At 34.6% G+C, this 256117-nt stretch overlaps 23 protein-coding genes, 1 long non-coding RNA gene and 4 pseudogenes across 28 annotated transcripts; 18 read left to right on the top strand and 10 right to left on the bottom strand.

The window, feature by feature from the left end:
* The first annotated feature begins 23469 nt into the window (after nt 1-23469).
* On the top strand, nt 23470-25031 carry LOC145601002 (transcription factor MYB44 pseudogene; annotated as a pseudogene).
* Nucleotides 25032-27602: 2571 nt separating this feature from the next.
* On the bottom strand, nt 27603-37842 carry LOC145602175 (putative cadmium/zinc-transporting ATPase HMA1, chloroplastic). The gene is made up of 13 exons (XM_081658342.1): nt 37145-37842; nt 36532-36682; nt 36207-36391; nt 35110-35256; nt 34577-34772; nt 34073-34185; nt 31716-31957; nt 31182-31287; nt 30884-31048; nt 29408-29624; nt 28409-28596; nt 28244-28330; nt 27603-28153 (listed from the first exon to the last, which is right to left on the bottom strand). Exons 1-13 carry the CDS (start codon nt 37643-37645, stop codon nt 27971-27973), a joined length of 2481 nt encoding a protein of 826 aa, XP_081514468.1. The 5' UTR covers nt 37646-37842; the 3' UTR covers nt 27603-27970.
* Nucleotides 37843-38797: 955 nt separating this feature from the next.
* LOC145602118 (protein MRG1-like) lies at nt 38798-50545 on the bottom strand. 2 transcript variants are annotated; one of them, XM_081658278.1, is made up of 11 exons: nt 49981-50545; nt 45470-45529; nt 45249-45262; nt 44653-44798; nt 43832-43867; nt 43326-43357; nt 42214-42315; nt 40990-41069; nt 40218-40387; nt 39343-39427; nt 38798-39257 (listed from the first exon to the last, which is right to left on the bottom strand). In XM_081658278.1, exons 1-11 carry the CDS (start codon nt 50134-50136, stop codon nt 39167-39169), a joined length of 972 nt encoding a protein of 323 aa, XP_081514404.1. In that variant the 5' UTR covers nt 50137-50545; the 3' UTR covers nt 38798-39166. The 2 variants fall into 2 exon arrangements, with proteins under 2 accessions (XP_081514404.1, XP_081514405.1); XM_081658279.1 differs by having other exon boundaries at nt 45249-45309; nt 49981-50117.
* A 1203-nt stretch (nt 50546-51748) lies between these two features.
* LOC145602625 (UDP-glycosyltransferase 84B2-like) lies at nt 51749-53650 on the top strand. Its single transcript, XM_081658800.1, has 2 exons — nt 51749-52544; nt 53055-53650. The coding sequence occupies exons 1-2, from the start codon at nt 51749-51751 to the stop codon at nt 53648-53650; spliced, it is 1392 nt and encodes a 463-aa protein (XP_081514926.1).
* A 3607-nt stretch (nt 53651-57257) lies between these two features.
* LOC145601761 (cytochrome P450 81Q32-like) lies at nt 57258-59347 on the top strand. The gene is made up of 2 exons (XM_081657829.1): nt 57258-58172; nt 58621-59347. Exons 1-2 carry the CDS (start codon nt 57273-57275, stop codon nt 59224-59226), a joined length of 1506 nt encoding a protein of 501 aa, XP_081513955.1. The 5' UTR covers nt 57258-57272; the 3' UTR covers nt 59227-59347.
* LOC145601762 (uncharacterized) lies at nt 59279-69508 on the bottom strand. 2 transcript variants are annotated; one of them, XR_014104435.1, is made up of 4 exons: nt 68667-69508; nt 68474-68571; nt 59792-59942; nt 59279-59676 (listed from the first exon to the last, which is right to left on the bottom strand). It is a non-coding gene; the product is annotated as an uncharacterized LOC145601762 (long non-coding RNA). The 2 variants fall into 2 exon arrangements; XR_014104434.1 differs by lacking the exon at nt 59279-59676 and having other exon boundaries at nt 59733-59942.
* A 10261-nt stretch (nt 69509-79769) lies between these two features.
* Nucleotides 79770-88277, top strand: LOC145602622 (uncharacterized). The gene is made up of 3 exons (XM_081658796.1): nt 79770-79879; nt 86575-86743; nt 87562-88277. Exons 1-3 carry the CDS (start codon nt 79770-79772, stop codon nt 88057-88059), a joined length of 777 nt encoding a protein of 258 aa, XP_081514922.1. The 3' UTR covers nt 88060-88277.
* Nucleotides 88278-94856: 6579 nt separating this feature from the next.
* Nucleotides 94857-105478, top strand: LOC145600959 (WD40 repeat-containing protein HOS15-like). The gene is made up of 14 exons (XM_081656839.1): nt 94857-95012; nt 97268-97413; nt 97508-98294; nt 99686-99780; nt 99880-99926; nt 100376-100520; nt 100839-100902; nt 101387-101545; nt 101649-101770; nt 102363-102437; nt 103272-103325; nt 103425-103498; nt 104208-104282; nt 105005-105478. The coding sequence occupies exons 1-14, from the start codon at nt 94952-94954 to the stop codon at nt 105222-105224; spliced, it is 2124 nt and encodes a 707-aa protein (XP_081512965.1). The 5' UTR covers nt 94857-94951; the 3' UTR covers nt 105225-105478.
* A 248-nt stretch (nt 105479-105726) lies between these two features.
* Nucleotides 105727-107848, bottom strand: LOC145602266 (pentatricopeptide repeat-containing protein ELI1, chloroplastic pseudogene; annotated as a pseudogene).
* Nucleotides 107849-113288: 5440 nt separating this feature from the next.
* On the top strand, nt 113289-113862 carry LOC145600192 (zinc finger protein 7-like). Its single transcript, XM_081656093.1, has one exon. It carries the CDS (start codon nt 113294-113296, stop codon nt 113834-113836), a length of 543 nt encoding a protein of 180 aa, XP_081512219.1. The 5' UTR covers nt 113289-113293; the 3' UTR covers nt 113837-113862.
* A 7130-nt stretch (nt 113863-120992) lies between these two features.
* LOC145600191 (putative indole-3-acetic acid-amido synthetase GH3.1) lies at nt 120993-124161 on the top strand. The gene is made up of 4 exons (XM_081656092.1): nt 120993-121418; nt 121884-121985; nt 122508-123296; nt 123420-124161. The coding sequence occupies exons 1-4, from the start codon at nt 121135-121137 to the stop codon at nt 123985-123987; spliced, it is 1743 nt and encodes a 580-aa protein (XP_081512218.1). The 5' UTR covers nt 120993-121134; the 3' UTR covers nt 123988-124161.
* Nucleotides 124162-127104: 2943 nt separating this feature from the next.
* Nucleotides 127105-129590, top strand: LOC145602621 (putative indole-3-acetic acid-amido synthetase GH3.1; annotated as a pseudogene).
* A 1279-nt stretch (nt 129591-130869) lies between these two features.
* Nucleotides 130870-135309, top strand: LOC145601368 (putative indole-3-acetic acid-amido synthetase GH3.1). Its single transcript, XM_081657378.1, has 4 exons — nt 130870-131156; nt 133577-133678; nt 133880-134668; nt 134757-135309. The coding sequence occupies exons 1-4, from the start codon at nt 130870-130872 to the stop codon at nt 135307-135309; spliced, it is 1731 nt and encodes a 576-aa protein (XP_081513504.1).
* A 1163-nt stretch (nt 135310-136472) lies between these two features.
* LOC145601521 (putative indole-3-acetic acid-amido synthetase GH3.1) lies at nt 136473-138969 on the top strand. Its single transcript, XM_081657553.1, has 4 exons — nt 136473-136756; nt 137223-137324; nt 137523-138299; nt 138408-138969. The coding sequence occupies exons 1-4, from the start codon at nt 136473-136475 to the stop codon at nt 138967-138969; spliced, it is 1725 nt and encodes a 574-aa protein (XP_081513679.1).
* Nucleotides 138970-140855: 1886 nt separating this feature from the next.
* On the top strand, nt 140856-143566 carry LOC145602617 (putative indole-3-acetic acid-amido synthetase GH3.1; annotated as a pseudogene). The gene is made up of 4 exons (XR_014104574.1): nt 140856-141142; nt 141721-141822; nt 142102-142887; nt 142999-143566. The product of XR_014104574.1 is annotated as a putative indole-3-acetic acid-amido synthetase GH3.1 (transcript).
* Nucleotides 143567-147554: 3988 nt separating this feature from the next.
* Nucleotides 147555-148287, top strand: LOC145602616 (E3 ubiquitin-protein ligase APD1-like). The gene is made up of 3 exons (XM_081658795.1): nt 147555-147621; nt 147747-148053; nt 148200-148287. The coding sequence occupies exons 1-3, from the start codon at nt 147555-147557 to the stop codon at nt 148285-148287; spliced, it is 462 nt and encodes a 153-aa protein (XP_081514921.1).
* Nucleotides 148288-150762: 2475 nt separating this feature from the next.
* On the top strand, nt 150763-154345 carry LOC145601544 (metal transporter Nramp3-like). Its single transcript, XM_081657582.1, has 4 exons — nt 150763-151363; nt 152187-152323; nt 152435-153087; nt 153528-154345. Exons 1-4 carry the CDS (start codon nt 150843-150845, stop codon nt 153747-153749), a joined length of 1533 nt encoding a protein of 510 aa, XP_081513708.1. The 5' UTR covers nt 150763-150842; the 3' UTR covers nt 153750-154345.
* Nucleotides 154346-155188: 843 nt separating this feature from the next.
* On the top strand, nt 155189-158983 carry LOC145601051 (FRIGIDA-like protein 3). 2 transcript variants are annotated; one of them, XM_081656970.1, is made up of 5 exons: nt 155189-155388; nt 156781-157815; nt 158028-158188; nt 158300-158592; nt 158698-158983. In XM_081656970.1, exons 2-5 carry the CDS (start codon nt 156807-156809, stop codon nt 158771-158773), a joined length of 1539 nt encoding a protein of 512 aa, XP_081513096.1. In that variant the 5' UTR covers nt 155189-155388; nt 156781-156806; the 3' UTR covers nt 158774-158983. The 2 variants fall into 2 exon arrangements, with proteins under 2 accessions (XP_081513096.1, XP_081513095.1); XM_081656969.1 differs by having other exon boundaries at nt 155192-155388; nt 158300-158983.
* Nucleotides 158984-160092: 1109 nt separating this feature from the next.
* LOC145601050 (aspartic proteinase 36-like) lies at nt 160093-166027 on the top strand. The gene is made up of 12 exons (XM_081656968.1): nt 160093-160417; nt 160497-160617; nt 162081-162508; nt 162600-162756; nt 163298-163380; nt 163470-163566; nt 163737-163809; nt 163930-164163; nt 164334-164458; nt 164767-164868; nt 164960-165057; nt 165630-166027. Exons 1-12 carry the CDS (start codon nt 160158-160160, stop codon nt 165805-165807), a joined length of 1956 nt encoding a protein of 651 aa, XP_081513094.1. The 5' UTR covers nt 160093-160157; the 3' UTR covers nt 165808-166027.
* Nucleotides 166028-170337: 4310 nt separating this feature from the next.
* Nucleotides 170338-172837, top strand: LOC145602150 (uncharacterized). Its single transcript, XM_081658318.1, has 3 exons — nt 170338-170476; nt 171082-172208; nt 172418-172837. The coding sequence occupies exons 2-3, from the start codon at nt 171144-171146 to the stop codon at nt 172490-172492; spliced, it is 1140 nt and encodes a 379-aa protein (XP_081514444.1). The 5' UTR covers nt 170338-170476; nt 171082-171143; the 3' UTR covers nt 172493-172837.
* A 1803-nt stretch (nt 172838-174640) lies between these two features.
* On the bottom strand, nt 174641-175690 carry LOC145602296 (peamaclein-like). The gene is made up of 2 exons (XM_081658483.1): nt 175533-175690; nt 174641-174883 (listed from the first exon to the last, which is right to left on the bottom strand). The coding sequence occupies exons 1-2, from the start codon at nt 175633-175635 to the stop codon at nt 174699-174701; spliced, it is 288 nt and encodes a 95-aa protein (XP_081514609.1). The 5' UTR covers nt 175636-175690; the 3' UTR covers nt 174641-174698.
* Nucleotides 175691-177073: 1383 nt separating this feature from the next.
* LOC145601718 (protein DWD HYPERSENSITIVE TO UV-B 1-like) lies at nt 177074-182653 on the bottom strand. The gene is made up of 10 exons (XM_081657783.1): nt 182523-182653; nt 181365-181431; nt 180622-180875; nt 179789-180227; nt 179046-179690; nt 178461-178901; nt 178109-178303; nt 177709-177765; nt 177513-177575; nt 177074-177410 (listed from the first exon to the last, which is right to left on the bottom strand). Exons 1-10 carry the CDS (start codon nt 182540-182542, stop codon nt 177327-177329), a joined length of 2265 nt encoding a protein of 754 aa, XP_081513909.1. The 5' UTR covers nt 182543-182653; the 3' UTR covers nt 177074-177326.
* A 4884-nt stretch (nt 182654-187537) lies between these two features.
* Nucleotides 187538-190021, bottom strand: LOC145601915 (uncharacterized). Its single transcript, XM_081658002.1, has 2 exons — nt 189360-190021; nt 187538-187819 (listed from the first exon to the last, which is right to left on the bottom strand). Exons 1-2 carry the CDS (start codon nt 189951-189953, stop codon nt 187742-187744), a joined length of 672 nt encoding a protein of 223 aa, XP_081514128.1. The 5' UTR covers nt 189954-190021; the 3' UTR covers nt 187538-187741.
* A 6681-nt stretch (nt 190022-196702) lies between these two features.
* LOC145602278 (zinc finger CCCH domain-containing protein 44-like) lies at nt 196703-198784 on the top strand. Its single transcript, XM_081658462.1, has 2 exons — nt 196703-197083; nt 198433-198784. Exons 1-2 carry the CDS (start codon nt 196781-196783, stop codon nt 198547-198549), a joined length of 420 nt encoding a protein of 139 aa, XP_081514588.1. The 5' UTR covers nt 196703-196780; the 3' UTR covers nt 198550-198784.
* Nucleotides 198785-200712: 1928 nt separating this feature from the next.
* LOC145602898 (uncharacterized) lies at nt 200713-202980 on the top strand. The gene has a single exon (XM_081659047.1). It carries the CDS (start codon nt 200789-200791, stop codon nt 202514-202516), a length of 1728 nt encoding a protein of 575 aa, XP_081515173.1. The 5' UTR covers nt 200713-200788; the 3' UTR covers nt 202517-202980.
* Nucleotides 202981-203327: 347 nt separating this feature from the next.
* Nucleotides 203328-222104, bottom strand: LOC145600922 (suppressor of RPS4-RLD 1-like). The gene is made up of 24 exons (XM_081656793.1): nt 221891-222104; nt 221604-221713; nt 218938-219539; nt 217375-217419; nt 217157-217258; nt 217002-217082; nt 215332-215398; nt 212990-213090; nt 212779-212886; nt 211871-211941; nt 211674-211730; nt 211048-211156; nt 210875-210955; nt 210104-210190; nt 208973-209179; nt 208207-208541; nt 207215-207301; nt 207034-207133; nt 205778-205869; nt 205500-205538; nt 205289-205379; nt 204533-204630; nt 203910-204219; nt 203328-203634 (listed from the first exon to the last, which is right to left on the bottom strand). Exons 1-23 carry the CDS (start codon nt 222010-222012, stop codon nt 203931-203933), a joined length of 3081 nt encoding a protein of 1026 aa, XP_081512919.1. The 5' UTR covers nt 222013-222104; the 3' UTR covers nt 203328-203634; nt 203910-203930.
* An 8589-nt stretch (nt 222105-230693) lies between these two features.
* Nucleotides 230694-233395, bottom strand: LOC145601497 (karrikin insensitive 2 receptor CA-like). The gene is made up of 2 exons (XM_081657523.1): nt 232916-233395; nt 230694-231357 (listed from the first exon to the last, which is right to left on the bottom strand). Exons 1-2 carry the CDS (start codon nt 233281-233283, stop codon nt 230913-230915), a joined length of 813 nt encoding a protein of 270 aa, XP_081513649.1. The 5' UTR covers nt 233284-233395; the 3' UTR covers nt 230694-230912.
* Nucleotides 233396-245372: 11977 nt separating this feature from the next.
* Nucleotides 245373-250451, bottom strand: LOC145600168 (subtilisin-like protease SBT1.7). The gene is made up of 3 exons (XM_081656067.1): nt 249568-250451; nt 248826-249195; nt 245373-247017 (listed from the first exon to the last, which is right to left on the bottom strand). Exons 1-3 carry the CDS (start codon nt 250321-250323, stop codon nt 245843-245845), a joined length of 2301 nt encoding a protein of 766 aa, XP_081512193.1. The 5' UTR covers nt 250324-250451; the 3' UTR covers nt 245373-245842.
* Nucleotides 250452-256117: the final 5666 nt, after the last annotated feature.

The following is a 256117-nucleotide window of genomic DNA, read 5'->3' as shown; positions in this document are numbered from 1 at the left end:
ATTTTTATTTGGTAAGGTAAGATAAATTGTCGGTACCAAGATAGCTCTCCGAACAGAACAACTTAGTCTGATCAGCAGGTTAGACTCTAACCGTTAGACACTTCAGCATTGAAGAGAAAGGGTAGAACCGTAGAAGAGAACAGAAATTTTAGATAGGTATTGAATATAAAAAAAGGTAATCGTTTGTCATCTCTGAACAGCTTTTTAAAATAAATTTAAACATTTTATTATCCAAGTTTCAATTAATGAGTATGAGAGTCATGCATATTCAATCTTTCTCACCATATATTAAATAACAATTCATTTTACTCCTACAAAAGTATGTAGTACAAGTCCCATTTTTGTCAAGTCTACCATGTAAACTGTAAAGGTATAAACATTTAAATAATATCAAACTTTGTGAAACAAAGGGAGTTTATTTAGGCATATCAATTCTTTATAAATTATTAAAGATGAACAATCTACATTTTGAAACAGTAGTTTGAGTGTTGGAATAACATAGTGATGTAGATCATTGACCCCCGGCCCCCAGATAAAAGGGGTTGGGACTAGCGCACTAAAGCGACAACCTCCTCAAAGGATTAGAGGGATTAGGTGAAATGATTAAGATTCTCAGTTGTCATTAGCTAAGCTAGCTCTCAATTAAGATCTAAAAAGAGATAATCATGACAAGAAAACACTAAATAACCAAATACTAATTGGTAATTAGTTCAAGTCGTTAGTGCTAGCCAATTCAACAACAATGAGGCAATCACATCAATCATGCATGGGCAGAAACTAATAAAACATGCTTTATTTAACCATCATCATATTATATAATTATATATTTATTCAATTAATGGACCCTAAACTTGTTGTTGGATATAAAGTTCTTTTTCTTTTTATTATTCTTTCTCAGAAAAGACAAATGTAGTGTCTTCATTTTCAATCAAGTTGTAGCTCCTTTTTGAGTTCAGCACCAAAGCTTTTTCATCATTATTTTATACACTATGCTAACTTGGCATCTTCTTTTGCTTAACGTGCCCGAAATGGAACTACTTCCTTCTTTCCTAAAGATCACATAAAGATCTTATGCATTACAATTAGTTTTAAGTCTTGTCTTGCTAACTAACGCCTACAATACGAGTATTAAGTTTAACTAACATTGACACTTGACATATTAAGTGATTCTTATTACAAGATGATAAATAGATACATAAATGCTACGGAGTAACAAATATGAGGATCATGTTTGTGTAGTGAAGAGACAAACCGCGTAGGCACGTACTACATAAAGATAGATGATCATATTAAGAATGAGTGGTTACTATGTTTTAGGGGAGAAAATCCGTACCTTTACAATATCACATATATAACACATTCATTATGCTTGTAAATCAATTTAATTGCATTATTGATGTTATTGTGCTTGACTTATCTAAGACTACAATTATTGTACCATATAAGCTAAGCTTACAATCATTCGGGATTCAAAAGAATAATAAGTAATTTTAGTAGATTGATCTACATTGATAATATTCATGTTTATAGAAAGTAAAATTGTTTCACTATTATAGACTTATAGTACCTTCTCCGTGGAATTTATTTGGTGATAAATGAATTTATTTATGTATCAACATGAAATGTTAGGTTAGGATATTAACAAGCTTTTTATTTATTTTTATTTTTTTTATGTCTTCAGTGACGACAATTGATTTTGTATTTGTTCCATAAGTCGGGGGGGGAAAAACATAATGTTGTTTGTTTTTCTTGACTCTTGAGTAATTAATCGATATGACATTTTCTATTTTTCTTTGACCAATAATATACATTTAAATGCTAAATAACACAATATGTGGGCCAGCCCAATTACATGTCTATCTACAGTTTTAGACTTGGTCTTCATTGGGGCCCAACTTAATCATTCCAAAAAATTTATAAAATATAACAAATGAGGGACCCAAAGCCGCAAAGGTTAATCCCAGTAAGACCATTAACTAATTGGCAACAGGTTAATAAGAAACCAACCAACTGATAGAGATGGACCAGTTTGAATTTTTAAGGATGAAACTAGTGTATGGAACGTACAATATATTGAGTTGTTAATGATGTTACATTAATCATTATTTGTATTGTATATACATATTAGTATATTACTACGTGCTTGATAGGCGATATCAATTTCTTTTTGTAGCAGTATATATTTTGAAAAAAAAAAATTATCTTATCTCGTGTTTTCTATTCCTTTTGGGTAAACTAAAAAAATGAATAAATTTTGGCACAAAATAAACATTTTCCTCATCTAATATAAATAATTTGAGTTCTTTTTCTCTATTGTAATTAATAGAATAATAATATTTTTGGATGCGTGTTTCTTTCTAGTATATGAGGGGGTTCATGTGGCTTGAATTGTATATTTATGTAGTTATTATGAACTTGTAATGGTTGTTACTTGTCCTTGTAAATGAGAAAATGTAATGATTCCACGGTGTGGGCTCTAATTTTGCCATGTATCCAACAAATTATTGGCTTACCCAACAAAATTTTATGGTTAGATTCAGGAAAATGATAGTGTCAACCTTTTTCTAAATCAACTAACGGGTCAAATTTTGCAATTCTATCCAAGTGTAGATATTTTTTTATTTTTTTATTTTTTTTTTTTTGGTTTCTAAAAAAAAGTAAGTATTTTTTTTTTAACAAAAAAAAAAAAAAAAAATTCTAGAAAACTAAGTCTGTTTAATAAAATTTGATTGAGTTCAACTAAAATAAGTAAAATTAAAACAAGTTCAAAATATACAAGTTAAGCGCTTTTTCTTTTAAAAAAAAGTACAAGTTAAAGCAAAAGTTCAGAAATCTTAGATGATGATAAGGTGCTGAAATAATGCACCTCAAATAATTTGAATAAACACTACTTCCTTGATTATCAACATAAAGTATGGATAGATTAGTTTCCAATAATTGGTAAGACTAGTCTAGATCAATAACACAAAACAACTATATATCTTGATGATTAAGTGTTTATTATGTAATCAAGATTGAACTAGAACAATTAAAACAAAATTATAATGATGTTGAAGTACCGCAATAATAACTAATAATCTTGAAAACAAAGGGTATTAATTAAGATGACGAAGATCGATATAGACCTAGTACATACATGCTTATATAATTTGATGCCAACACATAACAATAAAAACCGCATCCGAAATTAGATAATTTAATAGAAAGATTTAATATAAGTTAGAAAAAAATAGCTTTCAATGATCAAATAATAACAAGCCAGCAGTTGAAATTGTATTTATGTGTGAAGAAACAAGCTTATGAAGAAGGGAGAATGATTGGTAACCTAACCACAGACCACAAAGATTATGAATATAAAAAATTAAAATTAAAAAGGTCCACTACTTTTTTTTTAGTTTGACAAAAAAAATGCCAACCCAAAAATAAAAATGTTGGGAAGGCTTAGTAATTTATACGGCCCACCAATTTTAGAGGCTACAGTTTCAGTTTGATAGTCTTTTGTTGAATCAAATCTTTTCACAGCAAATCGAATTTTAACATGTGTTTGTATAAATGCCCTATGTTATGTTTTGCACTTTTGCTCATTACTTAGTTAGATTCAAATATTTTTGGTCCTACTCGTCCAGCCATGTTAATGTATGGGACCAAAAATGAATCTTACGGATGATTTTTTTTGTACATGTGATTGTGTGTAGTAGCTAGACTAGCTAGTAGGATTTGGATTGGGATCAAGGTATATGGAATATTATTGAGATATATCATATATTATATTTTAGGAAGATATTTATTCCCTAATATTATCTTGTGTATTCCTTATTATTCTAGGAGATCTTATATTTCTAGGTTAAGGAAAGTTTGTAATGCTTATATATTTGGGGCTATGATTAATGAGAAGGCAAGCAATTCTACTCTAATTATTTTCTACTTCTCTCTAATTTGTCAAATATTAAGCTTGGAAAATGCTTTGCCCTACCTCACCCCGGGAGGCCAGGAACGAGTCTAAGGTGTGTACACCATATCATAGGGTGATATATTAGTGAAGGGATGACATACAACAATACACAATATATCCACATTTAGTTTAAATATTTAGCCGATTTAGGCTATGTTCAAATGATCATGTCAAAAGAGAGTTTGACTAATTTATATATCTCCATCATAAAACTAATAGGCGACAATATATAAGATGTTTAAACTTTTATCATTTATATGCAATGGAAGATTTGGGGTCATGGAAATTTTATTTTACGAGCTATTTGGTTTAGAGTTCTAACACAATACAAGACATAAATATTTACAATCACATACTCCGTATAGTACCAGTCATTCAGATGTACATAGAGTACTCGAGGAAGCATGTACGAAATGTCCACCAGGAAATGGAATAAAAGTCGACCCTACAAAAAATATTATGGAGGAGTTGAAAGGCCAAAAAGGGTGAAGTAAAGAAAAAGTGAAAATAAAAAGAAGGGGAAAACTGCAAAAGCTAACAAGCTGGTGATTATGTTACTGAGATTCCATCAGATCGATCAACTACTGTGTCCTTTCTCCTTATTTGCTAGGCACATATTTCATGGTTACAACTTACAACTTGTAAAAGTATTGGGAGATAAGAGTAATAAAGTTTAAAGTTTTCAGCAGTTATAATTAGCTAGGTAGAAATTATTCCTGATTTTTCTTTAATTATTCGATCACATTATTAATAATTAAGTGCTTCATCATGTCATGATTTACAATTCTTCTCAATTCATATTGCCTGCTAACAATGGATAATGGACAAGTTCTATTTTCTCATGTCGGGTACATAGTCATATAAAAATAATATCATTGCTCTACCGGGGACACGGAAAACCTTGTCCATTACTCAATATACGAAGTAATACTAATTCCTCTCAAACGTCTATCCCCAACAGAGAGACACTATTGGCATAAATTGAGATTTTGATAAAACATTAATAAAGTAAAAACCTGTTACGAGTAGTACACTCTTCAATTGTTCGTGATTTGATGTATGTTCATACCAAATAGACTAAAACGGTACAAGTATTGACAAATTAGGGAAGAAGAGTGAATAGAATGGCTTGATTATTATTCATCAATAGGTTGAGTATTTATATAAAACCTAATCTCATAAGATAGGAAACAATATTCCTAAAAGTTATACTTAATAATATCTTAACATATAATAAACCTAAATATATTATTCTCCTAATAAGATTAATACAGAAAATATATCACACATATATTTTCCGATATTATCTCTAACACCCTCCCGCAATCGTAACGGCAGTAACACGAACGTTGCAATTGGAAATTCTTCAAATTGTTGAAGCCGAGATGCACATCCTTGTGATGTTGCCTTCAATTTTTTTTTTTTCTTCAATGATGAGAACGTTCATCTTTTCGAACTCATCTGTCATCAATCAAACAGGAACGTCACTCTTTTCGAACCTGCAAATATAACAATTTTTGGTTTTCCAGAGCAAAACCGAGCTCCAATCAAATATTGGTTTTTCAGAGTAAACCACACTCAAATTTCTTATTGGTTTTTTTAGAGTAAACCACACTCAAATCTCTTATTAGTCTTTCAGAGTAAACCACACTCAAATATCTTATTAGTCTTTCAGAGTAAACCACACTCAAATTTCTTATTGGTTTTTTTAGAGTAAAACCAAACTCATATCCAAAGGAGCAAAATCATGCTCGAATAAACTCACAAAAAAAAAAAAAATTGCACAGCGAAATTTTTGGGTAAAATTTATGAATCCCGCCGGTGAGTTTAATTTTCTAACCCACCGGCAGGGGGGGAATTTTTGTGAAGTATCCCAAGATCTAACCTGCTCTTGATACCATGATAAATCAGAGGAAATTATGAAAATATTACTCGTCATGGTACCTAATATACAAGGAATATTACTTGTCATGGTACCTAATATACAAGGATCATAATCATTATGTCAAAGATTACATAATTAAGAAACCTTATCTTCCATAATAAATTCCTCACACCCTGCAACCATGCATGCTGATTGCTGAATATATATGAATATAAACCGTGGTACCGCACCATATATCATAACAATAATATCTGATTATTCGGCGTCGACGGGGTTGATTTAAAAATGTACAAGTACGTATAGTACAATAATGTACTAGCAAATAGGTAGGTACAGTAGCTTTTAGTGCATATAAATATCTGAAATCGATCAAGTGGTATGAAAATATTCCCATGTGGTACAATTATCATAACTACTTAATATCTCTTTCATCATATATAATTCAAGCATTCAAATTTGTAAAATCATGGGAGATAGCTAAGCTAGCTAGAGTCGTAGGACAATGTAACAACTTTATAATGCTTTTACAAGGACCACACTCACATAGTCGTAAGTCGTAACCTTCAGACTGTGTGCCAAATTGCCAATGCAAGGACCCCTTCCCATTCCAGTCTACTTGACTACGTGTATATTTCTATTTATATACATCTTCGGCCCTTTTTTAAACTGCATCGTTTACCTTATAAAAATATCTCGACTCTAACAGATTGTTATGTACGTAATGAAAATAATTTTGCTTTAACCTTCATCTTAAATTTATTGTGTTAAGGGAGAGGGTTCACTTTACAAGTTCAAGGAGGTTCCAATGAAGTGTTGACACTTTTGATAGGATTTGGCTTCTTAGCTCATATCCTAAAGGCCCTACGGCTTGAGTCTTACTAAGTAAGGGTGCTTTGGAAAAGGAATTCTTTAGTCTCCCCTCTATTCTCAAGTGGCTGGTCTACAAATTTGAAAAAAATAAATAATAAAATAATAATAAAAAAAAATGGTGAGAGTTGAAGCCTAGTCATGATCTTTTTTATCATAATTTTTTTTAAAAAAAAAAAATAAAAAAAAAATACTGTATAAAACAGAAAAGTCGTTGGATGTCATAGTGGTGATATGAACTAAAGTATTAAAAGACTTTGATTATATATGCGTGAAAGCTGTACGCCTTCAATTTTCTTAATGCATGCAAGGCGATATACAAAAAGTTCAATTCGGTGGGTGAGAAAATAAGTTATGCTTCTTCAAATGAGGCATATAGCTGGATTTGTTTCTTGTTTCCTCTCTACTTCAATTCCCTAGGTTCCATTGCATAAATTCAGTAAATTTGTTGTGATCAATTGATATAATTGTAAATGTGTGAAATGCGATAATAGAGTAATACACTCAAAGTTTTTTATTATTTATTTTTTTACTGAGTAGTTATTTGTGATAAAAATTAGCCTTTTAAAAATTAAATATAAAAAAAATAATAATTAAATTAAAAAAAAAAAAACTCCCAATTTAAAGTGTTAGATCAAGTGAGCTTCATAAATATATACAAACTACGGAGTATTGATTTGGATTAGTACGTAGTCATGTGTTCGCTCGACGCTCAGCTCTAGCTAATGTTGTAAATTATCAAGCAAGTTAATTAGAGTCGTTATCAATAATCTGGAGGGAAAAAAAATATTAGTGTGTCCGTGTTACTCTATCAATAAGTTGTAAACCATCAACATTCACTATTTGCCTGCCCGTATTACAGCGATGACATAACTCGCACAATTACCACGCATCTCTAAATCATTTTGTCGATTTATAAATTAGCGCATCTAGCTAGTAATTTCATTCATTAATAATAATCTATATCTATTGTTCTAGCAGGATACGCATGCTCACAAACTAGCTCAAAGGCCTCATGTTAGGTCTTGTTAAGATCATATATTTATACTCTTGGTCTATTTTAATGACTCACATAGTCACATGTGGTAATTACAAGTGGATGTTCAACAATAATTTAGGGTTCTGCTTATGTGCTTCTACAACTTTGTAAATTGTAATCTCAAATACAAGCTAAATATTCAATAAGATGCTTTTGTTAGCAAGATAAATAATACTCCCTCCGTCCCTAAATTACATTCCTCTTTCTCTCTATTATGTGAGAGATAAATATTAGAAAGAGGAATGTAATTTAGGGATGGAGGGAGTATAATGATATACATGCACCCTAAATATTCAAATAATTAACCGCGCCCTAACTATAAACATATCATGCATGCAAATTCATAATTAATAGGGGCCACAAAAATCCAACACAACTTAATTAACATACTCTCCTCGAACTCCTCCTCATTAGTCATCCCCTATCAACTTATTAAATTATCGTTAATATATATTCTTCTTTTACGATAAATTTGTAAGCTAATTACGATGTTTGACATTATTTGACAATAACATGCTTCCATATTAATTATGAACTGATAAAAAACAAAAACAAAAAAAAAAAAAAAAAATTAAACTACAAAGTAGCTTATTGAGTTATACTTCGTATATTAAGATGATTTTAAAAATAAAATATAAATCAAAGCAATTGATCATGAATTTCTTTCCAAACTAAACACAAAATTAAGAAATACCAAAAGGAAAAAAAATTAAAAAAAAATAAAAATAAAAATAAAAATAAATTAACATGGAGTAGCTATATATCAAAAATAAATGATAAAATTAATTAGTGTTTCGATTTCCAATTATTTTTATCTCATCAAATAAAAACAAAATAAACGAAATTCAAAGGTATACATTCTATACTCGTATTATTAGGTTAGTGCCGTAAGTCCAATGTCATATTACGGATTTGTACTAAGTCCAATATCATATACTAGTATTTTCTTGTATCTAAACCAGAAGCTTATTAAAAATATCCCATGTCAATTACTGAAAGCTACAATTCGTCAATATTTTTATGTGAAAGGTTTTGCCAATTGGCATTGACCTTGGCAACTCATCTTTACTGCTTTACATACTTTATTTTATCTGTTTATTTATCCATCAGTTTGTTCCAACAGAATATCTTCCTTTCTAGAGTGCTTTTTCTTTTCCTTTTTCTTTATTTTACAGCTGATGGTAATGATTTTGATTATGTACATATTACATATATACCTACATATGTAAGGCATGCATATTTTGAGGATTACTCGTAAATGACACCAATAGTTTGGTGATGACTATTGCGAAACCTGTCTTCTACAATTTCTTAAGCAGATGACATTTTATCAGTCTATGAAATGTTGTTCCGTACTCCAAAAACGTTAAATCATGTTAAAAGTTATCCAAAATTTCAATGATAAGTCTGTAATTAGTGAATAATTGGTAATTTCCTTCAATAACCTACGTGCCAAATTGCAAATTAAGATGGTTTCACACAAGGCTTGTTGTGCGTATACTCGTATAGGTTGATATGTTTATAATCTTACTTTAATTTATTTTGCGCTTTACCTTCTAAAAGAGACTTCACAAAAACTAAACCATCTAATTATCTAAAATTTTGATCCAAGCTAAGGATTGAAATCTAAAGTACAATGCAATTATTATTAATATACTTTGTATCCATTTAAAGAAACTATGTGCCCCATTTTAATTTCATCTTTTGCACTTTTTCTTAAACTAATTTTAACACCCTTCAAATAAAATTAAAAAATGCCATTTAAGAGACATAACCCTTTCATTTATTATTTGGAAAGGTATTCTCACCAGAGAAGTAGAGAATATAATTTTGGTAGTGCTAAAATCATTAACCCATTTTCTCTTTGTTACCTTTTTTCTTTTCTTTTTTTTTTTCTTGGTTCACTAAAAAAAAAGGCAAGATTTAAAAATAGAGAAGGTTGATGTCAAAGCATCAAGTTGCTAACGAAAGGCAATGTCTTGAAGTTCGGTAGCAGTCAGTTGGTAAATGAAATTTATATTTATAAAAAAAATTGAAAACTAAGCTTTAATAGATCGAACACTTTTTTAATTAGTAGCACCAAGTACTTGGTACGTGGTACCGAACTTATGGATAATCACAACGCCCCTTTATTTCTGGCTAATACAGTTAAGCATATCTTATAAATAATTTCATCAAAATCTAAATCTGGGTCATACTTCACCTAACTTTGTCAAACTTTTATTTTTATAACATCTCCCCATCATTGTTTGTTTATGGATTAGAGCTTGTTAAATTTCGAAACAATGTGAATTGGGCCTGGGCAACCCGAATAAGGAGGAGGAGAGTTAGGTTCACAAACAAGGTTTTGGAGCTTCCACACTAAAACCAATTGGCAATAGTAGGAGGTACTCCTCTACCTTATAAAGTGAAACACTCTCTCCTCTTTCTCCAATGTGAAACACTTATAAGTGGGCTACAATGGGATTCAACACTCCCCCTCACTTATGAGTGTCCTTAGAACTTCAGAGCTAACTGGATAAGGCCAGATCAATAATCCTCTTAGGGGCTGGACATCCTGTCGAGGTAAATACCCAGTTTAGAAGAGACCCGCAACCAGGGCTCTGATACCATGTTAAATTTCGAAACAATGTGAATTGGGTCTGGACAACCCGAACAGGGAGGAGGAGAGTTAGGTTCACAAACAAGGCTTTGGAGCTTCCATACTAAAACCAATTGGCAATAGTAGGAGGTACTCCTCTACCTTATAAAGTGAAACACTCTCTCCTCTTTCTCCAATGTGGGACACTCATAAGTGGGCTACAATGGGATTCAACAGAGCTCTGTTCAATGGATATAATCATACTATTCTTATGATAATTAGCTTCTAAGATTCTTAAGTTCTATTTCATTTTTAAGGTAAAGAAAAGTTGAATGATAGGAAAGAATAAAGGAATCTACACACGTAATTAGAGTCGGCCTAATCAAGTAGATTTGATCACACAACCATAATTAGGTTTTAGTTATAAATTAAGGCTAAACTTGTTACATGGGGAAAATTGTACAAAATATATAGTAAGATTGAGGTATCACTCCTCCTCTCCATACCCTTGTGTCATTTACAAGAATTACAACCATTGAGATGGATGCATGTAACTTTCCTTGGGCTAGCTAGCAAGTGATATAGCTATCCTGATATCCTCCTCTTCTTAAGCACATGCTAGGCCTATTTACGGTATCTGTTCAAATCTATAACCACAAAGATCTTACAATATAATAATAACTTGTTTAGGTTAGATTTTGATCCTTATCTAAACTTATATTTCCCGAAATTTTGTAATCTTGAATAATTGATAATAATTGTTGGGATACAAGTTAATTGTAATAATGTACATGTTCTTTTTTATTTGTTAACATTCAAGTAAGTTTGATTTTATTCTATTTTAATTTGTTGGATAATGACTCTGATGGGCAAATTCTAGGAGTTGGTAAAATTACATACTTGATAAACCTAGGATCAATGTAACATGATGCATTCACAAGACAGTAGCCAAGTTGGCCATGGGTGATAAAAGCAGAATATAATGATGACAGAGTATAACACTATAGTTTAAATATTTGCATAACTCAAGGCATAGAAATTATCGTATCAGTCTATCAGATGAGTAACTCACAATAGATTAGTACTAAGAACTTAGCTAACTAGATTTATAGTTTGTAATCATACGGTGAATCCGAGGTCTCCATCATGATGTACTATATATACAGTAATACTAGTTTAAATTACACTATTACATATATATGTTTAAATTACACTATTACCTATATATGATTACACTCTTCAAATGAAGGAAAGAATTCGAAGTATGTTTAATTTGCGATTAGACTAATAAAATGGGTGGTTAAGGAAATGAATGAAAAAAAAAAAGAAAAAAAAAAAAAAAGAGGAATCTATAATTGCTTTGTAGGGGTGAGAGGGGGCGAGTAAGTTGGAGGTTGAAGGCATGGGGACAGGAATAATCGATAAGGGAACAATTTGTATGAATTGTAACAAGTAAAGATAGACATTGTGAGTTTTTTGTCAACTTAATATAAACTACGTGGTTATTCTAAATTGGACACGTAATTGGTTGTCTCAAACAAATTATCTTTTAAGCTATATAAAAATTGTTTGTTTAAACTGAATGCTTGGAAATAAACAATGTTAAATAAGATTTTCTAGATATTTCATGCATAAAATTTCGTTAGTGCTCCTATAATTGACTGGAATCTATGGTTTTATATCGAACGGATAAAGGTGCTTTGTCCTTTTTTTTTTTTTTTTCATAAAACCTTTAGTAACACGTAAAATTATAAATTTAATACCACATACCTTTAATACTATAAGATGCATCATAATATAATTCTCCGTAAGAAGGATCTCTCTTACCTCCCTTCATAATAAAATCTCTTTTCTTTATTTTTTGGTAAAGTTTTGGGTGAGACGGACTCACGTGAGTCCACTATCATGTTTTTGGTGTTGCGGGCCTCGCGATTGGGTTTAGTTAGCCCGTGCCTTTTTATTGGACTTTTGTTATTGAGCCCGGTCTCACGTGAGTCCGGTCTCACACAAAACCTTTTGTTATTTTTTTACAAAAAAAATATTTATTTATTATCATTGCGTTTTGATTGTTACACAAAGAAATTTTCATTTTTTTCACGATTTGAGTTCATATTCATGTTTAAATAGGGAGTACTTTCTTCATAATGATGGATTTATGTTTTCACACCATATCAATTTAAAAATAATAAACGAATTTTAACTTACTTTCACCTATATATATATATACCATCACGAACATTTTTAAAATCATGTACTCCGTATCATATTAATTGGAAAGTTTTTTGTGTGATTGAGAGAGTAGTTTTGTTATAAAGGTAATCTTTTCATATCTTATGAAAGCTCATACTAGTATGTGACAAACGATACCGAATGAAGGACGACAATGTAGTGGAGTGTAGGGTAGTTTTCTAAAGCCATGTGTTGAGTGTTTGACCACATTACTACACTAGTAGCTAGCTTGTTACATATTGATTAGTTAATTGTATTTGAAAAGTAGTTTTTTTTTTTTTTTTTTTTTTTTTTTTTTTTGTAAATCTGGTAAAATAAAGAAAAAATTAATTACAAAGTATATTATTATAAAAAATTAAATAGAAAAATTTCAAATCATTATATAATAAATTTGTATGATTATATTATTAAATTACATACTTCGTATTTGAGACCACAGTTACCATATATCAATTAAGATTATAGTGCAATAAAATACATTCAGATGAGACTGTATAAAGTTTTTTTAGTCAAAACTAAAAAAAAAAATGATTTTAAAAAAAGAAAATAAGCTATATATCACAAGAGCCTGTTCTTTTTAGATTATTTTCAGTTTAATTTTTAATTTCCTTCTCTCATAAAATATTTGAGCTCATTTCAGACCCTAAGACAAGTGAAATAATGCCTAGATATCTTGTGAATTGTGATGTATTACTCCATAGTACTTTACGAGTAGCATATCATAAAATAAAAAATAAAAAAAAACTTGCACATCATTCCAAGAAACAACTTAAAGTTTCGATTAACCATATACGGATGGGGTACGTACAAAGTACGAGTACCCGTAAGTATTTTAAAAAGAAGAGAGAGATTGTGTGATTGTGTGAATGTGCGGCTTTATCTTTTTCTTTTAATCAACCGTCACTAGATAGAGGAGAGTGAGAGGAAGGAGGTGAGCTAAACGACAAATTTTGCCAGCTAAAACGCACACACACAGAAAGACAGAGTACAATAATAGTTATTCCTCACTTTCATAAATTCATTCATTTGAAAAGATTGCTTATTAAAGAAATCGCTTTTAATATTATTATTAACTGTTATAACAAACAACCCCTCTGACTCTATCTCTCTCTCTCCCTTTATCTTCTTTCTGAGAGTCTCGAAAGAGAAAATAAATAAAGGAATTGGCAGGATTCCCGCAATCGCAATACTATTATACTACGCTTTCATTCTCGTCGTACTTTCCGCCTTATACCGACTTTCTCCGCTCCTATACTAATCCCCTCGTGCATTTGTGTCACCGTCCTTACCCTTACCTATTTTTTTTTTTTTTAAGTGTTAGGCCTGTAAAATAATTAAGTAGGAACTAGTTGGTTATTGGTGTAGTGGTGATTGGAAATACACTTGACAAGAAAGACCCGTATTCGATCCCCGCAATAACAATTGAAAGGTATTAGAACCTAATCACCCAAAACTGATCCGAATCCGGATTAACCCAAAAGGTAAACCGGGTGGAACATTAAAAATAATTTGAGTACTCTATCATTCTCTCTATATAAATTAGAATATATTGATATAGTAAAATTTCAACTGTTCTATATAACAAATAAAATAAGATTTCATTTGAGTACACTTAAGTATTTTGTTTCGAGATTGGGTTGGTGTAGACGGTATTGTCCTACTATGACACTACGAGCTCATTTTATTCTTGTAATTCATACTAAGATTTGCTTGCCGCTTGGTTAGGGTTTTTGTTGTTGTAAAATAATGGTTAAGGGTTATTATATTCATTTAAATCAGTAATGGAATATTAAAAGGGGAATTATACAATTTTAAGCTGAAGAATCATTGACTATGATTTGATGTTGTTTTCTATCAATCAATTTAGGCGATACTCTCCCCAACTAATTTAAATTAGCAAAAATAATGTTTTTTTTACTATAAGTAAAATAGTTTAGATATTAAAAATAATTTTAGCAAGCATAAGCTAAGGTGTATATAAACGAAAATAAATTTCTTCAGATAACATGAATTGAATTGAGCAAAAGTTTTTTTTTATTATTATTTTATTTTTTTTTAAAAAAAAAAAAAAAAAAAAAACCATTCAACAAATATTACAAATTTTTATGTGTGGTCTATCCACTCCGTTGAAAGGCATCTATGATTAAGGAGGTACTTTGTTATTTTTGTAGGGGTTATTCGATCAATGTTATATAGGTTATTTCGTCAATGTTACGGGAATTCTTCGTTTGTACTACATGTTACACTTGTTAATTTGTTATAGGGATTACTTTGTTATAGCATGTTCTCATACGATTATTTTCAGTTTAGTTAGGTTCAGTTCAGTTCTTATAAGTTCAGTTCATTTCAGTTCAGCTTCGCTCCTGATTTTCTTCTATTATAAAATATTCATTTCACTCCAACTTTAATAAGTTCACTTCAGTTTAGCTCTAATAAGTTCAGTTCAGTCCAGTTCAGCTCTTTTCAATCAATGAGATTATAAGGTTATACAAAGAAAATATATATTTTTTTTATACCATACTTGCATATATCAAGCCAATTAAAGTTATTTTTATTCTAAAAATAAAGAGGATATCATGGGAGAAAAAGGGGCCCCACAAAAGAAACAAACGACCCAGCTGGACGCCTCTGTCTGAGGTTGAAGTTTTTGAAAAAAAGAAAGAAGTGGGACCAACAAGACATAAAACACACGCGTGGCAGTTGGATGAGGATCAACGAGAACCATGTGTTTGATTCCTGTGTCCTAACTTCCTTCCTTTCCCTTTCCTAACCTCAACAGACTACATAACGTTAGTTACTCTTTCTTTTCTTTTACCTTTTTTTTTAAAATTAAAAAAAATGTTTATTTATCCCCTAAAAATAAAAATATAAAAAAAGGGGAAAGAATTAAGATCGTCACACCGTCCAACGTTCCGTCCACAAAGGACTGACGCGGGTGTACGTACATTTCCGGACTTAAGAATTGAGATCCACGTGACATTAACAAGGGTAGCGCATGAACTACAGATTTTTTAATTGGATGATTCGTATCTAACTAACTAACTTACAAATTCTATTATTGGAACCTAGTTTACTTGCTTGCTTGCTTCATCCTTGAATATTGAGTTTCTATACCACTAACAAATTTTTTGGTGATGTTAACTTGGATGGGCGTGGAACGGATAAGGGTTACATACTTATGCGTTGACTGTGTGGGCTTATGCAAAAGTCTTAGGTGAAGACTAAAAATTGCATACCTTGTTATAAGCAAATAGATAATAAGATTAATAACTTAAAAAAGGGTTAAGTTGGATTACATACAGTAAATATGTTAAATTTAGGATACCTATATGTTTTAAGTCTTCAAATTAGGCAAAAGCTCTAAGCAAAAGTTAGCATTTTTTTTTTTTGGTCACAATTATAGTATTACTCTCTCTATGTTCATGAGTTATTCTCAATTACCGTAGCTCTACAAGTTTGAAAAAAGTGAAAATGGAAATACGTAGTATGAATATTTGTTAGTAAAATATATGAAAATATATTAGTGTGATATATTTTCCACATATCTTAGTGATATTCTAAGATAGATTTATGAAAGTTTATATGATAAAGTTTATATTGTGTAGGTTATCTTTTGTAGGGTATAAATATTAGCCAAGATCATCAATACAATTCAAGGTATTCCCTCCTAAATAATTTGTCAATATTTTTTGTTTTAATAAAGAGGAAAAGATAAGAGAGTAAGGAATACAATTAGGATGATTTAAAATGATTAAAAATACGAGTTCTTATAAGATCAATGAAATAAAAGTGAATAAAACTTAAAAATAAAAACAGATTAATCAAAACAGATTATTTTGAGAACTTGATAAAACTGAAGAAATACAATATAAAAATTTGTCACTTCGGTCACCCCCTCCCCCACCCCATTCAAGTCTCAATCCTTCCAATCACCATCAACCGAACACAATGGCCCACAATTCCATCTCCTTTATCTCCCCTATTCATCATCTCGATCACCCTTGCCCACTCCCCTCTTAATAAATTGATCTACAATGTAAATGAGCTTCTAAGTTAATTATACTTCATCCATTATTTATTAACTATAGAAGTATAGATTAAATTTTTAAGCTATACATTCTCTTCTAGCTCTAATAATATGTTGCAGCTCGTTTATACATAAATTCATCAAACAGGTCAATATAAGCGTTTTAAATCACTTCATTTAAAGGTACATTCCCTATATTATTATGTCAATTACTACTCGTAGTATGTATTGACAAATGTAAAACGATAAAGTTTGAACATCTGTACCAATCAACCTAAGATAGATTATTAAAGATAAATTGTACCCCATTGCATACGAGTATACAAAGCACATTAGATAGAATTGAAAATTTGATAGGTGTACGTCAATATCACAGCATGTACTTTGGTTCCATAATTGGCAAAACCAAACAAGTTACAATTATAAGGGCAGCAGAAAAATCTCATTTTACGCATTTTCTTCAGAAAAAGGATCATGACAGCTAATCAATCAATCAAAATAATTATGATACTTTTACTACTCTTATCTGATACTTTGAACCTGACTTAATGAACCTAAAAATTAGGAATACTACTAATTCGTAGGACACTGCCCTAATATGGTTAAAAGATATAGGGGTAGGTAGTCATATCTAATTGACTAATTAACCTTCTTGTTTAAGATTTTAGTGCCCTTAACAGGAGACAGTTAAATCTTTAACCAAATTGATCGAATCACATTATTCTTTAATGTACGATAGTTCCCCATTTCAGTACGTTTCAAGCTTACTAATGAGATAATTCTTTTCCTTAAGAGGGAGATTTTATGCGTGCATGTGCTTAATGATCACCATGTGGAGATTAGAGTAACACGTCACCTAGATTAACATCCATTATGGAGTGGTAGTTAATTATTGGTCCACATATCACTTTAAAACGGTTCATGTTAGTAGGATGTAAGCTGACAACCAATTACTTCCTCCGTTTCAATCTAATTTATCAATTCTTTTTCTTTAATATTCCATTCTTGTTAATTTAATTTGTCCATTTACACATCTAACAATAGTCTATAATATATGGAGTAACGTATTATCATTATTGTTGTTTTGAGTATTTTTTTTTTCTCTTCCCACCACTAAAATAAACCAAACAAAATAACTTTATTATCAACCATCAAATCAACTCCATTATCTTTTTATTAAAAAAAACTTCTATTATAACTACACTTAAATCAAGTTGAGATGAGAACGAAATTAACTAAAATTGTTTAAACTTCTATTTTATCACATGTAAGAAAACTTAAGATTTTTTTTTTTCTTTCATAGTACTTCAATTCATAACGAATACTCGCTCGTATACAATATTACCTATCATTCGTGAAGACACGTTGTGAATTATTAACATATCGACTTTGATAGGACCACAAAAGAGTGAAGAGTTAAGTGACAAATAATCTCATCAAAACAACTTTTACTCCTAAACAACAAATAAAATAACCAAAGAAAGGTGATTAACTAATCTAATTAATCCTAGTTAGGGAAGGCATGCATGCACCGACGGAGGGGGAAGTCAAAAAAGATAGGAAAGGCAGGCAAATGACGCGAGACTACTATAATGATTTATGAAAAAGGGGACGAGTAAAATTTATAAAATTAAATAAAGTAATACTTTCTGACAAATGACAAAGCCTACTACCGAACAATTAAAATGGTAATTTTAGTATTTAATAATAATAGTATATAACGTATTTGTGTGGGAATTAGGTAGTAGGTACACCGTACGTACAGTGAAAGACACTAACAGAAATCCCAGATCCCGTATCTCTCATTTAATGACTGTCTTACTTCCCATCCAAACACATCTTTGGCTTTGTTCTTCTTTTATCTTACTTTATTCTTTTCCCCCATCATCTTTATTTTATTTTACTCACCGCAACAATTTACCCAATATTGTTACTGGTATAAGTTATAACAAACTGTAGATATAGGGCGTGTTCTGCACTAGCGTTTAGGTAGCTTTTGTGTAGCTTTTAGCTTTTTGGCTTGGTCAAAACGCTACTTGAAAAAAATTAGGCATGTTCGGCAAAGTAATGGTGAAAGTAGCTTTTAGTGTTTCAAGTAGCTTTTGCCAAAAGTTAAAAGTTTTAACGTTTGAATAGCTTTTTTTTTTTTTTTTTTTTTTTTGAAAATTAGGTGTAGGATTTTATCCAAAATTTAAGGAAATAAAATCCAAATCTGTTTTTTTAACCTTCAAATTTGATATACTGTTTTAATACTTATCAAAGTTTTAATGTTGAAATTTGTTTTGATAATTATCTCATGTCTAATATTCTAATATTATTTATTGTAATAAAACCGATGCGTATTTTTTCATTAGAGTAACTTTTAGCTTATTAAGAAAATAAATATTCTTACTTAAAGGTTTGTATACACTAATTTACTTTTATTTATTTATTATTTTGATAGATTGTACACTCTCCTTTCAAATGTATTTGATAGTAATCAAGAAATTATGTACTTTATTTTATAAACCACACCTTAAATTTTGTTATCAAAATTTGACTAATAATATAATTATAATTTATGCAATAATGAAATAATAATTTTTTACTATTTAAAAATATTTAGGAACTTAACAGCTAGTTTACCGAACACTACTATTAAAAATTAAAACGTTCACAGCTAACAGCTAGTTGACAGCTAACAGCTAGGTGTACAGCTGACAGCTACTACTACAACTAACAGCTACCCACACAGCTACTTTTGCCAAACACGCCCAGTCAAAATTCACCACACCAACGTTTTTAACATGTCACATACACGGTCTACATCTTTATATTTAATTAAATCGCAATCTTTTAAAGATATTGAGTAATTAAGTAATTCTAACTACATATATCAGACTCTTTAAAATGGACAAAGGACTAGGAAATCCCTCAAAAGAACCTAAACAGGTAGAGATCAAGCTTTGATGTTACAGTCTAGCTATATTTCTTCGAATTAAAGATTTTAAATGGAACAAATAAAATGAAATGGAGAGGCTAAACAATGACTAAACACTTAAAATTATGTGCCATAGATATGAATATATCTAGATGTATTATAATTGAGTCAAAACCATATCGAGCCAAGTTGGTTCAACTTGTGTTCGAAACCCGTAGACATGAGCTGACTCATCATCAAGACTGATTATCAAACGCTCAATCGAGCCTTAGGTTTTTTCTGTTTTCTCATAATTTTAATTGGCGAACTAATTTTGATAAACCAGGCTTAAATGTGACAATAATCCCAAAACCTACCTAGACGTCAATAGATAATTAACTAATTATTATAAGTTACAAATAATTTTATAACAATTTATTAAAACTCAATTCAAGCTTTCAAATCAAATTGATTCGAGTTTTAGTTGAGCCGAGCATCAAATAGACCACGAGCAAGCTAAGCTCGGCTCATTAACACCCCTACATATATAAGTAATTTTAAATTTTAAAAGTAAATGGATTCGAAAGTTGTAAAAAAACTTAAGAAGTGAACTCAATAGAGCAAATCAATCCTTTTTTTAAAATGTGGGAAAATTAAGATGACATGAGTTGTTAATTTGATTGGACCTAGTTAGTTAGCTTTTCAAAAACATAATTAGGGGGTAGAAGAGAAGACTAAAAAAAAAAAGTGGAGGGCAGAAGAAGGAAGGTCACAAGAAGGTGCAATTCCGTACAAAAGGAGCCGGTAATTAAGAGACCGTTTTGGGGAGTTGTGTAGGCTTTTATGGTGACTGGCAGGTGGAGGTGGCCCGCTTGGCCGTTGCTTTTGACAGCCTGGCGCTGTCAGGAACCCTCACTGCTCATTCGTCTTTTTTTCCGGCAGATCGCTCTTTGTCCTTTTTCTCCACTTCACCTTTTTCTTTTTTATTACCCACTATTACGGCTTTTTTTTTTTTTTCTTCTTTACTTTGGTATTTACTCCCATTGTTTTCAAAAGTCTCACTGTACTTGTTAGTTTAGTGGGTATTGTTAGTTTAGTGGGTAGCGTCTGAGATAGCGATTAGCGTTTACTATAGATTATTTAACAAGGTATCAGTTAGCGATATAGGTAGCTTTTCTCAAACTTTAAAAGTAGTTGCGTTTAGAAGTAGCGGGTAGCGATTGACAAATTTTAATTACTTTTTAAATAATATATATATATGAATATTGATTTATTTTAGTATTGCATCCTGATAGAGTATAAAAACATATTCCTGGGCCTCAACCATCAGTTTAAGCTTTTGGTTGAGATGGTCCCCTGACATGGTATCAGAGCCAGCGTAACACAAAGGTCACGGGTTCGAATCTCATCCAACCCTCACTTTCAAGTGGAATATTAAGCGCAGGGTATGAGGAGGGCCCGTGTTACATCCACACTTAACCTTTACCCACTATTATTGAGTATTGACAACTACTCGTTACCTTAACAGTTAACCGCTATTCGACCGCTAAAAACTTCCCGCTACCGCTGTACATAGATTATCTTCATTCAATTATTCTCATTTTTCAAAATATTTGTATACTTTCAATGTAATTATTTTCTATTTATAAAATATTAATCTACTTTTAATGTAAATATTCTTATTTTCAAAGTTAATTTAATGTTTTAATATGTGATACTTAATTATTGTGTTTTACTACGAAGTATCTTTTTTCTTTATTAACTACTCCATCCGTCTTCAAATGATAGTCCTTTATGGGCAAATTTTAGTCCCAAATTGTTCATCCCATTTGCATTTTTCAACAACCACTTATACTAATTTTTTTTACCAAAATTCCCGTTAATTTGCAACAATATTTGTGCAAATTTAACTTTTCCATATAATTTTTTTTTTTCTCATGTACTTTTATAACCTTTCTCTTTCTATTCTTTTGCATACCCAAGGTCAATTTACCTTTTCAATGTACTTTTACTATTCTTATTTGTGTTTATTAATTCCCGTGAAAAATGCCCATAAGGGACTATCAGAAGAGGACGAAGGGAGTATGTAAAACCATCAAATATGATCTACATTGGAAATGAAGGAAGTAGTTATTTCCTTGTATCTTACTCCCTCCATCCCCAAAACTTCGACCATTTTTTGTTGATTTCGCGGTTATTAAGAAATTTAAATAAAAAGAAATAAAAATATATTAAAAAGATAAATTAACATGGGATTTGTAAAAAAGTAGAAAGATAAAGTATTAAAAATACATGAAAAAACAAAATTTTATATGGGAAGCTAATTTTACACAAATATTATTGTAAATTGGTGGATATTTTAATGCAAATTGATCGATTATTTTGGGATTAAAATTAGGCCAAAAGGGCAAAGTTTTGGAGACGGAGTAATTGTTAACTTACTGCTGTATTGAGGATCCAATAAATGGAAAAAAGAATAATTAATAAGGATAAGAAAGCAGAGAAAATGAAATAATCATAAAGAGTTGGGATCCAGGTTGTCCCTAAATAAGTCAAAGTTGACTGCAGTTGAGGCCTTACGTCCAACGGTGTCCTACCCAACTAAAAGGCCCAAGGGCTTGACAGACAGACCTCTTTTTTTTCTTTTAAATTTTTTTTTATTAAAGGAAAGGATTGACGAGCTTTGTTACAGTGAAACTTATCTTTGGACTTATGAGGTTATCAGTTTATCACTAATAACTCAAGCTTGAGCAAAGATTATTTTATCCGACCATGCTTTTGTTCATCATCTCCCGAATAATTTTTTTTTAATTATTTATTCTTTTACGGAGTAATATATATATTTTTTAACAAAGTCAAGAATTGTTTTAACAGAAGGAGGAGGATTTATAGTTTCAAATATTTTCCGTGCCAATTTAATGACATCTCTCACTGTTATTGATTTAAAGTTGTCAGCATTTAGATGATTGTTGTAAGTTATAACAATATCAAGTTGGTATCCGCCAAATCATATTTTAAATACTTTTATAAATCACAAAGAAATTATACGAGTATTTGAAAGAGAAATAACTTACGGAGTATCTATTAACGAGTGTTTAAGGCTTTCAACACGTAAATAATAGAAGTATCTTAAATAAAATAGAACAAAAGCATCCGACCATTAGTGACTAGTGTAGACTTTTGGTGTTCCATTGATGACAAATTTTAAATAGTTTTGAGTGTTTTGAGTAGGTGAAAATTTGTTTAACTGATTTTTTAAGTGAAGCTCTACTTTTATACACAGTATTAACTAAATTTAGTACTACTCCCTAATGAACTTCTCACGTTTGTTTTATTTACACTCAGCCCCTCTCATATATAAAAAAAAAAAACACTACTCCATACAAGTAGATTTTTATTTTATTTTTTAAATTTCGTTATTTATGTTGATATAAGAAGTTTGTGGAAGTACATAAGCAACTCAAACGATAAACTCATAAACATTCAACAACTCCATTAATTTTTATATTTTTTATCTTTATAAAAGGAAAATTAGTTGAATAATGAAGAAAAAAGGCATAGGGATTAGGGAGGTATGGTAATAACGAGGAGCGTAGTTCAATTGGTTTAAAATGTAGGCTTAACAATAAAAATTAAAAAAAATTGAAAGGCTCCAAGTTACGTGGCGTATAGGAACAATGATGATGCTGCAGAGTGAAGTGGCTCTCTTTTGAAACACAACAACACTCAAAAAAAAAAATAAAAAAAAAAAAAAAGCGTGGGTGTTATACAAATCAGTGCAAAATAAATTGACGCGTGTCTAAATTTACAGCTGTTTTCCAAAGTCCCTACCCTCCAACCAACTAACCGCTTACTTGCTACAAAGCGGTGATTAGCCTTCCCCCACTCCCCACTTTCTCTCTCCTCTTTACCGGCTTAACCTGTCACCCTTCTCCCCTTTCACTTATCACTATAAATCCACTCTCCTTCCCCTCTTCTCTCCGTTCCATTCTCTCTCCTCTCCTCTTTCTCTCTCTTCCTAACCTTCTCCTGTATATATTTGTAACCAACTGTATAACCTTTTTTACCCCTCTCAAATTCAATTTAATCAAATCATATCATCAACAAAGAACAACAAATTCATTCAAACAAACAAACAACAAAGTAATTCAGAGATAGATGAATACCTGTAGTAGTAGCGAGATTAATAATAAAATGAACCGGAAAGAAGTGGACCGGATAAAAGGGCCTTGGAGCCCGGAAGAAGATGACGCCTTAACAAGGCTGGTCCAAAAGCACGGCCCAAGGAACTGGACTTTGATTAGTAAATCAATTCCGGGTCGATCCGGAAAGTCGTGCCGATTACGGTGGTGTAATCAGCTCTCTCCGCAAGTGGAGCACCGGGCTTTTACACCGGAGGAAGATGATACTATTATCCGAGCCCACGCTAGGTTCGGTAACAAGTGGGCCACCATTGCTAGGCTTCTCAGTGGTCGGACTGATAACGCTATCAAAAACCACTGGAATTCTACTTTGAAGAGGAAGTGTTCTGCTATGGTTTCTCCGGCGCCGGATGATTTTTCCGGCGATTTTCCGCCGCCGTTGAAGCGTGCTATGAGTGAAGGTGCTGATGTTATTCTCCGAAACGTTTCTGGTTTAAGCTTGAATAATAATAATAATAATCCAGGAAGTCCAGGATCATCCGATGCGAGTGATTCTGGTTCGCATGTTTTCCGACCGGTGCCGATTCCCGGTCCGGTGAACATTCCGCCACCTCCGGTGGTTTCTCCGGCGACCGATCTGAGTCTGTCGCTTCCTGGATCGGATTCCTGTGAGGTTTCGAACTCAGATCATGAACCGATGAATGGAGGTTCTCCGATCCAGGTTTTTCCGGCGAGTTCACCGGTGATGTTTCCGCCGCCACCACCGCCGCCTCCTCCGGCTTTCAGTCAAGAGTTTTTGGCTGTGATGCAGGAGATGATTAAGAAGGAAGTGAGGACATATATGGAAGGTGTAGAGATGAGCAACAATGGATTCGGAGGATTCAATCATGGCGGATTTTGTTCGCAAGCGGCTGATGGAGTGATGAGAGCTGCGATGAGTAGAATTGGAATCGGAAAAATTGAGTAGGCGAAATATTCAATTCTTTGATGAAGAATTTGAAGAAGAAGATGAAGAATTTTAGAGAGAGAAAATCTGCTGATGAATTCTCTCTGTTTCTCTCTCCTCCGAAAAAAAAATGTTGTAGAGAAATAATTTTGAGATTAGTGTACAGAAGAAAATGTGGTTGAAGATTAGCGAAGAGGAGATGAAGAAGATGAAGATGATAAAGTTTTGGTTCAAAGTTTAAAACCAAAGCAGGCCCAAAAAAAAAAAAGTGTTACATTTTCTTGTTGATTTGTTCTAAATTTCATTGTCTAGGTTTAATTTAATTAAATTGTTAAAAATAATTAAATGTGAAAAAATGAATCGATAAAATGTTTTTTTACGTAGAAGTTTAGTAGTGGTAATCAGAAAGAGATTAGAAACTAATTACAAACGGTAATCAATGAGTTGGATTAATTTTTTTTTTTTTTTTTACTTTGTTTATAAAGTTCGGTTCAACAGTCCAAAATTTCACATTTTTTTTATTAACAAAAATATCTGAAATAGAATTTTCAAACTTCTTAAATGTTTATGATAAATAAATAATAGTACGGAGTAATAACTGAAATTTTTATGTGCATGCAAAATTCGTTGCATTGGTTTTCAACTGCCCTACTACAACTTGTTAGAATGATTGTTCTTTACCTTCGCAAAGGACAAATGTTATGTGACCAGTTTCAACGTTGGAAATGTTTAATTTTGTTAGGGAAAGTACTTTTAAGATAAGCACCATTTTGCCCATTTGAAAATTTTGAGATCTTTTTAAAGTAACAATATATTTACACTATTTTGAATTACTTGGTAAACTAATTGTGTTCGAAATTAATAGTTATACATTATTATCTTATAGATATAATATGAGAAATTTTAAACATAAATTATTATTCGCTCTAGATATGACGATATTTTATGATAGTATCTCTATCCTGTCATGTTAATTAGTGTTGTAAATGACAATTTATTAGGAAGAGAGGAAATATTAAATATAAAGTGTCGTGTTAATCAATGTTACAGACTTACAGTTGGATTACACTTATAATATGGGAGATGATCTAATCTGAAAGCAATATCTCCGAAAGAAGAAATTAGAGCATAACCACTTTGCATTATACTACAAGCGGAAGCACTTTGTGGCTATTGAAAAATTGAAAGAAAAGAAAATTAAAAAAATATCAAAGTGTATGACAACCAAAAAACAGCAATATTTGATAGTGATGTGGCTTTGAAAATTTGAATACTTTAAAAAGATGACTTAAGATCAAGACAAAATACATTGCGTTGCAGGAGAGATGAGGAGAGTTTTATACAAGACCTCATGAGATTATGATCCCATATTCCTATGTTTAGATGCATTCAACAAAGAAAGAGAGATAAGATCGTTTTTAAAGATCATTATTTAAATGCGAGTAAGGTTACTTAGTTAAACGTTAACTCTAAAGCATATCGGTATGTATTATATATTATATCCGGGAGTATTATCTTTATATACAATATAATACTCTAAATGAATATGATATTATCTCTGTCTTTTAAGAGCGTTTACATGTATAAAATTTTAAATTGTTATTTATTGAAACTATATAGTACTAATAGGATTAGAAGAAAAAAATGTGAAAAATATTTTGCAACAGAGAAGAATAATGAAAAAATAAATGTAACGTAGTACTCATGTATTTTAAAACGTAGAGAGTATTGTTTTCAAAATTAATGCTATACTGTACATTTTTTTGAAATGAAATATGTTGATTAATTCAACGCCTCAACAATAAATTAAAATTTACTTTTGTATGAATGCGCATCACAATTTATAACGATTACAAAGTTTAATTTATGTAACGACAGGGATAAATCTGTAACTTTAATTATTGGGGGTTGTGGGGAGAGATCAAGAATGGTAGTATTATCTTGGACCAATAATCCACCACCCCCACCTGTCACAAACATTGGTAATGACTTCACTACATAAAATTAGTAAATGATAATCAAATAAACCAACTAATTGGGAGATTATCAACATATCGATAACCACCAAATTAGCTTAGTAGTAATAACCAATGAAAAAGAGTGCGCTTATAGTAGCATCACTCCTTCCGTCTCTAAAACAAAATTGATACTGAAACAAACCTAATAAAATAAGCAATACATTTATAGGAGTAGTACTCTATAGAGATTTGTATGAAAGGGTGAAAATAAATAATACTCGTATTAGACAGAGTCAAAGAGTTGTACTTGTAAGATGTACAGAAGTTAAAACACAAGATAATATCGTTACAGGATAACCACACAAAAGATATGCAAGTGAGCTCATTCATTCATTCATAGAATTAAGGGCGCACCCCATGCAAGGTCTACCAAACAAACAACACAAAATTGAAGAAAAGTTAGACTTTGGAAAGAAAGGCCGCATTAAATGCACAACTAACATCCTCCCCATAGTATGACATATCAACATTTTCCAATTTAAACAACATACACATTTTGATGTTGACATGAAGACGAACACGACTAGGTAAACGGCCAAAACCCCATTAAGATTAACCACAACAACACAAAACCTATCACCGTCTTTTGATGTTAACCTGTCAACTCCCAATAAAAAACAACATGACGTACGTATTTAGCAGTTGAATAATGAATATCAATGGAATATGCGCGTTCTATTTTCAGACCCACTGTCATCAACTGCTTGATACCAGATTCATTCATCATAAATACGGAGTACTCGTATATCTTTGTTTATCTACCATGGTAACACTCCAACTATAAACATTCATCTGTCGGAAAACTGAAAACGCTACCCCGTAGTTTATTTAACAACAAAGCCTTAGACCCAAAATGATTTGGGGTCAGCTAAGTTTGCAGCCACAATTTATAGAAACAAATGTACAACATTTTAGCTATGTAACTACATGTCTACAACCTTGCCAGGAGGGCGTTGCTGCAACTTACATTACAGAATAAAAAACTTTCAAAAACTAGAAGCATGCAGAAATGAGGAGTAAAAGAGTGAAAATAAGAGTTGTATAAATGTTCTTGTGTAGTTACATTCCAAAGCCAACTATTTTGAGGCTGGAATTACATACAATACAGTAGATAATAGTCATTGACAAGAAACAAGTTGACCATTTAATGGCTTCCTGGGTTAGAATAAAACAATAGCAGGTTGCTGGAAAAGGACAATCTCTCTTGGAGAAGAGTATATTAGACTTTACAGAAGGCAACAGCAGGACCAGAGGAGACAAGGGTGGTCTAATTCTAGTTTATATTTTCAATCAATATTTGATGTACAAAATTACTATGGTTGATCAGCATTCACACTATATGACGAGCTTCAAAATGGCTAAAAAAATAAAAACAAAAAAGCACCTCATTGCGGATGTGCTGTTTGAATGATGCCAGGTGTGGGGACTTCTTGCTGTATTTTCTCTGAAGCAGCCTTGCAATTATCAAGCAAAAGATGTAGGTCTTGCTTCCAAGACCGGGTAGGATCATTCAAAGCGCGTATTGAGTTGGCACAAACAATTAGGGTGCCACCCTCGTGCAGAAGAACCTGCAGTTAGTTACCAAGGGGCAGCAATCAAACTGTAGCTAATGAAAAACAAATAGGAAACAAAAAGCAGTAATATCAATTTTTTCTTACAGTTAGCCAAAGTGGAAGAACTCCTAAGACAGATGGAAGAGAGGCCAAAATAATAGCTGATAGTGCTAGGCCAACATTTTGCTTGACCTACAAGAAACAAACGGAACTAGTGATTAATGGATTGAACTACAAGTAGGTAAACCACAGCAGAAATGATGTCCATACCAGTGAAGTTGTTTGACGAGCTTTAGCTACACAGAAAGGAACTCCTGATATGTTGTCTTGGAGCAGGAGGACATCTGAGACAGCTATGGCAGTGGCACTAGCACGTTGAGCAAGTACTATACTGACAGCAGCACCAGCTAATGCAGGGGCATCATTAATACCATCCCCAACCATTATAAGGCCTTCGCCTGTAATAATAATAATAAAAAAAAAAGAAGTCAAGAAGGTACCCAGGAAATTAAACTAAGGAATGAAAGATTATTCTTTTAAGATTACAGAACAGATTGTACTCATTGTATTTCTACATCATCACATATCTAGGTGAATGGAAAATTGGAAACTAATAAGAAAAAAATTAACATGAATTTCAGCAAGAATGATCCATCAAGCAAATGTGTTAAAAGTGAAAATCAATTTTGGATGCAAAGAAAGGATAAAAGTGAATCTAGCAATAAAGATCAGAAAGACAGAAGAGCATTGACTATAAGCAGTTTCTCAGCAAGGCACACTTTCAAGCAGATACTCATGTGTTGGGATAAAATTGGCAACTGAAGCTAATAAGTTCCACATATTATATATCAATCATGATGGTGCTAAGATCACAATGTAGCACATGTAGGCCCAAAATATATTCAATCTGAACATTTAGGGTGCTAAGGCTCACAACACAACCATAAAACCAACGTGGAAGCGTGAGACTACTATTTCCTTGTATTACAGCAAACAGTTTACAAGATGACTTCTACATTAGCATCTCAGCATCTGCTCTCTCTTCATGGTTGTTTCCCCTCACTCTTTCTCTATCAACAAACTATATGCCAGCTTTCCATTTAATGTTAGGAAAGTCCAGAACATGAGCAAGAGCTACTCGTGTTAAGCAACAGGGGAACAAAGAGCTACAAAAACTGCATACATGAGTACATGACCAGCTTAAATATTCTTTTCCACTGGAGCTCATTTCTGAGCCCCTTGCTACAGAGAAACCAACATTATGCTCACCTGTCTCTCTTGATATACGCACTACATGGTTGAGTTTTTCTTCAGGCTTCAAGCCACAGTGAACTTCGGTGATTCCCACAGCATCTGCGACTCTCATAGCACTAGATTTGTGATCACCAGTTAGCATCATCACCCGGAACTTTGCTTGATCCCGCAACCATCCAATGACATCAACAACTCCTGGCCGTGGTTTATCCTCAAAATGGAACAAAGTTACCTGAGAGGAGTCCAAGCTATTTTCATTATATATGAGAAAACAAAAAAACTTAATACCTGTTAATCTAGTATCCTCTAACCTATCAGTTCATGGAATGCCTTACACTATATCCCCAACCCCCCACTAAAACAATTCACCTTGGCAGCAAATTCTGAGATAAAACCATTCGGGGTGAAAAACATCTAAGGTTTGCAAAATGCAATGCTCCTCGTTAATATTGCTGACAAGATGACTTTCAGGCTAAACCCACCGCACACATCAAGTTAACCAGAAAACCAAGAGGGAGGGCGAAAATAAGAGATTCTTTTAAACAATGCACCCAATAAAAAGTAAATAATTAAAAAAAAAGGGAAAAATAAAAACACCTAGACAATTAGTACAGAGCAAGAATCATATATAGTCACAAACAGTTAAGTTTACAAAATGCAATGCTCCTCTCCTAACATTGGTGCCAAGAGGCCAAGTTAGTCACGCTATGAGCAGAAAGGAAAATAGAGTGAAAAAAAAGAGCACAAGTGTTTCAGACAACCAAAATCAACTGTGATCTTTGAATAATTGTGCATATATAGAAAAGGGTGTTTTCCTACAAGCACTTCACTGTTCCTTGGTACTCTGTTGATCACCACGTTTCAATATATTTTAATTGTTGTTATGCAATGAACCCACTCCCACCACCACCCGTGACACTCACCTACAGCAAGCAGCAGGGGCAGACCAACAACAACAACAGAGACAAACAACAACAGCAAGCAGAGGGAGACAGAGGGCAGAGGAGCAGGGCAGACAGGCCTCCTTAGGCCATTTGTTTGTAGTGTGTTAAAGTAGGAAGAAGACGAGAGTAGTACTTGTAGTAATTAAGGCCTTGTTGCCACTTATGCAATGTAGTAGTAATATAAATAGTAGTAGTTTAGGGTAGAGAAGGAGGAGAATTTTGGAGTAGTTTCTTAGGAGAGTTGTGACCTAAAGTCACTATTGGAGCTTTGTAGGCTAAACCTACTACTATCGTTGTAACACCATTAATTTGTTTAATCAAATTTCTGAGTTTTCCCCTTTGTTGTACTGTTATTACACCGAGTAATTTCAGTTCATTACATGTTATTGTTATAAAGATTAGCATATTTGCTCAGATGGAGCATATAGTACCAAAGTCAAGAGTGACCCAAATATTGAACAAATCACCTTTTTGGTACTGTCAAGCTGTAACACTTTGACACCTTTATTCAAAGTTATCACAATGAACACAAATCATTCAAAATTACCTTTTCATTCACTGAAAGTGCAGCATGAACAAAGTCATTTCCATACGCTGATGTGTTAACAGCTTCCTTGATCTTTTGTGATTCCTCTTCATCTTTGCAAAGTGAAGCAATATAATCAACAGAACCTAACGTTGCTTTTACTGGTTCACCTCTTCCTATTCCTGACTAAAAATAGTAGAAAACAGTCAGCAGAATAGACAAGAAAATAGTAGAACACTTTAAGTTATCATGTGACTAATCCGTGGTAAGGAGGGGAGGGGGTTCAATGTGGCAGATGTGCTGACACAGAGTTCACTACCTCATTGCCAGATACTGTGGCAAAAAGACCTCTGCCAGGTACAGATTCAAAATTTTCAACAGAGACTGAAGGTAGGTCTAGTCCCACACTATGATCAACAATAGCTCTGCACAAGCAAAATTATGAATTAAAATGGTGAATATTTGCATAATCAACAACAGAAAAATAAAGGGATATAGGGTAAAAGATATGTAAAGTAGTGCAAACCACAAGACCAAGCAAATGAATCCTTTTTCCCATATGATAAAACTAAAGACATTATTCACTCTGAACTGTTTAATGTCTTTCACAATTCTAAAAACTGAAAAGAATTGATAGAACATAGCTCAATTTAAAAAATGACACAGTAAATTAAGTAAAAGATTCTTGCACTGTAAAGAAAACTAGGAGGAAGTCGCATCCCAAAACTAAGAGCTGCTTAGGTGGTACAGCTATACAGTGAATAGTTATTATCATTGATGAACATAAAAGGAGAGGATATTAGAAGGCAGAGTTCTATACAGGTTTAGGTGCTTATAGTTTTAACGACCATACCTTCCAATTGGATGAGTTGTTCCCTTTTCCATGGCAGCGGCAACAGCCAGAGCTTCTTTATCACACGTGGGAATACAGCAAGCACCAGTTACAGATCTTTCCTCGCCAATATTATGTCCACGAATTTGTTCAATTGCCTTACATTTAAGCTCCCCAGTCGTCAGTGTTCCAGTTTTATCGAATGCAATAGTGTGGCAAGAAGCTAGAGCATCCAACACATGGCCACCTTTCAGCAGTATACCCTGAAAAGACAGAAAGTTGCCAAAGCAAATGAGCTTAATGTATCGGTCAATTTAAGAGATTGATACTAGATTACTAGCATCATAATTCAACTGCAAGCTCATTGAAGTAACCCATACCCTCCTGAGAGTAATTAAGTTATAAGTCATATAATATGTTTTATAGAAAAGTAAGACAGAAGTAATTTTGGATTGAAAGAATTCCAAACTTCCATTAGTGTTGTACTATAAAAGGGAAAGAAGCAAGTGAAATGCTAAAGTTTTGCAGAAGATTCCTTTCTCACTCCTACGGGTGTGATTTGCGAATCTTGTGGTCTTGTGGAGAGTTGGTTGATAACATATTCTGCAGGATTATGGGGAAGCATAAGAAAACAATAAAGTTGCAAGGGTTTTATGCGACAGAAGTTATATGCTCATCTTTGAAGGAAGGCTAGAAGCCTAGAAGTGCTTGATCAATCACCCAAGGTTTTGTTTCTTAGAAAGGAAAGTAGCGTCATTCCATAATCTGGTTTGATTAGCAGGAATTGAAACAGTTCTTTTGTTTAATTGGCTAACCATTGAAGAATTGGAAGGAAGTGGAGAAAATTATAATACTTCATATTAACTTTCTGAATTCCAATGATGAGGCAGGAAGGGAAAGTAAGACTTTAATGTAATATCCTTTCTTTTCCTAGTATTTCCTATCAATTAATGTAGCCAAACACTGGAAATTTCGAGTATTTGACTGTTGGTGATTGGACTTCATATAACTACCTTTTATGACTCTATTCTTTTAATCAATTGCTTTTAAGCTAAGAAAATGACTTGATGTACCATTAATTGATAACCATACTCTATTAAACAGTGAGGAATATAAAGATAGTGACCATCTCACACTTTTGATAGACAACATGGTGATAAATGAAAAATTACTTAGATGCAATAATGAAACAGGAAAAATTGCCATATAAGGTAGCTACATATTAAGAACAATACTCTTCTGTCCCTAAAGTCCACACCTACCAGTCAGGCAATCATTCCCCAAGACAATATTTTAACCACCACTGCTCCAAGCGGAGTTTGTGCTCACCGAACTGAGCCTGAGAAATTTGACACCCCTAAAAGAGCAGCAACACCATTTAATAGCTGTTTGTAAAGGTTTGGATGCATAAAAATCTACTACACACGGGTGCCTCCACCAAAGCATCATTTCATCATATCAACTGCTTTTTACTTATTCTCCTCAGACCCCCTTACCTAAACGATTAACTAGAAAGATTATCCCATGCCACTGAGTGTATTTTGGGATGGTTCTGTTTACAGAAGTTCTTAATGAATCACAGAGCCTCTATCTGTAGCAGCACAGCATCATACGAGATTCACATAATAAATCCAAAAGTTTTGGAGTGCTTCAGATAGACTACGATCAGTGCTCATTCATTTCCCTACTGCTCCAATATAAAAGATAAATTGTTTCTACTCAACCTTTGTAACCTTCCTTATAAAGAATGGACAAGCAGTTAGCATAAGCCATCTTTTGAAATCCAACACTTCAGCACTCATAAGCAAACAACCACTAAACCAGAGTTTCTCTGGTTTACTGAATGAAGGCCTGAGCAGGCGAGCAACAGTTTTATTCCTTAACAAGAAACAATCACCAAAGCCAATCTTCAATCAATAACCACTTAGAGAAGGAAGCTTATTTGTCCATGCACCTCTGTCCTACACACTTTTACACCTATAATTTGCCTCTCCATTGACTTTTTTTAGTCACTCTTACTCAGATATCACATATCTGTACCACGTGCTATTACACTCAAATGTAATGATTCAGATGTGTCTTATCGTCTAGATGTGTTTGCCAACTATTGCCTTCACAATTTATGTAATCCAATTTGGGACCATTAAGAAACAACGGGCTTAAAACATGAGTAAAGATTTCCTTATTATGATGCATAAATAAATTAATTAAATATAAAATAAACAGAGCATTTTGTCACGAAGTAATGCGGTCAGGGATTTGACATAGAACTCCAGTTACCTGAATTGACAGAAAATCACTCTAATAGACCAATGCTGACATGCAAATGATGCAATAACAAAAAGGTTGCTTGACCAACAGTAAATATTAAATTCTACCTTCCTAGCACAAGCACTGATTGCAGTAGCATAAGCCAATGGAGCCACAGCCAAGGCACATGGAGATGCTGCAACCATAAGTCCCAGAGCTCTGTAAATAGATCCCCTGCAACCTATAAAATGTAAACATCATCATCAGAAAATTACGTAAAATCTTGAAAGAGAGAAATCTTGACAGCTATCAAGAATCAAAAGGCTGCATTCAAACATCTTCGGCCATATCAAGCATATATATTACTTTACAGGTCAATTTGAAGTGTGGTATATCATCTCATTGACTTCCATAGTATGGAGATTAAAATCTTCGTACATATTATTCATTTATCATGTTCCACATGGAAGTGCACGCATGACATAGACAATCCACAAAAAAACTCCTATAGAAAAGGCCCACAGAGAGACATTTTTCAATTCGAACACTACAATTATTAACACCATATCAATACAAATTTAAATGAAAAACCAAAAAAATCAATCTATGTGCATACTTTTCCTACATATTACCTGCTGTGCTAAAAAATGGCCATTTGAAAATAATAGGTCCCAAAAGAGCAATGGCAACTGATAAAACCATAACCACTTTACTATATTGTTCACCAAACTCATCCAGCCATCTCTGAAGCTTTGGTTTATTCTGATGAGCTTCTTCAGTCAACTGCACTATCTTGCTTAACATAGATTCCTTCCATGTCTTTAATGCCTGATTCAAATCTTGATGTTAGATGGACAACTGAGCACATTGTGAAGCAAATAAAGTAAACCAAGACTGACATATGTAGGGGACGTGAGCAGAATGTTAGAATTGCACTTTCAGAGACTCCTAATTTCATGAAGAGGATGTTCCATCAGGTTCTTGGTTACAAAAAGCAGCTGAGATTTCTATGTCCAAAATATGTAGGGGAAGGGAGGCACAATGTTAGACTTGCAATATCAGAGACTCCTATTTACGTGAAGAGAATGTTCCATCAGATCCAAAAGCAACTGAGTGGGTGTCAAAAGTTGTTATAAGGCAATGCAAAAGAAACTTGAAGTGGTACCTTTACTACCAGCATGCCATCCAAGTTCCTGGCACCCCCAGGAATACGGTCTTCAACACCTCTTTCTATTGGTTTCACTTCCCCTGTCAAATGCTCAATGGTGATAGTTGATCTTCCTTGTGATACTACAGAGTCCACAGGTACAAACTAACCAAAAAGCAACATGTCTTGTTAGCATTTCTTAAATTCATATCTTACTTAAGAAGGAATTCTAATTTTAGTCATGGGAAAAAGGGTAGTCAGATCATTTAAACTATCAACAAAGGGTATTCCCATTGGCACATAATGTATTCAAACTATATTAAGCATACAACTTCCAAACAAATAGGATAAATTTCTCTCTATATATATGACCTAGTAGGCTGCTAATTTGTACACAACTTTTGAAGAGAGCCCTTATGGACATGTGTCCCCTCTCGGCCTCTCCTACCCTCTCTTTTTCATTTTCAAAACAATCTCCCCTTATTTTTGCACTTCATAAAAAATGTTCTTTTAGAAGAAATGTCAGCAACACACACACACATGGCTGCTCAAACTACAATCTTTCAATTCCCACATTACTACCAACAAACGTAAAAGATATTCTTATAGTATGTCATTCCTATATACATTATGTGTGTTGAATGGACCTAAAATTTAATTTCCCTTAATATTAACATCCCATTGACTAAAAAAAAAAAAAAAAACAGAGCAAGCTACACAACTGCCAAAATTGGGTATTGATGGCAGCAGTTTGTCTAGAATTTTAGATGCAGAAATCCAATCAACCAGTAGAACACAAAACTAAGACAGGAAATCAATTGACGAAAGTTAATGCAAATTTTATTAACAATCTGCTGAATAGTCCTACTGCAACCATCACATAAATAATAGAGCTCTAGCTACAGGCCATACAGCACTTCACCAAAGCATCAACCAAAGCCATAAGTGGTTGCTCTCCACCTCCAACCTCCCCCCCCCCCCCCCCCCCCAACACAAAAAAATGGTTTCTAACAGATACTTCAAACAGGAAAAAAACATGCAGATTCGGATATATACAGCCCAATTTCATGAAGTGCTTTGGGTTGGTGGGAATTGCGCATACATCATTGGCATACCTCACCAGCTTGAACCAATACAAAAGAGCCAATAGCTATTTCAGTCACAGGGACCTTCTTGTAGGATAAAGAAGAGAGATTAGGTGTCTCATTCTTGTCCACATCCAGAACTAGTGCAGAATCTGGATAAGTCTCCTTCAGCTCTTTGACATCAACCATTGAGCGACTTGTAAAATATTCTTCAGCTGTATGTATAATAAAACATATGAAAAGTCACCAAAAATGATAATAAAGGGGTGAGCACAAACTATATCCCCAGAGTCAACTTCCAGGAAACTGAATTTAGGCATATGGAATGTATAATCTACATTAATAATCATACTACCTATATGAGCCAAATTAAACATAGCAATGAGCAGACCGCCTTCCAAGGAGTTTCCCATAAACACCGATGCAAAGCCGGCAAGAGCCATGAGGACATGAATGTTAACTTTTCCACCGGAGATATCAACAAGAGCATCTAGTGATGCTGAAACCTGACATACAAAACCCAAGTAATAATCATATTCAACGAGGCAAGACAAGAAAAAAAATAATTCTAGGACCAACTTTTCCTTCAAACAAAAGAATTGCAAAGCAGAAGATTAGAAAACAGCAAATTTGAGACTAGATAAGGTATAAGGTTCCTGTATCTGTATCTTTTCTATAATTTTCACAAATTGCTTTGTTTGCATTGCTCAAATTTGACACTCTCACGTTGCTGAAGTGCATTAACATCAGTGACAAATACACTCAAAATTAAATACTTCCTCCGATCAATGAAAGACCGAATATCAGTACATCACAGCTAAGAGATTGAAACAAGGCAAGCATACTCCAACATTAACAACACCGATCAACGTATAATTTTATCATGCATTCCTAAATTAATACGAAGAAATAATTTAAAAACGTAATCAGATAGATATCAATGAAAATGAAGAAGAAGAAGTGATTACCCCAACAAGAGGAAAACCGAGGAAAATGAAGGCATTTTGCAAGGGTTTAACAACAGGTTTCGGAACCAAGTATGGAGAAACAGCAGCAGCAAGAAACAACCCCATTGCACAGCAACACAATTGCATGTTCTCCCTCAAGAAATTGGCCAAGTCCACCCATCCTATCGCCTTCGCAAATCGTAACACCCTTTCCTGAGACTTGCTCAACTTCACTTCACCACATCCGTGATGATGATGATGATGATGGTGGTGGTTATGGTGATTATGATCATCATGGTGATGATTATGATCATGATGATTATGATGAGTTGCGCTGGATTTGACTGAACATTTGCGGAAATTGGAGGTGAATGAGGGTCGATTAAGGGGAGAAAAGTAGGGTTTGTGACGAATTTTAGGGGAGATGAAGAAATGGCGGGAATTATTGCGGAAAATTGCGAAATTAGGGTTGTAATTTAAGGATTGGAGGCCATTAGAGAGGGGAAGAGTTAGAGCTTCCATTGATTTGAGGATTGAGAAGGTTTCAGAAAAATCGAAGAATAAGAAGAAGCATTGTTTGCAGAATTGCAGGTTGAAGGAATATTCTCTCTCTCCTCTGGTTGAAGTTGAGGAAGAATTGCAGAAAGGTGAGAAGAAAGTCAGTGAAGAAGAAGAAGGAGAAGATGTTGCAATGGAGACCACACTATGTGCTGCTGATGTGCACATCTATTTTACTTGCTAACTTGCGCAGATTTGTGTAATTTGTTTCAATGATTTGATTGAGTTAAAACCAAAAATGTTTTGTTTTTGGACACGCAACTTTTACTGCTGTATCATTGTCTAATTACTGAACACTTTTATAGCCATGTATGTATGTCATTAGGAACTATAAAGTATAAACACCACACGGTCCTTGTATTGTTTTAAAGACGGATCAAACTAAGGGCCTGTTTTGATTTATTGAACTGAATATTTTATGAGAAGAGAAAATAAGGATCTGAACTGAAAATAAGCTGAAAAGAATAGGCCCTAAAGTAGCGTAAGCTAAATCGATTTCTATGGTATAGTAACAGTTTCGGGCTATTGCATTGGAAGACCTAAATGCAGCTGTGAATACTTAACTGAGTAAATTCTAAGAAAAAATAGACATTTTAAGAGTTTATTAGAGCGAATTTTGTTTAGTCCTCACAAAGTATAAATTATGCCATTACTTAAAGAGCATGCTAGTCATAAATCACACAAAGCATGCAAATTATATACTTGTCGCTATATTTTGTTTGTATAGGTGGCACACAAAGCTAAGGGCCTGTTCTCATTGACTGAACTCAGCTGAACTGAAATGAAATGAATATTTTATAAGAGAAGGCAATTAGGAGCTGAACTAAACTAAACTGAGCTGAACTAAACTGAAAATAAATGTATGAGAACAAGCCCTAACTTATTACTATCTCCATTTCTTAAACTATTTGACATAAACTCTACTCATGTACAGAGGATTGACTACATTTCTTTAACGATTCGGAGTATATAATTATCTAACGCTATTGAGTAACAAGTTGGTTTAATCTCAAAACACATTTTCAAGTATTAATTTTTTTTTTCATAGTTTTTTTCAATACATAATTACATTGGCATGTGTGTCAAACTGTTGTTAGAATTCAGAAACAGAGGGCGTATAAATTTCAGATTGGTACCAAACAATACATATTACATCACAAATTCACAATTGAACATTAACTGATGTTTGTTATCCTGATTTGACTGTGCAAAGGAGCTATTTATAATTACAGGTCACGAGCTCCCTTCGATTCTACAAAGTACATTCATCAACAACAAAAATGCCAGGACCGGCAAAAACTAGCTGAGAAATTGAAAAGTGAAAAACTTACTATTACATGTATACAAGAGAGTTTGTGAAATTGCTACAATGAGGTGGTGATATGCCTAGTTTGCAAAATAGAAGAATTTGTTTGTGCTTTCTGATCTACCACTCGGGGCACTCAAAAAATTAAGAGCGCCAAACCATATGAATACAGGGCAGACTCAATTTTCTTTTCCCTTTGTCGTTCCTTCTGCAACTCTAGAGCCATCGTAAACAGAGAGAAAGAAGCTGCTTTGATTCTTCTGCAAATATCTGAACACAAAACCAAGTGAATATAGAACATGGTAATACGGTATGACAAGGTTGTGACTTTAGCCACAAGGACACCATAACATACCTGAGAAAATCAACCAATTTTTGCTGCAAACGAGTCATTGTCTCCTCTTCCATGTTTACGTAGGCTAACAGCTCCGGCAATTTGACTGCAATCATACAACATTGATTAGAATTACGTAAGATTTAACAAACCAACATTGCATTAAACTGCTTCAAAAAAATTAGACGTGGAAGGAAAACAGCATAAAGGCACCCGTTCTTTCAGGAGTTACACAATCCATAAGAGTATACAAGGGCATCAAACGTCACCAGATTCACAATTCTAGCAATTTATTACTACATACATCAAATTCACAAGCATTGAAGGGAAGAGAAGAGGAGGCGAGGGCCAAGGAGACGAGAAGCCTATAAAACCAATTCATAGCCAATATAGTTTCTCATCAGCAAATGCCTATAGGCAGTTGCCCACATATATCAACAGAATTCACTGTTTTTAAGGAAACACTATCTCATACAACCATCATATTTCCTCAATTTTCTAGTTCATAACGCAACAACCCGCAAGCCAAACCTTATTATTACAAGTTAATTCTGCAATGGATACTTCCACAATACAGAAAAACATATTATCTCATATCCTAAGCTAAATTCCTAGCAAGGCCAGTCCAAAAGTTACTTCATTTTATATATATATATATATATATATATAGTTTCTAACACTACCAATTTTGGACAACTTAGCGCAAATGAAATGGTTTCAGGCAGTGGTTAATGCCAGATTATTGCATGTCTGAGACTGATAAGAGACTAGAATTGAAAAGTTTAAGGATTTGACACTAAGCTATACAAGCAGAGTAAACTTACTAGGCAACAATTAAAGAAAGTGATTTAAAAAAAAAATGAAACGAAGGAAATATCATTCAAAGTTGTGCATACCAAATAGGCGCAGTAGGTGCTCTGCACCGTATATTGTCGATGGGGATGCATTATTAGTTACAGCCTCATGATACTGCTGCCTTTCCTTTTTGTACAAAAGCATCAATGGCAACGCTTTATCAAAATAACTACGTAATCCATTCAAAATTTCTGCAATTGAATCAGTAATCCTACAACAGACAGAAAATTAAAATTAAAAAAAAAAAACTTAGGTCAACTTCACTAATGAAGCATAATTAATATAGCTAGGCAATTTGTACTAGGTCACAAGACCCAGCAACCAGCATTATGCAACAACAATCTAAGTCTCTGATCAATCCCTATATGATAGAGTGATAGACTATACTGTATCAAGAACACCTTGATGTTGTCATTCAATCCAATGCTACACTATCGTGGGAACTAAAGACTGTCGGTCCAAGGGTGCCTTGCAAAGTCCGTAGAGAATCACTCTCATAATTTTATTCAAAATCAAGATAATGTCATTGGAGAAAGTTGTTTGCATAATCAAGTTATGTTTAGCTGCTGCGGACGAAAAGTCGAGCATAGCATCTCAAGGGCCACTTTACCATGCCACATTATCACTGTGGACATGGGCATCTTGGGCTTTCATGAGTTGCAAAATTCCAGAAACAAAATATGATAAATTTACATATACACAGCACATAAAATAAAAACTGAATGCAAGGAGTAGGGGTTGTATCCAGCGACAGTGACATTGTACAAGTAAAAAAAAATGACACAGAAAGTTAAGACACCTGTAACAACTTACGTGCCATCCTTTCTTGTTCTGTATTCAAGATACTTCTTTAACACATCATCCACAGTTGGAGAGCGAGGCAATTTAACTAGCTGCAGGGAATGATTTTGAGAAAATCATGTAATTAATAATTAATTAAGGAAAACATCAACCAAAGGTTGGGAGGAAATAATTTAGTAATACAGCAAACAATTGATTCAAACAATGAAATTACAACAGATAATATAAATCATATAGCATTTCCACAACATATACAGAGAGATAACTCGACAAAAAGAGAGATGAAAGGGCAGATAAAGTGGGTCATCCAAAGCTTCCGAACAGGTTTGAGACTTTAAGTTGAAAACAAACTACGTATAAAATTCCCTGCATCTTGAACTAATCCAGGCATACAGCCAAGATATATAAGAGCCCTTGCACAAAAAAAACCTAAGAAAAGACAACTCATTGACACATTCTGCCACTGCGCACTTGTAGACATGTAATATTTTGGGCAAGGATTGTTCAAAGAACAGATGCAACTAATTCATACAGAAAATAATTTCAGCTATCTGCAAATCAAAGGACTGGAGAACCACTTGAGAGACACATCAATTTAAATTGGGTCAACGATAAAACACTATGCGTTAAAGAAAAGGCCACACCATAAGTATTGGCCTTTACCTTGCACAATTCCACAGGCGAAGCAAGGAGAATCAACAATGATAGGGCCAAAACTTTAAACATGAGATCAGACTTAACAAATATTTACAAGGTCGAGCCATTGAGCCTTTAGTACTCAATTCTATGTTCCTCAACTTGGCTTATATGTTCCTAAACTTACCTTCCTAAAAGAAAAAAAAGCAAAGAAAATGGAGAATTGCACCACAAAAAAATGAAGTGATCATCAAACCTTTCACCCCCACCCAAAAAAGGCTCTTAATAATTATGTTGTTCCTGAAGCAGTGACTATTGATAGGATGTCAAAAAAATTGAATTTTGCCTCTTCTCTTCATAGCTCAAATTGGAGGTATATAAGTATAATGACCACAATTATAACCTAATACTCAGATAAACTGTTTTTATTTATACTATGCCCCTTCTCATCATGGGTTAAGTAGAGAGAATTTAAATACAAATTGTACAAATCATATCCTAATATCATTTCAGGAAACATAACTATTTTTCAGGCGTCTTAAAATTGTACGAATGACTATTTACATCAGGGTGTAGGTTACTACTTTAATGTCCTCATACCTTGTCCTTTTGTGTAACGAATTCCCAATCATCAACCAATTGCTTCTTCAATGGTGATGGAATCTGGATCTTTACAAGTTTCTCTGCAGAAACACTATCCTTCTAGAAATATGAAACAGTATAAATCAGCTTCAAAAAATCAGAGACAATTTTCTGTAACATTTGAAAGAACACTGAAACATCTTCCATTTAAAACAGATAAATCCCACTTATATACAAAAAGAGATACATATGAGCGAATAAATTAACCCGCTATTTAAAATTGACTTATAATTATAAGAACAATAATAAACATCATAGTATCATACTGATGACTAAGGTGAAATAAAAGACACCATTCTCTACTATAAAGAAAAAAAATTCTAGTGATGAGGTTTGATGTCAGGCTGGCAAGAAGGTGAATTCAAGAGCAAGAGAGATAAATATGCCATAGGCGTAAGCCAACAGTGTGACATTGGAAACAAAAGGAAGTTATCAGCCAAGCTACAGCCATGCAAATCTTCAAACTTGGTGGATTAGAGCTACATACCAAAAATTACTGCTTGAATGATCAAAATATATTTTTGCCAAAGAAATCCATCTTATAAAGGGGAATTTTCAAGCAACAAGTATAGCAGCACCAAACGGAGCTGTCCTGTCACAATTCACACACAAGAGCTAAGGCACTAAGGGCAGGAGGATCAGAGCAAATGTTGCAATAATGTACAGGGTGGATGTCATTTTCACACAGTTAGGCTTGCAGGGATTTGTCATGACATCATGACTCTTTTTGACAAGTTGACTCTCACCTTCCTTATGTTGAAAACTTAAGAGATGCTATGTCAAGAAACCAAAACCTTAAATAGAAATTTGAATAATAAAGAGAGATTTAAGGACAAAGGTACTGCTAAGAATTAAAGTAGAATATTATGGATGATCACAAAAGGGGGAGTGGGAACTTCAAACTTGAGGTACACCCCTAGGAAAGGAGACAGCACCACGGTGCAACTCACTCATAAGTAGAGAAAGTATCAAGGAAAATGCTGCATATAATTTGAACATTTGGAACAGCGCAAATAGGTGTTGATATCATTCTCAATAATTGAAGTAGGCTAGTTTTGATGGAAGCAGACCTCATCACCCTTCCGCTTTTTCCCTTTTGCCACTGCAGAAAATTGCAAATACAAAAACACTATTATGATCAAGAAACCTTGCTTCTTAAGAGGTGTGAAAAAGTGCCTCTAACACAATAAAATTATACTCCGCAGTAATCATCACTGTACCATCTATATTTCCAGCCATTTGCATTGCCCTTTTACGAATGGCACTTTTATAACTTAGTGGAGGCTAGTCTAATTAATAAATTAGTATATTAATGATAGAAAAATACATTGTAACTATAATGCTCTTGCTAAAGCAGTCAAGGTCATATGATTACTTACTGTAAAACTAGGTGATTCTTTCTCTTTATAATTCTCAACAACATTTAGAGCAACACACCCCCCCCCCCCAACACCCCACTCCATCTATTCATTGATAAATTCTAAAACCATTATGGATGGACAAAATAATAACCTTTAGTATATACAAACAAACTAGAGTATTAAAAATATAATTTAAGGCAAGCTACCAACATTACCATTGCTCTTGACATCTTCTTTATCTACTTTTGCATCTACACCAAGAAACCAATAACATCAGTGAGAAAATAAGCTTTTTCAGATTGAGAACACAAAATTGCATGTGTCAAGCATAGTACTATACAAATTATACCATGTCATGTTAAATCACAGCAAAATACACAGACATATGACCACCATAGGTCCCCAAAATTGCCCTTAACGACTTACAAGAAATTAATCAACAGTAATAATACTAGCAAGCAGTCAATAGATCCAGTTGTACAAAAAATATCCAACCCTTTGCAGAAAATCAGTATGCACAACCACCACCCTTTGCAGAAAATCAGTATGCAGAATCTTTCAGTTGAATCTAATCAAATTATCAAAATACTTTGTGCTATAATCACTAATCAGCACCACAAAGTACACCATCCTGTGCACTACATCCAGTGGCAAGATTAAATACAGATATCCTAAGCCTCATAGAAACAACAGAAATTGTCAGTAAAATGGTGGTTGAATACTTGAATCACGAATTCACGATCATCTCAAAGCTCGTAAGTCATTGCGGATAAATAACAATAGCAGATAACTGAATTGCAAAGAATTAGTTGATACACTAAACCAACAAAACTGCATGGGGAATCTAGAGCAATCTGTTCCTTGTCATAACAAATGCTTGGAAGTGACTGATTTAACGAAATTTCTTACTAAAATATATCAACAAAGATCAACTTCAATAGAAAATTCAACAAATTGCAAAGGCATGTAAAAAAGATATGGTCATTTTGCACAAGAACAATCAATATTTACTTGTAGGAACTAGGAAGTGACTAACCAGTAGAGCCTTTTGGCTTTGTCTGTGCAGAACGTCCAGACCTATGATGCTTGTCCGCACCTTGCTTCTTTTCCAAAGCCTGCTGCTTTTGGATATTTTCTTCCGTAATTTTCATCAGGCGATCCATGCCAACCCATTCATCCCAACTGTTGGAAATAAGTGTATGGTATTTAACAAATAATATCTAGCTCCCTCGTATGAACCAGAGTTACCAGACAAATATCAGACCAGAACAATAAATTCAGTTCAATAATCATGAGTCATGACCACTGTTCAATTTTAAGGGATAAGACTTTTTTGATGAATAAGGGATAAGACTTGGATCAGAGACGAAGTCTATAGATTGATATTACATCACAGTTACAGTAAATTGCCTCCAACAGTCCAATGTTAAGCAGGAATAGTTAATAGATCCAGAACTAGAACCACTTAAGAGTCTTATTAAGTATGTTAGAAATTATCATCTTTGTGAGTCAAGAACAGCAGGAAGTCATTTATATTGACTCCAAAATGCAATGTCATGCAGAGACAAGGGGAAAATAGGCTTAAAAACAGCATAACCTTAAGATCAATAGGCTTCAAAGAGAGTTACTTACTTTTTGTTCCAACCCTGCAAATGAGAAAAGATACTAGTATCATTCAGTAATTCCGTCATATCTGAATATTCAGAATACACCAAAATTAACAGCTTGGAAAAAAGATCAATCAGCAAAAAATTCAAGGCAATGCCAGGCCCAAAAATGCTGAAGAAAAAAGGTGTTTCTTCTAACACAAGACCACATAATCGATCAAGCAAAAGTAAAAAATGAGAACTTACGAGGTAATGAACAAAATAGCGCCATTCTTTTTCTTTTTTACGGATCTCAGCTTTTTGAATCTGAAAACATCACATAGTGGTACAGATTAGCGCATGCATATCAAAGATATATAATATAAAACTTGAGACATATACCATACAACAGAGCTACAAGTGCAATTGCTAAACAATTGTCACAGCAGATAACACTATGGAATTTCTAAGCACAGAATATTAAAACAATGATAGCATTCAACTTCAGAGATTAACTTTCAATCAACCCTGGGGAACCTCTTGCCTTTTTAGAACATCTTCAATAGTTCATTCAATATCCAACAGGAAACAAGCCATTAGCTTTAGCAATTCGCTCATAAACTTTGGGTCAAAATTATGACAAAGGCCCACGACAAAGGCCCTACTTTATCTGATTATTATTGAACAAACTTAATTTACAAATTCAAACAAATTTTTATTGGTTATAGATAATTTAAACATATTAAATTGATTTTGACTGGTATAAACAATTTTAATGATTAAAACTTACTTTCTCCGTTTCTTTATAGTTGCAACATACACTTTATCACGGTATTTAAGAAAAGTAGACCTCACATCAATGACATAATACTAAAACAGACACCAAGTATGACATGTGTCATTTCATGGTGCTGTATTTTCTTTCCAAAATGTTTTTTCTTTTTATTTTCTTTTTATTTTTTATCAGATCTTCTTAAACAATCTTCTACTATACCATCGAAGATCTTTTTTTCCATATTTTGTTCACATATATATTCCGTATTTTTCATTTCATATCTTTTATACCTTTTGGTAATGACTATTCGTCTGAAAGAGAAGGCGAAGAAAAAAGTTAGACAAGAAGAACCAAGGATAAGATGGTGGACCCTAAGGGATGCAAAAGCTAAGGTTTTTACAGAAAAGGTAATTGAAGAAGCGGATTGGGATGGAGAGGTGGATCCGGACATGACCTGGTTACGAATGAAGAACTGTTTCCTAAGAGTGGCCAAAGAGGTCTTAGGGGAAGTAAGGGGAAGAACTTCGGTACAGAGAGATACTTCGTGGTGGAATGAAGAGGTGAAAGCAGTAATTAAGCAAAAAAGGGAATGCTATCAAGCCTTAGGAAAATGTAGGAGTGATGAAACCTTTGCAGCGTATAAGGAGGCTAAGAGTAAGGCAAAGGCAGCTGTTCGCCAAGCAAAAGAAAAGGCATATCAGGAGGTTTATGAAAAGCTTGATTCCAAGGAGGGAGAAAGGATCATTTATAAGATGGCAAAGAGAAGACAAGAGGCAAGGAAGGATATTGGCATGGTGAAGTGTGTCAAAGATAAGAACCAAATGGTCCTAGTGCAAGAGGAGGGCATCAAGGACAGGTGGAAGGGGTACTTCGATGAATTATTTAATGGAAGTAATGGAGTTGTGATAGGAGATACCTCTATGAGTGATGAAGAAATCAACATGGAGTATGTGCGAAGGATTAGGAGAGTAGAGGTGGAGATTGCACTGAGGAAGATGAAACCTAAGAAGGCGGTTGGCCCTGATGGGGTACCGATAGAGGTGTGGAGGTGTTTGGGTAAGATTGGTATTGATTGGTTAACAAACCTTTTCAACAAGATATGGACGGCTACAAGGATCCCACAAGATTGGAGGAAGAGCACCTTGGTCCCGGTTTATAAAAACAAAGGAGACGCTCAAGATTGTTCTAACTATCGAGGAATTAAGCTTATGAGCCATACTATGAAGTTGTGGGAAAGGGTGATTGAACAAAGGTTGAGGGCATGCACAAGCATTTCAGATAACCAATTTGGTTTTATGCCTGGGAGATCTACTATGGAGGCAATCCATTTGATAAGACAAATGATGGAGTTTTATAGGGTAAAGAAGAAAGATCTTCATATGGTCTTTATTGATTTAGAGAAGGCATATGACAAGGTGCCAAGAGAGATACTTTGGTGGGCAATGTTGAAGAAAGGTATCCCACGAAGGTATGTAGACCTAGTTAAGGATATGTATCGGGATGTGTCAACAAATGTGAGGACATGCGGAGGGTTGACAAAAGATTTCCCTATTACAATCGGATTGCATCAAGGGTCTGCATTAAGCCCTTTTCTTTTTGCAACGGTTCTAGACGAATTAACTAGACCAATTCAAGATGAGGTTCCATGGTGTATGCTGTTCGCAGATGATATCGTTTTGGTGGATGAGACTAAGGATGGGGTTAATGTCAAGTTGGAGCAATGGAGGCAAAGGTTGGAATCTAGAGGGTTTAAGCTAAGTCGGAGTAAGACTGAATATTTGGTATGTCGTTTTGGCACTCAGAGGGGGACAAGCAATGAAGTGGTGAGTTTGGATGGAAAGGATTTGACCATGAGTGAATGTTCTAAGTACCTAGGGTCGATCATCCAGAAGAATGGTGACATTGATCAAGACGTGACCCACAGGATTAAGTCAGGGTGGCTTAAATGGAGAGCGGCCACGGGAGTGCTATGCGACCGCAGCATTCCCTTAAAGTTGAAGGGAAAATTCTACAGGACTGCCATAAGACCAGTGTTGCTCTATGGTACAGAATGTTGGGCTTCTAAGAAAGAGCATATTAAAAAGATGGAGGTTACGGAAATGCGCATGTTAAGGTGGATGTGTGGAAACACTTTAAGAGATAGAATCAGAAATGAGGTTATTCGCAAGAAAGTAGGTGTGGCGGGCATTGTAGATAAATTAAGGGAAAATCGTCTGCGTTGGTTTGGACATGTAAGACGGAGACCCGAGGGTGCACCGGTGCGAAGAGTGGAAGAGTGGGACCATGGAGGGATTAAACGAGGAAGAGGGAGACCAAAGATGACTTGGTTGGAAGGAGTGAGGAAGGATATGAAGTGCATGGATTTACGTGAGGATGAAGTTTTGGATCGTAAGGGATGGAGGAGAAAGATTTATGTTGATGACTACACGGAATAATCAAATTTGGTTCATGTTAGCCGACCCCACTTTTGGGATTAAGGCTTTGATTGATTGATTGATTGATTGATTGATCTTTTATACCTTTTATATAAGGTAATTCATTATTAATGCCCAAACCATGTGTCGATCAAAGTTTGTTACCTAATTAAATTATTATATAACTCTCGCTTTTGTGTAAATTATTGTATAACTTTTCAAAGATTTTAATAATTCTTCATAATAAAATTTTGTTAATTCTGAGCATTGTACGGGATCTAATCTAGTAATATAATGCACATAAAATGAGGTTAAAAAGTTGTTAGGAGCATAATCAAGTGGGCCATGTGCTTTAAATAAAGGTAATATTACAATTTTCACCATAAAAACTTTCCTTTCATAGTGTGTTACAACTATTGTGACATTTCCATTTTAGGAAAATGTTGCAACTATAAAAAAAAAAAAACGGAAGAAGTATATTTTACTGCCTTTTATTGTATATTGAATACTATAGTTTACAGTTAACGAGAGCAAGCCAGTGTTTAACTGCCACCATCACACAAATATTTGCAAATTGTTGTCTAAAAAATATATTCTCTTCCACCGTTAAGTTTCAAATTTTGTACTTCCTCCATTTCTTAAATTGCAATGTTTGCTCTTTTGAAACTTTTTCCACACCTCTTTATCCACATATTGATTTATACACGTGGAGAATATAATCACGTAGAGTTTTGTTGGATTCATCTCAACATATACTTTTACCATATTAACTTTTTAATTTTTTTATAGTTTTCACCATTATAACATCAGGATATTTAGGGATTAAATTGTGTTTTGGGAAGCATAACCCCCCCTTGTTTTAATTAAAGGAAGAGAGAAAGTAGCATTCCAAATTTCCAACCACGTACTACTTGCAAGCTCTGCCAAACAGAGCTTTAATACGAGCACAAGACCAAATTCCAACCATACTTCCTTACCACAACAGCCAAAAATCGTTTCAAACTTCCAATCTTCAGGCAAAATGGCCATTTGGTAGTTCATACTTACACTTGGATCACGCAAAAAAGCACCAGCTTTAGGTCCAACCATATCACTTAATACTATCCATTACATGGACTACAAATATAAATTATGTGAACAGGTTATTGTTATAAATTACGTGAACAATTTTTCGATAATCCACATTTCCATTGACATCAGTGTGATGGTGTTTACAACTTACAAATAAGTGAATCCACCAGAATTTTCCAACAACAATTGTCCTCAATTATCTCAATCGTCAGAATCCGATATATTCTAATTCCCTAAATCCAAAAGTTCAACAAAGTAAAAAAATTCGAAAAAATTCTCCTAAATTTCCATAACATCTTAAAACCTAAAATGCTCATTATCAAACCTAAATCGTAAAAGTAATACATTCAAATAAATCCAAATTTCTCTTTCTCCTAAATCAAACAACCAAACACATCAAAAACTTCAATTTAGCATATATAAACACTAATTTCAAAAATTAACACTAAATTCATAACTAATAAGAATCTAATTTCAGTAGAAAATAGGCGTAGATTGGAAAATGAGAGAGAGAAAACCTTGGCTTCGTAGATGCGAGGACCGTGATAAGCGAGGACTTTCTCGCCTTCGGCGTAAAGGCTAGGCTTAGGATCCGCAAGACCGCCGTTAGAGGCGTCGCTTGCGGCGGCGTTGACGCCGGGATCGTCCTTGCCGCCGGTGTTGGAACTTCCCATCTTACTCCTCCCTCGCTATCCCCGCTCTCGAACAGTCGCCTTAGTAACTGCAGTTGTTTCGCTTAGTTTAATTTTTAAGTGTTACTCGTACTACGCAGTCATAGTGGACCATCTCCGGTTCATTTTTGTTGACAACTTGCGGCCCAAATCCGCATTTGAAAATTTTGGCCATAGGGACAAATGGCGAGAATCAATCTTAAAATCTCTAGAAATCGGGAGAAAAGTTTAAACTAGTTAAGCTATCCATGACTAATAATTAGGGACTATACTGGTAATTTAGTCACGGCATTTGCTTCAAACTTTGGCTATTGCTCTGCCTTTCGAGCTGAGGTATTTGCTCTGAATAGGGGGGTTGAGATAACTAGAAACCTGCAAATTGAGAGGCTGGAAATCTAAATGGATAATGCGACAGTGGTGCAAGCCCTTTAAAAGAAAGAAGTTACTAGAGGAGAATACGTCCATGATATTCAATTCAGTCAAAGGCTAATTGAAGATGATCGTTGGGAAGTGAAAGTCATACACGTGTGTAGAGAGGGCAATCGAGCGGCGGATAGGTTGGCTAACCGCGAAGTCCTTAGTATTCTTTAATAATGCTCCGATGGAGCTTGGTCGTATTTTAAAAGAGGATACTAGGGGCATGGCTATGCCTCGTTTAGTTCCTCCCTAGTTTAGTTTGGTTTGTGTCTGTTTTTTGTTTTTTGCTGTTTTCCTTTTCTTTTTGAGCTCTTTTTCCTTTCTCTTGGTGATCTGTAACCTCATTTGGATCAAAAATAATAATAATAATTAGGGAAATGTATCATTTTTATTTCCAATTTATATTAGAGGATAATATCCAAAATTAATTCAATTTATTTCCTTTAGTTCAATGATCATGTTGCACTATCCACATCTGTATAGACTATGGTGAGGCAAAATTATCTAACTTAACAACTTGTTACAAAAGCATGAGATTTTTTTTCAGAGCAAATGAAATAATCTATGCATATATTATAGTATTTTTTTTTGTGATTAAAGAGAGCTACGATGATCTATATGGCTAAATAGAATTTGATCCAGTCTTAAATAACTTTAAAGTTTACATCCACAATATGGCATATGTGATTTATGTTGCTTAAAGGTTTAGATATAACTGACGAATACAAATGGAGTAATTTTTTTCCCTACATAAAATCCTATCAATATGTATTAGTTGATACCATATATAGTCTTGATACATAATATGTTGATTAATCGGTTGTCAAAAAAAAAAAAAAAAAAATGTTGATTAATCAATTTGGATATGTAATTTATTAGTTGATACCTTAATAGTCTTGATACATAATTTTGGTATAATTCTTTAACATCAAATCTCTTAGAATCAAATGTGATATGTTACCCTTGTTATTCATTTATATATAAGGTAACATATCACCTGATTAAATGAAATTAATGAATTATTACCTCAGTTCACATGCAAAACAAGGTGTATTAATCTTAATACGTTTTCCTAAGCAAAGGATCACTAATTTCATTATATATAATTTCAAGTAGTCCCCAACTTGCTTCGTTCTATAATCTATATACACCACCTTGCTTTAATCCTTTCATTGTTGTTTTATGTTATTGAGAAAAAATGGTTCATATCAATGATACTCATGTTTTAATGGTTTCCTTGTTCTACCATGGTCACATAAACCCCATGGTTCGCTTCGCCAAACTCCTCACAACAAGAGGTATCCATGTAACCATAGCCACAACTAACCATGCTCGAGACCAAATCTTAAATGGGCTAGCCAAAGAAAACAATTTCATCGATTTTGAGTTCTTTGACGATGGCCTTGATGCTGAACTTGACCGTGACAAGAATTTGGGTATCCTCCTAGAAGAGTACCTTCCAAGGGATGGAGTGAAAAATCTTTCAAATCTCGTTTATACCCTTGAAGGCAAAGGTAAAAAATTTAAATGCATCATTGTCAATAGTTTCGTGCCATGGGTTACAAATGTTGCAATCATGCACAACATTCCTTGTGCCATGCTATGGGTTCAATCTTGTGCAACATATGGCATATACTATCACTATTTTCACCAAAAATTATCTCAAGTATCTGCATTAAATGATCCAAATCATGTTTTCACAATACCCGGATTACCATCACTTAAGGCAGAGGACCTTCCAACCTTTGTCCTTCCCTCGAGCCCTCCCCATTTTCTAAACGTTGTCATGACAACCATAAGTATCCTTGATCGATTTCAATGGATTTTTGGAAGTTCTTTTTTTGATATAGAAGAAACTTTGGTGCATTCCATGACGCAATTCAAACCCATTCTGCCCATTGGTCCTTTGGTCTCACCTTACATGCTAAATGTCGGAGAAGCGCTAGAGGATGAGGAAGAAAACGACTTGTGCCTAGATTGGCTGGATAAGCAAGGTAGTGATAACTAGCAAGGTAGTATTATTATTGCCCCTTTTTTAATATTGCCCCCTTTTTTTAAAACTCTTTTAGTCCTAATTTATTTGTTGACACTTATTTTTGGTTTATAAGATGGCCCAATTTAGTTGCAACAAACCTCTTTTAATAAGAGATTTTTTTTGTACATTTACTCAGCCCAAAAAATTTTCTACCTTTTTACTTTTATCAAACCTTTGTGTCAATCCTTAAAAAATAAAAAAATAAAAAAATAAAAACTACTACTACTATTAGTCAAAAAGAATTTACATATATTGGGATAAATTACCTAGTGTCCCACATCTTACATGCTTCATCACACTAATTTTATATTGTCACCCCAAATCCATATACTAAGTATATACTTTGCAAAAATAAACATTTTGATTTTATGTGATTAGGGCCGTGATATGTACAAAATTTGATGTGACTAACGTTGTGTTAATTTGTGTTATGGGGCCTTATTTATATAATTTTGGAATATTATATTAGGTGCATCATCGGTGATATACATTGCTCTGGGAAGTATATCCATCATGTCACAAAGCGAGACAGAAGCACTAGCAATGGCTTTGGAGAGTGATAGCAACAGGAGATTTTTATGGGTGAGGAAGGACGGCGAAAACGGTTGGGGAGAAAAAACAGGAGAGCTTCCAAAAGGATTTATAGAGAATACAAAAGAAAGAGGACTAATAGTTCCGTGGTGTCGTCAAGATAAAGTTTTAATGCACCCGGCTATTAAGTGTTTTTTGACTCATTGTGGATGGAACTCGACATTAGAAACTATATCAGCAGGTGTTCCGGTTATAGCTTACCCCGATTGGACCGACCAACCAACAAATGCTAAACTTCTTGTAGATGTGTTTAAGGTGGGCGTAAGGATGAAGAAGACAAAGGACGGCGAGCTTGGGAAAGACGAGATTGAAAGGTGTATTGTGGAGGTGACCACAGGACCAAGGGCGTTAGCTATGAAGGAACAAGCCAATAAGTGGAAGGTGGCGGCTAAGAAAGCAACATCAAGTGGTGGTTCCTCCAACATGAATATTGAGAATTTCATCAATGCAATAATTAGAGGCAAATTTGTCTAGTATAAGTGTAGGATCGGTTTGTGCTATTTTTATTTCTGCAATTTCCTTTTTAAATTTTATGTGTTCAATAGTAAGTACTCTAGAATGCATGAAGCACATAAAAATGTAAGACATTAGACGTTATCTGAATGTAAGACATTGAATTAATTGACTTTATCTATTATGTTATGCTGTATGTTTTACTTTACATTTTATTTGCATCTATAGGCATCAATAATTTTGATATAAATATCAAGTGTTGAAGCAATTTTATTATTACATTAGTTTATTATATATTATAAACATAAATAGATTATAAATACAATTTTTTTTTTTTTTTTTTTTTTTTTTGAAGCAGTTATAAATACAAACTACTACTATGATTACTATCATAGACTATGCTAGAGTAAATTAAATCCTTGAAATATTTGCAAGGTACAACAATCCTCAAGGTTTACAATTTCAGTTAGAAAACAAATATATGGAGTACTTAATGAAGCTCACACATTAGAAAGAAAGTTGAGAAAAAATTTGGATAACTGTTTGACGTGTAATGTGACACTATCCAACCTCATACCCTTATTTGTGAGATATTAAAGATTATTTGTTCTAAATAAAATAAAGTTACTTCTCAATAAAGTAAAGTCACTTTGCTCTCACGAAAAAACTGCACGATAATTGTATATGTGCTTGCCTCGTACAACTTACAAAATGAGACTTATTGTCGAAAATTGGAGAGAAAACTAGGACTAGGTGTCGCAATTAGTGTGGTAGTCTTAACAGCAAAGATTACAATGGGAGACAAATCATTGTGCAACATCAGACCTATGTCCAACCATTTCAGCAAGGTTCAAAAGCATGAAATTACATAAAGAACACCGTATGTTCCAATCCAAGGAAACAGTGGATATCCATGTGTAAAAAAAATAAAGTATGATTGGTAAAAAAAAGCCAAAAAACCACATTCAAATACCCTTATATAAGCCTCTTTAAGATTAACTCTTATAATATGTCTTAAACCTCGTTTATAGCTTTTTTAACAGCAAGAAAGTTCAGCTAATAAGCTAGGGAAATGAAGTATAACAACATTATTTCTTCTGCCTATGTTATAGCAGTGTTGTTGTTATATGCAACAGCAAGCTCAGTCGATGTGGTTGTAGCGTACAAGGAAACTGGGAATCGGAGCAATGTCGTCGAATTGTCTAAACCTATGGTTAAGGTTGTGGTGGTTAATCCTTCAACCTCGGCTCAACAGAAGGCTCGATCGTGGTCTACTTCGAGAGGCCGAATGTTTACATTTTCTTCTGGGCCTAGTAGAGAAGGTTCAGGTCACTAGTAACTAACTAGCTTTCATGTTATACTTGTATTTTCTCTAGTTTTTTTTTCTTATTATTATCTTTTGAGTACCTAAATGTAAAATGATGTATTTTGCTATAAATGTAGTTCCACTAAAACTTCCTCGTACTAATTATTAATTATCATGCATTTTGCTAATTACCAATTGTTTAGTATTCATGGTTTGTTGTTATGTTTAGCTTTTTTGCTTTTTTTCCGTATAAAACATGCAATTTTTCTTCTTCACGTTTAAAACTTTTTTGCTAGCCCCTTTTCTAAGTTTCGTGGTTTAAAGTAAAGCATTCGGCAATTATGCATGCATTAAGATTTGATTGTTCACATAGTTGGATTGATTATATGCATCTTTCTACTTTCGTGGGGTTTTCTCCCACTTTAATGTGGTTGTTAGACCATTTAGGATTATATCAATATCACAATCACTTTAATAAATAATAATACTTTCGCATGTACTTTAATAGAGGTTTTGAAAAGTTTGACAAAAATTCGGAATCTATATCGATTATAGAATTCTGAGGCTTTTTTTTAAAATTAATAGTTATTAAATTGGTGTACAAGCATCTTGCACTACATACTTGTATTACATTATTTTGTTTTCCAAAGGATAGTTCTAGAGTAGTTCTTATTATATGTCATACTTCGTACATAACAAGGCCATGATTGAATGGATAAAAGAGGGATTTTAAATTGAATAAATTGGGTTTTTTTTGCGACTTTCTTCAATTTTTGATTCTTCAATCCAAAAAATCATATTTTATATATAATTCATTATTTGGTCCCAAAATAATATTCTATGCATGAAATATATACTCCGGATGTAACTAGAAAACAAAATAACGAGATTGAAGGAGTGCAATTGTACAAGTCTACAATGGTTCCTCAACGCATCACTCAAGAAGATGTTTCTTCCAATTCCGTCTAACCATAATACTTGCCTTTTACATTTGTTTTTAATTCACACTCTTTCATAGTCTCTCTTGTCAACCCTATCTGCACTTCTATTAATATTTAATAAATTAACTAAATTATCAAAAATTTGTACTTCGTATACAAATAGTATAAACGTTCAAACATTTTGGATTAAAAAGTTTACAAAAATGCATTAATCCATATTTAGCTGTTTTTTGGCCAAGGCCAATGTGGACAAATAAAACCAAAAAACAAAGGGATGAAAAACAAAATCTAAAGCAATAAAGTGGCAATCAGTCCAGCCCAAAGAAAAGAAAGTAGCCCAGCACTAGATGAAACCCGGTCATAATTGGTAAGTTCATCATTCATCAGTACCACCTAATAATCTACCAGTTGTCGTCTCTATAACCAACCCAAAATCTATATATGATTGGTCAAACATAATTGAATTGACCCTGAAATTATAGATATGCTCCTGCAAATTCCAAAACTTTCCTATATTTTGTGTCTCCATTATATAGTGCGTCCATTATATAGTGTCTCCATTTTCAGCTACACTACTTTGGATTTCAATTCTCCTGCTTCCTCTCCTAGATATATTAGCCTGCAAAATCTAACTAACCTTTTTTAATGTATCCATTAATTCCCAATTTTTTGGCGTATTGTGATTTTATATGGCAAGATGATCAAGTTTTTACTGGTACTAGATGAGATTATTAAGGGTCGACTTATTTTTGCTCAACTTGTTTAACTTCTTTCTTATTCTACTCATTTCAAGAGGAAATATAAATTAAAAACCACCTCATAACTCATAAGCACATACAATTGTAATTGGCAAATCCATCCACAAATAAAAAAACCTTAGTTGGATAGGACTTAGCTTATTTGATCCATAATTATGTCACAAAAGAAATAAAACCAGACATTATACTAATGTACGATATTAAAATTTTCTTCCTCTGTTTCACTAAAATTGCTCCATTTGATCCATATGGCTTTTACAAAAAATAATCAAATGGGACAATTCTAGTACGACGGAGAAACTATATGATCATGTCTTCATGTGTCACATGTAGATCAAGCAAGTTAACGATAATAGTTATGCACTTATGCGGATCATATAGCGCTGCATCAGCCATCAACATTAAGGTAGTGTGTCCCACTACCCAACACCCAACCACTTTTATATTATTGCTTAGCCTTTGTTAGTTTGTCAATTGTTGCTCCATATCTTCTGCAAATGGATAATATTATATCAATTCAATCCAATAAGAAGAGAAAGCAGGTAAAGACACTGAAACTTTCAAAGGTCAAAAATTCATCACTTTTTTGTATTGTTGTATATCGTTGACATTATTACATACCTTCAAAATTAACATCAATGGAGTACAAATGGTTATACAGTATTCTGTGTATATTACCATTATTTATCATATTATTCTTCAAATATCCCATTCATAAAAATAGAAGATCAATCAATCTGCCTCCAAGTCCACCAAGTCTTCCATTTATAGGACATCTACACCTTATAAAAGAACCAATTTACAAATCTTTGCAAAATATTTCACAAAAATATGGGCCTATAATTTCTCTTAAATTTGGAGTTCGCCTTGTTGTTATAATCACTTCACCATCTGCTGTAGAAGAATGTTTTTCCAAGAACGACATAATCTTAGCCGATCGACCTTTACTTCTTGCAGGAAAGTATCTTGCCTATAACGGTAACACATTGGTTACTGCCCCTTATGGTGATCATTGGCGTAACCTTCGGAAGATTTGTTTACTCGGAGTACTTTCGACGAATTGCCTTAGAGAGTCCGTTGGGATCAGGAGGGATGAAGTCAAGCGAATGCTCAGTAAACTTTATAAAAGTTCGAGTGTAGGATATAGGAAGGTGGAGATGAAATCGATTTTTCGAGCTTTGGTGTTTAATGTCTTGTTGAGAATGCTGGCTGGGAAAAGATACTTTGGTGAAGGTGTGGTGAATATTGAAGAGGCGAATCGGTTTACTGATATAATCAGAGAGGTTCTTGAAGTTGCTACAGCTTCGAATCCTGCTGATTTTCTGCCGGTATTGAGATGGATTGATTACGGTGGATATATAAAGAAGATCAAAGGATTGGCGAAGAAGAGTGATGATTTCTTACAAGGTTTAATTGATGAGCAGAGAAAGGGGATAGCTAATACAGAAGATGAAGAAACTATGATAAGCCGTCTGCTTTCTTTGCAGAAATCAGATCCTGAGTACTACACTGATGAAACTATTAAAGGACTTATATTGGTAAGTTCTTTTCTGTCACTCTTTTTAAGTCATTTTGATTTTACTCGCTCTGTCCGAAATCAGTAAACAGCTTACTAATTTTCTGTTCAGATTCTACTAATACTGGTAGTTCATTATTCGACTGATTTATTAACATTGTTAGTGTGGCTTGTAACTTCCTATGAGCGTAGTAGTGTCAGTAGATTATATCATGTGTTGCAGAGTGAAAATGAGACCAATAATGAATCTTCACAAGTTGGTCGATTAGTTAATCTTTGTTCTTCATTAATTAGCTCCATATGATCACAAATTTAAACGAAACCACATTAAACTCTATCAGAACATAGTCTTTAGCACTTGGCCTAATCTGGTTCATCTAGAAAATCTAGCAGAAGCAAGATTTATTTTTAGGATTCTGAAACTCAATCTAGCTTTTATCTATATCCGTCCCCTTCTTTCTTGTGTGCAGGTTTTGCTTGTTGCGGGGACAGACACTACATCAGCAACAATGGAGTGGGCAATGTCCCTACTGCTTAACAATCCTAATGTAATGGACAAGGTTAAATCTGAAATAGATAGTCAAGTCGGACAAGATCATTTGATAAACGAGTTGGATATTCCTAAATTATCATATCTTCAAAATGTCATCTTAGAGACTCTACGGATGTTCCCTGCAGTTCCACTTCTACTCCCACATATGTCATCCCAGGAATGTCAGATAGGCGGGTTTGATGTACCGTGTGGAACCATGTTATTGGTTAATGCATGGGCAATTCATCGTGACCCTAATGTGTGGGATGAGCCTACAAAATTCAAGCCAGAGCGTTTTCAGAATATGGATGTTGATCAGTATAAGTTGCTGCCTTTTGGCACCGGAAGGAGAGGTTGTCCGGGGGCAACATTGGGTAATCGAATCATCGGTTTGGCTTTAGGATCGTTTATTCAGTGTTACTATTGGAAGAGGATTAGTGATGAGGAAGTAGATATGACAGAAGGAACAGGGCTTAATATGCCAAAAGCACAGCCTCTTGAAGCAGGATGTAAAGCACGGACAATTCTAAGCAAAATCCTTTGATATCCCTACTTAATTCAATTGGCTATACATGCAAAGCTCATACAATCAATACTGTCAAGCTATGATTACTTTAGCCAACTACTAAAATAAAATACTTGTATCTGATCAGATTAAATAAAATCAAAAATAATTCCAAACAAAAACAAATAAAATCATTTTACTACAGAGTCGAACAATTACAACCAAAATATCAGTAATAAATATCCATCAAATTAAATAAAATTACAAGTATACACTAATCTCTTTGTTGAGAAACTAGAATTCTCAACGGTTAAATTAATAACTCCATCTTCCGGTACTCGAAACACCGCCGACAAAATCACCATTCTTTATCAACTTTCTCCTTGCTAAAATGACCGACAAAGAATCGGCATTCCGGGGTACAAAATCGGCGGTGAAAGTCACCTACCACCCCATTATAACGTACACTCGCACGGCTACCGTCGAATCCTACCATCACCACAATATTGTTATTTTAAATTTTATTAGATTATATTAAATTAATGTATAATATATTTAAATTACAAATTTAACAATAATTGATAAATGAGTGGTGTATAATTACCCTTGTACATTGAATTTGGACGGTTTTTATCTTCGCATGAGGCACATCCACATTTCCCGAATGTGGAATAAAATGATGATCTTCAACCATATAGCTTAGATGGATACGACTCACTTGTTCATTGTAAACAAGTTGTGGTTAATGTAGCAACCTAATTACACCAAAGTATAACATTACTATCAAACTAGCGCAACATTGCATTTCACTTAGATGTGCTATCAACTAATTGTTCCTGTTTCGGGTAAAAACAATGGGACCTTGCCGAAGGTCCAATAAGGTGGTGAAGACTGGGCTCGGTCCAAGTGGTGATGGACCGAGGATTTCCTGCACAGCAAACACACGTAAACTAACCTCGGGGGTGTTGCCGAGGAAGGCCCCTCCGATGCTAAAGTTAGTACAATGTGTAGAGAGAAAAAGCTATGCAAGAGAATTAATTGCTTGAGGCTTTTTGTGAATTAATGTACAAATGTAATGTTGATGGCTTTTATACCTTTGCACATATGGGAGAAATGGGCTTTGGCCCAATTGACTTGCCTTGTGGACTGATCTTGACTTTAGCATTATTTGGAGAGTTGAACCTTGACCTTGGGCTTTTAATTGGATCATTTAATGACTAGGCCCAATTGGACTAAATTGGACCCAAACAACTTGCCCCCAGACCCGATTTGGAAGAATGACGGGTCGGGTTTAATTAATCAGAAAAAGGAAGGAAGTAAATGATTTAATTAATCCAAAAAATTTAAATTTAAACCGCCATTAATGAGATAACGGCTGATGGATGGATAATTTGTGGAAGTTGGACGGATAATGGGTAGTTAATCATTGGGACGTGTGTTTAACGGTTACTTAGTGAGGTATTTAAGAAGAAATTAAAAGAGCGGCCCCTCAAATTCCATTTCTGGAAATAAAACTAAAGAAGCGCACTATCTCTCCTCACTTCTTCACAGACACGAACCCAAAATTCTCGAGAGAACTCAAAAATCCGCATCAAAACTTCGCCAATTCCCCGAGCATTGAACCTGGAAACTGAAATCCGTCACTACCATCTTGTAGATCGGCAAATTCCGCTTCGGAACAAGGTAATTTATCTCGAACTTAGTTTGATTTTCTTCGATTTGAACTCTTTCCCCCTCTTTTTCGACTTTTTTCTTCAAAAAATCAACAATGGTGAGAGGAGAGAGAGGTAGAACCCGTGCTCCGAGGAGGGCAAGGCAGCTTCCCGACCCTAGGAACGGGACGGGAACATGGAATGGAGAGAGAATGGGACCTGACCCTGCTGAGGGGATTAGGGCGGTCCCAATATCATCGGCACCTCCCGAAGGATCGGAGGGGCCCAGCATTTCTGGTCGGGACGTAGGAGTTCCCGCCAGTCTTTGGCCTGTTCTCCCTGGGTATCAGGAGTGGGAGGACCCCGAGGTTGCCTCGGCCATGATAAAGAATACCCCTTACTCTTGGTGGGTAAAGCGCGCCGAAACGCATCGGTTTGCTGAGCAAATTGAGTTGCATTACGGCATTATGGAAGCTGATGGGTATTGGTGCCGAATGCCCGTCGCATCGGACAGGATTCATCTCCCACCCCCGGGGTATGTGGGGGTGTACACTAGACAGCTTCAGTATGGGCTGAGGTTCCCATTGGACTTATTCGTCCGAGACTTGCTGATACATTACAAGGTCTCCTTGTGTCAGCTAACTCCTGTCAGCATCCGAAGGGTGATGACATACCTTTGGGTCTGCAAGTTCATGAGATATATCCCCAACTTGCACTGTTTTAAGAAGATCCACAAGCTGGTGCCAAACATCCAGAGTGGACATGGGGACCACGGTCCTGGGTGGTTTAGGATCGAGTCTCGGCCAGGACATCTGACAATGTGGCCGAATGACTCTTCGGACAAAGAGTGGAGAGGCCAATGGATTTGGGTTAGAGCACCCACAGATGACCATCCTCACGTCTTCAGCGCGCCGAGATACCTCTCCAACCCTGACCCAGAAATGCTCAGCCTGGGTCCCTTAGAGAACGATGGCCGAGGTGATCGTAACCTTGATCAAGCCAACATTTTTGGGAAGGCTGAGAACCCAGCTGGGAGAGGTCGTCTGAAGACCATTCCAGCAACTTGGCTCCCTGATAACCACTACATCTTTCAGGAGCACATGCTTGCTGCTGTCGGCCTCAGCCGAAAGTTCAGAGATGGTAAGCTATTTCGGCTGAGGCCGAAGCCCTTTATTTTTATTTTTTCGCTTTCGCACTTAAACTTTATTCGCCACTTTGATGTTGCTGAACTAACTCGTGCTCATTTTCTTTGTTCAGTGCTGAACGAGGTCACTGCCAAGGTTGACTACAATCGCCTCGGCGTTGACCAAGCAAGGACCATCTTGGACCGAGCCCCCTCTATTACTCCGTCCAAAGATCGCGCTGTCCATCTGAGCTATACTCACTCCCAAATTGAGTCTTCAGACCACTATCTGCGGCAGAAGCCTTGGTGGAAGAAGAGAGATCCTTGGAGTCAGCTCCTGGACGAAGAACTTGAAGCTGCTCGTACTGCCGAAGAGGTTGCACGAGCTGTTGAAGCTTTGGAAGGAGGAGAAGGGTCCTCCAGAGCTGCTGAGGAAGAAGACGAGGCTTTGCTGAAGACCTCGGTGAGTTACACTTAACTTTTTAGCTTTGAAATTTCTTTTCTTCTTTTTTAACTCACGCTCTTCTTGCCCCCCTGTTTTTTGCAGTCTGAAGAGAGCAAAAAACAGAGAGAAGGAAAAGCTCTTGCTCGTCCCGAAGATCAAATCCGGGAAGACTCCGAAGAATCGGATATGGACGAACAGCCCCTTCGGAAAAGGAGGAGACGGATGGCCATCATCGGACTTCCAAACGGGGCCGAGGTCAGTCGCATCAGCATCAGGGAGCCCGAGGAAGGCGGCGAATTGTCGAGGGTTCCCCCACCACCACCACAATCTCCGCCGAAGACCCCTTCCCCACCTTCTGAGATGGAGGTGGACCAAAAGACTCCCGATCCCAAGGAAGGGGTCCCAGCTGAGGGGATTGTAGATAGTGCCGAAGGGCACAATGCTGAAAGTGCTGAGAAGCCCGCTGCTGAGGGTTTCTCAGCTGATATTGCTAGGGAGGTTGAGGCTTTCGTCCTCAACCCCGAAGAAGAAGCAGAGGTCATCATCATCGACTCTGCTGAGAAGGAGGAGAAGACTGCTGAAGAAGAAGAAGCTGAACCTCAAAGGGTTCAGGAAGTTCCTGAGTCTTCCTTCCCCTCATTCCAGACGCTGCACTCTGGAGAGATGGGGTTCTCGGCCTCCCGAATTCCAATTCCAGATCATATCTGGGACATCATATGGGGCCAGAACCGAGAAGGTGCAGAAGCCTACTTCGGCAATTTTGCTGGAATGTCCGAAGTAGACTGGGCAAGGGTCTGGTCGCTGAAGGCCACTGCTGGGATGGGCGAATCCAGCAAATCTGTCCCAGACCCTGTAAGGACGAATCAACTGCTGATGATGCAGGTAAATCCTTACACTTGCTTCTATTTTTCTATTCAGCTCTTCAGCTCAAAGTTATTGTGTTTTTTTTTTTTTTTTAACTGAGTTGTGCCTCTGCTTTCAGTTTGTGCACAATCAGACTCTCACTGTAGAGCTGATAGACACCCTACAAGATAGGGTGGACGATGCTGAGCACGCCAAGAAGGTGGCTCTTGAAGAGCTGAAGCTTGCTCAGCTGAAGCAGGCAGCAGCTGAAGAAAAACAAAAGGAGGGAGAGGAATACGAAAAGAAAGCTGCTGAAGCCCTCCAGACCTTCTGCGCTGCTATGGAGAAGGAGGTTTTCCCCCCGCTAATAGAAGGGGAGAACTTTCTCCGAGACCACATGGGAGTGGACGTTACCAAATTCAAGGCTGCCATTGAAAGCCGAATCAGGGATGGAGCTGCTGCACAGGCTGAGGTGCAACAGAAATTGAAAGCTTTAGAAGCCAGTAGGATGGCTGCTGAAGAACAGCTCCAAGCCCAAAACGTCCAACTCTCAGAGGCTGCTGCTGCTGCCGAAGCTGAGAGAGCCAAGCTTCGAGAGGCTGAGGATCAATTAAGGGTCAAAAGTGACGAGCTGACTCAACTGAAGACTGAAGCTTCAGAGGTTCAGCAAGAGCTGAACAAGCAGAAGGGTGCCTCTTCCAAGCTCACTGAAGAGCTAAATCAATCCAAGAAAAGCTTGGAGGAGGTACAGAAGAAGCTAGCAGATGCTGAAGCCCTGCTCAAGACCCGCATTTATACTCAAGAAAAGTATGAAATGGGATTCAAGAACGGGTTCAGAGTATGCCGAAGACTTTGTCTCCATGCTGAGCCGAATCTGGACTAGTCCCAATGTGCTGAGTGGGTCCAGGATCCAGAAGATCCCCATATAAAGTTCCCTACTCAAGCCGAAGCTGAGATTCTTGCAGCTGAAGAAGCTGAGGAAGAGGAAGAGAGGAGGGAACTCGAAGCTGAACAGCTAGAGAGGGAAGCTCAGCAGGGTGCACGGCCTGCTTCATCTGCTGCTGGAGCTGAAGCCAGCATTGCTGATCAGTCTAATCCTCGGGCTGAAGCATAGGAACTCGGGCAATCGTCTTCAGAATCTTGCGGTTCATCATGCGCTCAACTTTAGACTTGCCGCTTCTGAAATTTTTTGCCTTGTTTTTTGCTTCAGCTTGCCTTGATGTACAAACTGCTTTATTTGTTTTTGTATTGTACTTCGGCAGCTGTATTTTCAGCTTGTGGGCGGCTGCCGATATTTCATTATGCCTTAGACAATTCTGAATTCTGTAGCTCATTTTCTGAGCCTTTATCTTTTAAATCTGATGCATTTCTTCCATTGCTTTGTCTTTTTCTCTTTGAATGCTTTGCTGTTTCTAAGTACAAAGCTTCAGCTTGAAGAGTCCTGCTGAAGGTAGGCTTGCACTGATAGTGCTTCTTGCCCCCCTTCAGTAATCTGAAGGCCTAAGGCTCTGGATTACTGAGATAGGCTACTCTGATTTTCAGACAAGTTCTGAATAAAAAAATTATAACAGTTTTTACTTTCAATTTTCTGTCTATCCTTAAAATGGATATCTGAAACACAAGGCCAACTGAAGACAATGTTTCAGATAATGGCTTTCTGGGATACAAGGCTCAGCTAAGGCAATATCCCAGATTTGTCCATGGACTCATGTCTTTGAAGAACAAGCCTTACTGAAGCTTAGCTTCAGCTGAAAGACCAGAGTTCTTTTAAAAAGACGAGTTTGTCAGCAATCTGAAACCCAGTTACCCAAAGGCGAAGGTTCCAGACGAGGCTGAATGAAAACCCCTAAAGAGTAGATAAACTTAAAGAAAATTTTGAAAGAATAAAAAACTGTAAAATTTATAGAAATGGTGGCTCTAAGGCCTTTCATTAATAACTCAAGATGTACTTACAGAGATTGTTCTGCCCCGAAAGGTTTACACATGGTATTTCTTAAGTACATCAGCGTTCCAGTGATTTTTCAGCTCAGTTCCATCTAACTGACGAAGTCTGTATGTCCCTGACTGAAGCTCATCATAAATTTCGTAGAATCCCTCCCATGCAGCTGAGAGTTTCCCATGGATTCGGCCTTTCTGAACTGCAGCAGCATTCCGAAGGACAAGGTCTCCAATTTTGAGAGGCCTTGCATGGACCCTTCGGTTGTAAAACTTGCTGATTCTCTGCTTGTAGACAGTCATTCTATCTCGGGCTGAGTCTCTTACTTCATCAAGGAAATGGAGGGATTCCTTCATAAGTTGCTCGTTCTCAGCTGAGAAGTGGTGCACTCTTAAACTTTCAGAACCGATTTCCACTGGAAGAACGACTTCGGCACCATACACCAGCTCAAAAGGTGAATAGCCCGTTGCCTCTTTTTCAGTTGTCCGAAGTGACCAGAGGGTTCCTGGGAGTTCCTCTATCCACTTGGACTTTTGGTCTTCAACCCTTTTCTTCAAGGCGTTGAGGATTTGTTTATTTGCAGCTTCGGCTTGACCATTACTTTGTGGATGACACACTGCTGAATATGCCAGTTTGATGTCGAATTGATCTGTGTACCGCCTCAGCGGTAGATTATCAAATTGTCTTCCATGATCAAAGACAAAAACCCTTGGAATACCAAAGCGAGTAATAATATTCTGCCAGATAAATTTCCTGACAGTCTGCTCTGTGATATTCGAGGCTGCTTCAGCCTCAATCCATTTGCTGAAATAGTCGATGCCGACTATTAATTATCTTTTTTGGTAAGGTGCATCTGGGAAGGGTCCCAAAATATCCAGCCCCCACTGGGCAAATGGAAGCGGATTAAGGATCGGCTGAAGGTCTCTAGCTGGCTGATGGATGACTGGTGCGAATTTTTGACATTTCTCGCACTTTCTGACCAGCTCCTTAGCGTCTGAGATCATGATGGGCCAGTAATATCCGGCTCTCAATGCCTTATGGGCTAGGGTCCTTCCCCCGATGTGGTTCCCACAGATGCCGAGGTGAATCTCTCGAAAAATGTAATCCGCATCTGTTGGTCCCACGCATTTCAACAATGGGGCTGAGAAGGATTTTTTCAGAAGCTCTCCTCTGAAGACGATGAACCTTGAGCTAGTTCTTTTCAGCTTGGAGGCCAAAATTTTGTCTTCGGGGATTTCTCCCTGAAGCTTGAAAGCTAGGATGGGGTCCATCCAGCTGGGCTCTGGGTCAGCGCAGCACACTTCAAGTGCTTCGTCGACACTGCTTTCTCGGCGCTTCCACGTATACAGATCTGTTCAGCTCAGTGAGAGTTGAACTGACAAGTTTGGAAAGTGCGTCGGCTTGTGCATTCTGACCCCTAAGGATCAGCTGTATTTCAAAAGTTCTCAGCTTGGCAATAATTGACTTGATCTTGGCAAGATAAGCTATCATGGAGGGCTCTTTGGCCTCGTAGCTGCCACTGATCTGATATGCCACTAGCTGAGAGTCTGTTTTGAGACAGACATGCTTGGCTTCCAGAGAGATGCACAATTCTAGGCCTGCAATTGCTGCCTCGTACTCAGCTTCGTTATTCGAAGCCTTGAAAGAAAATTTTAGTGCATACTCAAAGGATTTGCCTTCGGGAGAGGTTATCACTACCCCTGCCCCCGAACCATTTACGGTGGAGGATCCATCCGTAAATACGGTCCAGATTTTCTTTTCATCGTCAGAACTGCTGCTTTTATGGGTTCGGCTCGTGTTGAGCTGAGTGGAGGAATCCCTGAAGAAGTGAGAGTTCCTGTTTCTCTCCCTCTCGGTTCTCCAAGTATCCTCTTCCCATTCGCCAGCTCCTTGAAGGAGGAGAGTTTCCCCCCCTCCTGGCCGATGTTCCTCCGCTGATTTCTGGTTTGCGGAGGGGTTCGGTCGCGTGGAGGTGGCATGTTTTGGGCCTTCATGGCTTCCATGAGGACCGCTAGGGCTCTCACCACCTCCTCCGAGTTGGGCCCCGTCAAGGGTGTCCTCGGCTGAGAGCAAGAGTGGGTGTGAATGCTCCGGGATTGGCTCCGAGCATGAGATTGAGTCCTTTGACTGGACCAGTTGTCCTCATTTGACCGAAGCGGGCTCGGCGGATTATTGGACTGGATGTTAGGAGATTCGGATCTCTCCCTAGGCTCCTCATGAGAGTCGGGTCCCGCGAAGGGCTCCTATCCCGAGGAGGAGACAGGTTAGAAGTGGGGCGTTCCGAGAGACCCCCTCCTAGTGACTTTCGGCGCTTTCTCAGAGAAGAAGCACCGTCGTTTTTATTCTTACGATTCTTAGCCATTGGAACTAAGATTGAGGTGGAACGATTGAATTGGCTTAAAGATTTTTTGAAAGTCTTCCCCACACACGGCGCCAAATTGTTTCGGGTAAAAACAATGGGACCTTGCCGTAGGTCCAATAAGGTGGTGAAGACTGGGCTCGGTCCAAGTAGTGATGGACCGAGGATTTCCTGCACAGCAAACACACGTAAACTAACCTCGGGGGTGTTGCCGAGGAAGGGCCCCTCCGATGCTAAAGTTAGTACAATGTGTAGAGAGAGAAAGCTATGCAAGAGAATTAATTGCTTGAGGCTTTTTGTGAATTAATGTACAAATGTAATGTTGATGGCTTTTATACCTTTGCACATATGGGAGAAATGGGTTTTGGCCCAATTGACTTGTCTTGTGGACTGATCTTGACTTTAGCATTATTTGGAGAGTTGAACCTTGACCTTGGGCTTTTAATTGGATCATTTAATGACTAGGCCCAATTGGACCCAAACAGTTCCTAACATAGAAATTAATTAATCTTAATTTCCTCGTCATTTTTTTAACATAAAAATTAATTGTTATATTAATTCCGAATTTCCTCATCTTTTTTTAACATAGAAATTAATTGCTCCTAAGTTCCTCGTCATTTTTTTAACGAGATTGAAGTTAAGTTAAAAAATCAATTTTTAACACGAAATTATACAGAGTAATATCAATCAAATTTTAAACACATACCTACGAGGCTACGACAAATACTTATATGCATGCTTTGGTGTTACTTAGATAAAAGATAACGGAATATGGAATATCTTTTTAACATAGAAATTAGTTGTTCCAAGTTACCTCATCATGTTTTAGACATAGAATATAATTCAACGGTGAAAAAACCAAGAAGATAAGGGCCCTTTTATTAGCTTAATCCAATTAGTATCGTATCAATTAAATTTAAACACATACCTAAACAAATGCTTGTATGCATTCTTTGTAGTTGTAAAACTTTTGCCCTTCCCCTTTCTGTTAGTGATTAACCAATCACCGCTTCCACCAATGTAAACCTTACAAAAAGAAATTAAAAAAAATAAAATAAAAAACATTACAAACGCAATTTATTCCACAAAATTAAAGTTATCTTTTTAAAAATTGAATTTACCTCATCTAAAATAGTGTTTGGATAATATAGTTTGGTTTCGTCTATAGCATCCAATAATTGTTTCTTTTTAAGAAGAGAAGTTTTTTTCTTTTGTTTTGAAAAATCAAATACAATTACCACGTTGGGCTGGTAATCCTCAGAAGAAATTAAAATTTTACGGATAGTTCTTTCAAAACATGCAAACCAATTTTGTTGAATCAAAAGTTGAGTTGCTTCATCATTAAGTAATTGATCGAAGTCAAAGTAACAACTCGATTTTTCAAAAATACTAAAAACATTCCCGGAATAACCCTCTCCCATATTTCCCGTCAAATTTTTCTCCCCCCTCCATTCCATGGTGTTTAAAAAATTTTGAACAGCTAATTGACAATTAAAATCAGAAAAATTTAGAAATTTATTCAAAACAAAATCAGATTTGATAGAACGTTCATCAAAAATATCAACACCCCAAAATTCAACTGGATCATCTTCATAAGCTTTACGTAACTCAGATCTGAATTGTGCTAATTGATTACTCGATTCACCACCACTACCTTGTGGACTTTCAGACATTTCAACCTTTGTGTCACAAAAAAAATAAAGGTTATTTTAGAGTGAACTTTTTCGAGTTACGGTGAAGAAGAGATAAGGAGGATTTTTTTTTTTTTTTTTTTTCAGATTTTACGGTGAAGAAGAATGAAGAGGAGAGGTGTTTTTTTTTCAGAACTTACAGTGAAGAAGAAATGAGGAGGAGGAGACTAGGAGAGGGGTTTTTTTTTTAGAGGTTTTGTTTTTTTTCAGAAGATATGGTGACAAAGAAATGAGGAGGAAGAGAGTTTTTTTTTTCAGAGCAAAATTAGACAGAGAATGGTAAGGTAAGAAGAAATAATGAGAAGGAGAGGATTAAGGCTTTATATTTATAGGAAGAAAAAATAAAACAAGTGATTTTTTTTTTTTTGAAAGGAAATAAAACAAGTGAATAAGTGATTGACTAATTACAATTTCACGTACAAGTACTTTATTGCACATATGGACTTCACCACTAAGCTACAAGCTCATTAACAAACATTTAATGAAACAAAAATTATTTATACAAATAGCCTTTTTATTGACCACTAAGCTACAATTTCAACTTCACATTGCACAAAGTTAACCTTTTGTTGTCTTTTTTTTTTTTTTGAAAGGGACCTTTTGTTGTCTTTGTTAATTGTTATTTGCCTTATTGTAAGTTTGTGACGATATGGCATCATCGTGTACTGTAACTCATAATTTCATAAATAGTTAAAAACGCTCGTCCCAACTCACAACTCACGTAGACATTAAAATTGAGCAATCTCATTTACCATTAAAGACTAATGGATGTTACATCTATTTCTCTTTTATCCTTTATTGGGCCTATTTAACCCCTGATTAACTCTAACATTCAAAATAGACCTTTTTTAGTACGTATTTGAGGTAATTTTGATAATATGTTGCCATTTTTATTACCTCAACTGGATTTTTATGAGCTACTCCGTAGAATAACTCCAAAAATCAATATCGAGCAATTTTCTCACCAGCATGCAAATAATAAAGAATTTTAGTTCACATAATTACATTAAACATAAATTATTAATTGGACTCCACCTAAAAAAGTGAAAGTAACTTCTGACTCTTGACTTGTTGTAACTTGTAAGGTTAATCACAATTCACAATATTGAAAGCTACAAAACCTAGGCATTATTAATGATTTTCTCAGAGAGAGAGGTTCTAGGCTTCTAGCTTGTGTATGTTGCTTTAATAAATGTGGAATACGAAAAAAGTCTTTCTTTTTTTATTTTTTTTTATTTACTCCGTATTACTGCAAATAGTATATTTAATATTTATAGTTCTTTTTTTTTTTTCTCTTTTTTTTTTTTTTTTTTTTTTTTTTTTTTTTTTTTTTTGTTAAAGAGGAAAAATAAAATAAAAACTACTCGTACTCGTAGCGATTTGCACTCGACCACTGTGCTACATTTTAGCCTTTTTAGGTTCTTTAGTTAAATGCACATTTGCACTCGACCACTATATAAGTAATATAACTATATTGACCAATTGTGAGTTTGCGATGAATCACGTAACTCATTATACCCCTAAGTTTTACTAAAATACAATATATACCATTAACTCATTAAGGACTAATGAACATTATTTTTTACTCGTTTTTTTTTAATATCCTTTAACAACCTATTAACCCTATTTAACCCATAATTAACATTGGCACATAATAGAGGCCTTTTTTGAGTTTTTCCAAAGAACCCAATGACTGTTCCTACTACTTGTCAAAATCATTAAATAAAAAAATGACTGTTCCTACCAAAACCATAACCAAGTTATTTTTGGCCATGCAAATCGAGAGGATTTTATGTTCGTCACAAGATCATTAGATTTGATATTAATTTTCTAATCAGATTTTATTTTTAGATATGACCAAACTTCAATGTCATTAAATTCGTATTAGGCCCTGTTTGATTCACCTTAATTTTGCTGAACTGAAATTATTTTTACTGAACTGAACTTAATTTTACTGAACTGAACTTATTTTTACTGAAATTAAATTATTTTTACTGAACTGAAATTATTTTTACTGATTTTCTATTATAATTCTTCTTTAAGAAAACTGAATTTTACTGAACTGAAATTATTTTTACTGAACTGAAATTAATTTTACTGAACTGAACTTATTTTTACTGAATTGAACTTATTTTTACTGAACTGAAATTATTTTTACTTAATATTATTTTTTTAAGGTGAAAAGAACAGGGCCTTAGTATGATAATTTGTGGAGCTATTTTGTACGTAGAACTTGGATTAATTCCCTATTCACAAGAATGAAACCTTTTTTTAAAAAAGAGAATGGAGCCTGAGAATAATTATTCTCCATGATTCAAAAATAAGATTGCACAATAAATTTTTTAAAAAAAAATTGCACAAGAAAACCGATGAGATAATATACGAGACTCAATAATGGAGTGTAATAAAAGCTAAACTTTGCTTGGTAATTGATCTTCTGCAGATATTGAAGATTTTTAAGACCAAAAGTTGCTTTACTTTTGCATGCTACAGTAGGAGTACTAAATGCCTTTGTTTTGGTTAGTTTATTGGACTTTGTATACAACTATACATGGTCTTTGTCTGAATTGGCTTTTTGCATAAGAAAGGATGTTATTTTTGTTATTTTTGTTATGATGCTATTTTTGTTATGCAAAGAAAGGATAAAATTAAGTCAGCCAAAGAAGTTGAGTCTAAGAAAGTATGTCCTGCAACATGCCCCATATTGTACATTATGTTGGAGCTTAGAGTTCCAATGCTATTTTTGAAACTCTTTTTTAAAAAAAAATATCATAGATAAAATTAGTGGTTTCACACTTTCAATAATCAATATACGTATGTATTTCGTTATTTAGTTGTTGTTTTTTTATTCTTTTTCGTTTTGGTCTTGACAAATCAAGACCAAAACGAAATAAATAAATATAGAATTGATTGAGTTCATTCACAATTCAAGACCAAAATGAAATAAATAAATATAGAACTATTTTAACTCCTTAGCTTATTTTGTAAAGCATTTTTGTACTCCATACTCTTTTTTCGACGTTGTTTAGATCAACCTTATCAATGTACTAATTCACAAAGAACTAGCAAACAATCTCAAAGTTACTATTTTCAGATTATTAGTATAAATTAGGTACATTCTTAAAGGTGAACTAATTATTTTAGCTTTTTTTTTTTTAAGGAACTAACTATTTTACGAGTAGCTTGTAAAGCATGTATAAGAGCTTTCATGAGCAAACACGTACTCAACATTTCTTATGCAAAAAGCCAATTCAGACAAAGACCATGCATAGTTGTATACAAAGTCCAAGAAACTAACCAAAACAAAGATACTTCGTATTTAGTACAAGCATCCGCTTATAAGAAATGTACTTGCACAGGAGTACTCCGTACTATTTTGACATAAAGTCACAAAAAACAAAAGACAAGAGTCTTACTCCGTACTTGGTAAATTTGTTGGGATATTTCTAAAATTAATACGATCGAGTACATCATAAAGCAAGCATTAACACTTAATTAAAGACCTTTTACTTTCTTACAAAAAGAAGTGCTACCATCACTAACCACAGAACTAACCCAATTCCATGCCCTAATCCACCTTTCAAGTGCCAAATGACCTTATCTTTCCATGAAGGCTGCTGCGGCGGGGGCGGTACATGTTGCGACCAATCTTCATTTTGTCGCTCTGGAGGCCTAGCATCTTCAATAGTGAAACCATCATCAACACAAGTGACTGGTATCGTGAGCCAATGGTGAATAGATAAAATCAACACTGTGAGTAGTGCAGTGAGGAATACCCAAAATATTCTTAAATAATGACTATGTTTTTGGGTGATTCCCAACACGATCGTACTCAGAATTCCAAGTGACATGTGAACAACCATGTAATCAAAATGGGGGAGCACCGCCATGTGTAAACAGAAGAATTCAAAAGTGAAGCAGATTGTGGTTTTGAAAGCCCACCAATCTAAATTCTCATCCCCAAGGCTCCCATCAATGGCGCAAGCCACGGGTATATACGCTAATACCGTAGCACCAAGAGCCATGACTACGGGTATAGGTTGGGCTCTCACATAACCGAATGTACGTCCTAATTTGAGGCGCCAAAATTAACACACCCAGATGCATGATGGTGAAAACGATAACAAGAATTAAGAAGTAGATGTCGCCACTTCGTGCCTACAATTTACTCCAAATCAGGACATTCCGTTAATCAACACATAATCAAGAGCAACACACAATAATTTGAGTTTGCTTATTAGGTCATTAATGATTAATCTATCTGTCATTACTTCCAAGAGGATACAAATTTAGACCACAACGGACATATCACATACGAGTATGTACAAATAAGATTAACCCTAACAAGGTGGGCTATTAATTTTAGTTAATTTGTTAGAGCTTAATTTAAATTCAACATAATTAACTTCAAATCACTAAAAACTACTTTTCTTGTGTAAGAAGAATAAGATATTTACGGCAATAATATACGGAGTACTCCGTATTAATTCAGTACAGTACTATATGATTTTTTGTTTCCAATCTCCATATTTAATTCATACAAGTATTTTTTTTTTTTTTTTTGAAACAAATTCATACAGGTATTTAGTTTAACTATACTACTCCGTAAATGCTACAGTAGTACTGTATATATTTGAAAGAGAGAAATTTTTTTTTTTACTGTACCTCCTTAATATTAGGAAATCTATGGAAGTTGAACCTCTTAGTAAATGAAAGACACCATAAAGCAGCAACGGCAAATCCCATAGCAATGAATGCCCAAATTCTAGCAAATCGTTTCTTCTATAGCGCCCTCTTAAATGCTTCAAAACCACCCAATTTTTGTTTTTCCTTCCTAAATTCTCCAATACCATTAATTATGGACGTCCAACAGTCAATAATAATGGTGCTCAGAAAAACCCATAAATAAACAAAGAAATTCCATATATGAGATAAGAAATTCATTTATGAAGTAGAAGACTTTGAAATCGTACTCAGAGAGAGAGACTAGTATGAAAATGGAGGTATATTATTTGGTGAATGAAGGTGAAAACTAATAAGTAATGACCGGCTATATAATGTCACTTGTCAAGTTGTCAGTGGACAGTTGTTTGTTTTGCTATTTTACTACTCTGTTTTGCTTTTTTAGTACTCGTATAAGAGTTGCAGAGTTAAACTTTTAAAACATTGATGAAACTGCATTGTTACACAAAAAAAGGCAAGGCATTTTTAATGAATACCAAAAGCTAGTTTGAAAAGATGAAAAAAAAAGCAGAAGAAGAAGCATCAATTAAGGATTATGGCTATTTTTTTGGTTTAAAGAAACAAAAAAATAACAGTGACTTTTGATAAACATTTAATTTTATCAAACAAATTATTTGTATAAATTTAAGTATTTAACCCTAGGCCTTGAATAGTATTAGTGGAAATGTGGAAGTATTTGTACATTTGTACTCGGTAGTCCATACTTGGACAGTCGAACCTAAGCAATCAATATTCAATAATTAATGAGTTTATCACTGCAACGATGACCTAAAGTCTTAAACTAATAAAACTATCCAATTTTGCAGTATTAAGGAGCTCAATTAGTGGTTTTGGAATGAGTCACTAATAAGATGATTGTGAGTTAATACTAAGGAGTATTCCACATACATAATAGTTAAGGATATACATATTACGATACTCCCTTCATTTCATTTTCTATTTTTACTACGTATCTATATTAAGGGTTTGTTCTGATTTACTGAATTGAACTGAATTAAATATTTAATGAGATGAGTAAATTAAAAAAGGAAAATTTGATTCTAATAATCCAACCTTTGATCTATCTTATTTTATTAATCCAACCTTTTGATTATTCATTAATAATCCAAGCTTTACACCCCATTCTATTCTATTAGGCCAAACCGGTTACCTACCTTTAATAGCAAGTCATCTTGCCACGTGTCACACTATAATTCGTCCAAATATAAAAAAAAATATCAGAAAATTTCAAATTATTTTTAATTTTTTCCCCTTCCTTCAACCTCCATCTTTCCCTTTCACCTCCATCAATGGCTGCCCTCTTCCCACCACCTCCATCCTCCACATTCCCTCCCTTTTATCCAGCAGCCTCATCTTCCCCTCCCTTTTATCCAGCAGCCTCATCTTCCCCTCCTTTTTTTCCGACAGCATCCCCCTGCACTCCCTTCCCGGCAGTCCTCTTAACCTCCACCACCTCGCACCGACACACGCACCGCAACTCTCACTTAGCCACACAACCCACAACGCCAGCAGCCACCACCGCAACTCCCAACAACTATGAGATGTAGATCGATTTTCCGACCACCCTCCTTGAATCCCCAACCCGAAAACCCCAATTAACCCGAAATCCCAATCCATGACCCAGATAAACCCCAACCCAATTTCTAACACAAAAACCCCCCACCTCCTCCAAATTGATAAACCCACATTCGCAATTGTTTAAATTTTTGGGTTGTTGGAGTATTTGTCAATTGATTTTAATGGCAGAAGGAGGAGGTGGATCTGCAGGGAGAGAGTGAGAGAGAGAGAGAGAGAGAGAGAGAGAGAGAGAGAGAGAGTGAGGTGGAATTATGGGAGGTAGCTAGGGAGGTGGCTGAGGGGGTGGTTGGAAACGGAAAATGGATGGGAAGGGGTGGCAGGGAGGTGGGGGTGGTCAGAGAAGGGGAAATTGGGTGGCTGGGGAAGGACTTTTGTTTTTATTTTTTATTTTTTAAAAATCCTTATTAAAAAAATTGAATATGAAAAAAAAAAATTACCTGAACAATAGGTAGCAAGTCAACTTGGCCTAATAGAATAGAATGGTGTGTAAAGCTTGGATTATTGGTGAATAATCAAAAGGTTGGATTAATATAAAAAGATCGAGTAAAGGTTGGATTATTATAATCAAATTTTCCATTAAAAAATTGAACTGATTGGAGCTGAACTGGAGATAAGCTGAATAGAACAGACCCTAATTATATAATTTGGTATGAGATCCTATTCTTTTCACCTTACAAAAATAATATTAAGTAAAAATAATTTCAGTTCAGTAAAAATAAGTTCAATTCAGTAAAATTAATTTCAGTTCAACAAAAATAATTTCAGTTCAGTAAAAATAAGTTCAGTTCAGTAAAATTCAGTTTTCTTAAAGAAGAATTATAATAGAAAATCAATAAAAATAATTTCAGTTCAGTAAAAATAATTTAATATCAGTAAAAATAATTTCAGTTCAGTGAAATTAAGTTTAGTTCAGTAAAAATAAGTTCAGTTCAGTAAAAATAATTTCAGTTCAGCAAAATTAAGGTGAATCAAACAGGGCCTGAGTAAATTTCTTAAAAATAAGTATTGTACTTATTTAGAAACATTTTTCAAATTCAACGTAACAAATTCTTACATGATGATATATTAATATCTGATCGATATGAGTGTCTTTAAGTGCTTCATTATCATCCCTCAAAAAAAAAAAAAAAAAAAAAAAAGTGCTTCATTATCAAAATTAAAATGAAAATCCTACTCACACAATATATCATTTCTCTCTTATGACCCACATTAAGGGTAAGGGGAAGGTGGTGGGCTGGCGATAGAAGGGGTTGGGCTAGGCTAGGCTGGGCGATGGAGTGGGGGTTAAGGTGGTCCGGTGGGGGAAAGCGGAGGCGCTAGGTTGGTTATTCTCAATTTATTCAAAATAAAATACTCAAAAAGATTGGTCATCCGGCCTCAACTACGACCCTATAGGAAGTCGGAGGCTAAATCCGACTCCGAAACTCCGACTCCGACTCCGACTCCGATCCGACCCGATTCCGTGTTTTTTTTCGTTATTCAATCTACTTTGAGAAATTGGGCTATTTGGGCCTTTAAACCCACACCCAATGACACCATGACCCACACCAAAATCCACGATCTATCGGAGTCGGAGTCGGATAATCCGTCAGAGTCGGACATTTGTCGAAGTCAGATTTTTTTCTCGAATTTTTTGTAGGATCCGACTCCGACCCTCCTCGACTTTCGGAGTCGAATTATTTTAACGGAGTCGAACTCGGATTACTTTTTTCTTAGACTCGGAGCGAATTTTCTTAATTCGGATCGGGGCGGAGTAGGATCGGATCTGGAGAGTATTGCCATCCCTACCTACGAGTACACTAGTGCTTAATAGTTATTGTAACACAATCACGCAGATACACCATTTATTCGCCTAATACCAGTAGCCTAGTATCCCAGTTAGCAGAAAAAGTACCAACATTACTCCGTATGAATTGTATGATAGTACTCGTACTATTTTTGTTATGCAAATAAAGAATAAAATCAAGTTAGGCAACCAAAAAAGTCGAGTCTTCCCTCCCAAAAAAAAAAAAAAAAGTTTATGAATAAAGTTTCTTAAGTATGTCCTTTAATAGGTTTCAAAAAAAAAAACAAATGTATGTCCTTTAATATTGACATATTGTACATCAGTTATTGATGTCGTTATACTCTGTATCTAGTTTAAATACACTTTGTTAATCTTAACTTTAACCAATTTACTTTGAATAATACGAACTACGCAAATTCTATACTACTTCTGGAGTGCCGTGTGCATGGTATTCCAGGTTTTAAAAAGTTATGTTATTTTAATATGAACTTCTTGTTATTTAAATTTATATATATGTTATTTTAAAATAAGTATATGTTATTCTATATTTGCATGTTGTTTTTTTTTTCAATATTAATCCTTTTACTGTACCTCAAGTTTATAAAATTCATGTTATTTTGATGTGAACCTCTTATTATTTCAAATTATATGTATGTTATTTTTTAAATATGTACATGTTATTTTAATAAAAGCATGTTTTTTTTTTTATAAATTATGTTAAAGTAAATAAGTGAATAACATATTGTTTTAGCAAAATACCACAAGGTTTTAAGCAAAATAACATAAGATTTAGGCAAAATAACTCAAGTATATTGGGTATGGAGTAGTAGAGTACCGTAATCCAGGAGTATATAATACTAATTGTACCAACTATTGATTATTCAGCAATAATCCCAATTTTTAGCTACGTTTTCTTCTATCAATTTCAAATCAGTCAACAACTTTTTATTGTAAGTTGTTGGACACGTGTTACTATATGAGTGGTCCAAATTTTTTCAAAAAAAAACAAAACGAAAAAACTGGAAAAAAATGACGCAGTCATACAACTAGGGATGTCGGTGGGGCGGGTCAAGTAGGAGACCCGCCCCATCCCAACCCCAGTCGAGCGGGGATGGGTCTCGATTTGGCGGGTGGTGGGCGGGGAAGAGGATAAAAACCATCCCGCCATGGGTGATAGGGTGGGGGTGGATTTTAAGTTGTACCCGCCCCATCACATCCCCGCCTCGCTTCATACCCGCCTCATCCCCTCCTCAAACCCACATCTATATATCTTTAAAAGCAAAATTATATACTTTTTATACTATTTTATAAAATAATTACATGAAATAAAATATTAATTATAATATTTTGTACTCCCTCCGTCCCTGAAAGATTGACCCATTTGGCCTAATTTTAGTCCCAAAAAGAATGACCCACTTGCATTAAAACACCCATCAATTTGCAACAATATTTGTGCAAAATTAGCTTTCCCATATGAAAATTTGATTTTCCATGTAATTTTATTACTTTTTCTCTCTATTTTTTTACAAACCCCGTGTAAATTTATCTTTCCCGCATACTTTTACTTCTTTTTGTTTAATTTTCTTAATACCCACGTAATCAACCTAAATGGGTCGTTCTTTCGAGGATGGAGGGAGTACTACACTAATATAAACAAAAATGTGTGTAATATTAAGTGTTATTACTATTATTATTATTATTATTATTATTATTATTATTATTATTATTATTATTATTATTATTATTATTATTATTATTATTATTATTATTATTATCCGTATTAATTATGTAGGATTGTGTATTTGAGAGACGGATCGGAGATTGGGTGAAGATTAGGCAGGTCTTTAATGGGGTTAGGTGGGGGTGGGGCGGGGATGGTTTTGGAGTTGTACCCGCCAGGGCGGGCCGAGGATGAGGATGAATATTGGACCCACGCACCGCGGGGATGGGGATGGGAATGAAAATGTTAGGTGGGGATCGGATGGGGATGGGGATGGGAAGGCCAACATCCGCCTAGCCCCCGCCCCATTGACATCCCTACATACAACCACCCCAATCGCAACCCCAACCATGTCGCCGCACAGCCGCAAGTCCGTAACCCACCCAAACTACCTCCTTCCCCGACCAACCAATCAGAAAAGACCCCCTCTCCTCAGCTCCAATATCAAAATCGGCCAAAACCCCAAACCTTTTCCCTTGAAACCACTCCCCTCCTTCAAAACTGTTCAATCTGCGAGACGAAGGCGGGGATGAACGAGAACCGGTGGTTGCGGGCTTGCGACGTAGAATCTGGGAATGACGGCGATTAAGATATGGTGGAACTAACGAGGAAGAGTTTGGCTACGACAGATGGTGGTTACGAGCTTGCGGCGGATTGACAGTATGTGAACTGTAAATAACGGTTATGGCCAATATGTGGATCGAGGATGATGTTGGCTATGGTGGCTGGTGGTTGTGGGCTTGCAGCTGAGGAAAGAGAATTTGATGGTTGTTCGATCAACATAAGTGGTGCGGAATTGGGGTGGTTCCCAGTGAGGTTAGGGAGGAGGGGCTGGGGCTGGGAAGTGCGGTGGATTTATTGTTGCCGGATCTGGGAATGAAGGGTTGGCTGTGGGTTTAATTTTTTTTTAAAATTTTTTTGGACCAATGAAATTGTGACATATGGAATTTTAAAAATTCTTTAAAAAAAAAAAAAAAAAAAACTTTTTCAATAAGTAATAGGTTTTTGGGATTGCTGGAATAAAACAGAGTTAAAATTTGAGATAATTGCAGAATAATTAATAGTCGAGATTATTTAAAGTAAATTTGTCAAAGTTGGTATTAATAAAATGTATTTTCCTTATATTTAGGGGTGTTAAATACCGCCAACAAAAATTATCAAAACCGCCAACTTTTTAAGCAAAATGTCATTATTGCCCTTACTAAAATACTAAACCCAAACCTATCTTTCTCCTCTTTCTTATTTCTCTCTCATCAACAACCCCTCAAGATACCCAAATACAACCACCACCACCACAGAGACAACTGGCGTACCAGTCAGCCGCGTTCAAGAGGTGGCGAAGCGTACATGGCCGGCGGTGGTTGACGGTGGGGACATGGCTGAAAACCGAGGAAGGGGTAAGTTTGTCGATCAGCTTTTTGTTTTGAATTTAAGTTATTTTTAATAATTCCGGTGGCTGGTAACCGGCGCTCAAAACCGGTTGACCGCCAGCGGTAACCGACGGTCAATACCGGGTGACCGCGCTGGTCAATCGGGGCGCGGTCACCCGATATTGATTGCTGGTTACCGGTGGCGGTCAACCGATTTTGAGCGTCGTTAGCCAGCAACTTTTTTAAAAAAAAAACTTTTTTTTTATTCAAAACTTATTCTAATTAATTGTTATTATTATTACAAAATAATTATAATTAATTTTATTACTATTTTTGTAGATAATTATGTTGATTAACTGTTATTATTATTTGTTAGAGATAGATATATCGGAAAATATATGTGATATATTTTCCGTATAGATATTGTTATGAGAATAATATATTTAGCATTATCTTATGTTAAGATATTATTTTGAGAATATACCTTTAGGGTTTATGATTAGGCTAGCATATTTTTTAGGAAGATTATTTCCTATCTTATATTCCTAGGTTTTGTATAAATACTCTGCCTATTGATGAATAATGATCAAGCAATTCTATTCCAATTAATTTCTATTCCTCTCTAATTTATCATGGTATCAGAGCAGGTTAGATCTTGGGATACTTCACAAAAATTCCCCCCCTGCCGGTGGGTTAGAAAATTAAACTCACCGGCGGGATTCAAAAATTTTACCCAAAAATTCCGCTGTGCAATTTTTTTTTTCTTTTTTGTGAGTTGATTCGAGCATGATTTTGCTCCTTTGGATATGAGTTTGGTTTTACTCAGAAAAACCAATAAGAGATTTGAGTGTGGTTTACTCTGAAAGACCAAAAAGAGATTTAAATTATTGAATTATTGATTGATGAATTCATCCTATCGTTTTAAAATAACATATCAATTAATGAATACAATTAAAAAGTCTCACAAGAATCGAACACAAGACCAGTGTCCTTAATGCTGGTATACACCACTACATCTATAACCACTAAGCTACATGTTAATAGGTTATAAATTAGTACTATTATATTGTATATATAATATATTTACGGCTATTTCACCAAATGCCACTGAGCAATTTAAAAATTCACCAAATGCCATCGGACTTTTCAGAATTCACCAAATGCCATCCAGTTTTTAAAAAATTCACCTGGTGCCATTAATGACCAACAGTCGTTAACTCCGTTAGTAATTAGGGGTTAATCTAACACGTGTCATAACATAATTGGACCATTTATCTTAATTCATAAAAATTTAAAAAAAAAAACAAAAAAAGTTTAAAAAAAAAATAAAAATAAAAAAAACCCCCCAAATTTTCCCAGCCACCCCGACCACCGCCAAACCCTAACCCCTCCCCTCATCTCGCCGGAAAACGGCCGGTCACCACTGGAACCACCAACAATCGGCCGGTCGATAGCTCCCCACCTGACCCACCGCCGACCCCCAAAACCACCCATGCTGCTCGTCCCGACCCCAAAAACCACCCACACATCCGCCCCGACCCCAAAAACACCCCGTAAAAAGCCCCTCCTCCCTTTCCCTACCCTCAAAATCGGTCGTTTCGACGGTGGAAAAAAGGGAGGAGGGGCTTTTTACTGGTGGTTATTAGGGTCGGGGTGGCTGTGTGGGTGGTTTTTGGGGTGGGTGTTTGCGGTTTTATGGGGTTGGGGCAGTTTGTGAGGGAGGTTTTGGGGGTCGGCGGTGGGTCAGGTGGGGAGCTACAGGGTCGGCCGGCCGATTGTTGGTGGTTCCGGTGGTGACCGGCAATTTGGGGTTTTTTTTTATTTTTTGTTTTTTTTTTATTTTTTGTATTTTTTAAACTTTTTTTGTATTTTTTTTTAATTTTTATGAATTAAGATAGTCCAATTATGTCATGACACGTGTCAGATTAACCCCTAATTACTAACGAAGTTAACGGCCGTTGGTCATTAATGGCACCGGGTGAATTTTTTAAAAACTGGATGGCATTTGGTGAATTCTGAAAAGTCCGATGGCATTTGGTGAATTTTTAAATTGCTCAGTGGCATTTGGTGAAATAGCCGATATATTTATGGGGGTCAGCCTTTAACATAAAAGAATCATCAATTGGGCGGTTGGGTCAAGGGGGCCGGGCCTCCAACACCCTCGGCTCTGCCCTTGCTTGTTAAAGTTTCGAGTCAAATAATTAATGATATGCTTATTTCTCATGAGCAAGTCCTTCTTAAATTATACAAGAAGCTAGATCTTTTTTTCAACTTTATATAAAATTTCCTTATTTATTTATTATTGGAAATTTACTCTCTTTTTTTACAAACAAATTAACTATTATATATTATGTTTGAATTTTTTTTTTGAAACATGGTACTGTAATAATTATGTTATCAATTTGAGTTGCTCATGAAGAGCCTATCGAGTAGAGCTAGAACTGGTTCAATCAATCAATCGTGCTCGTTAACTTTTTGAGTAGAGCCGAATTCTAGAGAAGCCAACTCAAATTGTGTTTTGACCGAATTTTGATTGAGTCAAAAATTCAAGTTGTGCACGAATGGCTTAACTCAATTAGCACCTCTATGGCCCTATTTAAGTGTATTTGGTCAATTTTAGCTTTTTTTTACGAGGCCATTTGGTGAATTATTTAAATTCGAGGTATTTAGTGGAAAAAATCCTAAAGAATAATAATTAATAATTACTTGCATTGGTCCAATACACCTCAATTGTAGATTTAATTACAACATTTTCTTGTTAAATGGGCAATTTTATTGTTCTATTCACATTTATGCCTCCTTTTTTTTTTTTTTTTTTTTTTTTTTTTTTTTTTTTTTACTTGGATCAAAGATTCAAGAAATTAGGGCTAGCTCACCTTGATAACTTATACTTGTATGGACTATCGAGTAGTAGTCAGTGCTCTATTAGCTCCGATTCTAGGTTTTTTTTTTCCTTTCTAATAACAACAAATTAAAAAAAATAGAATAATTAAAATAGGTACTTTTTCTTATTTTTAGGCTTTTAATCAGGAGATAAGTTGCAATCGGGATTTATATTCAAGGACTATAGGTTAAAAAATATTGTTTATAGTTTCCATACTGTTTTTTTTTTTAGTTATTAGGATTGACAACTAAGTTATATATCTGTCATTCTTAAGTTAACAAATATGTTCACAGTTTCCATTCTCTGTCACTATGGTAGCAACTATACGTCGTGTTGCGGATGCGGAAGACGCCACTAACGACGGACCTTATGTTTACGCTTGGCTCTAATACCATGAAAGAATTATGGGGAATCTTTTCCTTGATTAATTTTTTAAGCATCCTTGGCTTATATACAAGTTTACAAGCGTGAAGTTAGGCAGAGTATACAAACTGATTAGCTAGGAATTAGCTAGAGTATACAAACTGATTAGCTCTAATTAAGGGATACATATAAAGCTAATTATACTCCTAACATATATAACAAATATACAAAGTCAGAATGTAATACCCCTCATTATTGCTTTAAAGGAGTTTGATATACTACTCATACCAACAAGATGCATCTTCCTTTTAGGGAGCTCATATGCTAAGAATACTCTATAGTTAAGCGTGCTTGATTGAGAGTAGTCTTGGGATGGGTGACCTCCTGGGAAGTTTTTCCGGGATGCGCATGAGTGAGGATAAAATGCGTCGGAAGGACTTGTGTTGGTCTGTGGGGACAGTTGTTGGCCCTCAATGCGCATTTCGTGACAATAGGCCCCTCCCTAATTTGTTTGGGGTCGGAGTGTTACACAAAATATATCCCAATATATTCTAACACTACCAAGGAACAGAAGCCTCGGAGTTGAAGCTTCATCAGAGAACATGAAGACTAAATATATTTTTATATTTTAGGATTTATGTAAGTATGAGAAAATTAGTTACACTCGAAAAATCTGTGTGGAATTGGTCTTAGGATAGAATATTATGCATGCTAGTTTTTAGGAAAACTGTTGCAATTTAAATGTTTATCTTGTTTTCTTAAATTAAAAGATTTTATTTTATTTTCTTTTTCTGATTTTCGGAAAATATTTTTAAGATAAAATTTCCCATGTTTTCCAAAACTTGCGGCCTACTCTTCCATGATCTTCATCAGTCATGGCTTTGCACATCGAGGAGTTCATGGTTCCTTAATTCAAGGGACATGATCTTCTTAGTGGGTATGAGTAGTGGCGTAGTGGATTTGCTGCACAATGAAGGTTTTCCAATGCGTTTATTACTCTATAAATAACTCATAATTTCTGTTGGAAAAATCTAACCCTTGCTCACATAAGTTTTAAGCTTTCAATCGAGTTAAGAGTCCAATTCCACACAAGTCAATTAGAAAGTTCTTAATGTTCTTGTACTAGAGTTTTTATTTCTTTCTTTCGAGTTGTAATTTGGGAAATGAGAAGTTTGAGTGAACTTCTATATTGTGAGAAAGAGAAGTGAGAAAGAGAAGAGAAAGAGCAGAGAAAAGTGATAAGAGAGAAAGAGAAGAGAAGGAGTAACAAGTTGGGTGACTTGTTCCTCGGGGCTTCAAGTTTGTTGAGGAACTTGTAGTAAGAGTCTTTAGTTTGTAATAGGATTTACTGCCCTATTCTAGTGAAGATTCCACTACAAGAAATAGGTCATTTTGCGACGGAAACCTTGCAACGGACTACAATTCCGTCGCAAAAAGGGTTAATTTGCGAGGGAATAAATTCCGTCGCAACTTTGCGACGGAAACAAACTTTTGCGACGGAAATTCCGTCGCAAAGTTTGCGACGGAATTTATTCCCTCGCAAAAGTTTGTTTGCGACGGAAATAATCGTCGCAAAACAATATTAAAAAAAAAATAAAAAAAAACATTTTGCGACGGATTCTGCGACGGAAATTCCGTCGCAAAAAGTTTTTAAATTTTTTTAAAAAAAACTGAAGTTTCGCTGAAGGAGAGAGAAAAAGAAAACGAAGAACAGAAAGAGGAAAGCGTAGAGAGAGATAGAGGAAAGCGTAGAGAGAGAAAGAAAATCCGGCCACTTCACCGCCGCTGTCGCCACCGGAACGACCGGAATCCGGCCACTCACACCTACTAACGCCCACCCCCTCCGTTCACTCCCACTCACGCGCACTCACGCCCACCCACGCCACCCCCTCCGTTCAAGCCCACTCACGCCCCTCCGTTCGCCGGCGGTGTGCAGCCACCACACCACCCTCCTTCCGGCAGCCGGATTTCCGCCACAACACCCTCAAATCCCGGTGAGTATTCCACTATCCCCCTTTGTTTTTGTTTTCAATTTAATTTTAATGTAAACCCTAACTTTTTCTAATTATGTTTTTTAATTTAATTTGTAACTAAATTTTATTATTTAATTACTTGTGTTTAGTGTAGTGTAGTTTAATTTATATTGCAATGTTAGAATTAGTTTAATTTTTAAGATATATTGCAATGTTAGAATTAGTTTAATGTATGTTAGTTTAGTTTAAAATATATGTTAGATTAGTTTATAATGTATGTTATTTTAGTTTAAAATATATGTTACTTAGTTTATAATGTATGTTAGTTTAGTTTAAAATATATGTTAGATTAGTTTAAAATATATGTTAGATTAGTTTAAAATATATGTTAATTTAAAAATACATGTTAGTGTATGTATGTTTATTTGAATGTGGGTAATTGTGTGTTAATTATATGTGTTTCATCACTTGCTTTAAACTTGTTTAAATTAAACAATTATGGTATGTATGTTAATTATATATGTTCACTAAGATTTGAAAGCATTTGCATCTTCTTATTCCTAGATACCCGTTCAAGACATACACATTAGGAGTATGTCTTGAATAGTCCCCGGTTGGGACTGTCCTTTGACGTTTAATCTCACTTTAGGTGGTGAATGTATGCAATGTTTTTGATTCTATGGAATATCTTGGCGTCTCATTTCTCTACAATGTTCTCTGGGTACATATGTTGGTGTGTTTAATTACCTACATCGTGTACTTGGAGAACTGTAGGGATATGCTGTCGGATTTTCTATAGAATTGAAAACTAGGCATACATTCACTAGTGAGATAAGATGTCCAAGGATGGGTTAGGTTGGAGTGATAAGGACCCCTGGATATATGTCATCTAAAACCTCATGTAGGTTTGATTTTATGAAGAAAAGAACTTAGCTTGTATCTAATAATACTGTTCACTTGTTCACATTGCAAGGCGGCAAAGAATCAAGGGAAGCTTCCATCAGCACCTGATCTCTTCTTGCATACACACTTCAAGGAGGTGCCCGGGAAAGGGAAGGTTCCTGCGAACAAAAGAGCGAAGGAAATTGCGGTAATAACTAGTTTTCGCCCATTTTCAAGCCACTTGTTTCCTATATTGCCACTTATGAACTATTTCAAGCCTCGAACTCAAGTAACTATGTTAGGTAGGTGTATTATGGTCAAAAATAAGCTCATTTGATAACAAATGTGAGAAATAGGCAAGTTAGAACCAAAAACGCCCCATTTTCGCCCATTTTTTCTAGTTTTAGGACCTAGTGAACCTATATTGCCACTTATAAACAATTTCAAGCCTCAAACTCAAGTAACTATGTTAGTTAGGTGTATTAAGGTCAAAAATAGGTTCATTAGATAACAAATGTGAGAAATAGGCAAGTTAGAACCAAAAACGCCCCATTTTCACCCAATTTTCCTAGTTTTAGGACCTAGTGAACCTATATTGCCACTTATGAACTATTTCAAGCCTCGAACTCAAGTAACTATGTTATTTAGGTGTATTATGGTCAAAAATAAGCTCATTTGATAACAAATGTGAGAAATAGGCAAGTTAGAACCAAAAACGCCCCATTTTCGCCCATTTTTTCTAGTTTTAGGACCTAGTGAACCTATATTGCCACTTATAAACAATTTCAAGCCTCAAACTCAAGTAACTATGTTAGTTAGGTGTATTAAGGTCAAAAATAGGTTCATTAGATAACAAATGTGAGAAATAGACAAGTTAGAACCAAAAACGCCCCATTTTCACCCAATTTTCCTAGTTTTAGGACCTAGTGAACCTATATTGCCACTTATGAACTATATCAAGCCTCAAACTATTGGTTCTCATTCTTTATTTTTATTTCTGCATTGTATATCCTTTGTTTGTTACAGGAGGCGTACCAACACAGACAGGAGGAATCAAGAACCCAGGGTTCCCAACTGTCTGAAAATGAAATTTTCTTTGAGGCGGCTGGTGGTCGTAATAAGAAGGGTCGTGTTAGAGGTCTTGGTGTTGGTGCTGACTTGTACTACGGCACATCTAGGGGACGAGGATCGGGTTCTTCCAGCCAATACGTACCGTCGGTCATAACTCAAATGCAGGAAAACTTCCACAAGGAGTTGAATGAGAGGGTGGAAGCAATTGAGAGCCAGATCGATAGCCGTGTGGCGGAACAGCTCGATGCTCGAGTGGAGGCTCGAGTGGCAGAACGGATGGCTGAAATCGAGAGGAAGAACAAGGAGTTCTTAGAGGAGTTAGCCAGTAGATTTACAGGATTGACCACTCCTTTCACTTGTTCTACGATTCAGCCTCAGATTCGAGACCCCAGGAACGACCCGGGTGGTGGTGGTGGTGGTGGTGCAGGCCAAGGACAGCCAGCTTGTGTTTAGTTAGGTGTCATTTTTCGATTTTTGTATATGGATGACATTGTAGTTTTAAAAATTATATCATGTACCGTACTTGGTAGTTACGGCTACGTGTTGTATATATTTGAATTATGTTAGGGCGTGGACTTTTTGACTGAAATTATTTTAAATGCACGTATTTTATTAAACAGGATTGCATGAATACAGGTTCCAGGAAAACAAAACAAAATACAAAAAAATTAAACAGGATTGCAGGAATACAGGTTCCAGGAAAAAAAAACAAAATACAAAAAAAAAATAAATTAAAATTACAATAACTTTGCGACGGAATTTCCGTCGCAAAATGGAGTATTTTGCGACGGATTATTTTCCGTCGCACACATGCGACGGAAACTAATCCGTCGCAAAAAACTTCATTTTGCGACGGAATTACATTCCGTCGCAAAATTTGTGACGGACTATTCCGTCGCAAAATGATTCCTCTTGCTACGGAATTTTCGTCGCAAATGTTGTTTTCAGCTACAACTACCTTTCCGTCGCAAAATCCGTCGCAATTCGTTTTGCGACGGATATTCCGTCACAAAAGGACTGTTTGCTACGAAAGTTCGAGCGACGCCATGCCTGTGACGGAAATCCGTCGCAAAGTCACTTTGCGACGGAATTTTGCCAGTTTGCGACGAATTATTTCCGTCGCAAAACGGCCCTTTTCTTGTAGTGTTCTTTTCCTAAAATCCCAAGTGGTCGTGGTTTTTCTCCTTGATTAGGGCCAAGGAGTTTTCCACGTAAAAATCTCTCGTGCACTTTTGTTCCTTCAGTTTATCTTTCTGTTCCTTTAGCTTACTTAGTTTTAATTCCGCAAAAAGTTAGGCTAAACTCTCATACTACAATTCAACCCCCCTTCTTGTAGTATTCATTGAAACAACATAATTAGACTATTCTATACTCCTATAGTCTACATTGTATTGCTCTACTCACTATGCTACTCTAGTGACTTTGTTTTATTCTACAATTTAATTTATCAGTATAGATTTATATTACTGAATTGAATTTATTTTTACTGAATTTAAATTATTTTTACTAAATATAAATATGTTATTTAAGGTGAAGTGAATATATACTTTTTTTTTATTATTATTATTTTTTTTTGAGGAAATGAATAGGTACTTACAATACAAGAACAAATTAAAATGCAAAATTTTAACAAAGTTGAGTAATAACTTTAAATCATATTTTGCTTCATGATTCAAGATTTATATCTTCACTTATTAATATGCAAAATTATAAAAGTTTCATATTTGAAAATAATTCATGAAACAAAATCTTACAAAATAGATCAGATGCTTCGAATATCAAACATCCAATATTAATTATGACTATTTTCTTAATTTCACTATTTTATCATCGCTAAATTAAAATGTACAACATTTTTATTAACACGTACGTAATAAATTATATTAAGTATATTATAAACAATCCCATTTGCATGCCATCGGTTTACAATAATTTTATTGTACATCGAACATTTTTTGAAAAATGACCCTTTTTCGTATAAAAGTGACCATTTTTCTTTATAAAAGTGACCATTTTTCTTACAAAAGTGATCCCTTTTTTCACAAAAATGACCCCTATTTTCACAAAAGTGACCATTTTTTTCCATAAAAGTGACCTTTTTTTCACAAAAGTGATTAATCTACATATGTAAAATAAAGTATTAAATCAACAAAAATAAACACAAATAAAGATAACAATGTATAATCTATGTGCAAAGAAAAGGAGTGGCATCGATGTCAAAAAAAAAAAAGAAAAGGAGTGGCATTTAGAATGCTACGTCTATAAGCAATTGATTCGTTCACATGGATCATCTTGGAAGAAATTCATGCACGAAAACCAGTGGGATGAACATAAAGGATTGGCTAAATTTGAAGCATCCTCGGTGAGAACAGGGATGAAAGCCTAGCATGAGGGGATGAAATCCGTTCGGAAGTGAGGTTTGGGTTAAGGATCGGAATTGACAACAGCGGGGAGGTTTGGGGGTTATTGAGAGATTGGAGGAAGGTTTTTGGTTGGAGAGGGGGGTTTTTTGATGGTGATGGCGGAGGTAAAGGGGGAGGTGGAGGTGGAGGTGGAGGAGGCGGCGGCGGGGGTTAAGCTGGAACAGGGGTTGAGGTTTCACTCTCTCTCTAGCTCACTCTCTCTCCTTTTTCAGGTAAAGATTGAGCTGATTTACAATAATGATATTGTACATCTGATTTTTTCTAATATTTATGATAAGTTGATAACACATAATAAGTTTCTTATGGAAATTTTAAAATTTTATACATCATATATTTTTCTATTTCAGCTTTTATATTTGGATATCGGTTCAGATTTCGAAAATCTATTTGAAATTTGGAAAATCAAAATCCGAATTTGTATTCGATTTTTCAAATTGGATATTCGATCCGAATTGAAGATTTGGATTGGATATCCAAAAATTCAAATCAGTTACGGATCAGATTTCCAAATAGTTTTGTACAGACATACTCAATACTCTCTTGTACGATATATATGGACCGACATTTGCTAATGAGGTGGGAAGCAATTAAACAATTTCAATAATTTACATGAGTATTGAGTAGTGTTGAAATCAAAACGTGCCTATTACTCGTAGAAGTTGTATTATTATTAAGAAAAAGTATAAGTTCAAACCTTGTACTAAAAGAAATTAAAAATTAAAAAAAAAAAAGAAAAAAAAAAAAGAGAAATACGTTTAAGTACTTTATTAGCTCCGCTTATACTCCGAATTTATATTCTTCTACCAAAAAAGTAGTTACATTTATCTCTAAATTTTAGGCTTTTAAATTTTAATGAAGAGATAAATTGCATTCTTATCCCTTCTAAATTCTAGGACCCTTAGGAGTAGTTCATAGTTTCCATTCTGTTATATAGGGTTTAATTTGGAGCGTATATAGCTTCAATCTGTCATTCGTTCTTAGGTTAACAAAACTGTTCGTGATTTAACCTGTTCTTAATATCATGATAAATTAGAAACAAATTATGAAAATATTCACTGTATTCACATTGAATTTCATAGCCTATAAGCTAGGATAACAACCTAAACTTTCCACAATATTCTATCATATCTTTTCATTAGATATGCTACCAAAATATATCACAACAATATCCTAGAGTTTCTAGAATATCTCCAATAAATTCTCTATCACTATGGTAGCACCTAAACGTCGTGTTGCGGATGCGGAAGATGCCACTAACAACGGACCTTATGTTTACGCTTGGACTGAGCGAAATGGTGACTACAACAACATCAATACTGGTTCAATACCTGGTGCTAAATACTTATGCTATGGTATTATGTACGGTATTCCTGCTGCACTTGGCTTCTTGTTGATCTTTCTTGTATGTGAAGATATCATATGGAGTAGAGTTCAAGGGAATATATTAAACGGAGTGAAAATTAATACGAGTAGTATTAATAATAAAGTGAAGCAGAGTGATATATTGTTAGTGCATTGCGCCCATAGATTCAACGAAACAAAAGTACGTGATCTTGGCTGGAATGAAGTGTTACCCTCTACCACATATAAATTTTTATTTCATTTAGATAATTACAATTATACGTCCGAGATCATTAGGTGCGACATGAAATGGAATGGAGAGCCAAATGTTAGTGCCACCGTAATTTGGAACCTGAATTGTTATAAGGGAATCTATTTTGGATGGTCTTCTGCAGGTGATACAACTTACTTTAACAATCTCAATGTCAAGTACAAACTTGTTAGAGCTAAGTTAGCCAAAAAATTCTAATCCTATCTACTTTATTTTTAAATAATGTTAGGAACTTTTTGTTTAAAAGATTGTTATTGCTTTATTATATACTGTATACTAGTATGTAGTTATGTACTCCGTTCAAAGAAAGAAATATAAAAAAAATACTAGTATGTACTGTTTTTTTTTTTTTTTTTTTTTTTTTGTTTTTCTTTGTAATTGGACTATCCTACGTGTATTTAAATAATTTACTCATAAGTGGCTCTCAACCATCAAGGCATCAAGTAGGAATATGTTTTATGGAGTATGTTCTATCATATTGCTCTACTCACACTGCTACTCGAGTGTCATTGCTTGAGTAGCACTTCTATAGATGTATGATTATATACTTGAATATTCTATTTACCCTTCGATCCGGTTTTTTTTTTTTTTTTTTTAAAAAAAAAAAATCTAATAAACCTTCATATGCTTTATACGTTGTCCCTATTGAGTCCTTTCTTTTACAAGCATGTTAATGTTTCAATGTTAAAAAGTGTTCATTGTGATTTTTTTTGTTTTTTTGTATATGTTACAAATAATATGCTACAGTATATATTACTCCGTATCTACCATTTATATATGCAAACGGAGTAAAAAACTTTCTTTCTCCGTATTATAAACAAATGTCACAATGTATTTGTTTAAAACGTACATTGTACGGAACTAAACTAGTATACAAATATATATATAAGAGTGTAGTTTACAAACAAAATTTATTTAAAAATACACACATACAAAATTATCCAAGATGGTACTATGGTAGCACACATACTACCAACGATGAACAAACCAAGCCGTAGCGATGAAGTAGTAGATCCACAACAGCTGCTCCAATTCACTCATGAGGTTAGAGCCCAATTTGATTCCATGGCTACAAAGAGGCCCATCAAGCCCATCCATAGTGAGCCCGATCTTGATGCCTCTGTTGCCCATCAACCATACTCCGAGCCCATTCCAAGAAGCTCCTCTCCCTTAAATCCGGCGAACACTATCAAGTTTTGTTGAGTCTATGAGCAAACCCACATATGAGTGAAAGTGTTATCTCACATTAAAAGTGTTATCCCATATTGAAACTCCATAAATTTATTTCATTACTCGTACATTTTATTTGTTAAGTCTTTTGCATCAATAGTAATCTTAAAATCTTCGGCACGAGTATATTAAAATTCGAGCTAATTTGTTTCCTTTAGAAATATAGTATTTGGTAATACTACTCGTAGTATTTTTCTAGTACATATTTGCTGCAATTTAATTCACTATAAAATTTGGGAAAACCATGGATGACACTTGACTTAAGCTAATAAATGTATACTCCCTCCGTTTTTTAATACTTGCTCCACTTTTCATTTGCGGTCGTTTTTAAATACTTGCTCCATTTCTTTATTTGGAAAGCTTTTACAATATTTAATTAATTTCTTTTACCTAATGGACCCAACACATATTCTCTCTCCTCCAATTCTCTACACTACTTTTGCTTTTTATAATTTTTTATTCTTCCACCAATCCCACTACCTCCATACTTTATTACTTTCTCCAATTTCTCATAAAACTCTACGCATGGAGAAATGGAGCAAGTATTTAAAAACGGAGAGAGTACTTACAAAAATTTCTTGATTTATTTACAAAAATTACCATGTAGATGTAGAATGGGTTAGGTCAATTCGGGTTAATACCGTAACCTATGCGGGTGGGTCATGCTTGAGTCGGGTCATGTCGAGTCTTACATCTTACAGGTTTAGGTTGGGTTTAGGCCGGGTTAATAACAGGTCGGGTTACATTCGGGTCGGGTGAATAATAGGTCGGGTTTAATTCGGGTAAGGTTCATTCTCAGGATCGAGTCGGGTTCGGTTCAAATCAATAATTTGCTGGTTAGAATCAGGTCGGGTCATTCTCGGGTTTGAGTCGGCTTTGGTTCAAATCAATAATTTGCGGGTTATAATCAGGTCGGGTCATTTCTAAGTCAAATCATTCTCGGGTTCAAGTTGGCAAGTCAACATTTGCGGGTTATAATCAGGTCCGGTTCAATTCAATAATTTCCGGGTTATAATCAGGTCGGTCCTTTCCAAGTCTTGTCATTCTCGGAATAATTTGCGGGTTATAATAATCAAGTCGGGTCATGTTTGGACTCGGGTATCAAAACATTGGGTATCAAGGTTGATATCAGGTCGGGTCATATCGGGTTCAGTTACATTTTTTGGGTCGGTTGTTAACAGTTCATGTAATGACGTTCACGTTTAATCATTATCAATTTCTTCATTTATTGTAAGAAAAATAATTTCTGAAAAGTTTAAATTCGAGCTAATAAGTTCAAGTAAGTTTAGATAAGATATACATATATATATATATTTCCTGTAAAATTCTAGTCGGGTCAATAATAAGTCGAGTTAAATTTGGGTCGGGTCAATAACAAGTCCGGTTGATTCGGTTTGGGTTTGTAACAGGTTGGGTTGAATTTTGAGTCGGGTTAGTAATAGGTCGGGTTAAATTCGGGTCGAGATAGGAACAGGTCGGGTTAAATTCGGGTTTTCACGGGTTAAAACGGGTTTGGTTTAATTTCAGCTTAGGTTAGGTTTGGTTCAGGTCAATAATTTACGTGTTGCATTCGGGTTGGGTCATCCCCAAGTCGGTTCATATTCGGGTTCAAGTCTCAAATACTCGGGTCTAGGGTGTGTTTCAGGCCGGGTCAGGTCGAGTTCGGGTCATCATTTTTTCGGGATCAGACAGTACGGTTAGTAATTGGATTCGGGTCGGTATTTTGAATTGGTTTAGCTTTTGACAGCTCTAGATATAGTCATATCACTCATATGACTCATATCTTATAATCAACTTGTATTTTCTCGTCAAACACCGGTGAATCGTAACCGTATTTATTTACCTTCTGCATTAGGCCTCGAACAATTTGCGGCCCGTTTCTCTAACTAATTAACTGGCCCACCTAAAATTTACCACATACCAAAATTGGGTAAAAAAAAAAACCTTCAACGGCGCATAGCATCAAATAATAAGCTCTGAACTCCGTAACTTCTTTTCCTGTAAATTAGCAGCTCTCTCTCTCTCTCTTCACGGAATTCATGGCTGCCTAATTCCACCAGTCACCGGTAAATTCGCAACGATGTCTTCCATATCTTCCGGTGAATTAAACTTCCTCATTTTCCGTTATCTTCAAGAATCAGGTATGTTTACCCTTTCTCTTCACATCTTTTTTCTTTTTATTTTATAAATTATTTCAATAATCTTAATTTTTCAATATAAGCGACCAATTTATGCGGTTGATTTTCGGTTTCTGAATTGTTTTCTCATCAAATTGTTTCCGAATTACAGTAATTTGAAGATTTTGATTGTGTTTGTGAGTATTCCTGTTTGCATTTTTGTTGATTTTATTGTTTTGTGTTTGAGAATCGAGGATTTGTGAGTAATTAGGGTTTTGATTGGTTTTATATTGGCTAGAATTAAATTCTGGAATTGTATTGTTGATGATTTCTTCAGATTTGTGGTTTATGATTTTGGTGCTTACTTGTTAGGTTAATTATTTGTTAGAGTGAATTTTCTGCAAATTTACATGATAATTGATGGTTTAGAGACATGCATGTTTAGGATTAATTCATGAGATGCAAATCCTGAAGCTTTTGTCTGTAATTTAGGGTTGTGACTTGTGCGTGAGGGGACTGTAGGATTGTAGAGTGGATTTAACTGCTGTGGGAAGTGAGTGGTCAACTTTGAGGAAATTGAATTTTGCCGTGGAAATTTACGAGATCAAATGAGCAATCTATGTAGAGTGGATTTCTTTTGGGATTGGGAAACTTAATTGACAATTTATTGAATCCGGTAAAATTGATGTATGATTGGTTCAGCTTTAATTTGAGATAGTTCTTGAGATTAGACAACTGAAATGGTGAAGGTATGAAGAAATGGGAGCTAAAAATGAATTGATGGGGAATCATGTGTGACTGTTGATTCATCTAGTTCGAGATAGTCTCAATTTTGTAGGATATAGAAGCTGTTTTGGCTAATTGAATCTCCCAAGAAAACCTGTCTACCTGAGTGCTTGTTGCTTAATGGCAAGACTCAATCCCACAAGCCATATCGCGCTAAAATGACCAAAATTATTAATTTAAGATTACTAGAGGGTACCTCATCTGATTAAGGAAAGCTCCTAGTGAAGCTCCATTATTGATTTTGTACAATGTGCTCTAGAATTTTAAGACCCAACTATCCAAGCTTATATTTTCCTCTCTACTATTTGCCTATCTGATTATTATTGTTTTTATCAAAATCTTATGGCCTTGTAGATTATTGTTTCCTGAGATTTCAAAACCAGGAAGATTTTACGGCCTATTTATGTGTAATGTTGTATATGTCTAGGGTATTTTGAATTATTGGTAATTTTTTTTTTTGTTTTTTTGGATGGAATCTTTGCTGTTTTGCATAATTTCTTCATCATTAATATAGAATGCTTCAGTATTGAGTTATACATTACCTATTTGGCCTTGCTCGTGTTAGTTGACTGAAAAGGACTGTAAAGTCTATGAGGTTCTTTAAGGGTTTTTAGCTTTTTACTAGTTATGATGTTAATTACAATGCTGATTATGAGAGATGTGCCTCTTTTGGGAAGTTCTACTGGTAGTTAACGGCTTGATGCATTTTATACATTTTTTCACATGTCGTGCTCAGATTGCCTCAGTTAACTTTAATGGGGTTGGAGTTAATGCTTTTGGTTTGCAACATTGTTAGGAGACCAAAATGGTGTTTTTATAGATATGGTTATCTATGATCTCTTTATATGTTGGTCAAGATTGATCGCTTTTCTATTATTTGATCATGATTGAACTAAACTTAAATTGTACGTCTCATTCTTAATTTGATATTTTAAGTTATACATTCTCTTGCCCACTTAATAAGTCTCGTCTCTTCTGTGTGTTTATGCCTTTCCTGTAAGTGTTATAACTTGCTATGTTGCTTCTTTTAATAATCTTGCACCTTTCTAAGCCCTTTGTCTTTTTTATGTTTAAATGCTTTTCCAAGTGATATAACTCTCCATGTTGCTTCTTTTTAAAAAGGTTTACCCTTCTACCTTATATCCACTTCTGTTCATTAAGATATATCTAGACCTTGCCAATGATGATATTAGTTTTTGCTTTAATCAGAGTTTTAAATGTTAGGATTAGTAGGTTGTTTTCTACTTTATTTAGTTTTTCTTGAATGATAAATGGTGATATGTATTAGAGGACTCCCTTTCCTTTGAAAGGATATGCTTTACTCTTCATTTTTGTTATCAGTTTATGCATTGTTTTATTCTTAATTGAGCATTTCATGTTTAAATGTGCTTGTGACCCAAGATGTGGAAGAATGGGACCATATGTTTATATTCTAGTGATGAATAAGATAACAACCTTGACATATGCATTTTTTAAAATATTTCCCATTGCAGGGTTTACACACTCTGCCTTTGCTTTAGGATACGAAGCCGGAATCAATAAGTGCACCATTGATGGCAATTTAGTTCCACCGGGTGCTCTGATCACCTTTGTGCAGAAAGGGTTACAATACTTGGAAATGGAAGCTAACGTGAATAATGTTAGCAAACACATGCAACCTTCATCTTTAATGTATTGATTGTCCTTGTCATGGTTTTGATATTGACATTAGTTGTTTTTCTTTGGTGCTGCAGAGTGATGCAGATATGGATGAAGATTTTTCATTTATACAGCCTTTGGATCTTATCACTAAGGATGTGAATGAATTGCGCCGAATGGTTAAAGAGAAGAGGAGAATTTCAAGGAAAGATAAGGAGAAAGAATCTGAAAAGGATCGTGATAGAGAACGAAAGCGAGGAAGAGATAACAGGAGGCTTGATAGGGAAAAAGATCATGTTAAGGATGGAGATGGTAAAGAGAAGGATGAAAAAGCTGTGAGAGAAAAGGATGAAAAAGCTGCGAGAGAAAAGGATGAAAAAGCTGCGAGAGAAAAGGACGAAAAAGCTGCGAGAGAAAAGGAAGAAAAAGCTCTGAGAGAAAAGGATGAAAAAGCTGCGAGGGAGAAGGACGAAAAGGCTGCTAGAGAGAAGGATGAAAAGGCTTCGAGAGAGAAGGACGAAAAAGCTGCGAGAGAGATGGTCAGTAAAGCTGCAAAAGAGAAGGAAGAAAAGTTAGGGAAAGAGAGGGAAGAAAAAGCAGGGAAGGAGAAGGAAGAGAAAACTGGAAGAGACAAAGAAGAAAAATCTGGAAAAGAGAGGGACGAAAAAGCTGTGAAGGAGAGGGAAGATAAAGCTGGGAGAGAGAAGGAAGAAAAAGCCGGGAAAGAAAAGGATGAAAAAATTGGGAAAGAAAAGGAAGAAAAAGCTATTAAAGAGGAGGAGGAAAAGCCTAAGATACAAGATGGGCCGTCTGATAAAGAAAATGTTGTTGAGTGTGAAGAGAAGCCTGCCATCAAAGACGAAGAGAATGCAGTTTGTCCTGGTATATCATTTTATTGTGTTCATTATGTGCTTTGATGTGAATTCTATTTCTGTCCTGTATAATTCTGTTTTTGAGTAGGCATAGGTCAACACTGAAGTCAACATCGTTTTTGAGTCATCTATATGGGGTTGTTTTAGGTGTCTTGTATTGGTTGGACGGCTATTTTGTTATGAGGGTAGCTGGGTGGTAGAGGACATTTTGGGGTTAAGGAATTACTAGGATTAGTCAATTAGGATAAGTCATATCTTTGTAATCAAACTATATATAGACTAGTTTTTGTGCCCAAACCATTGTTGATAGAATTTTAGGATTAACTTTTTGGATTGAATATTAAATTTTATTGAATACTCTATAAAGTACGCTTAAAAAATTTTTTAATATTGGAAATTTAGAAAAATATTTTATTAGATATGCTTAAAAAATTAGAAATTATTTACGTAGGTAAAGGATTAAAAGTTATCGAAAATAAAACTTTAAATTAACTTTTTTATCCTAAAAAAGATATATGATAACGCTTACCTGTCGCTGTTTTGTTTATGATATGATATGATTTGATGTGATATGATATGATATGATTTGATGTGATATGATATTTTTTTTTTTAATCCTAATCCAATCAGTATTAAATATATCTTTTTAATCCTAGTCCAGTTAGGATACGTCCTACACAGTTTTACTACTTCTTAATGACTTGATTTACGCATATAAAAAAGAGTGTTTTATTATTTTTAGGAGTCCTGATTATTTTATATATTATCTTATCTATCTTTGTTAGATTATCCTAAAATCTATATATTTGTGTGATTTAGGTTAATAAAGTTTAAAGTTTTGTGAAAACTTGTGAGAGTAGATCTAGTTTGGTTTATTGTTCGGTAAGTTTGATCAAATTGTTTAGTGTTGGTTCGCTTGACTCTAAATTAGTTACCTAGATTTTATGAAATTCGTTTGACGTAGCAAAATCATATCAATTGGATGTAGGCTTTATTCTGAGTAAATAACATTTCTCTGCATCCTTATTTACTGTCATATATTAAATAGTACCGGTGAGGGCAATATCTTGTTACAGAGTATCATGCTGTTGCCATCCATATATTGTCTTCTTTGGTGAAGAAAACAATGAAGAAAATATTGCTACCATCTTCATATGATACTCTTGCTGATTAGCTATTATTGTTTTTATGTCTCAGTTTCTTGGTAACTAAGTGTTGGAAACCAATGCAACTTAGTCAACAAGTATTTGCAATTTAATGTTATAGTAGACACTAGTCCATGATCGTCTGTGCTTTGAACTTTTTGCATGTTTTTGCCTGCTGTTTCCTTCAATGCTGTATTTTATGGTTAAAATTTTTGTCTGTCTAGTCATCTGAAGCTAATTTTGTCATGGTTTACAGATCCTGAGCCCATGGATATCTCTCCATCATCCCCTTCTGTGGGATGTGAAATTTCTGCATCTGACGTGACAATATTAGAGGGCCACACATCTGAGGTTTAATAGCAAACTATCTCCTTGCCTTTAGACATTTATGTTATTACTCCCTCTGTAGACTAAATATGATGAAGCTATATGGACTCGTATATTGTCTAGGTTTGCGCTTGTGCATGGAGCCCTTCTGGTTCACTTCTTGCATCTGGGTGAGTGCTTTTGCTACTTAATTGGTTGCTTCTAAGCCTTTTTTCAAGTGTTGTATACTTATTTTTTTCTCATACTAATTTTTAATAATTGAGCCTGCTTACCAAGCTATAATTATTTATTAACATTACTCTAGAACTTAGACTAAGTATTGCATCAAATCTTATTATACTTAAATGTTGAGCGATCTCTGAATAGTTCTCTTATGTTTTGGCTGTTTGAAGTCTGTACAATTGGCTAAATAGTTCATGAAAAGTAATATTTGCTTCTGTTGTTGTTGTTGTTGTTGTGTTTTGTTTTTTTTTTTTGGTGTGTGTGTGTGTGTGTGTATCGGTCAGGTGCTCTGAGTTATTTACCATTTTAGCATATCTGCCTTATTCTACCGTTGACACTGTGGAAGGTAAAAATTACTTCTCTTTTGATTTTGACTCTTTATCTCTGTATGTTTTAGTTCTGGGGATTCAACGGCTCGGATTTGGACAATGCCTGAGAAAGGTTCTAGATCGCACAATGGATCCACAAACGTTGTTGTGCTGAAGCATGTTAAGGGGAAAACAAATGAGAAAAGCAAAGACGTTACTACTCTTGATTGGAATGTAAGTTGTACTAGAGCTATTTCCCAAATTGCTTAATAATGTATGCCATCTCTGGTCTTTTAGTCTTGCATCATATTAATATATTATATGTTGCTTAGTAATATAATCAATAAAGTTCACTAGATTGACAAGACCTCTATGGTGGGTGAAGTAGTTTAATAATGTAAGGAACAGGATCAAAATGTGTTTGTTGCATGTTCTAGTGATCTAGCCTGCAGATCAAAAGAAAATTCATTTTCGTGACCTGTTTTTTATATGAATTTAAGTTTACTGCTGCAACTTCTTTGCTCTAAGTTCTTTCTGCTGTTTCCTTTGCAGGGGGATGGTACCCTTCTTGCTACGGGGTCTTATGATGGCCAGGCAAGAATTTGGAACACAAATGGTATGTCTATATCTGGTTCTCGTCTTTGCTAGGTGACTTATGGAAAATCTGGAGAGCCTATTGGTCTTTACTAGTTAACAGGCAATCAGGCATGACTGCTGGCTTCCAAAGTTACCCTAAGCTCACTGACTAAAGTACAAACTATAGTATTTGTTTTACTTTTTATTTTATTTTATTTATTTATTTATTTATTTATTTATTTTTGGGGTGGGGGTGGGGGTTAATCTAAGGCTTATGAGCGTGGCTATTAAGAAAGCAAGCTAAACCATTTATAAGTAATATAATGGGAAGGATTTATTATGGTGTGTAATGGCTAATTAGTTTTCTTCTGGTCATTGATAATTGTGGGAAATTGTATCTTCTGATCAGCGCTTTTTGAGAGTAAGGAAGTCATTAATATGCTGATTAATGCATGTGCTGTGTGTAGTAGATTGTTGTCTAGGTACTATAGCTCCTTTTCATATATATTTCTATTGATGACCAGGTGACCTGAAGAGTACATTAAGTAGACACAAGGGGCCAATATTTTCCTTAAAATGGAACAAGAAGGGTGATTATCTTCTTACTGGTAGCTGTGATAAAACAGCCATTGTGTGGGATGTGAAGGCAGAAGAGCCAAAGCAGCAGTTTGAGTTTCATTCAGGTGTTTATTAAGAGGAGGGGCTGTTATTAACTTTACAATGGAATTTTCTTAGCTTTTAAGATAGTGGTATATGTGCATTATACTCAAGTTCTCTTTTTTGTAGGTCCGACCTTGGATGTTGACTGGCGGAACAATGTTTCTTTTGCAACAAGCTCTACAGATAACATGATTTATGTATGTAAAGTCGGGGAAAGCAGCCCTGTCAAAACCTTTGCAGGTCATAAGGTTTGTTTTCTTCTTCTTTGTTGTTTTTACATGCATGTCTCGTATTTTCCCATAGGCCATAGCACTTGTTGGATAAAATGGCTTAATACGTGTGAATACATTTTATGGATTCTTGCATACTGTCTGCTTAATAGCCTGGCCTTGTGATAACAACTTTTGGATATTTCTCTGTTATTGTCTTACTTTTTTTTTTTTTTTTTTTTAAATTTTTTTTTTTTTTTTTTTTTTTTATTATTATTTTTTTAAAACAGTTGATGATATGAGATTGACTATAATTCGGAATATGGTGGGCATTAGTTTTTTGTTCATTTTTTGTTATGTTTGAGAACTTAATGCATCAATCCAAAGTATTCTTAGTTGTATTTAGTTAAGTGGCTCAAATTGTTGATTGTTCTTTGACCACCTTTTTATTGGAGGGTGGGGCCGTGGGGGATCAGGGCTATATGGATTTGGATGCAGCTGAGTAATGTGTTCTTTGAATACTTTGATTATTTTTTTTCCCTAGTTCTTACTGAATAATGTTACAGGATGTTTTTACTTTTGTTTGTATTTTGTAATTTATTTCTTTGTACATATATTTTTGCAATTTCAGGGCGAAGTTAACTGTGTGAAATGGGACCCAACTGGGACATTATTGGCCTCGTGCTCGGATGATAGCACTGCAAAGGTTTTTCTTTTTCTTATTAGCTTTAGTTCTGTGTAATATCCATTGCTGGCCTGATCTATTTATTATTTTCTCTTTTCTCTATTTAATACTGTGTTAGTTGATTTCGTATGAAAGCTTGAATACTTTCCAAACTAAGAATGAGAGGAAATGAAAACTTGATAAATTGATCTGAAACGCTTGATGAGCAAGCTACTATGATAATTTAACGTTATATGAAGTATTCTTATGTAATGTGTGCAATATTTTCTTTTTCCATTTTCCTACCAAGAGTTTGTGACATATTATGGTTGAGGACTTAAGGCTGCATATGGTTTTACTTTATCAAATTTTGTCAGTAGAATTCATACTGGGTTGCCATTGTGGTTGACTAATAGATTGTCTGGCATTAAGACCAAGAAGAGAAACTCGGATATGAGATCTCCCATTATTTTTATTGTGAAATCTGTAAATTATTTAGCTATATTTATAGTAATGATTAGCAAAATCTGTTACTTGGACTCGGGTACCCATGTCCAACATGGGTACGTGTCTAAGCGTCCGACTTGGCTATTTTGTGAAAAAATTCCATGATTTTGAACAAAAAGTGAAGTGTTCGAGTGTCGAGGATCCGACACTGGTACGTGAGGTGAAATGAAGAGTCCAAGTAACATAGAGCAAAATTAATCCTATAAGGGATATGAACACCCTTTATCTCTCTAATTATTATGAAGTTTTGCCCGTCATTTTTGTGAAAATATGGTGTGCTTTTTCTTTCTCTGCGGTATTGTTTTTTCATAGGCTAATTTTTCATATTATATGCTGATTTGTAAATCCATACGTGAAATGGATGTGCAGGTCTGGAGTATGAAGCATGATGTTTTTGTTCATGATTTAAGAGATCATTCGAAGGTTTGCTTTGATCTTTTCTTGATTACAAATTTAGCTTCTTCTATGGAATCTTAATGATAGCGTCAATCTCAAATCTATATATTATATATTTTATTTTAGGAGATATACACTATAAGGTGGAGCCCTACAGGGTCTGGCACTAACAATCCCAATCAACAATTGGTGCTTGCCAGGTAATGTTCTTCTTTACTGTTTCTAATGCAATTAGTGATGTATCATGGATTGACGGGATGATCAATTATGGTTCTGCTGTTGACTTGTAGGCTTGTTGCTATAGATCATTGTATTTTACTTTTGGCATCTTCATGGCATACATGTACTATTTATGCTCACCTATTATACTCAATGCTTTAAGAATAGCATGTTGCTAGTATGAACAAATTCTCTGCTTGGGCATGTTGAAGGCTTATTTGTTTATTGTAAATAAAAAAACTTCATATTGTAATCATGCAAGTCTTGTGGTTTTTAAAATTGCTGTAGTATCTGATTCCTACTTGTTATTGAGGTGCCTAGCACTTGAAAGAAGCGATGGTACTCATAATTTTTTTTATTTTTTTATTCATTTTCCATTTATTTGGAAAATGAGATAAAAAAAAGGAGCTAAATTCACAATGCAATCATGGCTATAATTTTGTCAAGGATATCTATTGGCTTGACTGTGCTAGAACGTAGGCTGACATCTCTTATGAGTCATGACACATGTTACATTGTTATGCATACCTTGCTTAAAGAGAGGACAATTTTACCTCCCATACATATGTGTGTATTGTTTCTCAAATCTATTTGCAGTCTGCAACAGGAAGATTATAGAATGAATGCACCTGCCATTCCATCTTACTTTTTTTGCTGATTTTTGCACTTCTATGATTATTTTTCTTGCAGTGCATCTTTTGATTCCACTGTGAAACTATGGGATGTGGAGCTTGGAAAACTACTGCATAACTTGAATGGTCACAGGTAGTTTATCATTTGAGAAGTTGTTGTTGGTCTATGATTGATGGCTTTTTTTGATACGATGCGATATGTAAACATGGATTATGTTTGGCCTCTCATTATGATGGGAGAGGAAGATAAGAAAATATGGCTTTTTTTATTAACTACTTCGCATTTAGTTCATCCGATGGAATTAATATTTTACTGAGTCACAGGCATTACAAATATAATTAAGATTAGATAATCAGTAAATTAGCTTTTGTGTCTTCTTACTTGTAGTGTATCATAAGCACTACTCTAAATGAGCAGAAATGTCAGCAAAAATATATTTAAAATTGAAATAGGAAACAATATGACCACATAATAAGTTACTAGATATATGATGATCCAAGTCCGGACTTGCCCAGAAATGAGGCTGACTGGCCGAGTAAGAATACAAGTCACATTGGGTTGGGATGGAAAAGGAGGGGGGTCTCTGATACTGTTTCATGTGTCCTGTTGGATAAGCAGAAGAAAAGCATTATTATTCATTTTGTGGGTTGTGGAAGGGGTGTATTGTTGACAAACGGCTTGTATAGTCTAGACAGGGGCAGGCATGTATAATTTGGTTAGAAGTTTATAATCTGTATGATTCTTGGAATGTTTATGATCTATTGATCTCCAACTGACTGTATTGCTTGATTATATCTCTATATGAAGTAGCTGCTTATGTTTTTCTATGAAGCCTGATCTTGTTCCATTTACAGGGAAGCTGTATACTCACTTGCATTCAGTCCTGATGGTGAATATTTGGCTAGCGGGTCTTTGGATAGATCGTTGCACGTGTGGTCCTTAAAGGAGGGAAAGATTGTGAAGACGTACTCTGGAAATGGGGGCATATTCGAAGTATGTTGGAATAAGGAAGGCGACAAAATCGCCGCATGTTTTGCCAACAATACTGTTTGCGTTTTGGATTTCAGAATGTAGCAGTCAGAGGCACAGAGCATGCATGAGAACTAGATGATGTCAGCTTTAACGTTTTGGATTAGCTTAGAAAGTACTTGGAATTCTTTCTGTAGTTTGGGTTAGGATTAGCTGTTCATTAGTGATGTAGATTTGGTCCGCAATGTACAATTATGCTATTTGATAACCGTAATTAAATATTTAAATTACAATTGTACAGATTACTCTTGATCAAAGTTTATGACCCTTATTATTATAGTCTCCAGTTGCATTTTACATGTCCTGTTTCAGGGATTCGTGATTTTTCTAGCTGTTTTGTTGCTGAAGTTTTACTTGGCTGTTTGCGTTGTTTTCTTCATCCAATTTAAAGCTTCTATTTCTGCTTGGATGTTGATGAGGGATTGATTTTGGAGATTTGTATTCTATTTCTGCTTGGATGTTGATGAGGAATTGATTTTGGAGATTTGTATTTAGGATCATATTTTGGTATATACGAGTAATTTCATACATTGGACAACTCTGCATAATTTTAACTCTACAATCATGGTCTTTCTTAACTACCAATAATCTCCACAAGAACATATGCCATTTTCAAAATGGTGGAATCGGTTCCTATCCCTCACAACTATCTTGCGTCCTGTAATCTTTGAGATCATCTTCGTAACTACGTGACAATCTGAGCATACGCGAAGGTTCTTCACAATCTTGATTGTAGTTCCTGGAGAAGTGCTAATTAAGCCAAAGGCAATAGCAAGTCTCTCACTATGAACTCCTAAAGATTGCTCTTTCTCCCCACCATCACGTAGCACAGTCTCTGTCTGAGGGGAGTAACCATGATCTTTTAACCACTTATACATCTCTTCTAGCATCTTATAGATGTCTTTGCTCTTTGGATGTCTCAAATCACCAGCAAGAAACTCATTTACCTTGTTATTCACCTCAATAGAACTACAACCAGGTTCCTTTTGTATCCCCCTCTCTTTCATCATGGCCCTCACATTGGCTACACCATCCCAGTCCCCTACTCCTGCATATATGTTTGATAGAAGAACATATGTCCCGTCACTTGCTAGGTTTCTGCTGACAAGAAACTTGGCAATTTCCTCTCCTAGAGAATTATTTCCATGTAGAAGGCAAGCACCTAGCAGTGTTCCCCAAAGAACAGGATCAGGATCGGCATTCATGCCTTTGATAAGGTTGTAAGCTTCCTCTAAATGCCCAGCACGCCCAAGAAGATTTACCATACATCCATAATGCTCAACCTTTGGTTCAAGATTGTAAGCATCCTTCATCAGAGAAAAAAACTGCTTCCCTTCGGACACCAAGCCAGCATGAGCACAAGCATTCAGGACACCAATAAAGGTGATATCAGTAGGGTGAAATGCCTTCTCACGCAGCTCATCAAACAACTGCAACGCCTCTTGGCTAAACCCGTGCATTGCATACCCTACAAGCATCGAATTCCATACAACAACATCCTTCCCTGTTACACCATCAAACACAAGTCTCGCATCCTCCAAACTACCACATTTAGCATACATATCGACAAGTGCCGTACCCACATGAACATTAACTTGAATTCTGTTATTTACAATGTAAGAATGAACCCATCTGCCTAACTCAAGTGCCCCAAGTTGCCCACAAGCAGATAATACTGATAAAACAGTAATTTCGGTAGGCTTTAATTTTGCCTTCAACATTTTCTGAAAAAGCACCAATGCATCATTAGGTCTTCCATGTTGAGCATACCCATCAATCATCACATTCCAACACACCACATCCTTCTCCACCATCCCATCAAACAGCAATCTTGCATCATCTAGATGCCCATGCTTTGCATAACAAGTTAGCATCGCGGTCACTGCAACCAAACTTCTCTCAGGCATTGTGTCGAACAGTTGGCGTGCAGAAATCAAATCCCCACCTTTAGCATACACATCCAAAATCCCAGTTCTTACAAACAAATCCCCATCAATTCCAAACCTAATTGCTTGCGAATGGAGCAAAACCCCATCTTTAAACAAGCAAGATTTCAATAAGGAAGAGAAGGTGAAGACATTGGGTTCAACACCTTGAGTTAACATCTGAACATATAATTCAAAAGCCTGAAGATGCAATCCGCGAGAAGAATGAGCATTGATGATGGCAGTGTACAAATACACATCTGGGTTTGCAGTCTTTTTGAAGAGGGAGAAAGATCGTTCAAGATGACCAATAGAAGAGTATGTTTTTTGAAGCTTGAAGTTCAAAATGGGGTTGTTTTCGTGGCCGTGCCGGAGAATTACGGCGTGGATTTGGAGTAAATGGGTGAGATTCCTGCATTTGTCGAGTAAAAAAGCGAGTTTTTCCGGTGGTGGGCGGTGGCTTGACGACGGAGATGGGTTGTGAGTACGGGCCGTGCGGTTGGTTAAGGGTGGTGATGGTTGGGATGTGAACAGAGGAGAGGAAGACATGGTGTTTGTTACAATTGGAGATTTGGAGGAGTTGAATTTACCGGTTATTTAAAAATAAAGCGCCATTTGTAAGGAAATACTTGGTGTCAAACTTAATTGTTGGTTGATTCAATGACAATTGACAATGAGTATGGAAGGTTTGTTACTTGTGAGTTGTATCAGCCATTGTCTAATTCTGCTCTCTTGGGTTGGATAAGGCAATTCATGTGGTGGGGGCGTGGGTCGACAATGGTGAGGTTAGGTCTATGCAAAGGTGTTTCTCATTTCTAATAATATGAATCACACGTTTTATGAGTTCTAATATTGTCATATCAGTACTATATTTGTTAACTACTCGTATACAAACTTAAGCTAGAGTATGGTAAATGTGATTTCTAACACAATTGAATACTAGGATGTTACTTTGTATGTCAAATTACGCCCTTTCTTTAATATTTGACCATGTAACAGTCCATTAGGTAGGGTTGTGCACTTGTTTATATAGCTGTACACCAAGTATTTGAATAGACATCGATACCAATAACGGATCTATCTAAGGGCTTGTTCAGATTGACTGAAAGCAACTGAACTGATTGGGGTTGTACTAAACAGATCTGAACTGAATAGAGTTGAAATGAATTGTTTATGAGAGAAGAAAATTAGAAACTGAACTTATTGGAGCTGAACTGAAATTAAGTTGAGCAGAACAAACCCTAATATATCAATAACACTAATATTCGGTATTTGTATATGATTTGACATAGTTTAGCTACTCATACTTTCAAATATCACATTGTACATCAAATACCCAACAAAATTTGTTAAGTAGAAAACTTAGAAAACCCCAGTAAGCACTAAAAATTAAAAGCTTAGGCCCCGTTCTTTAGAGCTGCTTTGCTTTGCTCTGCTGAAATCTGCTCTGCTCTGCTTAAAAATAGTACTACCTCCGTTACAGGTTATGTGCAACGATTTGACATAAAGTAGAGAGGGAAAATGTCTAATCGTTGCACATAACCTGTAACGGAGGTAGTACTTAAAAATAGCTGCTTCAATTTTCTCTGCTCTGCTCTGCTCTGCTGTGCCCTGCTCTGCTTCAATCTGCTCTGCTGAAATCTGCTTTGCCCAAAAGCTCAAAAGAACAAGGCCTTAAACCCTGTCAATAAACATTTATCAACATTTTCAAGTTTTAACTCTGTTTAATCTGTTATCACCTAATAAAGTCATTAGCAAACATTTTACCAATTTTACATTAGATTATTGAAAAAATAATTACGAAGGAAATTGTCAAAGATAACTTTATCTAAAATATAGTTTTGGTTAGCCCTTGACTTCGTTATTACCATATCCCCTTAAACCCTACAATTCAGTAAACCCTCCTCAACTCAACACTGAGCAAGCAATTTCAGCACCCAAACCGTGAAAACAAACAACAATGGCGTGGAGAAGTGGATCCTTCTCAAGGTCTTTCCTCAACGCAACCAGATCTCCTTCCATCCGCCCTTCCACCGCCTTCCGCCGTCCTCCTTCGCCGCTCCTCCCTAATCCTGCCCGCAATTCTCGCCGCCTCTCTTTCACCAACCCTAGGTACCAATTTTTCAATTCAATGATTTTACATTCTTATTTCTGCAAAATTTGACATTTATGAATTCATTCATTCATCAGTTTTTCAATTCAATGATTTTCCATTCTTATTTCTGCAAATTTTGATGAATTCATTCATTCATTCATCAATTGTTCAGGAATATTGAAGTATTAGGATGCGTTCAATCGTTGATGCCGATGCTTTCAGTGGTGGTCGACACTCGATTGACGTCTTACATTGCAGTCGACGCTAGGGCTTTTTGCGAGTTGTCTCAGGGTACCTTCTGTCGCACTTGTCAAGATCGCTAATTTTCTCTCTCCTTTCTCCTCTCTCTATTTCCCTCACACTTAGTGAGTCTCAATTTTTTTTGTGGCATTATATGATTATACTTGTGTTTGTTTGCTTTTCCTTTATTGTTAATGGCTTTTATGTTGTTGAGATTTGCTGCATTTTTCAATGGATTGATTTTGTAGTTATTGGATGAACTTAGATTAGAAAGACATTTGATGAATTGAGATTGGAATGAAATTGGATGATATTAGATTAGAATGATGAACTAAGATTAGATTCATTAGAATGACATTGGATGAACTTAAATTAGAAGGACATTGGATGAACTTTGCATCTTGAATTTGGTGATTTATAATGTGTTTCAGCTATTAAGTGAATTTTGGTTATAAGATATGTTTGGACATTATACCAGATACAAGTGAAGTGTTGGATTTGTTTTGTTGACCAAGAATATTGACAGGTTTCCATGTGCCTTGATCTTTAATAACTTCACTGCTTTTAAAGACAATTTCATTTGGTCGAATTGGAAGACAACATGCGTTGTTTTAATTTGCAAAGATGTTCTGAGCATAGGGATATAGTTTGGTGATGTATTCTCTTTATTTATAAGAGAGTGAGAAGTCTAAGATACAGAGGTTTTTTGGAGCTGAGGAATGACTGTATGAGGTCATGCATGTCCATCAATTGCACAGGGTGCACTGTTTTTTGAGGGAAAAAATGCCTATCTTTATTTGTTTTTTTTTAAGATGGCACATTTGCTAGGAATTCTAGTATGAGAAATAGGGAAATGAAGAATTTTCTTAAGGTGTGGTCTTCACTCCCTCACACGCCCGTCATAGCACATGAAGCGAGGCTAGATGCTTGGCCTTTAGGTACAACTCATTACCCTATAAATTAGTTTGAGCCCTTGTCACTTCTCTTGTTCTCCAAGCAAGGGAGCTTTGTCAAGAACAAAATTGAGCTTTTAGGTTCTTCCGTACCCCGTCCCTCCCCTGTTGATGTGTAAGTACTGTAAGGGACAGGATTGCTTTCCTTGGGAAAAGGAGGGTGTTTCGTGTACCAATTAGTGGGAATTTTCATTACACATTAAGTATATGCGTCGTATTCAAGATACTTTGATATCTGCTTGAGTCCTAGGAACATAGGTAACTGTAACAACAGCAGCCAAAAGGCCCAAAACCAAAGCCTTATTCCCAAAAGGTTGGGTTTGGCTGCATAAACCAAAAAATTATCTCTCATTTCGCATCTACTTTATGCTGTTGCAAACCCACAATTTGCATGTCATTCTTGTTTCCTCTATCCAATCCAAGTCATGTATGGCCATTGAATTTCTTTTGAAATATAAGGTAACAGCCCTTGATGTGTATTCCTTGGATATTTAGATTGTATAATTGTTAAAAATTGTTGATTGTTGTTTTTGCTAGCACTTTGATGCATTAAATAAGGCATCTCTGCCTGGGGTTGTGAGCATTTGTTGAACTTCTAAGAACATGCTACTGAATGTAGTAACCTTTAAGCAACAAAGAACAAACGAAACATAATTATATACTATGAATTGAGGTTCTGATTTTCTGAACAAGAAACCTATATAGAGTTCCTTTCCAAAATCAAGGTCTACTTTTGTGATGTCAGATTATTTTTAGTGTATTTGAGCTGTGAAGATCATCTTAATTTTTTAATTCTGCTGACATTCTTGTCTTCCAGATTATGTTTATTAAAGTTTGATTCATGTTGTGGCGATGTGTGCATGCACTTTTACATTATTGTTGATTGTAATTCCTTAATATATTTTGTTCACGTTTTAGGTACTTAAATTGCATAGTTTGGTGAAAGGAAAAAAAAAAAGGGATTCTCTCAGTTGATGGCAGTTGAATTGGTGCATGGAACACTCCATTATGCAGTAGGCTGCTGGATTAAGCATAAGTAGGTTTCATTTACACTTTCCTAGGTTCTGTTGGGAAGTTTACTTTCAATAACCTTGTGAAGATCAAGTTAAATATTCCTTGAATACTTCTATAAATAATCTTTTTATCATTACTTTGTGTAGGTGATTTTTTTTATTAACATTATTGAAGGGATTGATGGTACCCCATTTAGCCAGTTTTTTTATTGCTTGCTTCCGCTAGCAATTTAAACTTTTTTCACCCCATATGTGTATACTGTGGCTCGAGATTTTTATATTCCCTTCCCTCCCTTCCCATGCCTGGGACGGATAACATTCTATGACTCTATCACTCTGTTAGGTTGATGATTAGTTCTTCAAGTAGTATGAATCTAGGAATCTTAGTACTTGATTACTGGCGATTTCTACTGTGAATCAGTCTTTAATTTGCTCAGCTATGCAACGGAATTTTATTTTATTTTATTTATTTCCCAGAAAGGAAGGGGTTTAAGTGATAGAATCTTTAATCAGCTGAGCTATGCAAAGGTTTCTAGTCTTTTTCAGAATGAAGGTTGTGTTAAGGGAAAAGGTAAAGACTCTGAAAGCTGGACTCTAGCTGCAATAGGACACCATTTTGAGTTAACATGTTGTCTCCTGTAATATTACTAGTATACAACATAAATTTTTTCGTAATGTAGACCAGACAACCAGTGCTGAACATGGAGCCTTAGAAACTTTGATCTTATCTTGCTACCCTGTTTAATTAGAATAGTTATCAGATAGTTCCATTCTGGTAGATCTAAAAAATTGTAGGTCGGCATTGAAGTATATTGATCACTGCAAAAGAATTTATTGATCAAAACTAGAATACACAGTAGTAACTTTGGGGACTCCAAATGGGGAAGAAAAGATATTCATCTTGAAGTATATGCTAAGCAGTTTTTCAACTTGCTAACTTTACTAGGATGCCTTAGAAAATTTGAAGAACATAAACAGCTATAGCAATAGGAATATTCTTCTTTGAAATCAAAACGCTTGTACTTTTTTGAGTAATTTATGTTTTTCTGTAGGTTAAATTTCCAGTGTTTTGTCAAATTTGTGGTAGAAGTTAAGGTTGGTTATGGTGGGCAGAAGCAGAGGATCAGTAGGAGGTGAGATTTAATTTACTCTATGAAAATCTAGTAATGTGTTGCATTTACTGAATGAAAATGTTAAACGCAGCTTTAAGGATTATGGGTCAGAATTTTAATTGAGTAACTGGACTCTTTCTCATAAGTGCTAAATTTAAGAGGCAGAGCTACAAGATGGAATAAAGAACTGCAGATGATTGGTAAACAATGCCAATATTTTCTTGCTGTGATTCTAAGTACCTTATTAGAATGAACTCAAGAGTATTAGACCATAAAGGTCTATTAATTTCTGTTCATGTAAATATGGGGCGGTCCAAATTATAGCAATTTGCCCTCGTTCTTAACAGGCTTACAGAAAAGTATGGGGCTGAAGCAGAAAGCTGCTTTTGCAACACATCTTTCTCCTTGGAAAGAAGAATCTTGATCAACTGTAGTTACTCCAAAACATCTGAAAAGATTAGGAAAAGCACTATGAATAACTCCCACCATCCCAACTACCAAAGAATCTTATTCTTCAATAATTATAGTCCTACTTGATTTGGGATATAAAGAGGAGAGAGTTGATGATGGAACCAAAATCCAGACAGAAACCTGCTGCAATTAAAGTTGAGATAAGGTATTTTTGTTGATGTGTTAATCAGAAAGTTATATTTATCTTAATAGAGAAGCATCATTCTCCACTAGGATCTTTAAGATGCTTCATCTTTCCTACTCTCATTTAAGAGTACGCATGTCTAGTCCTTTCCCCTGCAAGAAGAAAAAATTTCGGATTTAAAATGGTTTTGGAGAGGGAAGATGGTCGAAACCAAACTGTCAACAATGATCAAAATGAGATCAATGTTGAGGTAGGTAATTGGTTAAGCCTAAGCTTTATTACAGCTGAGGCAGATTCAGACTGTGGTGGTACGATTAAGACTTTTAATTGCAGTTTTTGCCAAAGGAAGTTTTTTAATTCACAAGCACTTGGTGGCCATCAGAATGCACACAAGAGAGAAAGAGGGGAAGCTAGGAGGCATAGACTATTGATGAAAGAAATTAGGTCAGTGTCACCTCTTTGCAGTGCTAGAGTTGTTAAGTCACTTGGTATTCAGCCACATTCACTCATTCAAAAGTCAGTCAGCAAAGAGAGAATGATGTCGAGTGATTCTCAGTTTAACGAGTTCAGCTCTGGGTTTGGAACCACATGGAGTGGTAATCTATACAGGCCTGAAGAAAAAATGGCGGCATTGGTTTGGCCTGGAAGTTTCCGGATCCCAAAACAGCAGCCTTGCAAGAAACTCATGAATCATAATGAGATTGACTTGAATCTTAGCTTATGATCATGGTTCGTTCTTCTTCAAGCTGTAGTCATAGATAGAAACCTCATTTCAGGTGCTAGCCATAAGGTTTTTTTTTTTTTTTTTTTTTTTTTCAGGATGGGATGATCTCTTGAGCCAAACAAACCTGATTAACATGACCCAAAACATGTGCCTCTTAATTTGATTATTCAACTCTATACTTTCTTCTGATCTTAGTTGTAGTTTGTTTACCTAAAGATAATCTTATAATAACTAGTTTAATCATTGTAGCCTTTGGACAGTTGTATGAGCTTACCTCAGTTCAGAACATATACAGTATTCATCATGTTATTTAGCCGAAATCACAACTCCACCCGACCTCAATGTTGAGAATGTGAATTTAACTTTCAACTTTAAGGTTAGCAATTAAAACTATAGTGCTTATTATTGTGACCTTAGTTATGACTATGAATAGACCAATAGTATATGATTTTGTTTCTCTGGCTACCGGCTAATCGGTCTCTGGTTTAGGCAAAAGAGGTTGTTCTTTCAATTTCTTTGCATTTTGTAATTCCAGCATTATATACTACGTATACCAAACATGTATGAGTTAGAAGACTACTCCTTAAACTGGAATTTTCTGGTGAATTTTTTTATTTAATTTATTATTTTCTCTTAGGGGTAATAATAAGTCTGATAACGATGCCTAACTTGCTCGCGAGCCACCCAAACTAGACCTAGAAAAACACATCTTGAGTAAACTTGACATGACTTCAAGGTTTGCTCGAGACTTAAATGGGCCGATTTTTTTAGGACATGTTATTTGATGGCTCTCTGATCAATCTTAATTACTCCGTAATTTGATGGGTACGCAACAAGTCTTTGACAATAAATTATGTGCTTGTGCATTGTGATGATGGCTCACAACTTCAGAGTGCTTTCTGAAGGAGTAATAGGACTTCATAGCTCAAGTCGAAGCAATAGGTTACGTATATACAGTTTCATTCTTTTTTAAGCTGTAGTGTTTGGTTTATTCGTTCATTTTTGCTTAAAAGTATGGATTTGTCTCCTAAAAGCATGAATGAAATAGATAAACTGCCCCTACAACTTTGGTTGACATAATATTATGTTTGGTGGAATCCAGGGAAGGATCAAACTTCTTGCAATCTTGCAAAATCCATGCTTTGTGAAAATTTCTTTCTTTTAATATTCAACACCCTATTTTTTCAAGCAAGAACAAATCCCTCGAAACAAGGAGAATTTCTACAAATATCCTACTTTTTTTTAATTTTGAAATGTATAGTGTCGAATATCTGCTTTCTAGTCTCTACCACCAAACAAGGACAGAAAAACCATACAAATGAAGCACGACTGCAAGAGTAGATCAATATTAAAGCAATAAGGAAAATTACAATCTCATACAAGGTGTTATATTTGTTTTTCCCACCAACTAAAATAATGTTTGTTGTATTTGCTGAGATTTAAAAAAAAAAAAAATTTATTTCATTTCGTAACGTTGAATAATATACATCTAAATTTATAGATGTGTCAACACTAAATCAGAGTGATTGAGAGAACATAAAAGGCGACAGCTACCCTGTATTATAGAGAGTACTCCTTATTTCATAATTTCTAAAAAAGAGACAATTAAGATAGAGTGGCCTTAATGCTAGTTCCTCCACACTGGTCCAAAGCCTCTATTCTATAGTGCAATTTGTGTTTCAAAACCGTTAATTCCTTGACCTAATTAAGTCCCCTCTAATTAAAAATGATAGCTGTAGCCATTGCCCCATAATATAATTTGCAAAGCTAAGTAGGTTGGCAATATTTAATCAAAGTCTAATGGTAGATTGTATCACGTGAAACTTGTTGGAATCACGACTTACATGGCTAAAGTACAATTGACAGCTTGATCGCAAAATTTAGCACTCCAAGAATGATTCGAAATGTCCTCATTTATGCAAGCATACTGAATCCAATAACCACTACGGAGTACTTTTTGTTCACATACCTCGTTGGACAATGTACATTCCTCTTACAATAAAAATAATACAGTAAGAAGAATTACTTGTATAACATTATCGATGTTTTTATAAATAAAATAAGGGCTAGGTAACCTAAATTCCCAACAAATTACATTTAGCTTCACCTTATTAGCTGGGAAATACAATTATATAGACATTATAGACATATAGTCTATATACAATAAATATTGTTCATTCTAGCTACTACCTCCGTTTCGTATTAGTTGCAACTTTGGAATATTATATATCTCACAAATAATACCCCAAAGTTGCAACTAATACGAAACGGAGGTAGTAGTTAATTTTGTTTGAGTTTTGTTTATTAACTTCGAGTTTTATGAGGATTGTGAGAGAATCAAGTGGTTGGGATTTTCAATTATGAGGGAGGAAAATAAAAGGCAAAGTAGTCTATGTAGAGAATATTACTAGAGCAGTGTGCTATGTGTGGGCTTTGTGACTGAATCACTGAAGTCAGATTTAGGCTCAAAACAATCCTTAGCATGAGAGAGCGTAGGCCTGGTATATTCATGAGCACTAAAGCTTACAAATTTAAGTACTTCAAATACCTTATACGGTTATACCTACTATAGAACATGTTTATACATACTTAATACTCCGTACGAATATAATAAGCGGGAGGATGTCAATAATTATTGATGGTATATAATTTGGAATACTCTCTCTCGCTCTCTCTTTTTTTTTTTTTTTTTTTTTTTTTTTTTTTTTTTTTTGGTTTGGAAGAAGAAGAACTTACTAATGATACTAAGAGTTTTTTTTTTTTTTCCCACAAAATACTTATCAACATACAGTCGCCAAATATCATATATGCAGCAATTTTCTTAAGAAAAAAAAAAACAAGAAAATCATACAACAATATTGATTAATGATAAAATGAATAAACTATTCAGAGAAAGGCAACGCAAAGTGATACCCCTTTTTTTATAATTGATATAACCTTCCAGTAGTATAATCTCATCCAGGTCCTTTAAAATATAACATAATCAGCAAGAAACAACCAAGACATCCACAAGTTAATTGGACCATTTTTGTTTTAGCGTCATACCTAATTAGCCAATCCCTTTCACTTAATGCAATAATCTTTCTATAATAAAATGTCATTAGGGGCGGCTTAAGCCGAGTTAGTAGGAGACATTAAGAATAAATTAAGCTTATTTTATACTCTGTGTAGTAAATTACTACGTATATAGCTATACATTATTACTCAATTCTTATATAACGTCTATGTATATGCCTTGTAGTCTTTGGACACTACTACTTTTTACAATTCAAATGCTACATTGAGTAGTTATATGTAGTTTCAAGTTGAAAAAACATGATAATATAATGTACCATATTGAAGGAATCTTTTGAAAAATGCTAGCACTAAACATAGACCACGATAATAATTCTAAGAATTTGGTAAAGTTGTCTAGGTTAGAATAGTTAGATAAACACTCCATTTACGAGATACGAAAATGTCGAAACACGGACTTTTTTTCAACCAAATATACATGATGATAGCATGTTTCATGCTGCATGCCAGTCAACAAAGGACTTATAATTAGTCCTTCAAAGTTGTTACTTGCAAGAAACAATCAATCTCTGGTGAATTTGTGGATTGATCATAGCCAAATACCAAGTACTTCGCATAACATACAAAAAGATTTTATTGGAAAATAATTGAGGCATTTTTTTTTTTTTTTTTTTTTTTTTTTTTTTTTTTTTTTTTTTTGGGGTTTAGTGATCAATATGAGGATTTATTTTAGTGAAAGAGATACAAGGTGTCACATGTTTGGTAGCAAGCCAATAACTTTTGGACTTTATGTTTAGAGTTTAGACTATGTCAACACACTACTAACTCATATGGCTATATACATTATCTGTAATAATACGTGTAGAGGGAGTGGTAAATGTTGTTGTTGCATTAGTCAAACATTACCGTTTTTTTACTACCTTGATTATAACTTGCGTCCAAACTTATATGGATCAATGTCCACTTGCCAGCCGGTTGCTAAGTATGTTGGGTCGTCACGATGAGACTATACCCTATATTAACCCTTAAGGCCTTAACCTTTTTATTGAAATAAACAAAATTTAATCCATTAAATTGAAAGTTATATATTCTCGTCAATGAGATTAGCCTCAATTAATTCTTTGAATCTCCACATTTGAGTGTACTTAATCAAAGCATAGGTTTACCCAAAAAAAAAAAAAACAACCCTACGAATTTGCTACTTTATGAATTCAAGTCAATTTAAGCTTAAAATTCATTCAAGTCATCATAGTAATTACTGTAGTAAGTAAGTAAACTACTACTGCAACAACCTAACACATGCAGACCAGGGTAACAAAAAAACCTAGGCTGGACATTTAAAGGCAAACACAACTTTAATAAATGATGAAGATGTTGGTTGAAAGTATGGGATAGATGTAAAAATAAAAAGCTATCCACTAACAAAAATGGTCACTTTGTTTAAATGTATGATTTCGATCAGTCGGTTTCCATTTTCAGGTTCAATGTTTTTAATCTTGCATGGGTCTAATATCAACAGTGTAACACATCGTGACAACTGAACTTTGTCCCAACACATTTAAACATTCTGAACGGTCTTTCAGAAATTAAAGTTTTTATTCTGCTACATGCAATACTACATGCAACTTTGCTTTGCCTTATCTCACAGTCACTGAAAAAGGTAGAAATAATAATTTACATACGTGTCTTTTTGTTTGGTATGGGAGTCGCCTTGGCGCAAAATGCCAAAATAGATCATACACCTGCTCAATTATTACCCAGGCCATAGTTCTACATGCAAGGGGTAAGTATTAAAAGCATATATTAATATTATGTTTTTTTTTGGTGCAAATATATTAATATTATGTTAATAGCACAAATAATTTTTATTTTCGCAACACGTACTAGTAGTAAATAAAAGCACATAAATAATAATCTGAAACGAGTAAAAATGTAATTATCATTATAATAATTGTCTTATAGAAACACATTATCACCTAATACGTTACAACTTGGTGTTCTAATAATTGGCATGAAGAGCAATAAGGAAATAAACGTGATTCGATTCCATGCTTAGTACGTGTTAAATTAAGGTTTTAAGGTATATAAAGTTATTGACAAGCAGTTAATTTACATTATTTTGATATTAATTAGAAAACATTTAAAATATTACAAAAAATAAAGATATTACAAGTAGCATTAGTTGAAACAATATAATTAAACTTGACAATCTACAATTAGACAAAAGAGTTAAATTTTATTTATCATTTTCAAACAATGTATATGACCATTTTTTCATTTGTAGTATTGATGTGCAGACGTATCATATCACTTGTAATAGTGTGTTAATATAAAGGTTCGATGTAACGTATTCAACAAATGAAAATTATTTCTCCATTGTCAAAAAAAATTATTTATAAACGTATCTTTCAAACAAAGAGTTTGTTCATCATACATTTACTTTTCTTATCGTAGAGTAAGAATAACTAAGTTGAATCAACCTAAATTTTCCTAAAATTAGTTTTCTTGAATTGTTGCTATTGCTTAAGTTGTATGCGTTACTTTATATCTTAAATAATATTATGAACTTATAGATGACATTTAACGTGAAATAATAATGAAACATAACCGTTTAAAATATTTATAATTGAATGCATATGTTTCAAATAAGGTCAAACACGTATATTATCTAAATCGAAGATGACAAATTTAATATGCCAATCAATTCACACATTTCAACATATATATTCTATAGAGATCCTTGTCGTACATACATTTCAATTAATTTTGTAACAATAAAATCACGAATGGATAAACTTTCGTAATAATTACCAAAAATAGTGAAGGCCTCACATAATAAGAATAGAAAAGTCGCAACAACTCAAAACAAAGGGTTGTAAACTTGTACTCATGTAGAAAATACACATGACCTCAACGTAGCAAAATGGTACCAATACAATGCCTGTCTTTTGTGCCGTTTCCGCCGGCAGGCCATCGTTGTCCATGGTCAGCAGCCTCTTCTGAGGTTTCCCAACTCTTATCCTTTGAAAGCTCCGTGGTCCGTTCAACCCGTATGCCCGACAAAATAAACTGACTTGACCCCTTCAACGGTCCCACATGTCCCCTTAACCTTATACCTAGTGGGCCCTTATGTCCCCCTCTTAGCCCTACAATTTTTGCATAAAATAATATGGAGAAACAAAGATATTCATGATCTCTTCGAGAATATTATCACGGATATCGAAAAAAAACAAAGGTTTTGTAAATTTTAGTACTACACTCAATGCATAAGGTCAAGGATTTGAATTTTGGAATTTATAGAAGATTCTTATCTTGACAATTAACAATTACTTAATCATCATGCTACACACAAATAGTACCATTAAATATTTAATAATTTGGTTTTGGATCTATATCCTTAAATTTAGTCAAAGAAAAAAATTAAATTAAATTCGGGATAATGACTTTTGGTTGTTAAATTTCAAACGTAGTAGTTTTTGTTGATGCTGTAAAATTAGTAAGAGTTTGAAATCTTAAGCGATAGATTATTTAAGACATATGGTAAACATGTTATTAGTCAATACTCAAACTATTAAGGTTAAAATTAACTTTTCTTAAGTTTCATGGAATTTAAAAGGCTAAGAAAAAAGCACATTATTGATAAGCAAGCCCATATATTAAGTTGTCCAAAAGAGGAAGAACTACACATAAAAATAACAAATTGAAATTAAAAAATTTATGTATCTATTATTACTAATTTATTTAACAATTTAGCTAGTACAATTTTATTTTTAAAAGGACGGCTAGAAAAGCTTTACAAAAAAATGATTAAAACATGCAAAAATAAATATATCCAATCAATATCACATCATTTGGGTTTATTGTAGTCCAAAATCTCCATTGACTATTTTTTTTATGATTATAAGTTTACAACTTTTTAAGTTTAAGTTTAATATCAACCAACCAAAAATAAATAAAAATGCATGTCACTGTAATTAAAAATGGAATTAGTACCTAGTACGTATTTATTAGTCAAGAGCCACAATTCATAAGTAACAAGTTTACTTGTCCCTCTTCCTTGTGGCAACTTTTTACGTGTACCATGACGTCTTTTATCCTACGTTATAGCTTTTTTTGCCCTATATAAACTCCTTCCCTCTTTTCATTCTCCCATACTCACTTCAACCAATATTCACAAGAACTTCCCAATTTACTTAGCTAAAAAAATTTACTAAACTTTTTGCAATATTATTATTGCATTGAATATCTTTGATCTTGCAATATTAATTTTAGGACGATAAACAATGGCGAGAAGAGAGAAAGATTTGGCTGCGTTGCAGTTCATCGAGGAGGTGACGAGCCAATGTGAGGAGGTGCAAAGGGACGTTTTGGCTCAGATATTGAGCCGAAACGCCGATACCGAGTATTTGAAACGATATGGGATGAAGGGGTGTGTTGATCTTGAAACATTTAAGAAGAATGTTCCAGTGGTGACATACGAGGATATTCAACCTGATATCCAACGTATTGCTAATGGGGATTTTTCCCCTATTCTTTGTGCCCAACCAATCACTGAATTTCTTACTAGGTAACATCCTAGATTATATGTTTTCTATTTTTTACATACTTTTTTTTTTTTTTTTTGTTAATGTTATGGAGTATGTTTTATTCCCATATTTTTACTACTAGCTAGTATAGAAATTAAAGTTTATGGTGACAATAATGTTATGTTAAAAGGATTATGTTTATTTTACACTTATTTTCGAAAATGATTGTCTAATAGTAACATTTGCTAACAAAAAAGACAAATTTAATTTGAGTACCTTATTATACACTCGCTCATTAATGCAATGTAAAGTCAAAAACTGTGGTGATTTGACTTTCAATTCCTTTTTTGAACGTAGGCAATAATTAAGAACAAATAGATTCTGGTCGAAATTGACTAACTCAAATGAAATAATTCCTACGACAGAAAAAAGTGTATTAATATAATTACAAAGAAGTTAATGTTTAATTATCTATTAATTAGAGATTAATTGGGTGATTATTGCAGCTCTGGAACTTCAGCAGGAGAGAGAAAATTGATGCCAACAACTGCTGAGGAAATGGATAGAAGGCAGCTGCTTTACAGCCTTCTCATGCCTGTTATGAACCAGTAAGTCCTTTTAATTTCCTCCACTACTCAAATTTGGACTAATTTATTCCTTCATTTAAATTTTGATTACATATACATACAAGTTTATTACTTGTATAATCAAAATCATACATTTACTACTAATAGAAATTTGCTATTTCAATATATTGCATTAATTAAAGAACACGCCTCTGAAATTAGCTAAAAATATATCCTTTGTTCTTTATACTTTTTTATCTTGTGTTTTTCGGAAACAGACTATTGAACTTTACAAATAAAATGCTCTCTTATATAGAGCTGTGCTTTTTTCTTTGTTATTTGCTTATTGTATATATTTGGTATATACACATAGTTAGGTAGGACGTGATATGTCCAATAAAATTATACACAATATAATTTTATACTTTTGTATATCCTTTGATATACAACTATTTTATTAAGAATTAATATTCATTCATAAATTCATTCAGCCTTTTATATATTTTTAGAATGCAAATGAAATGCAACCCTGACCATAATTATTTGATAAATTTGTATCAACAGACACATGCCAGGGCTAGACAAAGGAAAAGGCCTCTACTTCTTATTCATCAAGTCCGAAACAAAAACTCCTGGAGGTCTAGTGGCTCGACCAGTTCTCACAAGCTACTACAAAAGTAGCCACTTCAAGAACCGACCTTACGATCCTTACAACGTTTATACTAGTCCTAACGAGGCAATACTTTGCCCCGACTCCTTCCAGTCCATGTACACCCAAATGTTATGTGGCCTATACGAGCGCCATGAGGTCCTCCGTGTGGGAGCCGTCTTTGCATCCGGCCTCCTCCGGGCCATCCGTTTCCTCCAAGTCCACTTCCACGACCTTTGCCACGACATCACCAATGGAACCCTTAGCTCAATGATCACTAACTCGGGCCTACGGGCTTGCATGAGTAAGATCATGAGGCCCGACCCGGAACTTGCGGAATTCATTATCAATGCATGTGAGGGGGAGAATTGGGAGGGGATTATCAAAAGGATTTGGCCTAATACAAAGTACTTAGAAGTGATTGTGACGGGTGCTATGGCCCAATATATACCTACATTGGATTATTATAGCGGTGGCCTACCTAAGGCGTGTACTATGTACGCTTCTTCGGAGTGTTTCTTTGGACTCAACTTGAACCCAATGTGTGCCCCCTCAGAGGTTTCCTACACTATACTACCTAATATGGCGTATTTCGAGTTCATCCCACTCGACGACAACTCTGGCTCTCAGCTCGTAAACTTGGCTGATGTGGAGGTCGGAAAGGAGTATGAGCTTGTAGTCACCACACAATCAGGATTGTATAGGTACTTAAACTTAAATTAATACTCTTGGTTGATTAGTTTATACACATAAAGTAGTACTTACTATTATGTTTTTTTTTTTTTGGGCAATTTTCTAATCAATATTTCTATTTTTGTTTTGTATAGGTACCAAGTTGGGGATGTGCTATACGTGACAGGGTTCTACAACTCAGCACCGCAATTCAAGTTTGTTAGGAGGAAGAACGTTCTACTCAGTATCGATTCGGATAAAACCGACGAGTCAGAGCTACAAAGCGCGATTGAGAGTGCATCAGCTTTACTCAAACCCTTCAACACAAGCGTTGTTGAGTACACAAGCTATGCGGATACCAAGTCTATACCGGGACATTATGTCCTTTATTGGGAGCTTTTAACAAAAGATCCTACAAATGGACCGGATCATGAGGTATTGGGCCAGTGTTGTCTAGCCATTGAGGAGGCCCTTAACTCAGTTTATCGACAATGTCGGGTTTCGGACCGGTCAATTGGACCACTTGAGATCCGAGTGGTGAAGAATGGAACATTTGAGGAGTTGATGGACTATGCAATATCAAGAGGAGCATCAATTAACCAGTACAAAGCACCTAGGTGTGTGAATGTCAAGCCCATTGTGGAGTTACTGGACTCTAGAGTAGTTTCGGCCCATTTTAGTCCTTCAATGCCCCATTGGAGCCCACAAAGAAGCACCATTTAAGCCCATTAAAATGTAACTGTTAGTTTGTTAGCGGACACTGGGCTATAGATATCAGTACGGAGTATATTGCACCACGTTGTTTGACTTGTACCCGGTGACCGGTGTACATTGTGTTTAATTATCTGTTTTTCCAAAAAATAAATTACTTTGTAGTTAATTTTCTTTTCCAAAGAATCGTTTTTTCTTTTTTTTTTTATGAGAAGAAAAAGGATTTCATCAATGAAAGATAGTCGAAAGGCACTTACAAATAATACCTAGAAATCTAAAAAAACTTCAATACAAGTACAAATCACCATAGAACTAGCTACATCGCAGATTCGATCGTTAGCATAACATATTTTCAACCAAAAAAACTTAACATATTGCTTTGTACTACGGAGTACTGTTTTAGCACTATAAAATGTCCTAATTATTATGTGCCTAATTTACTAATGTATCAGGTTTTGAGAGCAAAAATACCCATCTTGGGCCTCCTGGCCATCTATGCCTGCCCAATTAATATGGGAGTATCTGATTAAGTTCTTACAGAAAATTAGACACCCATAAATTTTTTTTTTTTTTTTTTTGAAGACAGACACCCATAAATCATAAAGAGTGTTTACTTTTTTACAAAAAAAATTAAATACTGTACAACTTAGTTACTTACTCTATATACGTATAAAGCATGGAACAAAAATCATCCGATTCAAAAGGTCAATACTGTATTATACGGAGTATAAAACATAAATTGCACAAAATTTAAACCCTTGACGTGGAGTTAAAACTTAAAACACACAAGTGTATACTAAGGTTGTTAACGACTGGTCCACTAGTCCATTACTATATGTCTTATTACATGTTACTCCGTATTATTTTAAAACAAAAATGTTTTGACAGATCATGACATGAAGGCATGCCCAAGTCCAAAACTGCTACAACTCTACAAGTGGTAGTTTTTAGTTGATTAGAGATAAGAGAGAGAGCAACGAATAAACACAGTATCGAGAAAAATATAAAATACGAAAGAACAAAAACAACACACAATACTTTTTACTTGGAAAACCCCTCCTCATCAATAATAAGGGGAAAAAAAATCACAGTTCTAATCTCTAGGGACGAGCTTTAAAAAAAATAATCTCTAGGGACGAAAACACCTTCACTAGTGATATTGATAGAGAATATCCATAGAATATTCTCATCTTAGGTTAGGATATATTTTGTATAAGATTATCTTTGATATTATCTAACAGATATAATGTATTTTAGGATAGCTTACACTAAGTACCCTTAATATTGACACTTATATTAATTCTAAAATACCTTTCACACTAATATTGTGATAGCATGTCCTCAGTTCATCCCTCACTACTATAGGTATTATGCTGTCCTTCACATTGAGATGCACTCAATGCTTCTTCCCTCACTTGCTACATTTTGCAAGTTACTCTCCCACAGTACGTGTCTGTCTGATCTTCTCACTCGCACCCTACCTCACGGCTAAATGCCACGTTATACGGAGTATATAGCAACCAAAAACACTTCCCTAGCAAGCCTCAAGCAATTCCCACCTACTTGGGAGTAACTATGCTAGGAAGTAAAATCAATGAGCTCCTAAAGAAGCTCTCTGCCAAGTTGGACTTTTAAGTACAAATTAATCACTACTTCACTACATAAGTACTGAGTACATAGTGCATACACTCAAGTACTCAACTAATCGTAATTTGGGGAGAATAATCCAACACTCCTAAGTCCTAACTTCAAACGTGTATCACGGCCTTCTTTTGCCTAGCTTATTTTGCCCGGGTCGTATTACTTGTACTTCGTATTAGACTATTAGTTATATAGTTATATACAGTATATATAATCCTTTTTCAAATCTCCTTTGGTACATCCGTACATGGCACCCATTCAAAAAAAAAAAAAAAAACATATTGCTTGGTACTACTGTCTAAGCGCTATAGAAATAAATAAGTAATAATAGAATGTCCTAATTAGTATGTGCCTAATATACTAATATATCTATTGATTTTCTTACAAAATATAATAAAAAAATACAAGTTAATATCCTATATAAACAAAAGTTGTTAATATAAGGGTATAAAATCATTTTTGTTAGTTATTTATGGACAAGATTGTAAGTTCAGCAACATTAGAGCTTCATGGTTGAAGGCTTGAACACTACTATATGTCTTGTTACATACGAAGTATTATTTATAAACAAAAAACAAAAATATTTTGACAGATCATGACATGAAGCCATGAAGGCATGCCCAAGTCCAAAACTAAGAGTACTTTTTACTCCGCACAGACGGCACAGTTGTTTAGAGACTAGAGAGAGAGCTCGTATAAGTACTCCATCCTTTTTTTTTTTTTGGGATTAGTCATAATGTCTAGTTTCATAATATAATTTTGTTATATTTTTAGTTTTTTACTAATAGAAAATTTTAAATACTAATGATTAAAGTTGCATCACGACAAATGTGCCAATTAAACTGATGCATTTAAAAAAAAAATTAAGGGGTATTAAAAAATGCGAAGAATAAATACTTTATTTTAAACACATTAGTTTAGTACTAAATACATTATTATATTTCTTTCTTTCAAAAAAAGTATTATATATGTTTTTTTTAAAAAAAGTCCATTATTACGAAGTAGGAGTATATAACATCATTTTACAATTATAAATGGGTAATAATGTATATACGTGTCACATTACTATTATTAAGAGGTTTTTTATTTTTATTTTTTTTACAACATTGGCAACTTATTATTAGTGGTTTGTTTATGCATAATTAAGCGTGTTGACGTCTATTTAAAAAAATCAAATAATAAGATGCCAATCTGCACATCACAATAAGAAAACGACCCCGCAACTAATTGATTTCCTAATAATGTAGTAGCACACTCAATGCATAAGGTGAATTTCAATCATTAAATGCATGGTTTATAGATTAATAATTTTATAGGAAGTATTACTTATTATATACTCGTAACTTAAAGCGTGTACCATGAGTCCACGACCTTCGTTTGCCTAGCTAATTTTGCCCTGGTCATATTACTTAGATGCAGTATATAATCCTCTTTCCAATTTCCCATTTTCAACCAAAACAACAAGAGCTTCTAAATTAAGCTAGCTACTATCACAAACTTACAACATTTTTACCACGATCGACGATGGCGAGGAAAGATAAAGATGTGGCTGCGTTGGAATTCATTGAGGAGGTGACGAGCAAGTGTGAAGAGGAGCAAAGGAAGGTTTTGGCTCATATTTTGAGCCAAAACGCCGACACCGAGTACTTGAAACGACATGGGATGAAGGGGTGTGTCGATGTTGAGACATTCAAGAAGAAGATTCCGGTGGTAACATACGAAGATATTCAACCTGATATTCAACGTATTGTTAATGGGGATTTCTCCCCTATTCTTTGTGTCCAACCAATTACTGAATTTCTTACCAGGTAATTCTATTTTGAAAATTTTGACAATTATCATCTACTATTCTTTTAATTTTAGCAATTATCATCTGCCATTATTTTTTTTTTGAAAATTACCACCTACTCTTTTATAAAACATCAAAAATTCCCACCTACTTACCTCCCAACTACCTTGTGACGTCATATTTATTTATCGGTAAACCCGTGCGAATTGAATTAGCAATTTAAATCGGATTGGATTTAAATTTTTTGAACACTCGAATTCTCAAATCGAATTAAAGGGGTTTGGATCTATCCAAGTAAAGTAAACCAAAACTTATTTTTAAACTACTAGCTAGAATTATACTATGTGCAACATATAAACCACAGTACAGTAGGTAATCCAAATTCCCAAATGAAATTACTTGTATGTTGTATCCTCCTTAAGGCATATTTTAAAAATAAATTGTCATTCAACAACTTTAATCGAAATCTGATCGTTTTGACCCACTATTCCAACATTAACCACCTCACCAATGCACCACACCACCTTTTCCGCCCTAACCACCCACCCAACCTTACTCGCACTTAGATCAAAAGTTAAAGTGATTAACTTATTTGGTTATTATTGTAACTCGGGAACTTCAGCAGGAGAGAGAAAACTGATACCAATAACTTCTGAAGAGATTCGACGGAGATTGCTGTTTTCCAGCTTTTGCACACCTATTATGAACCAGTAAGTTGATATTCTTTAATTAATTAGTCAACGATAGCGTTTTAGGTAGCCGTTTGCCCATTTGCCCGTTTGCAGTCAAATACTAGCTAGTTAGAAATATCATTAGCCCTCGTGATTTCTAGAGTGCAAATTTTTATTTTAATTTTTTTTTTAAAAAAAAAAACAGCTAACGTATTTATTTATTTATTAAACAACATAGTTATTTATTTGGTTAACTTTGTATTAAACTATAAACAGATATATGCCAGGCCTAGACAAAGGAAAAGGCATGTACTTCCAATTCATCAAGGCAGAAACAAAAACTCCAGGAGGTCTTGTGGCTCATCCACTTCTCACATGCTACTACAAAAGTAGCTACTTTAGAAATCGACCTTATGATCCTTATAACGTTGTAACTAGTCCCCTTGAGGCGGTACTTTGCCTTGACTCTTTCCAGTCCATGTACACCCAAATGTTATGTGGCCTTTATGACCGTCACGAGGTACTCCGTATAGGAGCCGTCTTTGCTTCTGGCCTCCTCCGGGCCATCCGTTTCCTCCAAGATCACTTCCAAGACCTTTGCCGCGATACCAAAGCTGGCACTCTAAGCTCAACTATCACTGACTCGGACCTACGGGTCTGCATGAGTAAGATCATGAGGCCAGACCCGGAGCTTGCGGAATTTATTATCCATACATGTGAAGGTAAGAATTGGGAAGGGATAATAAAAAGGATTTGGCCAAATGCAAAATACTTAGAAGTGATTGTGACGGGTTCCATGGCTCAATATATATCTACATTGGACTATTATAGTGGTGAGTTACCTAAGGTATGTATTATGTACGCTTCCTCGGAGTGTTACTTTGGACTCAACTTGAACCCAATGTGTGCCCCCTCGGAGGTTTCCTACACTATAATGCCTAATATGGCATATTTCGAGTTCATCCCACTTGGGGACAGCTTGGCCCCTCGACCGGTAAACTTGGCTGATGTACAAGTCGGAAAGGAGTATGAGGTGGTAGTCACCACCCATTCAGGATTGTATAGGTAATTCATTTAAATAATTCTTGTTTCTAGATGATGATGTACATAGAAAGATTTTGATTTATTTATTGACTAGCTACTTCAATTTGTATAGGTACAAAGTTGGGGATGTGTTACAAGTGACAGGGTTCTATAATTCATCCCCACAATTCAAGTTCATTAGGAGGAAAAACGTGCAACTAAATATTGACTCGGATAAGACGGATGAATCAGAGTTGCTAAAATAGAGTACCAAGCAATATGTTGCTAAAAGCCTAAAATACACCCATGATAAAGTTTACTGTATTTTTTTTTAAAATTTTTGAAAAAATTGCTCCCATTAATCTGAACTTTATCTCGTCCGTCCAAACTAATCCAAATTTTCGATTATTATCTATCACTCCCAACTTTAGGGGGTATTAATTTCTATTGCACCCAACAGGTCATCCAACCTGATGTAGCAGGTTACCTAGACACGTATCAGCGTTTGATTGGCTAAAAAAAAAAAACTACAAACCACCATACCCAGCCCGGAAAACACCGCACCCCCACCCCGCCGGAAAATTATCCCCTTCCCCATAAACCGCTCCCCCACTGTCGGAAACCGCCGCACAGCCACCCCTTCCCCTCCCCCACCCCTTCCCCACCCTCGAAAACCCCTCCCCAGCAGCCCAACCACCTTCGAAAATCCCTCCTCCCCCTCGAAAACCCCTCCCTAGTAGCGCAGCCACCCTCGAAAACCCCTTCACAGCCACGAAATCGGCGATGCCTAGCCACGAAATCGGCCACAAACGACCGAAATCGGTCGGTTTAGGGTATTCAGCCCCAACATCGGCCATTTTCGACCATTTGTGGCCATCATCGGCCATTTTTGGCCATCGGTGGTGGTGGTGTGATGTGCGTCGGTGGTGTTCGTGTGGTGGGGGTGTTGCTGGGTTGTTCTCAATTTTTTTTTTTTTACATCTTTCTTTTTTTTCTCTCAACCAATTACATATTGACATGTATGCAAAAAAAAAATCACAAATGTTTACCTGATTTACCGGTTGCAAGTCATTTGGGTGCAATAAAAATTAATACCCCCTAAAGTTGAAGTGATAGATAATAATCGAAAGTTCGGATTAATTTGGACGGACGAGGCAAAATTCTAATTAATGGGAGCAACAAACCGAGTAAAAAAGCTAAGTTGTACTTTAAACTCACTTAGGAACAACCTTTCAAAAAAAAAAAAAAAATCTCTGTTAGGAACAAATACCAAAGAGCAAATACTCCTATGTTTTCTTCAGCAGTTTAACGATTTGAAAATTAGAGATGGTGGTTGTTTACAAAACAAGAAAATAAGGGCGTTGATGAACATGACAGCTTATTAGTAGTATACAGTTATTTATGCATAAGTTTGTTGCCGTTTATATAATAAAATCAAATAATAAAAAGATGCCAATTAGCACATCTCAATGAGAAAACGGATTCCGTAGGGTCAACTAAGTGATATCCTAATAATTATGTTGTAGTACACTCAATGCATAAGGTGAATTAACAATCATTGATAACTAATGCAAGCTTTATAAATTAATATTATCATCAACTCGTAACCTCAAACGTGTATCACGACCTTCTTTTTGTTAGCTTATATTGCATTATTGCCCTCTTTCCAATTTTCCATTCTCAACCAAAACAGCAACAAGAATTTCTAAAATAAGCTACTAATAGCGTACCACCACAAACTTACAACATATTAACAACGATCTATCGACGATGGCAAGGAGAGGCAAAGACGTGGCTGCGTTGGAGTTCATTGAGGAGATGACGAGCAAGTGTGAGGAGGAGCAAAGGAAGGTTTTGGCTCATATTTTGAGCCAAAACGCCGATACCGAGTACTTGAAACGACATGGGATGAAGAAGGGGTGTGTTGACGTTGAGACATTTAAGAATAAGGTTCCAGTGGTGACATATGAAGATATTCAACCGGATATTCAACGTATTGCTAATGGGGACTTCTCCCCTATTCTTTGTGCCCAACCAATCACTGAATTTCTTACTAGGTATCTATGCTATTATCCACATATGTATGTGTCTACTAGCTATTTGCATAAAAACCGAATCTCTGTTCATTCCAATATAGGTAAAACTGCGAGAATTAAATTAGTAATTTGAATCGAAATGGAATTTTTTTTTTAGTATGCCCGAACTTGAGAATTTTTCAGGTGGGGCTTGATCAGGTCTCGTGGTCATATTAGTAATACTTATTTATTAATAAACATCAAAAACCAATCGAACAACAAACTAAAATTTCCACTAAAAGCACTACAAAAATTTGGCCTTTTAGCAACATGTGAAATCTGTTGCTAATTGCTAAAAATCCGTCGCTGGACATAGCTAGCTAAGGATTTATCAACGGAATCACTCCATTGGTAAAAACCTTGTCGCTAAATGAATTTAGCAACGGAAAAAAAAATCCGTCGCTGGACTTAGCAACGGAAAAAATAAATCCGTCGCTGGATTTAGCAACGGAAAAAATAAATCCGTCGCTGGATTCAGCACCGGAAAAAATAAATCCGTTGCTAGATTCAGCAACGGAAAAAAAAATCCGTTGCTAGATTCAGCAACGGAAAAAATATTTTGAATAGAAAAAAAAGCTGCTATTTGGGTCGACCTCACTCGCGTCAACCCGACTCGGCTTTCCGTGTAACGCTCCTTGAATCTCCAATCGCAATATTACTGTTAGTAGGAGTCGAACCCGTGACCTCAATGTCAAATATTGATACTCTTACCAACTATACCAAATATTATTTGTTTACTTTTACGCACATAATTGATAATAAATGAAAGAAATATTAGCAACGGAAAAAAAAATCCGTCTCTAAGTTTAGAAACGGAATTTAAAATCCGTCTCTAATTTAGAAACGGATTTTCAAATCCGTCTCTAATTTAGAAACGGATTTTCAAATCCGTTTCTAAATTAGAGACGGATTTGAAAATCCTTTTCTAGTTTAGAGATGAATTTAACTTACATAATTCGTCTCTAATGTGATATTTTTAATAATTAGTTTAAAAAATTATCTAGAGACGGAATAAAAAATCCGTTGCTCATATTAGCAACGGAAAAAAAATTCCGTCTCTAACTTAGCAACGGAAAAAAAAAATCCGTTGCTAACTTAGCAACGGAAAAAAAATCCGTCTCTAAATTTAGCAACGGAAAAAAATCCGTTGCTAGATTCATCAACGGAAAAAAAAATCCGTTGCTAATTTAGCAACGGAAAAAAAATCCGTTTCTAATTTAGAGACGGATTTTCAATTCCGTTGCTAATTTAGCGACGGAATTTTTAATTCCATTTCTAAATTAGAAACGGATTTTTAAATTCCGTCGCTAAATTAATTTAGAGACGGATTTTTTGATTCCGTCTCTAATTTAGAAACGGATAAAATTCCGTCGCTATAATTCCGTTTCTATATGGACATTTTTTTGAAGTGAAGTATGATTAGCAAAAGTAAAAACCTACACAAAATTACAAATAATGTTTCACCTTTATATCTAAAAAATCATTTGCTAAACACAACATTAATTTTATAGGTATACTATACACTATAAATCAATTTGTGATAATATGTACATATAGTAGTAAAACTTCATAAACAAAATTGTAATAAACTTGAATATATAGTTATATCGAATTGAAATTGAAATAAAATATTAGCTAGAGGTATTTGACAAAAAAAATTAATTGATGTTTTACAGTAATTTTTGTAACATCTATTATATGAATTAGTTTATTATAACTTTTTTGGCAAAATTTAACAATACTCCATTTAAAAGATAGTTAAAAAGAAGTTGAAATAATTTTTTTTTTATTTTTTTATTTTTTTTTGAAAGAAGTTGAAATAATTATTTAGGTAAATGTATACTTTTTTTTGACAGGTAGATAAATGTATATAGAATAATTATGAACACCAAATAAAGAGGAATATATATTTTTCATAATGATAATATAAACGATTAGGAATGATATTATTATAGAATCAAATATTAACCAAAAAAAAAAAGTTAAAAAAGGAAGGGGAGTTTTGGAGGGAAACACGTGTCACTCCCGGTATCTGTTTTAGTATTAAATTATTGATTGATTATTGATTGATTGATCGTCAACAAACACCTTTAATCAGGATATGATCGTATTACCCACTATTCCAAAATTAACATCATATCAAACCTCATCACAAACACCATTATAACAATATTGTCAACAAACACCTTTAACCGGGATATGATCGTATGACCCACTATTCCACCCTAACTGTTTAAAAACCACCACGGCACCACCCAACGCAAAACCACCCTAACTGTTTAAAAACCACCACGGCACCACCCAACGCAAAACCACTACGGGCCTAAAATCGAAGTCGACTAAGCTAAAATTTACTCACACACAAAAGTCAAAGTGATTAACTTATTTGGTTATTATTGTAGCTCGGGAACTTCAGCAGGAGAGAGAAAACTGATACCAATAACTTCTGAAGAGATTGGACGGAGGCTGCTGTTTTCCAGCTTTTGCACACCTATTATGAACCAGTAAGTTGATATTCTTTAATTAGTCAACGATAGCGTTATTAGCGTTTTAGATAGCCGTTTGCAATATGACAAAGTCAAATACTAGCTAGTTAGATATATCATTAGCCCTCGTGATTTCTAGAGTGCAAATTTTTTTTTTTTTTTTTTTTTTTTTTTTTTGGAAACAGCATGTTATTTATTTGGTTAACTTTGTACCCCAAGATATATGCCAGGCCTAGACAAAGGAAAAGGCATGTACTTCCAACTCATCAGGTCAGAAACAAAAACTCCAGGAGGTCTTGTGGCTCATCCACTTCTCACATGCTACTACAAAAGTAGCTACTTTAAGAACCGACCGTATGATCCTTACAACGTTAAAACTAGCCCATACGAGGCGGTACTTTGCCTCGACTCTTTCCAGTCCATGTACACCCAATTGTTATGTGGCCTTTATGACCGTCATGAGGTTCTCCATATAGGAGCCGTCTTTGCTTCTGGCCTTCTCCGGGTCATTTACTTCCTCCAAGATCATTTCCACAACCTTTGCCGCGATATCAAAACTGGCACTCTAAGCCCTACTATCACTAACTCGGACCTACGGGCCTGTATGAGTAGGATCATGAGGCCAGACCCGAAGCTTGCGGAATTTATTATCCATACATGTGAAGGTAAGAATTGGGAAGAGATAATAAAAAGGATTTGGCCAAATACAAAATACTTAGAAGTGATTGTGACGGGTACCATGGCTCAATATATACCTACATTGGACTATTATAGTGGTGAGCTACCTAAGGTTTGTACTATGTACGGTTCCTCGGAGTGTTACTTTGGACTCAACTTGAACCCAATGTGTGCCCCCTCGGAGGTTTCCTACACTATAATGCCTAATATGGCATATTTCGAGTTCATCCCACTTGGGGACAACTTGACCCCTCAACCGGTAAACTTGGCTGATGTAGAAGTCCGAAAGGAGTATGAGGTTGTAGTCACCACCCATTCAGGCTTGTATAGGTAATTCATTTTAATAATTCATGTTTCTAAATGACAATGTAAATAGAAAGCTTTTGGTTTATATATTGACTAACTACAATTTGTATAGGTACAAAGTTGGGGATGTGTTACAAGTGACAGGGTTCTACAATTCAACCCCACAATTCAAGTTCATTAGGAGGAAAAACGTGCAACTAAGTATTGACTCGGATAAGACGGATGAATCAGAGCTGCTAAATGCGATGGAGAGTGCATCAGCTTTGCTTAAACCATTTAACATAAGAGTTGTTGAGTACACAAGCTATGCAGATACCAAAACTATACCAGGACATTACGTCATTTATTGGGAGCTTTTAACTAATGACACCACAACTGGGTTAGATCATGAGCTATTGGGCCAATGTTGTTTAGCCATTGAGGAGGCCCTTAACTCGGTGTATCGAGAGTGTCGGGTTGGCGACCGATCAATTGGTCCTCTTGAGATCCGAGTAGTGAAGAGTGGAACATTTGAGAAGCTGATGGACTATGCAATATCAAGAGGAGCATCTATCAACCAATATAAAGTGCCTAGGTGTGTGAATGTCATGCCTATTGTGGAGTTGCTGGACTCTAATGTAGTTATGGCCCAATTTAGCCCTTCTATGCCCCATTGGAGCCCATAAAAAGGATCTATTTAAGCTCAACAATGGGCTAATGTAGATAGCTCCACGTTGTTTGATTTGTACCTGTGTGCAGCGTGTTTGTTTTTTGGGTCATTTTTTTTTCTTCTTAATAAACACAATGGAATTCATTGTGTTTGCTTTTTATAATTATGAAATTAAAGTTTAGTTCCTTTTATTATTTCCGTATTAATATTAAGTAGGAAAAGAATTTTTTTTTTTTTTTTTTTTTTTTTTTTTTTTTTTTTTTTTTTTTTTTTTGTGAGGCAGAGCCATGGAGATTAGTAATTTAAGCATAACAATGCCAAATATAGTTGAAAATTTCTTCATAACAATAATAATGTTTGATAAAGTTGATTGAATATCAACTTTTAAGGGTCTATTCTCATACATTGAAATTCAGTTCAGTTCAGCTCCTAATTGCCTTCTCTTATAAAATATTCAGTTCAGCTGAGTTCAGTCAATGAGAATAGGTCCTAACTAAATAATAATGGTTTAATTAGAGAACAAATTGAATAATGTGCATTATTGTAGATCAAGTATATGTATAAAGATAGATAGAAGTAGTTAAGAGAGATTAAGGAAATAAGAATAACTTTAATTCCTCTTTCTCAAAGTACTTGTAATATTACAAGTTCGTTTCACATTAGTTAATTTACAAGTAAGCCACTAATTAATACTCGTATAATAGTTGAAATTTCGAGATAAGTGATTTTTGTTTGCTGATTTGATACTCGTACTTACATATGATGGTTTAATATTTCGAGTTTCACATGGTCAATTAATTATTGTACTCGTAATTACGGAGTATTATTATCGAAACTGACAAAATCATTGAGACCCTGCAGGCCTAGAATCTCAAATATTAACCCACATCCCACATTAAGTCAACTTAGGTTAATTAACAACTACGGAGTAGTATTAATTATAAATGCATTATTGTTTATACATGATCATATCATTGGAGCACTATCTTTGTAACTTCTAACTTAAACCACTAATTAGCGTAAACGGCAAACCATGCTCTTTCTTTTGCCATTAACTTATTAATCTATATTATCACTTCAAACAACAAGAGCTGCAATATAAAGTTACTACCACAAGCTGCCTAGCTGCAATATTAAACAAGAACTTACGCACACTTTTTCCTATTACGATAGACGACAATGGCGACGAGAAAGAAAGAGGTGGCGGTGTTGCAGTTCATAGAGGAGGTGACGAGCAAGAGTGAGGAGTTACAAAGGGAGGTTTTGGCTCAGATTTTGAGCCGAAATGCAGACACTGAATACTTACAACGACATGGGATGAAAGGGTGTGTTGATGTTGAGACATTTAAGAACAAGGTTCCAGTGGTTACGTACGAGGATATTCAACCGGATATACAACGTATTGCTAATGGGGATTTCTCCCCTATTCTTTGTGCCCAACCCATTACTGAATTTTTCACAAGGTACTTTTCTATCGTTGTCTTTAAAACAATTAAAAAATTATTTAAATAGGCCCCTTCATTTTTTTTTTAATTCATTGTGTGTTATTAGGACATTAGGTGCAAAGAATCACAATCCACTAGGAGTTTGTAAGCATTAAATGATTCAGATCAGATCGGATCACATAAAAAAATAACTAGTGTAGTCTCTGATGAAACAAGAAATTTTAAAAACTGGTTTTTGATCCGGTGTAGGCCAATACCCCTTTAAATCAATCTTATATCACAACGGTTTGTTTAATTTTTATTAAAAACAGAGAAGTTATTATATAATTAAATTAGGAAAGTAGACTAAATCTGTAAATCATCAAGGGATCAACATTCAACCCATCAGAGTACTTGATTGTGATTAATAATTACATTGTTAACTCATTTCATCAACAACCCTTACGGATGTACTTATCATTTCGCAAAATTGGGATGATTGCAGCTCGGGAACTTCAGCTGGAAAAGAAAAATTGATGCCAACAACTGCTGAGGATAAAGATTCGAGGATGCTACATCACGCCCTATACATGACATTTATGAATCAGTAAGTTGACTCCTATAATCTACATTATTACTCAAATTGGGACTACCTTCTATGTCATATACTACTACGTATATACGAGTAGGGATGGCAATGGGTAAGGTCTGGGTGTCTAGTGTATATTTATGGAGAAATCAACGTTTTTTACCGATCCCCACGATTTATTTACAAAGTCATGCTATTGAACTATTGTATCTACAGATACATACCAGGATTAGACAAAGGGAAAGGCCTTTACTTTTTATTCATCAAGGTAGAAAAGAAGACTCCAGGAGGCCTAGTGGCTCGTCCATTCACCACTAGCTTCTTCAAAAGTAGCCACTTTAAGAATCGACCAAATATTTATACTAGCCCTAATGAGGCAATACTCTGTCCCGATTCTTTCCAGTCAATGTACACCCAAATGTTATGCGGGCTTTATGAGCGCCATGAGGTCCTCCGTATAGGAGCCATATTTGCATCGGGCCTCCTCCGAGCCATCCGTTTCCTCCAACTCCACTTTTCCGACCTTTGTCAAGACATCACCACTGGTACTTTAAATTCAAAAATCACTCATTTGGGCCTACGCGGCTGCATGGATAAGATTATGAGGCCCGATAAGGAGCTCGCAGAGTTCATTAACCATGTATGTGAAAGTGATAATTGGGAGGGGATAATTAAGAAGATTTGGCCCAATACAAAGTATTTAGATGTGACTGTGACCGGTGCAATGGCTCAATATATACCTACATTGGATTATTATAGCGGCGGGCTACATAAGGTATGTACTAGGTACGTTTCTTCAGAGTGTTTCTTTGGACCTAACTTGAACCCATTGTGTGCCCCTTCGGAGGTCTCCTACAGAATTTTGCCTAACACGTCGTATTTTGAGTTTATCCCACTCAACATCAACTCGGCTCATCAAATCGTGGACTTGGCTGATGTGGAAGTTGGAAAGGAGTATGAAATTGTAGTCACCACACAATCAGGATTGTATAGGTACTTATCTTAACACTATTGGCTTTTTTTTTTTTTCTTTTTTTTGGCAATGTTCTTTTTAACGTTTCTATATTTATTATTATTACTTTCAAATGTATAAATGTATAGGTACAAAGTCGGGGATGTGTTATACGTAACAGGGCTTCACAACTCAGCTCCACAAGTAAAGTTCGTGAGGAGGGAGAATGTTCTTCTTAGTATTGACATGGATAAGACTAATGAATCCGAGTTGCAAAATGCGATTGATAGTGCATCGGCTTTGCTCAAACCCTTGAACACAAGAATTGTTGAGTACACAAGCTATGCAGACATCAAATCTATACCAGGACATTATGTCATTTATTGGGAAATTTTAACTAATGACACCACAATTGGGCTAGATCATGAGATATTGGGCCAGTGTTCTCTAGCCATTGAGGAAGCCCTTAACTCGGTATATCGACGAAGTCGGGTTGTAGAACAGTCAATCGGGGCACTTGAGATCCGAGTGGTGAAGAATGGAACATTTGAGGAGTTGATGGACTACGCAATATCAAGAGGAGCATCTATCAACCAGTATAAGGTACCTAGATGTGTGAATGACCTGAATGTCATGCCTATTGTAGAGTTACTTAACTCTAATGTAGTTATGTCTCAATTTAGCCCTTCTATGCCCCATTGGAGACCATAAAAAGGATCTCCTTAAGCCCATTGAAATTATGTTGTTAGTGGACACTGGCCTATCAGTTGCACGCGTTGTGTGACTTGTACTCGGCGTACACTGGGCTATCGAATCAATTTGTACAATTGGGGCCTTACTTTTGGAGGCTTTTTCATGTTTTTTTTTTTGGGAGTATTGTATAATTTCCAAAGTCTAAACCTAATCTAAACCTAAGCTATGATATCTTTGTACATTTTGTTAGCTAATGTATAGTAATCAATTTATACATTATTGCCATTATTGGAGATTTGGAGAGAAAATAAAATTTGGTTTATTTAGAATTATTGAATTGTTTAGTTGAGGAGACAAGCAATTAATATGCATTAAAAGATAAAGACAGCTAGACAAGAAAATAGTTGAGTATTGATCGGGGAAAGACAATATGGAATAGTCATCATATCCTTGTGTTACTTGCAAATCAAACTGAACAACCACCACATTACACAGTGTTAAGCATTTCACAACTTTCACGCAAGAAATGCATTAAAAATTTAAAAATCCTCTTTATTTTCAAGAATTTCTTTCTTGTTTATGGAAAACTTATCAAGTGTTATGGCCTGTGGGTTGTGGCTTTTGGATTCCAAGGAATAAAAATGTTTGTTTGGTTAAGCGCAAGCTTAAGTTCCGTCCAAAAAAAAAAAAAAAAGCACAAGTTTAAAAATTTGATCAATAACATATTACTAACTTAAGTTTTGTGCCATGAAAAACTTTTACTGTACTAATTTCTGTAATGAATTTTGTTAATTCAACAATAGTCCGTAACACATCATATATTTTTAACAAACTAAAATAACTTGAAATGAAATTTGCAGCCATATTAAAAAGATAAAGGTAATTAATGCATAAACTTTCTAAAAAAAATACAGTAAAAGTAAAAAAAAAAAAAAATGTGGCTTCCTAAGAGAATGAACAATTATTAATCATAAATGCATTGTTAATTTGTTAGTTATTCAAAAAAAAAAAAAAAAAAAAAAGGATTGTTAGGATAGTTTTGAAATGGCAATACAAAAATTGTTGATGCTATAATAGATCAAATTTCAATCGTTCATTAATGTTAACTTATTCATACCATTAAATGAGGTGACTTTGTAATTTTTTTAAAAAAAAATTTAACAAAATGAAAAGGAATTAGATAGTAGAAAATGCTATACATAATCCTAAAATTATACTAATAAGAAGCTAAAAGAGAAAAATATACTACTGTATTAATGAAATATTAATATTCTACGTTTTTAAGCTACTTTACTTTCCTTCAATCTAACAATGTGTATTTTGCCCTCTACTTTACAATAATCTAATCATGTAAATAATATTTTTGTATACTCCGTATTATTTTGTGTATATATTCCTAGCTAGTTTAACCTACTCTTATATTTATATTAATGCATATAATTGATGAGAAAGGCACAACAAAAAAAAAAATTATAATTTAATTTACATGTGATCTTAGAAAAACTTAATTTATATCAATTGATGTGCTGTCTTGACATGAGAGAACACTCAAACATTAGTCGATTTTTCATTATAAAAAGTGAATGGAGTTTTATTGAAAATATATAAAATGATTAAGCTTAGTTAGGTTATCCACTAATTGTTAAATGATTGGTCATGATTCATGATACTCATGAATGTTAGCCTTATGTGAGTTATGTCCTTATTGACTCTTACGTAACTTCAAACGTGTATCATGACATTGTTTTGCTTAGCTTATTCTCCACGGTCTAGCTGGCTATATAAACTTCTCCTTCCGATCTCCCATTCACAACACAAACAACAACAAGAGCTTCCAAATAATTAAGCTACCACTACCATCACACAACTTACAGCATTGTATTCTTACTACGATATTATAGACAATGGTAACGAGGATAGAAAAAGACACGGCGGTGTTGGAATTCATTGAGGAGGTGACTAGCAAGTGTGAGGAGGAGCAAAGGAAGGTTTTGGCTCATATTTTAAGCCAAAACGCCAACACCGAGTACTTGAAACGACATGGGATGAAGGGGTGTGTTGATGTTAAGACATTTAAGAACAATGTTCCAGTGGTGACATACGAGGATATTCAACCTGATATTCAACGTATTGTTAATGGGGATTTCTCCCCTATCCTTTGTGCCCAACCAATCACTGAATTTTTCACTAGGTAATTCTCTTAGAATTGTTTTCTACTACGTATTTACTCTATGTCTACATATGGAGTACTACATACGTATGTTGTACGGAGTAACTTTTACAGTTTTCAATGCTTGAATTTATTTGTTCATTTTGTTTTACGTTTTTATGCTCTTTTTCTTGAATCTAATGATCATATCAAAATATCAAATGGTGCATAAAAATAAAAAAATAAAAATCGAATGAAGTATACTTTTAAACATTTTATTATATGGAGTAAAATAGGCATTGAAGTCAAAGTTTATTACAAGTGCAATATCGTCTTTAACTTTATCTATTTTTGGCAAACACATTTTACAATAAGATTTTTCTTTTACTTAAGTTTATGGTATGTATCAATATATATTTGAAAGGATATATTAAATCTTTTCTAATATTTTATTTATGTATAAGATTTGTTTGTTTTAACTAAAAAAAAATAAAAAAACCTAAGGGACACATAAAAAAATAACATGTGTCATTATTTGTGTGTCTTTTAGTACATAGTTAATGATTATTAATTTATTGATTGATGATTGATATATACTTCATACTTGGTTATTACTGCAGCTCGGGTACTTCAGCAGGAGAGAAAAAACTGATACCAATGACTTCTGAGGAGATGCAACGTCGGTTGTTGTATTCCAGCATGTTCATGCCTATTATGAATCAGTAAGTTGGTATCCTTTATACAAGCACTAGCTTAGATTAAAAAAATAATAAATAAATAAATAAATAAAAAAATATAAAAAATAAAAATAAATAAATAAAAAAAAACTAGCTTCTTTTGGTGTGTAAAACTTCGAGTATAGTTAGTCACTCGTACACACATACAACTTCACTAGGTGTGTAAATTTCAATTCTTTTTTTTGACAGAAGTGTAAATTTCAATTCGAGTATAATAAAACTTAGTATATATAATTATTTATTTGGTTGAATTTGTATTAACAGATTTATTCCAGATCTTGACAAAGGAAAAGTCCTTTACTTCAAATTCATTAGGCCAGAAACAACAACTCCAGGAGGTCTAGTGGTTCAATCAGTTCTCACAAGCTACTACAAAAACAACTACCTTAAGAACCAACTTTATGACCCTTATAACATTAATACTAGCCCTCATGAGGCGATTGTTTGCCTCGACTCTTTCCAGTCTATGTACACACAAATGTTATGTGGGCTATACAATCGCCACGAGGTGCTCCGTGTAGGAGCCGCCTTTGCATCCGGCCTCCTCCGAGCCATCCGCTTCCTCCAAGTCCACTTCACTGACCTTTGTCACGACATCACCACTGGAACCCTAAGCTCAATTATCACTAACTTGGGCATACGGGCTTGTATGAGTAAAATCATGAGGCCTGACCCAAAACTTGCGGAATTTATTATCCGTATTTGTAAGGATGAGAATTGGGAAGGGATAATCAAAAGGATCTGGCCAAATGCAAAGTACTTAGACGTGATTGTGACGGGTTCCATGGCTCAATATATACCTACATTGGATTACTATAGTGGTGGCTTACCTAAGGTAAGTAATAGGTACATTTCCTCAGAGTGTTTCTTTGGGCCTAACTTGAACCCAATGTGTACCCCCTCGGAAGTCTCCTACACTATATTGCCTAACACATCATTTTTTGAGTTTATCCCACTTGATAACGCGGCTGATCAGATCGTGGACTTGGCTGACATGGAGGTCGGAAAGGAGTATGAGATTGTAGTCACCACACAAGCAGGATTGTATAGGTATTTTATTGGTACTAAAACTGTTGGATATAGTAATCTAATAATGGTAGTCTTTTGACAATGTCAACATTCTATTTAAAATTCCTATATCTACTACTTTCGAATTTATAGGTACAAAGTTGGGGATGTGCTGTACGTGACAGGGTTCCACAACTCAACTCCACAACTAAGGTTTATTAGGAGGAAGAACGTTCTACTCAGTATAGACATGGATAAGACAGATGAATTCGAGTTACAAAATGCGGTTGAGAGTGCATCAACTTTGCTTAAACCCTTCAATACAAGAGTTGTTGATTACACAAGTTATGCAGACACCAAAACTATACCGGGACATTATGTCATTTATTGGGAGCTTTTAACTAATGACACCTCTGTCGGGGTGGATCATGAGGTGTTGGGTCACTGCGCTCTAGCAATAGAGGAAGCCCTTAACTCCGTATACCGGCAGATTCGCGCTGATGACCGGTCAATTGGGCCACTTGAGATACGGGTAGTGAAGAACGGAACATTTGAGAAGTTGATGGACTATGCAATATCAAGAGGAGCATCTATTGACCAGTATAAAGTACCTAGGTGTGTGAATGTCATGCCTGTTGTGAAGTTATTGGACTCCAATGTAGTTATGGCTCAATCTAGCCCTTCTATGCCCCACTGGAGCCCATAACAACGATCCATTTAAGCCCATTGAAGTAGCTAAACGATATATCCTCTGTTTTTTAATTATTGCAACAGTTTGACTTTTACACTATTCATGTATTTCGCTTTGACTAGATTTGACGGTTTATACTTAGTGAAAGTAATTTCACGCGGGATTTTGTTAGATTCGTCTCGACTTATACAATTTTAATATCAAATGTTTATAGTTTTTACATGTCGGGAATTCAAGATATTAACGATTGAAAACATGCATCAGCGAGCGTACGTGAAAAGAGAAGTGTTGCAATTATATAAAAAAAAACAAAACAGAGGAAATATATAAAATTCTTTGTAATTTGGTGTTTTATTCACATTTTCTTTGAATTTTTCGAAAAAATAATAAAATTACTTTGTTAATACTTGCAATGCGTTTTCTGTATGACTGATCACACCGTATGACCTAGGTAAACTTAAGACTTAACCTAGTCTGACACTCTGACTGATTGACGTTTATCGTTACGACGTAGATGAAATAAATCGTACAGCTCCAGGCTACCACAATGATTGTATTCTTGTTAGTACTCGTATGTGTATAATTGTATTACATCAACATATAATGTTTTGTAGTGTCGGTATAAAAACAAGAGTTCGATTGCAAAAGGTGGGACCAAAGTTGCCCTGGATAAGGAGGCTCCAATTATAAGAAGCCATGTGCAAAGGCAACCTACCATTCCTATGAAATACAAAATCAAATCAATTTCTTCTCTCATCTTAATAATAATTCTCTTAACCGCCTGCCATAATGCCTTGATAACATTGTTGCAAATATATCAACTACCAGTCTTACCCACTTCAACTATCTTTCTTCTACACCTTTCTCTCTCTTTCTTTCTTTTTTTTTTTTTTTTCCCTCTCTTGAATCTTCATAATTTGCCTATTGTGAATTTTATTTTTTTCTTTTGAAAGAAATATTGTGAAAATTAGAAATATTAGTATGGATTGATTTTAAGACGCTAATCTTGAGAATTGAGATGATTCTCCTCATCTTTTGTTTAAGGTATGTATTTATTTTTCGAAATCTTTTTAGTAATCCACTTTCATCTTTTATAACTTCTTTTCTTTTTGTGGTTATTTAATAATGTGACTTTACAAGATGACCTACTTGTTCGCAACGCATCTATTATTTCATCAGTTATGTAAGTGTTTATTTGGGTGATATAAATTTGAAAACACTAGAGATTAATAGGTAGCAAAATACATATGTAAATTGAAATTGTTTAGTTGATAAAAATGTACTCGTATGTACTTGCAGTTCAGAAGAAGTTGGAAGAAGGGGAAGTTCTTACCCAAATTCAATCAAACAATTTTATTACACTTTTTAAGAAAAAACCTATCAATTAATAAGCGACATATTGCGTTAAATAACAATTCTAAAAAAAAAATAACATTTGTACAAGTATTTATTTTGGATAGTAGAGTTAGACCGAAATCGTGAAATACAGTATGTAAATTGTGTTTTTAAAAAGTTGGTTTAAGGTATAAAGTTAATTTAATGACGTAAAGGATTGCAATCTTAATGGAGTATAGTTAGGGCCTGTTCTCTTACGTTGAAATTCAATTCAGTTCAGTTCAGTTCAGTTTTAGTTCAGTTTAGTTCAGCTCAGTTCAGTTCAGCTCAATTCAGTTCAGTTCAGCTCCTAATTTCCTTCTCTTATAAAATATTCATTTCAGTTCAGTTCAGTTCACTTCAGCTGAGTTCAGTTCAGTTCAGCTGAGTTCAGTTCAGTTCAGCTTAGTTCAGTCAATGAGAACAGGCTCTAATGGACCTTAAATATACTTAATGATGTTTGCTTGACGTTGAAGACATGAGCTAAAAAGTAAAGCAAGATTTATAAAAGAAAAGAAAAGAAAAGAAAAAAAGAAACACAAGCATTTTATATTTTTATCTGGCATGGAAATATAAGCTTCTATACAAAAAAAAAAAAAAATTCTTATATTTTAAAAATGCTTATATTTCTATTTTTTTGGTATTTAAAAATCTAGCAACATGACATATTAAAGCAATTTCCTTATTAGATTTTTTTTTTTTTTAATTTTGATGCAGGAGCAATTTCCTTAGATGATACTGACTTATTGCTTTTAACACGAGTACATGTGTACATCACTTTCAAACATATTTCTCTGCTTATCTTCCATGTTAAAATTGGTTCACAAGAAGATATTTATTCTTTTCCCATTCAACACAAAATTGTTAGCTCAATAGATCTTATCTAAACTAATGTGAAATTATTAGACCTTATTTAAACTTATTTTAGTTGTAATTTAAACTTGGATAACCCTTATCATAGTTTATTTTTCCTAAACCAAACATAACTGAAAATAAGATGAACAGATAAAACCATAACTTAAAGCTCTAAGTCCTTTCACCTTATTCCGATTTTTTTTATAAGTCTAATGTATTATGAATTTATGATAAAGGTCGATAAGAGGATCAAGTGGCCAATTTATAATATTGTTCTTTTTAAGTTGTCCCAAAATTAGTTACGGAGTGGTACAAATGCATTACTACTGAATTATTTTTGGTAATTTACTCATCATACAATTTTTGGTAATTCTTTATAAGAAAGTTTATGACTTACGAGTAGAGCATACCATGCAAGAAATAAATAACATAGGTACTAGTACCTTGATCAGAGGGCATTTATCACAGATTTAAAGGAGTATATTTATGATTTAACTGTAATATTTATAATTGTCTATTTCATATATTTCCAGGACAATCCTTGGACTGTGACCTCAATACGAGGCAAAACACAAAAAGTTATGTTGGACTGTTCTATCAAGGTATGCCCTCTTCTTGGCAATATGCTCGCCTCACATATAAATCTAGATTTTAATTTGGGCAGGCAACCCATAGACAAAATAACAAGACTTTTCTATACAATTCTTCCAAAAGAGTTTTTACATAAAGACATATATAGTACGAGTAATCCGTAATATTTACATTACGAAATACATGATTAAATAACTCTCTCACAAACTACAAGATTCACAGAGTCATAGTCCAAAAAATTAACAGTGATTTTAGGAAATTAAATTACATAAATTTTTTTTTTGGAGAATTTTATAACTTTATTTAAACACCGCCAAGTCCGCCATAAATATCAAGTATACAATTGTTGCATAGGATAATTTTTTAATTTGCAGCCCATCATTTTGTTTTTCTTTTTCTTTCTTCTTTCATCCCTTTCTTCTGTTTTCTTTAATTTCTTATTACTTCTTTCGTTGTTGGAACTCATCTTCATTAATGTTGCCATTTTGTTACCATACCAAAGCATTATATTCATCTGACCGCCGTGTCACACTGTAGGAGTGGAGGGGCCGTAATTACTTTGATAAATTTGAGACACATTGTTTTTTAATTTTTCAATTTGCAGCCCATCATTTTATTGTTTAGTAGGGACTAGGGAGTATATCATAGGTTGTAAAAAATAGAATATAACGAAGTATATTATCAATGTATGTACATTCTTCTTCACCTGAACTACGGAGTAATGTTTTTAATAAATGGCAGCATATGCCAGCATAGTATACGTCTACACACCTAGCGTATGTAATACATTTGGTGGCACGTGCACGACAAGTGTTACATGTGCATTAGCCAATCTTATGTGTGAAATACACATCTTTTCCTAGCGCAAGAATTGGATTATAATTAAACTACACTGCATATCAATTGGTTCTTAAAGGAAAACCAAATAACAATGTGTACTACTTAATTATTATGAATTGAACTTTCTTATACATATGTTGTACCATACATACCCCCGTTTCATATAATTTGCAACGATTAGACATTTTTCCTCTCTACTTTTTGTCAATTCGTTGAAAATAATATAAAACGGAGGTAGTATAAAGATATAATACTTTTATACTTTGTACACAAGTACCCCTAAATTCCCTCTTTATATTTTTTTTTTTTTTTTTTTTGTAAAAATTTCCATGACTCTCTATTTTGGATGAACAGGATTATGGCTTGTGCTTCTTGCTTCGTCTATTATTTCATAATCCGATTGGTTGCATATTTTGCAGTTTTAGGTAAATAAGTTGAAACATTTCGTACAAGATGATTCTTGATAAAGTCATAAAGCAATCATTAAGATAGTTCATACACTATAGGTTTTGTTTTTACAAAAATCTAATATTTTTGGCAATTTTGGCAGCGCTGTTGGTAATAATAACTGTTGCAGTCCTTAAGCTTCTAGGAGAATGGACAAGAGATACAGAAGAAGGTGAAAGTAACCCTTTTATGTCCCAGTGTGACATCAATAAGATAGTAACAACAAGCTATGGAACATACGAGCACGATCTCGAGTCCCAAAATTGCAGCAACGATAACATTAGTAGCAACTCAAGCAAGTGTTCAGAATTATATGATGCTAATATATGCATAATTTGCTACGAGGGGCAGAGAAATTGTTTCTTTGTGCCTTGTGGTCACTGTGCTACTTGTTTTGCGTGTGCTCAAAGGTAATGTACACTACAAGTTCCTCATAATAATTTTCCTTCATTTTTAGCTTATTTTGTCTCAAAGAAGATTTTTGGCCTTAAAGATTGATCTAGTTCTGTTTTTGGGCCGCATCTTCATCTAATGATACGTTTATGTACATTTGCAGGATATTTTATGAAGAGAATAGGCATTGCCCTGTATGCCGAAGATTCATTGGAAAAATTAGAAGAATGATAAGTTCTTATGATAATTGACAAAGTGATTGGTGTTCAATTCATTTTTAAAGGTGTACACATCATAACCTGTCGTTATTTTCAAAGAATTGTGTATATTCCTACAAATTAATTGTCGTACATATTTAAAAAAAGGTTAAAAGTACGTATTGTGTGCATTTAAATCTAATAACCATATGTAGTACTTCGTATTAATCAGCAGTTAACTTGGAGAAGTAATGGTCGTAAACTATATGCTAATATTTCCTTTCCCCTCTTTTATACAAGTGCTTGACTTGACAAGTTGACGAGAGCAAGGCCCTTAGTAATATGGCCTAAATGCCTAATGACCCATACAACAGATCTCCCGGCCCAATCTTAATAAACAATAACAGCCCAGTACTCAAAATTCCAAATGTGTAGGTATTAATAACTAAAGCCCTTACCACAAAATTTAGGCAATTAGGCCCATAGCTTGGGCATAGATTTGAATTTTGAAAGTCTAATTAACTTTTTGGTGGCCTCAGAACAAACTCTCGTGAGATGAAAATGTACCACCATAGGCCATAGTCATCTCTTAATCACTTATTCATTAGAATTCATGAAAGTGAAGGATAGTTTAAGTGGTTAAAGCTCCTTTCTGATTTCAAGAAATCTTGGTATCGATTCCGTTCTCCCTCCCTTGTGGCTCTCTAAACACCAAAAATTTAGAAAAAAAAATTATTTATTAAAATTTTTAATTTTGATCATTCTTATGCTTAATTACTGTCTTTGGCTCACTTAACAAGTTACAAAACTAACAACGACCTACAAAGGACAAACACATTTATTTTATGGGGAGTTGGGGACATGGTTTATGACAAAACCACAATTTGCATGCTATTATCTTCACAATTGGATGGTGATAACGCAAAAATGACTATTGACATACACTTTTAGCTTGCCCTACCAAATTATGACACTAGTCTGGTAGCTCCGTACAAAAAATGTTGAGCGGTATTCTAGATTTCTAGTTCAAATAGTGTTATCCCTATTTATTTTATAAAAACGACATTGAAACTTTTGTCTATTCTACTGCATGATGGATTTATTATTAATCTTGTCTCATTTATTTTTATCGTGATAAACAAAATTCAGGTCAAATGACATATACATTATTGAATTTTGTAACTCCGTAAACAAGGAATTGACGCTCTTTACCCCTAGCTAACCAAGAATGAGCAAGATGTGCGTAGAATGGGAGGGAAGTGGTGAAAGAGCGAGCTTCACACAAGCCATTGATAAGACAACGACGTTGAGCATCTTGTGGACTTGTGGTGGCCCTGCACACTTGGCGGCTTCCTTCTCCGCTCACTTTCCTTTTCTTGGACTCAATCAAATCTTTTTATCTTTCCTCATTTCTTACACAAAATTAAACCAAAATAAAAATAGTAATAACAGCCAATATGATTCCTGTTTTCTTAGAATTTGTCAGAACACACATCTTTTTCAGTAGAATGAAGTTCGTTTTACTGATTGGAGTAAATGAATATGCCATGGAATGAACCAAAATTTAAAGTAAGCGATTTAAAATAAACACGCATTACCTTCAATTACTCCAAAGTCTAAACGAAAGGTACAATCGTATCACCACTACTTTAGTTCTTATAGAGGAATAAAGTTTGTACACAAATACAAACAATTAAACAAATGTTATAAACTTATAATATTGGTGCTGGGTATCTTCAAGTTCACACCATCTATTATACTCTGTAATGTCATTATCGTGAATGATGATCCTGTATCATGAGTATTAATTAGCATATGAAAAAATAGACTTAGACCTTGTTTAGTTCACCTGATTTTTGCATATAAAACGATAATCTGATCATAACTTATTTTTTCTGAAATAAATAAAATTAAGGTGAACTAAACAAGGGCTTAGTTGTACATTGGATATTATTTATTCAAAGATAAAATAAATTCCAAATTGGGTTATAAATGCGGATAAGATGCTATCCAAATTTATTTTAAAACATATTAAGTTTAGATAAGTTCAGATAAGTAAAAATCAATTTTTATTAATGGATTGCATGATAACAATCACATTTTGTTATCCAATTCTTTAAAATTGATTAATTTTTTTTTGGTTACGGATAATTGTTTGGAATTTTTATCGAGTAGTAGTACAAGTAATTTTTAATTAATCGTTTAAAATTGATTATCGAGTACAGTATTAATTATTTTTTCATAGGCGAAAGACATAACATTTTTATGGATGTGTGTGACATGGCAATTGGCATGCCACATATGATGATCAAATTGATCACATTATGACAACATCCACATTTTCCATGAGCTTGAGAATTTCAAATAGAGTTGGTTAGTAACGTAAATTAGTCAAATAGACCACTTCCTCAAACAAGGTCAGTTTTCCACTTTTACCTTAACCAAAAAAATAAAATAAAATTTGGAGTAACAATTAAAAAAAAAGTGTTAATAAAATCTGGAAAACTGGTAGTTAACTTTCTGTTCCCGCATCTATATATTCGCCATTTCTTGATTTCTTCTTATCTCTCTCTCCTCCATCCAACCACCTTTTTCTCTCTCCTCAAAAAATGGCTGACCCTCACGAACCACTCCTCTTCGCCGCCACAAACTCCGACGAGGGAGAATTCGAACCAACCGAAAAAGTCCACGTGGTAGGAATCAACGAAAACGACGCCGCATTAGACGACTCCAAAACGCCACCGTTTTCATGGAAAAAACTCTGGTTATTCACTGGACCAGGGTTTCTGATGAGCATAGCATTCCTAGACCCAGGCAACTTAGAAGGTGATTTACAGGCTGGTGCGATTGCGGGGTACTCTCTTCTATGGCTACTGTTTTGGGCCACTGCTATGGGCCTGCTGATCCAGCTACTCTCGGCCCGTTTAGGTGTTGTTACGGGCCGGCACTTGGCGGAGCTTTGTCGTGATGAATACCCGAATTGGGCCAGGTATTTGTTGTGGGTTATGGCGGAATTGGCGTTGATTGGGTCGGATATTCAGGAAGTTATTGGAAGTGCTATTGCTCTTAAGATTTTGAGTCATGGTTTTTTGCCCCTTTGGTGCGGAGTTCTCATTACTGCTTCTGACTGGTACTGCTTCTTTTCATTTTGTTTTTATTTTCTAATTTCGATTTAGTTGCCACGTTACTAATTATGTTATTATCAACGTGATAACTAATTTCGGACTAAGAAAATATCTTAAATTGAGCATCTTTTGCTAATTGTTCGTATTTGATTTGGCTGTTTTTTTAAATATATAAATAATTTTTTATATGATTAAATTGTTTTTATCAAGTGAGGGGTTGCATGAGAGTCATGACTCATGAGTGAGGCGGCATATTCCCTTGTTAATTTTGATTTTCACAGTTGCTATATTTAATTTGCTGCACTAAAAGAAATGTAACGAAAAGAACAATTAATTTTGTCAATAATCTCATTTCATATTTGGAGTACAATTTTTTTACATACATGCGAGTGTATAATAGACTTTAGATATATTTGGATTGGAATGTACTCCGTAAGATGCAACAGTGTAGTAGAATTATGTTTGGATTGGATTTGTTTACAATGCAGTTAAAAAAAGTGCAGTGGAAAGATTTTTGCTTTATTACCCTGTAATTGACTTTACTAGTCAAGTAGATTTTTAGTCTACTTGACTGATTGAGAGACTTGAGAGTTGAGACAGTCCTAAACTATTCGTACTTTAGTGATAAAGTCCACGTTATTAACTGTTATGTTGAATTTGTTATTCAAACTAAGGTCTCTCTAATATGCACCAAAAAACTGAAAATTTTGGCCTGAGTTTTATTTCTTGGCTTATCGTTTGGACGTGTAAACAATAACTTAGGGGCTGATATTTTGCGCTCAATCTAGCTAGTACTTGTATAACTTACAGTGAGTGTTTTTGTTGCAGTTTCATGTTTCTATTTCTTGAAAGCTATGGTGTTAGGAAGCTTGAAGCAGTGTTTGCTGTCCTTATTGCGACAATGGGTCTCTCTTTTGCATGGATGTTTGGTGACACAAAGCCTAGTGGTTCAGAGCTCCTTGTTGGTGAGCGAATACCCCCTGTAACACCACATACCTTTTTAGCAGTGTTTAGTGACGGTGGGATATTTTTCCTGCTTCTTTGCTAAATGGTTAAATGACTTTTCATTCTTGCAGGTATTGTTGTGCCGAAGCTGAGCTCAAAAACGATTCAGCAAGCTGTAGGTGTTGTGGGCTGCATAATTATGCCTCACAATGTGTTCTTGCATTCTGCCTTGGTACAATCAAGAGATATTGACAAAACCAAACGAGGGCGGGTTCAAGAAGCTCTCAATTACTATTCAATAGAGTCTACTCTTGCCCTCATTGTCTCTTTTATCATTAACCTGTTTGTCATGACCGTTTTTGCTAAGTCATTCTATGGCACACCGGAGGCAGAGACTATAGGCCTCGTGAATGCTGGTTATTATCTGCAAGAGAAGTATGGAGGAGGGTTGTTCCCAATTTTATACATATGGGCCATTGGTTTGTTAGCCGCTGGCCAAAGCAGCACTTTAACTGGAACATATGCCGGGCAATTCATCATGGGTGGATTTTTAAACCTCCGTCTGAAGAAATGGATAAGGGCATTGATCACACGAAGTTGTGCAATCATCCCAACTATTATTGTTGCTCTTTTATTTGATAAGTCTGATGACATGCTAGATGTCCTGAACGAATGGCTAAATGTGCTGCAGTCTATCCAGATACCATTTGCTGTCATTCCACTCCTTTACTTGGTTTCCAAAGAGGATGTCATGGGTGATTTCAAAATCGGTCCTGTTCTCAAGGTATGCTTGATTTAACTGTATAGATTTGCTATTTATGAAAACAACACACTTCACTTAAAAACAACTATCCAATTTAAGTATTTGTCCTGCTACCTACAGGCCTTTAACATTTTCTGCAGACCCTGGCCTGCTGAGGTGTCAGCAAAACCTGTGATAATTTTAGCATAAGTGAGCTAAAATTAATGAGAATGAAGTGAATCTGAGAAGATAGCATATTCATTTAATAATTACATTTTTCACTTAACTTTTCGAGTTTGCACAAGTAACCACATTTATATTCTTGTTGCTATATTCTTTATATGTGAGGATCACTAACTGTTTCTAGAGCTTTTTAAGGTTTCTATATTTGTCTCTCAGAAAGTCAGAATCATATTAGGTGGTTCTTCATGTTTTGTTCAAAAGCTAAGCATGTAGCTTTCCATTTGGTTTTCTGTCTACAGACTTTGGCTTGGCTTGTAGCAGCCCTGGTGATTGTGATCAATGGGTATCTGATGGTGGAATTTTTCTCCGGAGAAGCAAGGGGATTGTTGTTTGGCTCCATAGTAAGTGTTTTCACAGCTGCATATATAGCATTTGTCGTATATTTGATTTGGAGGAGTGTTACCTTCTCATCCTGGTTTAGCTCCAGTAAGTCGAAGAATGTTGTGACCGTTGTAAACTAATTACATGTTTACTGTGCACCACCCCCGTTGATCAGCAAAGGGCCAAAATAAAAGGGGGATACCAATTACCTAACAGAACAACTAATCTACTGTTATCTCGCGTTCCATGCATGTTCATCTTCCAGGCTGAGTGTGGTTCATTTTTCTTTTAGATTTCCACCCTAATTATTATTGAATGGCCAGATTTGTACAAATCTAAGGACTTGGCCTACTGTATTTCTATCTTTCTTCTATTTTTGAAGGTATGAAACCGAAATTAGGCCTGCTTTTCTCGAGGTCTATCTGTATTTTGTTGTGCCATACTGCCATATGAAGTCAAGCAGAACATATTGTTTCACCTGACAGTGGTCATGCGCTTCCTTACTTATTAGGAGAAAAAAAGGGGGAGTTCTATGTTTCAGCAAATTTGTAATACAAGTAGTTCTTCAGCAATATGTATAGTGAGCACAATATTATTACAATGTACTGCAAGGGTTGCTGCAGGTGGTATGACCATCATTGCCAACCAGCAGATTACTCCTCTCTGTATACCTGTGGAAGTTGTTTATCTCAGAAGACTAAAGTGGAACTGTGGAAGCAAGTGTGCTTTTTATTCACATGCTTTGCTACAATTTTTACTCATTGTTTAGGTTCAATACTTCTCTTCTTTTTAAGTCTGATGATATACCGAGTAATTTGAAAATATAATGCATTTGCATATACCGAGAACTTAATCTACAATTTAGCATCAACATAAAATGTAAACTCGACATTATACGGAGTAATACAAAGTATTTTTTTTTGTCCTGTCATGTTTGCAGTTTGCTCCGTATTACTTTTGGTTGTATTCCATAAGACATTTAAAAACTGTACCCTATGGAGCAAACAAGAGGGAGATAGAAAACTATGTAAGCACAGCTGCACATGCAATTAATTTTACGTCCTTTAGAATAGGTCATTTCATTCGGTTCTTACTAAACCCTCACAATAAAATATTCTCCGAAAATAGGAATTTTTTAGATCTACTACAAGTACATGTCTCTTATGTTAGAAGATAATCTACCCATCATGGCCCAAAAGCAACGTGATGGCTAGGTGGCTCGTGTACAAGTACAATTGTGTCCGATAGGGCCAAGCCAACGTGCCTTAGGTTCGAATTATGTGACTTGATATGAAGATTCAGAATCTTATGATTGTACCATATTTGTGCTAGTTTATAAAATTAATGCATATGAATAGCGCATGAGCACATATAAGTCTTTTGTGTTAGTACGGGCTTGTGATGGGTCAAGCCTTTTTTGTGCTATGCTTGATTGGCCTTGAGCCCTTCATGTTCGCCCGGTCCATAAGAATTTGTTACGCCTAGACCAAGCGAAACGTGGAAGGAGGGAGAAGTATCATTTTGTTATTGCACAAAACTGACAAAATTAGCTTAGTTTGAGAGCAGTGGCTGTTTGGCGAGGGTTTAAATTAAACATCTCGTTCTAGTTCTACTGTTCGACCGAAAACGCAAAACAAACAATAACGATTGTTGGTGAATCGTGATATATCTAGGAACCACAAACTTCTCTCTGTTTTGCCTCATCAAATATTCAAAACCTTATCTTTTTATTCGCTCAACCTTTAATCTCTGCTCATTTCACATTTCCCTTATTTCCAGGTACGATTTTCTAATTATTCCTCTTTCTTGATATTTTTTTTTGTTATTTTTTATTTTTTCGTTTATCTTATAATCTGTTTATGCTTAATCGCTTTGTCAAATAATTTGATTGCTTGAGGGAGTTCATGGGGTTGGGTTGGATTGGATATTAATTTGCTTAACAATGTCTGAAATTAGAGAATTTTTTTGAAGAATTGAAGTAATACCCTCTTTCAATTTTCAACTTAATTGAACATTAATGTTGTGATTCATGTAATATGTTTTAGGTTTAACGTTTTTGATGATTGTAAATTAGAACACGAACAAATGCTTATGGCAATCATGAAGGTGGTGTTGTTGAGTTCAACAATTGATGAATGTTGGAACATGTAGGTATAACTTATCAATCTGCTAACAAAGTGCTCTAGAAGTTATTTTACCACTATGTATGGATATCGTGATCGTTTGGTGAGGCGAAGATGATTTACTAGTTAATCTCTGAGATTTTTGGAATGATGCAAGTCTCAATCCAAAAATCACTAATGCACTCCTACAAAACCCCTTTTGAATTCTTTTACTTAAGGCTATTCTATTGAGATATGCATATATTAAATTAGCCTATCATTTCAACCTCCTCTTCACGCCTCGCCCTAAAAGCATCCCTTTTAGAGTTATGTATGGCTATGGTAGTGGTTATCAGGTTGAATATAGAGAAGCACCTTGGTAATGACTTAGTGTGAGTAAGGATTGTGGAGGTGATTTTTTTTTTTTCCTAAAGTTTTTGATGGCTAGTTTGGTGGCATAGAAATGGGCAAATGGCCGAGGTATTCATTTGTCTAATTAGGCCAATATCATTGTAATTGTATGGCTATGTTAAGGGTAATTAAAATGTGATTCAAATAGGCATATAAAGGTTAAAGAGTGGTGAAAATGAGGATAGGGATTTTTGAAGAATCAATGTTTTCTGACAATAGTTGCACCAACTTCCATTAATGATCATTGGTTTCTTTGCACACATATAGGCGATATAGTTTTAAAAAAAGTTAGTTAATTACTTTGTTCCTCATTAATAAAACTTTATAGACTTAACATGAAATAAACAAGTTAAATTAAATGATAGATCCATAACCATGCCTTTTTAAAGGGAATAGCGATGGTTCATGATTTAGCAATCAAGTAGAATACTATCAGGGGCCTAACAAGCCTAAATATTGGTGTTTAGTACTAAGCTAGAAATAAATTTCTTTCATTCTTCAAAAAAAAAAAAAAAGAAATTAATTTCTTACTAGTATAAATGTATAATGATATGACATCTGATGAAGCAATGAAAGTTTTGGTGTGTAAGGCATGCATTCTTGTAGTTAATCTATTCATGCATCTTGTATTTTGACATGGACTGTCTTCATATTGCAGCCCTGGTGAACGGTTACGCAGAAAAAATGGTTGAGATCAATATGACATCCTCTGTTGAGTTGAGCTCATCTCTGCTAGAACAGCTAGGGAAGGCATTAATTGAGCTGGAAACTCATAGCGCTGCTTTCAGCACTCAGGTTCCATGGAATGATGTTGAAGCACATTTCCGTAACTTGGAGTCAATGACGAAGAAGACATTTGAAGAACTTGAAGCCAAAGAGAAGGATTTCACAGCTAAGGAATCTCACTATCACATGCTTTTTGCTGAGAAAGAGGCAGAAGTTGTGGCTATGGAGCAAGATTTGTTAGATCAGGTGCAGGAACTAAAAGATGCTGCTGTAGCTGCCATCACTAAAGCTAGGGAAAACCATAAGGTAAGCAGCTTTGTTGTTGATGAAAATGCATCAATTGACACCCAAGAACGGAAACCTCCTCATAAAATGGGGGGAAATGTTGAAGGTGTTGCTGCCGAGGTTAATCCTTGTGCAGAGCTGACACAATTTTGTGAGCAGATGGATTCCATAGGACTATTGAAATTTGTCATGGAGAACCTAGAAAACCTTTCCTCTCTTTGGAAGGAACAGCTGTCAGTCGCACTCGGTAGTGCGACTGAGCCAGCACGTTTGGTGCTTGATGCACTGGCGGGTTTTTTCCCTCCCAAAGAAACGACCCAAGAAGTGGATATTAGAGATGCTGCCCTTCATGGCATGCGTCAGTCTTGTCTAATCCTTATGGAAGCCTTGTCTGCCTGTTTGTCTAAGGCTGACTGTGCCACTGATAGCTTTCTTAACCCTGAAACCCAGCAGCAGGCGAAAGATATTGCCAATGAGTGGAAACTTAAATTGGCTGGGGAAAGCATTAATGCTGCCAATGAAAATTCATTGGAAGCAGAGGGTTTTTTGCAGCTACTTGCAACCTTTAGAATTGCCTCTGAGTTTGATGAAGGAGAACTCTGCAAGTATGTTCTTGCAGTTGCTCATCACAGGCAGGCAACTGAGCTCTGCCGCTACCTTGGTTTGACACAAAAGATACCAGGTTGGTATTCTTTCAACCGTCCTGTCTCTGAAGATTGGACAAGATATGCGTCAATGTTCTTTATAGGTTTTTTCCCCCAAGTAATGTAGTCTGTTTTGTAGGTATATTGGCCTATTTATTGTTTGAAGTGCCTATCTGTTGTTAAATTGTTAAGAGTTGCTACTTGTCAGAACTCAGAAGTTTACCCATTTGAGCTCTTAAATCTTTTGCAGGTTTGGTTGATACAATGATAAGTAATGGGAGGCAAATTGATGCAGTACATTTTATTCATGCTTTCAAGCTCTCTGAGGCTTTCCCTCCTGTTCCTCTTTTGAGAGCATATTTGAAAGAGCTAAGGAGAAACTCACAAGGAAATGGCAGTGCTGCCTTACAGGTATTAACACAATGATATAAAGTCACAAAGAAGTGTAAAGCTGTATTTAGAACTATCTATGAGGTTTTTGTTGGCAGCGTCTGATTGCTGAAAATTCTGTGTCATATTCAGAATGACTACAATGCTCGAGAACTTGAAGCATTGAGGGCAGTCATTGCATGTGTTGAACAATATAAACTTGAAGCCGACTACCCTCTTGATCCACTCCATAAAAGGGTTGCCCAGCTAGACAAATCTGTCAGAGGTGATACTAAGAGGACAGCTGAAACTAGTTATCACCAACATCAAAAAAAGCCGCGATTTGATAGAGGATCCCAGGGCCAACGAGCTCGGGGCTTTGGCCGTGGGAGACATGGCCCACCACCAAGGGCAGCATATACAGGAGTAACTGGTCGACCAGAGAGGTACAATCCTGCTTTTCCAACTCCTCATAGCTATACCGTTTCTGCTCAACTTCCTTATGCTGCTCAAGCCACTGATCAAAGGTTATATTACCCGCAAGATACCAGGCCCAGAGGCCCGTATTCTCCTGCTGCCCCTAGCTATGGTTCTAATCTGCAACCATCACACCAACCATATGCCTAAGATTCAATTGGCGTTAGATTTAATTAAGTCTAGGTTTATATGATTATCAAAGGATTTTAAGGAAGCAGTCTTGTTAGGAAGGTACATTTGGTATCAGAACACTGCTGAGCCATTACTCTAAGGGTTGTGGTTCACTGCTGTGCAAGCAGTAACGCGTTGTTAAGGGGCTACAGTTTGTGTTATTTTCATCTATGCTAAAAGGTTTTTGCATATTGCCTTTTGTTTAAAAATTATACCCCTAGATTGTTATTTGCAGCCCTGTATCTTCTTGTAAGATGCTGTTTGCTAGTTGCAACTTCTCTCTTGAGAGGTTGAGTGGTGGTTATTATTTTTTTAACATCTCAAGCATTTATATCATGAAGTTGCAATTTCCATGTGAAAAGGAGCTTTGTACGCAAAGGCACATGTTCTTTTACAAACTTCCTGAAATGAAGTGGATTTGAATATTGGGGTATATCATTGTCTATTTTTTTTTTTCTTAATTGTGGTTGTTCATTACTGGCTTTAGTTTCCACTTCCTGAAAGCTTTTGCTTTGATTTTTTGTTATCCGAACCAAAGCAAAATTCTAGTTTCGAGTTGGAGTTTGGAATGTTATTCTACAAGGTTATATCCTAACATGCACAAATGTAGTGTCGAGCTGTATCTGCTTTGTGGCTTTGTGCTATTGTCTGGTGAGCCATTTTCGAGTTCATATATCAGGCTGATATGATCTAGTACCTGTACCTTATTCAACCAAGATCCTGTAACTATAGGCTATTGGTAGATACTCCGTATATACTGTTATTTCCTCTAATGCAACAAAAGCATGGTACTTAATTCATACTTTATAGGGGTGGCAATTAAAGTCAGTAGGTCGGGTTCGGGTCAATTTCAGATTGTGCTTAAAAACTATCAAAAATAGTTTAAAACTTAATATTATTACGATACATGAAATTTTGGTCAATTCAAGTTATTCGGGTCGGGTTTGTATTTCTCAGTACCTTTAGGTCGAGTTCAGTTCGGGTCAGGGATTGCCAGCCCTACAATAAACTACTCCTAGTTGTTATAAGGAAAGTGTTGCAGTAGTGCTTTTCACTTCTTATTATCCCCAATCACACTCCCAAATCTTGCATTAGTACATTCATTAATTTTTAAAAAAAAAAAAACACAACTAGCAGATAATTTACATACTTATCCAAAAAAAAAATATTTACAAAGTGTACTCCTATATAAAAAAAATGCCGCGTCAATCACCTAACTTTATACTTGAATCCGAAACCGTCCAACAAATAAATCTCTCTCACACATTCTCTCTCCAACTTTTCTTTAAACTTGAACATCCTTCCAATTCCTCTGATTCAAACCTCCCGCATTTCACTCACTCCTCCTCCGATTCAACTCACCATGAATCGGCGACGACTCCGATTCGCCGCCATTACCACCGTCTTCCTCCTTCTAATCTCTCTCCTTACCTCCACATTTCCGGTTACCTCCGCCGTAAATTCCACCTCCGACAACCTCAATCTCCGCCGTACATCGCCGTTAATTCTGCCTCTCTCACCCTCCCGGAAAATTCCTAGCGCTAAACTCCGGCGTCTTCTTCAAGCTAAACGTGTTCCTATTAATGCTCGCATGAATCTCTTCGACGATCTCCTCTCCAATGGGTATGTATAAATTCTGAAAATGTGAAAATCTCCCATTTTCTCAATAAGTAAAATTCAATAATTTAGGTTTTTTTTTTAGGTATTATACGACGAGATTGTATATAGAAACTCCACCGCAAGAATTCGCGTTGATTGTAGATACAGGAAGTACTGTTACTTATGTTCCTTGCTCTGATTGTGATCAATGTGGAAATCATCAGGTATTTTACTCTGATTTTTTTAAAAAATTTAATGTTATAATTCGTATTTTTTTGGTTGATTATGATTAATATCTGAATGTGAGTGATTTGATTGGGAGGAACTTAGTGGAATTTGAATTAACTTTCTTAGTGATGGTTGGTGGATCTGAAAAGGATAGATAGATTGATTATGTATAAATTAATTTGGTTCAGTGTTTTACAAGCAATACTTTATTTCTTCTTTAGTTATTATAATAATCGTGAAATTGAAGCTTCATTGCTCTACATTGTGTTGCCACTATGTAATTATCCGGAGGCAAATTTAGAAATGGATTTAAATTTGGATTATGGAGTTATATCAGTGTGAAAGTTGACATAGTAGCTGATGGTATAACTTGATAAGCATACTTTGCGTTTGGAAATTTGTCGTGATGATGATATTGAATACATGTATTGTGACATTTATATAATTATTACTTTTTACTTAATTGTATACTAGTCATGCAGCATTCCCAAAATCCCACATACAGGTTTTAATTTAGAAAAATATCTAGCTTTCCGCTAATTTGGTTTCCTAGAATGTAAGCTCTAGACTCTAGTTCCATTGATATGATGATATCTGAGTGTGCAACATGTGGATGTTGATGTGGCTGCTGTTTTGTGGAATTTTCTAACTATTGGAGGGTGTAGGCTTATGTGTGGGCAAATATGTGTAATGATCTTCTAATTTGGAAAACAAGTTGCTTTATCTTACCATTCTTGCAGAAAGATTAGATTTTTGGGTTCAAACTAGCAAAATTGGAGGGGTGGGTGTAAGCTTATGTATGGTTAAATATGTGTAATGATCTTCTAGTTGGGAATAAGAGTTGTTTCTAATGAAACTAGAGTACCATACTTGCTGAAAGATAGGATTTTTGGATTGAAACTATCCAATTGTAATTTCGAAGCATATAAATAATAGCCATCCTAGAGTGTGATTGTCAAAAACTAAGACATAATGTGTTGAGGCAAGACCGCAAAAGATAATTAATTTATTCATTTACTTTGCTCAATTTTAGATACTTTGTTTGAATTCTTTCTGTAGGATAATGTATATTATATTTTCTTTTGTTTGTTCTCATTTGAATTACATGCTTGGGTGTTGCATCCTCCTAGGGTTTCTCCCTGTAACTCCTGCGCGTGCTTTTCACGTAGTATATGATAAATACTAGTGAACAGTATATTATTTGTTTTCTTTCTTTCTTTCCTTCAATTATTTACTTTTGTAATACATGCCTAGGTGATGCATTCTCCAATTGTATCCTTTTGCCATTCTTGCGCACCCTCTATGAAACAGAACTATATGATTTTACTCCGTCCTGGTTCTATAAAGGATGTGTTTAATAATTTTGTTTCCTTCTTAATTTTTTTTACCTGTTACCACTGGTTCTTTGCTTAACTGTTTTACCTCTTTTTTCTACTTTTTTTTTAATTAAAATTTGTAGGACCCAAAGTTTCAACCAGATCTTTCAACCACCTACCATCCTGTAAAATGCAATCCTGATTGTACATGTGATGCCGAGAATGCTCAGTGTGTCTACGAGAGACAGTATGCTGAAATGAGTTCTAGCAGCGGCGTTCTTGGTGAAGATATTGTATCATTTGGCAACCAGAGTGAGCTTAAACCACAGCGTGCAGTTTTTGGTTGTGAAAATGCGGAAACCGGTGACCTGTACAGTCAGCATGCTGATGGTATAATGGGTTTGGGTCGGGGTGATCTAAGCATTGTTGATCAGCTTGTTGATAAAAGTGTAATTGGTGATTCCTTCTCACTTTGTTATGGCGGAATGGGTATTGGTGGTGGTGCTATGATTCTTGGCTCTTTGTCGCCCCCCTCTGACATGGTCTTCAGCCATTCTGACCCTGACCGCAGGTATGAGCTGAAAGGATTAATTAATTGTATAATACTTTATATATTTTCCTTAATGTCTGACACATTTACTCTAGTTTCTGGATGCCAACAGTCCATATTACAATATTGAGCTGAAGGAATTACATGTTGCTGGGAAGAAGCTGGCTCTTGATCCAAAGGTTTTTGATGGTAAACATGGAACTGTTCTGGATAGTGGTACAACATATGCGTATCTTCCAGAAGCAGCATTTGTGGCATTTAAGCGTGCGGTAAGCTTTTTTTTTAAAAAAAATTACTAATGACTTCTCTGTTAGCATTTGACTATTTCTGAATCTAGATGAGATGACAAAATAAGTTTGCAATTTGAAGATGCAATGTAGAATCTCTATGTATTTTAAATTTAATACTTCAATTGTTAAGCCTTAATTTTTGTTCTATTCATATATCTTGCTTTGACTAAATCTGTTTATTACGGAGTAATATATAAATATTATGTATCTATATTTTTTACTACTCCGATAGATTTGTAAGGATATCAATTGTTAAAGTTCTGTGTTGGGGAAAGTGAAAGTAGAAGGTAGACCAATAATAAATGGAGGGATTGCAATTCGACTATATGAGCAATTAAACAAGAATGTCTTAGAGAGAGAGAGGAGAGTGTCTTAGGTTTATTGACCACTCAATTATGCAATAGGTATGGATTTTGATTTGGAACTATATATATAATCCTTCCCTTAACCATGTAAGCGTTGAGGATGCTGTATTTTTCCACAATATATGTCAATAACTATTATGCATGTTGTTATGCAGTTAACTAGTGAACTCCATGGCCTTAAGCAAATTCGTGGACCTGACCCCAATTATAATGATGTTTGCTTTTCTGGTGCTGGAAGGTAAGTTTATACCACTGATGACTTGTACACTGATTTAGCAGTTGTTCTGTCCCAAATTTTAAATTTCTGTCATGCTTGTGTTTCTGCAGAAAGGTTTCCGAACTTTCAAAGACATTCCCTGCTGTTGATATGGTCTTTGAAAATGGTCTAAAATATTCACTATCACCGGAAAACTATTTGTTTAAGGTGATTTTGGCGGCTTATTCCTTGTTTTTGTTGGCTTATTTCTTTTTTTTTTTTTAAAAAAAAAAACTGACAACTTTCAAGGATGGCTGGATGGGGATAGTATGACATAGTTAAAACTTCTGATTTATATTAGAATATATCTCATGCTCACATATTACGTCCTTATTCAGCATTCAAAGGTGCCTGGTGCGTATTGCCTTGGAGTTTTTCAGAACGGGAAAGATCCCACAACTCTTTTAGGAGGTACTGTGTGCTTAGCTATTTATCTGATCTAATTTAAATCTTTTTCTGTATTTTTTGAGTTTTGATGTTTTGTTTAGTTTGTGCTAACAGTCTCCCGATGTCCTTTTGCTTAAATTATAGGAATTGTTGTCCGTAATACTCTCGTGACATATGACCGTGAACACTTGAAAGTTGGATTTTGGAAGACAAATTGCTCTGAGTTATGGGAGGGACTTCGTGTGACTGATAATTCACCCACCCCCGCACCTGCACCTGCCCCATTAAACGGGGAGGTTTCCACTCCAGGATTGTCACCAGCATCAGCATCAGCTCCAGGACCAGCACCAAAGGGAGTGCCAAGTTATGCTATTCCAGGTACATTCACCAAGTGATCCTTCTTTTGTTGCGGTACTAGACTGAAGAATTTTATTGCATTAGTATGACTTGTGCAAATGTCAATATTTCATCACCTTTGTAAATTAGAGTTTTTGTTACACATTTATACGTTTATTGACGTCTCTTTTCATTGACTTCATTAATCTCAGGAGAGATAAAAGTTGGATTCATTACATTTGATATGTCTTTGAGCATCAAAGACTCGGACTTGAAGCCTCGCATATCAGAGCTATCTGGCTTCATTGCTCAAGAGTTGGGAGTCAATACATTACAAGTAAGTTGAGCATAAAGTTGATCTTTCGATAACAATTCTATTGGAGCTAAGATGTAACCAAACTTTTGGAACTCCACTTTCCCCTCTAAATATAGAATGGTTTAAGACATCTCTTTACATCTTGAGCTCCACTCAGGAAATTCTATTTGCAGTCCAATAATATCTTTTTGCTTTTCATCATGTGGGAACAGTCTTCAATGCGGCTAATAGTGGGAATACCTTAAGACATTTTAATGCAAACAGCATTTCACTTGTTTTTTTGTTGTTTTAATTTGTTTGGTAAAGAGCTCTTTTGTTGGTTTCTCCAGGTTCATTTACTAAATCTGACTTCGTCTGGAAATGGTTCCCTGATAACATGGGGAATTTATCCAGAAAGATCTGCCAAGTATATAGCAAACACAACTGCAATGGTAGGTTGTTTTTGATGAAAGATTTTAATGTTGGAGGAAGCTGTATTGTTATTTCCTAATATTAATTTGATCATGATCATTATCATTGCAGCATATTATTGCCCATTTAGCAGAACATAATGTTCAACTTCCAGATACCTTTGGCAGTTATACGCTGGCTAATTGGAAGGTTGAGCCACCTATGCAACGGTAAAGTCATTATTTTAGTTTCCCTAATATCTCGAATATGGTGGTTTATATTTTTTGTGTATTTTCCCCCTGCATACTTAATAATCAGTATGCGTGTGTGTATTATTCTTTCTCTTACCACTCTGTATGTTGTGACTTTACTAGTCTATGATTTTGTAATGTCCTTATTCCATACAATTGGAAGAGTATAGTTTTTGGTTCTACTCAAGTATTTCTTTATATTTTGTTCGTGATGTTTCAATGAAGTGCTGATTGCTCTAGTTTTGTCTTACACTAGTATATTTCACCTCCATGATCTCATGTGTTTAGTGGCATGAGTCTCAATGCAATGAATGCTCAGAATTGAATTAAAGTTCTAAGTAAGGTTTCATTTTTATTTATTTTTTTGGCTTTTAAGGTCACTGCTCAGAATGCAATTGATGATGAAAGAAAAGCTTATGCATGTAGTTTTTGTGGCAAAAAAATTGATCTTTGTGGGGAAACTGACCTTGTTCTTTCAACCAAGTTTTGTGTATTTCTGCTGTCCTTAATTTGATATTTCTGCTCTCCTTAATTTGATTCTTTTGATACAGGAGTTGGTGGCATCAACATTACTTGCTAGTGGTCATGGCAGTTATTGTTTCATTGATGTTGGGTATATCTGTTTATGGGATTTGGTTCATTCGGAAATGGAGGCAGCAAACAACAATACAATACAAGCCTGTTGATAGTGATACTGTTGTTCCTGAGCAAGAACTCCAGCCATTGTAAACGAATAATGACTTATTCTCCCATTCTTTTACTTCCAAGATTTTGCTTTTAGCATTTTGTTATTGTAGAGCAAGGTAGTATACACACAAGCTTAATGCCTAATTAACGAGGGATCTGTCCTTGATTAACGCAAAATGCCTAGAAGAGTTAAGCTATTTCCAGCCTTCATTTTGTAGATAAATTCTTAATCTCTAATACATGGTGAAATCAATAGTTTACATTTCTTCTGCTGTTGTTAAATGACTTTTTATTAAGTGCATCTCTTTTGTCTTCCCACCTCTTAAGCATCCTGAACAGTACTCCGTATTACATCTCTTTGGTTTGGGTTTGTGACAATAGAACTAAATACTAGTACTCGTATTTGTTTTTTAGCATAGATATTAACAGACCACAAGCTCATGTATTTCAATTTGTTTCTTCATAGATTAAAAAATGACATAATAATGATTAGAAAAATGACATACTATTTTGAGACGGAGTCACAAAAGTAATAATTTTACTATGTGGTTTAGTGGTTTAGGAGGACAGGGAAGAAGACTAAAAACGGACGTTTATGGTTGCATATAATGATTATATATGGTTCCAAACGGCATCATATGACCCCGAGATGTATCTCCTAGCATCTCAAGTGTTTTCGACACCGGGGGCCGAAAACTCCAAAATTCCTCAAAAAGCGTGGATAATAGCCTTCAATTTTGGAAATTTTCGACTTTTTTACGCCCGGAAATAAAAATTGCCGAGATGATTACCATATACCATAATACCCTCCGGAAGTCTATTTGGGTGGGTGTAACCATCCAATTTGCCTTTAAGCATCCAATTTAACCGTTTACAACTTGCACCGATTTAATAAACACAAGCCTACCACGGTAGTTTATGGCAGTATATAATGATCATATATGAAACTAAACTGCATAATATGACCACAAAATATATCCCCTGGCATCTCAAGTCTTTTCGACACCAGGCACCAAAATCTCCAAAATTCCTCAAAAATCGTGAATAATACCCTTCAATTTTGGAATTTTTTGACTTTTTTCGCCCGAAAATTAAAATTGCCGAGATGATTACCATGGACCCTAATATCCTCCGGGAGTCTATTTGGGTGGGTGGAACCATCCAATTTGCCTTTAAGCAACCAATTTAACCGTTTACAACTTGCACCGATTTAATAAACTCAAGCCTACCACGGTCGTTTATGGAAGTATATTATGATCATATATGGTTCCAAATGGCATTATATGACCACAAAATATATTCCCTAGCATCTCAGGTCTTTTCGACACCAGGCACCAAAAACTCCAAAATTCCTCAAAAATCGTAGATAATAGCCTTCAATTTTGGAATTTTTTGACTTTTTTCGCTCGGAAATAAAAATTGCCGAGATGATTACCATGGACCTTAATACCCTTCGGGAGTCTATTTGGGTGGGTGGAACCATCCAAATTGTCTTTAAGCATCCAATTTAACCGTTTACAACTTACACCGATTTCATAAACTCAAACCTACCACGGACGTTTATGGCAGCATATAATGATCATATATGGTTCCAAACGGCATTTTATGACCACGAGATATATCCCCTAGCATCTCAAGTCTTCTTGACACCAGGCACCAAAACCTCCAATATTCCTCAAAAAGCGTGGATAATAGCCTTCAATTTTAGAATTTTTGTTTTTTCCGCCCGGAAATAAAAACTGCCGAGATGATTACCATGGACCCTAATACCCTCCGGGAGTCCTTGTGGGTGGGTGGCACCATCCAATTTGCCTTTAAGCATCCAATTTAATTGTTTACAACTTGCACCGATTTCATAAATTCAAGCCTACTACGAACGTTTATGGCAGTATATAATGATCATATATGATTCCAAACGGCATTATGTGATCCCGAGATGTATCCCCTAGCATCTCAAGTCTTTTGGACACTGGGCGCCGAAACCTACAAAGTTCCTCAAAAAGCGTGGATAATAGCCTTCAATTTTGGAATTTTTTTTACTTTTTTTCGCTCGAAAATAAAAATTGCCGAAAAGATTACCATGGACCCTATTACCCTCCGGGAGTCCATTTGGATGGGTAGAACAATCCAATTTGCTTTTAAGCATCCAATTTAACCGTTCACAAATTGCACTGATTTCATAAACTCAAGCCTACCACGGACCTTTATGGCAGCATATAATGATCATATATAGTTCCAAACGGCATTATATGACCTCGAGATCTATCTCCTAGCATCTCAAGTGTTTTCGACACCGAGCGCCGAAAACTCCAAAATTCCTCAAAAAGCGTGGATAATAGCCTTCAATTTTGGAAATTTTCGACTTTTATTCGCTTGGAAATTAAAATTGCCGAGATGATTACCATCGACCCTAATAACCTCCGGGAGTCCATTTGGGTGGTAGAACCATCCATTTTGCCTTTAAGCATCCAATTTAACTGTTTAAAACTTGTACCGATTTCATAAACTCAAGCCTACCACGGACGTTTATGGCAGCATATAATGATCATATATGGTTCCAAACGGTTTTATATGAACCCGAGATGTATCCCCTAGCATGTCAAGTCTTTTCGACACCGGGCACCAAAACCTCCAAAATTCCTCAAAAAGCGTGGATAATAGCCTTCAATTTTTTATTTTTATGACTTTTTTTCGCCCGGAAATAAAAATTGCCAAGTTGATTACTATGGAACCTAATACCCTCGGGAGTCTATTTGGGTGGGTGGAACCATCCAATTTGCCTTTAAGCATCCAATTTAACTGTTTACAACTTGCACCGATTTCATAAACTCAAGCTTACCACGGACGTTTATGGCAGCATATAATGATCATATATGGTTCCAAACGGTATTATATGACCCCTAGATTTATCCCCTAGTATCTCAAGTCTTCTTGACACCAGGCACCAAAACCTCCAAAATTCCTCAAAAAGCGTGGATAATAGCCTTCAATTTTTGATTTTTATGACTTTTTTCGCCCGGAAATAAAAATTGCCGAGATGATTACCATCGACCCTAATACCCTCCGGGAGTCCATTTGGGTGGGTGGAACCGTGGAACCATCCAATTTGCCTTTAGACATCCAATATAACCGTTTACAACTTGCACCTATTTCATAAACTCAAGCCTACCACGTACGTTTATGGCAGCATATAATGATCATATAATATATGTGGTTCTTAACGGTGTTATATGACCCCAAGATTTATCCCCAAGTATCTCAAGTCTTTTCGACACCGGGCGCCGAAACCTCCAAAACTCCTCAAAAAGCGTGGATAATAGCCTTTAATTTTTTATTTTTATGACTTTTTTTCGCCCGGGAATAAAAATTGCCGAGATTATTACCATCAACCCTAATACCCTCTGGGAATCCATTTGGGTGGGTGAAACCATCCAATTTTCCTTTAAGCATCCAATTTAACCGTTTACAACTTGCACCGATTTCATAAACTCAAGCCTACCACGTACGTTTATGGCAGCATATAATGATCATATAATATATATGGTTCTAGACGGTGTTATATGACCCCAAGATTTATCCCCAAGTATCTCAAGTCTTTTCGACACCGGGCGTCGAAACTTCAAAAATTCCTCAAAAAGCGTGAATAATATAATAAGGCTAGAAGTCTTTTTTTAAGTGGAAGGACTTCTAGAGAACTTAGAATTTCAATTTTATAGTGTAGAAAGTTTTGATACTGACTTTGTATGATGGTGATTATGTAATTGATGACGCTGCTTATAAGACCAAACACGCTCTCTGGTAATTACTTGGCAGGGAAGCAATCCACTCCCAATTCATACTGTATTTTGTACGAGTACTTCGGAGTCTTATGCTGTACTTTTACAGTTTTACAGTACATTCCACGTACTCCGTATAATGTATACGTAGACTCCGTACTTTATACGAGTAGTCGAGTAGTTAGCTCTTATGCTTCGTTACAAGAGAATCAAAACTTGGAGCCTCATTTCGCCAATATTAGTCATATTGTGAGGGTTGATTTAGAGTTTATACATGTTTATGAACCTCCCTTCCTTTGAGCTTGCTTTCCATGCCTCATTTTCTTGTCTTTTCTTTTGAAAGCATGCATCATCATCTTTTAATTTTACAAAACGAGTTTATAATTCTTGATGAGTTGACTGATCGGCCATCAGATAAAAATATAATTAATCTTTTGATTGAAACATAAAGAGTATTTTATGTAAAATACATGTAAACAAAAGTTATACTTTTATTGTATGATTGACAAAATCACTAAAAGTCTTATAGTAATAGCACTTTCAATATGAAATGTAATTTCTTCATTCCAATCCCACAGACGACTAATTGTGGAGCATGCGTCAACACAATTGAAATTACAAAGTATTTTTTCTCAGTTTTCCTACCTTATAATTCCAGCAAATCACACAATTACTTTGGCAGTTCGTGAAAAAGACGGGAGAACTTTAGAACAACCAAGAAAATTTAAGATAAGTTGTTAGCTTTTAATATATACGACTAGCTTGTTGACCTTTTTAGTCAAAGGTCTTCCCACAAAAAAGCAATTGTCATATAATCGGGAATTTTAGGACAACAACCAAAAACACGGTATTAAACTCAACGTATTTGAAAAGTCTATCTTTCTCTCTTCTTTTGTTTCTTCCGCCATTTTCGCTTATTTGCTCTTCACTTTCAGGTAATTCTACTTCTTTCTTTATTGTTAAATACTCCTGTAATTGTTGATTAATCTGAATTAAAAGATTATTTATTTGATTATAACTTTGTGTTCTTGTACATAATTGTTTGTTAATTTAACATTTTGTTCACTATTTGATTGCAATAAATTTCTTTGTTGCTCAATTTTGATTGAACCTTGAATTATTGGTTTATGTTTGTGGTATCAGATACTAGAAATGCGGTCGTAGAAATATTCTATGGGTATTCTCTATTATTATGTATTCTATAGTTATAATATTTAATTTTTTTGATAGTTGGATCAGCTGCATTATTTCATCTCACGTATAAGTAATTTTCTAGGTCTCAATTTCAGAAACTTGAATTAGCATAAATTAAAGTTGGGGTTTTGAAGAAATAAAACGAGTAGTTTACTAGTTTTGAGAATTTGGGTAAAAGTTTTACACTTAACAATTGCAATTGCATATTTTATTAATTTGGAATTCCTGCTTACATACATCAAAGGTTAATTGGCTTCCTGGATGATTAGTTCTTCTTGCGAATTCCGTGTTCTTTATTGATCATGATTCATGTGAAAGATGGTGATATGTGTTGTTTTTGGTACAGAACATGTGCACAAGGAGAATATAGAGGCATTACACTTAAAATCCTTCAATAATTAGTTCATCATGGTTTCATACACTGACTTAGAACAAGATACAGTTAGAGATGTCAATCAGCAGAAATTGCACAATTCATCAGAAGCCGGCGAAATCAATGAAATAGGCATGATGGCCAAGGATCAAGATCTTCCTGCACCAGCAACAACAGGCCTTCAGCAAAAAGAAAGGAAAAGATATAATCCTAAAATTCGAGTTCAGTCGATGGGACTTTCACCCATGATTGTACCATTGTCTGCAAGAGAAGGTCAAAATGAGGTTGCTGCAAGATTTGAGGCCCATGTTAAGGAATTAGTAGAGAATCTGAAAAGTACTACAATCGAGACTGTAAGGGAAGCCACCTCTGAGCTCCGGATTTTAGCCAAGGACTTGGATAACCAAATCTTGATAGCGAGCTGTGGGGCAATCAGCCCTTTGGTTGACCTCCTTCGTAGTTCAGACATGATAACTCAAGAAAACGCGGTCACAGCTGTTCTGAACTTGTCTATCAGTAACAACAATAAGGTCAATATTGTCAAAGCTGAGGCGATTGAGCCTTTGATCCATGTCCTTCAGAAGGGGACTTCTGAGGCCCGAGAAAATGCAGCTGCAACTCTTTATAGTTTATCTGTATTTGAAGAGAATAAGATTAGGATAGGGAATTCAGGAGCTATTGGTGCTTTGGTGGATTTGTTAGGAAATGGAACACCCCGTGGTAGGAAGGATGCGGCCACTGCTTTGTTCTACTTGTCTACATGTACTGATAATCGGCTTACAATAGTGAGATCAGGTGCTGTAAAACATCTGATAGACTTGATGGATCCTGCAACTGGGATGGTCGACAGGGCAGTGGTTGTGTTAGCAAATCTTGCCTCGGGTCCTGAAGGAAGAAAGGCTATAGCCGAAGCAGGGGGGATATCTCTTCTTGTTGAGGCAATTGAGTTAGGTTCACCCCGGGGAAAAGAGAATGCTGCTGCAGCACTTGTGCATTTTTGTGCAGAGAGTAATAGATACTGCAGAAGGGTGTTAGAAGAAGGAGCTGTGCCTCCTTTAGTAATCTTGTCCATGTCCGGAACCTCAAGGGCCAAAGAAAAGGTACGGTACAATTTTTGTGATTGTTTCTACTCCTTCCGTCTCATATTGAATTTCCTTTTCCCGTTCTGGGATGTTTTGTTCATGTCCGGACCTCAATACCCAAAGAAAACACTCAAAACGGCCCCTATTAAATCAAAATTGGGCGAATATGAGTTTTTATGTATCATCATTTGTTACTAAGCAAGTGCTTTTCTTTTGATGTATTGCAGGCTAACAGGATTCTTCAACATTTGAGAAACCTACAAGCAGCTTATAATGCTAGAGCAGGCGGATTGTATACCTGAAATTTCGCAATGTCATCTGTGGTAACTTAATTTTATAATCAGTTGAGAAATACATGGTATAAAATTAGTTCTTCCTGAATTGTTTGATCTTCTGTGAATATTGTGTAAAAGAAAAAGTATACGAAGTATTTTCCTTGATAGTTAGGCAACTAACAGGATGTGAATTGTTCTGTTACATCAAGTTGAACAAGTAAGAACATCTTTGACATTTCACCTCCTGTTATCTACTTAACTGTAGTGGACAATTAGCCTTACTCCTGTAAATTTGAGCTTCTGATTAGAGAATGATACGTTTTAGTATTTTTGCAAATGGTTAAAATGATGTCCATGATGTTTGCGTGACACCAAAATATTATATTTATTTCAGAGTTTAAAGAAATACGTCGCTACTAAGTAATTGTGCAAATGGTTAAAATGATGTCTATGATGTTCGTGTGACACCAAAATATTTATTTCAGAGTTTAAAGTGAAACATACCGTACATAATTACTATTACTCATAAGAAAATACTTCCCTATGTCCGTTTATAATTTAAAAATACTAACGTAGTTACAATTATTTCCGGACAAAGGGAGGGGAGACGATTGAGTTGTAATTTTCAGAATAGAGTGATATTAAGGGCACTTGGGGTTGCCCTTAGAGTTCATCATGTCTCTGTAGCAAGGACATTCATGTTTGTTGCCAAAAGTCCCAGATGGTACACAATTACACTTAAGGCAACACTTGAGGCAAAATGTTAGACATCGGTCATGTCCTGATTTACTGCATCTCACCCCACACTTGGAGTCACAGTCCACACCTGCATTCAAGAATCAATTAAATTCCAGCATTCAGTCTTTTATTTCAAAGGCTAGTTTGGTAAATGAAGAGAAATTACAATTCTGAGATATTAATGTAGCCATGTAGGAATCAGGGAACCCTTGGAGTGTTTTTTTTTTTTTTAACTAATAGGTCTAGTACAGTTGAAAGTAGTCAAACACTCCATAAAACACCAAATAACTTTGCTTCTTTTGAAGATGTTAAAATGTGTACATTTATATGTACTTCCTAAATTTTTTGAACTGAATGTGCATAAATCATGAACAAAATGTGCAAACTTTATTTTTTTTCTTTTACTCGTAAACAATGTACAGATCTTTTGAATGGCAATTTTACATTTTCCATAAATTAAAAAGAATATATACTCTGTTTCAAATCATTAGCATCCACACTAGTTTATTTAACCAATAATATTTGCTAACTGAAAAAAAAAAAAAAACAAAAAAAAAAACTACCAATTCAAGCAAATCACACAACTACACAAGTTTTACATAGAGAACTATGGACTAGATTATATTTGTTCAAGGAAAATGCATAAAATTAAGCATATTGTATTTGATGAAAAGATTTCTTACTTGAGTTAGGCTTGATTGCATCAGAAAGAGTCATGTATGGATGAACTAAACATGAGACAAGAACGAGGAAAACAATAGACAGAGTTGCGAAAAATAGCTTCATTTTTTTTTGATTTTATGGGGAATTGTAGCTTTACTTCTAATTACTATGGCCTTGATTATATAGCTGAAGAAATACTAAGATAGCTCAAAATTATGAACACATGTTCGGCTATTAGGCAGTGTTACAGAAATTTTTTTACACAGGACACCGTATGTCGTCTGAGTTGTGATTCATGCAAATACATGCAAACGCAACTAAAAGCACAATTTTATATCGTATACAGTACACTCAAGCAATTAATTTTACTTTTAATACCTACCCTTAAAAGAGTAGGTTGATTTGCGTAACTAAATGAGTAGCTGATACACAAAATGAGAAAATTGTAGTAAGGTTTAGGTACGTAATTTATGTAACTCTTTGTTAGTTGCCTAACTGTTAGACAATTAAATTTGTTCTTGTAAAAACGAACTTTAGATAAGAAATCGGTTTATATTACTTATACATATTACTTACACATTATATAACCAATAATATAATAAGAAATTCATTAATGCGTAATGGTACATATGACTAAAATGATGTTGAGAAACACCAATTCATTTATTTTGGAGTTTCGAGTGAAACATACCGGTACATAATTTACTCTTATTAGAAGCATACTAAACCTATGCCCGTACATAATTCAAAACAAATATACGATTATTATAGTGACAACAATTTCCGGACAGAGAGAAAGGTGACTAGATCTAAATTTATCTTGTGAGAAAACTTAAGGGCACTTGGGTTTGCCCTTAGAGTTCCTCATGTCTCTGTAGCAAGGACATTCGTGTTTGTTACCAAAGGTCCCTGATGGTACACAGTTGCACTTCTGGCAACAAATTTGGCAGAATTTCATACAGCCTTCATGTCCTGCTTTACTGCATCTCGCACCACACATTGAACCACAATCCAGATCTACATTCCAAAATCAACAATATTCAAGCTTTCAGCTAAATGAAACTTTAAATAAAACTTCCTTTATTTGTAACTCATTTTCCTTTGAAATCAACAATATTAACCCAGTCAAGGCACTTCATTTATATAAAACTTTGGCTTTTTTTTGGGTTACAACTTCAACTAACACTTACAAAATACCCAAATTAGTGGCTTGTAGGTATCTACCCTGGGCTATTACTTAAAATATCATATCGTATTATTTGAGTTCTTTATAAAAATAAATAAATAAATAAAAATAAATAAATAAATCAATTAAAAAAAAAAAAAAAAAAAACACCCTTTAGTAGTAACAAGACTTGTAACTCAATTTGCTAGTCTTGAGTTCAAACTCTGTTATAAACGTTTTTATTGTCATTAATACAAAATACAAGACATTTTTTTTACCATACAACATTACTAGAAACATAAAATATATTTTCATAGAATTATCATGCTTTTAGTATTAAGACTGTTAACTATAACTCTATAAACACAATAGTGCATACATTGATACATATAATGATAAAGATCAATGTTCAAAATTGACTTCAAAAGTTGTTATTCTAGTCTTGTCTAAGGAAATGCATACAATAATTAAGCATATAGTACTTGATAGAAACCCACTTACTAGTGTTAGGCTTGATTGCATCATTAAGAGCCATGGATGGATGAACAAAAGATGAGGCAAGAACAAGGATAACAATTGACAGAGTTGCAATAACAAGCTTCATTTTTCTTTGATGTCTGCAAATTTTACTAGGACTTTGATTTGAATTCTTGACTTGGAGTTAGTAAGGCTTTATAATGGGGATATATTAGCTGAGAGTGAGACAACAGTACGGTGTAAAAGATTAGGTCATTCAAAGCATACTACACATGGCCAAACTAAGGACCCCTGTAATTTTAGCGCGTCCAAATGTATACATCATGGTATGAATATGAGATAGACACAACAAGTTCAGGCTCCATACCGATCACGAAAGGGACTAGTACTATTTGTTACGTAAAGTTTAAATCACTATGTACAATAAATGCGAGCTCATGTGCTCAAGTTATGTTCGTATCTAGATGTTTGACATTGTACACACAACCTAACAAAAGTGTCTACATAAGTAAAAATAAATAAGAAATTCATATAATATCAAAAAAGACACATCAATTTCCCTTTTACGTTCTAGTTAGGGCCTGTTAACATTTACTTGATTTCAGTTCAGATCCAATCATTTCAGTTCAGTTCAACTTCAATCAGTTCAGTTCAGTTCAGCTCAGCTCTTAATTTCCCTCTCACATAAAATATACATTTCAGCTCAATTCAGTTCAATTCAGCTCCAATCAGTTCAGTTCAGTCCAGTTCAGCTCACTTCAGCAAATGTGAACAGATCCTAAATAGTTACTAGCCCATTATGAACTCGATGCATGTGTGATTCTTCAAAAATTGCTTCCAAAAATTTCAAAAGGCTCGGACAATTTAAATTGGAAAAACATAAAATAAAATTGCAATATGCTCAAGATGTACATGGACATGGGATCACATGCCGAATATGACAACACATAGAAGGGTGGTCCTATGTTGTCCTTCAGGTTTTTTGGAATTTTGACTCCAGTTCAATGAACATTAATGAATCATATGCATCCGTTCGTGCATATGCCAAATTTTGTAGCGCACATAAGGTTGAATGTAGCATGGGCGTGTCCTTAAATAAGGGAAAATCGTGTACCTTGCACAGAACTAGAAGTGTCTTCATAGGAAAATGTACAGAAAATAAGGCTGAATTAAACAGATGCCCTTGCATCCGTGCTGCGGTGCGCGGCCTCACGGTGAGGTTATGGCACCCCTGCATTACTGCAATACACGGCCTGCCTCTTTTAGGGGCAGTTCTTGCGGAACCTGCACTCATGTTTCTGTACTTTAGGGTATGGGGTTTATCCCTGAAGACAATCTTTTGACAGTCCGGTTAATACTGTAATTGATGTTCTTAGCTCTAGATACACCTAAATGTTTTGCAAACAATCGGTGAGTAGTGAGTGATTTATAATTTGTTAGGAGAGGATGTAAACATTGAATTAGTGCTAACTTCATTTACAAAGAAAAGGTGCTGTATATATTGTAATCCGTATGCAATTTTTTATGATCGATTACTAATCTCTGCATATCTATAACATAAAGAGTAGAAAAAATACTTTGTATATATTTATGGAATAAGGTAATGTACAACAACACACTCATCAGGAAACCTATGTACAAACTATCTCAATTCTTCAGAGGAAGATTTGATCCTGACCTGAGATGCAGAGGCCGTGAAAATTGATTCAGTAATAACCTTCAAATAGGAAGATATAATTATGTATACTTGCAGATGAAATTTATACCATTATACATAGTCCGAATTAACATACTTCGTATGATATATATTTACTAGGATCAACCACCAAGGCTAAAAGATGGGCAGGACTGCTGTAAGTAAGAATCGTCTTCACCTTCTTCACTAGATGATAGCAAATTTACCTGCCAAAGCATGGTAAAAGTTAAGAAAGTTTACAAATGCATCCACAACTCCGCATTATTCCGTATATACTAGCCAGAGAAAACTTCCATAAACAAAATTACCTTGATTATTTCACACTTGGAGTTTGATTGTGCATAAGAAGCTAAGATACTCATGTTGAACGGCTGCCATTTACAAAATGAAAAAAATTGTCAGATTACAGATTCAAAATCACCTATACTCCTACAGGTTAATAATATCCTCTATGTCTGCTTATCCGAATAGAAAAAGGTTACAGTGGGAACAGAAAAGATTTACCCTGAAAGGATCACTCCTCAAGGACTGCACGAACATTGCTTTGTCTGAGCCCTTCCCCTGCAAATCATCCAGGAAAAAAAAATTGAGTATAGAAATAAGTAAAGAATCTAAAAGTCTTACAATCTGGAAGAATTATGTTAACATTTTCCCAAGCGCCAACCTCTCACTATTAAGGATATTATGGAGTACATGATCTTACAAAACTCCCCTTTTTTCTAGTGGTTATGCTATCTTCTCTCCATCACTCAGTTGAAGAAGGGGCTTAACATAAAACCCATTCATGAAGTCATAAAACATTCTTGGTAAGATAACATTTCTTGGACATTCTAAAGTACTATATATGATCTTGATATGAATTCCACACAAATAGAATGCTTGAAATTTGTAATTCAAGAGTTACCTCAAAATAAACATCTCTCAGTCGCCTTCCTGTCTGAGCACAACAAATGCGGACAACATGTTCATCAGAACTGCCTGTAATAATATAGTCGCTCCCATTCATGTAATACGAACGTGTATAGTTATGTGAACTTCCACTTGAAGCAATACCAAAGTCTGTGTGCAGTCTCCCGTCAGCAGCCAAAAGTTGTCGCACCTGGGCAATCAATTTCAAAAGGTCATAAGTTTTGTTCATTTTACTTAAACATAATAAAGTTTCAGGCTGAACAAGTTTAAATTAGTGTCAACTGTCAAGCACATATAAGATCCATCTAGTTCAGATAAGAGCCAGTAAATCCATCTACGAAGACTACCTCATTATCTACAGCTGACACAAGCAGATACTGGTCATCGGGGGAGAAGCAAACCATCACATTGCCTCTTGAACTAGTAGCAGTATAGCAAGGTCGGACCATTTTTTGTCTAATATCCCACATTTTCACATCATGATCAAATGATGAAGTCGCAAACATAAATGGAGAGAGATGGGAAAACTTGGCAACATTAATGGGCTCTTGATGTAGATCACTAAATAACTGTGAGCGTTTTCCAGTAACCATATCATACATGGCTACGTTTCTTGTGTAACCACTCACAAGAAGCATTTCATCAGTTGAGTTGATATGAACTGAAGTCAACTGCTCAAACTTATCAGAGGCGTTAAAAACACCATCGCAACAAGAATTCGCACTCTTTGCCGAAGTTTTACTGATGTCGTACAATCTTAAAATACCATTATCAGAACCAGCAAGTACCTGGTCATACCACACAACTATGTTATTAGCTCATTCTATTCACATTATGCCAAACAGTCTGAAATTATGAAATAGGGTAAAATAATAATGCAGAAGGGGTATTCATTATTCAATATCATCGTCATTTTAAAACGTGTGCCATACCTTGGAGGGGTACTTCTTAAGCCAACAGAGACCCAAAATGCTATTCCTTGCTCCCAAGGGTGGCATGTAAGAAAATTTCTTGCCATTCTCATGGTTGATCACCACCACTTCTCCATCCAAAGTTCCAAAAGCCATAAGGCTTGAGTCGGAAGGATGATATTCAAATTGCCTAGGACGGAACCTCCTGCTCTCTTCATTTGTAGCGAAGCTAATACTAGAGATGGAATTTAAATGTGGCCATGGTGAGGCACCTAGCTTGGCTGCACAAAGAGACCTTGAAAAACCATGCTGATTCTTCCTAGGAAGAGATGATTGCTTTGACTTAAAGGGAGTTCTCCTGGATGCTATTTCCCGATTATGAAGGATGCGGGAAACATTCTCTTCTGCATGTCTTTTATATGGCAAGTACTCAAAGTATGTTGAATATATCACCTGAGCTAGTTTTTTGTCCTTCTTCCCAATAGGTAAATTGTCTAAAACCTCTAATCTCGGCAAGGAAGCAATCATGAACTCCCTGTAATGTTTCTCGAAGCATAAAGGTGAAGGATGATGTGAAATGTACTTCTTTCTCGCAGAAGGAACTGTTACGCCTTCATTGAGGTCAAAATCATACCCATCTTGTACATTGGACTCATCACGGAAATTCTGAAATGTATGTAGTACATGAAGTTATTAAAATAATAACAATGTAACAGTATTTCAGATGTAAAAAAAATATCTAGAGAAGCATAAGTCATCATTACCTGTTTCAAACCAGAATGGGGATCAGATGATAAATCCAATACGCTTAAATTCTGTAGATGATCAGAACATGTATTAGTCTGTCCAGTAAAATAATCAGGTTTGCTGACATGAAAACCAAATTTATTGGTAGAATATGCAGGGCATGGGCCAGTATCTTCGCAGCACAAACAGTTTTGAAATCGAAGTTCTATTAGTGAAGGAAGCTTAGACAGGGCAGTAGTAGTAGTCCAGAGATTAGCAATTCTTGTCTCGCACATCGAAAGATGCATTAAGTTGGGCATGTTAGAAAAACAATCCTTGTGTAGGGTAGTCAGTGAGGTGCAGAAATCCAAATTGAGCTTTCGTAATTGCATAAAGCTTCCAACCATGTCAAGCTTCTGAAGACTAGAAGAACTCAGCTTTAAAACTTGACAACACAAACCACTTCGAAATAGATACCTAACAGGGAAAACCTCATAGTGTTAATCATTAGCTAACTATGAATTACAGTGCCTGACAAGAAGAATGTTATAATCATTTAAATATGAAGAGCAAAAAAAATGGAGACCAAAGCTGTTATTTGACTTAGGTCCTATTCTTTCAACTTATGAAAATAAAGTTCAGTAAAAATTAGTACTTCGTCAGACAAAAACACAAGTAAAAGCGCAAATTTTATAAAAAAAATAAATAAATAAAGTTTGCAGCACTGAACCAAACAAAATGTTTTGAAGAGAATAGGACTTTATATGTGGAGAGAATAGGAATTTATAAGCGGGTTAATATGACTATTTAGAAGCAGGACTCCCACCATAAGCACACTCAAAAAAGTAGCTCTCAGAACCACAAAACAAACCTCAAGAAGCGTTTTGTAAATGGCAAATCTTGAAGACTAACTGTACGGAGTTTTCGGTTGGCTGCACACATCAGTGAAAGAACCTGATCTTCATTTAGAATGCAAGGTGATTCATTGAGTATATCAACAGCATCAACATCAGAAGAGCTCATTGCATTGATCATATCAATAAGAGGCAATAAGTCAGCATCCTTCAGGTGGTCCAGTACAACAACAAGATTACTTGGCCTTTGAAAAGATTTCTGACGCTCAACCTGCATACGTAGGATAGCCAAAATTGTTTCTATGGAATTAGCATAAATCAGTCAAGATACTTGTTAATTGTTTTTAAATCTATTAGTAAGAGACCTCTTACGGCTCTTAGACCTATACAAACAACATGATCAATTTAACCTGCTCTGCATCCTCGATAAAGAAGTGACTGATCACATGTATACCACAGTTGAATTACAGTTTCTAAGGCTGTGTTCTGTTGGTAGGAAAACATTCACAAGAATTAGAATTGTGACACCTGAACCAAACTAAAGTTCTTGAAGTTCAGAAGCTGATTACAGTTGAAAAGTAATAAGAGTGTGTTTGGTTGGGTGTTTTCCAGCAGTTTTAAGCGTTTTGAACAAGCAGTTTCATTTTTAATTAAGACCTAATGACTTATACTTACCTAAAAATTCCATCTTAATTTGAATATTGAAATCAATTTCATTGAACTACTTACTACTGATACTAGCTCTGAAGTCAAAACATACCTTGGAAAGAGAGCTCAAAATAGCAGAATTAGGCAGCACCTTGTACCTTTTGCAACAATTTACATACCTAATACCACAAAAATATAACAATTTTAGTATAAGTGTACTGTTAATGGTTGCAACAAAATTAGGCACTTGAAATATCTAAGAGAGCACTTACTAAACTTGCATCACATTCATTCAAACAAAGCTCAAGAAGTCACATTTGATTCCAAAGTTAGCAATACTTTCTGATTCAATACTACTACAGCTTCTAGTTTTCAGTATTACAAATTTTCAAAGTAACTATACATAAGATAATCTATATAATGTACTTCATATGTAAAAATCATTTGTACTAAGACATTCATGTTAATTCTGAAAACTGACTGTGAAAATACTGTAAACTACTCTTTCTAGCTCCCATAAACTTGTTCAAAGGTGTTAAGGCCAAGCTCAAACTTGATTCAACTATGCAATAAGTGAAATACTACAACATCGTCTTCTTTAAAAATGATCCTTATCTCACATGTCTTGTCCCCAGTAGACATTAACAAGGTTCGGAATTAGGAACAAATGCACAAATTTTTTATTAGTCAACAATCATTACCTTTGATTGAATTGATTCTGGATAAACATATCATAATACTAATACAATAACTTGTACATCATAATCAGCTAAGTACCACCAAATGTGCCACGAAACCGAATTCCGGCTGCACATTCATATCCTAATCATTTACTCACTCCATTTTTAATTTTTAACTCCTACCTTGATTAAAAAAAAAAAATAAAAAAAATAAAAATAAAAAAACACTCACCCACACAGAGAGAGAGGGCAGTACTACTCGTTGAATCAAATTTCCACAGTAAAATAATCCATTCTCCAGGAAAATGATAATAATTTTGATTTCTACAGTATATACTTCGTCCATAAAAATTAAAGAGCATATAAACTGATTTAGAAAGTCAACTTGAAGTAGATCTTACACTTTGGTTGACAATTTTGATAAACAAATCATCTCTGCTTTATTTCTAAATTTAGAAATTGTAAGATATAGTAGCAAATCACTTGAAATTATATAAAATGCTAAAGTGAATCATATAAAACTTTAAAATTGAAGAGGAATCTTAGAATAATACAAGTAGAAACTTAAAAAATATAGAAAAAGTAAATACCTGGACTCAAAGCTATCCATTGAAATGAAGTATCTTTTTGCTAATTTTGAATCTGAGTGATAATTAATTTGTAAATTAGAGAGAAAATGGAAAGAAAGAATGAAGTAGTAATAGTGAGAAGAGTGAACGATAAGCAGAGTGACTTCTCAAAAGTTCATTTCAAAATAATAAAAAACTTAGGCTAAAATATGGTCGTATTTATAAAAGTACTAGGAAATTACTTTGAAGTATCTTAGTAGAAAATAATTGAGAAGATAAGAGTAAAATTTGGGGGTGTTTCTTTCTAATTATCTCGTGTAACATGTTTAAGAATAATCTGGTAAATGAGAAATTCAAATGGAAGACAATCATTTCAAGCAATTTGGCAATTTGCTATCTTTCACATAAACTACTCTAACAAATAATTGTACGGTTGGCTGTACTAATTGTTTTATTAAATTTCATTGAATTTTATTGGTAGTATTTTCAACTTTTGATTAATTATTAGCAATGTCAATGTGTGTCAACTTTGTTGTAATTATCTTTAATTAATTAAGGATGGAGTAGGTTACAATTAATTTGGATTGATTTATTATAGGGATTTTCAATTTTGCTATCATATCCCTTGTTGAATTTCGTTTTCCTCAAAATTGGTTACAAATTTACGCACATGTATACAACTTTATATTTGTAATAAGTACGAGTAGTTTAGATCTTAATGTGATCATATATATGTGTGTGTAATTTTTTTTTAGAAAAAAAAGAAATTATTAAGAAATATATGCTAAATAATTGTGATATATAGCATTGATATTCCAAAAAAAAATAAAAAAAAAAAACACACATTGATATTGTTAGATATTGTGACCCTTAATAAACTTGTTTATACGACTTATATCTTGGATCAATTAAAGTATACTTACACCGGAGTATTTTTGAATATTTTGTCATAGTTACTGAGTATAGATTTATCTGATTTAATGCTTTAACTTTTTAGGTTGTCATACATTTATACATGTTAGTGTATTACTAATACAAATTCAAATTTATTTCAATATTTTGTATAGGTGGCTAATCATTCGCCATTTATCCTCAATCATGCATGTATTAATCAGAAATTGTAATCAACCCTAAAAGTGGACAAATAGCACAATCAAAAAGACCAAGTTTCTGTGTTACTATCTAACAGAACAAAATTTAAAAGTGTTTTATCAAAATATGATTGTGCTTTGTGTTGGATTGTTGATAAGATCATAAGACCTTTATTTTAATTATTATAAGTAGTACTCCGTATTTGACTAGCCTTGCTATTATTTTGACAACCAAGACGATAAATACGATAAGCATGCACTTACTTGATTAAATATAAGTTTGTAACATACCAATTGTGAGTATTTGAATCAACCTCTTTAATTTGAGTACGTAATTGTTAGTTCAAAGTAGACGTAGGATTGTTTTAATATTTGAGCCATCTTAAAAAAAAAAAAAAAAAAAAAAAAAATTAAAAGTTATACTTCGTATATGATAAAGTTATGAGATAGAGGATGTCGGAAAGGTTAGAGAGAATGAAAGAAAGCATAATTGTATTGATGATAGAATACAACTATATATAGTGTTACAAAAGAATAATCCTAATACAATCTTTATGATTCACTCAATTCAAAAGTATAAGGGATTACAATATAAAATATCAAAGGCGTTTACATAACATAGATAATATTTACAAGGATTTGATAATAGTATTGATATCGAGAGACTTAATATCTCTAATAACATAATGAAATACATGCTAATTAATTTTTATCTAGTTGAAATGTTGAATAGGGGCTAGCTTGTCCTAAATTCCTAATACAAATTACTTTATATATTCTTTTCAAACAAGCTCGTGTTTAATTGATTGGTACGGATGCACAATTTCATAGTATAGATTCATTCCACAAGTATGCACATACGTTCTTGACATCATCATTATACAAGATAATGAGAAAAAAAAATCATAATAATACTTAATAAGAGTGTTAATTATAATCTATTTTTTATTTAGCTCTAAAATACGATAAGCAAATTCTTTTGTTTTTTTTTTATTATTTTTTTTTTTTATTTTTTGAGAGAATAAGCAAATTCACATTTAGAAATGGCTGTCATTGTTTTACCATCTACTTAAACTTATGTAAACTATTTATTTAATATTAAATAATTAGTTTCTTATAGTAAAATTACCTAGCGCAAGTTGCTCAAATATGTTAAGGAACATCCTTTTCCTAAACATGGAAAAAGGTACAAGCCACAGCCCACAGGAATGTTGACGTAGATAGTATTGTTAGATATTTTGAAACTTGTTGATAAAGTATCATAGCTAGTAAGATATTTGTTCAATCATCAATTTCGAGCAAAATGGATAGAATCGATGTGGTAGAGAAACTTTTTTCGAGTGTTAACATCATCTGCAAAGATATAGTTGTTGATGTAGTTTTGATATAGATCTTGTCTTCAGCTGAAGATTCTACATTAGTTATCACTTTACTATTCTGGTAGACTAATTACTTTACTCCGTACTATTTATACTCGTTGCTTCTCAATTATTATACGGAAGGCTCCCTTCGCCCTTAAATTATTTGCCCTTTACATATTTTAGCTATTAGTTGAGCGAAGTTAATAAGAGATAAGAATGATGAGGTCAAAAGTATTTTATAGGAAAGAAAAGGTGAAGTCTCTATAATCAAAATAGTACTCATACTCCGTAAAGGAACTCCGTATGATATCTTAAGAGGTACTTCCTCCATTTCTTTTTACTTGCAACACAGCCTTGTGGCACAGGTTTTGAGGTCGGGTTTATATAATATAAACGGATAAATTATTAATTATAATTTTACAAATGATACTTAACCCTATTCTAATTTTCGTGTAAAATTTATATTGATAAAATCGCTCGTCTACCCTCACTAATCATCTCCTAAAACTGCGTGCCTAAAAGGTGTGTTGCAAGTAACAGAAAACGGAGGAAGTATTATTTGATCATGGACTCACAGAATAGTAATTTTGCATACTTTTACACGTTAAGACGTCATTGTCAAAATCCAAATCATGAATATAATCTTATATCACGGACCTAGGATTATTTGAATAAAGTTCTCTGTAATAGACTAATAGTACAGTGTGATCTAACATTCTGCTTACCTTTACAATTCAGGTCACTTTCGTTCATATTATGGGGCAATATGGGCTAAGATTTCTTGTTTCCATTCGGGCCAGGGCTTTGCTAAAAATTTATTGCAGATAGGCCCATATTATTTGCATAGTAATCTGGGCTGAATTAACAAGTGATCCGTATGCAATATACACAGTACTTCTTACATTCAAAATTATTGAAGGCTTTGAAGCATTATATTTATGTAATGTAAAATTCAGCAAATTTTTTAATCTCAAATTTTGTGAAAATTTTATATATACTTGCAAGATGCACCGGGGGTTAATTTTTGCTCACTTAAAATGAGCAAGAAAAAAAAATGTATATTTATATATATACGTATACATTTGGATGTATCTTCTGTTTAGGTGTATTAGTGTATATAACAACCTTTGCAAATATTGGGTATCACCACCCAACATGTCAGCTAACAAAAGTTTGGGCCTGTTCACTTCAGCTTAATTTCAATTCAGCTCCAATTAGTTCAGTTCAGTTTATATTTTCTTTCTCTCATAAAATATTCATTTCAGTTCAATTCAGTTTAATTCAGCTCAGTTCAGTTAAGTTCAGCTCAGTTCAATAGATGTAAATAGGCCCATAATATGACTAGGATGATATCTATTGAAGATTTGAAGGTCATTTTACAACAACATAATCAATTGAATAATAAGGCTTAGGTCTTGTTTTCGTTACCATAATATAAGTTTCAGAGCTTTTTCAGTGCGGCAAGCCACATGGTGCGGTAAGGGTTACTTGTATTCTGGGTTACTTGTTTCTGGAGTTACTTGTATGTGTTACTTGTAGAATATTACTTGTATTTTGGGGTTACTTGTATGTGTTACTTGTATTCTGGGGTTACTTATATGGATTACTTGAATGAGTTGAGTAACACCTACAAGTAACCCCAAACCAAAACCTCATACCAAACCAATACACGCTACAAGTAACTCTTGACCAAAACCAGTAACACCCATACAAGTAACACCTACAAGTGATCCATGACAAAAACCAGTAACACCCATACAAGTAACCCTATAATACAAGTAACACCTACAAGTAACCCCTAACAAAACCAGTAACACCTATACAGGTAACACCTACAGTAACACCATACAAGTAACCCCTGCCGCACCATGTGGCCAGCCGCATACAAAAATTTGTATATAAGTTTTACTCTTAAAAACCAGTGATTACATGAAAAATTTACATAATAATGTGATTCGTGTTATTATGTTAAAAAAAATTGTCAAGCTTGGGAGTTGGGAGCTAATATGTGACCAGAGTTAAGGTTATCGTTAATGGGCTTAATGTGAGAACCAAATTCGACATGATATCTATAGTTGTTGCTTGGAAGTTGTGAACAAGATTAATCAGAAGTAAAATGACAAAATTTACTAAAATATCACCATCAAAGTTATTTTAACTTTTGGTAATTGCTTTGATGTTGTTTTCTTTTGTCACATGTTTATGGAGACTAATGAAGCGGCACATGTCATGGCTTTATCACAAATTCACAAGTTTCATTAGATTTTTCTAGCTAGGGTTGTACTTATATAGTTGATGCCCTTACTCCTCAAGATGTTATTACTGCCGATTTATGTTTAATTGCTAATGATAAGTCGTAATTCACAGTTACTGCCGATTAATGGTTTAGAGCTAATGATAGTTAATGGATAGGTCGCAATTCACAGTATCAACGTGATAGTTAACTTTGGATCGACCTATTAAATATAATTGGCAAAACAATTTCCGAACAATTTACAACATCTGAAAATAAGCAGACAATTGAATTCGAGGAACATCATAGAAATGAACAAAATTTGCAACATGGGGATTAGGTAGATCTGAATAAATAGAATAGAATGGATTTGTATAATATAAGCTCGATAATAAATAAAATAATAGTACAATCAATGTATATAGCTCAATTTGTCTAATTATGATCCCGTGATATTAGTTGGACATGAGCTAGTAAATGAATAAAAAATTCATCAGCACAAAAAATAAAGAAGTGTAGTGGGAGAAAGAAGAAACTAATCTATATTTAGAAACTTTAAAAAAGAAGCACAGCAGCGCATCCGAATGCCAAGCTGACCACCAATTTAGTTGCCCATGTGATCTTCTCTCCACTCTGCCAATTTTGGATTTAAACAACATTAGTAATTAATTAATTATCAAACACATGATTAAAAAATTGCCATAAATTAAAGAATTAGCCACTTGTTTGACAAAATCAGTAATTAATTTGGTGTATTCATTGACTTTTTTTCATTCCAGTACAACATTTTAGGGATTTGTACATATGTTTAACTTGTACTCTAATGAGTCTAATCATTTCACATTGAATCGTTAGGTTTTGAAATCATCAATTTGCTATTGTCTTATTGTGAGTACGGCACAAGCGGCTACTCCGCACAATCAATGTTCTTATATAATTACAGTCGTAGTTGAGTTCATTTCAATGTCCGCTATTGAACCTAACTCTCAAATTTGATATAATCGAAAAACTCAAAACCCTAAACATACTTGATACTTTAATAAAATTTCCGTAGTATTTAATTTTACATTCATTTATTGAGCTTAAAAATCATTCAAGCTCATTAACGAATGATCTGATATAATTACACTGTACATGATTTTTAAGGCCACATACAAAAGTATGAAATGAATGTAGGTCAGTTCTAACGGCTATATACTTGACACGCTACGGAGTAATAGTTCTATCACTTCTACCGACTAATATTCATATGGACAACTTTATAATTCAACAGTGAAGCACAAGTCAACTTGAAGTTTTTGCTAAATGGTTCCATATAATTTATCAATTTATAACAGTCATGTAATAAAATAAAAAATAATTTCACATGTATAAAATGACTAAGCTATTACCTATTTCTCTAATAAATTTTGTGGCACACAATTGTGAATGTGTGAGTAACATTTTATATGATGGACACTTTATATTGCAGCATCTTTCTTTACATGACATGTAAGGATATGAAAATTTGAAGATAATTTTAACAACTTATGTATTTTTCTCTGTTTATAAAAAAAATAAAAAGTGAGTGGTGAAAAATAGAATTATAAGCTTTTTCCCATAAATGGACACCAGCTTTCTCCACCATATTATTTCTATTGTGGCATTGCATGAATTGTCTCGGGTATACTTTTGATTCCTATCTATTCTGTAGTCACGCAACCACCTATAATTGACATTATTTTAGAATGTACGGAAAAGTTGCTCCAAATTATGGTACATCTAATTCATTGAAATTGTGATCATTAGGAATTTGATGATAAATTTTCCAATTAATTAGTATTCATATACTACCTTTGTTTTTATTTAGCTGATACGTTTTGATTTTAGCACTATTCACACATCTTCCTTTAACCGTGTTTTGTGCTTTATATGTAATGAAAAAATAGTCATGTGGGGTCTTGTTAAATTCCTCACGTTATATACTTTCTAAATATCAAATTTTCATAATTTTTGCTTATTGATAATTAAAGATATTAATGATTGAATAAGTGTATTGACAAACGTGAATAATGATCGTGTCAACTAAAAAGAAACGGATGTAGGTGATTAATTCATACTCAATGATACCACAACTAAAAACAAAAGAAAAGTGAACGGTTATTAGTCTATTAATGGAGTATAGTGTGCTTACCGAAGAATCATCCTCAGAAGGACCAGGACCGTAATCATCAAAGCCGCCATTAGGTCCAGGAGCCTCAGTTGGCGGCGCAGGTGGGCTTAGAAGCTCAGCTGGAGCCGGAGCCGGGGTAGCGGCGTGATGTTTCTTACAATGCTTCTTATTCTTGAATTTACAGTGGTACGGAGGTGGAGCATGATGCTTCTCGGGAGCCGGAGCCGGAGCTTCCACAGTAGTAGGTGGAGCCGCCTCTGGAACCGGCGCCGGAGCCTCTGGTGGTGGAGCTGGCGGCGAACTCTCAGGAGCTTTAGCTGGTGCCTTGGCTGGCGCTTTAGCCGGAGCTTTAACTGGGGCTTTAGCGGCTGGAGATGGAGCTTGGGATGGGGTTTCTGAGATTACTGGAGCTGCAGCTGGAGCTATTTCTGGAGCCGGTGATTTCGGCTTCGAAGGAGCTGGAGCAGCCGGTGTAGGTGAATCGGCGGCTTTAGTTGGTGAATCGGCGGCTGGAGCCGGGGATTTAGTAGGGGAAGAGGCGGGAGATTGGGCGGTAGCGTGAGAAAGAATCAAGAATAGTAATGCGAGGGAGGAAATGTTTTTTAAGAGAGCCATTGTTGATTGTTGGAGGAGAGAGAGAGTAGTGAGAAAAGTGGAAGGAGAAGAGGGAATAAATAGCCGTTTGGTTTGGGAAGTAAAGAGGAGTATGATTTATAAAATGAAATTAAAATGGGGAAATAGGGATGGAGGGAGGGCCCACGCGTGAGAAACAAAGAAACAACAGAATATAGGCTGTGATTGTGTCGGTTACCAAAGTGGTCGGAGTGTGTGTGATTAGGGCTTTAATATTAGAGGTGAATAAAACGGGTATTGGATTAAAAATCCATACTTTGGGTCTGTTCTATTCACCTTAATTTCAGTTCAGCTTCATTTACTTTAGTTCAGTTTAGTTTAATTCAGCTCTCAATTTTCTTCTCTCATAAACAATTCAGTTAAGCTCCAATAAGTTCAGTTCAGTTAATCAGAATAAGTCCTTCCTCTGTTCCTTTGTAGTTTGTATGTTGTCCTATTGAGGTGATGTTGGTTTTTAAATTTTTGATTGAAGGGAGTTAATTTATGAGAGAGGTTTTTGCTATCTCGGTATCTCCTAACTACAATTATTTGCACTCTCTATTATGGAGCAAATTCAAAGGAACAACCTAAAAAGTAAAGTGGACTAAAACTTCAAAGGCTAATAGAGTAATTGAGCTTGACAAAATTAATTTAAAATATGAGCTTACATTGTTATCATTTTTTATTTTGTTTCAAATATATGGGTTTAAATTGTTTTAAGATCATGCTAATTTAGCATTTTTATCCGATTTTGAGTGCTTGATCAACATCAATGTCAAATTTCAACCGGTCCAATTTCAAAAAAATGAGAATCAAAATCAAAACTAAAACTACACATCAGTTACAAGAAGTTTCCAATTCAATACATAAATTTGGAACTAAAACTCTAATTCTATTCCAATTTCAAATACCCTTTTTTTTTTTTGGCTCATCCATATTGATAGAGTATATATATATAATATATTCCCGGGTCTTAACCATAAGCTTAAATTTTTGATTGAATTGGTCCTTTAACATGGTATCGGAACAACTCAACGGGCTCTTGCGTGAGGGAGAGTGATAGAGTATACAACATATTTTTCGGCCTTAACCATTAAATTAAGTTTTTGATTGAGTTGGTCTTTAACACATATGATCGAGAATATGACATAATGAATTACAAGCTACTTAAATGTGGTTGAGATGCATGTGATAAACAGGTAATACTCGAATAAGGATAGTGTGGTCTTTATTGTACAATATTGGTTGTGTGGCGGAGGGGGGAAGACTGAAATGGACGTCGCCGCGTCTATTATTTGGCTGGAATTCGGCGGACTTGCTTCTTTTCCAGGTCAAAGTATCAAGAGTTGGTAGTGAGATCTTTGAGTTTGGATTATCAAATTATTTTATAGTAACCGAAACTTCTTAATCATTATTCCTTTTTGTACTAGTACTATGAAGGTATTTCTTGACAAAGTACATTAATACAGTAGATGGAGTTTTCCGGAGTAGTAATATACGAGGAATAATTAATCTCAAAGAGTAGAATCTTCCTAATCCAGCAATTTTCTTAATGTTCTTTAAAAAAAAATAATAATAATTCATCTTAATGTAAAATGACGTAGCAAATCACGGAGTGATTACGTTCTACTCCGTAACTTCTCTAAGGTCCATACTTCAAAGTTCAAACCGACTTTTTCGGTCAGTAGACATATGTGATTCATCAAATTATACTCTTGTTTCTGAAAATCTTTAACGCTTACCATTTTATTTTTGTTTGTCAATATAAAAATTTAACCATTAATAGTATAAAGAATAAAGTAACCTTGAAAATGCTGACCAAGTACCCTTACAACACTTACGAAGTAACCTCAATAATAACTGGTCACACCGTATAGGCAGCCACATGTAAGAATTTGTGTATAAATCGAGTATCTATTAATAAAAAATTATGAATATAATTATCTTTTTGCATGAACTACTGTTAGAGTGAAATTAAAAACCAGTGTCTAAAATCAAAGTTGAATTTTATTAAAGAACTAGTTTAGTTCCCGTGTCATGCACGGTAATTTTCAATAACCACTACTACCTTTATTTCATATTATTTGCAATAATTAGACATTTTTCCTCTCTATTTTATGTCAAATCGTCGCAAAAAATATTAATTGGAGCTAGGTTGTATTAAACTATCATTATAATCAGTTTTTTCAAAAACAAATAAAATTCTAAAAACGTAGTTGTCAATATTGATCAAAATAAAAGATTATAAAAGATATATTTCGTATATGTTAGATATAAAATGATGTAGAAAATTATCAAAATTATGTTAAAAATGCTTTTTAAAGATATATAAGAATATTTATGTTATAAATAAGTCAAATCTTTTTTATTTTAAATAATTAAATTGTATAAGATTTGAGAATTATGTTATATGTTTCAATTCCATCAATAACAATATAAGTAGTAATATTGTAATAGTATTTCACTTTCTCTAATTAAGGTAATAATATGGTCATCATCTACTCCCTCCGTTTCCTGTTTTCCTATTTTGGAGAAATAAAACGTTATTCATCTTTCTATTTTTGGATAGTATGTAAAGATTATTTTATCCTCAATTTTTTAACTTTATTCATTATACATCCTTATTTGCCCTTGAATTTTGCACATGCTTTATACTTTTTTGCACTTTCTCTCTCTTACTTTCGTTTATGATTCCCTTTGTTTTTTTGTTTTCCTATTTTGGAGAACTAAAATGTATTCTTGTTTCTATTTTTGGATTGTATGTAAAGACCATTTAACCCCCACTTTTAATCTTTATTCATTGTACTTTCTCATTTACCCTTGAATTTTGCATATGCCTTATACTTTTTTCCACTTTCTCTTTTTAACTTTTGTCTATGATTGTACATACTTTCACTTTTATTAATGTACTTTATTCAATTTCTCTTCTTATTTCTTAAACCGTGAAAAAACACAAACATGAACTATATTATGCGACGCAGGGAGTATTTTAAAATAAAATACAAATATAATATATCATACAACCGAAGTACTAATTGTTTGTTACCGAAAGTAAAAGTCAAGTATAAAGTTAAGTATAATATTGCATAATTAATATTTATAATAACGGACCATTTTTCTTCTTCTTTTTTTTTTTTTTTTTTTTTTGAAATAACGAACCATTTTTCTTTTAATCTTTGTTAAGTCTTTTTTGAAGAGTATCTTAAAATTTTTTGAAGGGTATCGTTGTTAAATTTAATAGTGCAAATATTTGCTTGTCTTGTGACTCTTGTCAAAAAAGATGGCAAACTTTAAATTGAATTTTCCTTATTTTTGTTAAGTCAAAAAATGTTTATTTATTTATTTAACGGAAGATTGCATACTTATATATTACCATAATCATGGTATAATTATTAGATGTTTTCTTTGGGATTATTATTGTTTCCTTAATGGAATAACTGATTGTGGAAATATTTATTCATAGCTTTGTGATATAATTTCTCAATATACCGTAAGATCTATATTTATTTATATATATGCAAAATATTTGTTTCCTTAATAATTTTTATTTTTTAAAAAAATAAAAATATACTAAGGACACATCAGGAGATGACACGTGTCATGGCTGATGTGTCTTTTAGTATATGTTATTGATGAAGCAAATAGCAAAGTAGTAATAATACGTAGTAAAACTAAAAAGATTAGAATAAAATAAAAAGATTTCCTCAAAAAAAATGAATTAATCAGGAAGCTATGATTATAATTGGCTAAATTATATAATTAGTGATGATTTGATTAATTATTATTAGAGTGGGGCAAGGTAAGCCAAGCTGGAGCCAAGCTGGTGATTAATAAGGGGGGACAGCTGTTTAAATGTCAAATCAAATATGCACACGTAATAACCTTTTGTATTTAGTTAACTGCTGGCAATTGAGCTGTTAGCTATCAGCTTATTCGGATTTACATACTTTGGGTTGAAGCACTTAAAATCTTAAAAGGCAAATTGGCAGAAGCAGTAGTAAAATACTAGTCTGTTCTGATTTATTGAACTGAACTGAACTAAATTAAATTGAATAGAACTGAACTGTTTATGTGAAAAAATTAAGAGTTGAACTGAACTGAATTTAACTGATTAGAGCTAAACTAAATTGAAATTTAGCTGAAGAGAACATGCCCTACGAGTAGCGCAATGTAGTAGCATAGCATGACCTAAAAGCTAAGGTGAGCCTTTTGTGGGGGCTTTGTCTTGTAGTTGCTCAATCTCTTTCAACCTAATTGTGCTGCCTATTAAAGTATTTATATAACCGTTGCCTAACGTTTTAGAAATTATATTAGGCTCCTGTACCATCATCACATGTTATGTGCATTTGTTTCGAATGACCAATTCATTAATAATACATTATTTTCTTACATAAGATAAATGATTTTCTTTTAATTTTTCATTTTAGTGCCTTGAATTGATGTGAAGTATTGATGGAGAATATATTACAAATAGCTTTAAATTAAATTGAATTTTATAATTACACTATAATAAATTTAGATTAGTTACGATCACTATTATTTTTCATTTTTACTAAAAATATGAGCAAGTGCGCTAAATTTGAATAGTTTATAAGTTATTGTTATGATTCTTATGAAATTAAACTGGATAATCAGAGTAGCTATATATATATATATATATATATATATATGTATATGTATATATATATACACGTACACTACAAGAAAAATGTCTTTTTGTAGCGATTATTTCGTAGCGATTGTACATTCGCTACAATATGCAAGTATGTTTGTGAAATCATTAAGGAAGTCGTATCATTTTACAATCACTATGGTTTTCCCATATAAAATCGATACGGAAACCATAATAATACATATCCACACTATTTTTACACATTTATATAATTTTGAGAAATCGTATCATTTACAATCGCCACTAAATCCCAAAAATCGATACGAAAAGCCTTTTCAACACTAGATATATTAATATTGTTTGACAAAGAATACATAAAATATGTCATAGCTTATTGGTGAAACATTTGCTATAAGAGTTTGAGGTTGCATGTTCGAATCTTATAAAGATCATATCCATGTTTTTTTTGAAGAAAATGAGTTCAACATTAATAGCGATTGTAATCACTACAATAATCACCACGATTGGATGTATTTTTCGTATCGATTATTGAGGCCAACCCCAGCGATATTGAAAACCACTACTAATGGCTAAGGCAACGGGGGATATTGTATCGAATGACCATGCGTTGGGAAAGCTTTTTGTTGCATTTACAATCGATACTAAAGGTTAAAATAATCGCTACGATAAGGTTATTTTCTTGTAGTGGTAGTTGAAAACTTAAAACATACGAAGTATATATGTCGTTGAAAACTTAAAATTTATTTTATTTTATGCTAATCATCAAGTGAAGACAGTCAATAACTTTATTCTTAAGAAATATGTTGTAGACTAACCCTTGCGTCAAACATACGAAGAAAGTAAAAAAGCATAAATCATTCATTGAGTGAGAACAAAACAGTGTAATTAAGTAGCCATGATAATGATGTATGCTGAAAACTGTAATAACATGATTGGATAAGATGAAAATTAGAGCCCAATCTTTGCTAAATGAACACATAAAAAATGTATGCATAAACTTTAGTGCATGCGATAATATATATACAATCATGCTTCAATAGCTTACTTTATATAAAAAGGTTGATGAGGTGTTAGCCTATCATTTAGCTCATTAATCTTTATACTTCAGGGTGAAGTAAGAGAGGCTTGTAGGCTGAAGAGAACTTTGGAATGAAGAAAATAAAGGTATTGGATGGAATTGAATATAAAGTACCACGCACAAACATAATATAACCATGCATCTTAACTTAAAAGCATCTCTTCTTTGTGCTAAACTTGGCTTACTAATGTCTATATGTCCCAAAAAGCTATTAATTCTAACTCATTTTTTCTTGATTTATTAAAGTTTTGTTTTGTGTCAAAAGAAATTCATCTTCGATACACGCATGACACGATTTATGCTGTATTGTTGAACCAATTAGTTGGTATCTTCAATCAAATTTACAATTGGATCTTCTATATTCTTCCATACATTTGGAGAAAGACCCACCTGAATAATTACAAAACTACTCTTTACTCATAGAAGGTCGTCAAATCCTATCCCTCTACACGCAAGTGCATAGTAATTATTCAACTTATGAAAAAAATAAATAAACTTTTTTGAAATAAAAGAACATATCTCATCTTCACTTTTCATATTTTTTCAACAAATGGCTTTGTTTTACTCGATTATAAAACCATGTTCTTATTTCACGAATCAAAGTTCTTTTATTTTGAATTATATGTTCATTTACTTGAACCTAATATTTAATCAGTAATATGATGCAAATCATGTTTTGAAGTATATGATCTAATTATTAATCATCATTTCAAATCATTTGTTTTTAGAGCCTCTTTACAACTTTAGCATCATTTTGAAAGCAATACATTTTTCGAAAACTAAAAGCACAAAATTTGACAATTAGGCCTTTTGAACCAACCCAAACCATGCGCATAACAAGCTGATAATTTCATAAATCCAGATAATAAGGTTGGCCCAATATCAAAATCTTCAACTAAGTGAACTAACCCATTCAAAAAGCCCATTTCATTAAAGAAACCAATAAATCATACCAAGGGTCAGGATTTAACGCAGAAAAATCAACGGACAGAAAATGAAGAGACAAAGACACCCCTAAAATTCATTTTTCAAAAAAATTAAAAACGTTATCCAAGGAATTGAACCAAAAGAGCGCACTCTAGGAAACACACAGCAAAGAAGAGAGAGAAAACAGCAAAAATGGCAGGAACAATTGGGTGTGGAATGAAGGCGGTGGTTTTTGAGGGGAAGAATTCGTCGTTTTTTGGTGGTTTTCCGGTGAATACTCCGGCGACGGCGGTGTGTTTTCCGGTGGGAATTAGCCGGAAGTTTGGAGGAGTTACGGCGTGTGCTACGACTCCGTCAACAACAAGGAAGCCGAGAGGAATAATGAAGCCAAGGCCAATTACTCCTGCTCTTCAAGAATTTGTGGGTGCTCCGGAAATTTCTAGAACTCAAGCACTTAAGGTTATCTGGGCCCACATCAAAGCCAACGATCTTCAGGTCATCTCTTTTCTCTGAGATTATTTTATTAATTAGTGAATTTTTGTGTAATTTTTGCACAATTTTAGTAATTATGGTGTGGTTAATATCCTTATTTGAACTTAACTAAACTACCCGAAGTAATTTGACTGAACTGAACTTGTAAGAATATTTAGTTGTAAATTACACTTGGTAGCCCTTGTTTATCGCTTAACCCTTATCTAAACTTAATTGGAAGTAAGGTGAACAAAACACGGCTGAGTTAATACCCTTACTAAAGAGGTAATCAGAATCAAGGTTGAAATGTTATGTATATTGTTATGTATCATGTATATTCTAAATTTTCGGTGTTTACATGTTTGGATGGTGAATTTTGTTGTTATATACTAAGTACATATATGTTTGTATTTTGATGTTATGCCAATCAAATTCGACTAATAAAGGATAAGACGAGGCTACAAAATTGCCTCATTTAATCGTATCGTTAAGCTGTGTACATTTGATTCCTCTTAACTGCCTAAGGCAAAATTGCAGTGTTAGTGGCATTCAAGTTATTTTATAGGAGAATATGTTTGGTTTTGAAGAGAAAGAGTTGCAATTCAATGATAAGAGGGTTTGGATATTGTGTGTTTGAAAATCTTATCAGCATAAAATAGTGAATCTATATGTTGGTTATAAACTCATACTATATGAGTGGAGATGCCCGTCTCAGGCTCAACAAGGGATGCTTCTGTTTATATGTACACCCTGCATCCATTCAGATATAATAATCACATACGTTATCTTGAAAATTTATTGTCACTTGTCTTGAAATAGTTATAATTTGGTGTCATAGAGTGATAAGGGAGAGGTGAGTGTTAGAGTTATATATAAAGGCTCTTGTGGTAAAATTATGCTATTTATCATCTTTCTAGTTATAGTTTTAAGTGATGATTTTGTTATGTTCTTTTCTTTATATCGTACGATGCCTTATGACGATTCATGTTAGCCGACCCCAAATCATTTTGGGACTAAGGGCTTTGTTATTGTTGTTGTTGTATCATCTCTCTAATTATGAGAGGCTGTTAGACTTAATACAAGTTCACAGGATGTTAATATATTCAATCAAGGAGTAATATTTATCTGTTTCAATTACTCAATATGCTTTTGAGACAAATTATTAGATTAGTATGAAGAAAAGCAGTAGTAGCACTAAGATGCTTATGCTTTACGTGTTTGGCTGCTTGTGATCTGTGCCAGTCCTAACTGCTAAGATGCTTATGCAGCTAAAAGCTTGCTGGTTATCTTATGTATTGAATCTCCAATTAGTAGTACTAGTGTTTCCTAATGTATGTGTATTTCAATAACATAAAGTTTTGTATCGTGTTTAGGATCCCAATGACAAGAAAGTCATCATATGTGATGAGAAGCTGAAGAAAATATTTGCTGGAAAGGAACGTGTGGGATTCCTCGAGATCTCAGGATTGATCACTCCACACTTGCTGTAGCTTTTCAATTCTATTCGGCTAGGAATCGTCACTGAGGCAGCTGTGTACTTAGAATTTAGTTTTTAGTGTTTAGTAGAAAGTTGAGCTGCAGAGCTTTGCATTAGATGTGCCCTTTTTGCTACTTTTGGGTTTTAGCGTTTTTTGCTAAGTTTTGACTTGCAACTCAGTGAATTTGCTACTCCAGATGTTTGTTTCTTTTTCAGACTACGATCAAGGGATTAGGGTATTCGGAAGATGATTAGATGTTCAAGCCTTTTCTGTTCAAATCCAGGGATCGGATGATACTGAAATGATCAAGATTATTAGTCTAGTATTTTCTGAAGTTCTTTGTTGATCATTTTCATTCTTAATTTCTTATGCTTTTGTGACTTTAGTCCCAAATCTCGACTAAGTGCCACTTCTGCTAAAGTTTTAAGTCTTGGTCAGGGACTCAGGGTTCGTTCTTTCTTTCACTTGACAATTTTGACTCTGCAAGCGGCTGTGATCTAGAATTAGCTTTAAACTGAAGGTAAATTTTACAGCCCAGCAAAGGAAAATAGACGAGACTAACTCAGAAATTTGCAAAGAGACCCTCCCCATGTCTCTGCTGAGGACTGATACGTTTACACCGAGGGTTAGCAACCTTTTTTGCGTGATTAGCAGGCTTAGTCAGGCTCAGCCGCTCAGGGCTAACCAAACTTTTTGCCTTTGTAGAAGTATCAAGTCAGACTACTAGTACTACCTTTGATTTTGATTATTTGCATCTTTGGGATATTATTTGTGAGATATAAAATATTCTAAAATTGCAAATAAGAAAAATCGGAGGTAGTATACCATGGTCAATGGAGCTCTGAATCTAGCCGCAAAAAACATTTTTTTTATTCTTCTCCCAAATACATGGACATGCAGGAGTGCTGGACATCAAATTATATTGTTATGGGCCTTATGGCTGTCAGCTTAAGTTGTCATTAGTCTACATAGATTTTGCTGTTTAACTCAGGCTTATATTTGATTAGTGAGAAACATTCTCCCTTAATCATGCTTTTTATTCCTAATCTCGAAGACTACCCTCATGCTGTGAACCAGTAGCGTGTTGTTTAGACAGATGGCACGATTAGAACTGATTAACTTAGATCTAAGATCACAATACTTTAGATATTGCCTAAAGAAGCTGAAAAGTATACTTTGGCTTTGATTACATACAAAGGTAATTTAAGATAAAGTAAAGCACAGCACACATTTAGCCACTTTCTCTTACTTAGACTTTAAACCCTTTACTAATTGTGTATGGCAGGCAGCCGTATTTTCTCGAGACAATCACTGTTGTACTTGGAACCTTATATTTTGGTAACTTTTGGGAAATTTCTTATTTGATTTGAGTGGGAAGCTACTAATTAAATTAGGTTTTGTCATATTAGTGACATGTGATTAGTGATTGGAAGAAAATTAAAGGTGGAAATCAAGCTGCTGTTTTCGTTGTCGCTTTGCGTCTTTGCATATGGGAGTAATCATAACACTCATGATATATGAAGTTAAATCTCTTTGTTATTGCACCTAAGAACTCGATCATCTATAATTATCCGATTTTTTAATGTGATGGTTTGAATTTTTATGAATACACTCTCGTCGTTTAACTCTGAGTTTTCTAGTAGGCAAAATTAGACGGTGTAAATAAATAGTTGTCCAAGAACACAAAAGCACCATAGTTTAATCAGTTCAAATCTCCATCCTACATTCGGGTATAATTTTACCCCTCGGGCAACATTGTGCTTCTGACTACATTTTGTGTGCATGATTCAAATCCTCATGGAGAGTTGTTTGTTGATGAGCAGGTCTAAAAGTGTAAATTCAAACCTTATTGGAGGACATTAGTGCAAGCAATACCAAACAATAATACTTTCAAAAAAGTTATACCTAGCTAGGTCACGTTTGAGTCAACCATTTGTATACATGATTAAACTTTGTCCAAATTCTCGAGCTATAACTCTTTAGGGTGACGCAGACATCACTTTGCCTTTTTTTAAAATCCTATTGCATGAAGCAATATCATTTAATACAGCTTATAATTAATTAATTAATTAATTACCTTTCTTGTTCTACCAGATTAACTAATGAAATACATAATTAAATTTAAATCACTGCCTTACATACCAATACTAATACATCTACTCCCCTTAGTTCAATCACTCCAACTGATCATACCTCTTTCATATTTTCCACCCTTCAAATATAAACCAAAAAACCCATATAATAATAAGGTATGAAAATCAACCCACCTGAAAAATCATGCAAAAAATCCTATTGTTTTTTCTGTGCCATGAATGAACCAAACCCACTTCGTAGAAGTAAAAAAATAGCCAAATGTTTCAAAGAAATGCCATTTAAAGATGACCAAGAACATGTTTTGGTGTTAAGCAGTCTTTGGAACTTAGCCATGAACCAACCAAATGATCCAGAATTTCCTTCCCTTGGGATTTTCCATTGCATGTCCAACTTTATTCTTAAAGGTCTCAATCATAAAGATTGGCTTCTTAAAGATCAAAACATCTATATACCCTATTATGCAGCTCATATAATAGGTTCATATACCATGAACCAGCCTAAATTTGCAGAAAAAGCAGCAAATTCTGGTGTAATTCCACCCCTGTTGGAGCTGCTAAGAGGTAAAATCAGTTGGGTGGAGCAACGTGTCGCGGTTCGTGCACTTGGGCATCTTGCAAGCCATGATAAGTCATTTAAGAAGCTTAAAGATTATGAAGGGGAGATATTGGAATTGTCCATGAAGATGGCTTCTAGTTGCTTAAAAGTTGTATATGACAGTTTTGTCAGAAAAACAGAATCAGAAAGGTTGAAGTATCAGTGTGATTTGCTCACAAGAGGAGTTGGAGGGTTCGAGTTTGAAAATCGAAAGGCGGAAGAATGGGCTAGTCAGCTGCAGTGTTGGTGTCTTTCTCTGCTAGACTGCTTTGTGAAGAGGGAAAGAGGCATAAATCTGATATGCTGCAATCAGAGTTTTCTCAAAAATTTAAGTGTGATGTGGGGTGGGCTAGTTAACAAGAAATCTCCTTCAGGTATTGGTCTTATAAGAAGTTTGTGTCATTCAAAAACTGGAAGACTTAGTATTGCAAGTTCAAAAGAAGTCATTTTAAGCCTTTGCAATACAAGCCGATCCTCGGATGATTGGCAGTACATGGCTATTGAATCCCTCTTGCTAATGCTCAAGGACTCGGATACACGATACAAAGTTATAGATCATGCAGTTCTTTATCTTAAGGATTTGGTAGAAATTAGGAGTGTTAAGGGGAGAAAAAGGATTGGGGAGATGATTACACAGGTTTTGTTGCAAGATTATGGGAAGATTAAATATGGTCAGTTGAGATTAAGTGAAGAAGCTGAAAAAGCATTGGAAGAAATATGGGATGTCAAAGTTGACAAGAGGAAAAGAGAGAAATTGTTAGGTGATGATGAGATTAAAGAGAGGAAATTTTTGGCAACACAAATGAAGAAAGAAGGGAATAAGTTATTTTGGGAAGGGGATGTTGAAGGAGGTTTGTGCAAGTACACAAAAGCCTTGGATTTGTGCCCTTTAAAGTATAGAAAAGAGAGGATTGTTTTGTTTAGTAATCGAGCTCAATGTTATTTGCTCCTTAAAAAGCCAGAAAGTGTAATTAGTGATACAACAAAGGCGATATGCTTGTCGAGTAGAGGTAACAACAACAACAATCCACATAGCAAAAGCCTTTGGAGGAGGTCACAAGCTTATGACATGTTGGGATTCGCTAAGGAAAGCTTGATGGACTGTTTATTGTCCATTCATTGCAATAAGAATTCTAAGTCCAATGGAAGGAAGCGTTACAATGTCCCGTATTATGCAGCTCATTTAATAAGTAAACAGACTCGCGCTACTTGGCTCTTCATTGGTCTTGATTCTACTTCTCAATGTGATCATCTCGAAGAAATAATTCAAAAATCAGATGATGGTAAGTAGCTAAGATATATTTTGTTTTGTTTCGGGGACCGGTTAGCTAAAAGCAAGTCAATAATAGCCATATGTTTATGTAATTTTGTTAATTTTGGTAGGAAAGATGGTGCATTTGAGTCATTAGGTATAATGGGTCCAATAATTGGACATTATAATATTAATTTAACAAAGTGGATTTTTTTGTTCCTAATTTATGTAATTATTCCTGCTTTTTTTTTTTTTTTTTTTTTTTTTTTATTTTTTATTGGCAGTATTCTACTGTAATAGATTTGTGAGACTTCTAGTCTTGTAGATTAGACATTCCCGTTGAAAATCAAAGTGCTACCATTATAAATAAGGAAATAAATTATTGAACTAGATTTCGTGCTATTTTTATGGTGTCTTGTTATTTTGCCACAAGTTATTGAACTCCGAAGTTGAGCTAAAAAGAATTTTATTGTAATTGTTTTTGAAGAGTAGTTTAACTTTTAAGGTTGTACTATGCAATTTCCGAGCTTCTAGCCAACTATAGCTCATGTTTTGCTTGGTTACTGTAAACTCACAGAAAGTTGAATAGGCTCCGATTCAGACACTACATCGATCCCTTTGTACTCTAGATCATCATCATGACCCTGTTCCGGTGTTCGGTGTTCCCCTGGTTGGACTCTGAACTGGTAAATAAACTGTGAGCATATGACCTTCAGAGTTCCGAAGCTGACAGCTTTACTTTCTCAATATTCAAATTGTTGTGTCCATCGATTTCCGATTGGTGTTGTAATTGCGGGGATTATCAGTATTGTTTGCAATGCAAATTTATTTAAACCCAAAGGAAACTTAATTTTCTATACAAGCATATATATGCAATCAGCTAAAAGATACAACGGTTTAGAAAGTTGGAGGAATTGAACATCCCACACAGGAACAAACTATCATTATCCCTACAGAAAAAATATGAAATTTATTGGGAAAATGGTGCAACTGAGAAAAGAATACATCAAATTTGGAAAAAAAAAAGAAAAAGAAATAACTAATGTACAACATACAACAGTTAAAATAAATAAGATGACAACTGTGGTCTATTTTACATCGATCTCAACCACGGCTCCTTTGCCGTCATAAGGATCCATGCTACAGCAGCATTTTCTCTGCATATAAACAGGTGATTGTGAATAACATCTTCAAGCCACTTGTAAATGTTTACTAGAATATAGGGTATACTGTGAATTTTCGACATCAACATCAAATTTTTAAATATTCTGTGCATAGCATGATGAAACTGTGGTCTTTCTAAGTTAGAAGGAGAATAAAGTATGACTATGAGTTAGAGAGCAAGTCATATATACTTGTCAGCGTCATTTCAAGGTACTCTTAGAAATCAAACAATGAAGAGAGGGAGCGATTTCTGTGCCATTTCAATTACCTCTTCATAAATTTGAAGATATCAGTTATTGTAAGTGCTGAGAGCAGCAATGACGGACCCAGTAGTTGAAAGGGTTGATGCAACATCTGGGTATTCTTTCCAAGATGTTGTCGCCTTAAGATTGGGATACAGCCATTTTTTCACAGATTCCACAAAGGAGTCAGGATCGAAAGTAAGAATAGCTTCCCAGTCAATTTGCATTCCTTCTGGAATACTTCCAGAGAACTCCATATTTGCTGCAAGACACAATCCCAGCAAAACTACAAATCCAACCACAGCAGAACCTCTGGATAGTGGCATGAAATTATACCTGAATAGGCATATCAAATTCAGTGAATTTTAGTTAAATTCTCTATATCAATATCATAATCTACATAATTAAAATAATAGAAGTACAGGACATCCAAAAGTACACCACGTTAAAATTAAACGAAAAGAAAAAGAAGCATACACAGAAGTCCTCCCATCCAAACAAAGCAGACAGTAAACAAACTAATCAAAAGACGTTTTCAAAAAAATAAGATGAACCAAGACGGGCAGCACAAAAGAGGATATCATAGCCACTGCAACAATATGAACATGCAAATGTAACACAAACAAGCAAGCAATAAAAGTTGTCATACCAGTAGTATGTCATCCTTAAAATTGCATCTCTGACATTTTCAAGGGCATTGAAATCAGTAGACCCATAAGCCTCGCCACAATACGCATTGCACAAAGCCTACAAGCACAGTATTTAAGATTTTTTACATCAGGAAAATAGAAGCAAAACATGCAATAGCTGTTCTAATAAATTCTTGAAAAAGGTGAAAATAACAAGGACATAGTTATGATCTAAATTGTGGGCCAAAAAGATTGATTTAATACAATAGTACCAACAAGCCACAACTCAGTATTTTTTGTAGATATTGACCAGGTTCGATCTTATGTTTCTGAATGTAGCACAATATGTAACAGGATCATACATTGATATATAATATGTATGCCATATAATGTCATACTAAATACAAGCAGAGACTATGAACTTTGTTTCCATATTCTAGCCTGCACATTATGTTCCACCAGAAGATCAGATAGATTAATGAGAATAATGAGGAAAAAATATCTCGAAAATAAACCCTCTATTTCATGAAAAAAGACCTCAGTGAAGAGGCTCAAGTTCTCAAGATTGCACCGAGGTAACAGTAAAAGCATGGTAAGTAAATCAAACTATTTACTTTACAATGAGTTTCATAAACAAGATACAGTGAAAATTGTGTTTCAGAACTACTGATAACTAACAGCTTTAGAAGATACATGGACAAATTCAAAGGCAGAATTGAACGAGGGAGAGGGAAAAAGAACAGATGACAGCAGCACATAGCAATTTATACACAAACCTCCCATGCCATTGCCATTTCAGTATCAAACTCATTCCATCTAGAAGGTGTACAGGGTGTTCTTATTGCAAAATCATATCCACGTTCTCCCCTAAAAAGACATCACATAAAGGTAGGCACAATTAGTGTTGCAGCAACTTATAGCTTAGAGAAAATGTGCTGAGACAAATATACCAGACTAATCATGCAAATCAAAGAATTAAGATCATACGATTTCAAAAGGGTGATTCTTGTCCCCTCCAACTGCTTTCTGAGAGAGGCAAACAAGAAGAAGTTAATTTGACCATAAATTTCAACTACTATAGTAATCCTTACAATATTAATGAGAAAGATAATGAAGTCTACAAAGTCAGAGGAGTTCATTACATGTAAAATTGTGTTAAAGCCATATATATATATATATATATATATATATATATATATATATATATATATATATATATATATATATATATATATATATATATATAATCACAAGCATATACTTACCCCTCAAATGCCAAACTGTTGCACCAAGTAGACACCCAGAAGTCCTCACCAACAGCTTTGTGTAGATCAGAGCAGGAATCAGCGAGCATAATCTGCATATAGTTGATAAAGACTAGATTCAAAAGGCACTACTAGAGGACAAAACTTATAAGCATACAGAAAATGATGTGCATGTAAAACGCAGAAAGCTCATCTGAATGAGCAGCTGATATATATGTCTCCCAGAACTTGTAAGAGCTTATTCATATCGTGTTGTCAGCAGTTCAGCACTGTTATTTTTGTGACAAATAAAACATTGCTTTCTATACAGAGAATCTTACATATTTTAATAGATCAATATGATGCATGTCATTTGGCAAATGGAGCAGAAAGATATGCAGTCATAATTAGGGGTGTCACTTTATAGCAATACTCTGTTCTTTGAAGTTATATATATTTTATATGTAATAAGAAAGAAAGTGCGATCTTTGGGACCACTTGCTTTTTTTTTTTTTTGGTAGTATTTTATCAAAAAAAAAAAGGGATTTATGTATTTTGAGTAAAAGAGAGATTTTCAAATTAGATCAGGAAAAATAAGCTTAGATAAAAAATAAAAAAAAGGTTTAGACCAAGCTTTATCATTTTATTCACAATTTTTCATTGCTAAATATCCTTTTTTCAGTTTTTTGTGATGAAAAGAATAATGAAAATTACATTTTTGGAAAATACATATTAATACAAATCTAATTAAATTTCATTTGATATATTTTTCTTCCTATTTTACTAGCATATATATAAGGTCAAATTCAAGTCATATTAAGGCAATAAAATCAGATTAAACTATTAAAGAAAAAATAAAAATAAGTTCAGATCCAACCAGATAAGCAAAACTAAGGTGAACTAAACATAGCCTAATTAATAATTCCTCCGTTCCCCTAATATAGCAACATGGGGCTACTGCACAGATTTTAAGATGGGAAGAGATAGAGACATATAGATATAGACCCATAAGGGAAGAGATAGAGAGGAACAATGAGCAAATAAGGAAATATTGCAGTATTTGTAAAACTTCCTTAAACAGTAATTGTTGCAATATTAGGAGAAGAGGAAGTAAGTAAAGTTTACCAATAAATCTGGGTAGAATTTCATGAAATGGGTTGAAATGGAAAGTGGGTAGTCATGTAATAAAGTTAGTAGAACTATCATGAATTCATGACTTACCAGAGACCAATGTAGAAAGAGACATACATTACTCAGATAGAAGGAGCTTCACTTACATTTTGCAACTTGCTGTCATCAGATAAGTTGATAACAGCATCAGCCTTACTGCATGCATGCTTCTTTTCCTTTATTGCAGCCTTGGCAGCATTTAGTGTTCTGAGGTACAGTCATACAGAATTTCAAACAGGGTTCACTGAAAGCTTCAATCTATATCAAAGGGTGAAAGGACCTCATTACCTATGAAAGTTAGGGAAATAGCGGACAACTCTTGCTTGTCCTAGAATGATTGGAGTATGAGACCCAAAACCAGCATTAAACTCTTCACTGAAAGGCAAAGAAATTATTAGTGCTATATCCTGAAGGCATGAGCTGCATTCTAAAATGGGAAATTCACAACTAAAATTTTCAAATTATGATCAAAAAGAAGAGCTTAAGTCTAAACTTAAGTTTTTCAGGTTATTGTAAGATAATATAAAACTCCTTAACTGAGTGATTTCCATTGATCAATATTTATAGAGTTATAATTAGATATCTAATTATATTAGGTAACTAACAATATACGTAAAAATAGTCTAAGATATGCAAAGATATTATTCTACACATACATTCTAGACCTAGTTAGAGAATATTCTGCATATGTTTTCTATCAGACCCTGTAGTTGGAACGGGAGAAAATCGAATGCTTAGACATGTCCAAATCAAGCACCAACCAGTGAAGGATACATAACCCATGATTAAAAGGAAAAGCAATGATTGTGCTGATGATGATGAGTGGGGAAGCAACAGGCCTACAGCCCACAATCTATGCAGAGAAGAAAAGGATGACACATGGGCTGGATGAGAAGGAGAAAGGCAATGCATGGGCTGCGTATCAGGGCCAAGTTGCAAATTTGAGGAGACAACACCAAACAGTGTAGTAAAATAGGCTAGTTATATTGGATTTGAGATATGACATAGTTATCAATACTTGTATATTTTAGGTCTTTGTTATGAACAATTAGACTTTTTATAAGTGTTCTACAAGAGTATTAACCTTTAGTATCTAATGCATTTAGTATTTTAGATATTAGGTTGTTAACTTATCTTGGAAAAGTAAAATTTAAATTCCTCCCTCTTCCAAGATTTTACTACTGACTCATGGGTATTGTTAACAGCACAAATATAAGCAGTGAGTTGAAGTGCAAGGTGCACTCTATTTATGGCTGCAAAAACAAGTTAATGCGTATTACCTCAACTTGTTGATCCACACAACAGGATCACAGGGTTCTGAGATTTGTCTCCACTTTACAGCCAAGGAATACACATCTTGCCATGACATCATCATTCGTGAAGATGGCCTGTCTTCTAAAATGCCATGTGAAGTTGAAGTGTCTGATGAACTACTAGTACTGCAACAAGGACCACCTCTGTTCTGACTGGGCATATTTACAGTTTCCCTTTTCCGAGCTCTCCTGCCATGTTTACCAGAATTTTTACCAGTATTCTTCAATTCTGCCTGCAAAGCTCGCCAGGCCCTTGAAACTTTTTGGGCTATTTCAATAGCAGCCAATCCCGCCATACGATGCTAAGGATGATCAATACTTGTCAATACTCTACAAGTAAAAGCAAAGAGGAGTAATAGTACAAGAATAATAAAATAGAACCACCAAGTTCAACACAAGATCAATAATTCCTCATGCACTAGGAGGCCGATGTCTGTTATTCTACAACTAAAAGGTTCTGCATCTCTGCTACATGCCAATAGAGTGCACCACAAAATTGCACTTTGTTTTTGGAATGAGAGAAGGGGGTAAAGAATAGAGATAATGACAGGGCAACAGAAGTGGTACCTTTCAAATCAGATAATACTTATCAATCAAAACAAAATGTGATTGGAAGGTTGGAATCAGCACACGATAAATTCATAAATTAGGTATAAAACTCCATAGCGAGAACAAAAGGTCCAATAATCTCTTATAATTTAATAAAACAACAGAATTACGATAGAAGATTCACCTGGCGCCTATTGGGCAAGAAGCCTGTAGCATTGTATTGAATCTTCTGTCCAATGAAATCTGCAGCATGAATAAGAGCAGTCTTCTGCTTTGTCATAGCCAAATCTTGCTTCCTGAGTTTACCTTTTTTCAGGGAGTCCCGCAATGTAGGTTGCCTATAGACCTTTTCACATACATCCTTGGGGTGCAATCTTTTGCACCAGTATTCCTGAGATTGGCAACAAAGGATACGATCACTTGATCAGTACCATATATTGCTATAAGTGAATGGGACAACTTTCAGGCTTTCACGTCATTATTAATTCTTGTACGAGCCTATAAATTCTTGTGGGGAAAACTAGTAGAGCATACATTGCACATTAGGACAATGTAATGTAATAATGTCATGATTTTAAATGATGGAACAATGTTGTTATGTCACCAGTTTCATGTGATAGGACATCAACAATGCATAGACATCATAACTCACCCTAGACCAACACCTCAGCTATACACAAGAACAATGCAATTACAATTACGAGATCAGAGTAGCAAACAGACATGAAGGGTAAGTGGCCATCAGGACAATCAAGGGTAATCTAAGCCTTACTGTTTTAGATAACAAAAGACAAATCAACCCTTACAATCTTCTGCAAATTATCACTTTATACTATCACTTCCTCCATAATTTTTTGTTTTTTATATATATTTTTGACAAAAATCGCAACAACCAAGGTTTACAGCGATGGCTCATTGCATACCATGATAAGATAGTTAGACCCCATTAGGATAGGAAGCGCCTTAAGAGTTGGGTAGTTTCCATATTTCATACTAAGATTTTTCTAAAAACATCTTAAAACTAGTGTAAACAGTCTAACCACATAGAAGCATAAAAGCCGCAAGGAAGAGTGCTATATATATATTCACATAATTGGATATCTTCTAGACAAAGAATGCTAATAAATTTTTAGCCTTATAAGTGAAGATAACAATGCACAGGTTACACATTTGAATTTAAAAAAGCAAAAATAGAGTTCAGACTTTAAAAATCTAAGAAATAAGGTAGGAGGCTAGAAGCTACTAGTTAGAAATATTTTTATAATAAAAAAATATTAAAATTTAGCAAAGATACAAAGTATAAGAGTAATATCACCTTAAAGAGGGGATCGATGTCACCATCAATGTCAAACCAGCAAAACTCACTGTTTAGTTTTGACGCTGTATAAAGAGCCAGTTCCTTCTGCTTAGACAAAACAGAGAAGATTAAATTTTCAGCACAACACATAGGCAAATGTAAGGAAGCAATGAAGTATATTAGGCATTTAAAATATACTGAAACAACTCCTGACTACTTTATCTAGTTACGAAGGCACATTATCATACAATAACATGTAACTCAATTCTCCTATAGGAAGTTCTTTTGCCTATTTAACAGAAAACAATTGTTCATCTCTTATATTGAAGGAATAGGAAATAGTGAGAAGCAGTGAAACACAAAAGAAATTAAAACTTCCAAAATTACACTTATTTGAACACCAAATGTTGCGCTCAAAACATTTGACCACGGACACCAGGGAAACCAGTATGGTAATAATTACAGCCTATATGCCAGTCCATTTTTCTTGATACTCCATCTCTTTCAAATTTCCATTTTTTTGACTAATTTATGTACCAAAAATATTATCTGACTAAGTCGATAAAATGCAGTTCATAGTCTTCACACAAACTAGTAAGTAAAATAGATTTACAGCCATTGAGGATATTACATCCAAAAGTAGTATAAATACGAGCATAGGAAAAACGTAAGTTGGCAATATCCAAGTTCTTTAACTATGACAATCACAAATTCACAATAGTACAGATGGAATGCAGATTAGTGAGATTAAGCAATAGTGTATAAAAAAACTGTTAAATGAAATATCACCTGGTAAAATGCAAGGCACTGAAGCACAAATTTTTCCATAGAGTCTAATTCCAAATCTAAAGCAGCATCATAGTCTTTGACCTGGTTTCATCAGATGAATACTAAACAATATGAATACTACTTTAAGAAATAACATAAATGGTAGGTAGAAAGTTGAAGCTGAATCTTTATACCGCTTCTTTGAATTGTCCTAGGGCATGGTGACAGGATGCTCTTAAATACAGACACTCTACATTTGAGCTCTCGATATTAAGCGCCATAGATATATCCTTTATGGCATTCCTGTTGTTAAGGAACTCCATCCATAAGTCAATAAGTGGAAATGACAATTAGCAAAGAAGAACACATTAGAGAACTACCCATGGCAGCTAGCAACAAACAAGCAGAATAAAGTGTATTGCACAGATGATGGAAAAAGATGTCACATTCCCGTAAAAATGGTTGGAATCCAATTCTTGATTGTAGTTTTATTGGTTGGGTGTGTTTTTAAATTGTAATTTACAAAAATAGACTAAAGAGGTTGTATTCCGCAAAATGGGTACTTTTACTAGTTGTATTAGGCAAATTTCCTTCTTTTTTTGTTAAAATAATATAATTTCAACTAGTTTGCTATACAAAACAATTTCACTAGCTAAGGGGATTCATGTACAAATATCAGTAGTGTTTTACTAAATTTATTTACTTGACCATAGATTACACATGCCCATTGCATGTGGTGTGGAATCAGCTTTCATCCTACATATTTTTCCCTTTAACACCCTAAAGCCTAAAATTAATTTAATTGGCAATATGGCCATACCTGTGATCTCCCATTCCATGATGAAGCAATCCACGCAAGTAATATGCTTTTGCATACCTAAATTAGACCATAATACACAGAAACTGTAATTAAGAGCTCAACGAAGAGGAATGCATGTTCAATTGAGATGGGACTAGTACAAAATCCACATCATTAACCAAATCAAGCCATGAATAGAGAAATATTCACAACATTACCCCCCGTCAATCTCTAGAGCTCGTGTAAGGCATTCAAAAGCCTTAGCTGTATTTGCCAAATCTTGATAGAGCTGCACCCACGAAAAATTACGGATCATTAAGCTGGTATTGACTAATTCGTTGATACTCTAGTAAATTTGATTCCTCTATGAAGACACAACAAATATCTAGCTGAAAAAGCCTTACAGGATTACAGCACAATCAAAGCAAGTAACATCAAACTGATTGATTAAAAACTAAATAAGTAGCTATGAACTAATAGGCAATAGACATTGTACTGTAAAACCAAACAAAAGATATGAGGACTTGCACTTGCAGTATCAATTAGTACCAAAAATAATTGGCGCTTCTTGAAAAGTGAAAGCTGAAATCACCAATCTAGTCAAGAATGTTCTGCACTCATACTGCAAACACGAAATTTAAAACATAAATGTATGTATAGATACTCCCTTTACCCAAAATTGTTTGAACACTTTTTCATCTGTTCTGAATCAGTTTTCGTAATTACACTTCTAGTTTGGGATAGAACCCACTATAATTTATTACTCTCTTCGTTTTTCTTTCACATCTATTAAACAAAAGGGCTCTGTTCTCTCTCTGTTAGAATAAAAGGTACACCCCCATATCTCCCGTCACATCTACCTTTTCAATAAGATAACAATAGATAACCAAACAATTTATCACCTAAAACTATGCTTATGATAAGTGCAAAGACTATTCTGATGTACTGAGAAAAAAATGATAGTAATAGGTTTCTATTTTAAAGTCAAATCTAAAATGCTGAACATTCAAGATGAGAACTAATCAGTTATGATGATATCCCAAATTACAGACAACGAAACTCAGCTTGAGGAACAAATTCATGATAGAAGAATGTGAGAATTAAGAGGGAAGTTGATACACGGTACCTGTGTTAGATGAGTCCAAGCCTCAAGAAAATCACGGTCAAATTTGAGTGCTTTCATATGCGATTCCTCTGCTCTCTTGTACTCACCAATTGATGATAAGGACAGACCCTAATGATATGATACTTAAGCCAGTCACCAAGAGGAGGAGGAAAACAGACATGCATACAATTTCTTGTGATCCAACATCCACATTATAAACTGAGAAACTCACCAAATAAGTGTATGCAGATTTATTGCCCTTATCAAGCTTGACACATGTAGAAAGGTCTTTCACAGCTGAACCAAAATCCTTAAACTTGAAATTAACAATACCTGAACAGTAAACATAAATATATATCAGATTCTGCCTACCATAAACAGTGCTGGGTTTTACTCTTAAGCATTGATGATTGACACACCAGTTTAAAAATCATCCATGTACTTAATCAAAATCAGAATCACAATAAGTGCATTTCAGTATTTTTTTTTTTTTTTTTTTTTTTTTTTGACAACCGCATTTCAGTAAAATAAATTATCAGATGAAGATTAAAAAATAAAATAATAAATAATAATAAAAAAAAAATTCTTATTACAAATGATTTATGTGCTTCAATTGTGCAGTAATTTCTAGTTCTTCAAGGACTAAACCTCCAATCAAAAAGAACCATCAAGAAAAAAGTCTTCCCAAAAAAAAAAACTTAAAAAGAATCAGGAACTGGCAGTTTAGCATCTAGTAAAGACTGGTAGCCATGATGGAACTTGATGGAAAAGCCAAATAGAAAAATAAGAAGGCCAAGGTTTGAACTCCTAACCTCATAGCCAGATTGTACTCACTCTACCTACTGTGATTTTCATAGCAAAAGATTATCTCAGCATTAATTCACATTATGATTGGTAAACTGTGACACTTCCTCAGAATTCAATTGCTTGGAAAAAGGGTTAAAGCAACAACCAAGTTGAAAAATTAAAAACCCATATGAAGTAGTCTATTAAAACATCATCTTCCATATTAACCATTGTTTCTAGGCAATGCAACACAAGGTCAAGCCAAAGCAACACAACACAAGGCCAAGCCTAAGCAATGCAACACAATGCCAAGGCCAAGGCATCCTAATGATAACGAGTGATGGGCCAACATGTGTGGGATGGCTTTAAACACCAAGTAAACCTCCCATGGCCTTTTCCAAGCCTTTTGGGAACCCCAAGAACCACCTTCCTTGATGCTTAACCTCGCCGAGTCCGAAAATGTTGTCTATAGGCAAAATTGAAGGCTTCAATCCACAAAGTAGGCCATTTTCAGATATTTAAGTACCCGACATCAAAAAGTCAAGTGATGGTAAGGGATGCATTACATGGTCATATAATGTTGTTTGGAACAATATACAACCACTAGTTAGTCACAATGTCACATAATAGGCTTAATAGCTTGTGGTGGCCTTGAATCGATGAAGGGAGGTGTCCATGTAACCGCCTAAATTGATAGGAAAGTAGATGATTCCAACAACCCATGAGGTCCATGGAAAGCACCTCATCCTTTTTCTTTTCTAGATAGGAAAAGTAAAAAATTATCCAAAATTGAAGGCTATAAATCCACGTTTTTGGACCGATTTCGGGATTTTTTTAAAAAATTATAGTAAATGTAGGAGGTGCCCCTTGGGGTCATAAAAGTTAGTTTGGAATCATAACAAGTCTACGAGCAGGCCTAAACAAATTCCAATAATGAGGTTGGTTCAATTATATGGCTGATTCTAAAATTTATTGTAAGGGCATTCAAGAGATGCAAGAGACAATTCCAACTTGGCATCCTGAGGTTCTATCAAACTGTTTAGAAACCCATTGGCCCAAGCCCACACATTACTATTGTTAGTGCATGCATGAGTTGTTTATATTGGTGTTACACAAGCCATTACCATTATTAATTTTGGTTGTTTACAATTATAATTTCATAGTGAAGCCTTTGTTAAAGTATCCATGAATGGAGGCTCATCTCACGATTGACTAGAATAATCCTTATTGATTAAAAATCATCACTTATATTTCTTCAATAATTTCCATCTACCCTCAGTTATTGCCTATCCCTATTAAATACGTAAAATAAAATTCATAAAAACAAGCATGTAAACATGCTCCTCATCACCAACAACATTGCCTTCCTTGAATCACATTGCCCCATTATTGGCTCATAACAAGCCCTGAACTGAACCATATGACCCCAAAGAACTCTCAAAGTGTCATATACCATCCCAATATAATTCCCTTTTTACTTTTTGCCCTATTTTTCACCTTAACAAAAACAATTCCCAAAAAAAAAAAAAAAAAAAAAAAAAAAAAAAAAAAAAAAAAAAAAAAAAGTCAAAATCAACCTTACTATACATATCTTGGTTTCCTGCAAAATATAAATTTTTCTGACAGTTAAATCAAAGGGTGTTATTATCACAATAAATTGAAACCCAAAATGACAAGGCAATAGAATATCCATTATGAAAACTAAGAAAGGTAAGCAATGGAAAACAATGAAGGGATCGCAGTTATAGGAAAGATATGAAAAGATAAAGAGTGCATTGAAAAACTTACCCCTCTCATGCAGTATGTCAGCAGAATTGGGCTCAAACTCCAATGCCTTGGACAAGTCATCAATAGCCTGGATTACATAATTAGTGAGTAAGATTTATAATACAAATCTAGCTTTTTTTTTTTGAATAAATAGCAATCTAGCTTTAAACAGTATGTATATTTAGCCTGCAGGTAATTCACTCAGACAGAGGACACTAAGAAATAATTGCAAGGAAGCGCTCGTAAGAGTCTTAATAACAGTTGACTCTCTGGAAGTCGTATGGATTTTATCTAAATCTCATAAGCCTACCACCTAGCAAAAGTACTATTTTTATAAAAAGAAAAGGGAAAATGAAGCTTTAGCAATCAAGATAAAAATTAAAATAAATAAATAAATAAAATTTTAAAAATATGCAACCATCAATGGATTTTGCATGGCAAGCCAAGTATCAGCAATTTAATGAAAAACTTTTCGAGCCTCTCAATCCATTGCTGTATTGGTCAAGGGCATACCAAAAAAGACTTAGTGACCAAAAATCCGATAAAAAGAAAAGTGTAAAGCATTCTCTCCACGATTACGGAAAAACAATTATTTCTTGAAGGAAAGGTTTTCAAATCACGAAGACAGCTGGAAAGCACATATGCAAGTAGACTTTTTGTTCTTACACCAATAACACCAAAATCCTAGAGCATAACCTAAAATATACCAACAAAGTAAGGACAGATATTATGATCCTCAAAAGAGAACAAAATGTCTACTGACTCTCGTTGACAAGTGTGTAAAGCTTGGAGGAAAGAACTGATGAATGAAAGCCTATTAACTAGTTATCCAAGAAAACAATGAAATTAACAACAAAGATGGTAGACCTATGTAGCATCTAAGGACTTTAACAAGCTTTTGAAAGAAACTAGAAATTAGAAATTTTAATTTCCAGGACATGAACATGAATCACAAAGTGAACTACTGACTTGTTTGCATATGCTACAAGCCTACAACTCTTTATTCAGCTATTTATGCTAAAGCTATAGTACAAAATTCATAATAAGCCCATTTTTCCCACTCCTACAGTTTTCACTTGTGCAAGTCATGACATTTTTAGTGTTACTAAATTTTCTTCATAGTAGATCTTAAGCCTTGTACCAATTACTAGATCATCCGATATCTAGTCATTCACTACGAATATATATAGTTTGAAGATTGTTGCTCATTTGAAGTGTATGAAATTTATTGTATGAGGAAAAAATATCCTTGGGTGCACCTTATACTAGGTTTACTTAGGTGCATGCAAGTATTTTCACCAAAATTGCCAAGAATATGAAGCATCCAGAACGGGATCAATTTTTGGAACTTGATCATAAAAAAGTCTTGAATCCATGCAAGGAAATTTCAATCCTTCATATCATAAGGTAAGCAATATTGATCATCTAAAGATTTTTTGAAAAAAAAAAAAAAAAAATCCAATCATTCAACTCCAAAAAAAAGAGTGTTATAAAAATCATCACAACAATTTCAACAATTCCTAATATACTGTGTATCTAATCACAATTAAATGGAAACTGATGTCCTGAACTTCCCTTTTTCTGGGGTGGGTGGGTGGGGGAGAGGTGGTAACAGAAAGAAATAAATTGGAGCCATATTATCAGGGTATAAAATACAGAAAGCATCATACACCAGATCAGTGCAATCTTACCCCAGCAGAGTCTCCTAAAGCAGCTCGAGCTTGTCCTCTACGTTTCCATGCCTCGCCAGCAGATGGGTTTGTTTCTATAGCCTAAACAGAAGTTTATTATAGCTCATGTCAGAAAGACATTATAGATCCACAGAGGACCGTAATCTATTTTATACCTTAGTAAAATCCGCAATTGCTGCATCTAGTTCTCGTTGGAAAGCATATGCAGTCCCTCTTCCTATCAATGCCTCGGGGTAGTTTGGATCCTCTTTCAGTATCTGCAGAAGGGGCAAAAGTCAAATATTAAGAAGATTCGGACAAAACTAGAACAGGTATAACCCCCTTTCTGAGGTAAATTACAGAAGTGATAAAGGCAACAGAGATAATGTCTTACCTGGTCAAAAATTGATATAGCATATGTGTATCTTCCCTCATTAACCTGCAAGAATATTGATTAAAAGCTGATGAGAGAAGTCCAAATTAATTGATGAAAGCATGATTAGAAGTAATTATATAATAGATAAATTTGGAAATATTCTTAAGATTTATTTTTGCCCAATGCAATGTGCTCAGATAAGTAATACTTCCTCCATTTCTCAATACATGCAACAAACTGACATTTAATGTATAATAAAGTCAACTTATTGCATGTATTAAGAAACGAAGAAAATATATTTCTGTTACTCTTGCAGTGAAAATTCACATAGAGAAATCACCTCATCGGTTACAAATGCCATCATGGCATGTTGTTACCACTAAAATATGTCAAAGGCTGTAGCTTACTCCTTACATATTGAGGATTAGCAACAAAACTATCACATAGGATTAGACCACAATATGACTAAGTGAGAGGGAGGTCGAAATTCGATAGTTTTCTTAGTCATATTGCGATCTAATCCTACAGATTTGGTGTGTGTGACCATTAGAACTACTCTAATCACTGATACCTTGCTTTTTAGGTCATTAGAGATTTGATGGATAGAAGTTAATATTGCCATCTCATCCTATAAGTTCCTCCATACCTTGCTCGGACCTAATACACCATAGGTTGGCCCAACCCAGTCCTCTCGTACTAGGGTTGGCTCCTCGCAGTTCTCCCTTTAACACCAACGGTAGATAGGAACCGAAAATTTGATGTGTGTGTAACCACTAATGAGTTACATATTAGAATTATACACACACATACAAACTACTCTGAAGTCTAGAAAGACAAAGGAGAGCTTGGTTGGATCTAATACTTTAAATTTCATGTGTGTAACCACTAATGAGTTACAAATAATAGTTATACACATGCATACAAAATACTCTAAAAAGGGCAAAAGGACAAAGGAGAGTAACAGGGAACAGTGAATCAACGATCACTCTTAAGCTAAGCCATCAGTTGGCCATCAAGTTTAGCTAAAGTTTTTTTAATGAACTTCCCGCGCATACAAAATACTCTAAAAAGGGCAAAAGCACAAGGGAGAGTAATAGGGAACAGCGAATCAACGATCACTCTTAAGCTAAGCCATCAGTTGGCCATCAAGTTTAGCTAAAGTTTTTTTAATGAACTACTTTCAATCTAATACAATGTGATTGTTGTAGACTCATTGTTGAAAATCTCACATACAAATCCATCACATATCCAACTCGCGTCAACTCAAAAATTATCACCAAACCACTCTTATCATAATGTATAACTCACTAGTGGCAATTATTAATAAGTACAGATATGGCTCGAAAATAAGGTATGGAAATCAAGCATGAACTGACCGCATTTAAAAATATATAACTTTTTTAAAACAAGCAGCACAGAAACAATGACAACCACATTGGAAAAAGAGATAGTGAGAATATACTAGAGATAGAACTCAATGATCCTATTACGGCTCACATCAAGATCATTAAGCAGCAAATCATCAGTTCAGTGGCATGATCCTATGATAACTACAAACAAATGGAGGGATAAAAAACATACCTCAGCTATCCCTCTTGATAACCGAAAATCTAGGCTTATAGATTTTGTTTTTGAAATTCGAGCAACGCAAACTTTCTGGTTCTTCTTGACAATGTCACTACGCTCAAATTCTTCAAGATTCTTACCATTCAACTTAATTGAAACCTTAGAAGTATTACTTTTATTGCGCGGTTCCTCACTAGGTTTGTTGAGGGATTCCAACTCACTACTCAATTTTTTGTAAGTACCATTCGGTTTGCTTTCAAATTTCTTTGCTTCCTTCATTTTCTCCACTGACCCATTTTGCCCATGAGACTCGGGAACCAATTTGCTTTGGACCTCGGACATATGGTCAGATTCACTGCTCTTTTCAGTGTCATCTCTCAACTTATTAGGATCCTTTGCAGGTTCACATATACTATTTCCTTCCGACACTGTCAATGGTGCAGATGATCCATTACTATGCTCTTCTTGATTATTTTTATTTGCATTTTCCTTCTCAAGAAGTTCTTCTAATTCTAGTAATTGTTTCAAATCTGCTGACTGATTAAGAGCAACGTCATAGCCTTGCTTCCAGACTAACACAGCATTATCTTTCCTTCCCAAGGCAGAACAAGCATGACCTACAATTTAAGGTAAACAACTCATCAAATTTCTATTTTATAATGTTTACATATTCAGTTCAAACCATCAGAGATACCATATACAACAACGAGTGCATCAGTGAAGAGTTAAAGCTGTAATAGTATAAACAGGTTAGAGATCAGCTATTGGACTCACCAAGATCCTTCTCATTGGAAACTTTTGGAGAAATTAAGCATTTGATACATTGTTTGGGGTGAAGAATCCATGCAGATGAACACGTAAATTGATGAGGAGGTTTTACATTTTTGTGATGGCCTCTCAGAAATATGGTCTTTGACACATAGTTTGGGATTATCCATGCAGAAAATACAATAAAAGGACAAAATTCCTTTCATTTTCATTATTCTACATAGTAGCTAAATTAACTAGCACGTGTTTCTAATAACGCATTAAAATGTTATACCTTATTACACTTAAATGATACTGCTTCCACAAATAGTGTTCAATGCATACTAGAGGATTTGAGTCACAAGGGGTACACAATATTTTTCATGTACTGTGTAGGGAGGAATGAGCATGCCCACAGACCACATAAACTCAATCAACAAAAAAAATACCTTGTGCTGAGTAGGGAGGAATGAGTACACCCACAGGGCCAGGGCCACATTAACACAATCAAAAAAAAAAATTCTACAGCAGATGAGAGCAGATTACATGGGTAACTAATCCCCTCAAGCATTGCAATGGAAGAAAAAGAGTGACTGTAAAGCAACCATCCTTAGTCGGCTTGCTGAGAATCACCCTGACTGAGGTGAGTTGTTAATGTATAAGCAGCTTCTGCAGTATCAGACCTACTCCAAACTAAATACATAATTTAAGTATCGGATAAAATTTCTCCAGCAATCTTCCTATATCTATTCATCACCAATTCATTTCTCTCTTCCGGTCCTCCCTCAAATGCTCATTTCTCCCAAGTGTCAAACATAGAGATTATATGTATTGACTTGTGGAACAACTGCATAAGATTTAGCCCATCCGTTTCTTTGCATGTATAAAATTTGAATTGTGGGCCATCACATCAGTGTTGCTTGTGTGTTCTTGTATAACCAGGTGTCTCATAAATAGGGAAATATTACGCTAATAGCAATATGTAGTCATCTAATATGGTTTTTCTCATAACAGGTTAAGTGTAACAGAGACCATCATCTTATCTCTGTAGACACAGTTAATACCTCCAACGGAAGATAGCACGTATTTCAAATTAATATCAATAAATTTTCCAATCAGAACAAGGGCATAAATTGCCAAGTATCAGCAGCATTCCCAGCCATTGATCTACTTCTCTGGTGCAACATCACTGAAGTTCCATTATACTTCCTTTCTCTCAAATTACTCCAAAAGGACCAAAACTCAAAGGAGCATTGTTTCTTAATGTCCTTACACTCAATTGCAATTTTGAGCTAATCTCTTAAAAAGCCTAGCATTGTTGACAACTATATATCAATTCATAATCCTTTACTCTAAAAATATATATCGATTTCATAATCCTAATTCCTAATGTTATCCTCTCTCAATTTCAAACAATTTGGAATAAAGGTTTAAAAGACTTCATTTGAAAAAATCAAATCCATATTCTCCTAATTACATCATTCACAGTAACAACAAACAACCTTCCCTGTGCCTCGGGCTCTTTAAGTTGTTTGAATTGTATGGCAATTCTATGGTTTGTGAACTTATGGTTAGAGCGAAATGGCCGAATCTTAAGAAATAAAGTCTCGATTAAGCTCTTCGTACAATAGAATAATAGATTAGTACTCACTAGTCACTAGCCTCCCTAATTACGCTTTAATTTATCATAATCTACTCCAATTAATCAATTTCTTAATAACAAAATTTTAAACAACACCGAATAATTACATGATTATTCATTCTCTGAACAGTATTACACGTAAACAAATTCAATAAATTAAATAAAAAAAATCCAAATAATTTAAAAAAACTCAGCGATGAATTCATTTCAAATTCCTAAACAACTCCAAAAAAAACAAAGAAAATAAAAACAAAAAAAACGAGTAACGGTATAAATAAAATTATAAGCTGACCTTTAAGAATGTAAGCTTGAAGAAGACAAGGATCAAGCTCAAGCGCACGATCGCAATCCTTAATCACATGCTTATGAAGCTCCAATTGACTGTAACAAAACGCTCGATTGCTGGTTTCAATCAACACCAAAAAAAATCGGAGAAAATTCAATTCGTTAGAAATCAATCAAGCAAAACTGATCAATTAAACAAAATCCACAACAAAAGAAATGAAAATCGAGAGAAAAAATCGAAATGAAGAAGACGAAAAAAAATTGAAGAATCGAAAAAAGAAAATAAAAAAATACCAGAGGTCTTGAATGGTGGAAGAACGAGCAAGGAGAGAATCAAGAATGCGAATAGCCTTAGACCAGTTCCGAGAGCTACAGAGCTTCGCAAGCTCCAGTCTCTCGGAGTTTCCCGACGCCATTGACGATTGCTTGATGAGAGAGAAACTGATAACTTTCTCTCACTTCATAGCAGCATATATATAAATATCAATTTACAAAAATGGAAGGAAAACTAATTGGACACAAAAATTAGCGTGCTTATATTTATTACGAGTACAAAAAAATTAAAAAATAAAAATAAAGTGAGTTGCAGTGGGTAAGAAAGGGATCAAGTGAGAATGGTTTGAGTCTCTGTCTCTGTGAGGCGTTGCGTCAATTTTTAGGTTTTTTATTTTTTATTATCCATTTTTACTTTGCTAGTTTTTGAGTGGGCCTGATGGACTGAATCTAAGATAATAGGCCCATCACATCAGCGTTTTGTTACAAATTCTTGGCTGCATTATATGCAGCCAAGCTAGCTGCAACATCATTAAATATGAACATATAGGACGTTAAAATGAATATCAGTTTTTTTTTTTTCTTCCTCATATCTTAATTCTCTTTCTTCTTCTTCTTCCTTAGCTCTATTATTTTTCTCTCTCTTCAGTTTTCTTCTCAATTTAAAATTTTCTCTCTCCTCTTTACCTCACTTCCCTTCAATCTTTAAATTTTTCTTCTTATTTATATAAATTTTTAAGTTAGTAATTCGTGTTTTGATGCGTATACTCCTTTCTTTCTAAATTTATGAGTTTCAGATTCAATCATTTGGCTTTATCAAAGAGGAAAGGAAAAAATGGAGAAGAGAGAAAGTTGAGGTCAAAGAAAACAATGGAGGTTAGATTTTATCAATTTGTAATTGTTTTTTGTATGATTTCGTTGATCATGCGTGATGATTTATTGTTTGATTATTTGAAATTATTATGAGTTTGTGATGAATACCAATTAAATTACTTAATTAATTGTTAATGAATATCAATTGTATTGCTTAATTTGTAGTTATTTTCTCTCTCTCTCTTTCTTTTGATTTCTAATCATGTTACAAATCAATAATTATTTTCTCTATGATGAATCAAGATTAGATTTAAGGTGTATATTCAATTTTTTAGAGTTTCAATAATTACAATTGATCTTGAATATAATTTCTGTAAAAAAAAATAAAAATAAATAATGGATACGTAGGAATTTTAAAATGAACATCTTTCACAAAATGAGCATTTAGTACACCGAAAATGAATATTAAATACATAAAAAATGAATATATTTCAACAAATTATTTTATCTTTATTTTTCATTAATAATTATGTACAATGAATTTGAACCTTTATGAAAATCATGTTCATTTTAATATCCTAAATGTTCATAACTTTTTGTTAGATGTTCAATTTATAAGTGTTCATTTTTTAATAATAAATGTTCAGTTTTATTAGGTTGAAAGTAAAATATAATACGTTGAAAGTTAAACTATCTGAACATCTATTGTTGAAAATCTGAACAAATTATTATGAATATATATGTTTCGTTATTCTTTACGAACATATCTGTTATTGATTATGAACACATATGGCATATAGAGTGATTATTATTTACATTTTTAAGTATTGTACATGTATTGATGATTATATATATGAACATTCTAAATAATTATTATGAACATATTTTGTGATGATTATGAAAATTTTGATTATTTGTTATATTTTAGTGAATACAGATTAATTGTATTTGTAGAAGATAAAGACTCTGAATTAGTGAAGAAACAAGTAAGAAGTGATGAAGAAGTATATGATATGTACAATGAATTTGCCTTTAGGTTGGAGAATTTCCGATGTATATGATCCTAATTTTATGGTTGTATGATAAAGGTTCATTTCTAATATACTAAATGTTCATTTTTTTTTTTTTTTTTTTTTTGACATGTTCACTTTTTATTACTGAATGTTCATTTTTATTACTGAATATTCTTTTTTTTTTTTTAATTTCTTTTATGTGTTCATTTTGCTAACTAAATGTTCATTTTTAAGGTCGTGGTCTAGCAAATTTATGATTATATGATAATCAGATTCATTTTTAATAAATGATCATTTCCTTATAACATGTTCACTTTTTAGTATTAAATGTTCATTTTTTTTACGTGTTCATTTTTTGTTATTACATGTTCATTTTTTTTCGTGTTCATATTTTTCAACTAAATGTTCATTTTTTATTTGGGCCGCGCGTTTTGGGCTTCACTTGTTGTAGCTATCTTGGCTGCACTAGAGTGCAGCCAAGACCAATTGGCGTTTTGTGACGCGTTAAAGGTGGGCCCATAGTTAAGACAGACGAATTTGATGAAATCAAGAGTACGGAATTTCGTATGAAATTTTTTTCTTTTTTTTTGGGTATTTTTTTCAAGAGATTCCAACTGCTGGTACTTCGTATTTCACTTTATATTGTACACTATCCTATAATATAGTTCGAAGTTCGTGTTTATGTTATTAGTTTTAATAAATAACTTGTAGACTTGTAGTAAGTGCCCCTATAAGGCATATATTTTTTTTATTTTTTAAAAGGTAAGATGAAAAATCCTACTGAATCGGCACTTTTTACAAGTTTAGTCAGTTCAGTTTCGTATGTCAACCCTTAAGAGTAGAGAGAGGTAAGAGAATCCCCTTACTCCCAAGCATTTTGTAGTAATGGGATAAATATTTATGCCTGTGCAAAAAAAAGGAGTTTTTGATGCACAAAAAAAAAAAAAAAAAAAAAAAAAATCCTACAATCACGATTAGATGAAAAAACTTTGCCAAAGAAGATTATAAATTACAATGATATGAAAAGAAAATATGTAGTTAAATAATGCACCGTGTGCAACAACAATATTCACATACATCATCATTTTGTGGGAAGTAAAACTTTAAGTATGACATTTCAAAGTTTCGTCAACCAAACAACACCACAATTTATCTTTCACTTCTTATGGAGCTGTATTTGATATTTCATGCCAAACAAACAATCACTATCATTTTAATTATCGAACCTGTCATCATCGAAAGTCAAACTAGATACCTAAAGTTTTAACCTATTGGATTAGCCCCCCTCATGCCTCAAAAAAAAAATTTACATTGTGAGAAATTAATCTTTCATATAGATGAACTGTAGAGAAAGGTATCAGTACCTTGTTTCTTCAATACATTATTCACCTTATTCCAAGGGCAAACTTCACACAATGCTAATACACACCAAAATTCTCATATATTACCCCGACAATCCTACACATCACGATAAAATGGCAATGAAGCTTATCTGCATAATCTTGCCAGTAAAAAACTACTAATACAATCATACATGATACTGTATGTATACTGCAGACTATTCCAAAAATGGAACAAACTACAAAGGACTCAGACCAATTAATTCAAAAAATATTTTCGGCAAAATCCGAAACAAATGTACAAATAGCATAAAAGCATTGCTTTTCAATACCAAGCAAAATGCAACACCAGAGTCAAAAGGCCTGAGGGGTACACAATTTAAAAAAAAACCCAGCATCCAACAGTAATGATACAATTATTACGAACTAATGTATTATTTTTTTAAAATTGCAGCCAATGGAACTTTGAAATGAAAACAAAACTACAATTTGAAAGCATATTTCAACATAATTATCAAGTCATAGCCAATCCATTAGCTGCCAACAAGTAATATTGCCTCATCATTCTTTCTTCCCAATTCCATGAGACATGTTATAGATCCCTCTACCCTGAAGGAAAAAAGTGAAAAGTGACAAATAACCAAAAGTGAGAACTGAGGACATGAAGCAAAGTTCACTTAAAATAAAAATGAAAATAAATAAGAATTTTTTTTTTTTAAAAAAAAAAAAAAAAAGAACGACTTACAATCAGGAATAATGATGTAGCCGCAAGAGCAATAGGAATGGCAACAGAGGTGACCTTGTCGAGGGGTCCTTTAAGATATGTATGCTTCTGAATGCTTTGGAAATACTTTTGCCTCTCGAGAATCTTCTCCCTTGGGACAAATGGAGCCTCTTGCTCTGCCATCCTGCTTGTCAATAAGAGGTAATAAAATTTAGCAAGAGCCTCAGAGAAATCAACCAAGCGCAAGGCAATTAGCCAATGATTGGTGCATAACATAAAAGGACCAAACCAGACCCACAGGCCTTAAAAAAAGAAAGAAAGGAACATAAAAAAAAATCAAGACCAACCAATCACAGACAACAGCCATCCCCTTCACTTTTGTGAAAGTTTCACCTTATTTTTGCTAAACTGAAATTATTTTTACTGAAAAAAAAAATTACCTTTGTTGAACTTAAATTATTTTTACTGAACTTAAATTAATTTTACTGAACTGAAATTTGCTAAACTGAAATTATTTTTACTGATTCTCTATTTAATTCTTCTTTAAGAAAATTGAATATTACTGAACTAAACTTATTTTTACTGAACTGAAATTATTTTTACTGAACTAAACTTAATTTTACACAACTGAAATTATTTTTACTTAAACATTATTTTTTATAAGGTGAAGAAAACAGGGCCTTATTGGTGCCATTTCCAGTTTTCAAACAAGAAAATATTAGCGGTCTACATTTATCAGAATAACAGAAACTTATAAATAATCACAATTACTTAGCAAGCTATAGACCATTAATTTTGCAAATAAAAGAGAAAGAAACGGTATCCAGAAACTTGTAAATAATCACAATAATTTAGCAAGCCCTCTATACCCTTAATTTTTCAAGCTAACAAGAGAAAGAAAACCAATCCATGAAAGCAGAATCTGCCCCCTCCAAAATCTTAATATACTTCAAAATCTTATTCTTTCTCGAGTAGCAACAAGTAATAAAATTTGGAAAACAAAATATGCCAATTGGCAATCAGGACAAAATTATTTTCCTCTGCATCACGAACAATCATACCAACCCATACACTAACAGTAACACAACACTGAAGTTGAAGATATACTTGGCACAAACAATCCAGGAACATAAGATAATGACAACATTTAATCAATAATTAATTTACAGCATCAACACTAAAAAGTGAGCAAGATGATGGACCCATAAGGGAAAGTTAAATGGAGAACATAGCCCCTTGTCATATTGAGGGACAATCAAGGCAATTGACGGGCCAAACATTGTGGATTTGTGGTACATTGATATTTAAAAAATACATCAAGAGATGAATAAGATCCCACTTGTAAATATTCTTTCTTAAATATTTACATAAAAGCATAATACGATCAAACCAAAATATAGGTTCACATCATATCACTTCATTACAGCCTTTCAAGTTAAGTAAACACAACCCTAAACTGGCCAAATAAAATTTATGAAGATGACACAGCATGATAATTTTTTTGAAGTTAAACATTGACATCAGCATACAGTAAACCTTTGGTCATATCGAGACAGACCACACCAAAAAGATTCAGACCAGACCTAACTTGACCTTAACTAAAATAAGTTCAAATCACCTAAATCTAAGTAATGTAAATATGAAAACAGTTATAGATGAAACTATGAAAGGTCATGAAACTACATAAACAAGGAAATGAAGCAACCAGAAATCAATTATAAGGCAACATTTCCTACTTTAACCAAACCACAAAGGGCTCATTCTGTTATAAGGCTCATCATATATTTGTGCAAGTGGTAGTAAAAAGGGTATACCATTGGTTCAAAAACCAAAGGATAGTATAATTGAAGTGCATCACAAATGTCTAGATCACTCATAATCTCACCATTTAAACATAACATAGCTAATATAAATTGATCGTAATGTCCTCTTTCCCCTCCAAATACTGCATGGCCTAATAATAGTCTGTGATATCCAAAGTCATTGTAAATAATCTCCTGCACAAGTCATTCTTCTAAAATCTACCTTGCATTTCTATGCTTCATATTATCAATGTTAACAAGCTTCAAAAACCTTCAAAACACTATTGAAACAGCTTTAAGACCTCCTATTTTTCTTTTCCTTCTTCATATTCTACCTAACAAGAGCTTGCAGATAATCAACGGCATAGTCAAATAAGATTAGCACCAGGCCTAATAACTAGTAGTTTCTTGGTACATTTAAGAGAATATGAGGTCAGAGTCCTCAGACAATGCAGAAGTAAATGACACTATGACAGCATATGTGATCAAGCAAGTTAGCAGCCTAGCCACCCCTGCGAAAGCGGCTCGTACAACAGGATAGAATTCAGCATAGAAAGTCATGCTGCATCGCTTCCAGTAAGTCTGACAAGTAATTACAATTAGAAAGTCATGCTGCATTGCTAAACTAGGGTGGGATACATATTGTTAAAGAGTAGTCAATTAGAAAGTTAATTTGCAAAGCACTTTCTATTTGTTAAAGGACAATAGTAGCCAGAACTAGGGTAGGACACATATTTGATAGGGGGGTTTTAAGTTGTGCAGTCACCATTTATTGTTAAAGTATGGGGTTAACAGTCAACAAGAGTGTCAACAACTTCATCCATGAATTTTTTGAAGTAAATACCATAGCAAAAGTTCTTACAGTAGATGTTGTAAACATGGCAGCATAAAGAGCCCCAAACACTCCATGAGCTATTTTCCAGTATCAGGATTTCCTCCTCTTAGTCAGACTAAGGATACCATAGCATGATTATAGCTTCTCTGCGAATGGACTGTAGGCTATAACTTACAATGAAAAGAAGCACAAAAGGACAAACTGCTAGTTTATACTATCAAATGCTTGCAGGTTAGATAGGAGGAGCTGGGAGCAGATGGCTCATCAAATTGGTTATATAGGAATGATAAACAATGGATAACCTTATATCCTGACTATGCAAACTCTGTTGATGACTAAATTCTTGACCACAATCAATTTTGTTGGCCGTTTAACAGAAACTTGTAAATAATCAAAAAATTACTTAGCAAGCTCTAGACCGTTAATTTTTCAAATAAAAAGAGAAAGAAGCGGTATCGAGAAACTTGTAAATAATCACAACAATTTAGCAAAATGATGGACCCAGAAGGGAAAGTTAAATGGAGAACATAGCTCCTTGTCATATTGAGGGACAATCAAGGCAATTGACGGGCCAAACATTGTGGTACGGGGGAGCAAGAAAGCACCATAGATAGAACCATGATGTGAAAGCAACGGAATACTAGAGGAATGGTTGAATGCCTTAACTTGAGGCATCTCATACCTATGCATGAACACTAACATCAATCATCGTTCTCAAGCTAACATTAATCATGATTCTCATACTAATATCGATGATGGTTCTCAAACTAACATTAATCATGATTATAATCTTGCCACAGGTAAACAACTACACATGTAAAATCATTGCTTTTAGGTTAAACATTACATTAAGAACCATAGATTTCAACAATACCAAAGTAAGAAAACAACTTTTCATGGCTGCAAGGAAACTAAGCTCACGCAAATTACAACAACAAAAAGTCAATTTCAAATTTGCAATATTCACTCAAGTTAAACTTTTTTCTGATCAGATCAGATAAGTAAATGAATACAACGACAAGGGATAGATCTTGATTACGTTTGACAATTACACAATAATATTTGCAAGATAATCAAACATTTTAAAAAAATGATAATCGAATAATTTACTTGAGATTGTTGGATAATTTAATAGGCCGCCCAGGGAAAAGAGATCTAATTTCATATTCAATTATCTCGAAAAACACATAATTTTAGGGATATTTGATTCAATAATCAAATTAGGCTCATAATTTTCATTTCTTTTGGTTATGATGATTCATAATATTAGAATTAAGAACCAATAGTTCAGATTTTCAAACCCTAAACTTAATGAACTGATAATTAAATTAAATTATATCAAATGTAAACCCTAGATTCTGAAATTGATATGATTATAACAAAAACAAACAGCTTACCTCAGAAGCTGCTTCAATGAGGGATACGAGAATTAGATTCAGCGGAAAACGTGGACTGCGCTTCAATGGAGAACGATGAGTGCGCTTCAATGAATAATTGAGAGAGGGGTAGGATTGGAGGCCTTGGATCCCTATTACTTGTATAAACCATGACCCGCCACCGGTTATAAATGGGTTAGTTTCATCTGATAAATAAATGGGGCGGGTTATTATATGACTGTCTAATAATGGGGCAGGGCGGGTCTTAATGTCTTACAACAATTTACAAGGGTTTAAAGTAAATATGTTTTAAAAAGTTATTGCAAAAAATAAATGCAAGATTTTGAAGAGTAAAGGATACGAAGTATAACTTAAGCGATAAGAGCTTCCCTCCCATGAGATTTTGAAATCGATTCTCGCGGATCCTTGTGGCTCTGTAAACACCAGAAAATGAAACATTTTGACATTCATTTTGACATTCATAGAGTTTTAGGAAGTTATTTTTAACCATCAAGACCCACCACCTCCAAGCACACAAGCACCAAATATGAAACTCTCATCAGAATTTTAGCTTCTATAAATCCTCACTCCTTTCAATTCATCATGTTTATATCTTGAACCTGGTGTATGGGAAGCACGTGCATTAAAATTGCTAGGTGCATAGAGCATGTCGTTAAGTACACTCGAGCATATATAATAGAATACAAGATAACTCACTTGTTATGTGACTATGTGAGTTTCACTTCTCAAGTTTTGGAAGATAACAAATTTACTTATTTAGGTGATTTTGAAGCTAAGAATTATATATTGATCCGGTGATCCCATTTTGTATCATTATGCAATTCTTTTGACAATAGCCATTACTACATTTGATACGAAGTATGACCAAAAGTCTAGGTAAATATCTTGGCAGATCAAACATCAAAACATAATACAGTACCTATTTTAATTTCAAATCATTGAAACAAGTATGGCTACAATCTTATGCACAATATGTATGCCTCCCATAATAATAATGACACTGCTATTTGATACACTTGCATGAAAAATCAACATGCTACTATTAGTTATTTTTGCCTAATCACGTTAAACACACAAGAACAGGAACTAAACAAAGCTCAATGCTACTTATTTTTTAGACTAGGCAACTATGTCATGGCGAATGTGTCGTAAGAGCACTGGTATCGCACTGTCAGGGGAGCTCAACTGAGGAAGATGGCCTTCTGATGACATGACCTCGACGATAGAATCTCCTCCAAGATTCTGATGGAGATACTCAGACACAACCACTGGAACAGCCAAGTCTTTGATACTCTGAATAATGTGGCAAGGAATAGTCACATGACAGAGCAATTGCCTAAAGTCGCTTTGAAAAATGGTTTGAGCCACGCTAAGGGCAATGTCAGGCCTCATGTTGAATAAGGTCCTGCTGAACTCTTGGACAGCTACTGAGTCCATATCCCCACCCACTGCTAATGGGGCAAAACCCGAGCACCAAGCCTTGTAGTTGGACTGCATTGCCTCAAATAGTTGGTCTAGGTCTTCTTGCTCGAACCCTCCATAGTAGTCAACATCGTTCAAGTACCTGGAAAATAATTGGGGATACATAAAGACTCAGAGTTTAGACAACCCATGTGATGACTTTATGGTGTGTCACTAGCATTACAGACCCCAGTTCTATCACTTCATCCCACTTGCTAGGAGAAACTGATATGAACATGAAACTTCTACCACATAAAAGGCTCGAAAATCAGGACAGATCAGAGCAGCAAATAATAAAGATACATTCTAATCAATCATCTGTAAACAGATTACAGGATATCCAAGACCATATATAGACATAATAAAAATATGTTCTACATTAAGGCTGTGTAATGTATCATCGGTTGGAAAACATATTTCGAGCAAAAAAAATTCTAATACCGTTTTCACTCTTACCATCAAAACAAATCACAAACAATGGGAATTGATTCCTATACGTACTCTGCACAATATTGGATCAAGAAAAACCATAGGTTGAGACACAAGGTGAGGTTGGATCAACATTAGCATGTGTATCAGAAATTATTGACGTAACAAACAAGAAGGAAATTCGGAGGTCTAGCCGAAAAGCCAGTCCTCCACATGACCACATATATTTTTCGCCCATCACTAACCAAATAATGTTAATAATCACTTGAAATTCTACGGCAGAGTATTCCAAATGAGACTTTATCGATATCATTTTGTTCTTCGGTTTTGTTAGTACATGTAGCAAGCAAATAGGCCAAAAAGCGCATTTTTTTTTCCAAACAAATCAATTTTCAACAAACCAACCATATACGAAGTGATGAACTACTCCGTAAGTGTGTAAGGAATTCGACATTTCAAGCATTTAGTTGTGTTTGGTTTGAAGAAAATATACTTGTATTGAACTAAATTTATTTTTTCATAGAATTTTATCAACGCATGTACATCATTAATAGGACCATCAATTACCAGATGTATTAAACTAGAAAATTATATAATGATATGAAATTGTTGTAATGAAGGAGAGGAAAGGAGGAGAAACAAAAAGAAGGAAAATTGTGGTACTAGTCCTCTAAGATAAAGAACATATTTTCAACCCTTATTTCTTACATCCCTTTAAAAACAACAAACAAAATGGGAAAACTAAAATTTTCTTTCAACCACACACAACCTAAACCTCTAGCAATTATTCACCATTAAAGAAGCAAAATCAAAATAGCACACTCTTAGCTAAATTATGAAGGACAGTTTCAAAGAACGTTTTCGACATAGACAGATACTAATCCAATTTAATAACATGGACAATCCAAATGTAAACCATATTCTTCGATTAATCCAAACATTACAAGTACGTAACACATAACATTTCCAATTTCAAAAGCCATAGTCTTATTACAATTTCGATATATAATTTAATAATAAATTATTCAAAATTAAGCCAATTCAATCATAGGCCGGATTATTATATATACTACCAAGTATGAAGTACGGAGTATTATTTATGTTACTACCTTCGTTTTATATTATTTGTAATGATTTGACATTAAGTAGAGAGGAAAAATGTCTAATCGTTGCAAATAATATGAAATGAAGGTAGTACTTAAAAAAACGAACGGGGTAATAAAATGTCTTACCTCGGAGAAGCGGAGATTAAAATGAGCTTAGAGAAAAGATCGGGGCGCATAATGGAAGCAATGGCACCAACAATAGCAGAAACGGAATGACCAACAAAAATACAAGAAGATAACTTAAAATCCTCCAAAATAGCCAACAAATCATAAGCATAACCTTCCAAAGTAGAGTACCTCTCAAAATCAAAGTAATCAGGGTTAGTAGTTCCAGCTCCCATATTATCATACAAAACAACCTTATAATCATCAACTAAATGAGGTACCAAATGTTTCCAAACTGATTGGTCTGTTCCAAACCCATGTCCTAATACTATTACTTTTGTACCAGAACCTACTATTTTTACATTATGAGCTTCTTCTACTATTCCCATTTTTTTATTTTTTTTTTGGGGATTATTTTTCAAAGTAATATGTTTATGTTGGGCTAGTGTGAAAGAGGATTGTGTGCTTCTGAAGAGAAAAAGGAAGCGTTTAGAAGGTAGGTGACGAGTAGAATTTATAGCCACAGGAGACAACGATATTTTTTTCTTTTTTCTTTGTTTTGTTGATAGATATAAGGAGATTTTCGTTTTTTTACACTCCATGTAATTATGGCGAGGAAAAGTATCCTAACCAGACTTTAAACCTCGTCTTATTGTTTTAGGTCCATTATTATGGGCAAACACGTCACGCACTTGGGTGTATGAGATAAATGAAAGGGTTCAAACCCTTATGCACCCTCATTTAATTAGTTTCATTTTCCATATATTAGGATCTGAGATGAAAGTCTTACCAAAGTGAGTCAAACTTTACTTGATTGAGGATATATTGGGTGTGCGTTTTGGACACGGAATATGGTGTGTAAGCGGCCAAGTGCATGTGATTAGGATCAAGGTTCTGATTTTTGGATAGAAGAGATGAGAGTGAGTGTGACTGTGTTTAATTTGAGGAGTCAGAGTGAGAAGAGTCGATGTTTTTTGAATTAAATATTGGAGTGATAGGTGGAATTATGATAGTGATATAATTTCTGGAAGTATATATGATGACAAAATCACCAATTCGGCAAATTGATTGGGATTAAATCATCAATTAATAGCTGTATTGTTAATAAATGCATTCACTTCAGCTTATTTCATACTTCATAGTCCATAGTAGTGTATAATTATAAGAAAAAAATGTTGACAATTGGGTTCTACTGTAATATACAAAGTATTAAGATAAGCTAAGAATTTCTTTACTTCGGAGTAATTTGTTACAATGGATACCTTATTATGATAAACACCATGTTCCGAAATTCCATTTGGACCTTGAAAATAAAAATTTGTAAATCCGTGCTTTTTATAAGTTACCCTTGACTCGTAAATTTAAAAATGGGACTTAGTAAATTCAAGGGCCTGCGGGAAAATTTGCATTTGGTACATTATATGCAGTCAGAAATTCACTTAAGGGCACCAAAGGTAGAAAGAAGCTAGGAGAGTGACAAATTCCTGCACTGGAACAAGAACTTACATATTCTCTTGGGCCACTTCACCATTTAAGTGCTTCAAAAAGCCATCAAGGGCCCTGCTTTGATTCTAGTTCTTTTAGTGGAATTGATGCTCCATACTTTTGGCAAAGACTAAACAGTTTAAAATTAAGGGAAGAGCTCTCCAATTAAACATCTTTAGCACTCTTGACACCTGAATGAAACACAAGCGAAAATGATTAAGAAAAAGTATGCACTACTTGCATCTAAATAACCTGAATCCGTTTATGCACCACAAAAGATGACCAAACTAAGCTAGTTTGTGGCAGCTGCATAAAATATTTACAGAAAAGTCTGAAGCCTGGCCATAGTATTAAAGCTAGGCCTGAAGACTGCAAGACTTAAAGCATCAAAAATATATCATAACACTGTGATAACTGATAAGTCTTTGGTTCACACAACGGAGTAATATGTTTCCATTGCCCATGTCTATGCAAAGGAACTACGGAGCACACAGGAATACAGATAACCTCTTTTTTTTAAAAGATGCAACATGAAAGCTATAATAGCATTAACAATTATTCGAGAAGTGATAAAGACCCTAATACTGGTGGAATAACGGAAACTACCATTGAAAAGGCAAGATAGATTCGCTACAAGTAGGGCCAACCACAGTCTTCAGCAATCCAGGAGGTTATATCTAAAGTTATATGGTTGAAGAAGGGAGACCGGAGACCTGAGTACAACTAATAGCAAAGTAACTCTTAAAGAGTTATAGTACATGGGGGTTGTGAAGAAAGAATAGACACAAGATAAGGATACTACTCAGAACCGGGATTTAGTGGTGGTTTGTCAAAGCAGCAGTTAATAAGTTCGAAGATCAAACAGAAGAGCAGTGTAGCAATATAATGAAATTTGTCACACAACACGCTGAGCACAGGCAAACAGAAATACGATGAAAATTAAGCCCTTTATAGAGCAATAGCACAGTTAAAAACTCCAATAACACCCAAAACTAACTTAGAAGTATTTTTTGAGAGTGATAGGAAGAATTTGGGTAGCTACACTCTAAAGCTTATACACTACCATCACTAGTACCATCACATGGAACTCTTAGAGTCTCAGTTGTTGCTGAAGCAAACTAAAAGAAGTCGTCTCAAGGAACAGCAAAAAGAACTAACACAGACAAACAAATACAAATAAGAGCATGACAAAAGGAAACAAGTGGCAGAAGCTTTAACCGATCCCAATTCTAACACCACCACCGCCACTAATGATCGAATAGCCAACACAAGAAGACTTGATTTTTCCAACTTAATTAGTTCGTTTTTTGAGCTTTACACATTGTCTTGAACAAGAAAGAAGACTGGTCATTTAGATAGGCGAGTTGGTCTAGCAATCTACCCTGAGGTGATTCTTATTACTTTCGAAGTAAAAGCATAATGGACAACAGAATGGACTTGTGCATTCCATCTCATTTCAAAGCCAAATAATCCCCATAATACTCTCTCCTTCCTCTTCTCTATCTGTTCCTAATGGTCAAATTTGGGTGAAATTCCAACAACATATATCCTTGATAAACAATATAATATTCAAGGCCTTAAGCCCTTAATTTGATGCTAGAGTCTCTCGGAAAAAAGGGTTGCAATTTTTGCAAGGGTAATCACCATTCAGCACAATGTAATTTCCTATCACCTTGGATTATCTACAGATAATTTGTATAAGGGCTTTTAAGTACAATTCACAACTATATAAAAGATTCTGAAATATTCAGTTAAAAAGTACGAACAAAAAACTATTGTCAGAGCAATCTCAAAACTCGAAATCCATTGTCGAGCAATTAGCGAGCAACTAAATTGAATTATATCAAAAAACATCAACTGTTCAAGAAATCCTTCAATTTGAAACAAATATCATATTATCATCATATTGAATTAACAATTCTCACATTTACCAGAAATCAAAGTAATGCTATTCAAATGTAAATTGTTTTACAGGAGAATTTAAATAATTTAATAATTAATTACCTGAATTCCTCCTTCTGAACTGGGACGAACATCTTTTTTTCTCTCCATTTCAACTTTTAAGGGATTGACCTAGTTTTAAAACCATGGATACTGGCCCAATTTATTTCAGCCCATGGTATTTAAATGTATCGGATTGGGCCCATTCTTGAAAATTTGACTCAAACTCTGTCCAATCTTGAGTACCTCCGCTACTATGCATGCATCTCATTCTATGAGTAAGTTTTGTTCATTAATTAATCTTTTGGGCATGTAATAAGGATTTAAAAGTGTGTAAAAATATTGCTTCAAACAATAAAGAGTAAATATAATTAAATGAGAAAAAATTTCATACTTGGTGCATAAAAAAAGTTCATTCAACCTTGTAGTAGCTTTAGCTTTGTCCAAATCTAGTATGCCCTATGGTATCTAAATACGATCTATGTTAATTTTTAATTGCAACAAAGGAATATTATTTGTATTACATATAATATCCCTTTGTTGCGATTAACAAATAATATCCCTTTGTTGCAATTCAAAATTAACATAGGTCGAAGAGCATGGATTTGTCAAGGATGTAAGTTATGTGTGTGGATGTCTAAACTTGGTATTACAAGTAATTTTATTAGATAAAAGTGGAAGCAAAAGTTTTGCAAATGGTGTTTCTATTGTTGATTGTTTATTGATAGAAAACCTAGCTACTAAATAGCTAAGTTTAGGAAGTATTTTGTTACATCTATAGTGTAATTAATTGCACTGATATCTACTTGTATTATACTGTATATATCAATGACCTCTCATGGCCTTATCATTCTCTAGGTTATAAAATAATGTACTTCATAAAATTTATTACCATTATCAATTTATAGTCAAGCAAACGTATCAAAATCTTTAAAAACAACATCAATTTTAAAGTGAGAAAATAATATCCTTAAAGTTCCTTTCTTGGAACATCCTAAACTTATAGCTAGGTTTCTATCCAAAGAAACTTTAGGTGTAAAGAACCCTTATAAGATCAATAAATCAAAATTTATACTTAACTTATAAAGATAATAAGATCCAAAGAAACTAACAACAGTACAAGTACTTTTTACAACTGCTAGCAGTAAGCAAGGCATCCAATGAAGATTTTATGTGGGTACTATAGACAACCAGTTATGAATTATGATGATTCTACAAAGCACTTTGTCACCTTTTTTTTATAAACATTTAAGGTACCATTTTAATGATTGAGTCCGACCTCATTAGTCATTTTTTATAAAGTCAACTTCATTCTATGGTATTAATTCTTACAACTACGTGATATATACTGCGAGTACTACAAAAAAAGAAACATATATAATTGTTTCTGATAGATTTTTTAGCTTTTGTAATCCACGCCGTTGCAACATTTTATAATAATGTGACTTAGCTTTTTATACAGCATTTGCACCACTGTCCTATGTCACGAGAGACCATTTTCTATTCATAGACCTTAGAAAAGTAAGCATCATCCATAAATATTTTTAACTCTTTTCACACTTTAATCATGATACCACCACCACCACCTCTCTAAGGCCACTGTTTCAAATTATCCCTCCCATTAGCACGCTTCCTACTTTTTTTTTAGTATGTCACCAATTTATATACATATATATAATATAATTTATGCTCAAAATTTTTAAAATTTGATTATAAATTGAGGGGATTATATTGTACTATACATAATTGCTCAAGTACTATATACACTTAGCTTGTATTATTTGTTAATAATGTTATCATGATGAAGAGATAAATAGTTTTAGACAATGCTTGTAATCATTCAAACAAATTGTACAACAAAAGCAGTTAATTAATTGTTTATATCAAGTTACAAAAGTCGAGGTTCATGGAGTGGAGGGACGGTTTGTCTCTCCATCTTCCCAAGAGTGACCTGGGTTCAATTTTCATGCACTCACTCCTCTTGTGATAGGAGGGACACTTCCCGTATCTTCCCGTAAAAAAAAAAAAAAGAAATATCAAGTTACAAAAGTCAAATTTGATGGTTTTTTTAACTAAGTCAAATATGATGGGTTAAGTTAATTTTAATTGGTGAATTTCAAATCAATGTAAAGACTTATTGACATAAATATTGAATATTGCAATAATCAACACAAGTTATCAACCAATGTATTATTAGAATAATAAGGACTTTAATTATAAAGTAATTTATTATTTTGGTTCATGAAAATCAATTTTATTACTCCACAATTGTGTTCAATGAGTCAACCACTATTCTTAAGTAATGTTTTATATTGTGAGGAACTGCCTTAGTTAGGTACAAAATTGACAAAAATGTAGACTTAATTGTAGTGCGTATGGACATGTCTAGGCAGCTAGGTGCCTAGTTTAGAATAATGTATGATATGCCATAGAATGTTAAAGTTTCGTGAATTTACAAACACCTTTTCCAAATTGCAAATATACCTAGTCATTTTATATAGACGTCATCATTCGCACCATAGCATGAGCTCCTGATATGATTACTAATCACACATTTCAAATTAAAGACAAAATTATACAACCAAGAAAAATTTACTGTTATTAAAAAGTTAACTCCATTGTACATCGAAATCCTGATTACAAAATAAAATATAAAAACATGGTAAAAGAATTAAATTTAAAAAAAAAAAAATGGCATGCATAAATAAACCTCGTGGAAGAATCTAAATTTCTTGAATTAGAGTTTTCCTAAAATTTAAGAATTATTATTATTAAGGATGCTTGCATGGGAAAGATTCTTTAGCCATTCAAATGTACGATGTTCATGATGATGATGATGATGTGACATGACTTTCTTTCCTTGTCGGATTTGGTTGTTTCTTCTCTGTTGTTGCTGCTGTTGTTGATGTTGCTGTTGCTGTTGTTGTTGTTGTTGTTGTTGTTGTTGTTGTAGCAGATGATGTTTCTTTTGTTCTGAATTCTTGTCTTCATTTAAAACTTGGCCTTTTCCAAACTTGTTACTGCCAAAATAACCACTCTTAACAACGGTTTTATACTTTGGTGTGGTTGGAATTGGTTCTATTACCCCAATTGTGCATTTGCAGCTTTTAAAGAATCCACCGTTATTGATTTCATGTAATTGACTCTTCCTCCTCTGCATCTCCGACACGAATTCGCAGGATTTGCGAGGACGGTCGTTGTTATTGTTGCCGGCTTTATTGCTACTATTACTGCTACTGCTACCCGTACTGTTATTACGAGGAATTGTGAATGTCTTACCAAAATTGTTTGTACGGTGGTGACGTAGCTTGAGATCTTGTAGCTCAATTTCCGGGGTACGTACTAGTCCTAGCTTTAAGACGTCCCACATTTTCGATTTTTTCCCTATAGGTGAGGCCGTGTAGGCTGAAAAACGCGGACCCGTGCCCAAAATTTGAGGTTTTGGGCTCGGGTACGAGTGGAATTGATTTTGAACAACCTTATTAGACGATTTTGATACCAAAGGAACAGTTTTGGCACTGATTGCCGTGTTGTTAGAACAACTACTACTACCACTACTACTAGTAGCAGAGTAATGACTTCTAATACTACTACTTCTACTACTACTGCACCTTGACCCAAACGTCCTACGGTCCATAGACTCGGACCTCGACACGCTCCGCAACCCGGACATCGAAATGACCGAGTTGCGGTAAGGCAGCATCAGGCCACCCGAGAACACCTCATCAGCTGCACACATTTCGCCTTCTGGTGCTGTACATGACCCGATTAGAGAACCGGAACCGAAATCAAAATCGAATTCCAAATCATCCTCTCCATTCTTGTTCTCTTCATCTCTTACTCCACCACCATCATCTTGATTCCCAGTACTACTACAGATTGGAAGATCAGATAGCGATAAAGCTTCTTCCAATTCTCTTTCCTCTTCATTACAATCATGATCTTCGCAATTCCGATTTTCCAAACTCTGGTTAGATGACATGTTTTAAATTTCTATAAAAAGAAAGGAAAGTTTATAGGGAGAGGATAGAACAAACTTTTATAGGGGTGATAGAATATTGGAAGAAAATTTCAGTGAAAACATTCTCTTTTTTGTAGTAGAATGACGAAAATCAGAGGCAAATGTGCCGGCCACTAATAGAGCCAGGAATTTGAATGCGTATATATATTGGTATAACAGATTTGATTTGAAATTATTTGAAAGAAAATAAAGTTGGACACGTGTATAAAAGGTATGGGGGACAATTTTAGTGATTGTGGTTTACCAAGTAAAGACAATATTTTTTTGGTTAGTAACGGATCAAGTATATCTCTTTCACAGGAATGATGTTTTTTAGGGAGAAAAAAGATGACTTTAATGTCGTAATTTTGCTTACTAGTTGTATTGCATAGATTACGCTCCAAAGTCAAACCGAATCCCATGCATAAAATCTAAATTATCTAGCAAACTCGAATAACTATTATTGGAGTATTGAACTATTGATCACATTGTTTAGGGGCCTTGCAAAACTAAACAACTTGACCATGCCACATTGCCACTTGCATATGAAATAGATTGCAGTATAGTAGCATTCATTAATATATTTATATCGACTTTTGCAGATGTCATCCTTAATTCTTTATAAAAAAAAATTTACTTTTATTGGTTTAAAGTGTGTAAATCTAATGTAGCTAGCTAGGTATAGATGTGAATTATACTGTGGTTTAACCAAGTAAGTGACATTTTGAGAATATTGTGCGATTGTATATCGGTGGTCTCGATCAAAAAAAGAATAACATTGCCAATAATCTGATTAATTGCATTCTATTGTAAGGTTTTTGTTTCGAATGAGTCAAAAGGTCATTACAAATTAGTGGATGAGGGGAATTTAAGTTTGTAACTTTTCTTGTATACAAGCCCTACCTCCATCTTTGCCTTAGTATATTTAGACTTTGTAATAATGAACATCTCCTAAAATTACACCCTTGCATAGATTAAAAGATCATACTGTTACTGGTACTTAGAATATTTCTATGTTAGACAATAAAAATACCCTAACCCCCAATAAAAAAAAAAATTAAAAAAAAAAAAAAGAAGAAGAAGAAGATGATGACGTCAATTCATAATCGTTACATATAGCTATCAGAGTCTAAGAGAATAATGTAGAAGCTAACTAACTAATTGAATGCCTCAATAATATAAGAGGCAGATATAAGAGGACCAAATTGAACCTAAATTAATTAGGGTGACCAATAAAGATGTGATGCGATCGCACAAAATAAAAAATTAAATTAAAATAAAAATAAAAAACGTGACGTGAGAAGGGATGGTCCAGTGCATGCAACTACTAGTAATTTACTAAGCTGTATATGTGTGATATTTTGTTTTAAATTTGTGGTTATTGGTTGATATTATGATACAAGCTAATAAGGCAGTAAGGCACAAGCTAAGCTTTCATGGACGGCTTGTGAGTAATGGCATGGGGTTCGCTTCGCCTTTTTCTTTTCTTGCTGCACGCCTTTGCCCCCCGGATAGGGAAAGGAATGTACCACTGTTCTTATGTCCTTTCTTCATCAACCTTTTTCTTTCCTATCTTTATTCGATCTTAGGAAAATAAAATTTTGCGGAGTACTTATACTTGTATTCATCTTCGGGATTTGTCACAAAAGGCTTTATGACTTCATTGACTTGTATTTGATGTAATAAGCTAAGTTTACATGTATAATAGTTGTTAAATGATTTAGACATACTGATACAAATTTAAAAATATAGACGAAATAAATTATATATATGATCTTGAATTCTAATTTGAATTGAATTCAATTGTTTACAAACAAAAGTAACGAGGAAACATAGGGTTCCTTTTCTCAAGGTGATCATTAAAGAATATGACCAAGTTTATTGGGTATTGAACATGTACATTTGAAATTAAGATATAGAGTATTAAAATTGTTGCTATATATCACAAATCATCTACTACGTATGTTTGATTGTTTGGACTTTATTCACCAAGTTTAGCTTGAAATTGGGTCCAGACAGTGAGACTAGAGTGTCAATTTCAACAAAAACATTCAATGTGCAAGCGGCGGCAAGCTTATGGAAGAATAACGTTTTCAAATGTTGGATTAGGCCTAAATACAAGGCTAGATATCTCGGCCCGTAAATATAAATCACGTTTGCATTGTTTGGGCCATCAAATGGACCATACTTTTTTTTTTTTTTTTTTAAACTTCTCTTTTTTTAATGAAGAACTTCCAAGTCTTAAATGATCGTTATGATTCCATAACAAAGAGTTGTGCACTTGTGCTTGATTGTGATGCTTTGAACGTTGTTCCAGCAATTAAGGAGAAACAAGGAGCTGCTCCAATTTATCTTTTCTCCAAGGAAGTTAGTCGTGTTTGTGAGGATTTTATTTCTTTTAAATGTAAGGTCGAAAAACACCCTTGCCCATTTAGTTGCTAGGTAGGATATAAGCATTAATTCGAATTTCGGAATGCATACGTTTGATATTTGTTCCCTCAAAGTTTTTGGTGAACCTTCATTTAATAAATTGAGTTTACCGCATTGTCATAAAAAAAAATACTTAAAAGCATGTTTATATAAAACCGAATATATATTCATTAGAAAATACAAAAAGACAAGAAGCGTAACACTAAAGAACAACAAAACGTGTACATATAGTTAATTAGAACGCAAATTAACATAAAACCAAAACCAATTTGGCATTATTCATGGAACACCTTGTTGGTTAATAACATCCGTGGCTGAGCCAGCGGGTGCACCACCCGAAGGAGTAGGTGCATCGGTCCCTCCAGCGCCACGGCCGGGGGTCACATCCTTGTGGCCCTCGGTACCATAGCCTTGTTGCTTATAGTCTTCCAAGTCTGTGTATTGAACATAAGGGCTAGTCTCAGTTGGCAAACCCTCTAACTTCTTGGTTTCCTCTGATTGTTTCTTGTCTTCAGTTTTTGGGGTGCTGCTGTCTTTCTCCATCTCTAAACTTTTTCACACTTAATTACTTCCTTTAAATTCTGTTGTTTAGTTTTTGTACTGTAATTTCTAATTAAAGGATCAGATTTTATAGTTTTCTCAATTTTTGTAGTACTGCCACCACCTTTATGTTATGTAAATACGTGTCAAGTTTATACATAAAGGTTTCAGTGCATTTTGCTTGGTTTTCATCTGGTACTTCCAGCAATTGTTTCGATTTTCAGAACTATATCTCTATTTCCCGTGTTTCAAGACCATGACTCCTCTACTCTAGACACGTATAGATAAGGAATTTTATGAGTACTGATTCAGTAATTTAATTAGGAACTAAGAGAATAGAATGAAATAAGGCCCTGTTCTTTTCACCTTAAAAAAATAATATTAAGTAAAAATAATTTCAGTTCAGTAAATATAAGTTCAGTTCAGTAAAATTAAGTTCAGTTCAGTTCAGTAATATCAGTTCAGTAAAAATAAGTTCAGTTTAGTAAAATTCAGTTTTCTTAAAGAAGAATTATAGTAGAAAAATCAGTAAAAATAATTTCAGTTCAGTAAAAATAATTTAATTTCAGTAAAAATAATTTCAGTTCAATAAAAATAAGTTCAGTTCAGCAAAATTAAGGTGAATCAAATAGAACCTAACTAACCTGAGTTATAGAGGTTTATTTTAAAATTTTGGATCATTTAAATTGAATACTTTTCAGATTGTTAAAAATGTTGGATTATAAAAAGAAATACTACGCGAATAAATACTATGGACATAATTTAAGCATTCTCATAGTCCTTACAGAGTTACAGTAATAATATTTATGGTTCATAAAATCGGGAGTAAAGTTCTAATCAATCCTTGACTCTCACCATCAATCCATCATACAGATGAAAGGGCTGGTCAGTTGCTATCTGCAACATAAGGCCTTTTGGGCCTTCACTGAAGCTCAAAATGTGCGGCCCTGAAGTCTCAATAGAATTGATTGGCTAATTGGTCTGATCGGATAAGCCGATAAGGTACCTTTTCTTTTTTCTTTCTTTTTGAGCTGGAAAACACGTTATGAGAGTGTTTGGTATAAGCATCACAAATGAAACGGAAAAGAATCAAATAAATAAGGGAAAGAGTAATGATAAACTTTACTTTTATAATATGTTTGGTATCTTAATGGAATGGAAACAATTGAGTATATTTGTGATTGAGTAAGGAAACGTATTTTGTTTCCACTAGTTTGTCAAGGGTAACAAATTGGGGGATTTTGGAAATGGTGTTTGTTACTTTTAACCCATCCCAAACAACTAGAAATGAAAACACATAATTGAATCCATTTCCTACATCTAAGATTAGTATACCAAATGCCCCCCTATGTATAATGACTACGGAGTATTTTCACTATTTCATATACAGTACAAGTATTACAATCAATAGCTTTCATATCAATGATAATGACAAACATAGTTGTGGCTTTAGTTAACTACAAATTAACATTTAAAGTAGTTACATAGTATTTAAAAGTATAAGTCTTTGATAAGCTTATTGAGTTATTGATCTGGTCATGGTTGTAGTCTAGTAAACTACTTAAGCTTGTGGATACATGTGAATGTTGGTATAGGAACTACAATTATCAGATTAGTAACAAATTTTCGTGTTACATCTACAAGGAATCGAGGACCAAAGTTACAACTCTAATAAGTATGTCTAATTATCAAGGGTAGATATCCTAACCAGTTAATATGGTGTATTTCTTTTTACTACGGACTAGTAAAAATAAAAGTTTTTTTTTGTTTTGGGTAAATAAAGAAATTTTTAAATGTTGATAATAAAAATGAACATAAAAAACCAGAAAAAAAAAAAAAAAAAAAAAAAAAAAAAGCAATAAGAAAAAGTGCAAAAAGAGAATTTAAATGAATACGCCAAACTTGTGTAGTGTGAAGACACAAAAATATTGGAGATTGTCAATTATACTTGGTAGGATTATAATAATTGAGCGATAAGGATAGTGTGGGATGCTGGATTCAACTACCACTGCATAACCCCAAGTACACAAATGCATTATCAAAAGAAGCCAAAGTTGCCACCCTGTAAATATGAACTCTTGATTAATAATTTCTCTTTGGATAAAAATCATTCAACAATTGAACATTGGATTCAAGTACATGATTATTTTGTTCTGTTCTTATCTTGAAGAACAGTACATGATTTTTTTTCCTCCACTCTTCAGTGGCACAACAATTCAAATATCTTTTTTTTTTCAAGGTAAAATAATACAAGTAGAATAATAGACTAATGGGGTGCCTTATCTCAGGGCTTTGGTAGGTGTCTAACCATGGCCTCATACCCGAATTTCGGAGGCAGCACCATGAATGTTAACTGAATGTTCAATTCCATGGTAATGCGATGCTACTTGTTGCACATATTCCTGAGAACCAAACATTATAAATCTCTACATATTCCTGAGAACCAAACATTATAAATCTCTACGTACTATACTCGAACATAGTGAGCATTGACTTAACCTGAAATCACCAAGGCCAACTGCATTTTCCTTTCGTCGTAAGAAGCTTTATTATCACGACCAGCTAAATGCAATCGGGCTAGCAACTACATGCTTACCATCCGCCCAATCAATCCTAGCAAATCTCATTGTATCTGAAGGCATTTGCCCGGCAGAAAAAGTGACAGTGTATGATTTTTTATCATTCATCTTACTGAAGCTCAGAATTTCTGGCTCCACTGATACCTTAACCTCTGGTGCCTGTGAAGTAACAGTAACCTGATATGAGCCGGGAGGGCCAACATTGGTCAAGGTTCGTGTGTACTTCACCACGGTGGGTCCACTGCTTGGACTTCCGGCTGCATCAGTTGTTGGGCCTGTTTTAAATGAAACTGCAAATGAAGGGTAATTGAAATCTGATATGCTGTAATCCTTGTCACAGGTGAAATTTCTCCTAGCAACTAAGTTTATTTGTGATGGGGTGTACTTCAGTGCACAAAGAAAACCCAAGTAATCGTCGACTGTGAGATCATACACGAGACCAGGATTCAGGGCAGATACAGGATCGACGTGTCCAGCCCCATGATCCAGTGGTGTGGACGGCTTCCCAGTAGCAACATCCTGCAGTACCTGCCCGTTTTTGTAGGTAACATAAGCAGTAGTCATCAAAGCAGATTTTATGGCTGCAGGGCTCCAATCAGGGTGCACTCCCTTCAAAAACCCTGCAAGGCCGCTTACATGAGGGCAAGACATTGATGTCCCTGAGATGATGTTAAACTCAACTCGCCTCGAGTCAGAAGCCTCTCCGGTGGGCCCCACAGCCCCTGTCCACCCGGCTAAGATATTGACACCTGGTGCGATCATATCAGGCTTCAAAATTTCAGGGGTGATCCCATTAGGACCCCGGGAACTAAAGGCCGCCACCACTGGAGATGGTTGCACCCCAACTTTCGTTCCCTCGAAAAGGATGGTGGCAGTCGCATTCAAGTCTGAGATCACATAGTCCCTTATTGCATCTCCATTCTTCTGGCCCACCGTTGTGGCTGGCAATAAATGTGCATCAGCAACTAACTCCTCCCCATTCGCCTCGGTATTCGCCAAAATCATACCAATACCACCGGCAGCTTTGACCACCGCACCCTTCTGTACCCTCGCATTCACCCCACGATCACACAAGACAATCTTATCTTTCACCTTCTCCGGAATTAATGATCCAGTCATACATAAACTGCCGCTTTTGCTCGCATTTCCTGCAAGAGTATCAGAGTTCACATTGTGCCCATCCTTACAATTTTGTAATTATTATAGAACGCCATGAATAACAATATGAATGGCATAAAAATCTTATAAGCCGCAAATTGCTGGCCCGTCATTCTTTGTATTATTAGTGTGTAGACGCAATGAACATCCAAATTATCACATTGTTCTAGCTAGCATACATTTGTTGACTATACTGACAGGAGTCACAGGATTAACTAAGTAAATTCGAAAGCAGAAATCATGTAATTTCAAAATACTTGTGCTGTGGTCCTTGTGGGGTCTCACTTTGTCTAAATATGAACCAATAATGTGATAACGGAATCCCATCAAAGGCGGTATGCTACAGGAAAACAAAAACCATAGCCGTAAATCCGTAATGGGTTCCAACAACAACAAACTCTTAGTCCCAAAATAATTTTAGGGTAATCCGTTTGTGGAGCATATAAAATAAAATAAATGAATAAAAAAATCTTGATCACAGGATTCTGAATTGTTAACAGTATTGCAGTTTACCTACTTTTCTTTGAATTTAGTTGCAGCTTCTAACCAATATTGTACCACTTGTACTCCATAGTAAATTTTTGGTATTGCTCAAAACTAAAATGTATTCAATTACTTAACCACTAGTGTGTGGAAACAAAGGCTTGAAAATAAATTTTCTTGTCATGTCAGATACTTCACATTTACCCTCAAAACTAATGGTAGATTGCATATCACCTAAATTTCTGGTCTATTTTGTGCCATGGTAAAATATTGTCACAATCATGGAATATGTATAATAAATCAATCAAATTCAAGTTAGTTGAGAACATTGTCTTAATATTAGCGTTTGGTTTGTTATATTTGTTAATATTGTATTTATGTTAAGTTTATCTTGGTAGGAGTTTTAGGCAAGTTATGTATTGTGTATATATATGTGAGTTTTATCAATACAAAGGTTAAGCCGTTTTCTCCACAATATTCTTGAGTTTAACATGGTATCAGAGCCAGGCCCACGGTTTGGGACCTCTAATGGCTTGTGTATATTGTCAGGCCCAAGTTTGGGACCTTTAATGACATTAAGTATTCTGGGCCAAATTGAATTGGATCAAGTGATCCTTGAGTTTAAAGGGACCTTACATGTGAGGGGGAGTGTTAAAAATAAACCTCTCAAGTGCACCACATGTAAGTGCCCCACATTGGTTGAAGAAGAGAGAATTAAACACGCTAATACTCCCCCTAAGTAGCCCAAAAGTAATCAGCTCTATAAATCAGGAGAGGTTGAGCAATGTGGGGAAAATCAAAATTATAATCTTTAGCGTCACTACTTAAATGTCCATCATGTCAATGTAATGAAAACTAAGTACTAAAACGGATATATTACAAGCTAGCATGGACGCTTCAATGAAGAGGCAGGTTTTATCAACATTCGACACATGAATACATTGACATTATGACATACCTCATACACATCTGAAACCTGTGTCAATTACTTATATCCTTAAAATCTTATATCATAGACAGTATAATTTTATCTATTAGTCTAAGTATTAAGTTCTGAGTTCATATCTTGCCTAATCAAAATCATGTATTCAAATATTCATACTTGAACTGTATTTTTCAAATCACCAGCTAGCCAAATCCACATCATTCAACTCGTGTCTACTCCATATTAGTTCTCATGTAAGATGTAGCCTAGCTAAGTCTTGTGCAATCACTAACCAAAATCAATCATCAAGATAAATGTATGGAGTAAGCTACATTTTGAAGGTAAGTACCAAGTATTTAATAAATTCTGGTGGTTAGCAAAATAATGTACCTGCATACACAACTGGAACCATGCTTTTAGGCAAGGATGCACCACGGAAGAGCGAAACTCCAAAGTATTTCTTCCCATTACTAAGGCTAGCTACAGCCGGAAAATCCCGATCCAATGTACCAGCCCCCACGGTAGTAATCCACGGTGCTACATTCGACAAGCTAAAGGCAGTAGGCCCTGCATTCCCTGCCGAGCACGACACCAAAATCCCCCGTTGCATCGCTGCAAACGCACCAATGGCCACACTATCTTTATAGTAATCCGACATACCCCCACCTAGTGAAAGAGAGAGCACATTGACATTATCCTCAATCGCCTTATCAATTGCCTTTAAAATATCTGAACTGAAACATCCTCCTTTCCAGCACACCTACAATAACATTAGTAACAAATTTAATACTCCCTCATAATTACTCCATTTCATGCTGTATGATCATCACAAAATCTCTCCTGTATTGACAACAATTTTATTCAATAACCGATATTTCCACTTTTCGAAATTAGTTTTCACATTGTCCCTAACTTACACAATTGAGCACAATCTTACAAAAATTATAAATTTCAATTAAACAAAAATTAAGACCCCATATCATATCTCTACACCACATTTTAACTAAAATATTAATACCAAGTAGATACAATATTCTAATCTTAAAGCGACAATTAATATGAAGTAGATGAGAATTAGTTAATACTACGATTGAGATTAGTATAAAAAAAAACGGAGGAAGTAATAACTGACCTTGTAGACAGCTACTCTGGCTCTAGGGGCCATACCTCTAGCCGTGCCAGGAGCGTACCCAAAGAGGCTAGCTCCTTCCACAGGGGATCCAGCTGCAGTACTCGCCGTGTGGGTCCCATGACCATCATCGTCACGTGGGGACTTCGACTCACGTGACCCATCAAACGACCCAACCACAGCCTCATACCCTTGAGAAAAGTACTGTGCGCCGATGAGCTTCCGGTTACAACTAGACGCGCTGAAATTCATCCCTGTCATACACGCGCCACGCCACGTGCTTGGCACGGGACCCATTCCTTTATCGTCGAAACTCTTACTCTCCGGCCAAACACCCGTGTCTAACACCCCGACAATGACGTCACTTGCTGTCTCCGAATCAAGAACAGCGTCCGGAGTTCTGTCGAGGCCGAGGAATGACGGTGTTCGAGTCGTGTGTAACTCGTACCGTGTCTCGGGCAGCACCGACAGAACTCCGGGCAGGGAAGAGAGTGACTCTGCTTCCACCTCGGTCAGCCTTGTCGCGTATCCGTGAGCAGCGTTTGTGTACGTGTACATCATCTCCGCCGTGTCGGAAACCTGTCGGAGAGATGACTGAAACCGCTGTAAATGCTGGTCAAAGGTTGCCGGCATTCTTGACTTCTCCACGTGGACAATGAATGTCTTCTTCTCCGGCGACACCGATGAGGACACGTGGCAAATACCCATTAACAACAACATGATTATCGACATAATTGGATAAGTATTTAGCAACCCCATTTTTTTATTTTTTTTTTTTAATTTTGTAATTTTTAGGTTACAAAAATAAAAATCTGAAGTTCAGAGTGGAAGTGAGGGGGTATAAATATGGAGAGAAGTAAGATTATGAATTTATGATGGGATGAAAAAGACAAGGGGAGAGACAAGGGAAGTGAGTGTGGAGCAGAGAGCCAGAGAGCATTAGCTAGGATCAGCTTTCGTCACGTGTGATCCTTTTTTCTGTTTTTTGTTTTTTTTATAAGTAATTTTTAAATTTTTTGGAAATTCTCAAGAATTTCTATTTATCGAGATTCTGTTTTTTCACTTTTAAGTAATTGGTGTAGAGTAAAATGCTTCGGTGGATGGTGTAATTAAGTTCTGTTTTACAACCAAATGATAAGATTGTGAGAAGGCTAGATTGTGGAAGGTTACCCATCTAAAGAAGGAATTGCCTAAAATGGTGTTGGCAATTCTTTCATTTCACGTAATTTACTACTTTCTTCGATTGTGTAGCTTGTCACATTTTATTAGTTTTGTTAAGTGAACCTTTTTTTAGGTACTTTTGAGGCGGATATGTATATGTTTGTTGGAAAAATAATTAAAAAAAATGTTTGTAAAAAATAAAAAAATAAAAAAAGAATGACGATTGTTATCCTCTTTTCAAACAATTACTTACACTATAAAGTTTTATTTCATCATTTTTAGTAGGAAAATGATAAATGTAGTAGAAAAAAATTTACAATAACTAAATCATATTGTCGATTGATACATAATTTTGTCATAAAAAAATTTCAATTTATACCCTTCAAAAGAATCTTCTGGTGCTTTTTTTATACCCTTCAAAAAATTTCCTGAATTATAATGAAGGAAATCGTCAATTTATTTATCATCATACTGGATTATAATCATAACTGTAATATATAGTAATCAATAATCTAGAATCCCTCAATGACATCATATCATTGTAAAATAACAGTAGTTTGGTTATAGGTATTTATAAAAGCATAGATTCATCATTGATTTTTTTCCCTGCATATTTGCATAAGTATAACAACTTGTAGGATAATGAGGTCCACATTCCACAATGAATGAAACAGTATCCATGATGCAAAGCTTTCGGTGGTCACTAAAACTCACTATTCCTACACTTTTATTGTGGGTGATGTTGAACGCAATTATGTAAAACAGGTGAAATTTCTTTGTCTTCGAGTTCAAGTTCACGGGTTAACTTGCATTATTCTAAATACTAATATACCTTAATCTTTGTTGTCTCATTTGCCAAAAGAATCATAATGGGGAAAAGAAATTAAGATAATGAAATCTGCCCCATTATAAATACTTCCTTAATTTGGTACCTTGATTATTGAGGGTATTCATGGTATTTGCTTTTCATTCAACAAGTTTAGTTAGAGGAAAATTTAATGTATATATGGTCATATGGATCTACCTACACATTGTCATACAACAATAAATACAACCACTAATGGACTTGCAAGATTAAATAGAAGAATCTTCAATGTTAACAAATAACAATAATAGATCGAGTTACATCGGAATTGAAAACTTGTACTTCCTCTGTTCTTTTTTACTTGACATGTTTCTTTTATCACGCTTGCCGATGCAAAACTTTAACGATCAATAATTTTAACTCTCCATAAGTAAAAATTATCAAAGTTATATATTATTATAGTACTTATTATGATGAATTTAAAAAATCTCGCATGAATATGTTCTTCCTTACATAATGTTCACAAAATACGGTCAAAGGAGGGGTGGTGAATAGTGCAAAAGTCAAAGCGGGTCAAGTAAAGAAAAACGGAGGAAGTATAATGAAAGGAAGTGTTGTACACCTTGGAGTATTGTTATTGTATGCAACATATTTAATCATCAAATTGAAATTTAGAATGACTAAACATGTTAGTGAGTATATACAACACACATTTTAATACAAAATGGTGTAGTATCTTTGACTGACATTGTACGTACATTTGCTAATACAAAACTCTAACTAATGACATCTTTATTAATTATTTATTATTAATTAAGTAATCCATAAATTATAAATGTTTATATATAAAAAACTATGCCTTAAGATGATCCTAACAAGTTTTCAGATAATTAACACAAAAACAGTTGGGAGTATAAAAATAACAGAAAGTCCAAGGATCTGTTCTCTTCAGCTTAATTTTAGTTCAATTCAGTTCCTAATTTCGTTCTCTCATAAATAATTCAGCTCAGCTCAGTTCAGTTCAGCAAATCAAAACAGGCCCCAAGTTTTCATACGAGTAGTAACCACTAACCAAGGCGGTACCATTCCATGCTTGTTTTCCTTTTTTTTTTAGGTACACAAAAATTAGAAAGTCTTCTTTTAAGACTAACCCCTAACTTATTTTAATTAGTGCAGAATACTCCGTATTCCGCAGTAGCAGTTAAAGATGGGCAACGGGCCGGGCCGTGCCTAAATTTGGCACACCCCAGCCCACGGCACGGCACGACCCACGTGCCTGGCGGGCCGTGCCATGCCGGGCCGCGGGCCAAACCGTGCCACTTTTTTTTATTATTATTTTTTTAAAAAAATGAACGTAAATAAAAATGATATATAAATATTTTTTAGTACAACTTAATTTTATATGAATAATGTTATTAATTTATGTTTATGTTAATGTTAATATATTTTGTTTTGAACAACTTTATTTTAATTAAGGTTTTATAAATTATTTATCTAATTATGTTTAAATTTATATAAATAATTTTATTAATTTAGCAAAAAACAACAATACATATAATAAAATTAAATTCCTAGTGTCGTGCCAGGCCGTGCCGGCGTGCCGACCCACGGGGCGGCCACCGTGCCTCGTGCCGATTTCCAGATTTTTGTTCACGGCACGGCCCACGGCCCACAGGTGGGCCGCCATGCCGGGCCGTGCCGGAATCGTGCCGGGCCCGTGCCGCCCGCGTGCCGGCACGGCCCATGCCCATCTTTAGAAGCAGTAAAGGCTGTAGAGCAACAAGATAGTAGAAGTGTAGGACCTACATCACAGAACTACAGAGTACTACAGTACTATAGTACTAGTAGTATTCCTATAGGACCTACACGACACAATCCCCACACAATATGTACTCGTACTATCTTCACCTGGAAATGAGTTGGATTGTGTTACTTTTGTGTTGGTTTTAGTATTGTTCTTGTAAAAAAAATACTTCGTAAAAGATAAGTAAGATAATTAATTAATGACCTGTATGTAAGTACTCCGTACAAGTTATCTCACATTTTTTTAATAGAAAGCTCCCAAAGAGCAACTAATTTTCATTCATAGAAAGATAGATCATTGTTCACCAAAGATACAATATTGTTCAAAAAATCCAACACCCAAACTTGACGACCGATTTTCCATGGCAAGCAATGAGCAAGCTCATGAGCTACTTTATTCCCCTCCTTACGAACAAAATTCCAAGAAACACAATCAAGAAAACTACTAACATGATAGATATTATCTAAAATAAGTTGTAAAGTACTACTCCCCTTTTTGGTTGAAATGAAATTTTACCTTTTCCTAAAAAAAAAAAGTACTACTCCCCTCCTCGTGTGACTTAATAGCGTTAATTAACCCAAGACAATCACTCTCAACCACCATGCTCCTAAACCCATGATTCACTGTAGCTTGTAAGCCAAAAAAATACAGTCTTTGCTTCAGCTATATCCGGCGGCCACCGATCCTCAACCATCCAAGAAGTTGCTAGCTTCATCCCGCACCACTGCTTGTGCACTCGACCCTAAACTAGCCACTTTCCCCCTATCAACGTTTAGCTTAACCAGCCCCTACCTCGGAGGACACCAGTGGTGCTTCGCTCTTCCACCCACACACCCTTGCTCGATTTTCTCCCCAGCAACTCGCACATAAGCTTAGTGAAATGAATTAAATACGGAAGGTAAGGGTAATGAAGAAAGAGGAAAAACGCGTTTGGAGCATTTAATTTGGAGTGAAATGGAAAAAAGTGGGTCCCACATCAGTTTTTCGCCACCGGAGTTGGGTTTTGGTTGGACTACAAATATAGATATAGATATATTTAGGAACATGCAATAATTAATTAATATTTTCGTAAATAAAATAGAAAGAAAGTCATTACATTTTTCTCGCGTACAGTATCATATTCATAGTCATTAGCATGGGTAACACTACATGAATAAAATTGACACGAGATGTTCTAACATAAAAGCCAGGTCCTTTGTAATTGTAGATTGCCGTCAATAACATGTACGTCATTTGAGACTTTAATCCTTCAATTTGCAGCCCAAAATTTAAATACAATTCCTCATTGAAATATTCTCATCGATTAACTTTTCTTTAATAGCCTTTTCAAGACACTAGATGAAAGAAACCCGATGCTTTATCGACCAGATAAACGGGTGATCTGTATTTGATTGTTGACTTTTTGATTAAACTAATTTACTCTTTGATTGATGTATGATTCTAGCATTTTTATAAGTAAGTTCATATAACATAAACAAATTATACAGAAATTATTCATAAATTAACAAATTACATAAAACTACAACTAGTGCAATGAGAAGTTTAAATTTAGGGTCAAATGAGAAGTTTCTTAAAATGAAAAACTACAAATGACAATCTACAACTACAAAGGACCTGATTTTTTTATGTTGGAACATCTCGTGTCATTAATTTTATTCATGCAATGTTTTCCTTATGCTAATGGCCATGAATATGATATGTACTTATGTCAAAAAAAAAAAAAAAAGAATATGATATGTACGCGGGAAAACTGTAAAGACTTTCTTTCTATTTTATTTACGAAAATATTAATTAATTATTGCATGTTGCTAATTTTTTTTATAGGGTGGTTTGACTCTTGATGAAAGAAAAAGTCTAATTACAAAAGTGTTTCCTTCAATAATATATACAACACTTTACACCGTGTGTGATTATGCAAAAAATTCTATAAGGTAAGAATTTAATATTTTGTTATTTCTAATCTACATGTTTTATGTTGTTTAAAATTTTTGTTAAACACTTTTAAATTTAATCGGGGATATACGAAGTCATTTTCAGAATAAAATTCGAATAAACGACATTACTTAGCTCTGTGTTAAATGTCAGAATTCAAGCCGTTAGTTTGTTAGCATTTGTGTCCGTACTCTGCATTATTAAGATATTTTTCCTGATAGCAGGTGACCCACAAATTCGACTGATTAACAAAATTTTGTCAATCTGTCAGATTGACTAGGGCACCCCTAATTAATGTGTAATTAAGGTTTTTGCAATCAATTTGGGAATTTTATAATCTTGAGTACACATACTTGAATGCATTAATTGGATTTTTCGCACAGAGAATCTTAGGAAGAGTGATGAACAGAGAGTGTAAATCAAGAGGGAAAAAGAGGGAAATAAAACAACAAACGCATTGATGACCCCACATGACGTGATGGTGGTAACAATTGATATTTTGAAGATTTGTAGGTGGTATAATTTTTTTTTTTTTAAAAAAAAAAACATTTGAGATTTAATTCTTAGAAATTGATGTATTGATAGTGGTAATTCCTATATTTTGGACTTCTTCCGTTTTTTAATAGTTGTAACACTTTTCTAAAATGGAAATGTCACAACAGTTGCAACACACCATAAAAGGAAGGTTTTTATGGTGAAAATCATACTATTACCTTTAATCAAAGCATATGACCTACTTGATTATAATATTATCAACCTTTTAACCTCATTTTATGTGTACAATAACATGTGAGGTCTACTTTTCTTAAATACCGTGATAAAGTGTGTGTTGCAACTATAAAAAAATAAAG

This window comes from Chenopodium album, chromosome 21 (genome assembly GCF_948465745.1).
Source record: "Chenopodium album chromosome 21, dcCheAlbu1.1, whole genome shotgun sequence".
Taxonomy (NCBI): Eukaryota; Viridiplantae; Streptophyta; class Magnoliopsida; order Caryophyllales; family Amaranthaceae; genus Chenopodium; species Chenopodium album.
This window is presented reverse-complemented; position numbering and strand designations above follow the sequence as displayed.

Bases quoted from the DNA above. Each gene is read 5' to 3' on its own strand.
- LOC145602175 (XM_081658342.1), bottom strand. From the start codon at position 37,645: ATGGAAGCTCTAACTCTTCCCCTCTCTAATGGCCTCCAATCCTTAAAT. The intron at 36,392-36,531 runs GTAGTATGATTA...TTATACATACAG, and splicing joins GTTTAATTTGGCTCATATAG to CTGAAGAATATTTTACAAGT. The intron at 31,049-31,181 runs GTAGTGAACTCT...TACTATTTTTAG, and splicing joins CCACAGTATCTGGCAATGAG to TCAGGAATAGGAAGAGGTGA.
- LOC145602118 (XM_081658278.1), bottom strand. From the start codon at position 50,136: ATGGGAAGTTCCAACACCGGCGGCAAGGACGATCCCGGCGTCAACGCC. The intron at 41,070-42,213 runs GTATGAGGACAT...CATTCCCTGCAG, and splicing joins TCGTTACACAAAAGGACAAG to CTAGTTAAATTGCCTCGCTC. The intron at 39,258-39,342 runs GTATGTTATGGT...TTTTGTGTTCAG, and splicing joins AAATTGGTTGATTTTCTCAG to ATATTTGCAGAAGAATCAAA.
- LOC145602625 (XM_081658800.1), top strand. From the start codon at position 51,749: ATGGTTCATATCAATGATACTCATGTTTTAATGGTTTCCTTGTTCTAC. The intron at 52,545-53,054 runs GTAGTGATAACT...ATATTATATTAG, and splicing joins AGATTGGCTGGATAAGCAAG to GTGCATCATCGGTGATATAC.
- LOC145601761 (XM_081657829.1), top strand. From the start codon at position 57,273: ATGGAGTACAAATGGTTATACAGTATTCTGTGTATATTACCATTATTT. The intron at 58,173-58,620 runs GTAAGTTCTTTT...TCTTGTGTGCAG, and splicing joins CTATTAAAGGACTTATATTG to GTTTTGCTTGTTGCGGGGAC.
- LOC145602622 (XM_081658796.1), top strand. From the start codon at position 79,770: ATGATGTTGGCTATGGTGGCTGGTGGTTGTGGGCTTGCAGCTGAGGAA. The intron at 79,880-86,574 runs GTTAGGGAGGAG...GATTTTATGAAG, and splicing joins TTGGGGTGGTTCCCAGTGAG to AAAAGAACTTAGCTTGTATC. The intron at 86,744-87,561 runs GTAATAACTAGT...TGTTTGTTACAG, and splicing joins AAAGAGCGAAGGAAATTGCG to GAGGCGTACCAACACAGACA.
- LOC145600959 (XM_081656839.1), top strand. From the start codon at position 94,952: ATGTCTTCCATATCTTCCGGTGAATTAAACTTCCTCATTTTCCGTTAT. The intron at 99,927-100,375 runs GTGAGTGCTTTT...TGTATGTTTTAG, and splicing joins GGTTCACTTCTTGCATCTGG to TTCTGGGGATTCAACGGCTC. The intron at 101,546-101,648 runs GTGTTTATTAAG...TCTTTTTTGTAG, and splicing joins GCAGTTTGAGTTTCATTCAG to GTCCGACCTTGGATGTTGAC.
- LOC145600192 (XM_081656093.1), top strand. From the start codon at position 113,294: ATGGTTTTGGAGAGGGAAGATGGTCGAAACCAAACTGTCAACAATGAT.
- LOC145600191 (XM_081656092.1), top strand. From the start codon at position 121,135: ATGGCGAGAAGAGAGAAAGATTTGGCTGCGTTGCAGTTCATCGAGGAG. The intron at 121,419-121,883 runs GTAACATCCTAG...TGATTATTGCAG, and splicing joins ATCACTGAATTTCTTACTAG to CTCTGGAACTTCAGCAGGAG. The intron at 121,986-122,507 runs GTAAGTCCTTTT...TTGTATCAACAG, and splicing joins CTCATGCCTGTTATGAACCA to ACACATGCCAGGGCTAGACA.
- LOC145601368 (XM_081657378.1), top strand. From the start codon at position 130,870: ATGGCAAGGAGAGGCAAAGACGTGGCTGCGTTGGAGTTCATTGAGGAG. The intron at 133,679-133,879 runs GTAAGTTGATAT...TTGTACCCCAAG, and splicing joins TGCACACCTATTATGAACCA to ATATATGCCAGGCCTAGACA. The intron at 134,669-134,756 runs GTAATTCATTTT...CAATTTGTATAG, and splicing joins ACCCATTCAGGCTTGTATAG to GTACAAAGTTGGGGATGTGT.
- LOC145601521 (XM_081657553.1), top strand. From the start codon at position 136,473: ATGGCGACGAGAAAGAAAGAGGTGGCGGTGTTGCAGTTCATAGAGGAG. The intron at 137,325-137,522 runs GTAAGTTGACTC...TTGTATCTACAG, and splicing joins TACATGACATTTATGAATCA to ATACATACCAGGATTAGACA. The intron at 138,300-138,407 runs GTACTTATCTTA...ATAAATGTATAG, and splicing joins ACACAATCAGGATTGTATAG to GTACAAAGTCGGGGATGTGT.
- LOC145602616 (XM_081658795.1), top strand. From the start codon at position 147,555: ATGGCTTGTGCTTCTTGCTTCGTCTATTATTTCATAATCCGATTGGTT. The intron at 147,622-147,746 runs GTAAATAAGTTG...CAATTTTGGCAG, and splicing joins TGCATATTTTGCAGTTTTAG to CGCTGTTGGTAATAATAACT. The intron at 148,054-148,199 runs GTAATGTACACT...GTACATTTGCAG, and splicing joins TGTTTTGCGTGTGCTCAAAG to GATATTTTATGAAGAGAATA.
- LOC145601544 (XM_081657582.1), top strand. From the start codon at position 150,843: ATGGCTGACCCTCACGAACCACTCCTCTTCGCCGCCACAAACTCCGAC. The intron at 151,364-152,186 runs GTACTGCTTCTT...TTTTTGTTGCAG, and splicing joins CTCATTACTGCTTCTGACTG to TTTCATGTTTCTATTTCTTG. The intron at 152,324-152,434 runs GTGAGCGAATAC...TCATTCTTGCAG, and splicing joins TGGTTCAGAGCTCCTTGTTG to GTATTGTTGTGCCGAAGCTG.
- LOC145601051 (XM_081656969.1), top strand. From the start codon at position 156,807: ATGGTTGAGATCAATATGACATCCTCTGTTGAGTTGAGCTCATCTCTG. The intron at 157,816-158,027 runs GTTGGTATTCTT...AATCTTTTGCAG, and splicing joins TTTGACACAAAAGATACCAG to GTTTGGTTGATACAATGATA. The intron at 158,189-158,299 runs GTATTAACACAA...TGTCATATTCAG, and splicing joins ATGGCAGTGCTGCCTTACAG to AATGACTACAATGCTCGAGA.
- LOC145601050 (XM_081656968.1), top strand. From the start codon at position 160,158: ATGAATCGGCGACGACTCCGATTCGCCGCCATTACCACCGTCTTCCTC. The intron at 160,418-160,496 runs GTATGTATAAAT...TTTTTTTTTTAG, and splicing joins GACGATCTCCTCTCCAATGG to GTATTATACGACGAGATTGT. The intron at 162,509-162,599 runs GTATGAGCTGAA...GGATGCCAACAG, and splicing joins CATTCTGACCCTGACCGCAG to TCCATATTACAATATTGAGC.
- LOC145602150 (XM_081658318.1), top strand. From the start codon at position 171,144: ATGGTTTCATACACTGACTTAGAACAAGATACAGTTAGAGATGTCAAT. The intron at 172,209-172,417 runs GTACGGTACAAT...GATGTATTGCAG, and splicing joins CCTCAAGGGCCAAAGAAAAG to GCTAACAGGATTCTTCAACA.
- LOC145602296 (XM_081658483.1), bottom strand. From the start codon at position 175,635: ATGAAGCTTGTTATTGCAACTCTGTCAATTGTTATCCTTGTTCTTGCC. The intron at 174,884-175,532 runs GTAAGTGGGTTT...TTTGGAATGTAG, and splicing joins TGCAATCAAGCCTAACACTA to ATCTGGATTGTGGTTCAATG.
- LOC145601718 (XM_081657783.1), bottom strand. From the start codon at position 182,542: ATGGATAGCTTTGAGTCCAG. The intron at 180,228-180,621 runs GTTTGTTTTGTG...TTTCCCTGTTAG, and splicing joins TTTACAAAACGCTTCTTGAG to GTATCTATTTCGAAGTGGTT. The intron at 179,691-179,788 runs GTAATGATGACT...CATACATTTCAG, and splicing joins CCCATTCTGGTTTGAAACAG to AATTTCCGTGATGAGTCCAA.
- LOC145601915 (XM_081658002.1), bottom strand. From the start codon at position 189,953: ATGGCTCTCTTAAAAAACATTTCCTCCCTCGCATTACTATTCTTGATT. The intron at 187,820-189,359 runs GTAAGCACACTA...CAAAATTGGCAG, and splicing joins CTTCTGAGGATGATTCTTCG to AGTGGAGAGAAGATCACATG.
- LOC145602278 (XM_081658462.1), top strand. From the start codon at position 196,781: ATGGCAGGAACAATTGGGTGTGGAATGAAGGCGGTGGTTTTTGAGGGG. The intron at 197,084-198,432 runs GTCATCTCTTTT...TATCGTGTTTAG, and splicing joins TCAAAGCCAACGATCTTCAG to GATCCCAATGACAAGAAAGT.
- LOC145602898 (XM_081659047.1), top strand. From the start codon at position 200,789: ATGAAAATCAACCCACCTGAAAAATCATGCAAAAAATCCTATTGTTTT.
- LOC145600922 (XM_081656793.1), bottom strand. From the start codon at position 222,012: ATGGCGTCGGGAAACTCCGAGAGACTGGAGCTTGCGAAGCTCTGTAGC. The intron at 207,302-208,206 runs GTAATACGCATT...TTTGCCTTTCAG, and splicing joins GTGTGGATCAACAAGTTGAG to TGAAGAGTTTAATGCTGGTT. The intron at 205,380-205,499 runs GTATGATCTTAA...ATGTCTTTTTAG, and splicing joins AGAATCACCCTTTTGAAATC to GGGAGAACGTGGATATGATT.
- LOC145601497 (XM_081657523.1), bottom strand. From the start codon at position 233,283: ATGGGAATAGTAGAAGAAGCTCATAATGTAAAAATAGTAGGTTCTGGT. The intron at 231,358-232,915 runs GTAAGACATTTT...ATTATTTTCCAG, and splicing joins TTAATCTCCGCTTCTCCGAG to GTACTTGAACGATGTTGACT.
- LOC145600168 (XM_081656067.1), bottom strand. From the start codon at position 250,323: ATGGGGTTGCTAAATACTTATCCAATTATGTCGATAATCATGTTGTTG. The intron at 249,196-249,567 runs GTCAGTTATTAC...ATGTTATTGTAG, and splicing joins CCAGAGTAGCTGTCTACAAG to GTGTGCTGGAAAGGAGGATG. The intron at 247,018-248,825 runs GTACATTATTTT...ATACTCTTGCAG, and splicing joins GGTTCCAGTTGTGTATGCAG to GAAATGCGAGCAAAAGCGGC.